We start from the raw sequence: 259,334 nt of genomic DNA on the forward strand, positions 1-259,334 counted from the left end.
GAGAGAGAGAGAGAGAGAGAGAGAGAGAGAGAGTAGAGAAATCTCTGCAGATGAAGAGGGATACATCCCCCTTCCCTTCTCTATTCATCCCTTCCTCGTCCTTCTGTTATCTCCCACTCTTTGAAACAGCACCTGCTCTGGCCTCGCAGCTCGTAGCTCCACGTCACCAGAGCAGCGCCGGCGCTATATACCCAGGGCAAACAAACTGAAGTGACGCTGTCTTCTTCAGCCTCAGAGAGCTTAATGTCTAGAACAACCTCCGCCCCACCGCATGGACTCTCCTATGGAAATATTTGCCGTTTATTAAGATGGCACCGAATAGCGAGGGCTCTCCTGTTGTTCTTGTGAGCCTTTGCTTCACATTTTCAACCTACCCTCGTTTAACGCCGTTCTTGACATTTTCAAAAACGCTCTATTACCACGAGGCACACGGGAGCCATTAGTCAAACCCCACCCCCATGGGAGTGGACATGCAATAAACCCCTCATGGCCTCTATCTCTGGTGCACCGGGCGGCGGGGGCATCGATCGTATGGATTCCACAACACGACAGTCGTTCATTTTGATTGCCTATCCTGTCATTGAATTCATTTTTGAGTGGTTGTTCTATTCTATGGTTGTAGTTACTTCTTTAAAATGTCTTTATTTATTTATTTTTATTTTTAACCTGTGCTGTCAGCATGCTGGGCATACAACACAGAGCTGCATCTAGGACAGAGTTAGTCTGCAAGTGGAGTTCAACTTCTCAACCTGCAATGCCACTCTTTATGAATTCTTAAATCATAAAGAACTGCTGCAATAACTCTGTCCTGTGGTCATCCTGTGGGATGACCAGAGCACAGTTTTTTGTTACGCAGAACTGCCACCAACCTCTTTGGAAAACGATCTTACCATGTTTTGGTCTATAAACAACTTATCACTACTCCAAGAGGGGGAGAATCACCACTGGTGAGACAAATAAGCATAGGACCAAACAACAACATGTACACGGAAAAGATAAACAAAGAAACAAACAACAACATGTACACGGAAAAACATAAACATCAGATGACAACATGTATCGAAAAAACACAGTTAATCAAGTCCAGGAAAACGAAAACAGCATTTGGTCACGTGGCCTCGTCCTGTCATAGTCATGGCAGTAAATGAGGAAGGAAAGGAGTGGGAGGTCACCAGGAGGGTGCTGGGGATGTATTCAAAGTAGGTGCTGATGGTGTGTTTGCGCCTGTGATGAGTCCACCTGTATGTGTGTGTGTGTGTGTGTGTGTGTGTGTGTGTGTGTGTGTGTGTGTGTGTGTGTGTGTGTGTGTGTGAGTAATGTGTGAAGTGTGAAGTGTCCATCGGTGAGTTTACGGGACTTGTCCCAATTGGTTCTGGAGTATAAGATACAGACCTTATATTATTATATCGTAGCGCCTCCAAGAAGTGGAAAAGGCCCCGAAGACCCCCTGCAGCCACAGAAGACTGCCCAGCCCCCAGAGAAGCCGGAAGCCCGCAGAGAAACGCCCACACCCTGCCCCAGAGAGCATAACCCAGTCCCAGGGAGCTCGAGGAGACCCTGCACCCCTGAGGCCCACACATACAACCCACACCCACCTATAGGCACAAGACGCAGCTGCAGGAGCAGAGCCTGAGCTGCGGAGGCCAGGCACAGACCGCAGGGCCTGAGCCAGGTGGGCCGACAGACCGACACCCCACCTGAACCTCCCGCCCCGCAGACATAACACCGGGGCCCCCATGACCACCCGCGCCCCGCGCAAGGGCGAGGCCCGCCCCACAACAACCAGCCAGACGCCCGATCCAGCCGCAAGTCCCGGGCGCCTGGATGTCAGCCCCACACCCCCATGGACACCTGCAGACTGCCAGATATGTGGGCCCTCCACCACCCCCAAGAGAAGCCGCACCACAGGACCAAAGGCCGACAGCCGCCCCCCGCACCCCAACCCCCACCCACGACAGCAAGCAGCCTCCCAGGGGCCCCGGAAGGCCCCTAACAGCGCTCGCATCCTCGCCGGGTCACAGCATGCCAGAAACCACCCGGGACCAGGCGCAAGCAGCCAGGACTCAAACCCAGCCAGCAGGGGGCCCACCCAGCCGCCCCCCGGCCAACCACACCCCCACACCAACCCACCAGCGCCCCACCACCCTAGAAGACCCCAGTGCTCAATGTGCGCTGTTGGCAATTGCAGATAAAACTGTGGGGTGTGGGGGTGCGAGCCCTCCAAGAAAGTCGAATCCGAATCACTCGCACCAATGCTGCTCCGCAGACCCTGGCTGGTAGAGTGTTGTTTGGAGTAAGAATTATGTGTGAATGTATGTGTTCTAAGCTAATATGAGTGGTATTAAAATTCAGGACGGACGAGAAGCACATGGGGGCAGAGCGTGGCCTCCACAGTCTTTGGTTTTCTGTAGTGCTGCTCGTTTAATTATCGGTTTCTTGTATTTCCAATATATTGATTTTTTATTGATTATTGAGTCTATTTAACAAATTTGCTGTTGGTTGGACTGGGGTATTTGACCCATTTTTTGGTATTTTTGGAAGTACATTCATTTTCACTGCTGCTATCCTACCAATTAGTGAGAGGGGTAGGAGATATGTCCAATTAACTCTGTCAAATGCTTTTTCCGCATCTAAAGAAGCAATGACAGTAATGAAGTTGTTCCTTTGAGATATGCTGATCAGACTGAATAAACGGCGCATATTGCTGGATTAGTGTCTGCCCTTGACAAAGCCTGCTTGGTCTGGGTGAATTATAAATGGAATAACTTTTTCAATTCTGCGAGTTAGTGTTTTACTACTAATCTTGAAATCACAATTAATTAGGCTTATGGGTCTATAACTAGAGGTGAGGGTTGTGTCCTTACTGGGTTTGAGCAAAACCGAAATGAGAGCAGTATTCATATGTGGAGGCATGGTGGAGTTTTACTTAATCTCCGTAATCATTCTGATGAATAGTAGGGATATATGTGGCCAGAAGTGTTTATAGAGTTCCACTGGGTAGCCATCTGATCCAGATGATTGGGCGTAGAGAAGAGCTTTCCTGAGTTCTTCGAGAAGAAGTGGTTGATCTAATGTGGTAGCCTGCTCTGTGGATAGTTTAGGGAGGTCGATGTCATCGAGGAAGGAGATAATGTTTGATATTTGATTCATTATCTGAGTGATATAGCTTGTTATAAAACTCTCTCAATATTTTATGGATGTCTTGGTGTTTGTTATCCTTCCCTGTGGATCTTTGATGGCTGTAATAAGTGTTTTTTCTGAATTGCGTCTCAATTGATTGGCAAGAAATTGACCTGGGTTGTCATTGAATTCAAATGATTCCCTCTTGTTCGTTGCATTAGGAATTGTGTTTTTGATGGATGATATTATCAAGTTGAGATGTAATTGTTCGGATCTCATATGAGATTTGTTCAGTGGGTGAGTGGGCTTGTTGGGAATGTAAGTCTTTTAAGCGTTGTTGTAGTTTATTTTGGCCTTTTTTCTCGTGAGTGGAGAATGAAATAATATTACCTCTCAGAACTGCCTTTGCCGTTTCCCAGAGTAAGGATGGTGATATTTCTTGCGAGTCATTCAGTTCAATGAAGGAAGTCCATTCTCTGGAAAATAAATGGTTAAATTCTTTATTTGTCAGAAGTAAGGTGTTAAACCAGCACCTCCCAGTAAGGGTTTGGGTTGGTTTGATATATGAGGTTGAAACTAATCGGCCAATGATCGGAGATTACAATAGGGTGGATTTCCCGATTAGTGATTTTGGACATTACCAAGTTACTTAAAAAATAAAATAAATCAAAATAAATCAATTCTAGCTTTTGATGAGTAGTGAGTAATATGTATATTCTCTATTATGTGGATTATTTGATCGCCAACAATCGCCAAGAGCAAGAACACTGTTGTTTTATAGTGTCAGATGAACACCAGGACTTGTTGTCTCAACTTGGATCAAGTACTATGTTGAAGTTCCCTCCCAGTATAATAATTAAGTCAGAGAATTCTGAAAATTTTGAAAATATATTGTGAAAGAAATTTGGGGCGTCCTCATTTGGGCCATTAATATTAGCTATGGTTAATTTGACATTTCCTAAAATTCTGTTAATAATTATGTATGTAATTATAATTATGAATGTAATTATTCTGTGTCTGATATTGTGGTTTTATTCTGATATGGGATACATTTATTGATCAATATAGAAACACCTTTTTTTTTTTTTGTTATATGATGCAGAAAAAATTGGATTAACCCATTTAGCTTTGAGTTTTAGGTTCTCGGATGCAGTGAGGTGAGTTTCTTGCAGTAGACTGAAGCTGGGTTTCATCCTGGTGAGGTGTCTTAGGATTTTGCAACGTTTAGCAGGTGAGCCTATTCCCCTCACGTTCCAACTAACAAACTTAATGGAAGTCATTGCGGTTAGTAAGGGGATTATGGCTGTGGATTTGTAGTTTTTCCATGCAGCAGCACAGTGCGTCCAAGGCAATAGCTATACTACCGTGCCCATGTTTTCTCAGAGATAGGTCTGAGTTTTCCTCCTTTACAATAATTTTTCACTCTCCTAGTATTGCAGGAAGTTTGAAGGGATACATATCTACGCAAACAAATGACAACTAGACAAAGATAAACATAGAACAGTGCAGATACATATAGTGAGAGAGTGGATAGAGGAAGTGATGAGAGAAGGGAGGCAGGGATTAGAAAGGTAAGTTGATGAGAGTGAGCGATATTTACAATCTTGACAGAGATAGGATGCTAATTTCTACATCTCACATATGAGAATTATCAGAATAATCAGGGAGGGAGGAGTCACAGAATTACAGATCGTCTATATATAGTTTATCGACAACCAGCGATACCCGTTTTCCCCTCTGCCGGTTCTCCTTCAGGATGGGGTACAGCACCTTCTGTCGGTCGTTGATCTCCCAGGGGAATTGGATGATACATACCCAGCGTGGTTCCTTTCAGTTTCTGTCCTTTGCTTTTAACCAGCTTCTTTTGCTTGAAGTTTTCAAATTTAGCAATGATGGAGCGGGGACGGTTCCCCACGCGGTTTTCCAGTCGGTGAACCCGGAGAAAGGTGATATGCTTCACGGTGTCAGTGGGGAGTTTCAAGGCAGTGTACAGGAAGTCTTTCACCATGTTTTCTGTTGTCTCGGTGTTGTTCTCTGGGATCCCGGAAAAGATTAGGTTGTCTTGCATACTTCTGGATTGTAAATCCAGGATAGTCTCTTCCATTATTTTATTTTCTTTCTTTACAACCTCCATCTCCGTTGGCCCTTCACTGAGGTTTTTAGATCCGTGTTGTCTTTTTGCATCTCGCCGACCGTGATGTGCAGAAAATCAAGGCTGGCTTAAATCTCAGAAGTCTCTCGGAGGAGCAGACGAAGCATGTCCAGCTTCGTGTTGATATCATCCATGACACCTACCTCTACAGCGGTGGGAATGAGATCATCATCTGTAGCTGAGTCTGCCTTCTTCCTTTTCGGTTCGATTGTTATGCTACTGGTCCTCTTCCATCACATACTTGTTATAATAATAATCGATATAATCCTCGAGGTCCTCCACTTTGGATTTGCGTAGTGTGCATAGTGTTTTTATTTCTTGCAATTCGCTTTGTTTTCTGTCTAAGTTGGAGGAGATTGTAGGTGTTTTATTTTGTGCAGCTGGGATCTCACATGTTGGATCTTTACCCACTTCCGTCTTCTCGTGAGAGCAAAGCAAGCTCCGCCTCCTGCTTCGTGCCTCTATGGTTGTTATTACAACTTGATATTACAACTGCATTCCCTTTTTTCCACTTTTTCTGAACATTTCAGAACATACTTTTTGACCAAACAAACAAACAAACAAACAAATAAACAAACAAACAGACAGACAAACCGATCTTGGCACCTGCGCATCTGTCTTGTATGTTAACGATGTAAGCGCACCCGTGGACATCCATCACAGTCACCAGAGGAATAAATCATGTCCACTCCACCGGCGCTGCTGCAAAATATATAAATATGTACGGCCGCAGAGAACTGCCTTCATTTCCAAACATTTTGGTCTTGTTGAGGTAGGCATATATATATATATATATATATATATATATATATATATATACACACACACAAACACACACAAACACACACACACACACACAACCCATTCCTGGTTCTGAAGACATCAATAACAGTAAGAGAGGTGTCAGACCTTGATTAGGCTTTGATATTAAGGGAAGAAAGATGTGTGTGTGTGTGTGTGTGTGTGTGTGTGTGTGTGTGTGTGTGTGTGTGTGTGTGTGTGTGTGTGTGCCTGTGCGTATGTGTACATTTAATTAGCCGACTGGGGGTATACTTGCTTCCATAGAAATTAACAGGTTTCTGTCACACTGACCCTTTCCCCCATGGTTAGAATTGAGCAGTGGCGGAAAGCGAATTTGATCTTGGATCGATAACCGTCTGTCCTCCGCCGACTCCTGCCCTAGTTGCGCCTGTCAATCTCCGAAAAGAAGGGGGATGACAGTGATGGTGATACACTGGAAAAGGAAGGAGTACGTACGAGTTGTCTCGAGCTGCAGCGGTACATCCACATATTACCATGTCATGCTTATTAGCTGAGCTTTTCCCACGTAGCGACTGGAACAATAGTTTGACTGTAACCCAGGGGACATGTAGACTCATCAGTTACTATTAACTTGTGTACATATCTGGCGGCCTGCTGGCGTCGGGGGTGCTAACATCCGGGTGCCCACACTGAGCACCCTCTGCTGTGTGGATGGGCGCTCAGCGCACACAGCCGGGAGCTGCGTCTGGTCGACTGTGGTGGGGCGGGCCTCGCCCTTGCACGGGGTGTGGGTGTGCATCGGGGTCCCGCTGGCTCGCCTGCAGAGTGTGCAGTTCGGGCGGGGTGTCGGTCTGTCGGCGCTGGCCTGACTTCGGGCCTACGGTCCGTGCCTACCGCCTGCGGCCCAGGTTTTCTGCTTGCGGCTGGGTCTCGTTGTGCTTGTCCTGGGACTGGGTTACGCTCCTCGGGGCCGGGTGTGGGGGTTGGTCCGCGGCTTCTCCGTCTTGGTCTGCTGTGGCTGCAAGGCAGGGTGCTCGGGGATTTCCTGCAGCCGTGGGGTCTCTCTGCAGCTGTGGAGTTCGGTGGGGCTTCAGGGCCCTTTCCGCTGCTTGGAGGCGCCATGACATAATACTGACCTTCTACACCAGAACCAATTGGGATAAGTCCTGTACACTGACCCGTGAACACCTTGTATGCTCAGCATGCTGACAGCACAAGTAAAAAAAAAAAAAAAAAAAAAAAAATATATATATATATATATATATATATAAACTTGTGTTGAAAAAACATATCTCGGGCCCGTGGTCAGCGGGTCGGCATGTCGCTGGGGTCACCCACCCGGCGGGCTGGGTGGCTGGGCCTGTGTGTTCTTCTGCGTCCCGTGGGGGGGGGGGGGGAGGGGTGGCCCGTCATGCCGCAGCTGGTTAGGCGTTCCGTCTGGTCTTGTCAACCTGAGTCCTGACCTGGCTGGCTGTGCTTGCCGCGGGGCTCACCATGTGGCCTCCTTCGTGGGGGGCAGTGTCCTGTCATCACACCGGGCTGCCCCGGTACCTGCCCTCTGACGCTCTCGGTGCGTGGGGTGCTCATTGCTGGGGGGTCGGGCTGTGGGTGGGGGTGCAGTCTTCCGCCCTCTGTTCTGTAGTCCGCATGCTTGGTGGCTGGGGGCTGACCAGGGGCCTGATGAGGGTGTGGAGCTGCTCCGACATGGCGGAGGCGCATGGTGGACGCTCTGCGCCCTTGGCTGATCGCTGTAGGTTGGCTGGCACCAGGTACGGGAGGTGGGCGCACTGGTCCGGGGGTAGGGAGTCTTCGTGGTTGCTCCCCGGCCTACTGCGCCCCTGGATTGATCCGGTTGCGACTCGCCTATCTCACCCAGTGCTAAAAGTCATACTCAGCACATACGCCACATAATAGGCCGAAGGCTTGCGGGAAGGGCGGGTTGCAGGCTATGTGGGTGGGGATGCGGCGGGGAGCTGCCAACTTGCCTGTCACGCTCCTGCCCAAACGTGCTTCTCGTCCGTCCCAAAATTTTAATCCCACTCACATTAGCTTAGAACACATACACTCGCACACCAATCCTATTCTGAACAACACTCCATCAGACCAGGGTCTGCGAGGCAGGAGGGGTGCGAGTGATTGGGGTTCGACTTGCCTGAAGGACTCGCACCCCCAACCCTGCAATGTTAACTGCAATTACCAACAGCACACATTGAGCACTGGGGTTTTTTCCGGGGTGGCCGGTCGCTGTCGGGTCGGTGTGGGGGCGTGGTTGGCAGGGGGTGGTTGGGAGGGCCCCTGGAGTCCTGACGGCTTGCACCTGGTGGCTTGGGATGTGCTGCGACCTGGCGTGGCCGGGGAGCGCCGCCGGGTGCCTTCCGGGGCCCCTGAGGGGACTGCTTGCCATTGTGGGTGTGGGTTGGGGTGTGGGGAGCGGCTGTTGGCCTTTTACTTCTGCAGCACGGCTGGGGGTGGTGGAGGGCCTGTATACCTGGCGGCTTGCTGGCATCACCGGGGGGGGGGGGGGGTGTAACATCAAGGTGCCACACGCTGCTACGTGTATGGGCACTTGCCACTCACGCTGGGTGGGGCATCTGGTCAGCTGCCGTGGGGCGGACCTCCCCCTTGTGCGGGGCATGGGTGGGCATGGGGGTCCTGCCGGCTCGCCTGTGGGGCGGGTAGCTCGGGTGGGGTGTGGTCTGTCGCTGTGGGGCCGGGATCCGGGCCCGCGGTCCGTGCCTTGCACCCGTGGCCCGGGTTCTGTGCCGCGGCTGTGTCTTGTGCCTGCACCCAGGGGTTGGTTGTATGTGTGCGCCCCTGGGGTGTGGGGTCTCATCGTGCTCCCTGGGACTGGGTCATGCTCCTCGGGGCTGGGTGTGGGGTCTTCTGTGTCCGCAGGGCAGGGTACTCGTGGCTTTCCTGTAGCCGTAGGGTGTCCACAGGGCTGCGGAGTTCCGGGGGGCTTCAGGGCCCCTTCTGCTGCTTGGAGGCGCCACGACATATTACCGACCTTCTACACCAATGCCAATGGGGATAAGTCATGTACACTCACCGGTGGACATCTTACACGCACACAGAGACACAGAGACATAGAGACAGAGACAGAGAAGGACACAGACACAGACACACACACACACACACCATCACACCTGCTTGGAGTGCACCCCAGCACCCTCCTGGTTGCATTCCTCTCCTTTCCTCCCTCATTTGCTGCCATAATTATGACAGGAAGGGGCCACGTGACCAGTTGTAGTTCCAGTTTTCCTGGACATAATTCACTGTTTTTCAATACATGTTGTCATCCAATGTTCATGTTTTTGTGTAAATGTTGTTTGTTTCTGTGTTTAATTGTCTCACCGTGGTGATTCTCCCCCTCTAGGAGTAGTGATCAGTTGTTTATAGACCCAAACATGATAAATAGTTCTCCAAAGAGGGGGGTTGGTGGTGAGTCTCCATAACCAAAAACTGTGCTCTTGTCATTCTACAGGGCATCCACAGGACAGAGTAATTGCAGCAGTTCTTTATGATTTAAGAATGAATAAAGAGTTGCATTGCAGGTTTAAAACTTTAACTCCACTTGCAGCCTAACTCTGTCCTAGCATGCTGACAGCACAGGTTAAAAACAAAACAAAACACATTTTTAGATGAATGCACAAGTAATAACTCCAGTTTATTGTTGCTGTGGCCATTCCGCCTGCCACACATCACCCGAGTGGCGTTTTCAGGACACAGATACACAGACAATGGAGTAGAAGACACACAAGTGTATTGTCACGAGTGGGCTAGGTGGAACAAGCCCCGGAGCAGATGAACTGCATGTCATGACAAGGGCTGCTCTCCTTTGTGTGTGTGAGGATGGGGATTTAACCTGTTGCTCCTTGATTACTAACGAGCAACAGGTAACCAGCCACACTGATCCTGGGCCCAATCAACTAGACCCAGGACAGGTGTGGCTGCTTAAACCACAATATCCCCACACCACAGTTGGTGAAATAGAAACAGATAGACACACAGAGACACACGGAGACACACAGAGACACACATACATACATACATACATACATATATAAATACATACTTACATATTGTCGCAGTTTTGCTACCCGTGTTCAGGCAAGGACCCGGAGAGACGCAGGTTACAGTTAAAGAGGTGCCGGCACGGCACCACCTCACCCCAAGCTTTATTCATTAACAGTCCAAACAAAACGGCACTCAAGTGTGGGAAAGTAAATGAAGGACGACTTGAAGATGCAACCAGATGTTTCTCCGATCGAGGTTCTCCGGTGCGTTTTGGCTCCAGCGCACTCCCACACGTTCCCTTCCCTGTTGTGGATCTCTCACTGCAAGACAAGACAGACACATAAGAAAGCCTCCCAGCTGCTGTGATTGGCCAGTTAGTTCAACTGGCCACAGCTGGCACCGAGGCAGAGAGCGTCATGCCACCACCCTGACTTCCTCTCGACCACACCCTGCGTCTGCCACACATACATACGTACATACATACATACATACATACATATATAGATACATATATACATACATATATACTTACAGACATACATACATGCATAAATATATGCATGCATACAGACATACTGTACATATAAAAATACAGACATACATACATACATACATACATACATACATACATACATACATACATACATACATACAGACAGACATACACACATGCAGACATACATATAGTTGTATGTAGAGAGATAGACAGGCAGACAGATACATGCATACATACAGACGGACGGATGGACGGACGGATGGACAGACAGGCAGACAGACGTACATACATACATACAGACATACTGTACATATAAAAATATGTACATACATGCATACAGACATATTGTACATATAAAAATACATACATACATACAGACATACATGCATACATGCATACAGACATACTGTACATATAAAAATACATACATACATGTATGTATATACATACATACAGACATACATGCATACAGACATACATGCATACAGACATACTGTACATATAAAAATACATACATACATAGAGACATACATACAGACATACATACATGGATGGATGGATGGATGGATGGATAGATAGATAGATAGATAGATAGATAGATAGATAGATAGATAGATAGATAGATAGATAGATAGATAGATAGATAGATAGATAGATAGATGGATCAGATTTGTATTTGTACTTGTATTTATTTTCAGATTTATATATTTAATCTGTCTAGATTTATTTTATTTATGAGACAAAAGCCCGACATCCGCACTAACTTAGTCGATGCGAGTGACGGCTGCAGTGAGTGTGAGGGATGACTGTAAACCTGGCCCTGAACCAGCGCTGCCAGCCAACACTAAATTAATCTGGGTGGTGCAGTGGGAAGCGCTTACAACAACTGGTTTTTAGGTCATAGCTTTCCTTTTGGGGAACTTTTTCTCGGTTCCGGAGACTGTTGTCGTTCGCGTTAAGCAGCATAATCTGGGAACTATTCGACTCGGAGAGATGTTCTGACATTATGCTCATTTAGCAGACGGAGGCAGAACAGGACGCCTCATCTCTCTGAACGAAGCGGCTTTTGCAGCGGCTACACCTCAATCCTCACTCCGCTGGGAAGATGTACGCATGAGAATTAGTGTTGTTTATTTATTATTTATTTTTTTTATTTTTTTTCGATGACTCTCCAACGAGGCAGAGGGGAATATCGATCGATCCAATAGCTCCTCCGAGAGGAAACGGTGTTGGCTCACGAGCGGGGCAGACTTTACCCATGATGAGATGTGACTGGTGTTCTCTGAGGCCCAAAGCCATCTCCCCTCACTTTGTTTGTGGAACACGTTGGAGCAGGAAGAAGGAGCATGCCCCGCCCTCTTCAAGGAGTCATTTTTCCAGGAAATCTCTCAAGACCCTGTCGACTGTCAGAGGTTTTTTGAATTTTTTCGTTGTTATATTTACGCTGTTTATTTGCTGTTAAGCGCTCTTATCAGGAGGAACTGGCTCTCTGTTTTGTTGTTAGGGCAGGGTAGGTTAGAGCAGTGTTTTGCAACCGCGGGTGTGCCATGAAAATGTTTCAAATACCACTTAAACGGGACCTATTATGCTGCTTTTCTACAGGTTCATTTAGGTCTCTGAGCTGCCCAAAAAATGTTTTTGACATTTTTTGCCGAAAAATATCACATTAAACATGCCTCTAAATCCCTCCTGTTCTCAACGGGCCTTTTCCGTGTGTGCAGCTTTAAATGGCAATGAGCAACCAGGCACTTAGTTCTGTGGGCCAATTTGTCGATTTGAGCACATATTCCGGATTCTGTGAGCCAATGGGGTTTGAGCTTTACTTCCAGATTCCCTTGTTAGCTAGGCTTGAAATATTTCACTCTACGTGTAATGAATCTATATAAAATATGGGTTTCACTTTCTGAAATGAGTGACAAAAAATATTGAACTCATTATATTCAAATTTAAATAATAAGATCTTGTGTTATATTCACCTGTAGTTTTCTACTTTTTTAATGAACCAACCTATTTCAGTGACAATAGCATGTTCCATTTATTTAGGAGCCATCGTCTTCATATAGCAGAGACACCTGGCTGTTTGGGAAAAGAAATCACAACAGATGAACCATTAAAAAGAGGAAGGACAAAAAACAATAAAGTGGTCTTTTTTTCCCCTCCCGCCTCTCATTATTTCAAGTGCACCAAAAAAAAATCCCAAAGTCGTTGTAAAATAACGAGAACCGCGGCCAAGCTAATTTTCATTTAGGCTCTGGAAGCTATCAAGTGAGGTCGGCCTGGCGGTGGAGAGCGCTCACCCGAATCAATTTTTATCGCGGATAATTAGGACGTCTCCGTGGCCTCCCCCGTTAAGCCGCATATGGACTTTCTGCCCATGTATACCGGTGAGCGGCAGCGTGGGCGTCGGGGGTCTGGGAAAGGTTTCGCCATCCCTCCACTCCTCCCTCCGTTCCTTCGCTCCACCTCGTCCCCCCGCCCAACTCTCGTTCCTGAGTAATTAAGGAGCAGGATGGTGATTAACCGGGCAGAGCCATTTGCAGCCCTCTGCGTCCTGTTCCCAGGCACTGAGGTGTGTTTTCTCCATGACTGAAGCATGCGTCTAAAGCAGCTGGGATGTCGGCCACAGCTGTGGCGCAAAATATGTGCTGCTGTTCACACGCGCATGCACACGCGCACACACATACACGTACACACAGTCGCACGCGCAGTCACGCATTGACAGAAGGATGTAAGCACACATTGTACATTCGAGACGTAAACACATAAACACGTAGGAGTTTGCGGTCAAGTGAGTGCCGCCGAGACGCGCGGATAAACACCCAAACGCACAAATGCCTCACACACAAACACGTTCACATGCGCCACATTGAAAGCTATTTATAGACATTTTTGTTTGTCATCGTCGACGCACGCACTCCGCAATTGAGAGGGGCTGTTTGCATCTCGTTGAAGGACGCTCGAGCTTGCATTACACTGAGAGAGAGAGACAAAGCAGAGGAGGAAAACAGCCAGGCAGACATCTTGCCTCTGGGCTTGTGATTCAGCACACTAGCGCACAGCGTCGGGAACGTTGCAACAAGGAAATCTGTGGCTGATCCCCCTGTTCCTCGGACCAGGTCGTGTCCGTGGCCATCGCAAACGCTAGTGTAGTGAATACTGACAGACTGCGGGAACGGGACTGAGACTGAGAACGGTGTTGCGCGATGAGATGCTTGACGCCGAGACGCCGCGCACGCAACACACACGCTGTGGTGTTGTACACAGCGTACAATACAGACTGGTCAGAGAGCTGGTCCTATGTCCGAACGGTCGTTAAACAGGTAGGTCCTTAAGTGAAGAGTACCTGTGCTTTTAAACAAACGCTTCAAAACAGAGGGCACTTTGACAACTACCTTGTATCTTGTTTTTCTAAAACTCAGACCTGTTGCATACATTCTGACCTTCGTCCAAACTTTGGACACTTTGCTAAAGTTCGGTCCTATTTCCTGCATTCGTGTCTTTTCATAAGTTCAAACCTTTTTTCGTAGGTCTGGGCCTGCTTCTTATGTTTGGATGTTTTCTGAAGTTCAGACCTTTTTCTTAAGTTCGACCCTATTCCCTAAGTTCCGACTTCTTCCTAATGTTCAGACCTTTTTCTAGGGTGCGGACTATGATATAAGTTCAGACATTTTTCCTAAATTCTGACCTTTTTCCAAAGCTTGGACCTTTTTAAGGTGCGGACATGAACTAAATAGCTAAACCCTAGACAGCCCAGTAGTTCTGCAGTAGTCTTCACAAAACATGTTATACTGACTAACAGCAGGAAATGTAAGCTGTAGGCATCTTGTTAAGGCAATAAAATCATCATAGAACAAATGACCTACAGTATCTACTGTATACACACTGTATATACTTAAGTTACTGAAAAAAATAACCAGGGCCCTCAGAAACATGGGCTAAAGATTACATACATGAAAAACACAAAAATGTAGATATGTTTAAAATGTAGTAATTCTCAGTGTGGAGAGATATTTCCTTTCAAAAAATGTTTACGATTTGCCTTTGTCTCGTTTGCTTTTGCCCCTTGCACGTCCAGGCTTAGCTTAATAAGAAATCAACAGTGCTCGGAGACAAAACCTGCAAATTGGACATGGAGTCCGATGCAGACTGTAATTGCACGGCCGTCCAGCTCAAACTCTGCAGAAAGGCCATTTGCCTCTGTCATTTTTCCTTTGGCGATCAATGCTGCAAACTAAATTTATAGCTGAAATTAAATGTATTCATTTTGGAAAGATATTGTTGAATGTATCCTTAATATGTACTTGTGACTCCCCAACCATATATGCATGAGGGAGTCATACCCAAGGACGAAGGTGCAGCTTGAATAATTAAAATCTTACTGCCTTCTATCTGAATTGAACAAATCTTTTTACAGAGTCACTCATAAAGACCCGAAACTCCAAAAAGAGACAAACTTTTCATCACTACCCTCGTATATATACAAATACGTAATTAGTATGGGATAAATATGCAATTAGCTAATTTACTTGTTCAATTTAGATTTTCTGTGTAATTAAGTTTAGGGTATGTTTCAGGAACAACACAATGTTGACTTTTCAGCAACATACAGTGCACATCCAATTACTCTCCAGATCTTCATGGTAATGCTCTTTTGAACTCTATTATTGATTTCAACATAGTCAAAGTGGCGAGTCAAGTATTTCCGACAAAGTACTGTCTGACTGTGGTGTGGGGATGGTGTGGTTTGAGGAGCCACACCTGTCCTGGGTCTGGGTAATTGGGGCCGTTGCCACTGTCAATGTGGCAGTTTCGCCTACCACATGCCACCCAGGTAGCATTTTCAGGGGCCTCCGACACAGAGACACAGACAACGGGGTTGTAGACACCAGTTTATTGTAGAGAGTGGACTAATTTTAATAAGCCCAGGAGCAGATAGACACGTGTCATGACACAGGCTCCTCTCCTGGGTATTTGTAGGGATGTGGGTTTTACCTGTTGCAGCCACTCTAATCCTGGGCCCCAATTACCTATACCCAGGACAGGTGTGGCTGCTCAAACAACACCATCCCCATACCACACTGACATTCAACTGCATTGTCATTTTCTTTTTCTAACACTTTCAGAATCAGAATCAGCTTCGTTCGCAAAGTATGTACACATAAATACAAGGAATCTGTTTTTTCTTTTTTTCTCTCAATGTACAAACATGGACTAGACCTACAGCTTAAACAAAGACAACCAGCTAAAACATAAACATCCCACAATTCCGCCATAAAGATCAATTTTGCGGTTTTACTTTTTTACACTGAACCAAACAAAGCCGGCATAATGCCACCCCGTGTGTGATTATACATAGTATGCTGCATTTCCAGACTCAGAGGCGTGATCATGGGCCGTGACGTGTAACACAACAGCGCTGGCCTCTCATGTGACATATAATATTTGTGTCAGGCAGCGGACATCAATGATCTGGAGTGATCGATAGCTGATCACCTGGTTTCCACTGGCAATAGAAGCCCTTCTTTTATTTTATTTTATTTATTTGTTACTCATATTTAATTATATTATTATACAGGTAACTTAATCAGTGCCACCACATCCAAGTCCTCCATTTGCTTCCTCACTGAAAACTACTTTTATATCAATCCACGGTTTTTATTTAAGCCTTTTAAGCGCCGTATTCCAGAGAAAAAAAGGCTGGCTCCGTCACTGCAGTGCAAAGCTCCGGACCGGCAGGCAGCTGCAGCAGACATGCACAGTAGAGTTGGCTCCTCGCCTACCTAACATCCAGCTTTAATTCCGTAACGAAAAGTTTAAATATTTTAACTTTGCACGGCAAATGCCGTGTACTGTTGCCGTTGCCGGTGTTCTCTGCTGGGCTGCCATCATTCTGTCATCCGCTAACATGACCTCCGGTTGTCATCCCCTGTCTACCGTGTTCCATGTGAATGCAGCAGTAGCAGTGGGTGGTTCCCAGACATAACAGGCTATCAAAATGTCACACCCCTGTCCTGGCATGCCGGCTGTCCCTTCCACACAGATGTCGTTTCGGCCCGGTCTCGGCTCCGCGCTGGATCAACAATGCCTCCCCCGTTCGTGCTTGTACCTCTATACAAAGTGATTCTCAAACCTTTTTCACACCAAAGACACTCAATTTTAGAGAATAGTAGAACACAGACCCAATTAGAGAAGATTTAGTCTCCAGGAGCTGCCCTACCACGTTTTTTATGGCAAATTACCTGCCTCGTCTGGAGGCTCGAAGTAAAAACTACTCCTCATCTGCTAAGTGAAATGGTAGATTGTAAAGTATGCCAGATTACACTAAATATTGGTTTTTGGATGATATAATAAAAGGGAATGCGTTGTCAGGGCAATAAAAATATAAAAAAGGGCAAAGTTGTGGCTGTGAACCTCCTCTCATAATATAATTTTCCAAAATTATGTCACCATGTGGTTTACCATTCAATTGAACCTTGTTTGTGAAAAGTGCAGGGTTCAGAACATAGTGAAATGGAGGTTCACTATGGAGAGATTGATTTTACACAGAGAATGGAGGTTCTCTGTGTATGTATCTGAATGCTGCTTGTCGTTCGCTCCAACATGATGGGACAAGCTCACGCCGCTCACTCTGGTGACACAGTTTTGAAGCCGAAACATGTTGACCTTGGCTGGCACCATGATGCTGGTGCTCGTGCTGGTGCTCGTGCTCGTGCGTTAGAGAGAAAAATGCCGGAGTTTGCATTCAAACACAACTGCCTTTCAAATACACCAGGAGTTGCGGCAGCAGAAGTAACACAGCTAAAAAGGAGATCGAAAATATCAATAAAATGTATGTACACAAACAGGGAGCAGCACTAGTATCTTCTGCTTCCGGCAGCTCCTGTTAGGGGCCGCCACAGCGGATTATCGGTTTCCATGTCTTCCTGTCCTCTGCATCTTCCTCGGTCGCGCCAACCATTCTGTCGCGTTCTCCCTCACCACATCCATAAACCTCTTTGGCCTTCCTCTTTTCCTCTTGGCTGGCAGCTCCGTCTTCAGCTTCATCATTCTTCTCCCGATATTCCCAGCATCTTTCCTCCGTAGATGTCCAAACCATCTCAATCTCGTCTTCCTCAGCTGTCCCTCTAATATATTCATTCCTAACCCTGTCCATCCTCGTCACACATCCAATCTTAGCGTCTTCAACTCTGCCACCTCAAGCTCTGCCTCCTGTCTTTTTAACAGCGCCACTGCCTCCAAACCGTACAACATACATTTCAACAACATACAGGTCCTGTAGACCTTCCCTTTCACTCTTGCTGGAACCCTTTTGTCACAAATCACTCCAGACACTCTACTGCATCCACTCCACCCTGCCTGCACCCTCTTCTTCACCTCTCTCCCGCACTCTCCGTTGCTTTGTACGGTTGACCCCAAGTATTTCAACTCATCCACCTTTGCCACCTCTACTCCTTGCATCCTGCTGTCCTACCTCTCATTTATGACTTCCATTCCTCTTCACTCCAGTGCACACCTCCACCTCTCCAGGCTTTTCTCAACCTGCTCCCTAATCTCACTGCAGATCACAATGTCATCTGCGAACATCATAGTCCATGGACACGCCTGCCTGATCTCCTCCATCAACCTGTCCATCACCATTGCAAACAAGAAAGGGCTCAGGGCTGAATCTTGATGTAATCCCACCTCCACCTCGAACCAATGTGTCACTCCTACCGCAACCCTCACCACCGTCACACTGCCCTCATACGTATCCTGCACCACTCTCACGTACTTCTCTGCTACTCCCGACATCCTCATGCAATACCACACCTCCTCACTCTCTCTATACTTCTCCATCAACATCCTCAAAGCAAACATTGCATCTGAAGTGGTCTTTCCTGGCATTAAACCATACTGCTGCTCACTAAACATCACCTATCCTCTTAACATAGCTTCAGCCAAGATTTCCCATAACTTCATGCCGTAGCTGATCAACTTTAAACCTCTGTATTTACTACAGCGCTGCACATCGACCTTATTCTTGAAAATCTGGACCAGTACACTTCTCCACTCCTTAGACATCCTCTTACCTTCCAAGATTGTGTTAAACGATGTAGTTAAAAACTCCACAGCCATCTCTCCTAAACATCTCGACGCCTCCACAACACAACATTCAAAGTTCTGACTCTCACCTCCACACTCCTAGCCTTCCTCCTCTCCCGCTGACTCTGGACATGCCTTCCCCCTCTTCTTCTCCTTCGCCCAACAGTAGCGTAGTTTCCATCAGCGCCCTGCTGGCCAACAGTACCACGGGCGGTCGTTGGTAACCCGGGCCTCAACCGATCAAGTTTGGAAATCAGATTTGTGATCTGCACTGATTTGGCATAAGTTTTTACGCCAAATGCCCTTCCTGATGCAACCCTCCCTATTTAACTTGGCTTGCAACCGACACTAAGCATGTACTGGCTCGTGCATCCCCAGTGGCTGGGTTTTGGAGCAGCACTAGTATAGAATATAATAGAATAGAATATTTCTTCATTGTCATTGTACTAGTAAGATAAGAACAAACAAAATTTGTCCACTGCATTTGATCCATCCTATACCTAGGAGCAGTGGGCAGCCGCAGTTGAGTGCCTGGGGATCAAGTCCAGCTCTTTTGCCATCGCTTTGGTCAGGGGCACCAGCAGGAAAATTAACACTAACATACATATATTTTGATTGTTATTATATAGTGCATTGCAATACTACATAATGATAGCACTAGTAGCAAGTGGTATGCTACGATATGCTGCACTGTGGTATAATAATGCAGGTATAATATAATATGTCAAGCTGTATAGTAATATAATAAATGTATGATATACACGTTATTTATTATGTTACCTGTTACTCCGATGCTAATGTGATGCTAATGATTCTAAGGCGACTTGTTCGACAACGTGTGTTTGAATTTGAGTTTAAATTTTGTCAATTTCTATAATTGTGTCTATAATTGCTAAAACTTCCAATGCTCATTGCATATGGTGAAAGTAATTCCAGCAATATTCCTTTGTGAGGTTGTATCAAGGGTCGGTTCTCACAGGTATAGCAATACACACACACACACACACACACACACACACACACACACACACACACACACACACACACACACACACACACACACACACACACACACACACACACACACACAAACACACACAGACACACACACACACTCTGCTGCAACAACAAAAGACAAAATCATCCAAAAGTAGTCTGGGATGCAGCAATTGGCAGAAGGAATTCCTACTCCATTGAAGACTGAATTTTGCATGTGCTGTGTGTGTGTATGTGTGCGCGCTTGGACGATACCACAAATTAGGTCATGTGCAGCGGCGCTGTGTTTACAGGAGACAATACGTGGAGTGAATGGAACCTTTATCCATGTTTTGTTGAGACAAAGGTGCACATTTCTGTGACTTCTTACTTTGAACGGGAAATTAGACAGAAAATTGCTTTCAAGTTTTACACTTTTTGACGTGTTTTGCTGATTGGGTAAATAAATGTGGCCCGTACCTGGCCTGCGGGTGGGTTGCAGGAGATTTTAGATCAGGTAGCTTTACATTTTTTTAGCTTATACATTTCTTGAGGAATACATTTCACATGTCTTGGAAATGGTTGGTTTACCTATTAAAGCTACAAAAACAGTGTTTGTGTAATGCAGAAATAGCTGTGAAACTACGTATTTGGTGACAAATTGATGTATAAATATGCTTAATGGTTTGTATTTTTTTTGTTATTATATATTTTTTATTATCCTACCTGTGTGCACACATAGCCAAGCGCCAAATAATAATAATAATAAAAAAACTCCATTCCAGTTATTCTAAAAGCTTATCTCATTAATTTTATTTTAACTCCCTCTCCAGCTCACTTTATGCAAATTTTCTGTCGGACTCTCTCGGGGCTGTGACCTTGCAGTTTAAGATAGCCGTAACTTATTTCACAGGAAATAAGAAAACTTTGGGTCTCTGAAACAGGGTTTTATTTGATTTTATATATTTTTGTATTAATTTACCTGCCTCGTCTGGAGGCTCGAAGTAAAAACTACTCCTCATCTGCTAAGTGAAATGGTAAATTGTAAATTATGCCAGATTACACTAAATATTGGTTTTTGGATGATATAATGGAAGGGAATGCGTTGTCAGGGCAGAATAAGAGTCATGGTAAAATAAAAGTCTAATATGTTTCCTTCATAATGATAATATTACTAATAAGTATTACTGAAAGATATCGCTTATAGGAAAATACTTTGTCCTTGACCCCACCAAAAAACCCACCTACAGTAAATATTAAACTTTGAGTCCTCAGAAAATGCTAGATTACACTTTTTTGTGGGATCTGTTCCAGGTAATTTAAGGTGAGCACCATCTCAACTCTCTGCTGTTCCATTAGCATGACATGAAACCCTCAAAAAATAGACTTAAAACTGCATTGTACATTGAGTCTTATTTATTTTAAGATAATAATTACGACAGTTCACCTGCCACACGCCATCCAAGTGGCTTTTCCTCAGGCTCCCCGACACAGAGACACAGGCAAGAATGTGAAGGACAAACTGGTTTATTGGCAAGGATGTAATACGCCAGGAGTAGATGGAATCGTACCATGACAAACGTCCCCCTCCCATGTGTGTGTTGGGATGGGTGATTTAACCCCTGCTTGATTGCTTGATGATGAGCAACAGGTGCACAGCCACCCCTGATCCTAGGCCCAATTAACTAGACCCAAACACAGGTGTGGCTGCTTAAATCACACCCTCCCCACAACAAAGCAGAGAAAAAGAGAAAAATAAATGTATAAAATGCCTGGACTCTGAAACAGGGTTCCCGTGCTTAACACAATTCATTAAACGATGGTTCTTATACCTTAACATAATAATAGACGGGACTCTGGGATAGGTTTCACAGACCTTAAACACAAAGGTCCAACAAAACAGAAACAGTTACTTTTTCCGGAGACCCGGTGACGTGTGTGTGGGGATGGGTGATATAACCTGTGCTCATTGATTGCTCTGATGAGCAACAGGTGCACAGTCACTCCTGATCCTGGGCCCAATTACTTAGACCCAAGAATGGTGTGGCTGCTTAAATCACACCACCCCCACTCCACATACCTCCAACATCAAACTAGGGCCAGGGAGAACCCCTGAACGAAAGCCTACCCCCCCCCCCAACCAAGCAGAAAAATATAAACAATACAATAAAATGCCCAGACTCCGATACCTTTAATAAACAAGTGTCCAACAAAACCAGTCCCCTTTCCAGGAGACCCAAAAAAGCACAGTCCATGGGCGACCCTCCCCCAGGGCAACGAAACAGTCTACTCCCTCCTCCCTTCCGGAGCATTGGGGCCTCCGGTGCTGTGCTGGCTGGTGGAGGTGTAGTGGGGCTTGGCTATTGTGGGGGCAGCTTGGAGGAGTAGCTAGCTGCACACGGTTACCATTGGTGACTGCTGTGGCTGCTTCTCCCCCTGTCCTCCTCTGGTCATCCGCTGGGTGGTGCTGCTGCTGCCAGTCAGGAGAGGGCTGGTGCTTTGGCCGTCTGTCGACCTGCTGGTGGCACCAGTACATCTTCGGCCCACCCGTCTGTGTCCCTTCTCTGTTTCGGGTATTGTTCAGGCACCAGTGTTACAGCTCCTTTGCCACACGCCGCCCGAGTGGCTTTTCCCGAGCTCCCCAACACAGAGACACAGGAAAGGATGTGAAGGACAAACCGGTTTATTGGCAAGGATGTTATACGCCAGGAGAGATGGAATCGTACCATGACAAACGTCCCCCTCCCATGTGTGTACACAGTCTGTGCATTGTGTCTCCCCATGTACAGTGTTTCTAGTCTGTTGGCATGGCCAGATATAGCTATTCTAGGTATTCTAATGCTTAGCATATATCACTACCACTTTGTCTTTTCTCTTTTTTATCTATAGGAAAGTATGTTTCCCCTTTTTATCTATAGGAAGGTTCTATAAAACATACAGTATATGACTGACAGGAGAATAATCCTATTTGCATTTCCACAGGAGTATCTGTATACACCACATAACAATGTTCACACAGCACAACACAGTTTTTCAGCTGCGCTGCCTAATTTAACCTCGCCTCTCAGTCCACTTTCCACAGCCCACTCCTGATTTGTCTTGTCGTGCTTCTGCAGCAGGTGTAGCTGAGTCACAATGAATTACACCAGAAACCCACCCGATATAGACTCTGAGCTGGAAATGTGGCGATGCACAAAAAAAACAAGAAAACCATGCCGACAAAATGCCAAGAGATGTTACTTGGTCCAATAGCATGTATATCATCAGGGGTTGAATTTGGATTCAGAGGTGCATGGACCCTAGCTTCAATTTGAGAAGATTCAGTATTTTTTTATTTGTATGTATGTATGTATGTATGTATGTATGTATGTATGTATGTATCTATCATTCTATCTATCTATCTATCTATCTATCTATCTATCTATCTATCTATCTATCTATCTATCTATCTATCTATCTATCTATCCATCTATCCATCTATCTATCTATCTATGTATCCACCTGTCTGTCTGTCTAATCTATCTATTGCCCTGTCAACCTATGGACGTATCCCTCCACTATTGTGCCGTAGTTACACTGATAGTCACGCAACAAAGAATTAAACAGCGCCTGGTGGAACTCAGGTTTCTCAAACAATGGCTAATTCGACCACAGAGAGTACAGTGAAATGGTTGGCCACTCTGACGACCATCCTCTAAGTCTTCAATTATTCAGTGAGTTCGATCCTTTCCACAAGGCCCATATAGAAAAATATGGCAACATAGGCACGAGAACCTTTTGAGTTCTTCCTTATACCTTCTTCCTTATTTACATCACATTACGTAATCTAGTAGAGGCAAAATGTATTTACCAAAGGAGGTTGGATGCCATTCACCCAATATTTTACCCTTGTATCTATATTTGTGTATATATATATATATGGCTCAACCCTAATTACACAAACTGTACATAGGGTTAAGCGAGAGAAAGTCCCTTCTTACACCCCCAAGTCAACTTTAGGTCAATACTTTACCATGGCTGTATTTGACTAGAACATATCGGTGCGTGCCTGTGAGGGTTTGAATAGCTCTCGGGGGATAATGTGTGTGTGTTTTAAGGCCTCAAGGCTGGTTCGCTATAAGCCCTTCAGCGGTGGCGCACAGAAAATATTGGCAATTCTGAAAAAGTCATTCGGCCATGTTTGAGCGGGGGTACAAATAGAGATATCAAAGAAAATCCTGGAATCGTCACAATGAAGCCTTGAAAAAGCAGGTAAATGGATGAGCCCACTGAATATTCTCAAAGTGTGGCCGCTATTACAGATAAGAATAATACGTTTCACTCAGAAAAAGCTTAGCCTCCTGCTATTTACCATTCAGCCCGAAATAGCTGATTTACATGCTTTCACTGGGGCCGTGTGCTGGATATTAATTTCATGTCCAGAATTTGAGTAAAATTTCACGAAAATAAATCAGATTTTTAAACAAATATTATGTTTACCATTATTAAATTATATGATTATATGATCGTATTTAAACGACATTATGATTTTTTGAAGAAAATAAAGCCGATGTAATTTATCCAATGTTGGATACACATAGTTTGAAAGGGAAATTTGTATTTGAATGCCGACTTTCCACTTATGTGACCTTGGCATTCACTTCAATCAGCAATGTTAATATATAAAACAATACTCCCGTACTCTTTTCCCTGGTGATCCTGACTTAAATAAAGCTACGGTTATTGAGATCATTCGGAGATAATTTACTTATGTGCAAGTACAAGTTAAGTCGTGTATAAGATGTTATGGGAGAAATGACTTGAGTAAGTAAGTATACAGCAAATGAAGTTGCTACTCAAGTAAACTACGCTTATTTTTCACTTCTTACATACAGTACAGTATGCATACTTGATTACACTGCTAGCCAAAACGCAGCGAGCAAAACAGAGTGACACTTTGCTTGGATTAGGCACCGAAAATGGAAATATATTTAGGTCATTCCCGCCACTTATTCTAATTGATAATTGTGTATTTACAGATTGGAGTCAAATTGTGTATTCATCATTTTTATTTACTATGTTTATCGAAACTGAAATTAATGTTTCAGTACATTGTTTTGGAAATGGACTCAAGCAAAAGTACACGTACCTAAGTTAAAAACATGGAACAAACTGGAAAAGGACGATTAAAAGAGTATTCTACTATTAAAGAGAAAACTAAAAACAACTCAACACTTCTTCTGCCATAAATCCCATGAGCTGCCCCTCAGTCGGTTCATCATTACGGAGGCATCGTCAGCGTACAACAGATGTCCTCAGATGCTATACTGTATTCCCACATACGCCCCAATGATCATTTCTACGACCGAATAACTTTGTTTCTGCCAGGTTGATCATCCAGGGAACCCTCCATCTCAGTACCCTCTCCAAACCTCCACCCTAAAGTCCTCCATTGGGACCTGGCATTCTCTTCAGTCTTGTGCTATCAGCGAGGTCGCAGACGCCGTTTAGGGGCATCCAAACTGCCTCGCCGGCTCATCTCTCTTTCTTCGCGCTCCTCCTTTCCCCGCCAAAAATATCTCAATCGTAGCCTAGTCTCTTTTCACTGCTCGGGCGGAGGAGTGTGCTGCTGCTGATGACGTATGTTGTCACTACGTTAACATTTTTTCCTCTTTGGGGGCTTTGTTTGTCAAATTAACACTTAGCTTCTCCCTGACGTCTCCACAGGTGTAAGGAGGGATATCATGGACTGCGGTGCGACCAATTTGTGCCCAAGACAGATGCTATCCTGTCGGATCCAAGTACGTTCCTTTTCCTATTCATTCTTTCCTCCTGACAATGCTGGGGTTTTGATCTGTGAAGTGAAAACATAACTACTGCATCTGCATGTGGTGCATTAGACTGACCTTCTGACTGAGATGGTCTCGATGTTACACTGAGCTTGGAAGGAGTTCTGAACCTTGAGGGAACCTTTGGACAAATGTTTAAACCAGTGATTCCTAACCTGGGGTGCTAGAGCCCCCATAGGGGGACACCGGAGATCACAAAGAGGATCCGAGACAAGGCTGATCGAGCAGACACAACAGATACAAATGATAAAGATAAGGCTTTGGACAATTTCCTAAAAGTCACATATTGGTTCAACAATCATAATGACTGTTATTTTGAATATGAACAATATATAAAATATAATATCATATGAACAAAATCCATCCCTATATGCCCTAATGTATTTCAGTCCTAAAAAGCTTGTTCTCACTTCTATAGAAAATAGAACCACTTCTGGTAAACAAATACCCCAAACCACTACTAAACCACTACTGGGAAATGTATCACTTCTTTTAAATAGGGGGTTCTCAGATTGAATTAGTGATGATTTAGAGTGTCAGGAAAAAGGGTTGGGAACCCCTGGTTTAAACCATGTGTTGACACTAAAATCGAAATATTTCTATGTGATTTAAGATGTAAATCAAATTCATTTCCCAAAGGTATGCTTAAAATACTAAAGACTAGAGTATATGCGAGTGTTTGAGATATACCATGATGTGGTACAGTTGGGATATCATTAAAGGACAGAGTAAAATAGTATTTTGTGATTATCATCAAGACCCTTGAGGTTGGTGTCACATTATAGAAATGTCTGCCAGGGAAGGTTTTCCTTTACTAGAAAGAGATTTATTTTTTCCTCATCATCTTTGTTTAAAGCGGGGCACATGCTTGGGTTTTCCCACAACTGTTCCTGGTGGAGGTTTTTTTGCGGGTTGTTGTTGTGTTCTTGTCTTTTTACAAAAAAATAAAACAAAAGTGTATGTGACAAGCGAGAGAAGCCGAGGCCGAAAAACCTTTATCCAGTGAGCCTGCGGCTTCATTACGCCGGCGTTTTCCTGCGGGGGTCCGCTAATGGAGCCTCCAGAGTCCAGGTAGCTCCGCATGTTTCATGCTCTTTCTCGCACAGCGGCTCTCCCAATGGGATTTACTCCATCTGCTACGGGCAGATCCCAGTTGTCCTCCTATGCGTGACCGATCAAATTGGAGAGATCGGCAAGTAGCGTAGTAGTTCCTGTTCTGTTCTTAAGGAACTCTGCGCATCTATGCATCTTCAAGGCCGACATGTCTCCAGACCTGTCAACTTAAATTCCACCAAATAAAACGGGCGCCCGTAAGCGCTACAGAAGTATTGATATCTTTCGATGCTTGGTGGTTTATATAAAATGATTTATTTGCCATGAACCTTGTCTTACCCGCTAAGGATAGGCACGCTTTAAATCGATTACACTCTTTGATTCAATCTACTATAAAGACTTAGAAGTAGTAGTTTATAATATTAGCTCATCTCTGGCAACCATTCATTCTAACCAGACCTCTGACATACCATGTTTTATCTTATTCTGAGGCTGTGTACATGGACTTTCTCTGAGTGTGATGTACAGACAACGAGGTCTATCGTACTTAAAGGCCGCCTTTGGAATTTTTTTGTTTTGTTTTGTTTTTTTAATTGCATTTTCCGCTGCCATACATTGCTTTCACCCTGGCTGCCTTTCACATTTGATAAATAAAGGGTGAAAGTTCAAAATATCAAATATTTTGTTGAAACTGTACTTAAGGATGTCCTTTATCCCTAACGGCATGCCCACTCACTGTGAAATCAAATATTTGATCACACTTATACATCCGTTTGTTACCGAGCGACTCCAGCCTTTTGATAACAAGTGAGGAAAATATCTACAAGAGAAATATCTGATATTACGATCTAAAAACTTTCATTTGATAGGTCGCTATTTTCACTTTCCTCCTCTGTTTTTTCTGATGCGAGCAAGCTACCTAGAATCAGTGCTAAGGGGTGGCGTTCAATCGCTAACCACAATCCCATTTTCAAGGGGACGGCGTTTATTTAACACCACTTTACGGAATGTATAAAAGAGTGTATAAGACCAGTTTACGAGGCTACAATTTTTTTCACATTTCCAACAGCTAGCTTGCGGCCCAGCATTGATGCTAATCGGTGATATTAAATCGCTAGCACGGGAGCGGGAAAAGCAGCGTGACATTTAAACGGATAATGATTATGCAGCTTAAATGAAGTAAGTATACTTTATTTATTGAACTATTTACCGAGTCAGGCGCAACAAGAACTATCGCCAACTGGAGACAGCTGCGTCCTCAAACTGTATGGAAGCCTGTGAAACCTGACAAGAATAAAAGGGAAATGAGAAAGAGACACTTAAACACATAAAATGAAATTTAAAGACAGCGGGTCCTGGTAGAATAGTAAATATTTACCCGCTGGCAGCTGGTAAAGATCAATGTGAAAGTAAGCGGAATAACAAGACTTGGCAAACATCCCTGGGTGTGACTATTTTGGTATAAACACTGGTCTGAAGCACGAGCTCAAGGCCAGGAGCTTCCATTCAATGTGACTAAAGTGGCTCCAGGTGGGGGCCAAGTTCAGGGATCCTCCAGCCCCGTGTTTCGGACGTAGGATAGACTCTTAGCCCGATCGCACCACCCAACGCGGTGCGCCGTGAAAATGTATTCAAATTCCACTTAAGTGATAAGTAATGGAAACGGAGCTCTTGTGTTGAAAGATCAAAATCGCAAGGCTGCTCAAGGCTGCTCGGTTCCTGGAGAGTCCCTCCGGAAAGAGTCAAAACTGTCGATCGATTTTCCGACGCTTTGTGCGTTTGATTCAGTCGCTGAAAAGCAAGATCAAGATTCAAGAGATTCAAGATTTTTATTTTTTTTTGTCACATACATATACATACTTCCATACATATATGCAGTGAAATGTAATGCAACGCACCCGGTGATAGCACACAATATGTCCTAGGAAAAAATAAAAAATAAAATAAAATAAAAAGTAGAAAATTCCTTTCTAATAGACCGACTAACTGACTCCTAAAACGTAATACAGTAAGTGGAATACTTATAGAATAAGATAAAAAATATATAGAATAAAATACAATAAAAATAAATTGAAATAAAATGGAATAGATAGAAGGATAATGCCTATGTATGTACAGATATGTGCATTTAAAGTGGCATGTGAATGTGAATAGTGTGAGGTAGTGTTTGGGATAATACAGCACAGTATACAACAGTACGGCGCAGCAATACGGCATCACGAACAACCCTGAACAGTGATACAGTATGCGGTCCAGTATGCTACATACAGTACAGTAGGTAGTGGAGCCTACTGTACTGTATGTAGTATAAGCAAGGATGAACAACGGTCATAAGAGTCAGTTCGGCTCCAAGAATCATTTTATTCTCACCAAATTGCAAAGTGTCAATGAGTCATGAATTTAATATGGCCAAATGCCTGGTCTTTTCTTTTAAGCTTTGGACTTTAATTTAGTCGTCAGGAATTATTTTCAGTCTTTGAGTTGAAGATTCACTCGCCCACTCTTTTGCCGGAGTGACTGGCGACTCCAGAGTCGTTTCAAAGATTTGTTCGATACGAACAAATCGCTTGCGATCTCGCGTCACTGACTGTTCGTGGGCCATCATAACAAGCACAGTTCTAAATTTTCCGTTTTTAGTGGTTAACTGGATAGTACTGTGTCAGGGGAGTATTTCTTCGCAAAAAGTGTGAAATGGGCAGATGAAAAATGCTTTGAAACACTGTTCTACTGTATGTGTAGAACTACATCTGGGTGTAAGCGGCTGCTGTCGGAGGACAAGCAACATGGCTTCTCTTCGCTGTTTGCATACGCTCGCTGAGATTTTTCAGCTTGTCCATGCACGTATAGCTGTCGGTCGGAACACACCACACCGACCCTGGAAACTGCAGAGAGAACACACTCCTCTAAATGCGTTTTCAGACTCAAGCAAGTTTACAAATTAGCGGCGGTGATGTATAATGTGCGTCCGCTCCTCCGAACACTGGCAGCTTTGTTTTAAGCCCAAAGAGAAAAAAAAACAACATATTATTCATATTTCTTTGACAAAATGAAACATGAACCATCAATTCATCATTATATGTAATGATACGTACGTATATATAAAGATTAATCTGCACGAACAAATATAGTGAAACTATAAGCCGTGAGATGATTACATGATGAGTAATGGTGAATAATGGGCACTATAATGGATTATGCCGACTATGAATAGTGAATAAGAAATACATCGGAGTGATGCTCATGTATGAGATTACATTTGATTAACTGTATACTGAAAATAAACATCTATTTAACACTACCTGAGGGAATGTTTAAGAAAAAAGGCAAGACTTTACACAAGTTTACACATTTATTTGCCTATATGCAAATAGTGCAAATAATGCAAATAATAATAGTAATAATTGAAATGATTTAATAATGCCTGTCCACCTGGCTGGATCTTTCAGTTGATACAAAGATGAACTGATGATGGAATCCATTATAATGTCACAGACAAACATCCACTCCCTGCCCTGGTAAATAACTCCATCTAACTCTTTCGATTTTTGTCAATATCTTGCTGAAAATATAAAGTACAATATTATTAGTTGTTAATTTTTTCAATATCACTCAATATCTATTTTCATCGGGTCACTATGTGACGTTGATGCATGAGACTATGTCGTTTTATATAGATAGATACGTAGATGATAGATACATGATAGATGGATGGATAGATTATAGATAGATAGATAGATAGATAGTCAGAGAAAAAAATATTGACAACAATTTGAACAACCTACAAATGACTGTGACCTGAAACACCTGTTGTATTGTGTTGCGCACGGCGTCGCCCTGACAACCAATAAACCCAGGTCCACTCACTTCCATCCCCCACCCACCTCCCTCCCTCCCTCCCACCCACCCAATGCGAACCTGTTGGAGCGCCCTGCTTGCTAAGTGGACCCTGGAAGGTCTGGGGGAAGGACTAAAGCCCGGTTTGATCTCTGTTGATACAACGTAATCTAAATTTTGCCCAGATTACCGGGGGTCTGAGGGATTATCCTGCTTTCGAAAGCTAAATCTTGTGATAACCCACACAGACACACACACACACACACACACACACACAGCAAAACTGCCATGCTGGAGAGGACACAACACAACTGCTATCCAAACTGAATTAATTTCATGGCGTGGTTGTGCTGCTTTTCTTGTAATAAAATACACATATTTATAAATGGATTTAACTATAAATATATATAAAATCAATACAAACAAATACAAGCAAATTAACAATATAAAAATGACCATCATAACATTTTATATATTAGTAAATATTATAGAAAATATTTATAATAGCAAAAAAAATAATAGCTAACTAAATTTCATGGCATGGTTGTGCTGATAAAGATATATATATTAAATAATATATACATTTCGATATAAATATATATGAAATAAAAATATAAATATAAATGATAAAAATGATAATTGATAAATGATAAATGATAAAAAACAATATTAAAAGATATATAATAATAAATAAATAATATCAAATACTTGAAAACATATTACAAATCCAAACTAAATTCAATTCATTCCAAACAGCCATTACCCCCTCGGGTCAGGACAAGGCTCTTTATCTGGCATTTCATGCCCTTGAGTCCTTTGAGCTTTTTTTTTAAACAATCCATCTCTTCGCACCAAGGCCACAAATCATCTGCCGCCCTCCTTCCTCTTGTCTCACTATCAACCGACCACAAAGCAGATGTTTTTTCCCAACCGCCTTCTCACGGCCCAGTGGTTGGGAACCGCTGCTCTACGGAGCTGACGCACGGGGCTTCAGCAGAGCGGAGATGGCTCCCCCTCCATTACGCATTCACGCCACTGCTGCACTTGCCTGTTATACTCGTTATTAGTCTTAAATAAATGGAAAACTTAAAATAATTGTCAGACAGTAGTTATTTTGATTTTTATTTTGATTTGAAGTGTTTAACGAAAATGCAGAATTGTAAGGAAATCCTTGGGGGGGGGTTGCACCGTACACCGGAAATGTCCCCTGCAAAACTTATTTTTATACCAGTTATACTCTATGTGGTATTTGCGAAACAAAATCACTGAAGTGAAAGTTCTGTCATAAAACCATACTGTTACGTATCGTTGCGCATTTTTAAGTGGGTATAAGGAAATCTTGGCGCTTTCTTAGTGGGTATATATGGGCATATACCTGCGCATCACGTAGACTACGCCACTGCCTGACCCCCCTGCAGCCCCAGAAAGTAAAAAAAAAAATCCTACCCCAGTCCAGGTTTTGGCTCCAGCCTATCAGCTCTATCCTTACCGATCCTTCTGATTCCACTCATTGAGTCAATGCCAATTAGCCAAATACACTTGGTTGGCTGCAAATCCTGGAGTGGATTATTTTACTCTCTGAACCCAGATTTTTGCCCCATTACCCCGACCCCCCGTTACCCTGTCTGATCCACCAAGGAGCGAGTGCTCAATTTAAGCTATTTATCTCCCTCCCCCCAGGTATTACACCTCGAGTAAGAAAGCCGCGGAGGACGGGATGCCGGGCTCACACACACACACACACACACACACGCACACACACACACACACGCACACACACACACACACACACACACACACACACACAAAGCTACCCAGTTCTTCACTCACACAAGTTAAAGGAGAGTGGAGGGGATTAAGGATTTGATTCACTCCTGCCATTGTCTCTGCCGCCCGCCAGATTTCCACCTCTTAATCGCCCCCCTGGTGTTATCTGCCGGCACTCTCTCTCTCTCTCTCTCTCTCTCTCTCTCTCTGTCTCTCGGCTCCCGCCAATGACTCCCCAGGGGAGCGCTCTTATTGTGATTGGTGGACGGACGTCTCCGGAGCGGACGTGTTTCCGGGTTTGAAATGACATCATTCAGCTGGGGCGATTGGGAGCGGATAAAGAGCCGGCTGTTGGCACGGGTGATCGCAGGCGGCTTGACTGGATGATACGGAGCCGATGTCACGTCAACACCAAGACTTTACATCCACGTCTTCCCAGGCCGAGGCCGTCGTGCCTTGGCGACAGACAAACACAAAAGGCAGGGCCGGATATACCGGGAAAGAGGGAAAGAAATTAAACTGGGGATTTCTCAAGCCAGCTTCCCAGTGCTATGCTTGTCGCCGTAGGATAATCAATCCAATCACAATGAAATCAGACCAAAAGTTAAAATACAGAGGTTATTCATTGAAGCGCAAAACAAGTCTATGTCTCATCGTGGCGAAAGGTTCAACTAGTTTTTTTTTTAAGATTTGGTTCTTCTCGAGCGACTTGGTAAAAAGAGTCGTTCAGTTGGATTCAGTTGATGTGACGCGCGGGGAGCACAGGGGGACCTCCGGTGAACGATGAACGGGAGTCAGACGAGTCGGTCGGTTCTGAGTTGTGAACGGAGTTCTCACAGGGATTAATAAATCTGCGAGTGACTCATCGAAAAGATTTGCTCGCTGGGAACAAAATTGCCTGCGAGTTTCGCATTGCTACCCTCTAACTCAGTGTTTTTCAACATCTGCGCCATGAGCACTCCCAAAGGTGTGCCAGGAGAAATGTTCCAATTCCGCTTAATAATTAAATAATGGAAATTAGCTCTTGTGTTGAAATTGAAAGTACAAATGCATCAGTTTCAGACGGAATAGCTCAATCCAGCCCTGTGCAAAAGTGAGTTAATATTTTTATTCGTCATGGTAGATTTGATTCCTTCCCATGAGAAATGATCATTTCCCCCATTGTCTTACGCGTACCTACAATACGTTGGTTATGATGTACTGTACACCCAGTACGCACTTTTTTGTATTCATACACAGTCATACATTCATACAGAAGTAAGCTTCTTTGAAGTGCAAACTTCAAAGAAGCCGTCATCCAATTTCTTTATTTATTTTTTTGTCCCCATTATAGATAAACCTGGAATGACAAGTCTGTTCCAAGCTCCCGACCCCTGTTCTTCTCCACGAAACATTCCCTGCAACCGGCAAAGCCAACGTGGAAAGCTTTATCTCCGTCGTCAAGGGGCTCTGCTAAAGTCAGGCTTAACAGGGAGTCCGTTCTTTCTGATATCCATAATATTTGAAAGGCACTATGTTTGTGGGGTTTCTGCAGTTTTAAGTAATCCATAACCAAATAGAGGCATTCTTTTTATACATAACGTATGTCCAAAGACGTGTGGTAATCTATGCGATTATTTTGTCAAGATTCAAGATTCAAGATCCAAGAGGTTTATTCGTCACATACATATACATACTTTCATACATATATGCAGTGAAATGTAATGCAACGCACCCGATGATTACACACAATATGTCCTAGGAAAATTTCTTTCTACTAGACCAACTAACTGAAAGGTAATATTCCTAAAAGGTAATACAGAAAGTCGAATACTTATAGAATAAAATAAAAATATAAAGAATAAAATAAAATAAAATAAAATAAAATGGAATAGATAAAGGGAATAGGCTTAGGTATATGTGATAGACAACTTATGTATATGGGATAGACAATTATGTATAAACAATGCCATACTGTATTTGATACTTCCACAGCCATTCAAGGTATTTGAAGAATCGGTTTGAAACAATAAGCGGACCTATCCTAGCAAAACTCTCGCTTGTAATGTCATTTGGACAGACTCTTCGATTTACTTTAAAATGTTCTTCATTAATTAAGCATCATTTGAGGTTGCTGTACCGCTCATCCCGCCAGCGAGGTGTACAGAAAACATAGCGAGCTAGAAATATAGGAGTGATAGGAGTGAATAGTGGAGGCAGCAAAGCAGGTAGAGCTGGAGGGATAGGCTGCTTGAATAGGCCGGCCCATTATGGACGTGGAAGCATGTGGCGCCGTCAAGTTGTCTGACAGAACTAGCCTCACAATCTATGCCTCATGTAAGGCAATAATGGCTTCATCTTTATCAGACTCAATTACGCCGTGTGTCTGCTGCCATTTGGGCATCAGCCCATGAAAAGTACATTAAACTTGACCCCGGCGCTCTGGGAAAATGTACAAAGAGCCGCGCTCTCCGGGTCAATTGAACCCTCTGTCCGTGGAATTGGATTTGAGCCTGCCCTTGTTTGTCTTTTGTTTTTGTTTTTTTTACAAAAAGGCACTCGCTCCCGAGGTCTCTAAGCGCTCTTCTTCTGGTATTTAAAAAATCGGAGTCATTTATCATTCTCCACCACTCTCCTTCCTGAGATAGACTCAGATAACCCCTGTCCCATTATGCTGTAATCATCCTCCCATTCTTCCAGTCATCACTCAGTTGTTCGCCGGGTCTTCCTGTTGGGCTTTCCAACGGCGGCGGAGTTAGAACGCGTCTTTACGGTGTTTGTGTTTTCCTTTCTGTTTCATTGGTTTTTCCATTTCTTTTTTTCTTTCCTCTCTTCTCTTTTTTGGAGTGCCCCCGCTGCATAATCTGTCAGGGAGTTGGCAAGCGGCGCGCTATTTAAAAAACTCAGACCACCTCTGTCAGAAAAGCAATTACGTGTGAGGGTTTCATTTTAATTTAAATGAGATTACATTACAGTGGCGTGGAGAAAGGGGCCGCTGTCAGGATGAAAAGAACACGAGTGCCTTCCCTTTATCTGTTCCTCCAGCGCCGGGATTGGGGGAATGACTTAACCGCATGGAGAAAGAGAGAGAGAGAGAGAGAGAGAGAGCGAGAGAGAGAGAGATAGAGAAGAGAGAGAACATGATCTGCATGTCTATGTGGGCACATTCACACACATGTGGTACATCTTGACAACCTCTGAATATTGAAACGCTCGTTGCCACAACTCGGGCTCCAACACACACAAAAAGGCCTTTCACAGACATACAGATGTGGCAAAGATATATCAAAATGCATGTTTGTACGAAATACACCGAAATAAACTCTGACTCCGTCAAAATCGCAGAACATTCAGATTTGTATAATGTACACGAGACTCTGGTGAGAGTTTGAACCCAACAGGAAGAAGGAACAGGAAGTAGAATGCCTACCGTATGTAAGCAAAATTGACAAAACAACAACAAAAAAATACTGATAATAGTATGTCTTGTACAGTAGAAACTTGCTCTCTGTCCAATTTAAAGACATGACAGTTGAGACCCAACCACTTCCGTTAGTAGCCTATTTAGTTACCTTTAAGAACAACTAACTTTTCAAGTACTTCTGGTGTTCTGCCTCCTTTGTGATTGGAATATTATTCCTGCAAAATGAGAACAGTCTCTCAACCGGAGCTGAAGAGGGGAGGGTTGTGTTCTATCGAGCAAAAAGGAACTTGATCAGTGTGTACAGCTCCAGAGAAAGCAGGTCCCCCCCCAAAAATGACTCTAACTCAGCTTGGTTGTGGCTTGTGATATTCGTTCTTTCCCAGGCTTCAGTTTCTTCAGCTGAGATTAAAAAAAAAAAAAAAGGGAATCTTCTTCCTCGTCATCTTGGAGGTAGGAGGAAGCCGTTTCACTCTGCCACTTGGCCAAAGCTCTTCAGTTGAGTGGAGTATGAGCTGGTAAATTTGTCTTTTTTTTTCTCCTGACAATCGTGGTGGTAGCCAGTGCATTTTGAAGAACGGGCAGAACAAATACGGCTTTGTTCACATCCCATCTTAAACTCCAGATAACTACAGACACGTTTCTCTAAGCCCCCCAAGGTGGCTTGTAAAAGGGGAGAAGTGTACCCTAGGTTTTCAGGCTTGTAGGCCGTGGAGTTTGGATTGCACAGCAAAAGGGGTGGGAATGAGTTCACCATAGAGACAGGAGATCTGACCCTGTAGCCGATGTATGGCTATTGCAATAGGTCTCAGGATATTGCATTACTCTCGCCGGTAGTCAAGCTCCACCTCTTTGAATGCATGGAGCTGAAGTTTTGCCATTGTAGTTTGTCTCTTAAATGGCCCAGCTGATTCAAACTGTCACAGCGAACTCCAATGTGAGGGGTTTGGGCAAGGTGTTTTCAACTGTTCCTCTGGACAGTCCATCCTCTTATGTCTCTTCATTCTCTTCATCTGCAACAACAGATATGTTTAACCCCTTAAAGGCCTTTACGGAATTGGACCCATTGTCAGTCACCATTGCAACAGTGTTTTGCATTTGATAGGCCAAATTCTGAGTGGATTCCCTCCAAAATCTCAGCGATGTGATTGTAGGTGTGTTGACTTGGCAAATGTGTGCATTCAAGAGCGACTTATTCATGTTGATTTGAGTCCGGTGTGATCCAGTGTGCTGTTACACCCATGAAGCTAAGCCTTACGACTGGACCAGATGTCTGCAGTGATTCAAACACATTGCACTGTCTTCAGTTTCTCTTTCAAATCATTTTTTTTGACAATGAAATCTGCTTCTATTTTCCTTCGAAGTGTCCGTCTGCAAATCACTGCCGTGACATGCCACTTTCCACTGCGCCTTTCAGGATCCAAAGCAACAGGCTAAGCTGGGTATCTGAGGCGGCACGGAGGGCGGTGTCAGATGGAGCCGTCAGAGGGACCTCACGGCCCACTCACTGCATCGCCCCCCGGAGCCTAAATTGCGTCATGACATAACTGTGCATTGTCTCTTTTGTTTTTATTCCTCCCTTCTCTTTCTTTCTCTCTCTATATCTCTTTCCACTCACCTACCTACCTGCCTACCTACCTACCTTCCCTCTTACCTGCCCACCTGCCTACCTACCTACCCACCTACCCGCCTTCCCTTCTGCCCTTCTGCCTATCTACTTACCCACTACCTACTGTACCTACCTACCTTCCTCTCGATCTACCTTTCTATCTATTTATCTCTTCCTCTTTCATGCTGCCTTGGCCTTTGGACGGAACAGCAGACGAACTTGGAATTGAGTTCATGGGTAAGATGGAGTACAATTGATTATGCCATTTCATGCCTCCTTCTCCCACTCCCACTGCCATTCCGCCACATACACACAAACACACACACACACATACACGTACGAATCATGCGAATCATGCGATCCGGCGCGCCAAGGCGGTTCACCTTGGAAAAAATTAATGTGGGCCAGTCGCCATGGAAACACCAAGGCGGTGAATTAGGTGTATTCTATCTGCATGGAGACAGGTATTGTCAGGCAGAAGTGATGTAAGGAAATAGAGCGTTCAAAAGGATGGGACTCGCCCGTTCTTCTCTTTCTTCACGTTTTTCTAGTGCACCATACACATCATATTGATTTGGTCAAGATTATTCAGCCTCATTTGAGCTATGATAGCCCCTAGGGGTTGGACGCTTAATTGAATAATCAATGAATAGGTTGAAGATTTGGTGAATTACATTTTGATCATTCAGTAATCGGCTGAGTGATGTGTGCTGTAGTTATTTTAAATTGATTATAAATGTAAAAGTTGTTTCAATTTACAGATTATTACATTGTAATATTTATGAGACATACTATATATGTGGATATATGTTATATTATATATGTCATGTATAAAAACATGATAAAGCATATAATAATATATATAATATTATACATAATTTGTTAGATATAAATACAATATGTAATATATATTATATGTATATAAATATTACACATTACAAACATATTACATGTGTACAAATTATAAATTGATATGGTTGTATTTTTGTGCTATTATTATTATTATTATTATTATTATTATTATTATTATTATTTATAAGCAATTTCAATATATCCATTCACTGAGTCTCTAGACTAGATGAGATTCATTGATTAGGTAAATAATCATTAGTCGCAGGCTGGGTCGCTTCCAAAATGTACATTTGCTCCATCCCTAAAATAAACTGTACACAACACCAGAATGCCAAAATGAAAAAAAATGATGTATGTTGTGTAACAGATGGAATGTTTGGAGGGACAACTAAGGCTGCTGAATTGTGATGAAGTTGAGCAAGGCAGCATTCCATCTTGTAATGTAGGGTTCGTTAGCATACATCACACCCTTGGGTCAGAGTCATCAGCCCTCCATCTCTCAGTTGTGACAGACTGTGCCTGTCCAGATGGAATGAGCAGCGTCATCCACGGCACACACACACACACACACACACACAGTACATGTGCATGTATTTGTACAATTTGGGACTCTCTGTCACTCCTTCACTCATTCTGTCTTTCTTGCGCACAAACAAGCACCACATGCTGTGGATTTTCCCATTAACATGGGCTCACAAACTGGCTTCACTTCACACACTTAGAAAAATAACACATGGGGTGGAACGAGACGGCACAGGCAGCCAAGCCTGCACACACATGCACACGCGCAAGCACACAGACACACACACACACACACACACACACACGAACACACACACAAACACACACACACACACACACACACACACACACACACACACAAACACATACTCTACCTCCTCAGCTCAGTGATTTTAATCTGGGAGCTAGATAAGTTGGATAGAAGACCCCTCTGCACGTAGGTGGATGCATTAGAGTATAAAACTGATAGATACTGTAGATGGACAGATGATAGACACACAAAAAGACAGACACATACATACAGATTCATAGCAACATACATACATATATAATTTGATACATCAATAGATGTATAGTTACATACAGTATATTGTTAAATACATACAGTAGATACATATATAGTATAGTTAGATACTAAATGGATGTATAGTAACATAGATAATTACATAGTTCGATATATAGATATGTATATAGCTAGGTACACACATAGATGTATAGTTACATAGATACATATATAGTTAGATATATAGATGGATGTATTGTAACATAGATACATACATACAGTAGTTAGATGCATAGACATATATATAGTCAGATACATAGATACATATACTGTATAGTTAGATACATATATAAATGTATAATTACATGGATACATAGAGTATATAGTTAGATACATAGATACACATAGTCAGATACAGATTAATATAGTTAGATATATAGATACATATAGTTAGATACATAGATACATAAAAAGTTAGATACATAGATACATATAGTTAGATACATATAGTTAGATACATATAGTTAGATACATATAGTTAGATACATAGATACATATAGTTAGATACATATAGTTAGATACATATAGTTAGATACATAGATACATATAGTTAGATATATAGATACATATAGTAACATACATACAAAGTTAGATAGATAGATACATATAGTTAGATACATAGATGCATACATAGTTATATACATAGATACATAGTTCGATAGATAGAAACATACAATAGATACACTGTTACGTAGACAGACTGATTTGCAGGTTTCCCTGACATGGCTGGCTTTATCTCCATCCGGTCGGTGGTCACTTCAGATCAGCCTCATCATTAATAGCGCGGCAGGAAGGAGGCTCACCGGTGTTCAAAAAGTGCAAATGTTGAGAGCCCATTCCTCCTGATGATGGAAGCTGGGACTTTGGAGTTCCCCGCAAAGAGTTTAGCGACACTTATTTCAGCCTGTGTGATGACACATGAAGGAAATATCTTTCTTGTTACCAGACAGTTTTGTCTCTGATTTAACGTCCCTGTAGCTCCCCGGGACCCCCCACTCCCCTGCTAAACTAGAGGCATTTTGGTGACATTAGCCGGAAGCCTGCAGTCATCTCTGCCAATCAGATCGAGCCCAACAGCGGCTTCCAGCTTCTAGTCAACCGCTCCGACAACCTGGCGATGCGAGCCAATCTCAGATCGGCTTACCCTGTCCAAGATGGATGCATGCCGACATGAAAGCAAACAAAGCACGCTCCGATGGCCAAAGTTCAAATCACTCTGAGTGTTACAGTGAAATGGTGCCTTGTGGTGGCTCCGACTAAATATAAAACATTTTAAAGGTTATGAGAAATGATTGGATTTCTAGCCTGTTATAGTATGACAGTATATTATGTCATGTATGATAGATACAATACATACATATATGCATGTATTCATATACACATATATATATACATATACACATTTAAATATATACATACAGTGGTACTTTGACTTACGAGTTTAATTTGTTCCGTGACAGAGCTCGTAATTCAATCTGCTCGTATAGCAAATCAATTTTCCCCATTGAAATGAATTGAAATGCCATTAATCCGTTCCAGCCCCCCCCCCCCCCCCCCAAAAAAACCCAATTTTTTTTTTTACGTGTTTTTAAATAATAAAAATGTATTTATAAATAACAAATATTTTATAAAAACATCATAAAACACTATCACAGTATCTCCTGCGAGCTGCTTCTCCGTCAACCACACCAACAGCAGATTCGATCTTTTCATGGACAGCGGTCCGCAGCTTAGACATTATTTTACCGCCCTTGGCTGGCGTAATACCCTTTATCGTCTCCTTCTGCTTCAGTATGGTACATTTCGTAGAAGTACTACACTCGTACTGCCTCGCCAATTCCATCACACGCACACCTCGCTCATGTTTTTCTATTATTTTGCGCTCTAAGTCAATGGACATCATCCTCTTCGTCTTCTCAGCGCTCAGCAAAAAAATTGGCAAAATAACTGCACAAGAAGCACAAATCGCGAGTACAAAACACAGCTGAGATGCTTCCACACTCAGGTAACCACGTGAAGTGAAGGAGTGAGACGCGGGAGGCTGGATGCTGGCCAGTGGCCACATTCGCTCGCCACGCCCACCAGCGGCGGTGCACCTGAAGCTCGCTCCTCCAAATCAATACAAGAAATCGATGGAACGACGCCTTCTATCTCGGAAAACTTGTATGTTAGTGCACTCGTAACTCAAGGTACCACTGTATACATATAAAGTTGATATAGATATCTCTATAAATATATATATATAAATAAATATATATATATATATCTATATATAGATGCATAGTGTGGCAGTTTCGCCTACCACATGCCAACCAAGTGGCGTGTTCAGGGCCCTCCGGTAAAGAGACACAGAAAGCGGGGGTTGTAAACACCAGTTTATTGTCGAGAGTGGGCCTAGTTGGAATTAGCCCAGGAGCAGATAGTATGTGTCATGACAAGGCTCCTCTCCTGGGTGTGTGTGGAGATGGGGGATTTACCTGTTGCTTGTTACATCAACCAACGAGCAACAGCTATGCAGCCACTCTGATCCCAATTACCTAGACCCAGGAAGGATTTGGCTGCTCAAATCACACCACCCCCACAGCACACATAGTTACAGAGATAATTTATACAATATAATATTAATTGAATTGGATTGAATTGGATTGAATTGAATTGAATTGAATTGAATTGAATTGAATTGAATTGAATTGAATTAAACAGGTTTTTTTTAATCATAGATAGATAGATAGATAAATAGATCGATAGATAGATAGATAGATAGATAGATAGATAGATAGATAGATAGATAGATAGATAGATAGATAGATAGATAGATAGATAGATAGATAGATAGATAGATAGATAGATAGATAGATAGATAGATAGATAGATAGACAGAATATAATTTAGTTGCTCCGTTGATCATTTTGTTGATTCTGGCTATTCATGCTTAATTATAGATTGATAAGTCGATAGATTTATCATAATAATACATCTAATATATACATGTACGTGTGTGTGTGTGTGTGTGTGTATATATATATATATATATATATATATATATATATATATATATATATATATATATATATACATACAGTATATATACAGTATATACAGTATATATATGTATATACTGTATATATCAATAGAATATAACTGATTTGAGCCAAGCTTCTCAGAGGACGCCTATGCCAGTGAGTGCAGTAGCAGTAGCAGCTCAGTCAGACGGGTCCCACTGAGGACAACCTCGGGCCCCGAGCCGCTGACACCGAGCTCCCGGAGCGCACAGCAGACACTAATTCCCTGTCGCCGTCAGGCCTCCAATGCGCACACACACACACACACACACACACACACACACACACACACACACACACACACACACACACACACACACACACACACACACACACACACACACACACACACACAGTAAATCTGGAGCCCTCAGACAAAGGCTCTGAGAGGAAGCAGAGCAATGTCAATTGGTGTTGGCTGCTGGATTTGTCTAAGGGAAATGATTATCACACTTCACTTAGCTCATGTCAACGAGCCCTGCCTCATCCTGCTAACACCTCCAAACACTGACATCTACTGACAGAATCTCTGCCCGCCGTGTGCCAATGGACGCTGTGTGTTTGTGTGTGTGTGTGTGTGTGTGTGTGTGTGTGTGTGTGTGTGTGTGTGTGTGTGTGTGTGTGTGCGTGCGTGTGCGTGCATGCGTGTGCTCAGTGTGTGTGTTTGTGTGTGTTGTGTGCCCTCCAAACAAGCTTGTCTCTGCAGAACTCTGCTAATTCATTGTCCAGTACTGTTCTCAGCCATGCACGACAACGCTGGGAAAAGTAACTAAGTTAAAGTACATATTACTGTGCTTTGGTTACGTTTTTTAAGTACATGCACTTTCTGCACTTCCGGCTGTTGTTATTATTTATTAAACCTACTACCACATTTCTTACAAACGTAAAAAAAAAAAAAAAAAAAGGAGAATGGCACCTCCCCCACCCCCCCAACACCTGTTCTTGCATTGTGACTGCTGTGTTGGGGTACGAAACCGCAGGAGAAGTGTGACGCTTTATGGCTCTACGTCACTTCCTTGATGTTTAGCTGTGGTAAATAGGGTTATTTTTGCCTTGTAACATTTTATGCAAAAAAAAAATTATAATAATAGTAAATAATAAACTTGCGAGTCAAATTGTCTGGTAATAATGCTCATACAAACTGTAGCCGCCCCATCTTCCCGACGGCACGGGCGAGAGGGGCCAGTGATGCGCCCGGCACCCCTCACTTTCATTGCGCCACGGGGTTTGTTTCACCCTCTGACTCGCACGTGCTGAGCCGATCTGCCGGGCCGAGCACATCCTGCACCTACACCGGCAGCAGGGGGTCGATCCCGGCGCCCTCTCTCCCCATGCATCTGTACTTTACCTAAGCTGGTCAACTGTAGTCAGGACATGCATGATAAGGAAAAAAAGGTGCAGTAGTACTTTATGCTGTGTTATAGACCTTTATTATAGACTATTATATGAGGTCACTGGATGTGACAAGAACTTTTACTTTAAAGTACTTTCAGTACATTAAAGAGCAGGTACTTAGTGACCTAGTGACTTGTTTTATCTGGTTTTATGTTTATACATTTTATACACTACTATGTCTTCAACTGTAATTTTTTATAAAAATCGTTATCAGGACATGCATCATAAAAAAGATACTGTAGGACTTTATTTACTATTTTATTTTCTTTATTTGTACTACTTTATTTACTAGTATTTATTATGATTTATGTTAGACGAGGGCAACGAATATGACAAGTACTTTTACTTTTAATACTTAAAGTACATTCAAGCGTACATACATACTTTACATACTTTTACTGAAGTAGAAATGTCAACAGAATGACACTTCCAGTGTTACTAGAGTCATTTTCTGTGGGGGTATGTTTCTATTTTGAGCACTTCTTCCACCACTGTGCATCAACCCATCACACCCGCCCCTTCATTATTTTCTTTTTTTTCTCACTTATTAATTTTTTTTTAAACCCTCTGACTTGCGGTGTGCTCTGTGCCGGTCCTCCACAGAGAGCGGGGAGACGTACCAGCGCCAGGTGCTGTCTATTCTAAGCATCGCCTCGGGGATCTGTCTCCTCGGAGTGGCCTGCATGGCGCTCTACCACCACAACAAGTGAGTGACGTTTACTTCTGTACTCCTGGTAAGAGACCCGGAGGTTCAAATGAAATACCAAGGAGAATGCGAACCATCCCACTAGGAGGCCAATTTCGACACAGAGATGCAAATTTGCCTGAAGTTTTGAAAAAAGTTCTTTCGTCCAAGACATGGACGTGCGTTCAAGTCAAGCAAAGCGTTCAAGTCAAGTCGGGTCACGGCGCTGTCGCCGGGAGCGATTCGAAAGAAGCCGAGCGTGCAAATACCGAAACACGCCAACAGGTGAGTCGGCTCCTCGGAAAGGTCAGCGTGGTGCGTGCGCACGTGTGTGTGTGTGAGTGTGTGTGTGTGTGTGTGTGTGTGTGTGTGTGTGTGTGTGTGTGTGTGTCTGTGTGTGTGTGTCTGTGTCTGTGTGTGTGCCTGTGTGTGTGTGTGTGGACAAGAGTTGTAGTTGTTGTAGATCTGGGTCATGTTCGATGTGAGATAAAGCTGTTTTGGGCAAAACAAAAGCCTGTTGTTTTTTTTAGGTTGGAAATTCAGACTTGGGGCATGTAAACAAAGAGAAATTAATGTGAAACAAAAAGGTGAATTTGAGTTGGAGTAGTTTGAATGTTATGCAAAAGTGGAAATTATATTGTACATTATTTTAACATAGTTTATTTTATGATGTTATAGATATATAAGTAGATAGATACAGGCTTATAAGGATAGATAGATAGATGATAGACAGACAGACAGACAGACAGATAGATAGATAGATAGATAGATAGATAGATAGATAGATAGATAGATAGATAGATAGATAGATAGATAGATAGATAGATAGATAGATAGATAGATAGATAGATAGATAGATAGATAGATAGACAGATAGATAGATAGATAGATAGATAGATAGATAGATAGATAGATAGATAGATAGATAGATAGATACTGTATATAAGTACAAAGATAGATAGATACATACATACATACATACATACATATACAGACATACATATAGATAGAAAGGTGAGAAAAATTAAAGTAATTAAAATATAAATAAAAATAGAAAAATGGTTATATACAAAGGAATGAAAATAAAACTGGTCAAAAATAACTAAATGAATAAGAAACAATGTAGATATAAATATATATAAATAATTGTAGAAACAATAAAGAAAAAAACACAAAAAACAATCCAGAAACAAGCTGTAAAGATAGCTAAAAGGGACGTGGAAATAGATTATGTTGTCAATTAATTAGTCATTAGAATTTTAAATTATCACTTTATATTTCTGTTCATTTTCCTTCGGTGTTTAGTGACGAGGAGCTGACCCGAGGTCTAACCAAAAAAAAACGGGGCCTGTCAACATCTGGCGCCGAAAAGAACCCTGAACACTGCCGCTAATTGTTGAATTCCAAAGTCGACAGAGATGGCGCCAGAGAATATAAGTCTGAGATTCCCGCTTTACCCAACTCAACAAACTCATTATTGTACATTCACTCTAATGGCACTCTAACGTCTTGTAAATGAAATAACGGTGACGTTTGACTATCAATTATTTTTGCTTGGGACCCCCCCCCCCCCCCCCGGAAGCTCTTGGAGGACCCCCAGGGGGTCCCCAGACCATACATTGGGAACCACCGGACAAATCTATGCATTCCACGTGAACAACGCTGTTCTTTTAAGGCCATATAAGACGTCGGAAGATCTTGACTTTTTAACGGAAGGATCTTGACTTTTTGTGTCATGGTCACCCTGCTTTTATTTCATCTGTCAAAACGCCTTGTTAACTGTGTTTTTAAAGGTGCTCCATAAATAAAGCTATTATTATTATTAGCATGGTGTTAAAGTTATGATGGTAATATATAAGATAGATGCTGTTGGAAATGACTTCACTTCTTTCCTCAGCCGTGCCGCCACCTTACCGGCTCTGCACATCCTGTCCCTCGCCCAGGACACACTGTGGCTGTAAACAGCGGAGAGAGTGCGGCAACCTATTATTTCAAAATGGAACATTTAAAGCCCAATTAACATTTAATCCAAAAGTCCTAACCCTCATTGCATTTTTAATCCAATAAAAAAAATCTAAATCAAAATTTAAGTAATGCGTTGATATTCTTTTACATTCAGCCGAACTGAGGGAGGCCTGCTTTACCCTTCTTTGCTTTTTTTCTTCCCGGTGTGATTGTTTTATGGATAAGGGAAAGAGATTGCACAACATAACGCAGATGTGTAACGGCCGTGTTGTTCAAATGAAAGCTCCGGCTATTAAGCGCTGGCGTGCAATAAAGTCGGCTTTTTGTCACGACCCGATGCATCCGCGCATAAAACGGGAGCTCAAAGCATGTGCACACCTCCACTTGGCCAGAGTGTGTGTTATTTAGAACGGCTTTAGAACTTGGAGTTCACACACTTAAACTTGATAAACACACACTCGGTTATTCTTCGGTTCCTGGATAAATTTCCCACCTATATCTGTCACAGAGAGACTATCAACATTTTGGTAGCTGGGAACTGGAGTCCTGCAGCCTTATCTAAACTGGGTAAACCGTTTTTGATAGGAAATAATAGTGAATGATAAATAATATATGCTGTACCCACAAAAAAAAGGTCCACTTTTGGTGGAAATAAAGACCCCAAAGACTCACAACTCTATAGGGACCAACAAAAATAATTCCCTTTGGGGGTTAGTATACTGACGGTATACTGTACATAAATACACTGGGGTCTGCAGCCACCTAGGAGTCTCCGTAGGAATTGCAGGGGGTGCGCCGTAAAATTGTTATTATATGTGGGTGGCGCTGTTATTGTTTTCCATTATTTTAATAGCATTTCACATTTTAAGCTTTGTCAACTGGCTTAGTGCAAAGTAATGGGGATGGTGTTGTGTTGATGGTGAAAATGCCATTAAGTAAAAGTTTTGATAAATATTACATTGTGTTTCTGGGCTCAGTAATAAAATCATAGTATGGCTAGAATTCCATGCTTTGATTTTTTAAAATAGGAAAATCCTTCTTTAGGGTCAAATTTGAGTCGATTTTAAAATTGCAATTAACCGACATCAGGTGATTAATCGCGATTAATTATTTAAATCGTTTGACAACCTTAATATATACTGAATATAAGTTTTCCAGAACATTATGGTGAGGGCATTTTGACGGTTCCTTCACTTGTTTAAAAAAAAAAAAAAAAAAAAAAAGAAAAACATTTTTTGAACTTTTGAAAGACAGCTGTTTTTGCCGCGGCTCGGAGCGCCCTTTGCCCGGCACCATCCAAACCTCGAGCAGCCGCTCCGCCAGAGAAGCCTCTCATGTCGCTCCAACCCCAACGTGCTCGACAAATGTCAGATCCAGCTCCTGTTCAATGGCGGACATGGCTTCTCCTGCGAAAGGGGCTTCTGAAATATTGATGTCACGCTGCATGCTTATTTCCGTCCTAAATATTTGCTTCTGCAACCTTTGGTTGTTGGTGTAATATGAAGGACCCCGGACGTTATTTTATCATATGGTTAGTTATTTGATCATTTTGTTCGTATTAAGTTTTGGTTTCACTTTGGAATCCTGTGGGGTTTCTATCTAATTCACACTGCCAGCTCGACACTTTAGTGCAAAAATTGCAAAAACAGGGAAAACGTGTCTCAAAGTGTTTTTTGGGGGGGTTTGTAGTCGCCATGGCACCCGCAGAATATTCCAGAATGTTCTTTGAATGCCTCGAGGCGGGATTAGAAAGACGCTGCGACGCAAATGAAAAGAGCCCAACTTCTGCTCATGCAAGATGGCTGAGCCGAGGGAGTTCCAAAGTTCCAAGAAACCACTTCGAAATGAGACTCTCTCCATCCCTCGCTCCCTCTCTTTTTCCCAGTTTAATTCAAATTACAAGTTGCTGTATTGACGTGACAAGAATCCTTATATTGCCAAGGCATGACTTCAGACATGTACAGTCAATAACAATTGTGATGTTACACATAACATGAGGTAGAGACACCATCACCGCTCTCTCTCTCTCTCTCTCTCTCTCTCTCTCTCTATCTTTCTCTCCACCCCTCTTTCTCCATCTGCCCCTCTCACCCTTTATCTCTCATCTCTCTCTCTCTCTCTCTCTCCCGTCATCCCTCGGCCTCAAAATACGTTCAGTAAAATGTCTTTTTCGACTGAAATTGTCTTTCTCACTCCACCCATCTCTCTCTCCATCCCACTATCAATACCTCTCTACCTTTCTCCATCCCTCTCACCCCCTTCTCTCTCAATTTACCTCTCTCTCTCTCTCTCTCTCTCTCTCTCCATCGCTTTATCTCTCTCGTGTCTCCCCCACTTTCTCTCTCTCTCTCTCTCTCTTTCTCTCCACCCCACTCTCTCCCGCCATCCCTCTCTCCCTCCCTCCCTCCCTCTAACCATTCCTGTCTCTCCATCTCCCTCTCTCTCCATCCTTCTCTTCCTCTCCCTCCATCCCTCTCTCCCCCGCTCTATCTCTCGTCTCTCTCTATCTCCCTCTCCCTCCATCTATCTCTCTCCACCCCTGTCTCTCTACCCCATTATTTTTCCCTCTACCCCCCCCCCCCTGCCATCCCTTTCTTTCTCATGGCTCTCCATCTCCCTCTCTCTCTCTCCCCCTCCACCCTCTCTCTCTCCCTCCCTGCCTCCCTCCATCTCTCTCTCCCTCCCTCCATCCCTCTCTCCCTCCCTCCCTGCAGGAGGCACAGGGAGAAGCTCAGGGCCCAGTTCTGGGAGAGTCACAGCCTGAGGGACTGCAGCATCAGCGCCTCTGGCTTCATGTCCAAGTCTGGAACACGGCCTCAGTACAGCCTGCAGCTGCAGAAGGTAACGCATTCAATTATTCACCGTTGCCTCGCTCCAGCCATAGAAAGTTTAGCTGTTGTTTCTTTCCCGTATTGTGTGCTATGCAGGCGGTATTTCTGCTTGTTCATTAGACTCCTGCTGATACATGTTATCTATTGTTAACTATTTCAAAGTGCTGCAGAGACAACACGATGGGAGGGCAGCACGGACAATCAACAATTAAACAGCATTTAAAAAGAGGGAAAACATTTCGATTTCAAGCCGATTCGATTTCTGCCTGCAGACGGTGGTTAAAAACAGCAAACCATTCGTAGATGGAGAGTTACTTTCTTTTGTATATACACAGATGTGTCATCATTTACATCATAGAAGCCATACTGCATTGTACATTGTCAAATTAATGATTTTAAAGCACTTGGACTCCACATAATGGAGTTCAATGCAGTTGTTAAAGATACAGAAAACTGTTCAACTGTTCCTACTTCGGCTCTTGTTTACATGGTGCATTGAATAGGAACGTTCTGAACGTTCTATTTGCACGAGATTCATCGTGGTTTTTAATTGGAACTGCTCAATGAGAGCTGCAGCACGATATTTCCTAGAATCCAATCTAATGGTTTAAACATGTCAGAACAGCATTCTGAATTTCTTGTGTGAAAAATAATTGCCCACCCCTTGGTTTACAGGCTAAATTAGAGCTGCTGTGAGTCTGTGGTGGCCTTCAAACAGTTGGAGAGATGCTTGTCTGCTGCCAGAAAGGAGGATGCCGACTGCGGGCGGGGGTGGGTTGGGGGGGGGGTGGGGGTTGTTGAATGATTATTTCATTGAGATGGGGGGTGGGGGTCCTTGAACACACTGGCGCGTGAGCGGTGGGGAGGGTTTTATAGTCATCCCTGAAGGAACCTGAGGCAGGGGAAAGAATACGTGTTGCCGAGCGGAGAGACAGCGGCACACCAGGGATCCGGCTGTCACTTCTTCCCGACTCGCGCTCTCATCGCCCCTCAGCTCGGGACAAATCCCATAAATCTGGCTGGCAGATCAAACAAACAAACAAGCAAACACACATAACGGCCCGACAGACTACGGCTGAATCGAGCTTTAGCGTACCTTGTCGTCGGTTCCACGCGGGCGCTTCTTCCGTGGGAGGCGGCGTTACACGAGCTGCCAGGGTTTTAAATCTGCAGTCGCCCCGGCGGCCTTTCCAGGACAGTTTTCCAGGTGAGGGACAGTTGATAGCGCTCACTCGTCCTTTACTGTCCACTGGGACCTGTTTCATATTTATCCCCATGGATGTCTTGATCCATCACTTGTACCAGAGTGTCCTTGCATTTGTCCAATCCATGATGCGGTTCTCTAGCTCACAAATGATTCAAAATGGCCGAAAAACCTCCTGGTATGGTCACATTAGCATGTCTACCGTGGCATGGATATACCTTACAGGTGGGTCGATCTGGGGTTTACGTCTCACTTTCTTCTTTGAATGCTCTCTTTGATGCCATGGTATACCTGCTAACGTCCATGATTTGCCCTCTTTTCTCCCTTGTTGTCCCTATAGTTAGCTTTAGGAGAGTTTCTGCTTGATGTCTTTCCTTGTTCTGCTTCATCAGGGTTTCCTATTATTCTGGCTTAGATTAATAGGGTCTGTCCCGCTGCTGGTTTGTGCTGCGCTGGACAATGTTCAGGGCTTGAGCAGATATTGATCAGTGTGTGTCGGTTTCCGGGATATTGCTAGCTCGATGCTCCTGTCACCCCTGCGGTATATTTTTAGATCAAGACATGAGACGCAGTCGGTCCATTTCTTCTTCATGTGTAAATTTTATATGACATTTGATATTGATATCGACGGAGTTGCAATGTGCGATGACGCCTTTACGGCTCCCGAGGCCGTGGAACAGGGAAAGGATGAGCAACCATCTTGGAACCTCCTTCCCACAGTGTATGACAAAATGATGTAACTGCGGGATACCTTTCTGCCCCCCAGCTGTTCCCTGGAAGCACTAGACAACTTCATAAAGCCTCCTGTAACAACAATGGGACCCCAAGCTCAGGGAGCCCAAACTGAAGGCTGCTATCAGTTTTAGCTTAAGCTGACTGCTGCTGTACGTCTGCTCTACTTAGTGCAAATAAATCGTCATTGTGCCTCTTCAATGTTAATCGGAATATCTAATGATGAACGTAAGCACATGCAGGCAGAAGTAGTAAACATACTGTTGTGTGGGGGTGGTGTGGTTTGAACAGCCACACCTTGGGTCTTGGGTGGAGGTAATTGGGCCTGGGATCAGGGTGGCTGTATGCCTGTTGCTTGTTAGACCTTTCAACGAGCAACAGGTAAAACCCCCATCCCACACACACAGGAGAGGAGCCCTTATAATGTTTTCTGTGTGCTCCGGGCTTGTTCCACCTTGCCCACTTGTGACAATAAAACTGGTGTGGTTAAACCCCATCGCCTGTGTCTCTGGGTCGGAGGGCCCAGAAAACACCACTCAGGTGGCGTGTGGCAGGTGCAACTGCCACACATACAACATACAACATATTTATATGCGGCCTCCAATGGGATTATAGCAAATTGATATTTGCTAAGTTAAGACATCTATGAAGTAGAAGCATCTGCTATTATATAATTGGTATTATATGTTGTGTGGAGAAAATCTTTTTTGAAGTTCTATATCAGCATTATCAGCATACGCTATATAAGCATGACTAAGATGTTTCACTTTTTAAATGATCATTATTCATAATTGAATGATTATTAAAATCTAAATATATTCTATTAGAGGGTAAGTTCATCATTTTTCAACCCAGGGCTTATTATAATGTAGGTCCCCATCAATTATAACACAACCTTTAGCACAACCTTACTGATGTGAGGAAATGATGGGAACCATGAAAATATATCTTTATTATAATAATTGTAAAATAATGCAAAATCGTAGATCATAGAATGAATCATCTAGGGCTGCCCCCTGAAAGTCGACAATTCAAAACATCTGTCGGAGACCCATCAGCCGACTGAGATTCCTCAAGTCAAGCGGTCGTTTTTTTTTCTTTAGATCTTTCCAGATCCAAAGTCTTTTTTTTGTTTTTTTAATCAGTCCGAGAGAACGACACCATCCACGATCGACTTACTAGTGGACTCGTTCTCTGATATTAAGTTAGAAGACAAAGGCACAGCTCTCCGGTTGAAAGTAGTAAATAGATCAGGAAGCGATGCTGTGTTGACGGGAACTCAGAAAACTTTTTGTTTCGGAAGTGATGCTGCATTCACGGGACCTCGGGAAATGAAGTCGAATATACGTATTGAACAGCTAAATCCAATTAGACCGACTAAATTCTGAGTCGGGTTCAGCCCTAGAAACATCTAAGTTTTGCTAATAGAGAGTACCTGGTAATGCTAATATAGAATTTCTTATCAAGACCTGGGTTGAAAAATAGCAAAAGAGAAAACCTATCCTTTAAACTCTATCTCCAGGCTATGATACATTTCTGTCAGTGTTTTTTATCCCTTTTGTTTGCATAATTATTAACATCCTGTGACATTCCTGCGGCGGTTTCATCTTATCTTAAATGTAGACACCTGTCGTAATACAGCAGAGGGGTAATGGAGGCCGCAATCCTCTTAAACCTGCAGCTTGGCCTATAGTTGTACTTCAAAATCACATATGAAACCTGGAAGCCTGCGTTGACTCGGAGCAGACCCCCCCCCACTCCCACTCTTCTCCTCTCGAGCAATAAATCCAATTTTCATTTTTTTGTTTGTTTACCCGACGCCAGCGGTGTCGCGCAAGACTTGAAGGGGAGGCACAGGTGAAATGAACGGCGGCACTCCTCGAGCTCAAATCGTCTGAAGGCGTCGACCGCCTTCGGCTAATTATTTTCTCCCTGGGCGGCCCGGGTGGTGTCGTTGGCCCTGTTTCCCCGGTTAGAAAATTTTCCCACATCAAATTGTTCTGGGGTTCTGAAAAATGGGTAGTGGGGTGCTTGAAAGGATCCTATTTTCCTGCAAACGGGGGAGTAACCGGGGGTGGGGCACCTCCTCCGGCAGTCGGGGATGAGAGAGAGAGAAGGATAGAAAGAGGCATATCAGCCGTCGAGGGGCCCCCAACCGGCGCTAAGTCAGATCCAATTTCTTTAATGACGGTACAATTGGTTGGACAGAGAAAAAGCAGGAACCACTGTAACTGGAATAACAGCATTATCTGCCGGCGAGGGGGCCGCAGAGCGCTATTTTGAGGTTCGCCGTTGTTTGAGAATGGTGTTAATTTTTTTTTTTTTTTTTGATAGAGAAAACAAGGGCAAAATGTAGGGGTGGTGGTGCTGGCGGGGTGGGGAATTCCTTTGCAAGTCCATTAATGTAATCTCATGTGGAAGTTTATTCACAGAGAGTCCTCTCCTCCTTGTGGTGAGTTTTAAATATTAAATATAATCAAAGAGGCTTCTTCTTGGTCTTCACTGTTGGGACTGGGTGCCTCCCAGAGAGAACCAGACTCCCCCCTTGTTTCCCCTTGTGTATATTCATGGAATTTTTTTTTTTATAACAGGTTTGGGAAAATTTCAACTCACTTTAATGTTTGGTGCTAAACATCTCGCAAAATCACAGTTTTGCATATTTGTCCCTCAAAGATATTTTCGAGTGTCGCCAGCGGTGTATGTCACTTCAAAGCTAAAACAGTTACATTTTTCCCAACCTTCTGTTAATTATTTTGAAACACATTTGTTTTTCCAATGTTACTGAACTAGCTTAAACAGGCAACTCATTTTCCCACCACTGACATGTAACAAATGTCAAGTTTCCCCAGGCCACTCCAAGGCCACGTTTTTGGTATTTTTTCCATAACATGTTTTAAACCGTGAATGATTTAAGACTAATCAAAAATTTAGAAAATATATATGAAATTTCACTGTGATGGCACACATACAGCGCACCCAATAATTGCTATTTTTAGGTGCTTATTTTCCGGATTCTGTCAGACAACTCTTAGATTTACTTCAAAATTATATTTATTCACCACGCATTTTTTTAGGGTGGTGTCTGCCTCTACTGCTCATCACTCCTGGTGAGGTGTACAGCAAACACAGGCTTATTTAGTGAGCTGGAGATATAGAAGTGATGAGTTCAAATCCCCTCATTGGATAGAAGAGTGGAGGCCAACAGGTGGATGTAGGGGAGTAGCTCGCAAGCAGGCAGCAAAGCAGGTAGAGTAGGAGGGATTGGCTAAAATAGTCCAGCCAATTGTGGCTGTGGGAGTGTGTGGCACCGTCAACTTGTATGACATAATTAGCTCCACAAGATAGTCAAGTCAGGTCATACTTTATTTATAAAGCGCATTTCACACCAGGGCAAAACAATGCGCTTTACAGGGAAATACAATCAAAGAAAATATCTAAAATGTCGGTGCAACCGTAAGAACAGTCAGCTGCAGGATAAACAAACACACACACACACAGAGAACTCAGTCATAGACTGTAGTGAACAGCAAGGTTTTTAAGCTGCTTTTAAAAGTGTTCAGTGTGGGGGCCTCTCTCAGGTCCTCCGGCAAGGTGTTCCATCTACTTGGGGCCTCGATACAGAAGGCAGCCTCCCCTGCTTTAGCGTTAGTGCGAGGGATGGTTAGAAGACCACTGCCTGTGGACCTGAGAGTTCTTGCTGGTTCGTGTGTGATGATTATTTATTTTATCTACTGAGGTGCAAGGCCATTTATAGCTTTGTAAACGAGTAGCAGAAGCTTAAGATCAATTCTAGTTTTTTACGGGGAACCAATGTAGAGATATAAGAACAGGTGTAATGTGTTCAAACCTTTTAGTCCCAGTGAGAACACGTGCAGCCACATTTTGGATGAGCTGTAGCCACTGCACAGCTGATTTCGGGAGGCCGGTGAATAGGCCATGACAGTAGTCTAATCTACTCGTTATGAATGTATGGATTAATTTCTGCTTTTGACAAGAAGCCTCTTCATTTTGAAATATTTTTTAGATGGTAGAAGGCCGATTTTGTGATGTGATTGATATGGCTCTAAAAATTTAGATCGCCATCTATGATTACATTCAGATTTCTGGCTTAATTTTTGCTCTCCAGAGACAGAGAGCTGCATTTTTTTTTGTCTGTGAGGCTTTGCACCAAATATGAGTATTTCTGTTTTATCTTTGTTCAGTTGTAAAAAGTTCTGTGACATCCATACATCAAAATCATTAATACACTGAGTGAGGGAGTCTATAGAGTAGGTCATCAGGAGATAGGGATATGTAGAGTTGTAAATCATCTGCATTGTTATGGTAATTAATTTTTTGTTACTTTATCATATGTTCAAGTCGGAGCATATAGAGATTAAACAATAATGGTCCAATAATCGAACCTTGGGGCACTCCACATATAATTTCCACTTTGTTGGAGACACAATCTTCAATGGACACAAAGAACTGCTTGCCCTGTAGGCAGGTTCTGAACAAGTTTAGAATTGGGCCAGATAGGCCGACCCATTTTTGTGATCTCGCGAGAAAAAAATGATGGTCAACAGTGTCAAAGGCAGCACTGAGATCCAGGAGCAGAACAGATTTTTTGAATCAGTGTTTATATGCAGATCATTCAAAACTTTAACAAGTGCTGTTTCTGTGCTATGGTGAGGTCGAAAACCAGATTGACAAATGTCTAAAAGGCTATTTAATGTTAGACACCTGTAAAGCTGAAGAAAACTCTTTTTTCAAGTATTTGCTGAGGAATGTCAGGTTTGAAATGGCCCTATAGTTGGCAATAATTGTTTCATCAAAATTGCTCTTCTTCAGGAGTGGTTTAATGACAGCTGTTTTGAATGCTGCAGGAAATATACCTGATTGAAGAGAGCTGTTTATAATTTCTAATACCTCATGTGCTAAGCAGTTATAAACTATTTTTAAAAATGTGGTAGGGAGAGGGTCCAGGCAGCAGGTGGAAGACCTGAGCTGACTAACAATATCATCCAGTTTTTTTATGTCTAAAGGGACAAAGTGAGACATGGCAGCAGTCATATTACTGGAAAACTGGAGGAAAGGGTTAATTTCTGGATGTTGAGGCACTAATATTCTGTCAGATAGTTATGATTTTGTTATTAAAAAATGAAGCAATTTCTTCACATTTTTCAGTGGAGAGCATCTCTGATGAGGTTGTAGATGGTGGTTGATAAGGCGATCAAAAGTGGAGAAGAGAAACTTTACTATTGTTGATATTTTCATTAATGATTTTCGTGAACGAAGACGGTCTGGCCTGTTTAATTTCTTTGTTGTACTGATTGAGTCCATCCTTGTAAATTTCATGGTGAACCTGAAGTTTTGTAGGGGGCTTTTTGTTTTTCTATGTTTTTAGTTTTAACAGGTGCAATGTTTACAGTGATATTTTGTATTTTTGAGTTGAAGTTGTTCACAGGATCCTCGGTTGATGATGCCATGAACAGCGGTAACTAATTTACAGTTCTCCTAAAGGTTTCAATGGTATTATTGCTAATGATACATTTTCTAATTGTTCGGGTACCCCTCTGTTGTACAGGAAAAGCAGACACATCAAAAAAATATGCAACAGTGATCTGAAATAGCAACAGTCATGACACAGGGTACAGTGATATTAAGTCCTTTTGATATGACTAAGTCCAGAGTGTGTCCTTTATTGTGGGTGGGTCCAGAAACAGGCAGAGTGAGGTCAAATGTCTTCAATAGGCTCATGAAGTCTTGAGCATCTGGGTCTGTTTGATTGTCAACATGAATATTATAATCACCTGAGGTTATTGTACAATCATAATCTATGGAGACCTTGGACAGTACCTCAGAGAATTCATCAAGAAAGACACATTTACATTTTGGTGGCCGATAGACAGTAATGATTAAAATCTGAGAACTGCAGTTTATGGATACAATGGATAGCAAGGTGTTCAAAAGACGGGAATTCCCCAAAGGGGATTTCCTTGCAGCTATATATATCAGAGAAGACAGTAGCTATTCCACCGCCTCTCTTATCAGCTCTAGTGGTTTGGATGAATTTGAAATTAGGAGAAGTTGTCTCAATGAGTGCGACTGTGCAATTTCTGTCCAGCCAGGCTTCAGTCAGTAGAGTGAAATCCAGGTTATGGTCATCTGACGTTTAAAAAAGCAATTTTTATTGTTCTAGGTGGCATGGCTTTGTGGGGGATAGTTGAAGTCCAAACCAGTAATAAATTGCTTTGATTCCTGAGTGTTACAGGAAAGTTACATGGTTTATAATTACAGGAATTTCTAAAGCAGATTGACAATCATTAATCTTAGTAGAGTGGGTCGGACCCACCAAACATCAGTAGTGAAGAGAGGATTTCAACGTAAGTTCCATGTTCATGGGGAGAAGACGTGATCCGTAAAAGTTTGGATGTACTTCATCACGCCTGAAAAACGTTGGACGGTTTAAGAAGGCACCAAAATTCTCCACAAACGGCACGCAGAGGGAGCAGCAGTATCCCTTGAGCCATGTGTGATGCTGAAGGACAGGCGTGAATTTTACGTCTTAAGCTGGGACACGGCAGCGGGCCGTAGACGATGAACCGATGGTCTGACTGTAGAAGACTGTCAGTAAGCTTTGTAAAGTCTCTTTAAATGTCTTTGATTGTTTGTTCCTGAGATCGTTGGTTCTGACGTGGATGGAAACAGTGGAGGCAGATGGGTTTCGATCCAGCAACTGTGGGATTTTGGAGTCTATATCCTGGACCAGGGTACCTGAATAGCAGAGGGTTTTAGCCCCAGGCAGGGTGACGTGTCGAACCATGGAGAAGCCGACAACGAGCACGGATGGAGGAGTCCCGAGGGACAGCAGCAGCAGCCGAGCCAGGAGAGCAGCATCCTCCCGGAGGCGGCACAGGCAGGTGGTCCAATTCAGTGGCTGCAGGGCGGCCCCGACAGGCAGAGACCCTGCTGCAGGAGCCGAGGCGGCCCTCCGTAGCGTTGAAAACAGAGAGTGGCAGGATCAAAGCAGGGACCGCGGTGGCGGAGGAGCCACCAACCGGCGCCGGAGTGGAGGCCCGGGAAGGCAATGGATGGTCACCTCTGGATCCATGCCCAGGCATGGAACCAGAGGAGGAGGAGGCTGGTGGCAGTGGAGATGAGGCTGGCGGCGTCTCGGTGCTCCCGATGCCACGGTTGACTGTGACCCCCCCAAACGGGGGAACTCCCACATATCCCTCACATTGACTGTGGGCTCCAGGGCTTAGAATCTGTTCTCCAGCCGGAGAGTCTCCGGGATAGAGCATGGAGGTGAGACGCACAAACAGTTCATCCTTTTTCCTTCACATCCTCACGCAGGCTGTAGATGGCTTTAAAGACCGACTTCTCTAGAGCGCTGAGTCTGTCGACCTGGCGCACACAGTTCTCACAGTCCGAGGAGGTAGGCATCGATGCCAGCATAGTAAGCAATATGCTAGGCTAGCAGGCTAACTAGCGCTAGCTGAGTGCGAACCAAGCCAAAGTCCACATTCCAAAATATGAAAAAGAGTGGGTACGGTGGCACAGTGCATTGCACTGCTGCCTCACAGCAAGAAGGTCCTGGGTTCATCTTTTCTAATCAACGCCTTTACCTGATTGGTCATAACATCATTAGCAAGGTTTGTTTCTAAAATATTTCTTGTGTGTGAATATTGTACGAAAGCCCCGATAGTCATCCTGTAAAATAACGTCGAATGATCAAATTCGAGGTATCGGTCCAAAAAATAATTTGTTATTTGGTCTTGAGCTACCCTACAACAGTTACCAAATTCCCTAATCCTAATCCTAATCCATAGAAGCATCTGTTGATATCTGTCTACTATTCCCTTCCCCCTTGTCCTGCAGGGCTGCAGCTCTGGTGAATCTTCTTTTTCGGGCGTCGGCGCAACAGGTCCGTCGGCATCAACTCCTCCCATCGTCAGCAGGGCCATGTCGAAAGAGAAGCGCTTCAGGTGAACAGAGACCCTGATTTATGATGATTTTCAAGACCTAGATGCAAAAAATTTCATAGATGTGGCTTCCACACGGAGAAATGGAAATGAAATATTTAGACTCCAAAAAAATTGATTTGCTTAGAAGAGGATTTGTGCAATTGTAATCTGTTGTAAATAGATATTATGCGACTGTTTCCAGCTGCATAAGCCTTTATCTGCGTGCACGCACGCATATCCTCCATCAGAATCGTGAGTTTTGGATTAGACTAATTGGTTAAGCCCCTTTCAGAGGACTGAAAAATTAGACTAAAATATGATTAATAAGGAAAGTAACTGACCTCATCTTTAGTTTCGAGGCAAATACAAAAGCGAGTTTTTAATTTGGTGTAAAGTGCGCCGATGCCTTTGAAGAAAAGGGAAGCTGAATATGTTAAAGGCTTTGACATCCATGACTTAACATCTTATTTTATTATCACAAAATGGTCACACCTCATGGTTCCACTCCTCCCAACAAAACATTGTTTTTACAGCCCGGTTTTGACATTGCCGGTCACTGTGACTTGAAATGGGCTATTTATTTGACAAAAAAATTATGAAATTAAATGATTTGGCAAAAAAAAACAAAAAACACGCCGGTTGGCCTGGCCTGTTTATTTTCAGTGCATAAGACACAGGTGTGGGGTGTTTATTGATATGTAACATTAATATAATCTCGTAGTTTAAACTGAAAACTATTTGAAAACGAAGAAAATTATATCAATCTATATTATATTAATATATATCCATATGTGCTATCATATATAGTATATATGCATATAATGTATATAGATAGCATCTTAACGTATTTTTATTCAGAATAAAAATTCATTTTTGACAAGCAGTGGTTGAGAAATCCTAAATAAATGTGGTTGCCAAATGTGGTTGCCCAGTTGCACTTTTAAGTTGCCCTGCAGACAAATATGTATAGATTATTATAGTAGGTAGTGACATGACAAAAAAGGTGTATAAATTAACAAGAACTAAAATATATTGCACAATATTCACAGTATACCAGAACATTGATTAAGAAACTTCCAGTTTTAGAGACCCACAGTCCCACAGTTATGTTGGTACAGTCCTACAGTAATGTTCAATAATATTGAATTAATATTGATTATTGAAAACTCCAGCAGGAATATTGTGTGCACAACATGTAAATAGAAAATCAAAATGCTCTGGAGTAGCCAATTATAAGTCATTATAATACATGTATTTATTGGTAGAATCTTATAAAATCTTATCAAATCTAACAAAATCAATTTATTTTAAAAAATGAAATAATTTTCAATAGAAGGTTAGAAAGGAAGAATGCTGAAAATACTGTTTTATTAAAGGTCCATAAGGTATTGTTTTTTTCTTTTTTTATATTGTTTTTTATGTATTTTTGCCATGTTTCCATGTTCCATTTTCATGTTTATTATAATGTATTATGTGTGAATGATACCCATGAGGTACACACAACAGCGAATATGTGTGTACCCATTTTATGAATATAGAATTGTATTGAAAGTGGGGCTGATAAAGTGGAATTATTGAAAATAATAGTGATAAGTACAAATACTATCACATATTTACTGTTTGTATTATAATTCATTTAGAATTTAGAATTTATTTACACGGCATCGATTCCAATTGAAGCAGAGATATTCCTCTCCCACCTCCCTTCCTTCCTCTCACGCGGGATGCTTTGTTACGATGCATTTTGGCAGGAGCAGCTCGCTGTCGCTCAGCCCGGCCCGGCAGCCCAGGGACCACCATCACTACCGGACGCCGCCCACCTCCAGGGGGAAGAACCACCTGCTGGACGGAGCCAGAGCCGGGGGACACGTCTACCGCCACCTGCAGGAGAACCAGCCCGCGGACGGAGAGGCCGGCTCTTTAAGAAGGTTCGTTTGTTTGTTTCGTGTTTGTTTTTGTTTTGTTTTGGGGGGTTTTTCGTCATTGTTTGCGTGGTTGTCGTGGTTGCTTGGATACACTGTGCAATATTGGAACGCGGTGCCTCGCTCAAGGGCACGCCGAGCACCCTGACACACCTCACACCTCATATTGCACCATCAGTTATTTTGGTTATATATTTAACAATGTATATCTATGTCTGAATTGGTTGATGTAAAAGAATATGAGATTCTGGATCAATTATATAAAAAGGATATATATACTGTATGTATATATACAGTATATATATATATATATATATTTGTAATGAATGTGTCAAAAAAATCTGATGCCTGACTAATGTAGTTCCTAGAGAATAGCACTATAGAAGTACAAACTTGAATTACCTTCCCATCTTGGTCTACACCATGCTCTACTCTACCTCTACCTCTATTCTACTGTACGTTACCTCCCTCGATGCTACCTCTATCTTACTCCACCACTACCCTACCGCTGTTCTACTTCTGCTCTACCGCCCTCTATTCTACCTCTACTCTATTTGCCTCTACTCTACCTACTGTACCTCTATTCTACCACCCTCAATTTTACCTCTACCTCTCTGCTACCTCTACTGTACCTACATCTACTTACCTCTACTCTGCCTCTACTCCACCTCTCCTGATACTCTACCACTCTTTACCTGTACGCTACTCCACCCCCACTCTACTCTGCCTCTGCTCCACCTCTCCTTATACTCTACCACCCTCTACCTACTGTACCTTTCACTCTACCTCTATTCTACCGCCCTCTGTGCTACCTCCCTCTACTCTACCTCTACTCCACCTCAATCTTCCTTTACCTTGCCTCTACTCCACCTCTCCTTCTACTCTACCTCTACTCTACTGTACCTTAACTCTCTCTCTACCCGACCACCCTCTGCTCTACCTCGCTCTACTCTACCTCTACTCAATCTTCCTCTACTCTGCCTCTACTCCACCTTTCCTTCCACTCTACCACCCTCTACCTGTACTCTACTTGACCTCCACTCTACCTTTACGCTACCTCTACTCCACCTCCCTCTTCCTCTACTCTGCCTCTACTCCATAGGGAATTAATGGGAGAAGGGGAAGAAACTGATAATAAACAAGTGAGCGCTGGGGTTTAATATGTAGCAGCAGCATGCACATTGTAAGGGGGCAATGAGGTCGTGACTCAGTTGCAAAGTCCAAGAGCTTGAACCAGCTTGTAAAATGTGGAGCATGGAAATATAAACTATTTTCTGCAGCCCTCAACCACCATAAAGTCACCTTGAGTAATACAATTGATCCCAATGACGCCGGAACAGTATCATTGGTATGGTCCATGTGCTTTAGTCTGTATGTACTTGAATCTCCTAACAGTACAGTTTAAAAGGCTTATAAAGTCAAGCTCATAGACACCTAACACATGCCTACAATGGAAATGTTTTTTTTATATACCAAATCACTTTGTAAAAGTCCTGAGAATATGTTTCATTGTTATTCATTGTAGGAGAATATAATTGTGAAACAATATTGTGAAACAAAAACATCTCCAAACAGGACAAGTCGATCACCTTTCCCCATATTTTCCCCCGATGTTTGTTGCTATTCAGTCAATCGACCTCCAGTTTGCTGCTTGTGAGGTAGAAGTAACAGAAATCCTAGTGTGATTATGATGACTATGTTGAATTACATTGAACTGCCATGCATCCTGTCATTTTGTAGATCGTGAAATGAGTCACTTGGGTTTTTTTGTCAATGGTAGGCAAAGCAAAAATCCAGAACCAATAACAACAAATAATTAAGAACATGTCTACAGTACCAGTATGCTATTGTGCTACCTATATTTATACCAATACATATATTTAATGAATTAAGAGAAATTTCTCCCTGAACCCCCCTCCCCCTTCTAAAATCTTATCTTTTCTTTTCTTATCTTATCTCAATGTGGAAGGAATGATCCGTATAACGAGAGAGAAAATGTACAAAAATGAGACTGATTCAGTCAGCAAACTGAGCTGTTCAAAAACGTCCATCAAGCGTCCGAGGGGACGGGGGGACTGGGGGGGAGGGTGGGGGTTAGCAACCTCCTCGCCTCCCATTGTTTTCAGAAGGGAAAGATCAACATCACCATCTTTCCCTTCTTCCCCCGACTTCCGCCCGACGGGGAAAACGCGGCGCGGCAGACAAACACGCCCGCGCGCGCGTCTGTGTGTGTGTTGATTGTTGCATAACTCCCAAGGAAATTCGAGCGTATAAAACCTTTATCTCACTGCATCACTGTCGCCGCATTTGTTGTTGATGCCACTTTTTCTTCTGACAGATTGTTGCATAATGCAAAGGGTTTCACTGGAACACACACACACACATACACACACACACACACACACACACACACACACAGAGCCACACACACACACACACGCACGCGCGCACACACACACAATGACGGAAACGGAATTCTGAAAGCATGTTTGAATTGACTGCATAGAATTGCATTGTGTTCCTTTGCGTTCAGCATGGTTTTTGGGAGTGGCCTCATTTAACCGCCTGTGTGGCCGTGGTTCTCCCATCCCGTCGTTAAAGCGGCCGCAGCCTCCGTGCCGCCGCCACCGCCGCAGCTTAAAAAAGTCCCCGGCAACCCTCCCCGTTAGCGCGGCAATCCCGTGGAGCGCTACGGCGACGTGGCGAGATGCCAAAACCCTCCGTGTGACCCATTTCCATAATTTGGTTTTTCTTTTTTCTTTTGCTTTTTTAAACAGAGCTCTGTGCAGCTCAGCACTTCTTTCGAACGGCCATGCTCCTCGCAATCTCACACACACATAAAATGCACAAAATAAATGCACAGAAATACAAATCCCAGCAGAAACAATGTGTTTTAACGTATTTTAAAGAAGACTTTAGCTTTTAAACCTATCAGCTTTTTTTTTTTTTCTTATTTATTATTTTTTCTTTTTTGATTATTTTTCATTTTTTATTTAAAGATTGATAAGGTAAATATAAAATATATTATTCCTCTGGGAAATATTTTGAACATTTTGCAACTCATCAGCGATTTATGTTCTTTTTTAATAATTACTTAATTTCTAATAAATAATTTCAAGAATGTAAAAAATGTACTATTTCTAAATATACAGTGGTAAAGCAATGCAGCTCCTCCACCCCTCCATCCATCCATCCATCTGTATCTCTCACTCTCTCTCTCTCTCCCTCCCTCACCCTCCTCCTCCTGCTCCTCCATGCCCCACCTCTCCCTTGTTGCCATGGAGACACCCTCTAGTCTCTGAAATGGAAAAAAAAGAAACGGAAGAGCTGGCTAGGAACGAGGTGAGCGGGGAAAGAGGGATCAAGCCGACAGAGTGAAAGCGAGAGTGGCAGAAAGAGAGAGAGAGAGTGATAGAGGGAGCGAGAGAGAGAGAGAGAGAGAGAGAGGCTGTGCAAAGGAGGGCAAGGGGGAAGAGTGAGAGAAATACAGAGTGAAAGAGAGAGAGAGAGCGATAGAGACGGCATGAAGGAGGATGAGAGGAGTGGGGAACGTGGGATCAAGCCCGACTGAATGGAAAACAGTGAAAGAGAGAGAGAGAGAGAGAGAGAGAGAGAGACGGTATGGGGGATGAGATTTGAGTTTCAAAAACACTTTTATTTCACACTCCGGCAAAAGAGTAATTTGCTCCTTTTGTTCGCGATTCTTACTGCAGCGACTCACAGGCTGAACTGAGATTCCAATCTGGAACGAAAAGAGCCGAGTGGGTCCCAAGCAGAGGCCATCACGCCCATGACACCCTGCTAATGGGATCATGATACTGGACGGAGAGTGTTCGAAATATTTTATTTGAAATTGTATTGATCCTGTTAGTACTCCTGCATGCAAGTACAAATGGATTTATTCGAATAGAAAACATTGGAACACAATGTTTCTGCTACCTCATAAATATATAATTACAAACAGAATAAAGGACGTTTTGTTCACGATTGTACACATATTCTATCCTGTCAACTCCATCATATGTAAATTGTGAGTACTTATTGAGGATAATAAGGATGCCCTGAAGTGTTTTTATGTCTTTTTCCCTTTCCCTTTTTTTTATTTATGTTATTGTACATCTTTCATGGACAATTTATGTTCTCTACCTGATTTGGTATATACAGTACACCGATCAGCCACAACATTAAAACCACCACCGATAACCACCACGAATTTTGTGTCAGTCCCCCTCGTGCCGCCAAAACAGCTCTGACCAGTCGAGACACGGACTCCACAAGACCTCTGAAGGTCTTCTTTGGGATCTGGCACCAAGACAGTAGCAGCAGATCCTTTAAGTCACCTTTAAGCCGTTAAGGTGGGACCCCCATGGATCAGGCTTTGTTGTTCCAGCACATCCCACAGATGCTGATGTCGAGTCGAACCCTAACCCCAGCGATCGACATGATGTAGAAGAAAACATGACCCAGCCCCATACGCAGCAAGCTGTGATGCACTGTGTGTTCTGACACCTTTCTATCATAGCAGCATTAACTTTATCACCAGTTTGTGCTTCAGTAGCTCTTCTGTGGGATGGGACCAGACGGGCTACACTTCACTCCCCATGTGCATCCATGAGCCTATGGGCGCCCATGACCTTGTCACCGGTTCACCAGTTGTCCTTCCTTGGACCACTTTTGGTAGGTACTAACCACTGCATACCGGGAACACCCCATAAGGCTGATCGGTGTATGCATGATACAATATAGACAGATAATGGGCAAATTCATTTACTCATTCAAAAAATAAAAATCTGTCTGTTTATCGGCCTGTCTAACCCTGACAAATAACTCTTGTGCAGTGGTGTGCACAGAGCATTTTAGGGGCAGGCATAAACTCACCATCTCAGAGAACTTACAACACAGCACGATGCTCAAGTTGTTCAAGTCCGCATTTTGCCATCCAAATCACCGCTATTGTTTTGTAAATACAATGTCTGGAGGAAACAACATCAGCTGATAAGGCTCTGTGCCTGAAAATCAAGAGTCGCTGTTGTCACACGGCCTGGTGTTAAAAGTTCAAGTTCTGATTTTTACAGACGGATATTTATTTTGTGAATGAGTGAAGAAATGTTCCCATTACCTGTCTATACAGTACCATATGGTATACACACCAGATCAGGTATAAAACAGAAATTTGTCCATGAAAGATGTGCAATAACATAACTTCGAATAAATTACAAACAACAAGACAAGAAGAAAGAAGACAAGCAGTAAAAACACTTCAGGGCATCCTAATTATCCTCAATAAGTAGTCACAATTAATATATGATGGAGTTGACAGGATAACATATGTGTACAATCTTGAACAAAAAGTCCCTCATTCCATTTTGAATTATATGTTAATGAGGTAGCAGAAACATTGTGTTCCAATGTTTTATATCATTTATATAGTATTTGTGGTATGGGGGTGGTGTGGTATACTGTAAGCAGCCACACCTGTCTCGGGTGTAGTTCATTGGGCCGGGGATCAGGGTGGCTGTACACCTGTTGCTTGTCAAAGCCATCGACAAGCAACAGGTGAATCCCCCATCCCCACACACACGGGGAGAGCCTCTGTCATGACGTGTGTTCACGTGCTCCCGGCGTGTTGCATCTTGCCACTTTCTGCAATAAACTGGCGGGTTTGCAATGTCTCTGCCTGTGTCTCTGCGTTGGATGGCCCTGAAAATGCCACTCGGGTTGCGTGCAGCAGGCTGAACTGCCACACTTTTTAAATGACTGTTTAATTTATGCATAATCTTGTACCATTGTCTTCCTCTAAGTGGGTGAACAGCGTTTGACTGATTTCGGTTAGAATTTCCATGTAGCTTTGCTCAACTGAAAAGAGCTCCCTCTACTGTGATTAGTTGATGTGTATGAGCCATGCTTGCATCAAGTGAAGTGGAGGAGGGCTTCACATTGGTCCTGCCCCGGGGCCTCCAAATTAGGAGGCTGCCCCTGGCCACATTTGTTAAATAAAAGTGTTTTTAAGAATCAAACCTTCAAGTCCTCCAACACCAAAGTTGGAGTTTGTCTCAAACTCATCTCTTTGCACCACTCAGTCAAATGAAGGCCGGTTGTGTCCTGCAATCATTGATCTCAGGAACAGGACTTGGACAGGGAAAAACCAGCACTTTCGGACTTTTGTCTAAAACAGAGTTGTTTATAAAAAAAAACAATTGAAAAAGAACCCACACAAATTGGCGAGGCCCCCTGGCGCACGAGGCGGGCAGACAGTTGTTTTACTATACCCTATGGAAAGACTGCCTGTGCATGTGGTACCTGCTGATTCAGGGGAGCGGGGAACGAGGGATCAAGCCGACGGAGTGAAAAGCGAGAAAGAGAGATGGGGAGAGAAAGGGAGACGGGACAAAGGAGGACGAGAGGAGCGGGGAACGAGGGAACAAGGAGAGAGAGAAGGAGGGGGGGGGGGTGGAGAGAGCTCTTGCTTTTTTTAAGCATGAGATGGCAGACAAGCACGCGGAGAACAAGAAAAGAGAAGAAAAAGAAAAAACGCCCCTCTATGCATCCGCTTTTTGTGACGACTAATCCCAGCCGAGCATCGTCAGGTTCATTATCCACTGTCGGGGGAAGGACAACAACAACCACATATTTACCCCGTCACGGATGAGGGGTGAATGGAGGATTGCAGGAAGTAAAATTTGCCACGCAAAGTTTATTTTTAGCTCCGTTAAGATCTGCCAGAATAATGACGATATTTAGACACAACCCTCGCCAAACCTGGGCTGAGGCTAATGCTCGCAGTTTGTGATCAAGATGAGATCAAATCCAACTTAATGGGGGGATTCGGGTGTCAGAGCAGGTCAACAAAGGGATAAGAAGTAAGATTTAAAAAAAAAAAAAAAAGTCATATCAAATACAAATAAAAGTAACATACACATCTATGTACAGAGTTAACATGGAGTAGCATTGTGCCAACATGCAGTTCGACGAAAGAAACACAGGCATACTTGGGGAGAAAAAGCTAGAAATAAAGGAGTGATAAGCTGGAATGCCCCTCCGTCGGATAGAAGAGTAGAGCCCAACAGGTGGATGCAGGGGAGGCGGAGGCAGCAAAGTAGACGGAGCAGGAGGGACTGGCCGCTTAAATAATCCGACCAAATAAGAGCGATGGAAGCATGTGGTGCCGTCAAGTTGTCTGACAGAACTAGCTACGCAAGCTACGATTCATCACAATTCTGTATACAATACATTGCAATAATTACAGTACGTAAGAGTAGTTAAGTTACGACTGTAGTAAAGTGAAGTATATATTATTTACTATTAATAATGATCACATGGTCAGCGGTAAACAATATGAAGATATCCACCTTGTTTGCGCCGAAACATGATTGCGCCTGTCCACACACTGATACACTGAGTCTACCGAGGCTTAGAATCTCTGCCATTGCCCATTATCAGACGAAGTGTGTGTGTGTGTGTGTGTGTGTGTGTGTGTGTGTGTGTGTGTGTGTGTGTGTGTGTGTGTGTGTGTGTGTGTGTGTGTGTGTGTGTGTGTGTGTGTGTGTGTGTGCTGTGTTTGCTAATCGGAAGTTTCGTTTTCAAAGGCCAAAACTTGACTCCCACACAAAAAACAACAAGCCCGACGGAGCGTTTCCACGGGCTCCACGCACGCAAGGGTCAGGGTCCAGGCGGCTTTGATGCTAAAGCCCTAAATCTCCCGATAAGGCGGTCGCAAGAGAAGAGATTTCTTTCTCCATTATTATTTATTTATGTATTTATTTATTTTTGGGTTAAACATTCACACAGTTGGATGGAAGCACAGACAGCTTGTCACTGGGGGAATTAGGAAGAACATGGTATAAATAATGTTAATAAATCTCACCGATGTCAAGTGCTTTTTTCCTACGGGTGGAGGGTGAAGGCGGAAATAAGGCTGAAATACACACACACACACACACACACACACACACACACACACACACACACACAGACGCACACACAATAATAATGTGCAATATATTCTTGTAGTGTAATAATTTTGTAATAACATAGTAACAGCCTCTACCTGCTCATTCCTTGTTATCCGTGCCCATATTATTGTATTTGTATTTAATATCTATTATATTTTATACCCATAGCCATACTAGCAACCATACTGCCATACTGACTTTTAACTTATATTATCTGGTGTATAGAATCTTTTTTTGTATATTCTGTATAGTTTTTGTATGTATGCTTTTTTTAGATTATTTGGTTATTTTCTTTAGATATTTGGCTGTTTTGTGTTTGACTGTTGAGCTTTTTTATCTGTTCAGCAACTTCACCGTGGCAAATCCCTAGTATGTGAAAATGTTCCCGACGAAATAAACAGATTCTAATTCTGATGCAACGTGAGCGATTCGTCACCTGTTCCCCCGTTTCCCGAGAGGGAAGATGCCTGAAGTGCAGGAAAAAAAAAGGTCACAATATTGTCACGACTCACTCCCTCTGTGTACTTACCCTTTTCCTTTCTTCTCTGTTCCGAAAGGTGCGAGTCTGCCAGCGGGCGGGTGGGCGCCCTCCTCAGCAGGACGTCGCTGACTCACTTCGCCGCCCGGAAGGGGTGGACTGAAGTGCCGTGCACCCGACTGGACCGGGGGACAGCCTTCCTCCTCCCCGCCGACTCGCTCCGCACGCGCTCCGTGCCCATTATCCCGTCCCTGCAGGCGGAGGGAGGGCGCATGGATGTGGACGTGGACGTGGCCATGGACGAGGAGGGACGCATCCAGTTTCACCCCGCGCCGGTCAGTAAGTCCCTGCCGCCTGTCGGCGGTCCTCCCCCGCCACACCCCGAGGTGATGGCCGCCACCCCCTTTGCCAAACCAGGGTCGGAAAAAGGTCCCGGCCGCGCCCCAGCGGCCCCCAAGGGCAGATCCAAACACAAGGCCCTCTCCACGAACACTCTCACGGCCGTGACCATGCTGGAGTCGGAGGGCAAGACGACGACGCGCCACATGCCTGGGCTCCTCCTGCACACGGAGAGTGGGAGGCCCCGGGGCACAGAGGCGAACGGGGCGCAATGGGAAGTCCACGGACTGTGCAGGGGCCGAGCGTCCCAAGAAACGGAGTCCTTGACCGGAGGACCCTGTGCCAAACCTTACGCCAGCTGATCGGATTATCTCAGCAGGGGGGCAGGGCTTCAGAGACACCAATTCAAATCGTCCAAATCGGGGAACGGTGGTGGTTGTTGGCGGACATGGGACCATTTCTATCCACCGACAATGGCGGACCAATGGTGGCCGCCGAACTATGAGCAGAACGAACTGCAGGTCAAAGACTCAAACTACAGAGACAGAAGAGACATCCACTAACACACGTTGTGAATAAATGTGAATCGAACAACAAGGAAAAAAAAAAACTGAAAAAGGGAGAGTGATTTGGGTGGGAGCTTATTTTAAAAAGTGTACGGAATACTGATAAAAACGCCACTATTTAAACAGAGCTTCTACTTAGGAACCAAAATAGTGTCATCTCTATGTTGTTTCTCTATTGTAAAGAAATGAAATTATTTATGTCATATAATATATGTCATGTAGGCATATATCCATATTTGACATACAGTTGTGAGAAAATAAAAGACTAAGATTATGGTGTTAAAAAAATAGCTTTTTTATTATTGGGTCATTATAAACTTCTGGTGTCAATACCTTACCATTTTCCTGCTGATAGCTCACATTTTGGGTTTTTAATTTGATTTGTTTTTATACATTTTTTTGTTTGCTTATTGGTTTGTTGGTTTGTTCGATCGTTCAGACAGTTACACATATTTTGGTTACAGGATGCCGTGTTATGCTGCTTTTTGTATTTGTTGAAGCAATGGCACTTCCATCTCTTAAAATCAAATAAAAAAAATAAGAATTACAGCAAAGTTAAGTAACTTTGGCAAAAAATATGTCTTACTGTAGCAAGAGTTCATTTTAAGGTCGATTTTCCTGGACACCGATGGCAGTTTCCAAAACCATAAATTCGAGACGATAAATATATATTTTAAAGTGAAACTTGACTGGTCTTCAGTAAAATAATCAGGGGTAGAACTGTGTAAAACTGGGGTTATATATACATTTTGACTTTCTTTCCTTTCTTTGGGCTTACAAACATTTCATCTTGGTCTAAGTCATCAAATAATCCAGCGGGATGAGTCGTGTCACACGTCAGATTGCTCATATTATTTACTTTTTCTCTGTGGGCCCGGTTTGACATCTTAAAATATACTGAGCTGAGGACAAATATTGTCAGAGTTACGGCTCACGTCTCCATGGCGACTGCACTAGTCTCCCCTTCTTTTTTCTTTTTTTTTTTTTTTTTTTCCCCATACGGGGTCTTTTGACGTGGTAAGAGCCTTGGATGCATTTAATCATTTATCTACTCTACTCGAACCCCTCCCCACCCCAAGCTCACACTCACACATATTCATGCACACACACACACACACACACACACAAACAAACAACCTCCCTACTTAGGTTCAGCTCGTTTGTATCGCATCAGCTATTAACAAGCTTCCGAGAAGAACGCATCCGTTTTGGGAGGGGGCCATACGTACATCTTTAGGTTTACTTACAGAATGTGTCATCTCCGTATGTATGTGTGTGTTGAGTGTGTGTGTGTGTGTTGAGTGTGTGTGTGTGCGTGCGTGCCTGCGGGAGGAAATTAATTTAAAGGGGTATATATTTCTGTATAAGTATAAAGGAGAAGTAGTTCCTCTCAAGCTCTACAAGCAGCTCACAATGAGCGACATGAATGCATCGGAACGACTCCAGGTTCAGCGACGGAGTTGCGCCAGGTAAGATATGTGGAATATTCGCAGTATATAACCGCCGACACTATGCACTGTATCATCTGCTGTTTAGAAGGTCCGACCTCGCAGCAGAGATTCCGATTGAGACTTATTTTGAAAATGATCTCTTTTTTTTTTTTCTTTTTCACCTGAACCTTATTTCTTCTGCCCTGACCACCACCACCCCACCACACTCTCCCAAAAAGTACCCGGAGACGGGGGCTCACTTTAGGTATCTTGAAAACGTTTGTAGGAGCGGTAGGAAGCGGTCGAACAGTTCAGAAGTGTGCAGATTAACGATCAGTCTCGGATGACGGTGACTTGTTAATGTGTTGACATAGCTCCTACGCTGTATGACTACACGAATAGCATGAATAAACTCACAGATCGTGCTTTGTCAGGGGTAACGACGAGGTGGATCAAAGGAGATCTTAGTCTGAGTCTGAGGCGTGATCTGTCCACCTACGTGTGTCTCTGACTGGCTGGTTTTATACGCCCCCGTTCCGCTATCACACTGTCATCACGAGGCTACGATACGTTAAAATATAGCAGGAATATACATTTTTCGGAGTACCTATGCTGACACCTGTCCACCGCCCAAAGAGCCTATAATTGGCACGTCATGTTTGGAACTGCAATAGAAGGTGGCCTGGTCTGATTAATCACATTTTCTTTTACGTCATGTCGATAGCGACATGTGCAAGGGCCGTGTGAGTCGTTTACCTGGGGAAGAGATGGCACCAGGATGCACTATGGGAAGAAGGCAAGGCGGCGGAGGCAGTGTGATGCTCTGAGCAATGTTCTGCTGGGAAACCTTGGGTCCTGGCATTCATGTGGATGTTACTTTGACACGTACCACCTTCCTAAAAATTGTTGCAGACAAAATACACCACTTCTTGGCATCCTGCTGAAATGGGCCACTGCTATCAGGGGTACGCCCTGATAGCAGTGGCCTATTTCAGCAGGATAATGCGCACTGCCACACTGCAAAAATTGTTCGGAAAATGATTTGAAGAAGATGACAACGAGTTCAAGGTGTTGACTTGGCCTCCAAATTCCCCAGATCTCAATACAATCGAGCATCTGTGGGATGTGCTGGAACAACAAGCCTGATCCATGGGGGCCCCAGCTCACAACTCCCAGGACTTAAAGGATCTGCTGCGAACGTCTTGGTGCCACATACCACAGGACACCTTCAGAGGTCTTGTGGAGTCCATGCCTCCACGGATCAGAGCTGTTTTGGCGACACGAGGGGGAGCTACACGATATTAGGCAGGCAGTTTAAATGCTGTGGCTGATCGGTGTACACATTTTCACATGAAGTTGAAATGAAGTTATTTTGGACCCAATATTTTTTATTCATCAGACAATTTGGAACAAAAAGGAGAGCCTCAAGCAAACGGTTGGCTCTGCTTGATGTGGATTATCAGCAAATTACATCGTCATCTAGTGGATTCAGTTCCATGTTGTTGGACGTTGATGGTTTTCTGTGGAGAAACATTTATAATAATAATAATAATAATAATAATAATAATAATAATAATAATAATAATAATAATAATAATAGCAATCATAATAATATATTATTTATATATAAAATATCCTTCATTTATTTAATTTTAACATCATTAAGTTTATTATAATTTATTATTATTTGCGATGGACCAATTTAAATATCTGACGGTTTAGTCTAGAGGAAAGGTGTCCTTAGGTGAAAGAAAAACAAGCCCCAAAAGTCTTAGTCCCAAATTGCTTTCTGAAAATAGGTCATTTTAATGAGACGAGCTTAGATGGCATCAGGGGTGGGCCCACTGATCGGACCAAACGACAATCCGTTACGGAGGTTGTGTTTGTCGTCGGTCAGCTTGAGTTTGTTTCCTTTATTAGATAAATGTTCTTATCATGGGGTCTCATTGGATATATCTGCATTGGATATATCTGGAACTACTACATCTAAGCAGATTTCTCCTCTCAACAGACACACATACATACACACACGCACACACACACACACACACACACACACACACACACACACACACACACACACACCCTTGGCAAGCAGCAGCACTGACTCTACTAGCTAATTGTAAGCATTAGCTAACGAGCGCTAGCCTGCTACTGTACCATTGCATTCACGGGCTGCTCATAGCCTTAGGTTATGAATATACACACGTGTCTGTTTATTCGTACATTTCTATTCCATACAAGCTCCCCGTTTATCAGCAGCTTTACTGAATGCTAATAGCGAGTAGGTGCCCTGACTGGGTGCCTCCCTCGATCTGTCCCTTGTCCCCGACGTGTATCTATACACATTACACACACAATCCCCTGCACAGTGGATTAGCAAACTATAAGCAATAGTTAGTTTGTCCTCTGCTGCTTAGAAAATAATAGTCCAAGGTAAGTTAGGCAAATTACAATACAGACAGCTTGATTAATAGATAAAGTACTTACATGTGTGGCAGAGCAGCGACGTCCGTCTGTATCACCGTTTCCTTTCTTCATTCAAATATATGTAAATACACACGGCTGCAGGCTATTTGTTCAACATTTATGGTGTAGCTCTCGTGTGGTACCAATGACCTAAATTAATTATTAGCCAATGAAATAGACCAACGTCGGCCAGTTCCATCCTTTAATGCGATCACATCCACATCAAAATGAGTTGTACGCGTAGAAGACACAGGTAGCGTCAGTACAACTTCATTAGACTCATGTGACCCAACCCCCGGTTGGTATCCTGATGATTTTACGTCAAGAAGTCAATGTAATTCCCTTGGGTTTTTGTTTCACTTTACTTCCAGCTTCCAATCAAAAACGAAAGCGGAAATGGCCTCGGCTTGGCTCTCCCGGAAGCCCTCCATCGTGTAAGCGCTACTCCAGTGGGTCTGGTTTCCAGCCCCCTCCTCCCTCCTCTCCAACAAAGGGCGGGGCGGTTCCTCTGTACCAGATACTTCACGCCCCGCCGCGCGGAGTCCATCGTTTTCCAGACTCCGTCTCCCTCTCTGGGGAGATGGACGGAGCCAAAGTGACAAACTGTTCAGAGAGGGACTAATACCGCACCTTTATTTTTTAACATGTGTTTAAATCAGGGAAGTTGTCAAAAAGCCGTACAGAGTGCCGCTGGGGATGGAGACATACAGCGTTTGTAATAGTAACGATAAATATAGCTGCAGGCAGCAACACACGGGGTCCGGTTTACAAATGAGTTTTCAGAGTGGGCTGACGTAATGACGCCGTGACAACCCTCTGTGACGAGTTACAGTTTTCTGAGTCCTGGCGGCACACAGAATTACAAATACAAGGATCCACTTGTTGCTTGTTATGACTTTATCCTAAAAGTTAGAAGGTGGCTGTCGACACCCCGTCGTCCGCAGAGTCCTGCCTCAAGGAGGAAATCACTCCGTCTGAAAGTTCCCGTCAACCTTTACATCAATTTTTTTTTTAACTTTTGGGACTAAAATAAAACGGACGGGATTCAGACCCGTTGCTCTGGAGCTGCGAGCGAACTGCATGTGTGAGCACACACACACACGCGGGCGCGCACAGTTTGCAACCACTACAAAGCGATAGTCTACACCACACGCCTTGCACGCAGCGAATGCACGCCCACAGCCACAATTTGCATGTGAATAATGAATTGGATGATGATGTCACAAAGTGCTTCGCTCTACAAACTCATCTGGCTCCACCGCCCGACCGAGAACGTTGGACGTATTGGCGATGCGCCGAAGTTCTGCAACTTCCAGTACATTTTCTTCTTAAGGTTCTTCACTAGTTCCTGCTCCAAACGCTGATCGATATGGATGACACTTGAACCACGAGATGTCTGAGACGAGACCTCAACCATGTCGGTGGGTTCAGCCTCATCGTAGTACCAGACACTTTAAGCCTGAAAAATGGCAAGGAGAATAATAATAACAAATATAGCTGCAGGCAGCAATACACTTTATTACTTTATTAGCAATACACTTTATACTTTATTAAAATTTGTTTCTGAATCGATTGTTCGTGTCACAAATTTTGTAAAATGCGGCAACCAACTGAACAATTGACAGTTCAATCAAACGTGGTTATTAATGCGCTGCGCTTTGGTCCAAGGACAATAAAACAAAGCACAGCGCAGCACCTCAGAGTCATACCCTGCGCATACATTGATCAGCCACAACATTAAAACCACCACTAATAACCACCAATATTGTGTAGGTCCGCAATGATAATTCAGATAAAAAATACAAATAAATTGGCAACATGGAATAAACCTTAAAATTAACTAAATGCTAACTAACTGCACTAGATTTATTATCAGTGTATTCGTTTTTTTTTATATTAAATGTATTACTCATAGAAATAATAAAGAGGAAAAAAAGAGGAAGGAAAAAAGTGAAAATCCAAACTCTAAAACATTGAGAAGCACTTGGAAAAGTCTCTCTCGCAGAATGTGAGCCGAAGCACCTGGACCCATCACATCATTTACATCATTTGGATCACACAATGCAGCCGCATGCATGTCTTATCGCACTCGCAATACATAATAAACAGAAAAAAATGGGTCAATACAGTGTTAGTTGTACACGTTACGCTTCCGCCATTGTACTGCAGGGCTTCAAGGGCGTTACAAGCAGCCTCCTGCGCCGTTCAATGGCTCCTATATAACTACGAGGAATATTGTTGATTTAACTTATTTTTATTTTTTTTACATTAGATAAATACAAAGACGAACGTAAACATAGGCCCACTTTCCCTGATATTTGATATATTGAAATGTCAAATAAACCAAGAATATAAAAATGATCATCTAACGATTCAAAAGTCCCACATCTTCGGCCAATAAAATAATTAAGAAAAATTCCAAATCATTATTTAAAAACCAGCACAACAACACCAATATGTTGTTCAATAAAACCCTCACTGTTAGATACAGTTAGTATTTCATCAGCGCTCACTTCCCTGAGTCAGGGATTCCAAACCTCGGGAGGCGTATGTTTCCTAAACGTCAAATATTGCCTAAAAAAAAAATCTGTATAAGTTAGTTCAAATATAAATTGTACAACGGAAGAGCTCGCCAGGCGTCCTGTGAAGAGTTTTCAAATTCCACTGAAAAAAAAAAAAAGGGAAATTAGCGTTTGTGCTGCTCGATCAAAATGGCAATTCAAGTAATTCATCAGTTCCAAGCGCAATAGCAGCTCCAGCAGAAGAGGTTTCCCTCCGAGAGCGATGACGAAAGGTTTGATTCTTTTTATAGATTTGGTTCTTTTAACGAGTCACTCAGTAAAACAAGGCGTTTGATTTCCTGACTCTTTGTTTTGATGCGGGGTGGGCGAGGGAGGACTTCCAGTGGACGATGAACCAGAGTCAATTATTTTCAATTTGTGAATTAAAGATTTAGCCCACTCTTTTGGCTGAGTTGCTCCCGACTCATCCCGAGAGTTGTTCGCCACGAACAAATCAGTCAAAACAGTGTCTTAGGCCATAATAATAAGCGCAGTTCTGTATGTTTCTGACATTGTTTTGGGGGGGGGTTAACAGGATAGTGGTGTGCCGTGGGATTATTTCATTGTAAAAAGTGTGCAGGGGCAGGAAAACAAGGATCAGGAAACACCGTTCTACTTAACCGTTCTACCACTTAAAATAGAAGCAATTCAAACAAAAACTGTCTTTAAAGGGGGGGGGGGGGGGGCTCAGATTCTGCAACAAGCCACTGATCTCTATACTATTAACAACACAATAAAAAATGCCGAGCCTGCTCCGACACCCTTGATCCCAGCGTACATCCACAGTAAAACGACCCCAACGTGCGTGGAGATTGGATGAATTCCTTCCATTATGGTCCATATCCAGGTTGACAGTGAGGTCAGAGGGCTCTGAAGCTCGCTGGCTAAGTGGCAAAATCATCTTCCTCAGTCAGCAAGTCGGCAAAACGGTTATTTTTAGCCGCCCCTGTTGGCGGCTGTTCGCCCACTGTATTTAAGTTGGCGAGACGGGGAACAAAGTGAGGCATGAGCGACGCTACAGCGGCCTAATGGGATGTAAGCGCTTCCTGTAATTGCGAGACGCAGGTAAGATGGAGAATTAAATTAAACTAAATGAGCTGAGAAAGGCCGGGTCAGTGCACTGCGAGGAAACCCAATGCCAAAAGAAGAGAAGATATATAAATAATTAAGAATAAAATACCCCAATCGAGGAGCATTGTCTGGCAAGGGGTGAGGTGGAGATATTTGGAAAGGTTTTCTTTCTTTGTCGTGTTCCTGATGCTGTGTTTAAATGGGAGGAGCCACCTTCCTGAGGCCCCGAGTTCTGCAATGGGGCCAATGGGGTTTCATTTCCAGGTTTCGTTGTATTTCGTCTATAAACTTTTACCGATTTCACATTATCAGGCCACCAAAATCTGTTTCTGAACAAATTTGACCAAATCAGCAATTCAGTTACTGAATCTTTGCTCATATTAGATGTGCAAGGCCTCATTTAAAAGTTCGTCCCGACTTTTGATGCCGTTCTGCAAGCCTGTGGGAACAGCACAGGCGGGTTTTTTTTTTGTTTCATGTAAATGAAATAAATGAATAAAATAAATACAAATAAATACAGGTACTCCTCACTTAATGACTGAGTTGCGTACCTCGGACCAGGTCGATAAGCGAATTGGTCGATAAGCGAGGGCCCTTGTTGTTTCACGGTAAGGGGGCGTGGCCATTGCGATAGTGTATATAGTGTAGATAGTATATATAGTGTATATAGTGTATACAGTGTATATAGTATATAAAGTGTATATAGTATATATAGTATATATAGTGTATATAGTGTATACAGTGTATATAGTATATAAAGTGTATATAGTATATATAGTATATATAGTGTATATAGTGTATACAGTGTATCGAGTATATATAGTGTAAATAGTGTATATAGTATATACAGTGTATATAGTATACATAGTATATAGTATATATAGTGTTTATAGTGTATGTAGTGTATATAGTATATATAGTGTATATAGTATATATAGTGTAAATAGTATATATAGTGTATAGTGTATATAGTATATAAAGGGTGACGCAAGATGAGATGCTTGACGCTGAGACTCTGTGGTATTGTTCGCAGCGTACAATACCAACTGGTCGGAGAGCTGGTCCTGAGTCTGAATGGTCGTTAAACAGGTAGGTCCTTAAGTAAGGAGTACCTCTAAATACATATATAATAAAAACTCACTATTTTTAATGGTCGTACTTGGAGGAACGCACAGCAGATTGCACAACGCAGCCTACAGTCTATGTAACGGAAACTTACTGTACTATACTATATGATACTATAATAGGTCCTCTTTAAACTTTATTAAACAACACACAAAATGTTGTGTTCTTACAATAGAGATGTGGAGTGGAGAGCATCAAAAGACTGCTCTTCACTTCAAAAAGCTATTAATTTCACTTAGAGAAATCCTAACAAAAATTTGTTAATGCCATTACAAAGTCTTTATACTTTGCTATGCTTCTTTTTATCCATTGCAGGATCCACCGGTTGAGAACCACTGTTATAAAGATGGGGTTTTTTTATGAGGGGGGTTGGTATCTTCACCATCAGCAAGTGGAGCCGAGGCACTGAGGCTTCAACAACATCAATAACGATAGCAGAGCAGTACATTGTTGCCCCGACTTCCCAAATAAGATGGTGTTGCTGATTGCGGGGATTTTCTTTGCTCCCTGGTGGATCATACTGGTGTGCCCGGGTTTCTGCCCTCGCAGACGAATCAGGGACAAAATCGAGGAAGATTGGAATGAGTGAAAGTGTTTCGCATCAACCCGAATAGAGTCACGTCAGTTGTGGTTGGATCCCCAGGCTCCGAAGGCTCTCTCCGCTGCCGCTGACCCCATGGTGCGTTTGAGGAAGCGCTGGTTGTCTCGCTGTGAGCGGAATACTAACAACCTAGAGGGACGGCAGGTGGCAGAGCACCAGGATGAAGCGATGGTTGGCGGAAGATGAAGTGATGGATGGAGAAAGATGAAGTGATTGATGGAGGAAAATGAAGTGATGGATGAAGGAAGATGGAGTGATGGATGGAGGAAGATGGAGTGATAGCTGGAGGCAGCGCTGGCGATCTGACGGTAATGCGGCGGGGTCAGTCCGAGGAGGGTAAGGCAGCGAGGCCACTGGCAGCGAGTGGGCGAGTTTTTTTTATGGATATGTGCAGGCCCAGCCGAGATGAACAGCTTCCCCACCCTATCGCGCCCAGAAAAAAAGAAAGTTCATCGGCCAAGTGATCGTCACGGTCGGAACGTGCTGGATCATCGATGGGTATATATGCGTAATGCAGAGGGGGGTGAGTGCAATTCGCGCCTGTCTCGCTCTCCATGCGCAACGGAGAGGGAACGATCGGGGCGCAATTTGTGCGCGCTTTCTCCGATGCCCTGCGCGTCCCTGTGCCTGATATCTAAACTCAAAAAAACCCTCCAGATTTTTCATTAGCCACATTCTTTATTCACCACTGCCTCTCTCTACTCTACCTACAACTACTACTTTACCCTTTTATACCTCCCTGTATTGTACCTCCCTGTGCTATGCCTTTACTCTAGTCTACTCTTCCCCTACTCCACCTCTACTGTACTCTACCTCTTCATTACCTCCGCAGGCTGTCTTCCCAAGTGAACAAGTTGAGCAATTGCCTGGAGCATATGTGGACTTTTTTGGTGTGGGTTTTTTAAACAAACGTATAAAACTGGCACGGATTCGAGTCCTGATTTTTTCGACCCAACTCCTGTTCCTTGAATCAAATGATTTGAGGACACGAGCGACCTTTATTAGACGCAAAGAGCTGCAAAGAGACAAGTCACTGGATGAGAACTTTAACGTTGGAGGTCTTGAGGGTTCCATCTTTGGTGAGTGGAGAACGAGGGAGCAAGACGACAGAATGAAAAATAGTGCGAGAGAGAGGGAGAGAGACGGTGTGACGGTGGATGAGAAACACTTTTATATAACGCATGTGGTCAGGGGCCCCAGGCAAGACCAATGTGAGGCCCTTCTCCACCTCACTTAATGCGAGCGCGGCTTGTAATTCTAACTAGGCACTGCCCTGGCCTCCTCACGACGTGTTTCAAATGTTCATCCATGCACGGCTTCCCCTCTGAAAACACCGGAGGTGGGGCAGGACCAGACCCCGCCGCAGTGGGATTTATTGTCATGATCCAGCTACCAAGGCTGATCCAGCAGATCCAGCTACCACACCACAGAGTCCTGCTGGGTTCCAAATTTTCTGAGATGGTGAATCTTCTCTTTTTTGATAGTTTATGTCAGGGTTAGACAGACAGACAGACAGACAGACAGACAGACAGACAGACAGACAGACAGACGGACGGACAGATTTTTCTGAAGAAATTATCCCATTACCTGTCTAAAGTATATATACCGAATCAGGTTTAATTGTCCATGAAAGACTGTACAATAACAGAAATAAAAAAGAATAAACAAACAAGAAAACACTTCAGGGGCATCCTAATTATCCTCGATAAGTAGTCACAATTTACACTTGATGGAGGTGACAGGATGGGATATATGTGCAATCTTGAACAAAACGTCCTTCATTCGATTTGGAATTATATATTTATGAGGAAACAGAAACATACTGTGCCATTGTTCTCTATTAGAATAAATCCATTTGTATTTACATGTAGGAGTACTAACAGGATCAGTACAATTTCTAATAAAATATTTTTAACACTTCCTGTGCAGTGTAGTGATCCAATTAGCAGGGTGTCATGGGTGTGCCTCATTTGGCTCTTTTCGTTCTCCGCTCAGAGACTTTGAGTCGTGAGTTTGAGTCGTGAACAAAACCAGCAAATGACCCTTTGGCTGGAGTGACTCCCGACTCCTGAGTCATTTATTATCCAGTAGTATTCAAAACTGAGTGAGGAGCGTTTTGAACGGTTCAGTTAGAATTCCCACGTAGCTTTGCTCGCTGCCGCTCGCTACCTCTAAATGGTTGACGTTTATGAGCCATGCTTGCATTGAGTGAGGTGGAGATGGACCTCACATTGGTCCTGCCTGGGGCCTCCAAATTACTCAGACTGCTCCTGACTACCTCTACTATATACATAGGAAACTGATGAGGGATTCATAATGACAAAAACCATGATGAAAATATATTGTGATTTGATTCTTCGATATAAGGACATATATTTTCATTCACACATTGTTTGACGTTTATCTCTTTGTTTTTCATATGCGTCAACATGTGACCTCCACTTGGAGCGCTATGTCCTCGAAGCACACTGGCCGACACTACGAAATAATGGTGTTAGTCAGCACAGTCTAAGTCAAATATATATAATGTATATCTTCCTTCTTCATAGACGCCATCTCAAAGGTCCCCTGTTCAAGGATAGAAACCCCAAAATCCCCTTGGCCTAAGGCCTCAGACAAGTGGGGGCAGGCTCGCCCGACAGCCGGCACCACAAGGAAGAACCTTGAGAGGGGACTTGAAAGTGGGCAGATAAACATGGCGACGGGAACATGAAAACCCACTGCTGCCGGCTTCTATCTGCAGCGACGCAGGGTAGTCCCAAACCTGCGGCCGAAGCGAAGAGATAAATATTCCCCAGCAATATACAACTTGTGCAGCAGTGCCGGGGAGACAAGAGGATAGATGATAGCGAGATATCTACCTCTGAGAAAAATGACAGCTACTCATCAAAGTGACGGCCACCATGTCAGGGAAAACACATTACGGATTACTAATGGGGTTTTTTTGGTAGTTCAAGCCAGATAGTAAGTCATGTGCAATCGCCGCAATGCTATCTGCCTTTTTTTGTTTGGTTTCCTTTCCGGCAGCCATCTTCGCACAGACCTCCCTTAACCTCCCGCCTCACCGCCAACAGCTTCACGTGCTCCGAGGTAATAGGCTTGTTATTTAGGCTTCTTACCATCTGCCCCGGTGCTCAATGTCTCATCTCCAGCTTAAAATATTTGCCATAAAATGGAGGAGGCCTATCTCCTCGACCAGCTGCGCTGCCCCGCGTGTGGAAGGACGTTCTAAGTATAAACATTTGTCATAGCTCATAAAGCCGGGCGGGCCTAACACCCAGGGCCCCCGTTTCGGGGCCCCGCTGTGACCCTGACACACTCTCAATAAAACGTGAAGGGCGTGGACACCATCCGGAACAGATTCTGACCTGTTGCTCACCTTCGTGCCCGTGCCATTCATTTCCAGCATCCGTACTTCGGGAAAAAAATACAATTTGCAGCTTAATTATTGAACTGCATTTGCACTACTAGCCACCTCCCCGGGAACGTGGATGAGGATCCATTCGTCTCATCATACAAACAGCCACCCACCTCATGGCAGATTGCAGATTACCGCCGTAATGGTATTCATTTTGTTTATATTGCCCGTCCGAAATGGGAGAGAGCTGGCAGTCTGTGGGGAAGCGCGCTCCGCGAGTCGGCCTGAGCCAGATTTGGACCAACTCATCTGAAAACGCGACCAATTTAAAGGCATTACCGGCGTTAAGTAGCAATCGTGTCGTTCTGAGAGGTAGTTGATGCAGCGAATGCATTGCCATGCGGTGGTGGGTATGGAATCCAAAGCTCAATTTTATGCATTTTTATTTTTTATTTGCAGATTTGACAGATGGGAAAATAACAGATTTTTATTGAGACACGACACCCTTTATTCAGTCCAAACGGGACTACTGAGTGCCATTTGGACGCTTGTGATGAAGAAGCCGCAGTAGATGTAAGAGGCGCACTTAAGGACAATGATCGGAGCCTATAATCTCTTTGAGCATTTTATTTAGATAGATTGATAATAGCTTGAAGATAAAATTGTCCCACACCAGTCATATAAAAATGAAAAGTGTGCCGTCCTTAATGGCAGGGAAGGGCTAAAAGTACAGCATGTAAACTAGCTCCAGCGGGATTTAATCTATTGTTGTTTTTTACTGACCGTAATCATGTAAATTTAGCATCATTTTTCAGATGAAAAGCATTACACAAACTCGTAAACGTGAGACGTCTCCATATTGAATGGGCACAAACAGTATACCCATGAGCAACAACATTAAAACCACTGACAGGTGAAGTGAATAACATTGCTCATCTTGTTCCAGTGGCTCCTGTCAAGGGGTAGGATATACTGTACGAGGCAGCAAGTGAACAGTCAGTTCTTGTAGTTGATGTGCTGGAAGCAGGAAAAATGGTCAAGCGTAAGGATCTGAGCGACTTTGACAAGGACCAAATTGTGACGGCGAGACGACTGGGTCAGAGCATCTCCAAAGCGACAGGTCTTCTGGGGTGTTCCTGGTGTGCAGTGGTTAGTACCTACCCAAAGTGGACAACCAGTGAACCGGTGACAAGGTCATGGTCGCCTAAGACTCATTCATGTGTCCGTGGGGAGTGAAGTGTAGCCCGTCTGGTCCCATCCCACAGAAGAGCTACTGCAGCATAAATTGGTGAAAAAGGTTCATGCCGCTATGATAGAAAGGTGTCAGAACACACAGTGCATCACAGCTTGCTGTGTATGGGGCTGTGAAGCCACAGACCGGTCAGAGTGTCCATGCTGACCCCTGTCCACCACTGAAAGCTCCTGCAATGGACACTTGAGCATCAGAACTGGACCATGGAGCGATGGAAGAAGGTGGCCTGGTCTGATGAATCCCGTTTTCTTCTACATCATGTGGATGGCTGGGGTTAGGGTCCGATCTGGCTGAGCATCAGTGGGATGTGCTGGAACAACAAGCCCGATCCATGGGGGCCCCACCTCACAACTTCCAGGACCTAAAGGATCTGCTGCTAACGTCTTGGTGCCAGATACCACAGGACACCTTCAGAGGTCTTGTGGAGTCCATGCCTCGATGGGTCAGAGCTGTTCTGGCAGCACGAGTGGGAGCTACACAATATTAGTGGTTATTAGTGGTGGTTTCAATGTTGTGGCTGATAGGTGTAGAGAAGGGCATTAAGAAGAGGAATGTAAACCTATTCCCACCTACCTATCCATCTATTGGTTGTGTTCTTTTCATAGGACCTTGGAGAACCTCACTCTTAAATAAGTGATATAGATTGTATCGTAATTACACTAGCGCTAGTGCAACATAAATTAAACGGCGGCTCGAGGAATGTTGGCCAGTTAGTGTTCGCTACCGGGATGCGAAGCTTATTCGATTTGTTCCTTGTTATTAGAGTGAGTTTCAGCTGATTTTGTTAATGTTGATTTATAGGGATGTTAAACTGTGTCGACTAAACGACCGACTGTGACGGGTTCCCCGTGTCAACAATAAAATGTAAAATCGAAAACGTTATTTATTAAATTTGGGGGATCTGACCCCCCTGAGTGAGACCCGGACTCCCCCAAAAGAGGTAAAAAGATTCAGTCGGGGGCGTCTAAACCTGCAATCGTACCTGTAAACCTTACCTGTCATTCTGAACATTACAATACTCCCCATATTCATGCCTGAAAGAACCTTGTATGTTTTCAGACACCCCTAAAGTGGACCATACCATTACATTCAGCATCGCGCTCCCTGGGGGACCCAGGCCAGCTGGAGCAGCTACACAGCGGAGGGCGCGATCCACAGCTCAGATCGGAGCAATCTTTTTTCCAAACTAAGCAAATAAAAACAGTGTGTTTTTATTTTTTTTTTATTTTTTTTTAACTTTGTTTTATAATTTAATGAACCCCCCCAGACACACACACACACACACACACACACACACACACACACACAAAACAACAACTAATCGGTAAATACCTCTAACACGTCATCTTGCAAAAAACTGTGTCGTTAATATCTCTATGATTTCACAACAGAGCCCAGACATGAGCAGATAAATAGGACATTAGGCAGATCAAACATATTTCGGCATCGTCAGTTCCTAAACCATGCCATGATAGGTGTAACGTCGGTTTCACTAAAAACCTTCATCACTGAAAAGACCTCCCTTATATTACCATACATCCCAAATACTGACTGCTACGCTACTCTGATCACCAGACGGCACTCTTACCGATCCTAGATCCGATACAAGAGCAGTAGCAGCTCCTGTGCCGATCGCGCCACGGGGGAGATCACCCGTCATCCAATCGCAGGCCCCCTCATGCGCATCAGCTGTACGTATAGCGCGAATGCACCAATTCTAGCAACAGTAAAAAACAAAAAATCAGTAATGTCTGGTGCTCTGTTGGTTTGGCACGTGCAAATATGGATAAACATGCAAAATAGAAAAGACTGTACAGCTAAAACAAACAATGGGACGCAAAAAAGATGTGAGTTAAGCCCATCAGTGGTGACTAGTTGAAAGCTTTCTGCATTTCTTACAGTCAGGAGTTCATAATTGACCATGAAGGTGAGAGCAACAGCAAAATATCTATGGAAAAAGACTTGGTGAGTCCTGCACCTCTTCCTATTTTGCATTTGAAATCATTTTTCTTTGTTTGTTTGTTTGTTTTTTTGGCTGTAAAAGTCTCAAATTGTGATTTCTTTGATCGTGTATTTTGGGGTTTATTCACAGAAGCTGACATAATGATGCAGTATTAGTAAAACTATAGACTAAATAGAATACACACATTTTTTTCAGTTCCAATTTAATAAGAATATGAATATACCGTGTAAATTCGACCCCCTGCCTCCGGTGTAGGTGCAGGATGTGCTCGGCCCGGCAGATCGGCTCACACGTGCGAGTCAAGAGGGTGAAACAAACCCCGTGGCGCAATGAAAGTGAGGGGTGCCGGGTGCATCACTGGCCCATCTCGCCCGTGCCGTCGGGAAGGTGGGGCGGCTACATTTTGTATGAGCATTATTACCAGACAATTTGACTCGCAAGTTTATTATTTACTATTATTATAATTTTTTTTTTTTTTTTTCATAAAAGTTTACCAGGCAAAAATAATATCACACTTTTCCTGCGGTTTCGTACCCCAACACAGAAGTCACAAAGTAAAAGAACAGGTGTTGGGGGGGTGGGGGAGGTGCCATTCTTCTTATTACAAGTCAGTGTACCATCAAAATGACTTTGAAGCTGTCATTTCAACGTTAAAAAGTTTTACGTTTGTAAGAAATGTAGTAGTAGGTGAAATATATAATAACAATAGCTGAAAGTGCAGAAAGTGCATGTACTTGAAAAACGTAACCAAAGCACAGTAATATGTACTTTAACTTAGTTACTTTTCCCAGCATTGTCGTGCATGGCTGAGAACAGTACTGGACAATGAATTAGCAGAGTTCTGCAGAGACAAGCTTGTTTGGAGGGCACACAACACACACAAACACACACAGTGAGCACACGCACGCACGCACACACGCACACACACACACACACACACACTTTGGACATTCATTGATAACTGACAGCTAATAACTGTGGTGGCTATGCCATCCCGAGCACTAGAGTAATTCAAAATCGAATTATTGGTAACAAGAAAAAAGCAACTCCATCTAAAACAATAATTGCCTCGCCTGCCATGTCATGTCATGCCTCGGTGCTGTGATGTCAGTTGGGGATCAAGTTATCCCTGTGTGGAGGCAGAATACGCAACGGAGTTATTAAATAACATTATTGTTCCGGAACTTGCCCTGGTCAAGTGGTGGTTTGACACCAGCGATGACATTTGCACAGTATAAAATATGCAACAGAAAATAAGGGTTGGGGTGGGCCGGGAGGGGAACCATTGATGAATTAAAATTTTAAATGCATCAGTTTAAATTTTGTCGGACTACCACGAAATTAAAGCGGAAGACTGTTTTTTTTTTTCTATTGAATGATCTATCAAATTGAAGGTTGGATGAAAACAGGGATATACAGTAGGGTCATACCCTCAGTATGAATTTAATTCATAGATACAATTGAACTTGATATAAAATCGTTTGTGCTGAAAGTTTGAATGTACCCACCAGCCAGTGCAGTAAACATTCCATCGTAACAGTGATCTCCACCCATCAGAGAGGTTGTTGTTACACTTAGGAATTGTGTGTAGTGTGGCCTCCATGACATTGAAAACAAGGTTGATATCATACAGACTTGTGGCAGGGGCAAAAATTTATAATTATATACATTGCTTAATATTGAGGCAATTATTAATAAACCTTTCAAACCCTAACCATAAAAACAAACAAAAAAACTACAATTCTGTGCCATTTTGTTATGCATTTCAATGGCCTCATGTGTAAGGTAGTAAAATTGTTATGAACCTAAAAAGAAAAAGAAGGGTTGGGTGAAAAAACGACATGCACGTGTTACTCGGGATGGATTTGGTCAGGGAATATACCCTTGTTGTCAGAATTTATATCGAATTAAATCGAATCAAATGAAATTTACATTTGCAAAGCCCTGAATTATGTTAGATATTCTAAGTGCCGCCCCCTATTGACAGTACCACTGCTCTAAAAGTACATGTCCAGAGCTGTCCAAAACAGTTGACCTTATTTGGGTAGCTCTTAAAATTACTGAGATATAGGGCTTCAAAGGTGACCTCTGGTCCGGGTTCAAAGGTCAATATCTCAGTTTAGGGTCCACTGGAATTTCTCAAACTTACCTATGTTAACCAAAACTGTTTTTGGTTTTGTTCTACAAAAAAGTTAAAAAAAATAAAAAATCCAAATTTGTCATTGCAGTGTGCTGCCAAGTGTGGATTCAAAGACCATTTACATTACATACAATGGAATGAAATCGGATTTATAAATTTTTTACTTTTGACAATCGTGCTCCGGGACACGGTTCAATAGATTAATTTTCATGACTATGAGCACGGAAAAGAGAAAAAAAAAAAGAGAGAGAAAGAGAAAATACGGTGCCACTTTAATTAAAAAAAGAGGCAAAACCGTTCAAAAAAAAACTTAATTTGTGACTTCCTAGCGTGTGAACAGGTAAATAAATTGAAATAAATCAGTCTCATTAGTACTTCATTATTTGGGTTTGGCTTATTGTTTGTTTAACAGGGACCATAAAATAAAGCATCACTGAAAATAAGTCTGTTTAATTTCCCCGCTTATCTTGGGCGCTCTGCACGCTGCCAAACGATTCCCTGGGCGCGCGGCGCAGCGTGGGCCCCTTCTTCTGGAACTAGGTGGAGAATTTGCCAGTTAATTAGAGACTGACCTTCTGTTATCATCCCTGCCTTTATTTTGACTAATGCTTTAATTGAGGTAGCGCCCAGTCTTTCATTAAGCCTACGGGTGTCGGGCACAGGAAAAAAACAAAAACATCCTAAAGGGCCCCGCCTCCTCCATCAATTCCATGGCCAATGCGTTACAAGATGGCCCACGTTGTAGAGTGTTAATTCTCATCACTTACTGTGTTATTCTCCGAAACGTACAGTGTCCTTCGTTTGAATCATATCCAGTTGGTATATGGATAAAGTGCAATAAAAACAAATGATTTTGCCCTCTCATTGCAGTTGTGACAATCATTTTTTTATCCGCGTGAGCTCGGCAAGCGAGCTTCAGCCACACTTCAGGATCTATACTTTGGAAAATGGAAAGCATAACCTATGCTCTCTGGAAGGCCTGGTTGTAATGACATCCGAGGACAAAAACAATCAATACAGTAGTATAATAATAACCATATGTATATCAGAGTACTTACTCTGTAAGTACGGAGTAAGAACAGGGGGCGGGCCAGATTAGGAAGTGTCCACTCCGATCCCGCTGTTACTCTGTAAGTACCCAGAGTCAACGAAGCATGTACTGTTCACCCGTTCTGATTGTATTACCCAGTAAAAACACCGTCATACATTGCATGACCCTATGCCCATGTGTGACAATAAGGGACCCAATAGATACACAGCTGTTTGGTTCATTTACCTTTCACGTCACAATGCACATGTTAACAACACACCTGAACTCCATTTTGAACAGAAAATTAGAAAGAAAAATTAAAAATTAGAAAAATTAGAAAACTTTATTGAACATGATTAAATTGAATGTTTTATTATGTATAAATTATTTGTATTATTAATTATGATTTATTAATGAATTATTAACTATATAAACACTGCAATTTTACAATATAAATATGCTATATAAATTGTACTATATAAAAATCAAATTAGAACAAAACACAAAACTATATTTAAATTGTAAATGTAAGAAACCAACTTAAGTTCCAAATCGCCACTTGAGCAGGAGTCCTTCTTTTAGTTACGGGCATTTATTTTGCACATGCGTGCCATCAAACGTGCCGTGAGAAGGACATAAAACAGTGCCGGACCAGTCCAGTCCAACACAGAGCATTCTCAGCAAAGTTTTGCCCTTCTGTAGCCCTATCCACCTGTAATCACAATTACTGAAGTGCATCACAGTAAGGAGAAGTCTAAAAACGCACATCCACATGGTTGTTACATAACAGCATCATTTGTAGTCGTGAACAACAGTTTAAAAGCGAGCATGCTGGCACCACAAATACAAGTATAACATTTCCACATGCAGTGCACATACTGTGTGCCTGGAGTGTGGGTGACGCTCGCCTGCCCAAGCTCACGTGCATGAAAAACGATTGTCACAGCTGCCTTGAGAGGGCAAGAGCATTTGTTTTCATTGTGCTTCATCCATATACACCGCGTTCCAAATTATTATGCAAATTATATTTTTCTCTGATTTTCCTTAATAGTCGATGCAAATGACAGTCAGTATAATTTTCAAGCCATCAACCGTTAGGGTATAATTTGAATGTTATTGAACAAACCTCCCAAACTCAAAATGCACTGTTCCAAATTATTATGCACAACAGAGTTTCAAAACATTTTATAGGTTGTAAAGAACTGAAAATGGTCATTTGTTGAATTTGCAGCATTAGGAGGTCATATTTACTTAAATCAAAAGCTATTTCAATCAAAAACATCTTAACAGGCCAAGTTACATGTTAACATAGGACCCCTTCTTTCATATTACCTTCACAATTCTTGCATCCATTGAACTTGTGAGTTTTTGGCGAGTTTCTGCTTGAATTTCTTTGCAGGATGTCAGAATAGCCTCCCAGAGCTGCTGTTTGGATGCAAACTGCCTCCCACCCTCATAGATCTTTTGCTTGAGGATGCTCCAAGGGTTCTCAATAGGGTTGAGGTCAGGGGAGGATGGGGCCACACCATGAGTTTCTCTCCTTTTATGCCCATAGCAGCCTCTGACACAGAGGTATTCTTTGCAGCATGAGATGGTGCATTGTCAGGCATGAAGATGATTTTGCTACGGAAGGCACGGTTCTTCTTTTTGTCAGAAACTCTTTATACTTTGCCGAGGTCATTTTCACACTTTCAGGGACCCTATAGGGGCCTAGCAGCTCTCTCCCCATGATTCCGGCCCAAAACATGACTCCGCCACCTCCTTGCTGACGTGGCAGCCTTGTTGGGACATGGTGGCCATCCACCAACCATCCACTAATCCATCCATCTGGACCATCCAGGGTTGCAGGGTGGCCCAATAGTAGGTTTATGCACAACTGCAAGCATCTGGAGGATCCTTCACCTTGAGGTTCACGGGACTCCAGAGGCACCAGCAGCTTCAAATACCTGTTTGCTGCTTTGTGATGGCATTTTAGCAGCTGCTCTCTTAATCCCATGAATTTGTCTGGCAGAAACCTTCCTCATTATGCCTTTATCTGCAGGAACCCGTCTGTGCTCTGAATCAGCCACAATTCTCTTCACAGTACGATGATCACGCTTACGTTTTCGTGAAATATCTAATGTTTTCATACCTTGTCCAAGGCATTGCACTACTTGATGCTTCTCGGCAGCAAAGAGATCCTTTTTCTTTCCCATGTTGCTTGAAACCTGTGGCCTGCTTAATAATGTGGAACGTCCTTCTTAAGTAGTTTTCCTTTAATTGGGCTCACCTGGCAAACTAATTATCACAGGTGTCTGAGACACAATACCATCCATGAGTTTAATTAAAAAACAAAAAATTAAATTTTTATGACACTTAAATCCAGTTGGCATGATAATTTGGAACGCGGTGTACATCTTGGGTTCATATGAGGAAGTTGCACCATAAGTTCCGGGAAGTTACACAGGAACTGGAGTTACACTCCAATACCTGGGCCGTCTTATAATGAGTTACAATTGAATGTTCCACTGGGCGCCACCGGGCTAATGGAGAAAACGGACGTGAGTTCCCTGGACAAGTAATACTCTGGCCGGAGGGAAATAACCTTTTTAAGGTTAAAACAGGAAATAAGAAATGCTATGTTTGTAGGTGCGACGAGGCCCCGGCAACCTCTCCTGGCATTTGGACCCGGTTTGGGGTCACTAGGACGGCAGATTACCCTCCGGTACAGAGATTGAAGACTAAATGAAACCCAGAAAGGTGGTGATATCGTTTTGATTGTAGCTGCGATCTCCTTCTGTCAAAAAACCCTTCAGAGTGAACTCGTATTCATATTCATATTCAGGCGATTTTGGCCCCAGGTTTGAGGTAGATCCTGAATGGCAGCCACTCATCTTTGGGCCTCAACGGACACCTTGTCACTCTGAAGCGGCGTTACACTGACTCCGATGGCGGAACCCATCGCTCTGACGAACAATATTTCTGGGGTTCTGGTGTAACCAGAGGATGTCCGGGCCAAGTCTTCCTCTTCCGTGCGCCCGTCATTGTGTCAGTCCATGCGGAGAGCACAAGAGGTCGAGCGCTTTGAGCGAAATGCAACCTCGGAACCCATCTGACGGCGATTTGGCTTTTTATTCGCCTTTTCAGCTTTTGTTTTCAATTTACTACTTACTACTTGTGAAACGATCCGGTCGTGGGCCTCGTCCCTCAACTCCAACTCCATTGTCGCGTCTCAAGTTGCTAATCGGACTGTGAACAACGACGGGCGCACGGAAGAGGAAATCTTGGCCCGGATGTGCTGGCTACACCAGAAACCAAGAAATGTTGGCTGTTGTCCCCGGAGAGCACCGAATATGACAGACGACAAGAACAAAGCGACAGCACGGGCGGTTCAGTTCGCTCCCACAGTACGAATGGGTGTGATTTTATTGTTTTTAGTTGTTTTTTTTATTATTATTAAAAAAGTAAGCTTAAAAAAGTTAATAAAAAAAATGACGTTATTAACGTTAACTCTGGATATCACAATATGTCATCAATAAGTTAATGGTGCGTTAAGAATTGTGCGCACTTTGCAAACTACTCGCTGCTGTACTGGAAAAACCGAGCTCTCCAGTTTCCTCCGGCGTGTATTTTGACGCCAAACTCAGAGGCAGTTGACGACCTGACTTGCGGATGAGATTACGGATTCGTGGGAACGGCGAAGCAAATCAAATAAATAAATGCTCACAATTAATTTGTTCATTTAAAAGAAATAAGCAAACATTTTGGTAAACCTGATGATAAATACTATTAATACGAAAAAATTATTGAGACAAAAGTTTATTGAATACAAACATAGCACAGGGCATATACATGAGGACCAGTGGTAACACTGCACAATATAAAGACAGAATATGATATTATTATATAGACAATAGCAATTAAAATACAAACAAAGAAGAAAATGAAAAATAGACAAAGAAATACATTAATTAATGACATTAAAATTAATTTAAGTAAAATTTTTCACAATTTTCATTCATTTCTTTATAGTTATCCAATAATTCATAGTTCTTTTTTGTTTTTAATAAGGAGATCTGTCTCAATTAGCAATATAGCCAATTAAGGAGGGGACTTTAAGAGATTTCTGATTCGATTATGAGATGGTTATTGGCGCTCAAGAGCGTTTTGGAATCCAGTCGTTAGTGACTAGGAAAGAATCGACCTACTCCCACTCCACCTGACTCTTCTCATTACACACCACCGCCAGTGCTGGGGTGGAGCGGGTTCAGAGGGGTTTTGAAAAATATCACAGCATCCATGGGCGTCACAGAATCTCACTGAGCAGTTCATTTTTTTTATGTGTGTGTGTGTGTGTGTGTGAGGTAGCGATTGTTGAAGGTGTTAAAATGCACTATTGTCATTCATTCACAAAAGTGAGCATGTGCACATTTTTATGTACGATTTGCAGTAGATTGTTGAGAAAAAATTACAGATACAGAAAACATGGACACAAAAAGCGGTTCCCCAACCAGCCAACAGCCAGCCAAGAAAGTACACGTAAAATGATCTTTTATTATACCCCAGTCAAACCATTTTGTTAATCAGCAGGGGTGTTGCAAACCATTAAATTAGCCATGAAGTCGGTTAATCACATTCAGTTGTTTAATTTGGCTTCGGTGCGGTAATATTACTAACACCACCCCTCTTCTAATCCCACTTGTTAGAGTCCAAACTGCCAATACCTGGAGTACTGGAGTACCAGGCGTTCATGTACACTGCTCCACTAGAGCACCGTCTCAACCGGGAAGTGGACCTCGCAGGAAAACAATGACACTAGATAACATAACAAACACAACTCCACTGCCACAAAATAAACACGCGGAAGTAAACACGGAGACGATTTTTGTTTGTTTTACTGTTTTACCAACTACAAAGCTTTAGCGCTGGTGCTGGGAAATACTGTTCACACATCCGCAAGCCAAAAACAATGTGTAAAAAAACAATACGAATATTTCAATTCTTGTCTGAGCTGATAATCATGCTTTTGGACACCATACACAATTCCTCCATCACTGTGATGTAGTCCAAAATACCAACGTAATATCGCCCCCGGATGGATGGATGTGTGCGCTCAGTCTTGGCGGTGGAGAGGAAAAAAAAAATATGATGTGTTTGTATGGGAACTGTGAACGTATTGCCTCTTATAGCTCACGGTTCATTGATGGTAGGGTCACACTGCCGGCGACGGGGCGCTGCAAAGCGACAGGCTGCAATGCATTTCAAACGGAGCTCGGCTTCGTCCGGCTGCAAGGGGAAATATGGAAAGGGAGGGATGTTGGAAATGTTTGGCGCACCCACCACAGCCAGTCAATTTTGAGCTGACCACGCACGCAAACGCCAGGGGCACAGGCGCCCCGTCACTAGCGGTTTTACCCAAGCATTATACCAAAAAACATCACTAAAAGTAGTTCATAGTTCATAGTTCAATATTTATATATACATATATATCTATATATATCAATATCAATGAATATTATATAATTATAGATCCCAGAATCGCGATTGTGGCGCCGGCCCTTGCGGCCGCCTGCACGAAGACCTCGTGTCGATTACGCACATTTTAGTACTTTTAGTATTTTTAGAGCTTAAAGAGCTTATTGTGCGTAATCACCGGGTGTCACGACATTTCACTGCATGTATGACCAGTCAGAAGAGACGGCTCGTGACTCGCCTCTCCCTGCTCTTTTTCCCGTCTCGGGCCTCGGTTCAGCCTGTGCGCCTGGCCGCGGTTACCGACTGGGACAACGTACGTCTCTTTTGGTGGAGCGACTCCCGGTTTCGGAGTCCTTTCAAGGATCTGTTTGCGACTAATTAATCCGTGAATTTGAGTCTTCTTTCAATTGCTTTAGAAACGAGCCAGTCCATATGCGGGTGTGCGATCGGTGGGATTGTCATCGTCTCGAGGAACGAGAAGTCGAGGGAATATTTGAGGTGTTGACGTTGGGAGGATTATTGATATTGTAGATTAAAAGCAGTAAGGGTCCAAGAATAGAGCCTTGTGGTACCTCCAGAGGACCATTGCTCATCAGTGACATAATGTCATCCGACCGTATAATAATCACTGTATTTTAAATATGCAGGACCGAAGGTGAGTTTGAGGCAATCTAAAAAACTTTTTTTTAAGTAGACAACTCTTGGTGGAACAATATCCAGTCGGGAAACGTCAGATCCTTTTCTCGGCGCTCCCGCGCCAATTATAGCTCCCGCTAGTAAGAGCCAGCTTGTTTAAAGCGGTATTACGAGGTGACTCATCAAAGCACCGCATCCCAAAGGTTAAGACTCCTGCTCGTGCTGTTCGGCTGTTGCGTCCCGCCAACAACGTCACTTTGCAGAGTGTTATTTCCTCTTGAATGGCTGCTCATGATCGAGAAAGCCTGCCGGCGTCCGGGCAGATGACGTCGAGCCATTACCAGATTTTGGATTGGATCAGTCCCGAGACAGTTTTCGACTGTAATTCACGTTGAAATCTTTGTGTTTTCATCGCCCAAATATTTGTATTTACCATTTTAGTTTTATCCACGACTACACTTTACAGTTTTGTGATTTAAGACCCTGAAATAATGTACTAGGAATGGACTTCTACGCCTTCTAATCCGAGTGGGTGATCCAGCAGGATCTCAATTTTTAATTCAAGAGGTTTATTCGTCTCGATGCAAAGGTAGAACATGTAGAACGTACTGCATATTTTGCAAACCATTCAATAGTCAGTTCCTTCTTTTAGTAGGAAGGGCTGATATCAAACAGAAAGACACTTCTTTAGTCTTTCTGTTTGTGTCTTTCCCACCTCATTAACAGTCTTGGAGGGAACTTAATCTGGTTCAAACAAAACTCAAGAGTAAAAACGGAGGGTTTAAAATTGGATCACCACATACAGTGGAATCCACTAGTGGGAAACCTGATAAAACCCAGCTGATAAAGGAGAAAATGAAAGAAAATCATTATTGCAATGAAAATGGGGAACGCCTGATCAGATCCAGCGCAGATTGATGCGCTTAATGAACACCGTATTAATGATGCATTGGATGGTGCGACTCTAGAGTTTTGTCTTGCCCACTATGTATTCAGCGGAGGAGTACCACACCGCCTTTCCTTCGTTTCGCTTCAAAACTGCACTTTCTGTCGACACTCACTGTTTTAAGCTTGAAGGTTTGCTTTTGAGACGGAAGACGTCCACGTCATTTGCGAACACGTTTGAGCGGGCCTTTCTCATTTTGTTTATGACACCTCAAGATGGATGTCATGTAACACTTGAGGAACACAGAGGCACTTGGCTGTCTTACAGTCGCTCCGCGTCCAATGCTAATTCACGAGGAATTAATGTTTACCAATTTTGTTTGAGTTTTCAGGCGTGTGGCTCGTAAACTTTTGCCACTTTTATTTGTAATTGTTTCAGGTAGGAATTCGGAATTCATGGCCAGTCAAGCTGTATACCAGGCAGGACACAAAAGTCAAATGAACACTAGTCTGGACTGTTAAAGTGGAAATCCATATGGTAATTTTGTTAAAAAAATGCAACATTTGATACAGTTTTTTTTAACCAGCACATTTTAGGAAACAGCCATTTAATGTATTTGCATTATGTATATGCTCCTCCTTATGCTGTTATAACATTGTTGGTGGCGCGGTCCACCATGAACCGAAGGTCCTAATGCAAAGCTTGGGAGTTAACTGTCGACATGAAACATTCACAAAAAAGAACCAACCAAGCACCCTTGAATGGAAATATGGCCCCACTGCCCCAGAATAACAAACACAAATCAAGATTCAAGATTCGAGATTCAAGATTCAAGATTTAATTGGGCACAGGAAGGCAAACTTTGGTAAAAAAGAAAGCGACCGCCTTGAAGCGAGGGTAAACAAATACTGATTGGATTTCTGGGACTTACGGTGTGATGCACCCGACACAGAGGATCTCATGGGTCTCCACTTAAAGCTTCTGCAGGTATGGTGGTCCTTGAGTTACCTGCTCCATCACAGCTCCAGCGTAGAAGACGCCCAGATTCCACCACCGTTCCTTAGTCCATCATATGGATCATTGGTATGTTGTTTTAACTGTTGTTAAATGGCATACTGTACACTACCATCCGGAAATGCAAAATATATGTACAGAAAAATAATCAAACTATCAAACCTGATCCACCCAAGATATAAAAATGACAATAAAAATTCAATCAACATAAATACCATAATGGCTTTCATACACTCTCAATCAAGTGGAATCGCCATTAAAATAACATCAATCTTAAATGCCCGAGCATAAATAATTCAAGGGGAAAGTTGAACAATTTTTCTCCCTTTAAGTATGAAAGACTCTCATTAAGTACAGAGTGGCGGCCAAGTATTTTTCCTGACAGCCCGCGCAGGGGGAACGTTGTGATGGTAAGCATAAGCACAGAGCAAAACAGTGTCCGGGGTCAGGACCACAATCTGTCTCGCAGGCTGGCTCGGGACTCCCACAAGATCACGGGAGGGTTGGCTCGCGGTTGCCCCAGCAATCATCTCCCTTCTCCGGGGAGGAGGATGCTTTGAGGGAGATCCTCGCGAAAAAAAATAGATAAAATAAAACACACCACGCGGCGGCTGTCATTCTCTGGCTGTCAGCGGCGATTCCGTCAAACAGAAGGGTAAAGAAAGACAGGGATGCACAGCGGCACAGCTTGGGTCTTTTATGATTTAACAGTTTCCCTTAAGTAGGGCACAACGGAGGCAAGTAATAAAAGAGGCATGTAATAAATGCATTTTGTTAATGTTAGCGCTGGCGTTTTAAGTATGAATAAGTGTTGATTAATAATGGAAGGCGGGTGCGTGCTCGGTGTGACTGTGACCGCACATGCACCTCGTAATTCATCTGCGACGGAGCGCATCAAAAATGCAGCATTTTTTTGCTCCTGGGCATTTAGTGGCCTGGTGGCAATGCGGTATGGGCGATAACGGAGCACAAGATCATTACCGATCAACTCACGGGGGCCTCAACAATTTAAAAAAGACAGAACTTTATTTAATGACTTTGTCATGGTGATGTGAAAGGCTAATTAACTGCAGAACAAGCCGTGTTCAAGTATTACCGGTTACAGGTACTCCTCTCTGAACGACCGAGTTGCGTTCCTCGGACCATGTCGATAAGCAAATTGGTCGATAAGCGAGGACCCGTGTTAATCCGCGTTAAGGGGCCGTGGCCATTGCGAATGCTAGTGTAGTGAATACTGACAGTGTGAGACTGAGAACGGGGATGAGATTACATGTATACAGTATATATAGTATATATAGTGTATATAGTATATATAGTATATAGAGTGTATAGTATATATAGTGTACACAGTATATAAAGGGTGATGCGTGATGAGATGCTTGATGCTCAGACGCTGCAGTATTGTACTCAGCGTACAATACAGACTGGTCAGAGAGCTGGTCGTTAGTCAGAAGGGTCCTTAAACAGGTAGGTTGTTTTTTTTGACATTTTTTTTACTCATCCCTACGTTTCCTCATGTTTAATTCCCAAGGACCTTATGCTTACGACCTACATTCCAATATTTCAGTTTACTTATGGGATCATTTTTGCTTAGAACAAGGCTGCGTTACAATACTGCTGATTGACATTTCAGTTTCAGTTGTGACTCAATGATACCAATACTTGTGGAGGTGAGACCTGATACTGGTGGAGGTGAGACCTGATACTGGTGGCGGTGAGACTTGATACTGGTGGAGGTGAGACAGCTTTGTCGGTTTGCTAGAAGGCCAAAATGCCGAGGCGGAAGAGTCCGTACTCACTCACACAATTACATTTTCTTCTATATTTTGTTTTTCACCATGGAAACCTGTATTAGAGCCCGGGCCGTTCATTTTTTACAACTGCCCTTCGGGATTTTTTCGTCCGAAAGAATTGAATATGAAGACCCCATTAAGGATGGAGCCTGAAAAGGGAAGCAGCGGAAAAACAGACCGTTCACCACAAAATTGACGTTTCTGAGTTCATCTCGGGAACAAATGTATTTGTGTCCCACCACAGCAAAACCTGCCGTCTGGCGCATTTCTTAAATCGCCAGGCGCAGCCAAATAAGGTGAAAAAAACTTTTTTGAAGGGAAATGAGATTTTTCCAGATTCCTGTTCCTTGGTGTTTTATTTATCTCTCAACGTATTTTCAAAACCGAGTTTGATTTATAAATAGTAGAAAAATGTTAATCCGTGGAGTAAAATATTCCCGTTAGATAACATGGGGCAACACAGTTCACTTACCGAGACGCGGAACAGCGTTGAACAACGCCGATCAATGGTTTCCTTTAAGGCGAGCGTCCCAGATCATTCCTCCTTATTCCATGTGATGTGAAGTCACAACGTGCAACCGCTTTGAAAGAATTCAACCTTTAAATCGTACCCCTTTTACACACACGGAGCCGCTGTTGTGAAACTGCGAAGAAGAAGAGGCCTTCGCGTCACGCACCTACGTCACTTACGTGAACAGGCAGCGCAGCGCGGGGGTGTGTCGGTCTCACTTGTCTGTGAAGACTTTCTTCTCCGTGTCGCTATGGACGACGCAAAGCGGGTGTTGGAAGCTCTGAATCATATTTCGGACCTCAATCTGACCAGTGCAATGGATCCAAGTCAGTGTGAGCAGTCCGTACTGGACATTTTCTGCGATGATAGTCAGTCATCCGACGGCGACGCCGAGAACGACAGCGATGCTGAACCTGATATTACTCCAGACTTGGAGAACATTTTAAACAGCGGATTTCAAACTTAATGTGACGATGAAACGGAATATTTTCAAGAACCACCGGGGGGGAGACCGACGATACGTCTGTTGTTGTTACAACGGAAGAAGTCGATGACGTGATGAAGTCCGTTGAGGTTGGTGACAGATTTTCAGATTTCAGATCTCCTGAGACTCATAATATTGATAGACTCTACATTTTGTTGTGTTGTCCGTACTTTAAAACTCCAAAATAATTCCACTTGTATAAAACATGTGTATTCTTACTGTTAAATGAAAGTTGTTTTTTTTTTTTTTTTAATGGGTTGTGTGTTGTTGAGCTGTTCATGATTGGCCCATTCAGCAGTATGTTAATTAGCCATGAGGCTTTGTTTGTCCGCCAACCCCATTTGCATTCTGGGAGCTGGCTGAATGAACCTGGTGTGGGTAAAACTTTGAAGGTGATTATCTCAGAAACACGGTTTGCCACACCTTTGTCATTAACAAGTCATAGCGTTGAAGATATTTGCTTGATTTGCACAAGTGACACCTTGTTTGGAAGCTCTGATTCTCCACTTTCAAATGATGCCGCCAAATGATCCTAAAGTACGCGGTGGGTCACATTTTGCATTTACTTGAATGTATTTGTAAAGCCCTTTTCCCTCCATTTCTGTGGATACTCCTCGCCCCGTTTTTGTTTTTTTTTACACTGAATGAGACCAACGCTGTTCTTTACACACTGCGTCACTCGGCAATTAAGTTCTTTCTTGCTCTGACTCAAATTGTTATTCGGGTCCACAAATAAAAACTATTAATGCATCTTTAAAATGTTTGATTGCCTAACCGGGAGGCTTGGGACTACCCTAAATTCACTTAAAGGGGTCGTAGGACGTTCTGAAATGGCAAACTAAATAATGATACAACGAGAAAAAAACATGACATTTTGTTGGAAGTGGAGGTAGAGTGGTGATTCCCCTCTCTGTTCTAAACCAAATCCACCCCAAATCTTCCCAAGACGCCTGCTGCCTGTCACTGATTACTCCAATGCATATATTTATTTTTGCGGCGGGGGGCTGATTTATTTGATATTATTTTCAAATGTCTCCTATTCTTTGGGCTGGCATTTGCATATGCCACAAAAGAGTCCGTACGCCCAGACAGACTTCATCCGCAAGCGGAGTTCCAAGCCTCCACCATTCTTATAATATATATATATATATATTATTCATCAGATTCTGTCTCTGACGACAAGTACATTTTCATATTCGAGAGATTTGTTGCGGTGAGGATTGGTGCATTTCTGCATTTCTCACAATTGCCATTAAAAAGCTTACGGTATGAATTTTTATTTTTTTATGTTATTTTAATTTTTTATCAAATTAAAAAAGAAATAACCAAAAATACAGAACAGAAATAGAAAAATATATAAAAAATATACAGAATATCCAAAGTGCGAATCTCTGCACAGGATAAATTATTGGGTATTAGGCACATAAGGTATATAATTAAAGATTGCGGAGGAATAAACACGCAGTGAGGCATCAGTTCTGCTCCAACTGCAACGCAGGGAGGAAGAGACATGTTTTTTAACTATGTACAGAGTGTTACTATAACTGTATTAAATACACTTATAGTAACACCGTACAACACTCTGTACAAATGACAGTTATACCGCATGGCCTCTTATACTTAAACAGATCTAGTCAGTGGATGTTTTGACTGTGTCCACAATACTAGTCATTATGCTAAATTGGTGTTAAGCATGTCTGAAACGGATCTAGACGGAAGACGTTTATTTTAAGATTTGCAGAAATGAAATAATCGGAATGGTTTACATTGCACCCACAGTTTGAATTACAGGGGGGAATGGGGGGGTCTGACCACCCTAATTAAGATTTTGACCCCCCCGAAAGAGGTAAAAACAACTTTTATAAATAAACACACATTTATTTATCCTTTTTACCTGTTATCCTAAACATTACAATATGTATTTATTTATGCCTGGAAGAACCTGGTAATACGTTTTTAGACACCCCTAAAGTGGACCATTCCATTACACTGGGCATCGCGCTCCGCGGGGGACCCAGGCAAGCTGGAGCAGCTACGCAGCGGAGATCAACAGTTCAGCTCAGAGCCATTTTTTCCCCAAACAAATGTAATAAAAACGGTGTTTTTATGGCAGCTTTTTTTTTGTGTGTTTTTTTTTTTTACTCCGTTTTCAAAATGAATGCAACAAAACAAAGAAATGCCCTGTGTGTAACCGTGCGTAATGGGGACACTTTCTCAGTCCCTCCCCCTCCCCGTACATATTCATCATGAAATAAAACACAAACAGCAGAGAAGGTACTGTGTACTTTATACAGCGGTTTGGGCCATTACCATTAAGAGCGTCGTAAATGTAGATTATTAATAGTAATCAATAATTAGTAGCACAGGGTTGTAGATTTTACTCCGCCTGTCCCGGTGATGCAGCAGAAATCTGGTGCTGCAAAATTTACTTTTTATGTTCTGGCTCCAGTAAATACACCAGAGACCCCGGGCAGGCTTTGAAGTGCTCACTTGGCTAGTTGCTTGAACTTTTAAATAAATCAATTGTGAATACGAGGAAACATGTTTGAAGATATTCCTTTGGAACCCTCGCCAAAAGATCTTCAGTGGATGTGAAAGCCCTTACAGCCCATTATTTAACTTGGATACATGTGTCACGGAGCCTCAGTCTTTCTCCAATCGCACTGCACTGGGATGCCAGTGCATGTTTAAAGTATTGAGAAATCCCATATTTGATGCTTTGTTTTCTGCCACTTTTTAAAAAACAGTCATTCTATGTGTTTGAGTTATGCATGTTCTCCTCCGTATGCTGTCCTGATATTGTTGGTGGCGGGCTCCGCCACATGGCAGGCCCTGTCGGACATTGCAGCTGTCAATATGTTGTTATCAGACATATATCGCAATGCTCAATATCAGACGCATTCAAGCCAGCAAAAGCAGTTTATAAATATATTTTTTAGTTTTCACGACACTGCAGATTATAATCTGCTTTTGCTGGCTTGATATTATGACGCTGTTATAAGATTGTGATTAGATAGAGAAGATATAACATTCTATTCTAGCGTATTAGGTTAGGTTAGGTTATTAAGTTAAATGCAGTTGTACAGTAGCTGTCACACATTGTACTGTAGCTATTAGGCATATATTATACATCTTTTCTTGTAAATGTTAAATGATTTTGGACTGGGGCGCCCTGGTGGCTCACTCGGTAGAACACATACCATTAAGGCTAAGTCCTTCCTGCAGCCGGCCCGGGTTTGGATCCAGCCTGAGGCCCTTTGCTGCATGTCCTTCCCCTTCTCGACACTGTCCGACTGTATCTAATAAATTAAAGAAAATAAAGAAAATGCCGCAAAAAAAAAAAAAAAAAAAAAATCTTTAAAAGAAAAAAATATTTTGGACTGATGATGATGTTCTATGAGGTATTGAAATATTTTCTGGGGATGATGAGCTTACTGTACGGGTCTGCTACTTCTTTGTACTTTCCGGTATTCAAATATTCAAAAAGGCACTGGAAGGGAAACCTGTCAAAACTTGCCACCTTGAGGGCGAATTTCTGCTCACATTCACACACCCCAAGCAGTTTGACCTTGCGGTGGATTAGTTTTGCTTTCAGGGCGTCTGACCGGGCGTGGATGCACTGCAGAAAGTAAATAAGCAGAAAGAAAACGGACAGATGAATGGCCGGACGGACGAACGGATGAGCAGACTACAGAATCCTCCTCAACCTGTGAGCCTCAACCTCCTGGCGGTCCATTAAGGTACTGCAAAGTTAAAGGCTGCTAAATCATCGACAAAACATACAATTTCTCAATTGATTTTTTTTTTTTTAATAAAACATGTTAAAACCCCATCTCGTGAATTTAATGGTATTTCTCTTTAAAAACTTGGTGGTACATCGGATGTGGGCCGCAAACATTTTTGAGATTTGTAAGTGGACGGTGAGTCAGAAACAGGTTGGGACCCGCTGCTATAGCATAAAGTGGGGATGAGGGATCGTTTGCAGCCGATCATTCGCGGAACAACTCCCAGGAGTGTGATCAGGACCGATCTTGTGTAACTCTGAAGGGGGTTATTTGGGGATAATGACTGGCTGGCCACATACACATCATCACCCTTACTACAAGGCACTACAACTAATTGTGTTGAAAGTGAATATTGATTTGAAATGATTTTGGGTCTGATAGGCCTATATGAATGACCTACTCACTGTTCACAAGGGTAAATTGGACATCTACAAATAAGTGAAATGAGTCTGGCTGATTTTGGGGATTTTGAAAGCTGTACGTCACACGGTGTACACCGACTGTATGTGGGGGTTTCGGGGCTCAGGCGTGTGCTCTTTGCTGTGGGAAATATTCACATGATTTGATTATTCATAAGGTTATTGGCGAGGGCCCCGGTTGGCGGGGGGAGACCTTTACATCTCCAAAATTAAAAAGAAAAAATACAGTTTTTACTGTTCGTATGCATGTGTGTTAATGTCCATGTGTGTGTGTGCGTGTGTCCTTTGGGATGGTTGTGTGTGTTTCTGTTTGTATGCATGTGTATGTGTGTGCGTGCGGTACTGTTCTCATGTGCCTTGTGTGTGTGTGTGTGTGTGTGTGCATGTATTACTGTCTAGTGGTGAGTGTCTGTATGTACGTGTGAGTGTTTCTGATCATATGCATCTGAGACAGCGAGAGAGAGAGTGAGTGTGTGTGTGCGTGTGAGTGTTACTGATCATATGCATCTGAGAAAGTGTGTGTGTGTGTGTGTGTATGTGTATGTGTCTGTGAGTCTATACAGTATGTGGTGGTGAGTGTCTGTATGTACGTGTGAGTATTTCTGATCATATGGATCTGAGAGAGAGAGAGAGAGAGTGTGTGTGTGTGTGTGTGTTACTGTCTATATGTGGTGGTGAGTGTCTGCATGTACGTGTGTGAGTGTTTCTGATCATATGCATCTGAGAGAGCGAGAGAGAGAGAGAGAGAGAGAGAGAGAGAGTGTGTGTGTGTGTGAGTTTTACTCATCAGATCATATGCATCTGAGAGAGAGAGAGAGAGATGGAGAGAGAGTGTGTGTGTGTGTGCGTGCTACCGCCTATTAGTGTGTATGCCCATGTGTGTTACTGTTCATGTTTGTATGTGTGTGTGCATATGTGTTTGTGTCTAAATGTGTACTGTTTTATTAGTGCGGTTATGTGTGTGTGTGTGTGTCCTAGTGCCTATTTGTGTGTGTGTGTGTGTGTGTGTGTGTGTGTGTGTGTGTGTGTACCTGGTGCCATCTCTTCCCCAGGTAAACAACGCACACGCGCTTGGTCATCCACATGAAGAAAATGTCATTCATCAGACCAGGCCACCTTCTTCCATCGCTCCATGGTCCAGTTCTGATGCTCCCGTGACTCTGTTGCTGGTTCATCGTTTGTCCTTCCTTGGTCCACATTTGGGAGGTGCCGCACACCGGGAACACCCCACAAGACCTGTCGTTTTGGAGATGCTCTGACCCCGTCGTCTAGGCATCACAATTTAGCCCTCGTCAAAGTCGCTCAGATCCTTACGCTTGACCATTTTTCCTGCTTCCAACACATCAAGTTCAAGAACTGACTGTTCACTTGCTGCCTTATATATCCCACCCCTTGACAGGAGCCCCTGGAACAAGATGTTATTCACTTCACCTGTCAGTGGTTTTAATGTTGTTGTTGATCGGTGTTTGTAAATTGTTATTTAATGTCGAGTGTAATGAGTCACATGACCAGAGATTAGTTAAGGGCTTAACCCCCTGGCATTATGGGTCAGAACCAACATGACTGCAGAGGAAAGACATACGGCCCCAAAATAATCCTATTCTGCACGTGGTCCAAGAGGTAATTGTCTTTCATATGTTAATATTTGTGTATAATGTTTGTTGATGTGCCTTTACATGGACGACGTGAGACATTTGTAGAAACGTTATTTGATTTCAGCACACTTCTGTTGTACTCACGAGTTTAGGCCTGTTTATCCCCCGACACTCACTTGAAAGACTTTAAAAAGGAATGAGGGATGTATATTTTGAACCTTTTGTTGTCCTTTAGGTTCTTGTAGTTTTCACGGTGTTAAACGAAAAAAGAGAGAGGGAAAAAATAAATCTTCAAAAGACATCAGTATAAAGTGCGGCCATTATTTCATTGGACCAGTAGTGTGTGTGTGTGTGTGTGTGTGTGTGCTACTGTTCTCATATGTCTATGTTGTTTGTGTATGTACAGGCTAGTGTGTATGTGTGTGTGTGTTTGTGTGAGTGTATGTATGTACGTGCTAGTGTGTGTGTGTGTATGTATGTACGTGCTAGTGTGTCTGTGTGTGTGTGTGTGTGTGTGTGTGAATGTACGTGGTTGTGTGTGTGTATGTACGTGCGTGCATGTGTGTGTGTGCGTGTGCGTGTGTGTGTGTCTATTTTCGCCCTGCCTAATCTTCAATTCAAATGAATCTCCCTCAGGTGCCTCCCTCGCACCATTCTGTCATTTCCTTTTCTCTATTATTTCCCCTCCCTGGTCATTATTCGCCAAAGAAGTTTATTTTTATTTTATTTTTTTTTTCCGGGGGACACAGCGGTCCGGCCGCAGTCTGGCGAGCGATGAAAGGACGAGGAGACGAGTTGATGGAGAGAATCTCGGACACTTCTGCCTCTAGTTGGACCTGTCTGCTGTTATTTAGGGTCTGGATTTAAATGTGGCCTCCGGACAAACCGGACGATAAGGGTGAGCGCTACAGTGTGACACCGGCCCCTGCTGGCGGAAGTGGGGAATGCACATAGATACATCAGAACGCTAGACAGACAGACAGACAGACAGACAGACAGGCAGGCAGACAGACAGACAGACAGACAGGCAGGCAGGCAGACAGACAGACAGACAGATCGATGCTTCATTCCTCCGGAGGAAAATTACAGTATTACTGTACAGCAGCTAAGATCAAAACAAATAGGAAATAGTTTTAAGATAATAAATTATATTAAATATAAATGTAAAAAGTTTGCAAATAATAAACTAACAACAATAATAAAACAAATCTATAAACAATTGGCAATATATAATAAACCTAATTAAAAAATCGATAAAAAAAAATATATATTTCTTCCTTTCTTGTGTATATATTGTTGGGGGATTGAAACAATTGATTTTATACACACACACACACACACACACACACACACACACACACACACACACACACACACACACACACACACACACACACACACACACACACACACACACACACACACACACACACACACACACAGTATATAACCAATTGTTTAATTGTTGTCGGCCTCATAAACAGTGTTTTAAATACAAACAAGCAGAGCATTGTGTCAGGCCCACCGACCTTCCCCCGTTTCGGCCACGTAAAATTTTGCCGATCCCAGCGACTGCGCATCTGGCTGAAGGGGCTGCTGCTGCAACAGAGGCATCCCGGCGTCCCCTACGTGGACAACTTCGCCGCCTTCGACAGCGGACTGGATCTTTTTAAGGATGAACGCCTCCATCCCAACGCATTCACCTCCTGGCGGCCAGTGAGTCCCACACACCCATTTCACTTTACAGGCACCTCCTCCATCCCCTACTCCTGCAGCCCACTCAGCTCTCCTTAACGGGACTGCTACGCCTTCCACCGTAACCACCATCATTTCCCTTCATAGGCCTAGGGTAGCATGCTCATTATCACACCCCCTTAAGGCTAATCATAACAATATAATTTGGATTTAAAAACCACTCCAATTTGGACATCTTGGTTTTATACACAATTCTAAGGACCCAGTGATAATTTTAATAATTCAAACACCAAGACCAAATGTTTTTAACCGAGAATTTCCTCAGTTGTTATCTCATTTAAATGTCAAATTATGACAAAATTCAGATTTTAGGTGATTTTAACATACAATGTCTGCTGCCCCAGCCACACTTTTATGACTGATTTTTATGGATGTCCTTGACTCTTTTGACCTCACTCAGGAGACAAAAGGATATCTGTGTGGTTTTATTCAGTGTGGTCTTGCCCCAATTTTTTTTTTTTTTTAATCACTCACAACAATCCTGTCCACCGCTGTCCAACAATCCTACCCTGTTTTTTAACACTATGTCAGCGAGCAAGTTTTCCGAGCTTTTCAATGCTGCTTCGCCTTTAACTACCCTTTATCCAGATTTTAACACAGAGGAGCTCGTCTCCCATTTTAATGACACCTGTCTGACCACCCTGGACAAGGAGAAAAAGTCGAATAAAACATCGCAGCCCCGGCTAAATGAATCCACCCAGGACCTAAAGAGAGGCTGTCAGAGAAAGGAATGGAAACGGAAGAAGAGTGGTTTAAACGCATTTCACAAGATGTGGGGGGGGACGCTCTGCACAATTATCAAAGGGCAGTCAAAGAAGCAGGGGCAGCTTTTGTTCTCCAACCTGATTGTTGTAAACCATTCCAACACCTGAATTTTATTTAAGGTAATAGACTTGCCGACATATATGCATTTTGTCACCCATTTCATCACCCCCGCCATCTTAATCAAGTGTCACCAGAGATGTGAGGAGGTTTTTTTTTTAACTTTTTTACTTTTAAACATGCTGTGGTCCATCCTCTTTTCAAGAAACCGAACCTCGGACCCCTCCGTTCTTGACAATTTGAGGCCCATTTCTAAATTTCCATTTCTTTCAGAGGTTTTAAGAGAAGGTGGTATCAACCCAGCTTCTGGCTTTTATGTGTCATAATAACATATTTGAGCAATTCCAGTCGGGTTTGAGAGCTTTAAGCACAGAAACTGCCCTCCTCAAAGTAACCAACAATATCCTTTTAGCAGCCAATTGGGGGGATAGTGCAATTTTAATTCTTTTAAATCTAAGCGCAGCCTTTTGACCCTGAAGACACACTGTTTTAATTGACTTGGCATCAAGGACACTGCACTTGCTTGGTTTTATTCCTACCTTTCAGAGATAACCTTCGCAGTCTCCATAGGTAACGACTCATCCTCTGTCCACAAATATTAGGTCAGTCGCCAGAAACTTGAGAGTGCTGTTTGACTCTGAGCTAAACTTTGAACAACAGATTTAAAAACTGTCCAGTCCTGCTTCCTTCAACTGAGAACCATTTCCAGAATCAAACCAACGCTATCACACAGCGACCTGGAAAAAATAATCCAGGCCCTCATTTTCACACGACTAGACGAATGTAACCCCCTCCTTTCTGGCATCAACCAAAAGTCACTCTCCCGCCTCCAACTAGTTCAGAACGCAGCAGCCATGCTTCTCACCGGTTCCAAAAGACGCCGTCACATCACCCCAATCCTGTCTCCTCTCCATTGGCTCCCTGTTCGCTTCAGAATCCATTTTGATATTTTAGTGATCACTTTTAAAGCACGTCTGGGTCTGACTCCCAGCTACATAACGGATGTGTTGACCCCATCCATATGAGCCAGTGCGCAGCCTTAGATTCTCAGGCAGGCGGGGCCCTCCCGGCTGTTCCAAAGTCTAGACTTAAAACGAAAGGTGACCGTGCCTTTTCTGTCGGGGCCCCTCGACTTCGGAACGACCTGCCTGAGGAGATTCGGCTGAGCAGAGTCAATGGCTTCTTTTAAATCGCTTCTCAAAACCCATTTTTATAGATCTGCTTTTGTATGATGCCACCCCCTTTCTTTATCCATTTCATTTTTTACTTATTTATTTATCTATATTTTTTCCTTTTAGTTCTATTTCCTATGACCATATTTTTACTTTTTTTCCCTCTTTTTATCCGCTTTTACAATTTAATGAATACATGTTTATTAGTGTTCCTTTGCCTTTTAATTTGAAGACTTTAACACTCTGCTTTTATTTCTCTGCCAAAGCACTTTGTAAAGCCTGTTTTCAAAGGTGCTATATAAATAAAGCTATTATTATTATTATTATTATTATATTATTATTATTATATTGAATTCCTACTTTGTTTATTCCTTTTATCACTGTTTTATCTTTTTCCGATGTCACTCTTTTTATCACTATTTTTTTCGTCTATACAGATTCATGTGAAAATAGCTTACTTATTACTTGTGAAATAGTGAAGCACAATCCTTTGTTGGAAAATAACTGAAGTGAAAGAATGAATATCCAATAGTTCTTCTAAAATCTGAGAGTAGCTGTAACTAGAAAGTACTTTACCAAGGAGTAATACATATATATTATTATTATTATTATTATTATTATAAGCGCTCCTTGGTATCGCGGGGGTTCTCCTGGTTCCATTTCATCAGCAGAAATATCGCTTATTGCAGCTTGAAGTTCAGTTTTTTCCCCACCAATCAGAGCGTGCTAGGCCCGTGAAACTCTCAAATCTCATCCTGGCATGATAGGCCCCCGAGGGCCCGTTCCCCCGGATTAAAAGATCCGAGATGGACCGAGCCACTGAGGTTATTAGTAAAATCACACAATTAATACATCAGCAGCACAAAAGGGATAATGGCTGAAAAGGAAACAGAGACGGATGATGATCTGGTTTGGGAAGGGGTGTGTGTGCGTGCGTGTCACCAAAGATTTTCAATTAGACACATTATTATATTATTCATAACTTGTAGACCTATACAAAAGATAGAAGGTGGATAGAGGTAGAGAGAAAGCGACAGACAGACAGACAGATAGACAGATAGATAGATAGATAGATAGATAGATAGATAGATAGATAGATAGATAGATAGATAGATAGATAGATAGATAGATAGATAGATAGATAGAATAGGGAGGTGGGGGGGGGAATCAGAAGAGATCAGCTGGAACCCTATTGTTATTGTTTGGATTTTTGTTATAATTTTTCTCCCCGGCTAAAAGCGTCTGGAACACGACAACCTGAACCCACATTCGGAGCAGGAATTAGTCAAAACCCAATGAAATTTGACTGGAATTAGCTCAACGTTTGTGCTGATGAGTTTGTTGAGTGAGACGCTTTGTGACATCATACGCCAATTTCTTAAATATGTGCAGCCTGCGGCTCCGAACGTCCATTCTCATGGTGCGAGGTGCGTGGTGCGGACCCTTCATCGCTTTGTCGTGGTCGTGCGCGTGTAGGTGTCTGTGTATCATCTTACCTGCTTGACGCTTACATGCTTCCACCGCTCCGTCGTCGTTGCCCGACACAGCACCAAAGGGTCACCTGTCCATCACTGAGAGTGCAGCTCTATTTCCACAAGCAACACGGTCAGTTATAACAATGAGAGGTTGCGGTTTACAGGCAAACATGGACGGTTGTTTTAGAGAAGGGAGGTTTTCGCCGTGTAGACCACACAGCGGTTGCTCCGCGAAACGAGCAACCAACAATCGGGGATCCAGCCCGCAGGACCGGATCCCCGATTGTTGTTGTCATTGCCTGGCAAAAAATTCTCTCAATTTTTTAAAGCTCAAACCATTCGAAACAGAAGAACGGCAGAAGCTCGAGCGCGGTTTGCGTCTCATTTGAACCGGTAATGTCACAGACATCTTGTGGTTTAAGCTTCATCCAAAATCAATCCGCATACGGAGCGGAAACTTGTGTAAAACCGACCAAATTTGACTCCAAGCATTCAGGCGGTCGTGCTTGACTGACGTGCCACTGCTGTCAAACAAAATGAAGGTGATGAGATTTTGATGAAAGAGGCCGTGGCGGATCCAAAAGGGCGCGGCCTGGCTTCCTTCCCCGCGACCGCACACCTGCCCCCAGTCGACCGTGCGGCGCTGATTGGTCTGATCCGCTGCGGGGAGCTCCCTCAATGTCTGTCTTGCAGCGGAGATTGGCGCGCGGGCTCGTCAGCCGTCCAGGAGAGAGAGAGAGCGGAACGCCATTCCTCCTGCGCCCAAACTCATTATTCTTTATTATTAATCCTTTTGGCCAGCGAGCCTTTCAGTTCAACACTTTGATAGAAAGCTTATAACAAATGAGGAAGGACACTCAACTCTCCCCCTGCAAAGCTGAGCGTCCATAGATTTATGCCAAAGGAGAGAAAGGTGCATGAGTGAGAGAAAGAAAGAATGTTTGGTAAATAAATAGTGAAATAGAAATAGTGAAAGGTAATAATTAAGCCCTAATGCTCGCCCAGTCTCCCCTTAGTAATTTCTCCCGATATATATCCAGATTTCTGTGTGTGCGTAAGTGAGAGAGTCAGTGGCTGTAGTATAGTAGTATTTAGTTATAATATTTAGCTATGTGAATATGTATTGTACTCCATGTTGTTTGTCACATGAACGTCAATGCTGTTTTGTGCTTCCTATGGCATGAGCTCACCAACAACCTCTCGTTGGAATGGCACATCTAGAATTAAGCCCGAGTGGAAACATACATGCATCATGTACATTTTAAGAAAAGACTTAACAATTTGTGCCCGGTCCACAGGATCCCATCACACGTGACACGACCATTCCAGCCACGTAGAGTAAGAATTCACTCCTCCCGCAGGAAGGAATCTACAATCCCTCCACGTTTGTGGACAACGTCTGGCTCTCCGCGTTCATTGTGCTCCCTCCTTCATCTGGGGTATGGCTGACCCGTTCTGTCCTGGAGGCGACCTTTCTCTACACTCTACGCCCTACCTACAACTGCTTGAGCCAGCCATATGGGAGGGCGAGGTGCTACGTATCTCGCCCCACGGAGAAGACCATCCTCCTCCTCATCATGTACACCGCCTCCATCCTCTGCCTGTTGCTCAACATATCTGAGGTGCCGTACCTGGCCCTTGGCGCTGACTCCTGCTCTCCCGCCGCGAACGAAAGCACCAGCAGCCTTCCAAGCAGAGCTCCAAGGACCCAGGGAGCGGCAGCAGTACATTTGGAGAGACGGGAGGCTGGAAACTGTGTTTGACAACTTTAAATAAAGGTACACGGTGAGGGTTTTCAAAGTTTCTTTTGTTTTATAGACGTTTTTGGCTATGGAAATGCACAGCCCAACAAACATTCATATTTGTCCAAAAGTAAGCCTTTTTTTACAGTGCCTCTGTTGAAGTAAATATGACAACATATAGTAATAATTTCACAAGCGAGCTCACAATAACGGTCCTTTGGGTGACCTGTGAAATGTCAAGAGTCAGAGCACAGCGGAGAGGACACATTCCTCATCAATATGCATATCTTGCCCAGACAATCAGCTACTTCGATGCCCATTCACACTTAAAAAACAACAACAATCAAATAATTAAAAAAAGGGCATGGGGCATCAAGGGGTTGCGAAAGTCCTTTCGGAATGCTGTGTGGTGGATCTGGCTGCATTACATATGAAACCACAAGGGGGCGCTTCAGGCCTTACGTTCAAGCAGCAACCGTATGGAAATGAAATGAAAAGTGCAGTTCAGCCAATGGCCGCTGGGTGGGGCTAAAACAGTGGCGTCCAACTCAATCACCGCGCTATCAGGGTACGTAAAGAAATAAATACACACACACACACACACACACACGCACACACACACACACACACACACACACGCGCGCGGAGAAATGTTTTTTTTGTAAAGAGTTGAATCGATTGAAATGTGTTTTATATAAGTCTACATTGTACCAGAGACCTACAATATTAACAATTAACGTTGCGATCCACAGTGAACGTTTCAGCTCACATTGCAATGATATCAAAAGTTATTTAGGGCAGACTACTATAAAAACATGTTTTATACATTTAACTGGATGACTGCAAGACGCTGTTCACCTTAGTCTAAACAAGTTCAAGTTCAAGTTCAAGAGATTATTTGTCACATACACACACATACGGTCGTACATATATGCAGTGAAATGTCATGACACCCGGTGATTACGCACAATAAGCTCTATAAGTTCCAAAAATACGAAAAATTCTCAAATGTGCGTAATCGACACGCAGATCAACATGCTGTAACGTCATTACAAAGATTGTTTCATCCCCCCCCCCCCCACACACACACAACAACTAATACAAGAAGGTGGTATCTCATACATTAAACGTATTATCAAACTGTTTGTCAAAATAGATTTGAATCGCTGCCGTTTTAAATACTTGTCGCTCTATGACAACATGGACGCGCCTGGCACGCTTCAGCACGCAGCCGGTGGAGCCGGTGGAAAAGCCGCTCCCTGCCGCGCCCGCACGCTGCGCCAACGCGCCTGGTCTATTACGGGCGTAAGCGGAAAAACGTGATATGTATCAAAACCCGACTTCCCCACATGTTTGCAAAACTGTCGACACGATCGGCAAGCATGTTAATATTGGCTCAAAAGTAGTCCTCCGTGCACTCTAAACATTTATACACCTCACCTTAAGTACGTCACGGCTTCGTGGCATCGTAGCAGACGCCAAATGTTGGTGTAATCCATGACTGCTGCCGTCACGCGGGTTTTCCATCGGCGCACTTTAGAAAAGTTGTAAATAAAGGACGTAACCGCGTGTTTTTCTTGAGTGCGCCATGATTGGAGGCAGAGGGGGCGGGCTATCCGAAAACGCACTCTCCACATTCTCACTCGCCATTGGTTCAACCCAGACTCCAGTTTACCCGTCACGGACAGCACAGACAGGTAACCAGGAGTCTAACACAGTGCAAGTTTAAACTTCCATCAACCACTGCAGGACTGGAAATATGTGGTTATTAGTGTAATACTTTTAAATAAATTATTATTTTTCACGATCCCCCCCAAATTTCAGCATTCGTTGCTTTCAAGGGGCGCTCAAGTCCCTTTCGTGGGGAAGGACTTGAGCTCCCCTTGTTTCCCCCATAAATCCCAACACTGGTTTTCACTCTGTTCTGCCCCTCCATAAAGCTGTGCTGTATTAAACATTATTAACAATAACAACAACAACAAGCGCTCCTACCCTGCGCCGGTTTGTGAAAGTATCCGATGACAAGACATACATTTGACTAACTGGTAGTACCACATACTACCAGGAAAATAAATAAATCTACAATAAAAACACTGTTTTTATCAGTTTTATTTGCCGAGACTTGCTGCGGATTGTGGGCCGCAGCCTACCGCCTACATTACCGCCAACATTAAAAAAAAAAAAATTCTGAAAAGTTAAATATACAGGAGATTCATGGGAAAATACTTTAACGGAAGGACAGAGGGATAGAAGGGTAAAATACGGGATAATTGTGTTTTTGTGTTAAAAGGGTTATCTAGTGCTAAACGGCAAAATAAACACACAGCACAATTATATTTAGAATACTTACGTTTCCGTCGTCCGTAATTTTGTCACAGACAGTTGGTATTGATTCCCCTTTCTTTTGATTTTAATTTTTTATTTTGTATTTTTATTTATTTATTTATTTATTTATTTATTTATTTATTTATTCATTTATTTATTTATTTATTTATTCATCTATTTAATTTTAACCTGTGCTGTCAACATGCTGGGCATACAACACAGAGTATTTGTATACCATTGCATTCAGGACGGAGTTAGTCTGCAAGTGGAGTTCAACTTCTCAACCTGCAATGCCACTCTTTACTCATTCCTAAATCATCAAGAACTGCTGCAATAACGCTGTCCTGTGGACGACCTGTAGGATGACAAGTTTTTGGTTATAGAGAACCACCACCAACCCCTGTCTTTGGAGAACTATTTATCATGTTTGGGTCTATAAACAACTAATCACTACTCCAAGAGGGAGAGAATCAAACATAGAAACAAACAACATTTACACAAAAACATGAACATTGGGCAACGAAAATGATGAAAATGTATTGAAAAACAGTGAATTAGGTCCAAGAAAACTGGAACTACACCTCGTCCTCTTCCTGTCATAATTATGGCAGCAAATGAGGGAGGTAAGGAGAGGAATGCAACCAGGAGGGTGTGTGTGTGTGTGTGTGTGTGTGTGTGTGTGTGTGTGTGTATTCTACTCTATGCTGGTTTGACCAGCTCCAACCACCATCACACCGGCAGTCTTTGTGATTTGGAGGCCCTAGGCAGAACCAATGTGAGGCCCTTCACAACCTCCACCTTTTGCCAAGCACGGCTAGTGAACAGAAATTGTTTACTAGCCTTGCTTGACTGTGTTTTGTAGAGGGAGCTCTTAGCAGTGAGCAGAGCTAAATGACAATTCTTCATTCAGTTAGAAGGAAGGCAATGGAACAAGAAAAAGATTATGAATATTAAATACTGTTTGAAATACTATATTAAGTGTCTCAGGGGTCTGGAGTCCCTCCAGTAAAAGAGATATATAAAAATAGACATATAATGACTGTCGTCTAGATGAGGGTCAAGCGTGAAGGTGACCTGGTGGCGCGATGTTTCAGATGCTATAATCCGTGAGTCTGTAGAAGAAGAAGGCTTCCGCAGCCTGAGAGGAGTGTTACGGCTCAAAACGTTTGGTTGATGACTTTAAGTGCCTTGGAATAGATTTTCATTAATTCACGTCCGCTGCCTCGCCGACATGTCCACCGAGACAGCGGCAATTAGATAAGTTCTGCGTCCGTGGAATCACGGATTGAAAGAACAACAAGAGCGTTTGGAGCTGTCAGTGTTCTCAACGCAAGCTGTGGTCTACAGTCTGATTTAGACTTTGTGATGTTGCACAATACCGGTGACGTAGGCGGCGCTGTGTGTCCGCGTGTGGAGCCTCCGATCACCCCCTGTCCATGCGCCGACAGAATGCTGCTCGGTGTCGCGCGCACACACCCACAGCGAAGCATGGAGCACGCTCCAGATAGCAGCTTCAAATCAATAGGAAAAGGAAAACACCAAGAGAGGTAAGACGGTCAACAGAAAAGGGGCGGAAACATCTGAAGGCCACGGCTATTATGTCATCAGAGGCGGTTTCAGACTTCCGACCTACAACAATGAACACACATATGCTCAGCGCTGCAGGTTATTATTTTCTTATCGTTTGAAATGCAGCTTGAAGACAGTAATTGAAAGCAAATTGAAAGGGAACAGATGTCTACAGCAGTGTTATAGTGTTCTACAGGAGTGCCGTGAGACATTTTCGAATTCCACTGAGAAAAAAGAAAACAATGGTCATTTGCTTTTGCGTTGCAAGATCAACATTTCAAGGCGGCACTTATTCAGGTAATTAATACATTCCAGCCAGAATACCAGCTCTGTGTCCATCAGAACAAATTTCACTCCGAAAGTGAGGACCATATATAATAATAATCAACTCTTTTTTGAGATTCGGCTCTTGACAAGTCACTCAGTAAAACGCTCTCAGTCGTTCCATTTTCCGGCCCTCTGTTCATTGGATTAACTTGGTTGAATGCACGTTGAGCAAGTCAGGAGTTCCAGTCAATGATGATCAAGTTCATTGTTTTCAGTTTGTGAATTGAAAAGTCACTACTTTGCCAACTTATTTCAAAGAGTTCATGAGTCATGCGTCACTATTAGCAGGCCATAATAATAAGCACAGCTCTACATGTTTCTGACGTTTTAGTGGTTAACAGGATCTAGTGGTGTGTGCGTGGACTTATTTCATTGTAAAAAGTGTGCCATGGCAGAAAAAAGGTTGGGAAACACTGGTGTACAGTGCATCACGTTCTGCCCGTTGACCTGCCATGTCTCATATTAAAAGCTCACAGGCTGTGGTGAAAGACAGTGCTGCTATTTTGTGCTCGAGTTAATATTTAATTGATTGTCCCCGGCCAGAGAATTAATCAGTACGATTCAGAGACATTCTGAGAAAACCGGCGCAACCTGCACAAGCCGCAGACAAAAAAACTGCCATCTCGTCTCTTTCAAAAATACCTCTTTATTCAGAAAAAACAAAAGCTTTCTCTCTAGCAGCAGATCCTGTCCCGTAAGTTGTGAGGTGGGGCCTCCATGGATCAGGCTGTTCCAGCACATCCCACAGATGCTCGATCACATTGAGATCTGGGGAATTTGGAGGCCGAGTCAACACCTTGAACTCTTTGTCATGTTCCTCAAACCATTCCTGAACAATTTTTGCAGTGTGACGCAATATCCTGCTGAATAAGAAACAGTCTTTATTTATCACGCAACACACCACACTACAACACATGCTTGCACACACACACACACGCTTTGATGGTGGCCGGTGAAATGGATTCTCTGCTTTTGACCCATCCTGGCTTGTCCTTCCTCCGGGGCACAGCCAGGAGCAGTGGGCAGTATACGTGGACGCGCCCGGGGACCAGGTGATAAATGTCCATTGCTGGTCAGACAATGATGGGTGCATGTTTTTGGTGGGGGTCCTTACTGTGAGGTGGAGGAAACCCCATGTGAGCACGGGGAGAACATGCAAACTCCACACAGAAAGGCTCCTATTTGGGAGATAACCCGCCGGAGCACGGTGCCAACAGCGCCCCAGGCAGGAATCGAACCCAGGAGCTTCTTGCTGTGAGGCAGCAGTGCAATGCACTGCGCCACCGTGCCACACCGTGAAGTAGGCGACGGCCATCAGGGAGTACCGGTGCCAAGAAGTGGTGTACTTTGTCTGCAACGATGTTTAGGTTGGTGGTACGTGTCAAAGTAACATCCACATGAATGCCAGGACCCAAGGTTTCCCAGCAGAACATTGCCCAGAGCATCACACTGCCTCCGCCGGCTTGGCTTCTTCCCATAGTGCATCCTGGTGCCATCTCTTCCCAAGGTAAACAGCGCACGCACCGGGCCATCCACAGGATGTAAAAGAAAAATGATTGATCAGACCAGGCCACCTTCTTCCATGGTCCAGTTCTGAAGCTCATGTGTCCATTGTAGGAGCTTTCGGCGGTGGACAGGGGTCAGCATGGACACCCTGATCGGTCTGTGGCTACACAGCCCCATACACAGCAAGCTGTGATTACATTACATTTAGCAGACGCTTTTATCCAAAGCGACTTACAATTGTTCAATCACTGACGGACGCAGCCATCAGGAGCAATTAGGGGTTAAGTGTCTTGCTCAAGGACACTACAGCATGCTAGCAGGAGGAGCCTGGGATCAAACTAGCAACCTTTAGATCACTAGACCACCAGCTCTACCGCCTGAGCTACCATCCCCATAACTGTGATGCACTGTGTGTTCTGACACCTTTCTATCATAGCAGCATTAACCTTTTTCACCAATTTCTGCTGCAGTAGCTCTTCTGTGGGATGGGACCAGACGGGCTACACTTCACTCCCCACGCGCATCAATGAGCCTTAGGCGCCCATGACCATGTCACTCAGATCCTTACGCTTGCCCATTTTTCAGAGCAACCCTCTGCCCAAAGAGCTTGGAATAAGATTTGCCTAATAAATTATAGTTAATGTTCATGTTGTATGTAGGAAATGTGTTGTTGATGGAGAGCTTTTGAGATATGGTTCTTTGAAGGGTGTTTCAATTACAACTGACTCTTGAATTGCCAAAGACTTACCTATATAGTAGAGGAGGGCACCGTTTCTCCATTGCAATAGAAAGGAGAGCGGTCACCATCACATACCACACGCTAGCAGCACCCATCGCGTGCCCTGAAGGACGTCCTGCTAAATGCTATAGCATGACCTTAACCGCTGCAGGTCAAAAGCACTGACAAAGGTCACAGGATTAGAAGATGTCAGGATGACTGCATTCACGCTGAATCCTAGAGGAAGTGACAACGCTGCACTCCTACCCTGCAGCTCACCTTCCTCTCTTCCTCTTTTCACCGCTGAGTGCCTCAGAGGGCCACCATAGCACTATTACCGCAGCGTAGTGATAGATCTGATTCCCTTCTCAGGGAAGAACTGACTTCACAACATAAATAGTTACTTTCACAACATAGATAGTTTCCTATGGCAGGGACTGCAGTCTATTACACATGGGACCGTGTACCATCACGGGTGATGTATGGTTATCACCCGAAGGGGTCCACATAATAATGTACCCCCACTGGAGTGTCTGTCCCAGACATGCCATGCAGCAGAAGTGTGAGGAAAATGCTCGTGGGATACTTTCTGTAGCACCCGCATACTCAAATCTGAGTGCCAAACATGACATGGGGCAGCACAGAGCTAGTAACAGCCAACATGTAAAATGGCACAAATGTGTGTGGAGAGCTCCATGAAGTTGGCCGACTTATATCCTCGGTCGATGCCCCCCTAAAGAGGGCCCATGAGGAGGACGACACTCCTCATGGGCTTCAAATGACTTCAATGGCTCCTGTATGCCAGGTCTATGGCCTCCACTAGCCAGTGAGGCAATCGCCCCTTGGATAGTGCCTACCCTTTGCATGGGCGCCAAAGCACACAAACAATTGGTTGTCATGCCTAAAGTCCTAAGTGCGGTCAACATAACACTAGAGAGCCTGAACTGAGCACGAAGTGTTAAGCCTCTTTTGCTCCACTGACTCAAAAGGAGGTGAGGAGAAAGCTGTGATCTCAGTGACCTGACTGAAACGGCCTTCAGAGTAAAGGATGCTTTAGGACGCATGACCAATTCATCTCCTCCACCCACGAACTGCATGCAAGATTGCTGGACTGACAATACCTGCAGCTCACCTATTACTTTTAAACTCCAATATTGGTCCTATAGGGCAGTCAGAAGGGGCATGTCCTCTTTGCTCACACCACTGGGCAAAGATACGCCACCTCAGCATGTACTGGGAGTGAGTTGAGGGCGGCCTGGGTCTCTGTATAGTGGCAACCACCACATCTGACAGGCCTAATGCTAGGAGCTTCTCCTTCTCAGGTACAGGTCCGGGGGTGGGTGCCATATTCTGTGCATATGTGTGAGTGGGTCCCGTTGGAGGGGAAGCTCCCACAAGGGACTCACATACATGTTGCACAGATTGGTGAACAATGGGTGGCTGGGCCAATAGGAAGCCACCAGCTGTAGACAGGTTGTCCTCTTGCACTCTGTTAAGAGTGCGTGAGTGTCACAGGAAAAGCGTAGAGCGGCGCCTCTCTCGTGACACAATCAGATTCACCTCCGCCCGACCAAACTGTCTCCAGATCTCCACCACCACCTGAGGATGAAGGCACTAGTCTGCTGCCTGGGGGTTCCCCCAGGAAAATAGGAGGTTCCGATCCACATTCAATAGTAAGCAGTTCGCCATGTGGTACAAGGGGAGTGACTGGACCCCACCCTGGCGATTGATGTATGCTATCACTGCCGTGTTGTCTGACCTCACCAGAACATGTCGGCCTCTGAGGGCTGGCAGGAAATGTTGAAGAGCTGGTAACACTGTGTGTAGCTCTAACACGTTTATGTGACCCTTCGCCTGGGTCGCCGTCTACCGCCCATTGACTGTCGTACCATTGTGGACAGCTCCCCACCCCGTGGTGGATGTGTCCATGGTGATGGTGGAGTGGTATGATACACTCAGCGCTGATCCTGCATGAAGGATCTTTTCAACACGGCGCTTTTCAACACTGATGTTGTCCTCTTACACCTCAACGACACCGTCATTTTTGCGGTGTCTGTCATTCACTGAGTCAAGGCCTCTGGATGTGTACCACCTCTGGAACGCTCTGGCTAGCAACATGCTAAGGGGGCCGTGTGACGACTGCTGATGCCATCATTGCCAGCAGTTTCTGGCTCAAAAGCGATGTCACTAACCGTCAGCATCCAAATTGTGACACGCATGACTGGATGGCCTGAACTCTGGCTGAATAGAGATGGGAAGCCCTTGGTCATAGTCCTGAGGACCAACGGGGGTGGCAAGCCATTACGCATTGCAGAAGCGCTGGCCTGTTGCGTACTACGTCGGGCGTATGCCTGCTCATTCTGTAGACCCACGGGTCTGTTATGTACAGACTTCAAGCCTGGGCACTCAATAGGTCGAGCGTGTGCCCACTCATGGCGAATTGTTGCCTTGGAAGCGATACGATAACGATAACTGATAATCCCCATTCGGCGTGAATGCAGGGTCTGGATTACATGATCCGTCAATCAGTCCCATGAGTAATAGATCACAGTCCCTGCGATAGGGAACAAAGGTTTTCCAGTCTTTCAAGTGAGTTATCAATCAAATGCACTGTTTATGGTTCATCACTGTGCACTGTGCAGTAATAACTGCACCTGCTTTCTTGATCAACTCTTGTACTCTACCCCAGCACTTTTCTTTTTACATTATATCCAGATCATCTTTTTCTGCCAAAATCAACACTCACACAGGCATTGTGAATATGTGCCTACAAGCAAATGCGCTGGATCAGATCACCCAACAGGATCGCTAACCCTAAGCATTGTTAAACATGACACATTGTATGATACACACCTAACACATCAGCACAGATAAGATTACTGCAGTTGTAGTTGTGGTTTTAGCCTGATGAATGAAACAAAGACGTCTACAAAGACGACCAAAGGTACTAGAGTGCAGTAGCCCGTTTATCAAATTGGAGCTTATCATGTTCAATAAAAGGAATGCTGTGTGCACTTGGCAAGCGCTGCTGATATCACAGTGGAACATTGTGAAAGCAGCAAATTCCTTAAACACTTGGCAGTGAACATACTACAGTAGTGGCCCACAATAGCAAATTACAAAATCATCATGTGTCCATCATGTGTCTTATTGTGGCAGACAAGGCAAATCAATTTAGCAAGAAAGGACATGGAACCCTATCTATAGCTAAACACAGATCAGCAGATCAATAATACCTGGTCCAGTCTCACATGTGATGGGGAACTGCTGCAGAGAAGATATCGCTCCTTCTCTGTAGAACTTGGTCTCATGAATCCACCAGTATGGCCTCTCTCCAAAGAGAACCCTGCCAGTGAGAACCCTGCCAGAATTCAGGTTACCCCTGCACAAACAGCCAAACTTCAATGATCTCTTACTTGATCCGCATCAACAAACTGTCCTGAGCTTGAAAAGACAATTTCCAACTGATGTTCATTAAGCTTCTGGTAACAGAATGGGACGCTCTGCCAATCCCCCAAATAAATACATTTGGCCAACATGTGGTAGGAGAACAGTGACACTCACCATTTGAGAACCAGGTTCAGCCTGTCTCCGACGACGGCCGCCCATATGAGCCTCAGCTCCACATTACTTCACAGGGGGAACCAGACGGGGAAGAACCAGAAGAATGTTGTGTGCAGGTCGGCGACTGTGGATGCCAAGCTGAAGTAGCCCTCGTATTGGCTGTACTTGGTCTGCAGATGGACCGCTAGCTCGACTCCCAAACTGGAGAAGATCCATTGTATCCCGACCCTGCCACCAGTGGATGGAATCTGCTGTGGGAGTCTATTCTGGTTGACAGGGACGGTCCAGCTAACGAGCGATTTTCAGTGAATGTTTGATCCCCAATGGACTTTACTCAAGGTAATCTAATTTGTTTGCCTTGGGAAACAGAGAGGGGTTCCTTAACATTTCACGGCCATGATGGTTCTTTTGCAAAACCAACTTCAATGTCTTTAGGACCGTCCACTGACCTCTCGAGGAGGAGTGTGTGATCGAGGATTAACTAATACGCCAGAGTAGTCAATTGAATATTCAATTACTGACTACTCCTTTTTTAGGGTTTTTTATTTTTTAGGGGTGCACGGTTTGTGCTAAAGAAATGTGTGTTTTCTTAGGGGGGTGTGAGGGAACTAAGTCAAGGACACAATCAATCTACCTAGATAGTGGAAAAAATAAGAATTTATTCACACAGTAATACAGTAGATACAAAAATCAAGAATCGAAGTTCAGGGGAACATTTACAAGATAAATAACGTAGGGCCCAAATAAAATGATGTCAACAGATGTGAAACAGGGCTGTGAAATATGGACTGAACACACCAACAGAACACACCAAACTTACCTACCCAAATTACACAGGACCATATACTTTATAAGGAACACAAATAGGGGGCCATAGCCAAACTAAAATGCACACAAGAGGTGAACAAACGGCAAACAAAATTATACAACAATTGATATTACTTAACAGTGGATGAAGTACTGCCTGTTCATATAAATGGAAATTAGTAAGAAAACCCTTCATCTATAAATGGGATTATTGTTAAATCAAATAAAAACAAATTCAAAACATCCCCCTCCCCCCATGAGGTCAAACTAAATCGATTCTTCCAAGAACTCAATATTGTAACAGAACATTAAAATGCATGCACTCATCCAGTAAATTGGCAAATGCTATACACTAATGCCTATGCAATGATAAAATCCTAACAAAACCTCAGTAGGCTATATGAAACAAAACCCACATGTTATCATTAAGTGTTTTAACTTCATGACAAATTGTGACAAACAGGGAAACTATCATTTTTGGGGGGGCGTAGGTGAGATATGATGTGATGAAAATTACCTTTTTTTGTCAGACAGTTGGGTGGAGTTACTATACGATACCTAATTCTACTTCAGTATAAACTAAGCTGCTGTGGAAGACTCAATGATCTAACGTTACAAGTTGTGTGACTTTCAAAATTATAATTATTTGTTTTGTTTAGATACACAGGGAACGGGACACACAGTGGACTGGAGATCACTCTCTCTCCATTACGCAATCCACTGTCCTGACCCAATGCACAGTGGGACAGATTATTACCTGGGTTTTAACTGTTTGTTTCATACAAGAAGAAAGTTTCCACTTGTTTGAAACATTTTCTTGTTAGTTTCTACTACACTAATGAGAATAAATACATCTGAAATAGAAAACTGGCACCAATCCACACGCATTCCAGTGTCATTACAATATCAAATTATATATTACTATGTCTGAATAACAGTATATTAGATATTATTATATGTAAATGCTATAAAGTAAGAAATACTTGGGATTCCCTGGTCTTTCGAGGTAATTTTTTTAGTTAATTGAAGGTAAGTAATTCCACTTTTATGGAATTGGCTTAATATGAAAATGAATTTCTTCAGTAAACAAATGTTAAGAACTGCATCAGATTGCATCGTATCGAATCGCACCGAATCGTTCCGTATTAAAATGTATTGTCCCTGAATGTTTCGAATCGTCTTATAAGGGAGAGATTCACACTCCTAGCTGACAGCTCCTCCTACTCACCACCACTCAGTTTTTATTATCGGCTATCTCCCAGGTTTCAACTTATATAACCCACAAATGGCCCACTTGTGGAATCTCACCGGTGGGATGTTTTCACCATATCATCAAACGTTCTTACATAATGGACAGATTATAATCCGATGACTCAGTCTTTAACCTGAAACATTTTATGAGCTACTACACATACATATACAAATATACACCGATCAGCCACAACATTAACAATTAAAACCACCACTAATAACCACTAATGTTGTGTAGGTCCCCCTCGTACCGTCAAAACAGCTCTGACCTGTCGAGGCATCCACAGACTCCACAAGACCTGTGAAGGTGTCCTGTCGTATCTGGCACCAAGATGTTAGTGTCAGACAGTCGTGTAGGTTGTTGTACTGTTGTACTGTTCGACTGACAAATGGGTGTCCTGTGCCAATCGCACTCAGCTACGTGGATGGGTGCTCAGGGCTTGTGGCCGAATGGGGCATGGGGCATATATACAGTCAATAAACTGTATATATACAGAATATATATATGTGCGTGTATTGGTATACGGGTACTCCTCACATTACGACTGAGTTCCGTTTCTACAACCAGGTCGTTAAGCGAATCGGTCGATAAGTAAGGACCCGTGTTATTTCACGGTAAGGGGGCGTGGCGATTGCGAACGCTAGTGTAGTGAATACTGACGGACTGCGGAACGAGACTGAGACTGAGAACGGTGATGCGCGATGAGATGCTTGACGCTAAGACTTCACAATAATATTCTGTGAATACTCATAATTAATAACAAGTTTAAAATACTAGTGTTTACTTGTATTTTTGGGGGGAGATAAAACAAAAGCTGTACATGTGTGGTTTTGGAATAAAGAAATGCAAGAAATGCAAATAAAGAGCAAGTAGAAAGTAATGACTGCTACTGTGGCAGTTTCGCCTACCATGTGCCACCCAAGCAGCGTGTTCTGGGATCTCCGGCACAGAGGCACAGAAGACGGGGGTTGTAAACACCAGTTTATTGTAGAGTGGGCTAGCTGGTATTAGCCCAGGAGCAGATAGACATTGTCCTGACATGGGCTACTATCCCGAGTGTGTGTGGGGATGGGGGTTTTACCTGCTGCTCATTAGACCAAATACGAGCAACAGGTATGCAGCGACTCTGATCCAAATAAACCTAGATCCAGGTCAGGTGTGGCTATCACACCACACCATCCCCACACCACAGCTACAAAGTCAATACAAACAGCTTACCTGTAAATGTGGCCTGCTAGAGAAAACAGCCACATGGCACTATAGAGGCAGGTATAGCCAATTACCTTTGTGCAATATTGGCGAACTTACCATGGGCACCTGTGTATGCCGACCACCACTGTAGTGGACATGCCTCTAGATCGGTCTAGAGTTTTGTCTTTTGACAGTGTCTCATCATCAGACTCTGACTCTGACCCCATCAGTCGGAGGGCCACCTTCTTCTTCGATGGCTCTGGTTCCATCTTCTTCTCTGGAGGTCAGTGATGCAGGTTCCTTGTCCGTGAGCATCTCACTCAGCCTTTGCTACATCTTAAACCTCTCTGCTCCGGGCAGGCACCTGAGTTCCTTGAATCTGGGATCTAGAGCTGTTGCTACCTTTAGCCATGACAGGTTTGTGTTCTCCTTTCATCTGTTGATGTCCTCTGTTAATGCAGCCTTGAAGTGCACACACTAGTGTATATAGGCAAGGGCGAACATCTGAGATCTCCATCGTACACAACAGGTGACAGAGTGCAGGGAGCACCACAGAGCAGGACACATATTTGTGATATACAATGAGTGTTTGTGACATACCTATAAACACACAAGACCAAGAGAATTCATGGCTACACTTTTCACAACACCTGAAATTATTAGAAAAATACAAAAACAAAGTGACTGTCATATTAATTCTATTTGTCAGAAAATTTTTGGAGAGGATATGGAAATCAACTTCAAAATCAAACGGCGCTTCCTTTAGGCGACATAGGCGATAAGTAGTAGGGCGTCAAAAAAATCATCAGTGAGTGATCATCGCAGGCTGGGTCGCTGCAGGCGTTTTGCCTTTATGTAACATGCGCATATCTGGTTGAGCCACCAGGACAGCATCAGTACCACTTTGTCGGTTTCTCTACATCAGTATCTCTCTGACGTTGCCTACAGCGCGCCGGCAATGGGGCGCCCGCGCTCAGACGGTACTAACCCGCCCTGCTACAGTAGAACTACATGGCACAGCATCTCACCTGCGTGGCTCAAGCAGTGTTTCCAGCTCGTCATATTCAGCTGAGGTCAGCATGGCTACGTTGTGCTTCCTGCTGTGCCAGCCCTGCCTTCAGTAGGTCTTTGCTGTGTTGGACCCGCCTTATGATTTCGAGAGTTGAGCAACTGTACTGTAACTGTACTGTATGACCACGTGGCCTAATGGATAAGGCGTCTGACTTCGGATCAGAAGATTGAGGGTTCGAGTCCCTTCGTGGTTAGTGTGTCCCCATTGGGGTCCTTCCTCCGTGGAGCTTGGATGTTCTCCCTGTGCTCTCGCGGGGTTTCTCCCCTGTAAGGGTGGGTCAGAAGCAGAGAACTTGGTTGTGCCTCTTCTTCTTGCTGAACGACTCAGCGGAGTAGAATTTACCAAAATGATTGTGATATTCATAATTACGTTTTAGTTAGTGTATATTCCCATGAAAATATGGATCGTGTTTTCGCTACCTCAGAATGAGCCAAGGACGGGCGAACCAAACACTGGCTCTAGACAGGGCCTTTCACGATCTTTGTGACACATGATGGCAGATAATACCATGTTGCACCGCCGTGGGGAGGGGTATTCCCTCGGTTGCGATCTACATGCAATCTACAACCTCACCGCTAGATGCCACTTCATTCTTTACGCTGCACCTTTAATAGTACATAGCTGAATTAAGATACAAATGCAAATACATATTTGAATAAATTATACATTATAAAAATACAATAATTATTGTACGTCTGGTGACAGTCTATATACTGTATGTATATATATATATATATATATATATATATATATATACACACACACATATATATATATATATATATATACACACATATATATATACACATACATACATACATTTATTCAGTGACAAGAAACTGGCCCAGTGTAAAGTGTCGGTCTGTGAGTGATTTGATTTGGGAGCCAGTGGTCAAACAGTGGGACAGAGGCATCAGAGGCATCCCCCCCCCGCCCCTATCTTCAGCCCATGTTTGCGTGATCTGACTCGGTAATGCCACAAACCTCCTCCTCCCAAACTCCTCTAACTCGCGGTGTTTTATTACACATGTGCAAGGTCCAAAGATCGGCATGAGCACGCGTTTGAGCGGTGGCTCCCACCAGTATAAAAACCACCGGGCGGACAAAAATCTTGCTATCTCACTGAAAAAACAAACACCCCACACTGACACTCGCTAAGCCGAGATGCTTAACGCCGCAATGGACGCCATGCAGGGCTTCGGGGTGAGTGCCACCCGCTACCTGCAGACCAACTATCCCGATGCCCAGGGCCTTTTCCTCTGGGTCTCCTGGGCGGCGGACCTCAGGAACACCTTCTTCATCTTCTTCCCCCTTTGGTTTCATCTGCGCACGTCGGTGGCCGTCAAGCTCATCTGGGTGGCCGTGATCGGAGACTGGCTCAACCTGGTGTTCAAGTGGTGAGTCCAAGTTCCATCCATTGCCAGAAACTCAACGCATGAACGTATAGGTAAAAGTTAGAGGAAAATGTACTTGTCTATCCAGCTTTGATTTGCTCAATAGGACTTTAAGAGTCTTCAAGCATCCTTAAAGACTCTTTTTTTAAGAGCACGTCAATGACACATTTAACACAAGTGTGTACTTACTTGTCCTCTTAAGGATTTTGTTTGGGGAGAGGCCTTACTGGTGGGTCCATGAAACAGCCTACTATGGGAATGCCGTTGCTCCGCACATTGAACAGTACCCCATGACCTGCGAGACTGGACCAGGTAAGAGCTGCCTATTAGCACACAAGTATATAAATTTCTACAACTAAATTACTAAGGTTTAGACCTTAGTGAAAACCAATGATACCCAAACAATTTGGGTATCAGTTCCTTTTCTCCACATTTGGCAGAGGCCTGACTGAGCGGCTGTGTTATGTGTGCTTTGTGTGTTTTGAAGGCAGCCCCTCTGGACACGCCATGGGAGCTGCCGGTGTGTATTACACCTTGGTGACCTCCATATTGACCATCATGACCAGCAAGAAGAACCACAGCTACAAGAAGCCAGGTGGCAACAACGTCTGGTAAGATGTACTGTTGAACTCGACATAATGGCAGAAAGCCCAGTTGTTAAAACAGACATTTTTCTGTAAGCGCTGCTTCTGTTGATCCCCCCACCCCCTTGGGTCATTACGTCTTGTGTACCATTTTTCACTCTTCATTTATTTTCAATGTAGGGAGCTTATGTGGTAACTGCAATGTTTGGTTGATAATTGACTACTGAAAACTTGGGTGGGTGAAGGCTCAACATGAGTTGTTTTGACACGAAGGCATGTACAATTACATTGATAGGACAGTGGGGCAAAAAGACAATTGTTGAGCGGCTGTAAAGGCTTGTTTGCTATTCCTGGGCCGTCAATGAACTCACTGAGTGCGTGTTACTGAATGAGTTCATTGACGGCCGTGACGTGAAATGACCTATCTGCAGCGGCTACAGACCTCAACGTCAAACTGAGCGAAAGCTGGGTTTTTTTGCCAGGTATCTGAAGGCCCTGCTGTGGACGTTGTTCTGGGGTGTCCAGGTGTGCGTCTGCCTGTCCAGGGTTTTCATCGCTGCTCACTTCCCCCACCAGGTCATTGCCGGTGTCATCACAGGTCAGCAAAGAAAGAGGTTAACGTGTGTGATTTGACAAATTATTTGATGGGGCCATTCATCATCGGCCTCACTGTAGCCACCCTTCCAGCCTTATCTGTATTCTAATCATGTCTATTCTAGTCTAGTCTTGTCTAGCGTGACCTGAATTTGAACGCAAACTGCTCAATCCTAGGTATGATTGTGGCCGAGGCCTTTGACAGGATTGAGTGGATCTACAGTGCCAGCATGAAGAAGTACTTCTACACCACACTCTTCTTGACCTCCTTCGCCGTGGGCTTCTACGTGCTGCTGAAAGCTCTGGGCGTGGACCTGCTGTGGACCCTGGAGAAGGCCCAGAGGTGGTGCGTGAGGGCCGAGTGGGTCCACCTGGACAGCACCCCCTTCGCCAGCCTCCTGCGGAACATGGGCACCCTGTTCGGCCTGGGCCTGGGCCTGCACTCGCCCCTCTACACCCAGTCCAAGAGGAGCGGTGGCGCCCTGGTGAAGGCGGCCTGCGTGGTCAGCTCGCTGCTGCTGCTTCACCTCTTTGATTCCTTCAAGCCGCCCACCCACACGGCCGCCCTCTTCTACCTGCTGTCCTTCTGCAAGAGCGCCACCGTGCCGCTGGTCACCGCCAGCATCATCCCCTACTGCATTAAAAGCGCGCTGAGCCGAGAGAGCAGGAAGGGTCTGTGAGCTGAGCGGCCACGGACCACCACAGAGACTAATGACGTGGGGGTGAACAACAGTCCCCCGTTGGTGTGCTTGAACAATGTGTGAAGCTGTAGGAAAGTACTCAGAGGCACTTACAGTATTAGCAAGATGTCCATGGGCTGAAATGCGCTGATAGAATCATAACTTGATAGCGGTTCCAATTCCTGAAATCTTGCGGAACCATCCTCGGGCAGCGATCCCCACGGCACACAATTTACAACAAATTAATCCCACGCCACACACCACTATCCGTGAACCACCAGAAAAATCACAAACACACCTGGCCAACTGAAACGGAAACTGGAAAACTTGACCTGGTTTTGATTGACACAGAGCTTCTGTCATGACTGGAATTGACAAATTAGTGCAGGCTTGCAATTTTTATCTTGCAACATAAGAGCTAATTTTCTATAGTTATCATTTTCAAGTGGAATTTGAAACATTTTCACGGCACGCCTGATCCTGTTGACAAACACTGTCCTCATGGATGGTCAGGTTAGGTGAATGTGTCTAGCTTTTCTGTAAAAAAAAAACATTCTTGGGACTGTAATATTTTGGTTCACTGTTATTAATGTATTTTTTATGTATTTGTTTCTCTTGAACGTTTTTTTTTAAATGTTTAATTTTTTAAATAAACATGTACATTGCATTTCCGTTGCAGTTGATGTGTTTTGGTAAAGCAGCAATGTTTCCTATACAGTACTTACAGACACCCCCCCCACACACACACACACACAAAGATAAACAAACCACATGGGAATAAGCTGATTAATGCAAACTGTTGGTCAGATCTAATGATTAACCCAAAATGATAGCCATGGCCTTTGGCCTTGTGTCCACACGTCACATGGCGATTTGCGTACTTACTGTGCGTAAGAGCAGCCGAGCGGCTGATATTTGTCTGGATTTGTTTCACGAATCCACGCGCACAAATACCTGGAAAAAGAAAAAGCCTTGGGGAAGTGAAATGTTTGAATATACTTTTGTGTATCTAATGAGAAATTGCGTCATTGTGGAAAGGTGTATTCTTCAGAAAAGATCAGAATATTTATACATAATCCTAATTAACAAGCTTTGGTAACCTGCATAGTGCTGTTTAGAGCCAGGATGTTTCTAAAAAGTCAAAATTCTAGGTTTGTGTATGTACATATTTATATGTATGTATGTATGCATGTATGTTTGTTTTATGTATGTATTGTATGTATGTTCAAAGTTCAAAGTTCAAAGTGTTTTATTTGTCAAGTGTACAGTACAACACAAGGTAATTCGGTACAATGAAATTCTTGGGGCATGACAGGCAACAACTGCGTAGTGAGAATAAAAAGATAAAATAACAAGGCAAATATAAGGAGGAAATAATAATTATTATTATTTTTTTTTAATAAATTAAGAGTTGAATTTAAAAAAGTAAGAGTCGATGTTACAAATATGGGCAAGAGGTCGCAGTATAAATTCAGCAAGAGTTTGCAGTGTAATATTGTGTATAATAAGTAATAAGTAAAATACAAGTGTATGTATGCATGTATGTATGTATGTATGTATATCCATACGTTTTTGTAGGTACATGCATATGATGCATCTGTGTCTATATGTAATATGTATGTACATTTCTTGAATGTGTATGACCTACTGCAAATTATGTTCTGAAAAACCCAATAAACAAAACTGTGGAAAAAAAAAAATAAATGAAGAGAAAACAGATAAGGAGCCAAGATCCCCTTTTCCTGTTTCTAAAATGTGACCTGCTGCACCTTTCAGTGGACCGAGTTAGCACAATACAGGACCCTTAAACTGCTGAACTAAAATGTAAATGCGATATATAAAATATCTCAATTCCACACAGGGAATAATAACTTATAACATACATATATCATAATTTTTGATCAATTACCTAGAATGCATCAGCAGAAACCTACAGGCGTCTCACATGCAGCATCCATGCAGCGGTCCAACTCTGTGTAGCGTGACATCATAATGCAGTCAAAGATTAGACTTAAAAAGCAAAAAATAAGCAAACAAACAAAAAGCCACCTTTTCAGTGGCTCATTTTGTTGCAAATTCCAATGTTTGGGTGTAAAGTCTGGAGCAGATAGCAACACATCACACATTACACCATAACATATTGGCATCAATACCCAAAATGTCAATGCCCTAACGCCCTGAGACAAACTGCCCCTGTGACTGGGACACACTTTTTGCCTGGATTTGTTTAAATTCAGCTCCAGATTTTCCTTTTTTTAATATCAGAATGTAGGCTGAATTGTTTTCATTTCAACAGTTTTTCTTTTCAACTTTCTTAACACTGCGCACGATGCGAACAGACGTTCAGAACCACAACCTGCACCTATATAGTACATTGGATGATGATGTCACAAAGCATCCAATTCGCCTTAAGTTTTCGAAAGGTGCCATGTCGGTGAAGTACGGAACACGAGATTATGGAGTTTTATTAATTTAATCACTTTTTCACAAATTTCTGCTCCATAACTTGAACCACGACATGCCTGTGTCATCCTGGTTCTAACAACACCTCAACCACGTCTGTAGATTTGGCGATCATCCTGTTCTGGACACTTTTAGCCCAAAAATTCAGAGAATAATAAAAATCCTAACAATAACAATGGGATGGACCCCTAATAATAATGATCATTGGTTGATTGATTTTTTTTTTCCTAACATTTAACAAATAAGTTCAAAAACAAAAAATAACAAAATTATTATTATTATTATTATTATTGTTATTATAATAATAATTATTATTAGTAGTAGTAGTAGTAGTAGTAGTACTATTACTACTAACAACGGGGGAAAAAAACTTTCTATGCAAATGGTAATGAATAAATTATTCATGATTACACATTTATACCAAGTAGATAATATAGTATGCTGTGTTAATAAATTGTGGTGAGTAAATGGTGGTAATTGGCTCTTACTGTCTCAGTATTATCTTGTCTTCCTTCCGACTTTCGTGTGGACAGCATTTTTCAAAAACACTATGAAACTATATCCAGTGATCATACTATATATTGTATAGATTGCAAATGAACGGGCACGGTTTCTTTTTGGATTTGCGGCAATTTTCCGCTGTTCTACTGCAGGCCGCACGGTGGCGGCAGCGCGTCTCCGAGCTGGTTTGTCCGCGCCACGAAGCAACGACGAGGAGGGGTATTGGCGCTGCGTTCCATCGAGCATGAAGCTCGGGAAAACCCGACCTCCGACGCCGAGTCAAAGGAACGGATTCGATTTAAACGGCCGTTTTAAATGTTGGGTTAACAGGCGTTTTGTAGTTTGTGGACTCCACACGTTTCACCGCGGTTCAACACAAATTCACTGCGGGCCTCCTTGTCCTCGGGAGGAGAGACGAATGGAACACGGTGAGCTGGAAAGTGGAGGACCAGTGCAACCCGACCCAAACATTTTCATTCCGTTTCGCGCATGTGTCGTAAGAAACGTCCCGTCCCTCCTCCGAGTCATTCAGCCCGTTTCCCCTAAAATGTCCAGGTTTGGGTTTGTTACGGTTGTTGATGTGTTGCGGTGGCGGATGAATTTCTACATTACAACCCGGATCGGATTGGTGAGCGCGTAGGCCAGGCCTGCGAGTACGTTTCTGCCTCGATAAACTCCAAATAAACGAAACGACTGTATTCAACTGCCCCATACGGTCGGCTGCTCATAGTTGGGTCACCCTTGAAAAAAAAAAAACCAATCAACGTTCATAATATTTACGCATCAATATTCTTCATTTCGAGATAGATTGAAAAATTAACACCCGCAGCCTGTTATTAAATGGGTCGTATTCCCTGCAGCGCTTGTAACGACGCTGAAGTTCAGCTTCCGATTCATACCCGATCCCGAGGGGTCAGTGTGGAAATATACAGTAAAATCCACCGTGTTCCCGTAACCACCAAGAGGATACTTTCACAAATCAGGAGTGGCGTTGCACATGGTTCTTATTATAATCTAGTTCAGGTGTCACAAGTATATGTACAAATCTAGAGTTTTAGGCGAAAGTCAAAATTCCGATTCACAGACGTGAACCGGCTCACGTCGTGCCCACATGGCGGACATGGTGGTTTATCCATTGCTATTTAAAAATAAACTGATAATTAACCGTGGCCTGGGTGTAAACTTTAAAGGCAAGTGTTATACATGCTCGCTGTTCCCTTGTTGTCCACATACCGATTCGTGTTTAATACAAATGCAGGACGGAGACAGAATGACCAACAGGCGGCGGTGGAAGTAAACACAATTTATTCTCTTCTTAAATAATGACTTGGATCATCCAGTGTAGGCTATGTCGGTTCTTCATGTCGCTTGTGGGTGGATTTATGAGAAAACGACCTGACGGTAAAACTCACACAAGACACGAAAAACCCGATATTATTCATCTCTGGGGCGACGAAGACGAATATGCGTTATGCCATTTTTGAGCCAATCAGATTAAAAAAATACAATAAAACAGGTGTGTGGGGTGGGGTTTGTCTCGTAAAAGGTCACGTCATCAAATTAAACTAAAGAAAATCATTTGGGGGAAAAAAAACCCCAAAAAGGCCATGTTTTCAACCACAGCAGACAGTATAAGTCTAAACAGCAGGTTACATTCGGGATGCGTTAGCGTTCAGGTTGTTTTCCGTTGTTTTGTCTCCCTCCAGTGGTCGAGGCGTGATACTGCGTCTGAAAGTACAGGCCACCCAAGTGGGGTGTGTGTGTGTGTGTGTGTGTGTGTGTGTGTGTGTGTGAGAGAGAGATATCTGGGTATAAAAAAATGAGTACAAAATAAACAGTCAGAAATGACAAAAGTTTCGAGTTATGAGTGCTCACACGGACAAGTGTTAACTGTAATAATGTTTCTGCATTGGAAGAGAAGGAAATAAAGGTTGTTGAAATAAATTTCCATTTTTTTTTTTTTTTTTTTTTAAAGATTAGCAGTTGGATTTAAAGAAAAAGGAAAAAAAAAAAAAAAGTCCTCGGTTAAAATCAAGCGTGTTTTTTTGTTTTGTTTTTGTTCAACCAGTGCATTTAAAACGATGTGTGAAAGCTACGGATTCTCTTTTTTTTTTGCTTGTTTAAATGTTTCGATTTTTAAACAATGTCACTTATGTACAACAAAATCCCGTATTTTTTTTTAATATGGTATTTTATATTTTGTTTTTTTTTTTCTTAAAAAAAAAAAAAAAAAATCCACTGTGGGTCCAGGAGGAAAAAAAAATCTAATGAAATGAAATAATACATAAGGCGACAGTGTCTTGAGAGTGATTTTTCAAAAGTCTTTCCTTTTCCCCTTCGTTTTCCCTGGTGTTCGGTGGCAGGTTCCCTCGGGGCAGCGTCGCCATCACCTTCTCTCCTCCTCTCCCCCCCCCCCCCCCGCCCCCTCGGGTCCTGTCCCGCGTGCGTTTTTCGGCAAGTTTGGTGAGTGTGGTGACATGCTCATGCGAAATCAAATGATCGGTTTTTCCTTGTTTGTCGTTTTGTTATTTTCGTTTGCTCGATCGTTCATTCATTCGTTTTATTTGTCTCTCAGAAATACGGAAACCATGCGTATTAAGTGAAAGCTGCAGAAACCCCTCCTCCCCCTTCAAGGAATTCCAGTCCAACTCTCTCTTCCGGGGGGGGGGGGGGGGGGGGGGCGTGCGATGTCAAGAGGCGTCCGTGGACCTGGAACGAGGATGGATTTTAATGACTAAGATCAAATGAAAATAAATACAATTAAAATCCCATATAGACACATCTGAGAAGACTTGTATAACAGTAGCATTCAAATAAAAGTGACATTTGAACAAAAACATGAAAGAAAATGGGATGAACGCCAGATTTACACAGAATCCGACATACGACCTGAACAAACCGGAAGTCCATTCATTTCGTATGGAGAGTTGAATTCCGGAAAAGCTATGACCTTGTAAACTTGAAAACTTCTCGCTGACGTCGCAGACTTCCCGGACATATTTGGTGACGCAAAACCCAGATGCAGTTCATTCGATGACCACTAGGGTGAGGATCCGACTCAGATGCGATTACGGATTTGGCGTGAAGCACACTTGAGAGGTTCCGAGGGGAGTTTTTGCATATTTACAAATTGTGTATGAAATAAATTGAGGTCAATAGCACAGATTGAAATCCTTCTTTATCCCCTCGTGCCTCCAATTACAACAAATTAATTACCAAATTTTAATTTCTCCATGTTTACATTTTTCTATTTTGACTGTAATAAATCCCATGAAGATGGAGAACAGAAAATATATACATATTTGAGGTAGAGTATTACAATTCTGGGTAAACCTGCCAATGAACTGATTTTTTATGCGCTCCATTAATAATTACATAACTTTTCTCTTGTTCACTGAAATATTACCAAGAAAATGAACTCATTATTATAAATAATGATGGATAATAATGAATATGAACATCATTATTAATCATTATTAACTGATGAACGATCATATTGCTTGATTATTATTTTTTTCCATTTTTTTTATTGCTCCAGCTGTTGAGAGTTCGTATCACTGTATGTTATTGGACTATTATGTACAGTTAGAGAGTGACTTGCCATTTCCATTACTGAGAGTTTTTAAATTAATCAATAACCAATCCATCATTCAACTTTAGAAAAGCAGCATGAGCGTTCGTTCTTTCCAGATCCACATTTGCTCGATATTTTACGCGGCAAGAGCAACGACGCGCAAGGGTTTCCCGAGCAGACGTCCAGTCACGTACCGAGTGCAGTTCGCCGCGTGGCCGCTACGATTGACCCTTCTGCTTCTTTCCCTGTTTGCCCCGGACTCCTTCTCCACCCTGAGAGAGAGAGAGAGAGAGAGAGAGAGAGAGAACAAAAAGACAGTTTCAGATATTTTTTCGGGCTGAATTCAACAATCTAAATGCAGCAGCCGCTCGGTCCAGCTGTATCGGGAGTCATGCTGCAAGAGTAAAATTGGGAAAACACTCAAAGCAACTGTGACCAACCAAAGCCATGCTGGAGAACAGAGGTTAAAAAGAGAGGAACAATTTGTTAGTTCAAACTTCCAAGTTCTTGATTATTTCTGAGTTCCTATCATCGAGGGTTCAGCCCTGTTTATCTAAGACGGAGCTCACACTGCAAAACACACTGCAAAACGCTTCAAAACGCCACTCAAGTGATTCATTCCACACCAGCATAACGGCTCTAAAACAGTCGATTAAAAAAATACATCACCTTTAACGGGATGGACTTCACACAAAGAGGCTCCGATTTCAATGTCAATGTTTACGTTTTTCTTTACATGGTCTATTCATTTTGAAATAGAACTATTGCATACCATCCATATTTTGGAGGAAAGATAATGCATATACGTCTCTAAGTCTCTATGTTGGTGTGGATCTAAACAGCAGACCAGGACCGGTTTCCCAACACGAAACATCTCAGTTATAATAATAACAATTATTATTATTATTCATATATACAACAACAATAACAATTATGATAGATTATTATTAGTATTATTTTTAAATAAACACAATTTTAAGTTAAGATTATTTTTATCTTTGCGCTGTGATGTTTCTTTCCGGGAAACAAAATCCTAATTCAGTCAAGACAGCTGAGTGGGTTCTCTGCCCAAGGCTCCCGCCAACCTCGGTGTTCTTTCCCCTGTGGGCCCTCTGGCCCCCGGAGCCTGTGGGCCCCTCTTTCGTCTGCTCCTCCCTGGGCCTATCGCTCTTCGGGCTCTGCCGGGAGCGCTTTCCCCGCTTCCTGCCCTTCGCCCCCGCCTGGGAGGCTCCGCTGGCTCCACCCGTCGCTACACCACCATCAACCCCAGCACCACCAGCAGCATCGCCACCACCATCCCCTACTCCCTCCCTCCTCTCCTCGGAGGCGACGACGCGACGCACCACTTTCCTGATCACCTGTGGATTTGGTTATAGAGTCGTGTCAGCTGGGAGACGAGATGCGATGCGGCGGGGATGAGGAAGAGGAAGGTGAAATGAAAGGTGACAATCATGATTAACCATCGGGGGTTTAATACTTTTCTGGTGATCAGGTTCCCGTCCTCGTCCGTAAACTGCTCCTCTGTCACGGACTCCCCGGGAACATTCCGGGCCAGCTCCCCCTGGGGTCAAGAGTGACGGAGGTGGAGGGGCAGAGGAACAGGGAAGCGAGGGAGAGTTTGAGGAGGTGGCGGGCGAACGGCGCGAGGAGCCAAAGGAGACGTGAAGGAGATGACATGATGAAACGTCCTCAAACATAATCGCCGCAGACGGCCTGCTTGCTTTGATGAATTTCACTTCTTTTCAAATCGATGTATACACTATATACAGTGACGACCAATGTACTGCATGTGTTCAATATGTTCTACAGTCTAGAATCGCTTGCCATGTATAGTAAATTCACATCTGATATGATTTGATTCTGATTGATTCACATCTGATTAGGGCTGACAGACCCGTTCTACAAGCAGGCCGGGGGATCAGGTCATTAATGTTGTTGTTGTTAAGACTCCTACAGGCCGCACTCCAAAACGCCAGCTTGCAAAAAGCACACGGCCGGGCACTCCCAAAGCCTGCTTCACACGGAATCCGACAAACGACAAGAACAAACTGGAAGTCCATTTCTTCCTGCAGTTGGATTCGGCACGCGCAAAAGATGTGACGTGCGGCAGTGCGGGATCTCGCGTGCGTTAAGTGCTCCGGGATGCGTTCAAATTTTCCAACTCTTGCATTGGAAGAAGTTGTATTGGAAGAAACGAGCGGCCCCATTTTCCCTGACATATATTTTGTGACACGAACCCCAGATGCAGTTTATCTGACGGCCACTAGGGGGGAGGAACTGCCTGTCGGATGGGATTACAGATTCGGTGTGAAGCAAGCTTAAGGAAAGCGTCTTTTTTTTATGATTAGAATATAATATCTAGGTCAATCAATTGTTCAGCCTCACAGCTTTGGGCTAGACATTCAAAAGCAGACAGAGACAGATGGCGATCACAACAACAATAACAACAATAACAACAAAAACAAGCTGCGAATGCAAGGAGTTTCACAGTTTCGACGTCGTACTCGAACAGTGTTTGTCAATGAATTATCCCTCATTCGGAAGTTTGCGCAAGAATTCTCAAACTAGAGAGTAACCGTTTACACACAAAAGCCTCTGTTGGACTTGATTTGCACAGGAAGAAATGTGAATAAACCTCGTAAATAAATTCCATTGATATTTACATCCGCAGCTTAGAGCTGATAGGCTGAGCCAGAAAAACCCAAACGCGTTAACTTGTAAAACCAACAATGAATCAAGAGGCATGTATGGTTCATTTAAACTATGAATGGAAGATACTACAGCAGCCGGGTTTCCCCCAGTGTATTGCAAGCCCAGCTGCCCGCCGGGTTTGAGCTGACTTCCGCCGGGCCTAGGCATTGGGGTTTTGTTTTTTTTCCTAATGTATTTTTAAGGTTGTTGTTGTTGGTGCCCCGAAACTACCACACACACCTTCACGAAACATTAGCGTTGGGAGCACGTTGATTGAAGTCCTCTGTATTCTGCATGAGGAGCCGCCGCTTTCCTCTCTTGCGCAACCCGCCTTCTAACTTTTGGTCGAGAGCCACACAGCAGCGGCGCTCGTCAGTGTCACATTATGGTCGCTGAGCCAATCAGATAAAAGAGGCGGGTCATAAAACTTTTCATTGCCGATTATGTCCAGTCAGCTAGTCGTTAACATGTGAAAAGTATATGAAAAGTAATGAAGGACAAATGGGGTTAGTTCATAAAAAAATCTCTGAAATAGTAACGACCTTACATTTAAAAATTTTTTTTAACAAATATTCGAATAATTGAAAAAATAGCCCCGGATCTATTCATCTATTTATTACAGATGTAATTTATTTTACTCAATTGCCTTACTGAACGAAACAAAAAAAAGCGCCGTGCATAACGGGGACACTTTCAGCATCCCCTCCCCCAACACTCGGCCAATACTTGCCACCGGGCCGAACAACTTTTCTGGGGGAAACCCCTGAGCAGCCACACATAGCACAGCATCATCAGCAAACTAGAGAAGTATTCTGCTGACCAGATAGCCGGTCTGGCTCACAACAAGCTTCACGCCAGGGCAAAGGCTGAATTCACACACTGGCGCATCAAAGCAGGCACGGACGCAGACATGTTCATATCCTCTTCCGCACAAACACACACACCATCTCTTTCACACACACCATCTCTTTCACACACACCATCTCTTTCCTTCTCTGTCACAAGCACAGCATTTTTGCTCTTGGAACCCGGAAGGTTTGAGTCTCCGAACGCACCCGCACAGAGTCAGAATCAGACAAGCCACATTTCTCCATTCCATACACACGTTACGCAAAACACGCAGCTTGGCTCGAGCTAGTGCACACTCTTCGAGGGGGGCAGTCGGGGCACGGGGGCCCGGTACCTTGAGAATAACCCTCCTGTGGTACACCTTGGTGGTGACAGTGGTCTCCTCATCGGAGCTGGACTGCATAGCTCTGTCACCTCCCTGATGAAGCCCCCCGCACCCAGCCCCAATCCACAATTAATCCCTCTTTTTATTTTTTCATTCTTTGCTGTTGATGTTAAAATTTGTCCAAATATAAATACAACCTACCAACTTGGTAACACTTTGGAATAACATTGGTTTGCAAGTCCTAAATATGATATAAGTATAGAGATATATAACTGCAATGAATTAGTTATCATATCAATCATCATTATTGTCATGTAATTCATTGGAATGGTAAATAAGCCATCAACGTGAGTGTTTTCCCTCTGTGCCCTGTAGGGGGTGCCGGCTCTCACCTGGTCTGTGTGCTGCGGCTGCCCTCTATCCTGGGGCCCTCGGCTCGGCCCCACTGTGCTGCTGCCGTCCTCGGAGCCCTTCCCTGTCGAGTCGCCGTGGCCTCCGTTCCGTCTGTCCGTCCGGACCTTGGCCGCGGAGCCGGGGCTGCAGGAAGGTCATGAAAACAAGAGAGGTGGTGTTATGTCGCCAAGTCTCGAGGTGTTATTTCTGCTCCTCAAGTGGCTCGTGAGGCTTGTGAAAAGGTTGGGTGTCACTGAAACAGAGAGAGAGAGAAAGAGAGAAAGAGGCAGACGGGTATGGAGTATTAAATAAATGTCACACCTGCCGTCCCTTGGCTGCTGTGCCTCTGTGTCGTGGCCCTGTGCGGCGGCGGCGGCCGGAGACGTGTCGCTGCACCAGCCTGAAACTGAACAGACATCTTTCTCTGCCGGGCGCACTTGGCTAAGGATGTCCTTCACCCTCTCCTCTGTCATCTCCTCGTCCTCCGAGCCTCCCTCCAGCTTTATGTCCTCCAGCAGACTCTGTAGTCTCTCCTGCGTCATCTCCTCCTCCTCCTCCTCCTCCTCATCTTCCTCCTCTTTCCTCTCCGTCCCGGCGTCGGCGCCTGGAGCCGGGCGGGGCGCGGCTCCGCGATCCCTGTCCTCCCTCTCCAGGCGGGTGCCCCGCGACTCCTCCGTCTCACGCCGGGAAGACTCGGCCGACTTCCCTGGCGCCTCACTTCCTGTGAAGGCCGGCCTCTCGTTGTCCGGTCCTGCGTGGGAGACAGCCGCCTCCGGTCCTCTCGGCGGGCCCCCGCCTTCCTCCAGGCCTCCACTCCACTCCTCCGGCACGGCGCTGGGGGGCGCTGCAGTCGCCGGGGCCACCGCGGGGGGGTCGCTGCCGCTAGGCGCACTGGTGGTGTGGGTGAGGGAGAGATCGCTCGGCCTGGTGGGGGAGTCCCTGCCGGGGGGGTCTACGCTAAAGGCGTCGTATTGGCCAAAGAAGTCGTCGGAGCGCAGCGGGGTGGGGGGCTGGTAGTTCAGGGTCGAGGGGGTCTGGAGCTCCAGATCTATGCTCTGGTTACCTAGAGGGACGGATGGATGGAAGGAAGGAGGGATGAGGGGGAAGGGTGACAGGGGGGTGGAGGGGCAGAGGGACAGAGTGGCAGGGTGGACGATGAGCGACGACACTTGTCGAGACACGTTAACAAACACTGGTCGGAGCAGCCGTTCAAAACGTCACACTGGTTCCGTTGGACGTCCGAGCGCGGAAACGCGCCAACTTGAAACGCGCGAGATTGCGTTTGGAGGGAAGCGGCAACCAGTGGGACTTCTGAACGGCTGCTGCAGGACACCATCACATGGAAATGAAAAGGGAGAAATGGGAAGTAGTCAAGGCGGAAACACAATGCAGGACAGCGAGCTCGGCGCATACTCAACGCACGCGCTTACTCAGACTTGAATTGATGCATTCTGCAGAAATTCCAAAAACAAAATGGCCACGTGATGTGGTTGCAATTAGGCAGCCAGACTTGTCAAGGCAGGTGATGAAGTTAATAGTACTACGGTGTACTTCCGGAAAGCCAAAAGGCCTGTCGACTAGAGTCTGAAGTGTTTGTAGAGCTAAAGAGATAAGACTTTTTTAAGTTATGGACCTATTGTTGGATATAGATTTAACACACAAGACAACACACAAGTGCTCATGATAAGACAAATAAAAAAAATTGGCTTAGTCTCAAGTGGGTGAACACATCCCGGCGACACCAGCGAGGCCTGAGTCAATTCCACGGAGCGGGAAAGACGCGGCTAGAGATAGACCTCGGGAACAGTGCGGTCACGCCGGAAGTAGTGAGGGACGCCAGGGGGAAGAGGGGAGGGGGGAGGAGAAGGGCAGAGAGAGGGGGAGGAACGGTCACAAAGAGGGGAGGGAGAAAGGGCAGGGGGAGAGGGGAGAGGAAGAGGAGGAGGAGAGGACGGGAAACGGAAAAGAACCGGGGAGGACGGAGGCGGGGGCGTGGCAGAGGAGCAAGCTGCGGGGGGCGGAGAGAGGTGGGAGCGGCAGGGCGGCCAAGTCGGGGAGGTGGGCAGCGGAGGGGAGCGGGGCAGAACGGGGACGCCGGGGAGGACGGGGCCCGGGTCGACCGGGGGAGTCCGGGGGCGGCGGGGCGGGGCGAGGGCGGGGAACGGGAACGCGGCGGGCCCGGGAGGAAGAACCGGAGAGTAGAAGTAACAGTGTGGGGGGAAGAGGAGGGGGTCACGGGGAGGCCCGGGGACCGCAGAGCGGGAGGTCCGGGGGGGAGATGGGAAGGTCAAAGGCCTGGGGAGCTTGGCGGCGGCTACGGGGGGGGGGGGGGCGCCCACAGTTCACAAGGGACGCGGCAAAAAAACAAGACAGCGAACGATCGTTAAGACAGGAGACAGCCGGACTCAAAACACAGAACAGCTCATGGATGAATGGTGGACAGGTGTAGGTGCGGCCAGCGAAATGCAACGGTTATGGGCGGAGCATGAATGTCATGGCAGTGGTTTGGTTTATTAATCAGGCGGCAGGATGAAGCCAAGGCAGGACGGTGGCTCTTTATTTGACTTGAGGCAGGAGGTTCGCCCGGTGCTCTTTGTCGGCAAAGATCCAGCTAATAAACAAGCCGGGATGTGCTAAGCTTAGCCGTATGAGCCAGACTTAATATAGAAGGAGGCAGATGGGGCGTTCCAAGCTCCGGCAGAAGAAACACAATATAATGAGTCAGCAACCCAGATGCAGAGAGAAAGAGGAGAGGGATGATGGGAGTCTGTAGCAGGAGAGCAGCGACCCTTCTAGCGGACAAGGATTAGTAGCTCAGCAGCGAGAAGATGAGAGGAGGAGGAGGAGGAGGAGGCGGCGGCAGGGAGTCTGCTGGTTTCAGAGCGCAGGGGGCTACGCTGCAGCGTCGGGGCGGGGAGGCTCGGAGGAACCCGGCGGATGACAGGTTTTGGGCTCAGCTCGCGACGACAACATGGGAGGCGGAACTACGTGGTCGCACACTTTTACAGAAGGTTTGTTCTTTTCACAACATTTGAGGGGCCTGTTCCGGACAAACACGCCAGTGCAGGTCTTAAGCACTAACCACCGCCAGGAACTACACTCAAACCTCCGTTGTGTTGAGAACAAACCTTTGCTTAAAAGTGTAAGAGTATGAACGTTGTTAGTTAACTGCAGTAAAGAAGGCAGCCATTGACACAAAGCTACAGCCATGCTAACCTGAGGTCATACGTCAAGAGGAACTTCCGAAATGATCGTCGCGTCAAGATGCATTTTGGAAACTCACCCGGACAGCTACAATGAGGCCCAGTGCAGAATTTGATTCGGGCCAAAAATGAGCCGAGGCGTACAAAAAAATAAAAGAGAAATTCTAATTTTGCGCAATTGGCGAGCACACGGGGGTGGCGTGGGCGAGATTTGACGCTTGGATCTTGTCGGCTGTGGCCAGTTTCAGTTTCATCCGACGCCTGAAATGGGCCTCATCGGTGTCCTTTGTAAGAATGTTAGTAGCTAACACAGAGTATTTATTTTATGAGCCAGAGAGAAAGAGACAGAGAGAGCGGGAAAGAGACAAATAGACAGAAACATAGAGGGGAAGAGGAAAAGGAAGGCAATTTGCCATTCTCCTAAAAGCAAAACATGCCGTCATTTGGATATTGGGTTCCATAATTATGTTTTCATGTATTTCAATATGAACGTAAAAAAAATAATTTATTGTTAAAAAGTGCAAATTGGATCCTTGTTGACTTGTTGTACACATAAACATAACTATTACTGAACCAAATGATGAACCCTTTCCCTAACCCATCTGAGACACGTCTCATCGATTGGACGGTAAAAAGTCAACCAGCTCGTCAGATGGGGCAGAGTCTTGATTCATCGGAGGCCTCCTCCGCCCCGCTGCAGCCGCATGCTTATGTTTTGTTTTGTTTTCCCCACACAGATAAACACAGTCACACAGATTCCCTTCCAAGGGTCTCATGCTCCCAGAAAGGTACGGGTTCTCCCGCTGCGTTGCGCATGAGGTTCCGATCAACAAATGTCGGGCACGGGGACTGATGTATTTTTAAGTGTAAATGTCATTCGGAATAATTCCTCTTTCCTCACGGCGTGACAATTTCAATTGCCCCCCGCGCTCGGTAACAGCGAGGTCCTCGAAGGTAATTCAATGTGCTGTCACTTCTCCTCGTTGCTCCATTACCTACGATAACGGGTAATGAACTGAACTGGTCGATTCTCTTGCTGCTTCAGCCAGTCTAGTCGCGGTCATTAACATCTACAGTTTTGCCGAGCCTCATCGGTTCTGCCCTTGCGAACACACATAAAGTACGTCTACCTGGCTGAGAGAGAAGGCAAAGAATGGTAAAGGGATAGACTGAGAGATAGACTGAGAGAGTTAAGCTAGGGTGGGGCTACACTTTACCATCGGACTGATCCAGGAATACTGCGTTATCATCGGCAAAACACCGTGTGCCTGAAATGTTACCATAGTCAAATATGGGCCCTTCCAGCAAAGTCACAATATCCAACCGATTGATCTTAGTCAGCACTGCAGTTAAGGCGTCCGCTACAGGGAGAGAGAGAGAGAGAGAGAGAGAGAGAGAGAGATTATATACGAAATTACATCATGTATTTTTGTGAGCTGTACAGCATTAAATATTAGAAGTATTTTTTATATTTTTTTATTAAATGATATTCGTACAAGGCAGCAAGTGCTGCTCATCATTGATATGACAATAACTGAGTAGGGTGCGGCCACTGCAGCTTCTTAGCCGCAGCCAACACACACACACACACACACACACACACACACACACACACACACACACACACACACACACACACACACACACACACACACACACACACACACACACACACACACACACACACACACACACACACACGTGCACACTGCTTACTTGTGGCATTTTTACAATCCCTGTGCACCCATCTCTTTAGCAGCATGAAGCTCTGTGCCGTGAGGGAGTTTGGGTTCTCCACTCGGATGTGGTTGATCTCGTCCACAGAGAAATCCAGCTCCCTGGCCAGCTCTGCGATTTGAAAAAAAATAAATAAAAATTGTTCTCAGATCTGGCACTGACTGCAGAGAGGCGAAGGGGCTCCATTCCCCTCGGTAATAAACACGGTCGTTAGATACAGTAATATCACATCCTATTATGGTGTATATAAGACCCCTGCTATTACTCAGTAACACAACAGTTTATATGCATTATTCTACTGTGGAATCATAAAAAAAAGTTATCTGACAGATGCCTGGTTTTGAAAATGCTCTTCGTCAAAGTGCTGCGCTTATGGGGCGGGACATGGAAGGCTGTAAACATGAACCACGGCAGAATAATTGCGCATGTAACGCACTTGTCCGCTGCAGCTCCGTAACGGGAGACTACGCATCAATAATGGATCGGATTCCACTCTGCTCGCTGCTAAGGTTCACACACTTGGCTGCACCGGACTGACAGGCATACATAAGCGCACACGCGCACACGCACACACAGACACACGCACGCACACACACACACACACACACACACACACACACACAGCAAGCAGGCAAATATTCAGATCTGTCTCGCTCATACTGACGAGTGTGGGCGAGGATTGGTTGCGTATTCAGTGCAGAAACACGCCCTCAAACAGACACTCGCACACACACACACACACACACACACACAGACGACACATGAAACACTGGCGTCTCTGCATTGCAGGCACGGCGGGCTGGAACACTGCAGAGGACACGCCCTTATGACGGATTAAGCAACAGCACAACTTCGCATCTCTCTCTCTCTGTCTGTCTCTCTGTGAAAACTTTGCAAAACAGTTTGGTCCTATTGGTACCATATTACCATTACTTATATACTTATACTCATACTTGTGTAATTTTAAACTTAGGATGCTTTGTTTTCATGACATAATGAAATGGTAAAGGCATGGCAATTATATAATATATATATATATACACACACGCACTTTATGCACGATATGCCAATGCACAGTAAAGTACCATTATCTTCCAAATGTGATGCAGTGATTTATCCTAATGTACATCAATATTCCTGCCACTGCAGTGCTGTTCCGTGGAGACAGCATTACATTAGGTGCTCACAAGATGGCAGCAAACATTACAGAACTACAGATTTTGGTTATAAAACGTACCCTAATACGATAGGCTTTTTGAAGGACAACGGCGAACCTTTTGACTATAAAGTGAAATTTGTCTTATGTGACTGTGCACACGCTACTATGCACTCATGCATGTGGAGCATTGATTCTCAAAGTTGGGTTCCTCAAAAGGTTTTTGGAAAAATAAACCTTTCATCAAAAGAATTACTTTTTGTGTCCTTTGAAGGGGTACATGTTTTAATTCTTATAAAAAAAAAAATTTATGCAATAAACATATAATTATCTCCTTTTAGACATTGATGTATTGTTTTAACATCCTGTATTTTGAAATGGTGCAATACAAATATTAATTACAGACATTACTTACATAGATGTCCCATAATTAGTATTTTTCCACATGTAGAAATGAGAAAAATAGGCCTAATATCAAATAAATTTTTTGGGATATACACGAGGGAGTCCTCACTTTATTTTCTCTCACACAAAAAGTTTTAGAAGCCGGGATGTAGTGTATGTCTGTGTCCGTGTGTGCGTGCGTGCGACTCACCAGTCCAGCTGAGTCCCAGGTGATCGGCAACTATGGCCATGCGGAGGTCTGTTCTCTCACAGGGACTCTGAGGGCCTGCGTTTCAGAGGAACAGCAAGGAAAGCAGTGAGGTGTAGGGGACAAGGAATCATCACCCACCACCCACCACCATAAAACTAGGGTTTGCTCTCACTTGCGTCACTCTGTGTTGCCATTTGAAGCGTGATGCAAAACCGCTGCCGTAAAATGACTGCAAAGGCACGGAATGACATCAGATGAAAGCAAACGAAAGAACCGGGAGTGTGAACTTAATGTTGGTCTGTTTTGGACTCGACATTGCTCTGAATATTGCTTAGTATAATGATATTTTTGGATATGAATGCCGATAAAATCGGCATTAATTAAAAAAACAAAACATTTCTGTCCATTTTTGGGTGTAATACAATAAGTGAGCCAACAAGTCAACAGTCTAACTTAAGCTTAGTGTCCCAGGTCTTTGCTCTAAAACATTCCGCTTCTGGCCAGACTTTCCCCGCTGATTCAGGTTTGAGTAAAAGTGTAATTTTGAAGGGTTGTAATGAACATAAGTGAATGTCCCGTTTCCCGTTTCTGAAGACTGAACCCAACCGATGCATCAACCCGGAATCTGGAGGATATGCAAGGCCAGAAAAGCACTAACCAAAACACTAGCAGACTAACACTATGACAAAAGAATACAGTTGATGTTGGATAGTAGTAGCAGTAGTAGTGGTAGTAGTAATAGAAATGCACGGTTTGAGGTACGGAGTTTCATGAATAATCACTCACTCTGACAAGCTATATCATCAGGCAACAACCTCCCATCTGGTAAAAACTATTCATACGTCAACTTAAATCACAAGTAATCCACCTTCACAGGGCATTTCAACCAGATCAGAAGAAATGCCATGTGCAACTTGCTTACAAGTGATTATAAGCTTTAGCCAATGAACTGTTTTTACAGTGTTCAGACGGAGAACACAAAAACCACCAGATAATAATATAATACAAAATCAGGCAAGCGGATCGGAACACAAGCAAACAGTTCGGACACATTTTGACACATTTTGTCTACGTATGAGTCATGTCTTCGACGACCTGTGCTGCTTCGTGTAGTGTGCTGGTGAGATTTATTCAATTTTTTTTTATCAGATAATGCAAGGCCAAGTGGGATTTTCACTGTGAGGTGATAAATGGGCATGCATGGGAGACCCCCGCAGCAGTCGTTTAAGTCATTTGAACGAGTTGAATGCGAAGACTGGCTGGTAGATTGTTGGAGGAAAGGTAGAACCCTACCACGAGCCTTTCCTGCTCACTTTGAAAACATGATCCAAACACGAGAATCAACTTCTGTAGCGGTGATAGCGTTCCAATGCACTGGCAATGGATACTGATAATGACCCTATGTTGGTATATTTTAAAAACAGACTAACATATTAAACAATTATTCACTAAATGACGGGTAATCACTGTTGCTCTTGCAGTGACTTGGCAGTGGTGTGGTTTAATTTACTTGACTGAAGTTTCCTTATTTAATTTCACTTTGCTTTTATCATAACTGTTCTCCACATACCACTGTGCCGTGTAGTCATCTGCCCTCATGGGACAAACAAAGTTGAACTTGGAACTTTACGGGTCAATCCTTTCCTATCAGTCCTTATTTACTGTTCTATCGACTTGAGAGGTGTAATCTGTCAGAAATGACAAGCCGGCCCAAACCCACTTTTGGCTTCAGCAGCAATATCAGGAGAATAAATAAAACTCCTCGATCCAGGGACAGGTCTTGGTAAGTGACGATTCTGCCATAAACTGTCAAACCTAAATCTCAATGCTCACACCCTAAAGTTTGTTTAGACGGCACAGGACAAAGAGGACGAAATGACAGAAAAAAGAAGTGACAGCTACACATCACGTCACAGACCATCCACAACAGCTACATGCAACTCAAATAGGAAGATACTGATTAACAAGTTTTTAGAAAGGGTTTACAAACTAGTCTCGTTCTCCGTGACAGGAGTCGCCTTTGGCTGATCAACCTGATTCCCTTCCTCCTTCTCCTCCTGCTCCTTCCCTCCAAGTGTGCGCCTACTCTTCCTCCTGCTCCTCCCCATCCTCCTCTCACTGCCGGCCTGCCCAACCTCAGCTTCCCCACCGCTAGTGGGCCGTGATGGTGTGGTGGTGGTGGTGGTGGTGGTGGTAGTGTTGGAGGTAGTGGTGGAGGTGGGGGAAGAGTGGGAACTTCTAGACGCTCTAGAAGTTCTACAAGGTTCTGACAAAGAAGTGTTCCTGGATGTGCTGAGGCTGCAGCTGCTGTTTTCTTCATCATCATTGGCCAGTGTGTTTCCTTCCAACTTTCTCTGCCCCTTTTTGGGGAGGTTTTGGCGAGTGGGGTTCGCTACGCCGCAATGGACAGATTTGATTTGCCCAGTTCGTGAGACTAAGCTGCTACTATTTCTTACTCCACTCGGATTCATGACACGTCTATCTGTAGTTTTTACTAACCTATTAAATGATTCAATCTTGGATCTGTTTTTTACAATTTGTTTGTTACACCTGACCGTTTTAATGTCTTTATTACTGACTGCAGATTGGCCCCTGATCTGTTTATGATCAATTAAAGGTAAGGAGAATTTCCTTGGCCTCATTACTGGGATTCTAGATTGACAACTTAAGTGCTTTAAAGGATCTAGTCCTTCCCTGACCACATTTATAGTGTGTTTGGAGCCCTTTTCTTTTGCCCTTTGTTCCCCAAATTCTTGATATTTACTGCATAGTTTTAAGCTACGCTCCCGCACAGGTAATCGCGACTTGCATATGTGACGTTTGACCTCTTTGGTTCCTGTACTTGTTATTGCTGCCTTGGGAACAATCCCAACGTCCCGTATTTTCTCTTCAAGTTGACTGAACGATGCCTCTACTCTGCTGACCTGCTGCGGAGTGGGCTCCGAAAACGACCGCAAGTTAAACACAATCGAGTCTGCATGACCGTTAAGGGAGTAAAGATTGTTGCAATTGTTATTGCTGTTCTCTGCTTGAGGATTGCTGCCATGCCATGATTGTGCGGAAGGTATAAGATCTGTGCTTTGGTAATAAGTGCTCTGAAGGTTTGCTGTCCAATCTGAATACTCCCTTGGTTCTGATGTGCCTGACTGAATTTGGGGACTTGAATCATAATTTGTGATGTATGATGACCTGTTATTATAATGGTCCTCTGTCATTTCAGATGTTCTGGAATTGCAAATATCAAAATAATATGATGCTACGGAATAAGAATCATCTACAGTGGTTCCTGAGGAAATAAAATTAGAGGGATCGAAAGTGCTTGTTGTCTGGTACTGTGAACTGCTACTGGAATCATTTAAATTTGGCTTTTTATCTGATGGAGATTTCAAACCAATTTTAAAAGTGGAGAATTTAGAATCACTGCTCAAGGTTGATTTGGAGCATGTGCTGTTACTAACAACCCCGTTTGATCTATCCAGTCGGACTGTAGTAGTCTGCATGGAGACTTGAGGGGCTGTTAAGGGCTTTGTGGGAGGCGGTGTGCTGACTTTACAGCTTTCTGTCTGTTGTGTGGAGACATCTATTTCTGAGGATCTGACCCTGTACCTGCCAGCTGAATAATAATGCTCACCAATCTGAAAAAACTGCAGCCTCTCCTCCACCATGTCCCTCTTGCTCATGTCAATCGCACCACTGCGCGTCATCTCAAACATCTTCCCTTCATGGAAGGGGAATGGATTTGGCTCGCTTGTCGGCGTGCTATCATCTGTGGGAGTTCGGGCGGGGGTTGTATCTGGCGTTGTGGCCTGAGACTGGTCATCGACCGCAAGTCCAAATGGCTTTGGCTCATCATTGCTGTCCCTTGGCCCCGCCATGTCAACAACCTCTTCCTCCCCACCTTTACAGGGCCAGGGATCAAAGTCCAGCCCTTTAGTGGCCACAGTCTTAAAAGGAGAGTTAAACTCTTCTTCTAGTTTATAACTAAAATACGTATTTGAGAATCCCTCTTTGTCTGACGGTTTTTGCTCTTGCGTCGTAATCCCATCTTTCACAACATCCTCAGTTTGGTCCCCGTTTGCGGGGGAATCGTTTTTCGAAAAGGCCTTCAAACACTCCTCTGGGGATTTCTCCTCCTCAATAACTTCCAGTTTGGTCTGGGTGAAAGAGCGGTCGGAGGACTTAAACGTCTCTGACGCCCAGACGTCTCTTCTGCTGTCTGGAAGACCAAACAGCCTTGAGTCTGCCTGCTCACACAGGCCGTCGTCCTCATCCTGAAGCTCGTATCCATCTAGCGAGTCTATTTCTGTCGCGTCTGTGTCATGAGAGAATTCAGCAGTCGTGGCTATAGAACAGTCTGTTATGGACTGGTCATTTCCATTTTGTTCGTAATCGTAATCATCTCCCCCTTTGCCGTTTGAACCTTTAGAACCATTTGAGCCATTCGTTCCATTCATTCCATTTGTTCCATGAGGGTCTTTGCTGTTCCCATTTTTGTCCTGTTTTTTGGGTTTAGATCCATTTTCCCTCTTCCCCATCTCCTCTTCAGGAACATTGAAATTGAATTTCTTACAGGGGATCGGCTGGAAGACAGACCCCTCATCCTCATCATCTTCGCCATTCGATTGGCTATCGCCCCCCCCTGGTGGAACAGGGGTGGGGGGTTGGATGCATATTATTGGCTCTGTCTGCATACGCATGTCATGGTCTTCCTGTAAGTTCACCTCCATCATCTCAGTCTCAGTATCAGAAGAGGCAGAGGAACCTTTCCTTTCAACATCTGATTGTTCAGATGTTGAGTCCAGGGGAGGAGGAGGGGGAAACTCAATATATGCAACTCCTTTGTCTTTAGGGGGCGTTTGCTGCTCGTGCTCTGTTGTTTCATTCTGATTTCTCTCATCTGTTGTTTCCTGTTGGTTAAAATCCATTTTTGATTCCTGTTGGTTGTCATCAACTTTTGTTTCTTGCCGATTTGCATTATCAAGGTCTGCCTGGGTGGCATCAACTGTTGTTTTACTACTTGGTCTTTTCGGCAGAGCCTCTCGGAAAGTGAAGCTGGATTTGCCATCCTCTTCGGAATCCTCAGAAACCTCCATTATGGGGCTGGGATTCCCTGGTGTAAACCCCATGAAGCCATCAGGGGTCCTTGATGTTAGGTCATAGCTAACCTCCTCAGAGCTGGGGGTCTCTGGTGTCAGAGGACTTTTCCCGGAGCTGTCAATGAAAGAAACTTGTTCTAGTGTGTCATCATCCGGACTTATTGGGCTAAGCGCTGAGCTGGATTTCTGTATGATTGTGTGAAGTCCCCCCCTAGCTTCCCTTTCTGCTTGCCTGCCCACCTGGACACCAACATAAACAGGTAGTGTTTTAATGTCTTTAAAACTCTCTTTGGTTGTTGCAGCAAGTGGAGGGTCAATAATTGTCTCTAGTGTATCTCTAGGAAGGTTATTAGAGTTGGAATCTTTGGGTGCATTATCTAAAATTTCGAATGTTTTGTTTGTAAGACTTTCCTCTATTTTTGTTGGGGTTGTCACAGGGCAAGTCTGTATTTTGTTCTTTGCTAATGTAGGTATCTGTGAGGGTTTGGTTGGGGTCTGTTTCTTTGGGGAGTCAGTATCAAGGGGGGAGGATGCTGTCCTAACAGGAATTTGAGATTCTGTCTTTTTCCGAAGGTTTTTGTTTGCTGGTTCGCCGCTGTCTTTTAGTTGTGTTACAGCCGTCACCTTTTGAGAGGCGGGCTCTCCTTTTGTGGCTTGTTGGTAATTTTCAATTAGACTGTGACTGTCTTTTGTAGTGTCATAAATGGCAGCTGATGCTAAAACCTTTTGAACTTTATTGCTTTCTTTGATTTCCTGGGTAACAGTGAACAGCGTTTCACCCAGTTGTTTTTGAAAGGAGGACTCAACCTGCTGAGCTCTTGTATTGTTTTCAACCCCAATCTTTTGGCCTCCTTCATCTGTTGTTTCCGATTCTTTTGTAATTTTACCTACAGTAGAAAACTGATAAATGGGAAGTTTACTCTCACGCAGTGTTTTTACTGAAGGTTTAGGCTGCACTGGTGGAGGAATTTTTGTCGGACTAGACTGGCTTTGCTTCTGAGCCTCAGATTCAAACTTCATTCTTACAGAGCTGACATTGGATGTTGTTTTCACAAATTTAGGAGTGCATGGGGCAGACTCACTCGCCTTAGTGGGCTTCAATGAATCCTCGCTGAAGCGAGAAAGCCCACTTCGCTCAGGACTGCTCGGTAAACTAGAGCTCTTCCTGTCGCTTGTAGTGTCACTGCCAAACATTTTGCTAACAGAAGGTTCCCTGAGCTTGCTTTTACCCCATCCCTCTCCCGATGCTTTTGGTTTCTGCTGTGTTTTCTCAGGGCTGCTGCATGTGGAACTAGGTCCAGATCTAGTTTCTCTCGGCTCTCTCCTTACAGGCTTTTTCTCAGGGGACTGCAACTCATCGTTAAGCTTTTCTGTTTTGTCACGGAAGAACTGTGACACCTCACTAAGTTTCTCTTCGGCTTCCTTGACAGTCTGGTCTACTCTGTCCTCATAAATAAGTTTGTCTCTGCTCCTGTCATGTTTATCCTCTGTGAATCGCATCCACACTGCATGTTTAGGGCTACCCTGTTCTGTAGAGTAATGCAGCACAGTCACCTTATCAAACTGCGATTGTTCATCCCTGTGCGAGGAGAATTTCCCTGATTTAGGAGACCCATCTTTTGATGACCTAAATGCAAACTCCTTTTTGGGGCTTCCATGCTCGTGACTTACACCCTCTGTGCTGCGGCCACTGCCATCATCAGAAGTAATCTGTGTTTGGTCTGCTAACATTGCTGAATCCTCTGTGTCAGAATGAGATAACGAAGAGGTTTCTAGTTTCTCTGATAGGAGCATTTTCTCTGCAAACTTGTATGACTCCCCTCGGATTTCTGATAGCTCATCGTCACAGTACTCTATGGAATGTTGGCTTAAAAGTTTTAGGGCTTTGTATGAGTCATCAGCAATCAGTTGAGCAGAACTTGGGCGGCTGTCTTCTTCCTGTGACAAAGGGGTGTTCACACGAGATGTTTCTAGAAAAGAGGGCAGTGATTCTTCAGCATTAAGCTCCTCTTCTTCCCGTTGAGCCTCATCATAATCAGTAAGTTCCTTTATTCCACGATCCCCTTTATAGACATAAAGCTCAGGGTGCTTCTTGGTCTCTCTGATAATGACCTCGGTGGGTTCTGCTGTGCTGTGCCCCTTTTCAATATGGACTTCTATTATTCTCTCCACCTTAGGTTTGGATTTAACGTCTTTGTCAAGGAACCTTGGAGTAAGTTCATCTCCTTTGACAGAATCCTGGTTCGCTTTGTGTTCAAAAAGCCCTGCCAGCTCTTTCGACGGATCCCTACCTGACTGGAAAGCTTTCATAATGTCTCTGACAGACATGGTTTCCTCCATCATTTCTGCTCCGTCAGTTAGCTGCGGCTTGTGATAGACCATTCTAGTAGTGGTAGTTATATGAGTTTCCTCTTTAAGACACATGCTTTTGCTCACTATGGAATCTTCTTCTGACATTTTAAACTGCAGGGCTTTGACTTTATCTTTGGTGGAGCTAGGTGAGGCTGCATCTGGTTCAATACCAGAAAAACCAGATGCAGCCTCGTCCATCAGTACTGGCTCACAAGGCTCATCATAGCTCCTTATATGGACCACTTCCGTCCTTGTCTCAGTTACGCATGGAGGGATGGGAGAATCTGCAAATAAAGGGTTAGGTCCTGTACTCTCTGCACTTTGAGGTGCAGAAGGTGTCTTTTCACTCCTTGTCTCAAACCCACTGTCTGACAGGGGGCTCTTATCTTGCTCGTGAGACAAGTCCTCAGGTGACTCCAAAATGACATCTGCACCCTGATACAACTCTGCAAGTTTACTGAGGTCTTTCTCTGATGGAGAGGTGCGCATGCCTGAGCCTGGTGGAGGCATTTTGAGCTTGTGCTCTTGTAAAGACATAGCTGGTTTGAGAACACGCTTTTGTTTCTCTTCTACTTCTCTTTTTGCCTCCTCCTCATACCTATATTTGACCTCTGCCATTTTAGACAAAGAACTAGCGCCAATGTCATTTGCTAGATAATCAACTACTTTAGCCAAGTCAAAGTCTGTGCCTCGAATGGACTGAGGCCTAAAGGGCAGGGCTGTTTCATCAAATGGATGATTATATTCTGACAGGGAACCTCTCTGTGCTGCCTCAATCTCATCTTTAGAAAATTCCTCCCATTCATCTTCTGAGACTCTGTCTTGGGCAGCTTTACCTTCACTTGAAATATCCTTCTGTAATAGTTCACCAACTTTCACCAAATCCTCTTTTACTCTCTCCACTAAAGTAAACGGCTCTTCATCCTCCAACCGGGTTTCTTTAGCAGTACCAGTATGTGAAGTTTGGACAGTTTTAGCAGCTGTGCGTGTGTCTGTCTGGAGAATAGCTGTCATTCTTATCAGATCTTCTTTCATATCTGCAACATCTCTTAGGATCTCCTGGTTTGATGCTGCAGTTGGGTGGATGATTGGTGGCGTAATGTACGGAGGAGATTTCAACTGAGATTTTATTTTCGATGAGGTTACACAGGTAGACAAAGAAGCTGAGGAAGTACAAGAATGTGAAGGATCTGGCAGTGCCATTTTGAGAGAGCCCGGCCCTGGCTTTGCAGGGGCGTCTGGCAAGACATTGGTGAGAGAATACATCGGTACCGTCATGGCATTAGAGGACACTGCTGCGGTGGCTGCTGAAGATATGAGAGAGCCGTAACCGGAGCAAGTTGTGGCAGACCTATGTGAAGAGGACAATGATTTCAGAGTGCCATAGCCTGATACAGAGCACGACTTTATGGCTTCGTTTATGGCTGCGCTGACGCTGGAGGTTGCTGCTTTAGTGGTAGCCTGGATCCTGTCCTGAAGGCTACTACTCCTATCTGAGAGTACGCGAGAGGATGGAGAGGAGGGTGTGGAGGAGGGTGACAGGTATTTCACAGGTGAAACTGATCCATTCATCAGGGAAAATTCTGAAGATGCGATGGTGTTCTGTCCGGTTGAGGACAAAGACGAGAGAGATGACTTTCCTCCTCGCGATGCTAGCGTTGAGTCTACAGAGTTTTTCATTGATGACAAGCTGGAGATGGCATTAATGGAAGAGAGTGAAGGTGCTCCTGCCTCTGTTGTGGAACCAAGTACGGTTTTAAATGGCAAAGTAGAATTATACATGTTGACAGTTGTCTTTGGTGATGCTGGAGTAGAAATCGTAGCTGACAAACTATCTACCACAGACCCAGCAGCTAGTGAGTGTAGCGGGGAAGTCCTTGAAGTGTATGCTGAAGCGAGGCTCTTGATAGATGCCGGGTCTGTGGCATGCTTATTTGGGCTGCATGATGACACCAGACTGGCTGACCCCTGGACAGGGTACTGGCCGTGCTGAATAACGGTCTTGATGGGTGAAGCCATGGTCCTGTAAGACCTGATTGGGGAGGAGGCTACTTCATTAGCTGATTTTGCTGAGGAAGACAAAGCAAGAACTTGTGGTGGGGCTCCCAGGAGGGTTTTGATGGGTGCTGGCGAAGCAGGGCAGGGGGAGGAGAGGGGCCAGGTGGATTTCAGTGGAGAAGCAACTGGCGAGCCTGGCGGCGAACTGGTATGGGAGACGGAACCCCCCAATCCGACGGGCCTTGTTTGACCAGGGACGGTAATAGGAGTAGCCGGCCATGGTGGGTAAGGTCTGGTTGGAAAGACAGGTTTGTGAGGGTAACCAGCAGGCACTGTTCTTGGTGCTGCATTTCGCTCAACTGTTGTTTCTTCAAATGAAATAGTGAAAAGAATGAAGAGAGAAAAATGGCAAGAAATGCCAACAGAATGCAGAATATTAAAGGCAACAAAAATTATGTTGGGGAAGAAGGGGGGAAGAAGTGAAAAGGAGAAAAGACCACAGAGGGAAGAATTGGTCAGTGACTTAGTCCTGGCATCAAGGAAGGAACAGTTGATTTATAAAGTTCTGAAATGGGAAATGTTAGTGTAGAATGAAAACTTACAAAAGAAATTGTTTTCCAACGCCAATCATGATAAATTACTCGCAACGGAAATGGACAAAAGCCCAACAAAGCACATAAAGCTGAAATAAAAGGACAATGAAGGGGTCGACAAATGACAACAGAAATAATGACAAGGCAAAACGCAACAGTACAACATAAAAGACTTCTCTCCTTTGACTTTAGATTTGCCAATATTAGAGTAAGCATATGTACTCTGGCTCTAATATAAGTCCTCTAATATCTAAGTGCCTTTTATCTGTTCATTCTGTAAATTACATTAAGACAGCTTTCCTAAAGATGATTTGGATGTTCTGATAAAAGAGCCATTGGCAGAAGCTTCCACTTTTCCTGTAGTACTGTATAATAGCAAAAAAATATTATGGCAACTGGGTCCAAGACTATGTATTTTGGTCCATAATATTGTGAAGCATTGAATTCTCTTGGTGACAAGCAGTGGGAGAGTGAAAAGAAAATCAAAAGAACCTGAACAATAAGAGCCATACATGTGACCTCCAACATGCATTTTCAACCAACCAAAGAAAATCTGCATCATCACAAAGCCAAGAAAAAAAAGGTTTCCAACTCTAGGGACAACAAAATATCAAAGGAAAGAAATAACACAAATATTTTACTTTGATTTCTTCTCAAATGCATTTTGACATTATGTTGATCAATCAAAGCAACAATTTTATGTGTATGACTCAAAAGTGGAAAACAACCAAAAACACCCGGCAGGACCACCATACAAACTCACAAAGTGGGCAGGCACAGCACAAAAACCAAGAATACTCAAAAACCCATGCAAAACCATATACCACGGTGAACAAGCATGTGGACAGTGCATGTTATTCGGGGTGAGAGATATGCATACATCACACATTGAATAGCTTAGGTCTATCTCTAAATAAATCACTCATGGTACAGATTAATTAAAAAATAGCTTATCTATGAATCAAATGTATCCACGCATATTTATTCAAAATTATGTTTATCCAAGACTGCCAAAAAGGTTTGTTAGTGAAGATGTCACACTCACTCAGTGCAGGCTCGGCCAGATAGCTGTAGCGCTTACGTAAGGCTAGGGATGCAAAGGTATGGCGTCTCTCTGGCTTTTCAGTCTGCAACAATAACAACAACACAAACACCTATCAGTGCTAGATCACCCTGCGTTAACGGTGTGTCCAAATCAGCAACAATCAAAACCTTACCAGTTCAATCCAGTTCAATCATACATTATTTGGACAAACTGTATAATTCTGGGAAAGCAATAAAAGTCTATGCTCATAATTCCTCCTTAAGATATTGAGTTTCATAAGATTATTCAAGCCTACCAATCGTCTTCTGTTTTTTCCTCATATGGTAATGATTACTGGTACCACTGCTTATGAGTTTGTTTATACCAAGCTAATCAGTGAGACATTATCATTAATAGAGGCTAAAAGTTGCGATTGATTCTTAAAGGCAGTAAATATTTGACATTAAACTGTACCAAAGTGAGAATAATTTATACTCTATACTAGGGGGGGTCACAATTCTCTAAATCAACAATTTAGCTTTCGATTTTAAGGTCATGATTTTCAATTTAAAGATATGTATTCTTTTTCAGCACTGACAGCTATGCCATTGTCAGACTACCGAGTCTTGATCTATAAAGAAAAACACTTGTTTCTCAATAAGTAACTTTTATTTAAATAATAACAATTATAAATAATGACAAAAATATGAGAATATTTAAACAACACACCTAAATAGTTACGAGCTTGATCAAAACTAGACTAAAGAATAATTTACTTATTACACTAATTTTAAGTTACTCACCAAAATAAGCGCAGAAAAACCGATGCTATTTTTGCCAGAGGGGAACGCTGGTAATAAAAGGCAAACAAATACCCCTGTCTTGTCTTCTACATGTACTAAAACACGATCGGCTCTGACGTCAACTCTGACCTTATGCGCCAGCTGCGTCCGCCATATTGGAGCGGTCGAGATCCGCTGCTGGGCGGTTGCAGTGTGCGTTGAGGGATGAGGCGCAGCGGACCCCTCCATGGAGATGCCCGCAAAGTCCGTGAAAGTCCGTTCGGGAGCCAGGGGAGCTGCAATCGACTCCACGGAGGGGCCCACACCCCCCAGCGCACACTGCATTTGTTTACCGGCGGATCTTGACCGCCTCAATATGGCGACCACGTCGGACAATACCCACAAAAATACGGGGAGAGTCACGAACCTGCTTGTGATTTTGAAGATTGAAATCGAATGCTCATTTTGATTGATTTGCGATTTCAAATCGTAATTGTGACACCCCTACTCTATACTATACTTTAGGAGTTTAACAAGGGTAAAGTGCATCGGACAAGGCTTACAAATGTGGAAAAAAATATTCTTATCTGCGAATATATCATGCAAAGCTGAACAGCTAAGGGTTGCTTTGAACGAGGACAGCTCACATTACTCTGGTAGCAGCGGAAAAGAATAAGGCTAATGAGAGAAGAGCAAGGCCCCTAAACCAGTTCTAGAATCTAGCGCAGAGGGCAGCGTATGAGGGGGGAGCATGTGGATTACCTCATCCTCGGGATCTGACTCCGTTTCCTGGTTCCCAAGATGCATTGCAGAAACAGGGGGAGTAACATTATGAAAAGCAGGGGGAAAAGGAAACATCAGGGTGTGAAAAAGGAGTGATAGACAGAAGCGACAACTGAGCGAAAGAAAAGCCACATCCAAGGCCAAGGGCAAAAGGGGAAAAATGAACACCAACTAAAAAACACCCAAAAGCAAATGAACAATGACAAGCCACATTAAGCCAGCCAGAAAATCAAAAGGCCATTTGCGTAGAAGCTCTAAGCCAAAAGCATGACATCCAAATCGAAATATAGCAGACACAGCAAAAAACCCCTGCATAGATAACCAGTACATATCGAGAGAAGCTTGAAACAGATAAAAGACACGGTGGCAAGAGTTTAGCCAAAGGTGTCCCTCCCTCTGCTATCCCTGGAGGGTAAGGCTACGGCACCGGCCACTATGAACGTGAGCATGGTTTGTGGTGGTGACGACAGAGAATGGAGCCGGATAGGAGCCGCCTTACCTTCTTCAGCGCGGGGAGGGTGATGTTCAGGTTGCACACGGCGGTTTGGGGGAGGCCCTTGGATTTACACTCCTTGAGGAAGGTGAGGCGACCGCAGGGCTCCTGGCTGTTGTCTCTGACCTACAGTGGAGACAATCGTACCTAGGTCGTTGGCCCCGGAGTCTGGTTCGTTTTTAGATTTATTATTCTGGAAGATAAATTGACTGGTCTAGAATTGTGTATATGAGATCACACAGCCAGCTATGAGACAGTGTACGGTGTGTCTTTCGACTACCTTACTCAAGACTTACAAAGACTGAATCAGATGGCTAAGTCGCGGGTTTTCTTTCCACTTTGACATATGAACTTCTGACGCACTCAACTCTTAACGCTTAAAACTGCATTCTGCAATTTACAGTTTGGACTTTCCCCTGACCCCGCAAGAGCTCATTAACAGGCTATAGTGGGTAAAGAGTTTTCTAGTTCAAAGGGGACAAGGTCACAAAAGGATTAATAATCCATTAACATTGACAAGGGAGAGCGTACATTGACAAGGGAGAGCCTAGATGTTAGTTGGCCAGTCAATTAGTTGAAGTGAAATAGTGGAGGGGCAGGGAAGTAGGTTATGCCCTGTGGAGAGATTTACTGTGATGGGGGCAGGGGCATTGTTGTGTAATTTGTGGAATGAAAAGTGGTGAGAGAGGGGTGGATGCAGACATGCGGACCTTTTATATGCATATTTATAGAAACAGTTGTAGAAACTCTTCTTTGAGGATAGACTGGCTTTGCTGCATACATTTGTATTAAAATTCCATTTTAAAGCCATACCCGTACACATTCTGTTTAAGGTACTGCAGCTTATCTTCATGGAAAATCATGTGTTGTGTGAAATACATTTCATATTATGAACACTCAAGGCGGCCAATGATTACAGGAGGAAAAGGGATGTTACGTGAAAGGAGACTCCGGCGTTACCTTGACGCAGAACGGCAGGCGGTTCTCCTTGAAAGCGTAGAAGTTAAGAACCAGCTGTTGGCTCCCTTTACTCAGTGGGGCCAGGTTGCCGTAGCAGTCCACATAGATCGGCCTCCCCTCGAGAACCTGAGGCAAGAGTGCCCAAAAGGTGAGTGCGGCAGTAGTTCACAACCTCATAATCAAATGAGAGCACTTCAGGAGTTTTGGCTGCTTGTACCTCTATGTCTTTGCTCCTGGCGACCTCCTCGAAGTTCTCCTGCTGCTCCAGGGTCTTGTCCACCTTGTCATCCGTCATGCAGAAGCACCTGAGCTGCGACTCCACCGGGTCGTTCATCTTGGCGAACACCACAAACTTGGCCATGTAGGGCACGCAGATCAGCTCCCTGTACAGCTGTGTGGCCAAACCAACCGTTTCTGGGATTTGGTGGCAGTCCGCCAGCCAGAACCTAGGAGACGTACAGCGAGAAACCTTAAGACACCATTGATGTGTAGGTATCCAAGTCTGTACTCAGTTCACACAGCGGCATGAAAATAGTTGAAATAGAAGTCGTGTCGGTCTTCAAGCTAGTTTCAGGTTTGCAAGCAGGGTGTGTCTGACCTGGCGGAGACGTTGGTGGTAAAGGAGACGCAGTCGTTGATGAAGGTCAGAGGCGTGGTGCCGGTGATGTCTTCCCACTGTGCTGGAGACGTTCCGCCTGTCAAGAGAGTCAGTCACACAGTGAACAACACCGACCATGTTACTTTTTATGAGACGCAGCTGCACAGAAGTGGCAGATTTGATTTGATTTACTCTTTGTTTATATTCCATGCAGTAGATGTTCAAGTTTGGTTTTCTACTTCTGATATAGTTGATGGGAATATGACCCTCTTCTGAGGACAACTTACATTTATAATTTGGCATTCTTGCCTCTTTGAGTGTTTTGATCACCAAAAGTAAAAAAAACATAGGGATTACAAAGCAAACAAAACACATTGTTGTTAGTGTTATCCATGTTTTTAAGACCTAAGGGTTTTTACCTTCCCTCCTTCACAGATCATTATAATCACTATTATGTAACAACACGGGCGCACGCCCGCACACACACACACACACACACACACACACACACACACACACACACACACACACACACACACACACACACACACACACACACACACACACACACACACACACACACACACACCTGTGATGCTGCAGAGAAGGCGGAGGCAAGGCGTGCAATCCCCCTTGTAGCCGTTGCTAAGCCCCTCCCCAGAGAGAGGGGGAATGGGAATAGTCATGGTGATAGGCTTGTGGAACTTCCTTCTTCTGGGCTCCACAGTAACGATGGGGCTGAAGGTTGCCCGGTTGCCCAGGAACTTCTTGACCGTGTCGTCAGGCACCGGCTGGGCCTGGGGAAGCGAAGCAGGCCAGTGCTTAGAACGTGCACAGAGCTGGTACGTTCTGATGTTTTCAGAAGCATTTTCACATTCACCCAAACTGAATGGTCTATGAGAGCAATAAATTGGGTTGGGCATATTTAAGTATGGACTAAGACCATTGTATGTTTGTTTGTGTATGATTTACACTTTTTAGAAAATTCCACTGAAGATTTTACAAAATTCCACCCTATTACAAATTCCACCACTGTAGCACTTTTTAGCCTTGTTAGTCCTTGCTTACTTGCTGACTTACTGTATACACTAGAAAAAAACCAGCCTGGTCCACGTGACACAGCATGAGAGCCAAAAATATATCCATGTTTTAAGTGAACCATGAATTATTGGACGTATATTATACATAATATATTTTGCTTTCATAATAGCATCCACATGCTATTCGTTAAGCAAGTCCACGATTGCATTTTGATGGACTAGATGAGTGAAGACAACAGATATTGGGATATTGGCTAATCACAAGAATTCAATGTATCAATATGCGTCAAAATAAGCATTAGGCCGTCGTAGAGAGGACATGGCAGAAAAACATGACTGGCACAGAGTTCTCTCACCACCCACCTGTAGTCCAACCTTGATTTTCTTAGTGAGCGCCCCCTCAGGGAAGGAGGCCTGGACCAATGGGACGCTCCAGCTGCACAGAGTCCCGCCCTCCGGCCCCATCTGGTTGGTTTCCTGCCGGATCCGGGACACCACGGCAAAGTACTGCGGGAAGTCCCTGGTGATGATGCGGCAGATTCTCTTCCTTTCCATCTCCTCAGTGGTGTCAAGCTCTATGAGGAGAACAGTTTATAACACTAAATAAATTCCAAGCTTCTCATAACATAGAACCCACTTCCCAATTGTACTAACTACTACTAGTAAAAAGTTAACTTTAGGGCTTTTTGGTCCACCCATCCTCTGTGTTGTTGCCTTGAGGGCACCCAGTTACATTAATTTGGTCTGTCAGTTTTTTTTTTTTTATTAATTATTGAATACAGGTGTTTTTAATGTTTGCTGCGTTTTGCGCCTTTGCGACACAATCTGAATCAGTTCATTCCACTAAGAACACACACACACACACACACACACACACACATATATATATATCCATACATACAGTATATAAGAAAAAGAAAATAAGAATAATAAAAACAAAATGTAAAATAAGAATAAAAATTGCCAAATATGCACAAATAAGTGAAACAATATAAAACAGAAATAGTCAAATATATTTAAAAAATTTACAAAATATGAATAATGTGATTCTACGCACGGGATAAATTATTGGTATAGGTATATAGGGTATAAATGATAAATTATTTCTATGTACTATCTACGTTATTACAGATTCAACACTGTTATAACAGTGTTATTGCAGTTATTGCACAAATTGCCCTAATTAACGTGTTTTAAAACAGTCAACAGCTGAAGGACAAGTTTACCTTCATCCATGCCGTTGAGCAGGTGGTTGAGTTCCTCCGTCTTGCAGTCGTACTGGTGCTCTTTCCAGCTCTCCCCGTTCTCGCTTCGCAGCAGGATCAGCTCCCTCTCTCGACCCCGCAAGGAGCCAAAGTGGGGAATCTCCACGATCACAGGCCTGGAAGGTGAGCAAATGGTGCGGATTATGGGTTATGTACGGACCGGGAGACGGGGCAAACTTGGTTGTCAGATCTGCTGAACCTGTTTAAAAGGTTGACTGAAACGGTGAGCCATGAGTGAAGGCTAGAGTGTTTCTTTTCTGGTGACGTTGCAATGAGGAACCACTAGCGGCATTTTTTTTCAATTTCATATATGAAGAGGATTCCCCTTTTGACTGACAGAAATGTAATTACCCCATGACCTGCAAATATAGTGTTAGTTTGGCTACTGCATTTAGTTTGGCTACTAACAAATGGCAAATGCTGCCCCTCTTCTCTGTGAACGTCCCACAAATTTGCCAAACAATGTCAGCCAACAGTCCCAGAATATCTCAGAAACATCCAGCTACAGGTAACAAAATAATAAGAAGAGGAAGAAGAAGAAGAAACATGATGATGACGGTGCTGTTTAATGATGAGTGGGATATCTTGAATGCATGGAAAACTTAATTTAACAGAATGGGGCGGAGAGGAAGAAAGTTGCACAGCCCTTAGTTAAAGAAGGCATGGGAGACACACAGGAGCCTGATGTTTTTACGGACAGCCATATCCACTGCAGTGTTCATTTGTGCAGAAACAAACTCTTATCAGAGCACCCGAGGAACAACATTCACTGATAATCATATGTGAAAACCCTCTATTATTAACTGATAGCTTCTTGTAATCTTTGCTGAGAGCAATCGCTGCGTCGTTAAAGATCCACATTCACGCTAAGCAAAAGAGGTGTAGCTTGGAGAGTTAGTTCTGTCAGACAACTTGACGGCGCCACATGCTTCCATGCCCTTATGGGCCAGCCCTATTTAAGCAGCCAATCCTTCCTGCTCTACTTGCTTTGCTGCCTGCCTGCTTGCTGCAGTGCTGGGCTCCTTCCACCTCCCCTGCATCCTCCTGCCAGGCTCTACTCTTCTATCTAGTGGAGGGATTCCAGCTCATCACTGCTATAGGTCTAGCTCACGAACGTAAATGTTCGCTATGTTTGCTGTACACCTCGCCGGGAGTTATGAGCAGTAGAGCCCAGACGCCAAACTTAAACGATGCAAAATAAAGAGATCATTTTTAAGTAAATGTGAGAGTTTGTCTCTCAGAATTGTGTTTCTCTCTATTAAATCTGCAAAATGAAGGTGAAGTTTGCCCTGAAATTAATAACAAAGTAATTCATGTCTCAATCTCAGCAACAAATCCCAGTATAGTTTCAATATGTTACATTTGACCAAAAACATAGCTTCGTCGTGCGGTTTCCCCTACTGGCCCTTGGATCTGCACAACAGATAAGTGCTTCTTAATTGAAACTTAAATGGTGTAAATGCTTTGGGCTTTGCCCACTGCTTCATGCCTTAAACGGTCACACAAAGTTGAAGAGGCTCGGCTGCAGTCTGGCTGAACTCTTAATACCAATTACTGCGGCTGCAGCGACAGCCAGCATAGCGCGGGCAATGAGACGGATCTTAAAAGTGGATCAAAAAAGAACAGTGTTCATGGGAAGCGGGATGACACTCGGCTCGGTGAGAAAGAGGCTCATGCCCGACAAGCGCAGTCCAGTCCGAACAGCCAATCTCCTTCTCCTTTCAGTGAAAGCCCACTCAAAGCTTTGAAAAAAGGATAAACAAATGGAATTTAGTCATAATGTAGTTTTAGGAAGAAACTGCTGAAGTCTGGAGAGTTGAAGGGGAAAAAAACTATCTGATCAAGATTTCAGCTTCGTTGTAAAGAGTCTAGGTTGTTTTTCTTCCCAAAACTTGCAAAACGGATGTTGCTACAATCGTGGGTAAAATAACCTAAACAGAACAAAAATCAAGGAGGATGGATAACACAGAATTTATATCTGCATGAATCAGCCTTATGGCGGGAGGGGGTAGGAAGGTGCAGAGGGGCGGGATGCCATATGCAGTGTTCCTACCCAACAAATCTAGTTCCTCTGGGTCCCAGCTGGAGCACTGGACTAACCAGGCTCTCGCCTTCGCTAAGGGCTGGCAGCTTTCTGGGGAGGTGGAGCTTACTGTGTCCACAGGACAGCAATGAAACATACACACACACACACACACACGCGCACACACACGCGCACACACGCACACACACGCACACACAATATCAGTGAGGGAACATGCTGACACTGTTCTATTTTTGGTGGCTCGATTGTTTTGTCGGCTCGTTTGTGAACATAGTGCCCTGGATAGTAAAGAATGGACATAAAGGTGGGACAGCCTCATGCAGAGGACATGGTTAAAATGTTCTTCTATCAATATATTGGAAGTGGTTACAGAAATGCTGCTATACACATGGAAAAAGTTGCTGTCACCCCTTCCTGAGAAAATACGTATATATAACAATCAATCAATCAATCAATCAATCAAACTTTATGAAAAGACTCATGGTCCATATAAAAAAAAAAAGACACAATAAATAACATACACAATAAAAGGATCAATGGTTAAAAAATAAGAACATAGATCAATGTCTCCACAGCTAGGACTGGTAGTGGGTAGTGCTTAGCCTTCTGTTTGTGAAAGCCAAGATGACCTCATTTCGGTCATTAAGCCAGAAAATAAATGTAAGCATAAGATTTCTTAAAATAGCTTGGAAGGCATTGACTCCTGCAGCCACGAACATCTCAGGTGCACTACACCACCCCGGTCTCTTAAGTAATCTCATGGCATCATTATAAGTTACTTAAAGTTTCTGTAGGCCTGCTTATTTATAGTGAGTATAGTGAGAGTGGTGTACAATATGCTCTTGAGCAGGGACATCTTCAGTCCATCTGTACACAAACTAAACATGCACGAGAGAATGCTTGCTTGTGCATACATCATGCGACACTGCCTATAAATATCACCATCTCTCATCTGTTATTGAAATAAAATTTCCAAGATATTTTACCCTATTACAGACGCCAAGATTATTATCAGACAATTTGAAATCAGGGAATTTTTAGACCTTTGTCCCCTTGCAATATATCTGATATCATGTTTCACATCATGCACGGAACACACAGTGAGGAGCTGCTGGAGACCAGCACCACTTGGACTGAAGCATACACAACATGGTTTACAAGAGTATTACCAGCCATGCACACAGTTTTACAGACTTTCTATTGGTCGGACAGATCATCCATACAGGTGTAAATAGTTTAAAAAGAAGTGGGGACAAAATTTCCCCGTATCTAATACCATTGTTAACTCCAAATGATGGCACGATACAATATACACCACAAACAAGTTCTATGGGGGGTCTGGAGGGTCATGATTACACAAGGGAATCAATTCAACACACTATCAACATCACAGACTTTGTGGATGTGACGGTTTGTCTGCTGTAGCCGCGCTTTAGAGCTCGTCTCCTAAACCCATTCCTCTTGTTTTCTACTGAAAACTGTCATCAATAAGAAGGGTCCTGATATTCAGAATTGCTTTGCTAAAAAAAATAGAATACGTTGCTGGGGACTGTCAGGTTCAGAATTGACATAATATCCATGTTTGGACAACCACCAACTTTCTAATGGAGGACCACCACACCCAATGACCAATCCTTCCATGGTAAGTTGGTGCTACCAGCCGTGTTGTTGGACAAACAATGGCTGTTTTCCTACAGAGTCTGTTGTGGAGATGTTTTAAAGTGATTTTTACTAAAGTTATGAGGAAATATGGTTGAATGTTGTTGCTGGGACACCAGCAATAAGAAACATTATATACCCAGAGAGCATACAAAGGATTTTCCAAAACCCAGAACAAATCTTGCAAAGTACAATCATTGGGTTAAACCCCATGGCAGGCATCATACCCAACTGATCAACTATCATTAGTCACTAGCTACTAAATAAAAATTGATAACATTGTAATGAATTCAACTGGACAAGCTTTAAGCTCGTCTTCATTTGTTACACAGACGGCACAGACGATCGCGCGGGGTTGGACAATAAAAACCGCGACCTCTGAATGCCGCAGACCCTGCACGGCTGACGTGGGCAGTGGCGCTCCAACAGTGGATTATATAGAAGGCGTGCCATGCCCGTACGCTGCGCCAACGCGTCAAGTAGTCTTCTACCGTGATATATACGTATTGAACTGTAGGGGGCGTACCAAACAGTTTGAGAACATACCGTGTAGCATTGCATACCTAGTGGACCCCATGTGAGCACGGGGAGAACATGCAAACTGACAGAACGGCCCCTAATCGGGAGATCACCCTCCAGAACGTGGTGCCAACAGTGTCCCAGGCGGGAATCGCACCCAAGACTTAGTTGCTGTGAGGCAGCAGTGCAATGCACCATGCCACCGTGCCACATAGTCCCTACTAACTAGGGACGACAGATGAAATTTCCCTGTTTTGCGCAACTCTGGTATAGGGTAGTATTCATTGTCCCTCTCAAATAAACTGACTTACCAAATTAAATAAATGGCTATTATAATAAAAACAGGCCTAGACAGCTATCTAAACAACATAACACTGCCCTGCATTGGTACTGTAAGTGAAACTAATGTAGTCAATAGTAATAACTCAATGAGACAACCCCCATTTCAGTGGACTGCGGTAACCTTTTCCCTGAAATCCAACATTTTCACCATGTAATTGCTTAATTTCACATATTAGAGGTTTTCGATTTTAGGGGGCAATTGCTTGATATCATAGCAGTGCTTGCCCGGAAGTCAAATGACACTCCAATTTCGTCTTTGCAAAACACATTTTGAGACACATGCCTGCCTGTCCACATCAACGCACGCTCGCAGAAAAACTCATGAAAAATGACAATGGCAAGATGCAGAGGGGGAGGACACTTTTAGCCACCGGAGGAGAAATCCCAAGTAAACAAACAAATATACCATTCGAAAAGTGAATGGTATCCAAACTTAAAAAATAAAAAAAGGGCCTTACCCCAGGAACTGGGCCCCCGCCGGGCCGACCTCGACCAGTCTGCTGGCCAGGCCCTCCCCTTCCACCATGGGAGGAGGAGAGGCCAGCTTGTGCCTTTTGACCAGGCGGCAGGTGATCCTGGTGGGCGCCGTGCACTTCCTGGGCGGGATAATGATGCGCATGCCGTTGTGCCGGCTGCCTCGCATGGAGCCCCCCCTTGCGTCCACCATGAAGCTGACCAGGAACCTGGGAGAGCAGAACAAGGCGGAGAGATAAACAGACATAACAGAGAGGGAAAGTATAGAGGAGGCTCCAAAGAGAAGACCGCAGAGAGGGTCGGGGGAAAAGACAGAATGAGGGGGAGAAGTCCTGATACAAACAGAGGGAAGGTACTGTATTCTATCTTGTCAGGAAATGGTTATTGATACATATTGGTTGAAAGGACCACTGCACACGTGGGAAGATTGGTGGGGGGGGGGGGTTTGAAATATTGTGAAGTCACTTTCCATGCTGTGATCCTCAAAATAACACACACAGACACACACACAGTCACACACACACACACACACAGCACAGAAGCCGCACAAGCCAAAACAGTGAGCGACAAGAGGCACAAAAAAAGATGGTGCAGGAAGAAGAAAGTGATTTGGCGTCTCTGATGTTGGCTCCCAGTCTGTCCCACGGTAAGTCCGCTTTACAGTTCTTAAAAACTTTATGGGATGAGCTCACAGGCGCAGAAACTTTGAAGCACGTCTTCACCACAAGCCGTGCCAAGCCGTTTTTTTTTCTCCTCCTCAGATCTATTTAGAGATATTGTTGTGACTGGAACAGAAATAAATGCGCCACGGAATGGTACAAAACGCAAAGAAGCTGGACGTGGCACCGAGAAGCCTCCAAATGCGCTCGCGACACTTGATTTCTGGTTAAAAGATCATTCTGACAATCTTGAGAGGAGAGATTTCACAACTCAGAAAACAAACACCATGCCGTTCGCTGAACCGGGTGACGCGAGAGTCTTATGTCAGTCCCTTAGCGATAGGTCAGGTTTGGTTAGGAAGTATTCAACGCAGCACAGGAAGTCAGAATACAAGCCTGTTCTCCCTTTAAATGTCTACAAATAATATGGATCTTTTATGACCAACCATTAAGTCCACGACAAATGTTCGAGTCAAGCCTGTAAGGGGTAGTACACTTAAACCCTGCTTCACATCGAAGTCGGATCCTCCCCTAGTGGCCACCGGATGAACTACGTCTACGTTTCGCATCACAAAATATAGAATTCACTGCTTTCCCAAAAAAGGGCGGTATGAAATTCCCTTCAGTGTTTTCAAAGTGCGAAACAGAGTTGAAAACCTCGAGCGCATCCCCAGAGCCTCAGGTGACGTGGAATGAATGGACTTCCCAGTTTGTTCTTGTCGTTTCCCGCGTTCGGTGTGATGCACGCTTTACAGGCGAGGGGAAATAACACCATGACACAGCGAGCGGAACAGTGAGTAGAGTGGTTGTGATGTCACAGGAAACAGGAGGAAAAGAAAAATTACAATTACAAAAAAAAACATGAAGCAATAGTGACCGCAAACAAAAGGGGGTGGGCAAACCAATCACAGTCATCACCTGCTGTCGTACTGCGGGAGTGGAGAGGAAAAACTGCGGGATGGGCGACAAAGGAGTGCAGGAGGCGCAGATCAACAAACGAGGCCTTTGTCATTACGGGAACCTCACACGGGGACCATTACCCAGAATTCCACATTCATCAACAATCATATTCAAGGTTGGCATTTTCCTCTGCGCAGGTCCAGTCTCCCATGTGATTACAGCTCAGGTCGTTGGATGCGTTTACGCACTGGAAAAATGTTATGAGACTCGTTTCGTAATCAGCCAAATTCTAAGCAATTACAAAAATGAGACGTGGGATCATTATTGTTTGAGGCAATGACGTTTAGGGTCTGGGAATGACGGAGGTGAACACAAGCTAACAAAAGTCACAAAGCAACACACAATGAGGTATAAGCTCAACCCTCAATCCTTTCCCCCCCATTCCATCTCTCGGTCCCTTTTCTCCATCTGTTCTCTTTTTTTTTTTATTCCGCCTTCCCATCTTCTCCTTTTTACCGACATCTGCGGCTCCGAACCTTTTGCCTCTGAAAAAAAAATCTTCCCTGCCACTATGAAACCTGTCGCCCTTCCTCCGAACCTGAATCCCTCCACCCCTCCTTCCTTACCCAGAGTGTATCGGCGAGGACACCAGGTTAACATTGTCCAGCGCATCCGCGGTCCAGCTGTAGCGACGCAGAGAGTCGTTGTCCAAGTCCTTCGCCACCGCTAGGTGCTATGAGAGAGAGAGAGAGAGAGAGAGAGAGAGAGAGAGAGAGAGAGAGAGAGGACTGTTTGGGGTCATCACACAGCATGCATGCATGTGTGTGTGTGTGTGCGCGTGCGTGCGTGTTTGAGTCATTCGGCGTGCCAAGAGAGACAAAATAATAAATGATTGTGATTTCAGTGAACTGACATCAAATAAACATTAGCATTTAGATAGCCTTGCACAGAGGCATGCTGTGGCAAAATAAACGTGACGTGAGAACGCAGCCAGTTTTAGGTGAGGTCGAGGAGAAAAATAAAAAAATAACTTAAGATCAAATCAGTGTTCTGCGGGACAAAAAAAAAAGATCTCTGACGTGACATTTTACAAAATCAAAATGTCTAGCGATCTTTTCATATTCTCTCAATCCGGAGCCACTTGCATTCGTAGGATTCATGCCATTCAGTGTTATGCATAACAATGGCATAAGAGTAGTAAGCATTATTATGCTTACTATTCTCATGTGACATCATAGCATGGCAAGTTGCGAAAGCTACTGTAATTAGATATCATGACATTTGTAGAATACCAGTTAAAAAAATAAACAAACCAATAGATACATAAATAAATTGCAAAATTGCATTTTGCATTGGCAGTTTGGAAGACAAGGGACTGCAGATTCCAGGTTGCTCTATAAGTAACAATGTCATTTCCCAGCGCCTTTTTTTTTCAGAAGATGGAATCTTGTTATGAACCAGGGATTTCTGATGTAATACATATGCATATATGCACTGTGTTGAGCAGTGCATGGTGCCACAAGCTCACAAAATGAACACAAAATAATCAATATTAGCCATAATCTTGCCGTAAAATAACAAAAGGATGAAGAATACGTGAACACATGCACTGAGGGAAATAGTGCATGAAATAGTAGAATTCTAGACAGCTACCTTATTGTGGGGCTCTATTGTAAAAGACCTTTCCTTACAGAGCCCCTGGAACCACAGGGGAGAAAAGACAAGTAGAGTTAAGCAATTCATTGGCGCATCTTCCGTCCTGTATTGTTAAGGTGGACTGTAACATAGTTGAGGCCAAGTTCTAAAGCTAGTTCTGACTCAGCCCTAAGTGTCATGCGACGGATACAAGGCCTTGACCTCGAGGGCTTAAGGTCAGGTCTCGACCTCGACAACTCAAATGGGGTATTTTCCAAATGTCCAAAAATTGTACGTTTCACCCATCATTGACATAATTTCATTACACTGCAGAGTAAGATCTTGGTGGCAATGCTTACAGGCCATCACGGGAATCCCAGTGAGATAGAGGCTCTGGTCGCTAATCTAATTTCCCCTCTGTGAAACGGAAACAGGATTGGTGGTTTTAAGTTTAGCCGCCCATGCCAAGACGTAAGACTCTGGTGGATTGCCAAAGCTTTTGGCACGCCCCCAAAACAGCTTGGCAGGGTCGGAGACAGTGCGGCACTGATCGTAAAGTTAAAGAACCGGGAATTACTCAGAGAGTGAGAGTGACACAGACAGAGAGGGAGAGAGAGATTGACCTACAGAGAGAGGGAGAGAGAGATAGAAATATACCTAATACGCCACCCCACTGTCACCAACATTCCCATTAAACCCATTAAATGTTAACTACATGTTAATAACATATAAAGGAAATTGCATGGCAGGCTTTAATTACCATGCACATACTTCTCCACACATAGGACCACGGCGGGTGCACCTACCATCTCCTTGCCGGGCGCCAGGATCTCCTCTATCATCATGCTGTCCCGCGTGAACGAGCTCCGGTTCAATGTGTTGGACCTATCGGAACTGAAGGAACGCAGGCTTTGGTGTGGTTGGATGGGGTGGGGGTCACAGGCGTCACAAGGTAGGATGGGGTGGGGGGGGGGTGGGGTTGGGTAGGAGGGGGAGGAGCCATGAGGTGAACAGAAAAAAAAACAAAAAAACACAAACACAACAAATAAACATTAAATTCATGCAGCTTCCAGTGACCTGGCGAGAGCTTTTTGAGTCCGGAAAAGGTTGGGCCTTGTTAATCGGAATAGTGAATTTTCAAAATGTTTTACTACATTAAGGACGGTAACACTAGGTCTTCTCCTCAGTAATCCATGAAATGTCACAAACCTTAAACATACATTGCACAAGATGCGGGGTAGCAATTGTAGAACTCCGATCTTATAATAATACATAGTAACTGTATAAGTTATTCCCAAAAATTCCTGTTGGGAGGTTACGCACTGGAAATGTGAAGCCAACGCCTTTAGTTCCCAACTGTACTTGTGGATACTGTACCCTAGGTCAAAATGGCAGGGTGCAGCCCCCCTGCCCCCAATATTCATCTTTTAGCTGCTCAGGCATTGAAAGAGTTCATTTATGAGGCAAATAAAGAACATTGTTGAGCAATGATATGTGATGGACATGTGCCTGTGATGACTACACCACAATCACAATGAAACCATTGATGGAAATCAACTAAAACCAACTCAAATTAACTGGTGGTCCCTATCAAGGCTAAATTCTCAGTAGTACGATAAACTACCAAACCACACTAGGCTAAAATAATACACTACGAGCCCAAGTTTCATCTTGTAGAAATTATACTATAAGTGATATGTCTCAAAAAGTGTGCTTATATATTTCGGTTGTTGCTTGGAATGTCAAAATATATCAGTCCAGAAAACTATCAAATCCCAAACCATTTATACACACAGAATCTCTATACACACATACAAAGTCAACAATTACATAATGTACCTTATAATGGGCCATAGCCAATAGACTTATCAAAATACTTTCTGTACTTCGAAATACTTATCGAAATACTTAAAAGAGATACTGTTAAACTTAAATGACATTTATAAATCTCTTTTTTAATATTTAATGATAAACTTGATCAGTTATTGTTAGAATTTTTATTTTTTTCTCTACTATTGCCCCTTTGATCCAAGTAGATTATTTGGCGTTATTTGTCGTCAACTCTACAATGACGGGGACAACCGTGCGTAAACGCAGGTCTCTGGAAGCTTTATGAATAAACAGTCCGTACAGAACAAAAAAGATGCAAAGATGACTCTCCACAGGCCAAATCACGGAAGCAAAACACGGCAGGTAAACGCTCCACAAGCACGGAGCCTCCAGGACCATCTTCAAAAACTGAAAGAACCAACTCAAAAAAGGACAGTCTGACATCAAGGCACACACGGGAAACCACAGCGCACGAACACAAAGTCTCAAACAAGCGTAAAAGAAACAACACATAAAACAAAAAACACATAAAGCTCGCCCACGACTCGTTCCCAACTCAAACATCAGCGGGTTTTTTTAGTAGTCTGACGAACCATGACCAAAAATCAATGAGCGGTTGTAGACAAAATGAGTGATGCGTTACGCCCAATCACATGTCAAGTCAATGGCTGTGACGGTGAATCCGGGGGTCCGCAAGAGGAGGAGCAGGAGGAGGAGCAGGAGGGGGTGGGGGCGGGGGAATTCCCTTCATGCCTGCAGCCTTACCTGACTTTGGGACTAACGGTACAGTGAGAATGGACACGAGACACGAGAGAGAGGGAGAAAAAGCGGACATGAGAATACAGGAGGACGGATAGAGAGAGGTAGAGAGAGAGCGGTGACGGGCCAATGCCTTTGGGTAGAACCGCGTCGGTTTCCCCAAACTGACGCTCTACAGTATTGGCCAGGATTGAGTCCGGCGCGGAACCTGACATCAAATTGACAGAAACTTTGGAGTAAAAACGCACTTGTCTCACAAACGAAGACACACATAGATATATAGAGGAATGCTCCCTAAACCGCCCACTCAGACATTTTATCGAATACATCGCTCCCGGTGGTGATGGAATCGAACACGGTTCTCATTTCCTGTGGCTCTGCGTCCATACGTGTCACTGCGCAGACATTCAATAATACCCTCTCTCTCTCTCTCTCTCTCTCTCTCTCTCTCTCTCTCTCTCTCTCCCCCCTCCATTAGCGCTTTAGTAGACGTGCGTGCGCGTCAATGTTTTTGCCCATCCGCCAGAAGACGAAAATCAAACATTCCGCTCGCGGTCCCCAAAAAGGATCCATCTGAAACGGGACAAAGATCTGTGGTCTACAGTGTTTCTGTGGGGGCATAGGGGGGTCTAGAACCACAGGCTATTCTGAAAGACGCCCGATAACAGCTAGATGGCGACAAGCAGGAGGGGACTTTTGCCCAAATTACTGTCCCTCTCATCCTAAACGGAATTTAACACATTAATAACAACACAGGCTACTTGAACCTGGCCCTGGACATCAATAAACCAAGGAGAAAACCTGGAGCTTTGCTTGGATTTAGAGAGTGATTGACTAAAAATTGAACTTTTGTGATGTTAGCTGTGCTACTGCAGACCAATATCGTCCCGTATACACCCGTTTCATCACTGCATCACATTGTCAACAGACGCTCACTTGTCCTTCTGTTTTACATCCTGGGAAGGTGATTCTACGTAGCAGATTCTAAGGGAACCTGAGAGTGTTTCTAAAGTTGTTCGATGAGATAAAAGTGTTATATGTGTGTGTGTGTGTGTGTGTGTGTGTGTGTGGTACCTCTGCGAGCGTGCCCCGATGCTGAAGCCCATGTAGCCCTCCTGGGGGAGCGAGTCGTCCCCCAGCTCCCGTAGGTCCTGGGGGGCCAAGTACTTGTCTGTGTCCCCCGTCATGGCGTCATCACCTGGCGGGATTGGCAGAGCAACATGGTTAGGACAACACTTCATCAAGACGCTCAGGGACAGGGCGTTACCCCAAGAACAAACCCTAATACTAACCTGGCGGGATTGGCAGAGCAACACGGTCAAGACAACGCTACATCAAGATGCTTAGGGACAGGAAGTTACCTTAAGAGCAAATCCTAACCCAAGCCCTAACAGCAAACCCTAAACCTGACCTTAACAGCAAACCCCAACCCTAACCTGGCAGGATTGGCAGAGCAACATGATCAAGACGACGCTCCATCAAGACGCTCAGGGACAGGACGTAACCCTAAGAGCTAACCCTAACCCTTAGAGCAAACCCTAAACCTAACCCTAAGAGCAAACCCTAACCCTAACCTGGCTGGATTGGCAGAGCAACATGATCAAGACGACACTCCATCAAGATGCTCAGGGACAGGAAGTTACCCTAAGAGCAAACGCTAACCCTAAGGGCAAACCCTAAACCTAACCCTAAGGGCAAACCCTAAACCTAACCCTAAGATCAAACCCTAAACCTAACCCGAAGAGCAAAGCCTAACCGTAAGAGGGTCCTCTCCTTTCTCTTTCAGTTTCTTCCTTCTCACTTTTCTCTTGTCACCTGCTTGGAAATCTCTCACCTGTGCGGTCGCAGCTCTGGGGATGTAGTTTAAACGTAAAACCCGCTTCCCTCGGCTCCATGTGTTCCCGCCCGACCGGGTCTCTTAAGGGGTCAAAAAACAGGTCCCTTCTTCTCCTCTTCCAAATGCTTGATAAACCCCGTCGGTTTCACTCTCCCCTCCCTCCCTCTCTCACTCTGCCAGAGACCCGGCATTATACACAGATCAATGGACCATGGACCCCTTTTCTAGTTCTACTTTGCTCACACGCACACACACACACACACACACACACACACCCTACAGAGAGCATTCACTCAGTCTCATAGTTGACAGAATAAGCGCTGTATCACAATAGCAACAGTAACACTTTGTAAATGGGACAGAAATATTCCTGCTGTCAGATCAAACTCAATCAGACAAATATCAAGAGATTTCAAGCTCAAGCAGTAACACTTAAATGTGACTTTGGACTTTCTCCAACTGTTGCAGAATTGTTTCGAAAGCTTAGGAACTATCGTTCTTTTCAGCCCCAAGACTGTGACCGTCAGCGGGGCCTTTAAGGAAAGAGGCTGCTTATTTTAATAATTGTGTGTCATTGATAGTGAACGGTAATAGGTCAAAAGTTCTGCAAACTCACTCAGGGCTTAAAGGATCGGGTAAATGTTCCTTTCCTTAAACAAAAAAACAAACAAAACAGCAGCACTATCGCATCTTCATCTGCCAGAAAACAAGCCAAACTAGTGGAAGCGTCAGCTGCACGCCATTCCCCTCAAAGGTAGATCCTGCTCAACGCAGGGTCGAGAGAAGAGAGCGGTGGGGGGGGGGGGGGGGGGTTAAAGGGCAGAGGGAAGCAAGTGCACACGGGCGAGGGAGAGAAAGAAAGACGCATTCCAGCAACCACAAAGCTCCAAAACCCTCCATCTCCACCACCACCCGTCCCCTCATCATCCCCTGCTGCTAGCCCCCCCCCCTACAAAGACTTTTCCAGACCCATTTGGCGACATTCCAAGGCGCTAGTTTCCATTCAGGCCCAAAGCTCCTCTCGGGACACCCCCTCCCCCACCCTCCTCCCCACACCCCCACCCGCTGGCTCCAAACCCGGGACCGGGTCCGAACCCACTCCCGACCCCGACCCACCTTCTCGTTTGAAACACTTCATCCAGTCTGCTCCGATGGCCTGATCCCGCCGCTCCGACTCGGTCACTAAACTTTCCTCGGCTTATGTCTCTCTCTCTCTCTCTCTCTCTCTCGCTCGCTCTCTCTCGCCCTCCCTCCCTCCCGCTCTCGCTCCCCCCCTGCGTATGATTCCAGTGTCTAACTCTCCCCCCACCCCTTTCCTTCTCTCCTCCACTTTCCACTCGTGTTTTTCCCAAGCGCGCTCAATCTCTCTCCCCCTCTCTCTCACCCACATATAGACTGTCCCCCTTACCCTCGCTTGCATTCACAGTCTGCCTCTCTCCCTCGCTCTCTCTCGCTCTCTCTCTCTCTCTCTACATACATACACTGTCGCTCTTTCTTACACAGCCCAGTGCTCACACAAACAGATCAGCTTTCTCCAGCCTATCCTTCCCTATCTAAGATTATCCGTGTGTGTGTGTGTGTGTGTGTGTGTGTGTGTGTGTGTGTGTGTGCGCGTGCATGCGTGCATGCGTGCGTGCGCGCTGCTGTTGAAAGGGACACCTAGAGCTAAATGTGGGACAGGAATAGTAAGGTGGGCGTGAGGCCTGAGAGTGTGTTCGATACCATCGGATATAACTCGCAGTCTCGGAAATGGACGGACCAACAGCTACACTCGGGCGAGCAGCCAGGGATCACAATCGCAATGAAGAAATGATGAAAATAGTCGTCCGCCCCTCAGTGCAATTGAAAATCGCTGGAAATCCCCTCTGCTGTGATCAAGACAGAGCATCCAGAACGACCCATAACTCAAGAGACTCATAGTATCTCGCCAATTACCGGCAGCATCAACGAGCTAACACCAACCTGTTGTTGTTGACGGTGGCGATGATGATTTCGAGATGAGAGTTTAAGATGAGATTTTCGGATCAGAGTTTAAGATCAGAGTTTAAAATCTGATTTTCAGATCAGAGTTTAAGATCAGAGTTTAAGATGAGATTTTTTTTTCAAATCAGATTTTCAGATCAGATTTTAAAATCAACGGGGGGGGGGGGGGGGGGGTTGTCTTGTTTACAGTAATTCCAAAGCTCTGTTAGCTGAGCAAGAGCTATAGTTAGACTAGCAGGTGCAGAAGACATGGAGGGCAAAGGGGTGAAAGGGTGAAATGTCAGACGCGCATGAGGCAAAATGGCTGGGATTAAGTGACCTCTAACGGGGGAAAATAAGTGATGAAAGAAAAATAAAATGACATTATAGGTCAAGAATGCCAGCGATTTGCGAAATCGCTGGGCAGGGGGTTTAGACGGACAAAAGCTGCTTTCACACATGCACTGCAACCCTGAAATTATCCGGACATTGTCCAGAGTTCATATGTGAAAGCAGTCCAAGAAAGTTTGTAGAGTGTTGAGAATTTGAGCTATGAAAGTGTTGAGGGTATTAAGTCACTGCAAGTTGGTGTGTCTGTGTCTTGCAGCATTATACTTGATCCACATAAAAACGCAAGCAGCTATTGCCAACGACGACTGTTTAGTTCCATTAAGTTAAGTTGCGCTCTACTTCATACTGGTTATTGGAGTTAGTCGAATCGCTCCGCTCTTTTTTTACGACTTACAGGAATAGCTGATGACGACATTTCCGAATTCCATATCTGTTTAAAAAACACAAACACGGCCACTGTTATGAACCCGCTCTTTGATTTGTTTGTCCTCTTGAAATTTCAAATTGCGCTTTTTTCAGGCTTTTGATGGTGGCTTTGAATTGAATATTCCTCCAACTCTCTTCTCTTTTTTTCCTCTCACTCCTTTTCCAACCCGAACTCTCTTCTGCCATTAGTGTTGCGTTTGTCCAAAGAACAAACTTCTCCCGTGTAATCAGCGAGATTCTGACTTGGACAATTGGGGGACATCGGGGGAGAGTTCAGCAAACACTGGAGGCTGTGAGTTGAGTACACCGCTTGAAAAGCTGCCCTCGCTGATGTCTCCCTGATCTCTTTCTCCCTTCCACCCGTCTCTCCGTCCCCTCTCCCTCTCTCGTTAACGGTCGGGGTACACTTTGAAAAGATCAAGTTCAGCCAAAATGATGAATGCTTTTAAGCCACCCTGGGGACCATGAGAAAAGATGCGCACAAAGTAAACACGCACAAGTGCAGACACACGCACACACACAGGCGCAAACACACACACACACACACACACACACACACACACACCCAGCAGCTGACGCCGTGTTTGCTTTTGCCTGACATGTATGAAACAACAAAAGCAGCGTCAGCGAACAGCCACAAAAGAGAAAGGACCTAATGTGTGTGTGTGTGTGTGTGAGTGAGTGTGCATGCGTGCATGTGTGTGAGTGAGTGTGCACTACTCCACAGAGTGAAATCTGTTCCGCACTCTACCGAGGCACGTACAGGCCGCTGCCACGGCAACGGCGAGAGCCCTGAGAACAATGAGACATATTTCACACATTTCAGAGCGTGAAAATACTGCGGCCGTTTACAACAAACGCAGCATGACCACGTCTGAGAAAGTGGAAAATTAGCAACTCCAGGGAATGAAATGCGCTGCGTTCCGCGTAGGTTGTTGAATCAATCGTGTCACTCGTGAGCAGCCGGAGCCACATTGACTGGTACATACTTCTTCTAAGTTCGTATAAGGTGTGCATATCATTTAAAGCAGCGTTTCCCAACAATGAAATAATCCCACTGGACACTACTGTCCTGTTAACTCCTAAAAGCATTCCAAACATGTGTACGTGTCTGTGCTTCTTACTGTGGCCGACTAACAGAATACTGATGTAAGACTCACAAATGGCTCGGGGGTCAGCAGTCACTGGGGCAAAAAAATGGGCGGGCGGCGTACAAATGAATAATAATAAAATAAATAATGAGACCTGAATTAAAGTCCAGGGAAAACACCTTCCACTTTGCATTCCGCAAAGATAAACCAATTTGCCAGCATTAAATGACTCTTGGGAGAATTCAATTCAGAGCTGCTGTTTCGGCTGGAACTGATGAATTAGAGCAGCCTTGCAATTTTGATCTGGCAACACACTAGCTAGTTTCTATAACTTATCTTAAGGTGGAATTTGAAAAATTTCCACGAAAAAACTTGAGTTAAAGCACCGACTTTACATTCTGATGCGATTCATAAAGGGACAGACTTCATTTTCACCAACTACAGTACAGTACTTCTTTTTTACTGAGGTGCACTAGAGCATTTCCACCTCTTATCAGCATGCAAATCGAGAAGGCAGAAATAAAAAGGTAAAGGCAGGAAGGGGAGTTGTCTGGAGGATTTGAAAAGTAATTATGATTAAACAAACAGAAAAAACACAGATGATAAAAAAATAAAACAAAAAATACCTTCTTCCACATCAGAAAAATAGTCCTCACCGAGAACTTCAGGGACATTTGCGTTACGGACTGTGTGAATGGGATGGAACAAAAAAAGGTTAGAAAACAACAGAACACAATGAAATAAAGATGTTACAAAACAAACCATGTAATAAAAAAAAAAAACAGTCGGAGGGCTTCCCTCCAAAATGTAAACTAGTATATAACTATTTCCAATTTAGAAACAAAATGTACTTTTAATTTGAGCTCGTTGTGATGAAGACACAGCTGCCGTTTTGGCTGGAACTGATGAATTCGATGAATAAGTACAGCCTCGCTAATTTTGATCTTGCAGCACAAGAGCTAGTTTCCATTTTTCCACTCATTAAAATGGGTGATGGATTTGGAATGAAAGCCTCCCATCAGATTTGTGAACATAACTGAAATGATAAGGTAAGATGAAAAACCAATGAAAAGGTAATTTGGTGTGTTCTACTTTTGCTGGTAAACTGTCCAACGGCACTGGGACGATTCCACTTTTTTTTTTGAATCATTGCGGTGTTTTTCCAGGCCCCGGTTTCACGCTGTGATTTTGTGTTAATGGTAAAACTGAGGCTAGAGTTTGCGCATCTGACGGATTGACGTCGATAAATTTGACTTTCAAAAAAATCTATTTATACGGGCCATTAATAAAATCGTTACCTTCGTCGTCAGACATGTCCAGCACTTCGTTCATGGTCTCCGGAACGTTCATCTTGTGCTTCTCTGTCACCGTCTGTCAAAAAGGAGATAGTTGGAAGTGGAACTTGTGACGTGACATTTGTGATCATTTTGGAGCTCATCACCTTATTTTTAACACCATTTCTGATAGACAACGCATAGATTTACTTTAAAATGATCTTTATTTATTTGCATCATTCGAGTTTGGCGTCCGGGCTCTACTGCTCATCACTCCCGGCAAGGCGTACAACGAACGTAGGCATACTTTGTGAGCTGGAAATAAAGTAGTAGTAGTGAGCTTGAATTCCCTCATTGGGTAGAAGTGTAGAGCCAGTGGATGCAGGGAAGGTGGAGGGAGAAAAGCAGGTACAGTACAGTAGAGCCTGAGGGATTGGTTGCGTAAATAGGCCGTCCAAATAAGACCGTAGAAACACGTGGCGCTGTCAAGTTGTCTGACGGAACTAACTCTGCAAGCTACACGACGTTTTCCGGACAACAATTTTCCGCATAGTGAAAATATCTACCTGAAAAGAATCATATCTTACAGAAAAAGTGTGCGTAGACACGCACACACACACACACACACACACACACACACACACACACACACACACACACACACACACACACACACACACACACACACACACACACACACACACACACACACACACACACACACACCTACGTACCAGAGAGGTGAGCGTCTCCTCGGTGACCACCTTGAGCGTGTCCACCACCGAGATGTAGCCAAGCCTCCTCGCGATGGACAGGGCACTGTTGCCGTTCTGTCCGGGGGAAAGAAACGGCACGACACGACGGCATGACTGATCGATCCGATGCCAGATTAAAGTAGAGGTTATGTTGTGGAGCTGTGTATTGTGGTGACAGCACAGGTGTAGGGAGGAGGTGGGAAGAGGCCAAATGTCACCGGCCCAGATTAAAAATGGCAAAAAATGTTGATCACAGGCTCGTGTCCATCTAGCTACATCGACAACACCAAGGTCGTTCTCCTTTTTGTTAAGGCGGGTCAATGACCTTTTTGTGTGTGTGTGTGTGTTGCTGCACTTACGGCGGTGAGTTCGTTGGGCGACGCTCCGTGCTGTAGGAGCAGGTTGATGATGTGTGTGTGTCCCTGCTGGGCGGCCTGGTGGAGAGGGGTGTAGCCGTTCTGCAGAGGGGGAGAGAAAGGAGAGGAAGGGTGAGGAAAAGAGAAAGAGAGCTAGAGATCTATAAGACCGACAGACAGACAGACAGACAGCCGGACAGATAGACAGATAGAGTATGCATAGATACTAGGGGTGTCACGATTCTCCAAATCCACGATTCGATTTGACTTTTGATTTTAAGGTCACGATTCAATTCAATTCGATTTGAACACTGACAGCTATGCCATTGTTCGTCTATCGAGTCTTGATTTGTAAAGAAAAACACTTGTTTCTCAATAAGTACCTTTTATTTGAAAATGAAAAGTGAAAAATAACAAAAATATGAGAATATTTTAAAAACACACCTAGACAGTTAAGAGTTTTCGCGAAATGAGACTTTAGAGTACCAAACAATAAGTTACTTATTACATTACTTTTAAGTTACTCACTAAAATAAGTGAAGAAAAATGGATGCTATTTTTGCCAGAGAGGAACGCTGGTAGTAAGGAACGCTGGTAGTAAAAGGGAAATGACCGATCAGAGTGATTTTTTCTCCATACAAAGCAAGTAAAAACTCTAGAGCTCGCGGCCCTGCACGGTCCGCAAGCCGGTGGTTGGGAACCTCGGCACTAGAGCACATTCCGTCGGAGGTGGTTTATTTCCCACCTTCATCGCCACATGTGTGGAATAACTGGACATTCTGGTCAAAGGCGCACTGCACTCTCCCTTGTACACACAGTGAAACGCCGGAGGAGAGGGAAACGCGCGATGGGCTCGCACATCTCCACCGCAGACTTGGCACAACGTTACCGGGAATTTCTCTCTAATGTGAATTCACTGTGCAACAAGCTGGATGAATTTATTTTTATTTTTTTGTACTATTCGGATTCTATTCGAATTTCGTTCCTGCAGCCCTAGTGCCAGGTGGGCGGGTGCAGTGTGCATGGAGGGATGCGGCGCAGCGGATCGCTTCTCACCCAACCCCAAACCAAACTTCATGAAAGTGGGTTGGGAGCCTGGTGCAGGCCACAGTCGACACCTCCCAACGCACACTGCATTTGTTTACGAGCGGATCTTGACTGTCCCAATATGGCGACCATGTCGGACAACATTATCCACAAAAACACGGGAATTGTTGACACCTCTAATAGATACCCACACGTACTGACACACACACACACACACACACACACACACACACACACACACACACACACACACACACACACACACACACACACACACACACACACACACACACACAGACAGCCAGTACCTTGGTCTTGATGTTGACTTTAGCCTGGTTTTTCAGCAGGAAGTTGACCATTTTTACGTTTCCATAGTGACATGCAACATGGAGTGGCGTGTATCCCATCTATTGGAGGGAAAAGCAATCGCATATAAATTCAAGTCACGAGAGTCCATCGCTGCTCTACAACATTGTGCTTGCAGAGGGTGTGTTGTTTACTTTGGTCTCAGGGTCCACAGTGGCCCCCTGGTTCACCAGGATCTCGGCCACATTGACTTTATCCTCCTGGGCCGCCAGGTGGAGGGGAGTCAGACCCGACTACGGACAGAGACGGAGACACATCCAGTTATCAAAAATAGAGGAAAAGAACAAAGAGGAAGCCCTGAATGTATGACCCCCATGTCCGCCCTGTACCTTGTTGCCCATGTTGATGGTGGCGTCCCTGGCGAGCAGCAGCGTGACAACGTCCATGTTGCCCTCCTGCGCCGCCAGGTGCAAGGGGGTGATTCCCTGCCGCGTCACCGCATTGGTGGTGGCGCCGTACTCCAGCAGCGTGGTGGCGATCTCCATCTGGTTCTTCTTGGCCGCTATGTGGAGGGGGGTGTAGCCATTCTGAGGGTGGTAGAATACGATGATGATTATTATTATTACAATTAAATATTATCAACATTCCAATTCCAATTATTATTATTTATTAATAAAAAATATTTAACTGAAATTGATATACAATTCAATAAATAACGGCAACAATACAATTAAATAAATAAATAAATATACAAATTGCTTTACAGACAACAGCAGTTTAGGCATATAAAAAAAAAAATACGAGAAATCCCAACAAGAGACAAAAAACATGAAAGTGTTCCCCAACAGAGTGAGGAGCCTGGATTAATGCAATCACTGAAATCCAAACACTGCCTGGTTCCAGTGCAACATTAAACCAATACATTGTTTTAGATTCTTCACAAAAGACGAGTGTACCAATAGCTTACAGGGTTTTCCGAGAGAGGAATTCCACAGCTTGGGGCCGTAGTTCTTAGTTCCTAAAAACCCCCCACTCTTCTGACGGATATTTCAGAATGACAAATACCGTATATACGTAGTCGCTGGGTGATCTAAACTGAATATTATATATATATATATATATTTATATAGTATATATATAGTGTAATATATATGTATATATATATGTATATATGTATATATATATGTATATATATATGTATATATGTATATATATATATATAGATTTTTTTTTTTTTACTTCTGCTAATGGTGGTTCTATAATGGTTGGAATGGAATTTGGAAACAAATACATAAAATAAACAAAAAGATATAATCTTGCTGTGGGACTATTTTAACCTCCCAAAAGTTTCAGCTTTTAATACAAAATTCTTCCGTGGCACCTCTCTGTGTGAAACGCTGCTTTGGGAGTGAGAGGGGCTCGCTGCCAGATATGGCATCATGGAAGAGGCATTGACCGTGGCCAATCACAGCGCATCACTAAATCCCTGCACACTCTCTGTAATAGTCTGTGTGTGGGTGTGTGTGTGTGTATGTGTGTGTGTGTGTGTGTGTTCGATAGCTTGTCATAGAGAACAAAGCCTGTAACTAGGTCAGCCTGCTATCACTCAAGAGGAGAAAAAGCAAAAAGACAAAAGAGCCCCTCGCCTCCATCTAACCTCCCACGGTAGTACCTCTGCCATTACTTCAGCGGAGGTACTTTAGGTTAGGGCGTGGTCTGATTTCAACCCCTCCGCGGGAATACCTTACCTTTGCCGCGGCGTGCGGCGAGGATCCCTGGTTTAGTAAGAGCAGCGCCACCTTCTGGTTGTCGTAGTGCGCTGCCACATGCAGTGGCGTTAGTCCACTCTGTGAGAGCACGCGCACGCACGCACGCACGCACGCACGCACGCACGCACGCACACACACGCACACACACACACACACACACACACACACACACACACACACACACAGGCACATGGAGGGGTCTCGTTAGTTGGTGACACATTCGCTTCAGTGCTCAAACGGCTGTGGAAGCTCTAGCCGCGAGTATAGCTTCAAAACAATCTAATCGGGAACGTGGTGGACACTGTGCATGTGTGTGTGGTAGTAGCGGGGTGAAACGTCTGCATGTATATAAAATACACAACTCCACATTTTACAACAGGGGTTGATTGAGCCCACTGTCTGCCTTCGTAAATGACTGCGATACACCAGCTGCAGGTAATAGGTTGCCAAGGACGCAAAGACAGGAGCAGCAGTAAATTGTACCTTCTACGGGGGAAGATGGTCACAGTGTCGCTTCCTCGGCTGTGACCCCGTAGCTATTTTCGAACACGAGTCAAGGCGAAGAAGCCGGGTAACAACAATTTGGACAATACAAAATCGCCTGGATTATTTTTCTTTGTGATGTCTTACTCGCGTTGCGCCGTAAAACAAAACAGGAGAGCTTTCACTCGTCTTATATCTGTGTCACAATTCGGGGGGGCGGCAAGGTGGGACTGGATCCTGGACTGGACTCACTGTGCCAGAGGATCCTGGTATATATAAGGACATATACTGTACGTGCCCAGGTGCCAAGGTTGCGCCTTACCGTTATTTTTCTGGAGGGTGAGTCAATGCGCCAAGAGAGTTGGGCGTCATAACATTAAAAGTTCATAAAATTTAATGACTTTTACCTGAGTGACTCATCAAGAAGTGAATCTCAAAAATGAACTTTACATTTCATCACTGTGCGCCAGCGCATGGTAGTTATTAAATAGTAACTAAATATGAAACAGTAATTAAAATGAGACGTTCTAGTTATATGAAACCATTTCAAATCAATATTCCGTCTCAAATATCCTTTTTCTTAATAAGTAGCCGTATAATAAGTGCTATTATGTTACATACATTTTTTAACACTTTACATCTGCACATACGTCCCAGGATCCTCTGGCACATTGGGAGTCCATTCTAGTCCAGGACCCAGTACGTGCATCCACTCCAACCTTACCCCCCCTCCGAATTCTAACAAAGATCTTCTGAAGGCAGAACTGCATGGTGGGAGTGGATGCACGGACTGAATCCTGGAATAGAGTGGAAATTAAAAAAAAAAAAGGAAAATGATCCACAAGCGTAATGAACCATTTGTAAATGCATTTGTAAATTTATAAAATGCTGTTGCACAGGTTTGTGGATTTCGTTTGTGGATTTCGTATTTTTTTGTGAATTGTGACAATTCCTCCATACATCTGCTTAATGTTCTAAATAATACGTGAGAATGTGTGTGTGTGTGTGTGTGTGTGTGTGTGTGTGTGTGTGTGTGTGTGTGTGTGTGTGTGTGTACCTTACCTTCCCTGCAGCATCTGCCGATGCGTTCTTCTGCAGTAACAGGTTGGCTACCTCTATCTTTCCGTACTTGGCGGCTACATGCAGGGGAGTGAAGCCCTTCTGGAAAAACACAAGATGAGAAGACAACGCACTGTAAAAAATAAGACAATAAACTATGAAAAAAATACACTGAAAAAAATACGATACACTGTTAAAAAAATATTCTGTCAAAAAAAACATTACAACATAAAAAAAATACCCACAGGCTGTTTTCCGCCTTGTGTTAAAACTATTAAAGCTTCTATTTCTGCAGCAGTCTGCACGTCAAAGATATTTCGTACTACTAAAGAGAGAGACAGACAGAGAGTTGAGTAATACCAAATTTTCTTATTGTGAGGTCACAAACAAGGTCACTCCCGCAGTGGTTTAAAACACACACTCACACAGGCTTCCAAGATACAGCCCGGTGTGGTTTGTTTCATATGTGTGTGTGTGTGTGTGTCTATGTGTGTGCGCTGGTGTGTTTGTGATCAGCTTGCAACACCAGATATTTAATGTGCGCTATTCCATTAAGCAATCGACTGGATAACGGGATGGATAATGGATAATGTTGTGATGATAATGTTGTGATGTTATCCAGTGGTACAGAGAATAATAATAATAATAATAATAATAATAATATTTTTATTATTATTATTATTATTATTATTATTATAAATATAGCTGCAGGCAGCAAAACACTGGGTCCATTATCAACACCAATCACAAATTCCCATGAAACGTAGCATCAGTTCGTGCTGGTGCTCCTCTTTACATCGGCGTTACGTCGACAACAACTTGAAATTTCCAAGTTTCCAATGAACGCAGCATCGACTCACAATGACGTGGTGACGCAAGTTTTCTGATTCCTGATGACAAGCACAATTACTAATACAAGCCGATGCACTTGTTGCATGTTTTGACTTCATCCTAAAAGTTAGAAGGCGGCTGTCTCCTAACTGTTGTCCATAGAGTCCTGCCTCACGGTGTCTCTGTGGAAGGAAATCACTCCGTGTGGAAGTTCCCAACACGGTTCCATTCAAACGGATTCAACACCGCATGTCCATCGGAATCATTCTGCCAAAATGACTTCAAACTCCAAAAGAAAATCCCCTTTAAGGCGTTGTGTATTGGGACTAGACAGTCCACTGGGACTAGACGGTCCATTGGTTTGAATAGAGTCTGTTTCAAAGGGACAAACTTTTCTACTTCCTGCTGCCAACTTGAAAAGCAGCCAACTCTCCAGCCAGCTTCCTGTCATTTTCCTGCCCTTTGCTGCCACTTATCCCAATCCAACACACATAATCGAAGGAGGGACGTTTGTACGCCACTTGATTCTACTGTGTTCTAGTCAACTCTATTCTATTCTACTCAACTTGTTTATACGCAAATCTACTCTATTCTACTCAAATCTACTCCACTCAACTCTATTCTAGCGTACTCTATTCCAGCCAAATCTAATACTGTATTCTACTCGGTTTCATTCTACCCCAGTGTACTTTATTTTAATCTTCTCTATTCTATTCCTGCCAACTCTATTTTACTCTATTCTACTCGACTCCACATAATACTACGACTTTATTCTATCCTAGTCGACTCTGTTCTACTCCACTCTATTCCACTCTACTCTATTCTCCTACATTCTATCCTACTCTATTACCACCACCATTATCACTATTTCCTCCTACACCACAGAGCTGGTTCGAGGCAGAGTACCCGGCAGAACATCAGCGTGTCAGTTAAGAACCTTGGTCGTGATGCCCAGGCTGGCCCCTTGGTCCAGCAGCGCCGCGGCCACGTCCCTGTGTCCCTCCCTGGCCGCCAGGTGGAGAGGGGTGTATCCGGAGCTGGTGGTGGCGTCCGGACACGCGCCGTTGGCCAGCAGCTGATGGACGATGTCCGGCTTCCCCAGGCGACTGGAGATGTGCAGCGGTGTCTGGTCGTCCTGCGCGCAAGACTCGATTAGTTTGAGGAGGAAATCAAATTGAAAACAAAGAAATAACCAATTCCCCCCAATTATTGGCTAATACTCACAGAACTTCCTATTGTATATATAATAAAGGTATTCATATATTAAAAGGGAGAAAGGAAGCCACATTCAAAATAATCAAAATAAAATGTCTTAGTTCATGTTTATGAGCATTTATACGCTGGAAGTTGGAACATCTCTAAGAACACTGTGTACATAGTTAATACCCGTTGGATAATGTACATACATGACATAGATTTTTATTTATTACTGTAATATACAGTATATATATATATATATATAATTTGTTTATATATATATTAGGTATGTCAAACAATTAAAATAATTAATTGCGATTAATCTCATAATATTGGTTTGATTAATCACAATTTTTACATTACTCAAAATTGAGACAAAATTGAATTTTCTACATCATGTTATAAAGTAGTGCACTGAGTTATAGCCATACTGTGATTTGATCACTGAGAAGAGAAACACAAAATAATCTTTATCATAATACATTTTAATGGCATTTTCACACATTATTAATATAGATTATATATTTCATATTCTATTATTTATATTAAATGTATTTTTGCACAGCCAGGAACTGTACTTTTATAACTTCACCAAACTGCACTTGTACAATTACACGCGACAAATAAAGAATCTTGAATCATAAAGGCGACCTATTATGCTTATTATGTCCTATTACCTATTATGTCAGATATATAATGTTACAATGTGGGATGTTCATATTAGGCGTGGCCAAAGTGTCAAATAACGAGGTAAACTAATGACGAGGTAATCGCTGTGAACAAAACGCTCAGGCCTCTGACCGCTCTGAACGCTTCGTTTCCCAAGGTTTTTTCTACTCTCTGCACGAGCTGACGTCAGCTCCTCGCGGATTTCTTAATACGGTCATCTGCTCCATCCCGTCCGCTGTGCGTCTCTCCAAAACAAAACCAATAAAGATTGTGTGTTTTTATTGTAGATGTATTTATTTTATTTGTTTTATTTCATTTTATATTACAGCGTTTACACAAAGCAAAAGATCCCCGCGTGCGAGGGTCCCGGTGTCTCCAATAAGCCTGCAGCACGGCAACCAAAGTCGGAACAAACTTTTAAATTAGGCCTCGTAAATCTAATATGAGTGAAGATTCAGCACCTGGTTTGCTAATTTCTCGCCTGTGGTGGCCTGACAAGGTGAAATCACTGAAAATGACGGAGAAATACAACGAAATCCGGAAGCCATGCTCAAACCCCATTGGCTCACAGAACTCGTGGGCTCAGGAGGGTGGCTCCACCCACTAAACCAGAGCGTCAGGAAAACAATGGATTTAGACGTGTGTTTGTATGGCTCTAATGCATAATCTCAGTGGTATTTTCAGCAAAGAACTTCAAAAACATGCTTTGGGTACCTCAGAGACCTATATTAACGTGTGTAAAAAAGAGCGCAACGAGTCCGCTTTAAGCGACATGTTACAGGACTGACTTGACTTTTTGTTGTGAGAACCTTTGTCCTGGAATTCTAAGCAACCCTCATCCGTCTTGGCTCATTGCGAGGATTATGACGTCGCAGTCGGCTTATTGAGGTGCTCAAAAACAAGCTTTTCTCCGAGAAGGAATGTTTGTCTGATGAGGTAATGCGCGGGTTCGGCCTTGTGGCTAAATCGCTTTTCGAATAAACTCTCAAAGAAAGAGCGAAACCACATTTCTAAAACTAGCGGGTTTTTTGGTGGGGGCAGGGGGGGGGGGGGGGGGATTAGTCTCAAGGGCTTATCAAGCAAATGTTGCTTTGAGTGCGTGAGCAAAGATGACCAAGCCTGGCATCCAAAACACCAAAGACACAGCGCTGGTTCCTAAATCAGACAAGACGCCGGGAGACGCCCACACCCGGACGCATGAAAACACACCCAAACACCCCATTACGATCCTGTGGAAACAACATGATGATTACAGCCGAACCTAGACACACGGTGTCTATACCCAAAACACACACACACACACACACACACACACACACATTTTACATCTATCTGGATCCAATTGACTTTAAATGTGGGAGTCAGACTCCATGTTGTTCCGTGTTTGCTAGACACACATGGGCTCACATACAGTACGAGCGTGCGCAACAAAAGCTAAGTGTGTGCGTGAGTGCGTGCGTGCGTGCGTGTGTGTGTGTGTGTGTGTGCGTGTGCGCTGTGTACCTTGGCCATGGCCTCCACTCGAGCTCCGTTCTGGACCAGATATCTGACCACGTCGGACTGGCCCGCTCTGGCGGCCATGTGCAGTGCTGTCTCGCCTCGCTGGGAAACACACACACACACACACACACACACACACACACACACACACACACACACACACACAGAAATTAATCAAAGGTGTGCCAAAAAGCCTTATAAAACATTTGTCTCATGTTTTTCTCTTGTAATGTCTCCAGAGTTTTTTTCCTTACTCTATCCGTCACACTCTCTAGCTGTCTCTCTCTCTCTCTCTCTCTCTCTGTCACTGTCTCTCTCTTTCTTTCTAAACCCAAAACAAGACACTCTACTTTTCTCTCAGCTTCATCCAAGTGGTCAAAGACCAGAGAGCGAGAGAGAAGGAGAGAGACCAACTAGAGAAAAGAGAGACCCCCTCCCTTGCAACCATCTCACCATTATGACGTCGCACAACACTCCCGTTGCCACGGCAACCCGGCCACAGACACCGAGCGGGCGTCGCGGCAGGATCAGCAGAGCGCGCCGTCGTCTTTCCATCCTCTCTCTGTCTCCCTCCAAATTCTCCCTTTCCCTCCCTTCCCCCTTACTCTTCACCTATCTATCAGCTCCCGCTTCGCGCCCGTCTGTTCTCTGCTCTTTCCACGTCGTAACCGGGATTATAAATAGAAACACATGAAGGAATGAAGCCGGGGGAAAGAAAGGGGGAAAATAAAAAGGGGGGGTGGGTGGTTATATCCTTAACTCACCACGTTGGTTGTGTTCGCCGAAGCACCGTGGTTGGTCAGTTGGCTCACAATGTTCTCGTGGCCCATGAATGCCGCCACATGGATGGGAGTCAAACCAGACTGGAGGAGGAGAGGCAAGTTCTGTAAGTTCATTCCCGTCGGAGGTCCTAGTAGACTCATGCATGTACCTGAACCTACACATAGACTTGGTTTTGTGTCATCAAAAGTTGAAATTTCTCCATTGCACACTACGGAACAATGACGTAAACACATTAGTCGGCTAAACTCAACCGGTTATGCGTTTCAATAGATAGAGGGTGTGGCGTGGCGAAGTGAAGCAACACGTAGCGTCATTACGGGCCCTTGAGATCTGTGGCTGAGTGTCGCCCGAGGGAGCTACTGTGACAGCAAGCAGCGATGCGTGGCGGTCAAGCGGAAGTGGGACCCCCGCACAGCGGTCTATCAGAGAAGTATGTTGTCTAAACCCGCCTTCTAGTAACCAAGAACATCAAATACACCAAATGCTGCCAAAGGCACAGATAAGTTGTATAAGACGGTGTTCATTCATTTTCTACTACACATCTCCCATGAGGCCACACTGATGTGGCGGCTTTCGCCAGTGCGTTTGCACCCGTGGTGGCCATACTGTTGGGACTGTCGGAACCCTTTTGATAACGTTGAATACTGGGAGTGCAAGGAATCTAACGACGCGGGTTTGGTTGGGTTGGCCGAGGAGAGGTCAAAAGTTTGTTTATTAGAAAACTCTAAATGACGGAAACACTGATTAGGCGGAAGTCATCCGGCAAAGTTGAAGTCCGTGAGGAGATTTTGCCAATTGGCCAAATTGCGAGAAAAACTGTGGCGAACCAGAAAATGTGACAGAACAATAATAATAATAATAATAATGATGACAATGATAATGATGATAATAATAACAAAGGGAACAAAAACAATAGGGTGCTAACAAAAACATAAGGCAATTAGGATTCAGCTCGCGTCAACATGGAGACAAGGAAGGGCTTTGTCTCCGAAAGTACCCTCAGCTTTTACAGCTGTTGCCCCCAGCCACACAGAACTGTGGGAGGTTTAGGGAGAGCAGAAAGAGTGCAAAACAGAACACACACACACACACACACACACACGCACACGCACACGCACACGCACACACTCACACAAACAACGCGCAAGCGGGGTGCATGTGCCTACCTCGGTGACAGCCTGTATGGACGCCCCGTGCTTCAGAAGCAGCTCCATTACTTTCACCCGGTTCTTCTTGCAGGCGATGTGCAGCGGTGTGAAACCATTCTAGAAAAACACACAGACAGACACACACACACACACACACACACACACACACAGACACAGAAACACAAAAGCGCAAACTTCAGTCGTACCTCGCTGACAGAGGATAAATGTGGATCTCGAGAAAATGCAATCTGTTCCCTCTTTCTCCCTCTCTCTCTTTGTCTTTTTCCCTTCCACCCCTCGCCCGCTGCCTGGTAACTAGATTAACATGTGTGTGAGGGGAAGAGTCAGCTATCGGCTGGAAGGAGAAGAAGAAAGATGGTTCTGAAATAAATAAATGCTTTACTTTACAACTCTGTCTCTCCTCTTGCTTTCTATTTTTTTGCTTTAAAACTCTCTCTCTCTCTCTCTCTCTCTCTCTCTCTCTCTCTCTCTCTCTCTCTCTCTCTCTCTCTCTCTCTCTCTCTCTCTCTCTCTCTCTCTCTCTCTCTCTCTCTCTCTCTCTCTCTCTCCTTTGAGGTTTCTGGCTCAGTCCTATGACTTCATGTTCCTCACCGTACCCTCCCGTTTTTTCTCTTTCCTCTCTCTCTCTCTCTCTCTCTCTCTCTCTCTCTCTCTCTCTCTCTCTCTCTCTCTCTCTCTCTGTCTTTCTCTCTCTCTCCCTCCCTCCCTCTCTCCAGTCCCTGGGCTCTAACCACACCCAGACTGCTCCCATTACAGAACAGGCTGCTGTGGCTGTCCTGTGCCAAGCAGGCGGCCGGGTGTAAAAAAAAACAAAAAACAAAAATAAAAAACCTTTCCTCCAGCTCCTCTCCTATTTCCTTCATCTTGTTTTTTCTGTTTCTCCTCGGAGGTAGAGGGTGAGCAGGAAAAGCGTAAGATTATCAGAGGAAGGAAGAGGGGGAGAAAGGTTGGACTGGTGTGTGGAAGGAAGTTATGTAGGCTGGAAGGTGGGAATGATTGAAAGGAGAAAACTAGGATGGAAGAAAGGACGAAGGAAGGAAGGTTGAGTGAAGGAAGGATGGTAGGAATTAATTATTAAAAGGAGGGGTAAATGATGGATGGAGGGACATAAGCAAGAAGGATGGGTGGGAGGAAGCATTGAAAGGAGGAAGAGAGGAAGAATGCAAGAAAGGTTGAGGTGAACGAAGGATTGAAGGAACTCACGGTTAAAAGGAAGGAAGGAAGGAGTGAATGAAGGACAGAAGGATAAAAGCAGGAGGAAGGATAACGGAAGGAAGGAAGGAAGGTTGAGTGGAAGGAAGGACTTAAGGAAGCAAGGAATCTATGATTAAAAGGAAGGAAACTCGGGAAGAAGAAGGCGAGCAAGAAGGACGGATGGAAGGAAGGGTTAGATGCCCGGCCAGCTTCCATAACGTCAACATTTGCCTTTCTGTCGTCCTCCTCCACCACCACCCACTTCTCCACCTCTCCCCTCCTGCTCACACCCGTCCTCTCCGCCCTCGGCCCTTTGCTCACCAGTGCCTTGGCGTTGGGGTTGGCCTTCTTGTCCACGATGACCTTGGCCACCTTGTAGTGTCCGCAGTGGGCGGCCACGTGCAGGGCCGTCAGGTAGTCGTTGGTGACGTCGTCCACGGGCACCTCGTGGTGCAGCAGCAGCTGGACGCAGTTGAGGTGGTCGCCCTGCGTGGCCATGTGGAGGGGCGACAGACCGTTCTGCAGAGACAGGAACGGAGAGAGGGAGAGATTATCGCAAAATGAGAGAGAGAGAGAGAGAGAGAGAGGGAGGGAAGAGCTAACCGTTGGTCGAGGTGCAAAGTACCGGTCAGGGGGTGAGTCTGGGGGAGAGAGCGGTAGACGGGATAAGTGGAGTACTCAAAAAATACACCAAAGTGCATGTAGTGACTTAATAAATTAATTCAATGTTATTATCTCCTAATAAACGATACAATTGCCATTACTGAAAATTCAAGGTGTTTATTCCACATTTCAAAATATACTACTTCAATAAAATGAAGGAATAAGGCCAATTTTACTATCTTGACCACTCATATGGTCCTTGTAGCAATATTCAGTTACTATTGTGGTATCATGGAAACAGTTCCAACCTGATGAAGGGACACAAAGACGTGAATAAACGAAAATGCCAAACCTATTGACAATGTGGCGAGAAGGCAAAAGTTCCAAAATGTTATCGGTGATTACTTGAGTAGAGAGAACAGAGCACGTGGAAGAGGACACGGGAGTCTCAGGTGGAGGTCTCACCTTGGTCTTGGACAGGATGGGAGCTCCCCGATCGAGCAGCATCTCCACCACCTGCTCGTGGCCGCTCCTGGCTCCACAGTGCAGGGGCGTCAGACCGTCCTAGCACACACCACACACACTTAGCGCCACCCCGGCCTCCAATCAAGTGGAATAGTCCACTTCACGGCTTAAAAGGTTGCTGCTTTCCCAGCACAAAAACAATAGGGACTCACTCACTTTGCAATCATTGCGACCATGATTGCAAACATATTGATCCAACAAAGAGCAACTCCACATAATGAAACGTTTGTAAGTAGACTTCCGCATCCTATCGAGCTTCCGGGAGGCGTTCACATTTTGCAAGCCTTGCCAGGAGTTTTGGACCGACGTTTCGACCGGAATCCACCGTTGCTCGGTGGCGTTGTTGGAACTTACTTTAAACTGCAAGTTACATATCTCTTGAAGAAGTATAAGGACAATGTGTATTATATACTGTATGTTAAAGAAGAATTTGATATTAACCCCGACCATTTTGCTAAAGATAACTTGGATTTTTTTTGTTTCGGAAGATGTAAATGATGTGTTGAGAAACCTTCTTAAAAATGATCTTCTGGTCCCACTGACAACAACAGTCACAGAGTTAAGGTACTTAATCACTAACTTCCTCTATCGTCTATGCCTTTCACCGCCAAGGCTACCAAGGATGTGAATTTAAGGCCTGTGCTATTTTGTGTCACTGTGAAATGTACAGGTATGTCCAGATTGTAGAATAAAAAATGTCAAAACTAAATGGACTGGAATGTAGGCTTTTAATCGGTCGCTTGACATCCGTAGTATGTAAGGAGAAGGAGTATGTACATCCCAAAAGGAAATTAAACTGCTGAAATTATACATAATAACCTCTATATTAGCTTTTAATGAAAGCTTTAACGATACCTTGGTCCGCGCGTCGATCTTCGCCCCCCTTTCAAGCAGCAGGCGCAGCATGTTGCTGTTTCCTCGCTTGGATGCTACGTGCAAGGGCGTGATGTCATTCTGGATTTTTTTTAAACAAAACAAAGACAAACATATACATGACACACACCAAAAAAAAAAAAGAAAAAAAACGCAATCAAAGATTATTACCCTCGATTTGCTTTTTTTGTCAATTACATTGGAGACAATAAATGTAGTGCATTTCAAGAATTTGAATGACCCGTCATCTCCCTCTAGAGGCAACTACGCAGAGAAGACCAAACATCTGCAGCGGCATTGATCTCATAGTTGAACTGTGACTGGTGCAGTGCCTGCTCAAACCACGCCTGTTCAGAACGGGGCCGATGGCTTGGCCTACGGTATTTCCGCTTGCAGGTTTCTCCAGAACCCCTCATCCAAGCAACTTCACACCCTGACTTAAACTGCCGCACGTCCGGGTTGCACTCGTGGAAGGCAGGGCGGCTCCCGCTGAAAAAACGCCGGGGATATACACTCTTTCTCACGGAAAAAAACACACCCAAGTCCCGCTTTTAGATAAACCGACTACGAACGTAAGTGACTCAGTTGCAGAGCCCTGAAGCTCCGCCCTGCTGCTGCACAGAGCTCGATTGTTTATTCAAAGTTTATTAATATTGCACGTGTCTCGTGTCCAAATTGCACCAAATTTGACACTGGACGTCCTTGGGCCCCCAGCAATACACCTGGCAAGTGTGAAGTAGATCCAATGAACGGTTGTCGAGATAATCGACATATAGACAGAGTTTCCTTAATTTTGTTGTGTATGTACGTATATAATAATGTATTTGCATAAATATTTGCATATATTTTAATCAGTTTATCAAGGCATAAAAATGAACACCGTGATGAAAGAAAAGACATTGGTCTAATTCTAGTCAGGTCGTAGTATACAGTGTATTAATTGAGGTATAAATACAGTATGTGATGTGAGGAATGTGAGATTATTTCACGATTTTTTATGATAGAAAATCATATTAGTACTGATAGGAAGATTCATTAACAGCGTGATCACGGTAAATCAAAATACTCAGTTGCCATAAATGAGGCTCAAACGTATTATTGTTGGACTGCGAGAGGTTGTAGTGACCTCTAATGGTTTGAGTTAACCTAGACTCATGGTACACAAAGGACACACACACACACACACACACGCACGCATGCATGCATGCACAAACACACAAATCAGAAACACACACACATGCACACACAGATTCCTTCTTAATCCACAGGGTCATATACCGTATCGCTCAGACCGTGAGTGTGTGTCCGTTTCCTGGGCAGAGGAGTGACAGTGGCAGCTGAGCAGTTTTGCCAGTTATGTGTCTGTCTGTCTGTCTGTCTGTCTGTCTGTCTGTCTGTCTGTCTGTCTGTCTGTGTGTGTGTGTGTGTGTGTGTGTGTGTGTGTGTGTGTGTGTGTGTGTGTGTGTGTGTGTGTGTGTGTGTGTGTGTGTGTGTGTGTGTGTGTGTGTGTGTGCGCCAGCGACCTGGCAATGAACACATGTCTGGCAAGGTACCCACCCTCGCCTTGAAGTCCACAGCTGCCCCTCTGTTGAGCAGGAGCGTTGCTACGTTGATGTTGCCGTAGTGGGCGGCGATGTGGAGGGGGGTGAAGCCGCTCTGAAGACAGATGGGGTGAGGGAGCGAGAGAGAGAGAGAGAGAGAGAGAGAGAGAGAGAGAGATGTATTCAAGGAGGGGTGGAAAGCAAAAACAAGGACCATTTAGAAAGCAGGATCGTGACTTGCGGAGCTCCATATCCACATACTGCCGAGCTCCATATACCTAAGTCACAAGCAAAGCATGATGGGATATCTGTCTGAGGTGATGCAGCACTCAGCCTAAAGCAAGCCGACAGAGCACAGCGGGACCAGGGCTACACGGGAAGTTGGGAGTTTCAAAAACTGTGAGGAAACGGGAGAACGCAGAGGTGTTGTGTTTTTGCACCGGAAGGCATTTGGAAAGCACACGCAACATGACGTCATATCCGGGGCGCAGACACAATGCAGGATGCACGCAAAAGCAAATGAGCGACGTCACTCCTGTTTAAATGAAAACCATGCAACATGAATTTCTGCGATTTTTTTTTTCACATTAATGTACAGTTCTGAGCGGTGCGGGTTGAGGGCTCAGTCGAGAAACTCAAAGCCTACACAGACCTCCGACACCGTTGTTCTCATTCCCACTTGGGAAGTTCCCCGTTTACTACTTTTCACTACCGCAGGTTTCCATCAGACAGCACGTTTTGGTCCCCAAAGAAGACGTGCATGTCAGTGTGCGGCTGTCTGTGAGCTATAGAGAACAGGTGTCCAGTGAAGTTATGTTTGGAAAAAAACCTAAAAAACAAGCCGATTGCTACTGTAACCCGATGAGGGTGAAGATTTTGGTTTTGGACCTTGTTTTTAAGTTTGTCCCCAAACTCACAACAGCTGAATTGAGAGGCTGCTCCCCTGCTCCCCTGCTCCCCAATCAGACAGACACTGTAACAGTGGTACCCTAAGGGAAATCTGTACATTTTTGGGGCCGTTTTTATCATCAGCGCTGCAATGAGAGCCGCATGAAAAAGCTCTTCGGCAATTCTATAAAAAAAAAAATTTCAATTTCATAGTCAGTAGTACTGCAGCTGGCTCCTCAGCCTGAGAGATATTGCCTTTCGGACAAGAAGTGTGATCTTTATGTACGAAGGCATTTTATTTTTTCTACCACTTGTTTAATATGCCAATTTGGCATATTATATATTTTATATATACAGCATATTAGGTAGAATTACCAGTGTTACCGAGGAGTGTAAGGGCCTACGCCAGAAGCAACATTGATTCAAGAGAAGCTTCAATGAACCTCAAAGTTGAGGTCAATCTGTGGTAATTTCTGGGACGAAATTATGGCTTTATACATCATTGACACTGTGTGGCCAACGTTCGGAGATGAACCCCTGTTTGAGCTCCCAAAATCCATACCTTCAAAATGATCTAACATCATCCGTTTTGCACAAGACGCCTTCAGTGGATTATCAATGTGATATTCGGAGGAAGTTTGACGGTTCTTTTTGGACTACTCCTATGACATAGCAATATCAAGAGACATCGGTGGCACGAGTTGGTGTACGCAGCACTAGAGCAAATTAAGGAGCAGCAAGTATTGACTCAAGAGCCTGAGCTGCGGAGAATCACTATGAGGAGTGAGAATTTTCAATCCATTGAATTTACTTTCTCACTCAATGGGGACTCATGCTGTTCTGCGTGATAAAAGCTGACGACGGCCTTTCTAAAGGCTTATGTCAGCAGAAACACAAGCACTTGCTTTTCCAGGCTGCAATCACATTTTAAATTAGATTTTGGTGGGTTTTGTACTACATAAAAAAACGGAATTGAAAGGATCGGGAATGCCAATCAATCTTAAATAGGTATATTTCGTTGACTCTTAAGTGAAAAACAAGAATAACTGAGCATTTGAGAGGATTTCAGCTTTTACTTGACCCAAGAAGTCTACAGAACGTTTGTGAGTAGACCTGTCGTAAAAAAACAACAAAAAAAAAAAACACGGATATATTTGAAACTCAAATATTAACATTTGAATTGTTTCAAAAGTCAGGTGCTTTTTTTGCCCAAAATATCTGAAATGCATTCAGGTATTTCAGTCATGCCAGAAACAAGCAGGTGAGGCATCAACAGAAACAATTGTTTTTTTCAATTACAGAAAAGTGTCCTACACAAAAACATGGCTCGTTTTGAGCATCTGAGCATTTATGCTCAGATAGCAGCTTTTCCACTTGCAATGGCAGCCATGAGTGAGCAGTGGCGAGAAGAGGAGAGGAGAGGAGAGGGGGGGAGGGAGGGAGGGAGGGAGGGAGAGGAGTGGTCGAGGAGAGAAAGAACTCCAACGCGGGACGGAATAAGGGAACGACAAGAGCTGAGCGGGGGTAGGAGAAGAAGGGGGGAGAAAGAAAAATAGAAAAGAATAGAGGAGAATAGAAAAGAGCGGAGCTATACCTCTGTCGTTCTATTCACCATCATCTGGAAGGGGGAGAAAGGAAGAGAGGGTGGGTGGACGGGCGGGAAGTAAAGCGTAAGAAGGTAGAGGGCGGAGGAGGAGGAGAGGAGAGAATGAGGTGGTTAGTGCAACAACAACAACAACAACAACAACAACAACAACAAAAACCACAACAACAACATGAGCAATATGGTGGCACCAAGCTGTAGGATGGGGATGTGGGGAAGATGGCTACACAGACTGTGAAAAACACAACTGGATGGTGCAAGTCTTCTTCGGCAGGTTGCGTGTCATAAACCAAAGAGGGGCTATGAAAGTGCATTATCCTTCAAACAAAATTAAATGTGAAAGGCTTTTTTACAGATGACAAGGTTGCTGCTAGAAGAAATATCAACAATAAGCATGTGGCACCATCAAGTTCAAGACAACAAACATGACAAATACAGCAGCAGGAAAAAAAAAGAAAAAAAAAAAAAGAAAAAAAAGCACACTGCTGGATCCAGGCGCTGTAGTCCTGTAGTTCCATTTTTCCTGCAGGAAGTGAAGTCATCCTGCGTACCTTGGACTCCACGTCGGCGTTGTGGTCGTTCTGGAGGAGCAGCGCTGCAGCCTTGGTGTCGTCTTTCCGCGCGGCGATGTGCAGCGCCGGCAGCCGCACCTTGCCCTTGGTGTCGTTCTCCAGCAGCAGCGAGACCACCTGGTCGTGGCCCTGCTGCAAGGCCACCGCCAGCGGAGTGAAGCCGTCCTATAGGCAGATAAAACGGGAAAAGGGAATGACATTTACTGGTGGTACTGGGACTGGTTGGATGTGGTGATTCTATCGATTGACAATCTATGATTGTTGCTTGGAAGGATACAATGAATTAATCGTAACAAGTTAGGTCCGAAATGATCATTTATTTCTTTTTGCATTAAGCTAAACTCACTTATCTCACAATATGTCGACTAAGTATGGATATATAGGCCTTTCTCAATCTGCGTTCTTGTCTGTACTTGTGTTCTTGTGGACTTGTGAAACGTCATCAGTCGCAGCCAGAGTACTGTTCCAATTCAAAGTCCGTGTCAAGCCAAGTCCAGTTCAAATGCCTGGATGTGGACTTGCTCCGCCCATTTTATCGAGGATGCATCGGTGGTGACTTGTGTGGACTTGGGACAGCCAAGTATCCCAGAATGCATTTCGCACCAAGTGGTGGTAATGGCAATGATCCCCGGGAGTCTGTACTCCCGTGTCGAACTTGCCAAGTCTGAACTATCAAGTCCGTAAGTCCGCCCTTCGCGTACTTGGTATTGAGAAACGACCATGATGTGTAGCTTGTGGAGCTAGTTCTGTCAGACAACTTGACGGCGCCACATGCTTCCACGCCCTTATTTACGCCGGCCTATTTAAGCAGCCAATCCCTCCTGCTCTGCTTTGCTGCCTGCTTGCTCCCTACAGCCCGCTGCATCCACCTCTCGGGCTCTACTCTTCTATTTTTAAACATTATATACAACCGATATTTTTTTCAAGTAACACAATTTTAGAAATGTTCTGCACACCTCCTCCAGTGCCCCCAAAAGTGCCCCTAGGGGTAACCCCATTTGAGAAACACTGGACGAATTAATCCCATATATTTGATCTCTGCTGATATTCGTCTTGTTTGGAATCGTGTGTGTGTGTGTGTGTGTGTGCGTGCGCGTGTCTGTGCAAGAGCACGTAATTGTTCTTCAGAGGAGGCAGCCTGTGCGTGTGTAGATAAAAGTAGTCCATGTTTATAACATCTCCACATCAAAGCGCCCTCTCCGCAGCCCCAGGCCCCGCAGCCCCAAGCCCTGCAGCACATCAGCGTCAACATCAACATCAACATCACCGCGTATTGCACAACCGCGCTCGTAGACAAGCGTGCATAAAAATAAACGGGAGTGCCGACAAATTGAGAGCACACAGACACGCGCGCGCACGCACGCACGCGCGCTCACGGCACGCCGTCAATTCCTCCGAGGGTCGCTTTTTTAAAATCAGCATTTTTATAGAGTTCTGAAAGTATTGAAGTTTCCCAAAGTCCTGCCCTCCCGTTTCATCGCTCTCTTCCGAGATTCGGGGGAGACGACTTCCAGTCAGCCTAAATCTCCCAAAATATCCTGAGAGGGACGAGGAATAGCAGCAGGCCGTGAAAAGAAAATTAGAAATGATGTGTGCGTAGTTAAAAGCCCACCATGATACAGAGTTATTCAGCTTCCCAAAATCCTATAAGTCAACAAAATAAAATAATAACATACAAGACGCTTATGGATAAATCTACATGACCACCTGTATTAATCACTGACAAAAAGCCCCCCAATTGATCCAAAAGATGTTAAAGTTTCTGACCCATCCTGAAAGTGCTGGGAATTTTTTCAAGGATTGAGAAATATGTCTAACATGTAAATTTGCCTGACTTCCTCACCAAAATATACACATATATCTGTGTTACATATTTGCATAACCCCGTCCGCTTGACACGCATGCTTGAGAGACACCTTGTTCAGGGCTCTGGGCGGGAAAAAGAAATGGAACACCAACCCAAAGTGGACCGTTCAACAGGAGGGGAGAAAGTCTCGTAACAACTGAAAAATAAATACTAGCTCGTCTAGAGTACTAACATGACTTTGAATTGAAAAGATCATGGGGCCTTTAAGGAAAGTGCCTCCCATGGAAGTGCAATTGCGCGGCGCTTTTGCTCAGCCCAGAGCCAGGAAAGAAAACAGGCGAAAATAGACACAAACTTCTTCTAAAATTCCCCGGGATCCCCTTGCTCACCTCACGGCCTATAGATCATTTTTTCCTACAAAGGCTTTTCTGAAAAGGGGTCTGTAAATATGTATCATCAAACATCAGGGGCCAAGTTTACTGAGCCTTATAAACTGTAAGCCACCATTCCCCTTTTACACCACTAACAGTTGGTTTTGTGACTCCTGATGTGTTCATTTTATAAGCGGCAGTTGCCAAACTTTCTCTTCTCTCATTTGGGAGACGCTTGGCGTCCCTGCAAAAATGTTTTGGTGCCGTGCTTCTTCCTTGATGAATATTTCTCTTTCAGCCTCACGACTTCTCTTTTCACGACTCCTTTCATGGAGCGCACCAATTCCATCATTCAACTGCACCTTTCAAGCTCCACTTCACATGCAACGTGGAAGGCGGTCCCGTTCCTAATGAGCCTCCGATTCCCTAAGGCGCTTTCATGTCCATAAGTGTCCATAAACCTGGCGGAGGTTGAGGAGCGCTGAGGAGTTAAGACCAGTTGCGGAATGATGGATAAGTGAGTGAAATATAAATGCATAGATGTATGGAATAAAAACAGATGCGGGGTCAGAATTGTTATTTCCCAACCACCTGTGCCGGGGGTCTGATTGTTTTGTTACTATTTTCTGTCCACGCAGACACACCGCGGGGCTCTTGTCTTCCTCATCAGAGCAGCATGACCTTCTAACGGTGGCAAATGCAGATTCACCAACCTCGAGCAATGTCACTTAAACAGTCATACATCAGTAAACATCATTACACCGCGTTTATTTTCTGGCAGCGCGGAATTACAGAGAATCCGATGCTTTGACTCAGCTGAAATCATAAGCTGGCTCTGTTTGGGATTGTCCCTTCAGCGGTCAACGCAGCCCGCGCAGCTTCGCCATCGGTCGTCCAAATTTCACGTTGAAGCTCCCCGAGGCCGAACGTCATGTCGGCGACGGGGTGGGATTCTGTCAAGTCGGCGACATTTTTTGTTTGTTTTGTTTGCTCCAACTTTGTCATTAGTTTTGCACCGTGTTTGTGTGCGAATGTACTGACCTCGGTCGCGATGCTCTGGCTGGAGCCGTTTTCCAGTAGGAACTGCACCACGTCCATGTGATTCTCCTGGGCAGCCATGTACAGCGGAGTGAAGCCATTCTGCAAACAAAGAACGACCAACGACACTGCATTACTTTGGTGCACTGAGTCAAAATGGCCGGTCTCATCTGCCACCCACTTTATGATCTGGCTGGTGGCAGGTGAATTTGGCCATAGCGGGCGGAAAAAAATTCCCTTGGTAGTGCTAATGCTCATCAAACATACTAGGAAACAGAGACGTACAGTATTCATGACCTATTTGGACTGTTTGATGAGACCTAATGCTACTACTACTCCAGTGAGTGTGTGTTTACGCACACGTCCGTACTGTAGGCATGTATGTGCACGGCTATACCCGCCAAGCGCACACCACCACCTCTCCGCGTACCTCACACCTGATAACAGTACAGATATAGGCTCTGTGTCTGAGTGTGTGTGCGTGTGTGCGCGCGCGTCTGGGTCTCCATAGCAACAACGGGTCCCGAAAAACCAGCTCAGCCCTGACGCAGCAAAGCACAAGCCCACCCTCCAGATGCCACTGAACACTGGCACCGTTTCCCCAGCCCATTTTATCACGCTGGACGGACGCTTAAAATACAATGTCACACACATCTTTATACATATATGTACGTCCTGTACAATGTTTATGTATAACAGAAACAAAAAAGAAACAGAAATGTGTGTTTTTTTCCAATGGAAATGCTGGCAATGCCCTTGAATAGCACCCAATGTAATTTGCACTTTTAATGAATATTGTGAATAACTGATCGTGAAAACACACACACACACACACACACACACACACACACACACACACACACACACACACACACACACACACACACACACGCCGAGTCCATAATTAAGTCATGAAGTCTTGAGCACCGTGCTGGAAGACAGAAGCTAACTTTCCAAATTTGATAAATCATCCTCGCGGGATGAATTATTTACAATCGTAAACGCGCTCTCCGCTCAACCGCAGAGACGTTGTGTGTCTTGAAATCTAACGACTCTTTGACTGAACGAACGAACGGTGGAGCACACACACACACTGTATCGCCGCCCTGTTTGGTCATCGCAGCACCTCACTAGGCTGTACGTCCGAAAAGCCGCACATTGATTTACGGTGCGGCGTGAGTCCAAACTATATTAATATCCATGTTTTTCTGTTCTCTACAAGAGGGGTGTGGCTGCATAAATGACGGCCACAAACCTCTTTTGAAGCCAAGCGGAACCCTTCCGACACCCGATCCGTGGAGACCGCCTTCGCCACGGCGCAAAAATTATGTTGTGCCAACAAACGGCGCGGCACCGATGATAGCGATTCGGTTTGTTTACTATTTCATATCTCGCCCGTCAATCGGTGTGGGTGGAATGATACGAGGCGGGGGAGGAGGAAAGGAGGTGAAGAAGAGAGAGGAGAGAGAGGATGACCAATGCACAAGCACGAGAAACGTGGCAGGAGAGAGAGGATGACATCACCCCAGTTGCTGTGGAGACCAGAGATTTACAGGTCAGCCGAGAGTGTATTTGTGTGTGTGTGTGTGTGTGTGTGTGTGTGTGTGTGTGTGTGTGTGTGTGTGTGTGTGTGTGTGTGTGTGTGTGTGTGTGTGTGTGTGTGTGTGTGTGTGTGTGTGTGTGCGTGCGTATGTGCCATGTCAGCAGTTCTGCCCTGCTGCACAGCCTGGCATACACTCAATAGTCAGCAGACAAGTATTGTCACACACACACACACACACACACACACACACACACACACACACACACACACACACACACAAGTATGTTTTACCTGGCAAATTTTTGCAGGGATCATATGTAGGCATGTGAACTCATGGCTGGCTGTGTGTGTGTGTGTGTGTGTGTGTGTGTGTGTGTGTGTGTGTGTGTGTGTTTGCGCTAGCTCCTCACCTGAGACTGTGCGTTGACGTTGGCTGCGTTGGTGACCAGACCCTTCACTACGTCTGTCTGTCCTGCCAGGGAGGCGATGTGGAGCGCTGTGTTCCCTTTCTGTCCCGTGAGAAGAAAATGGTTCATTACGCGGCGCAAATATCTCACAGCTCCATAACGTTTTTCGGTTTATCGGATAAAAGACGTTTCAAACGTATTTACGCCATTGCTGTTGCTTTACTTTGTTTGGACTGTTTTTCAGTCCATCTGTCTGTGTCTCCACCACCAAGAGAAACCATAATATATTATTTAATCTATTTGTTTATTTACCATTTAGTCACAATGCAAATATTAAATGTTAGACATTATATATGCAATGTATATATTATTACATAATAATAATTAATAATTGATGGCCTATATACCTATACTAATAATTTATCCTGATCATAGATCATTTTGTATATTCTGTGTATTTTTTATATATTTGGCATTTTATACTGTATGTGTACTGTGTTTTGGGCTTTTTGTGTATACAGCATTTGGCTATTACATTTGTTTTTATAAATTTTATTTCTTTTTGATTCCGATACCCCTGTCTAGGCTTAACTATTTTAGAATGACAATCTTAAAAACATTAACATACTAAGATATTAGCAGGGAGAGATGGCGATATAGAAAGTAGGAGGCAGAGGACATGGCGCCAGTGTTGTCGGGACCGGTCCTTACACCTGTCTCATGTGTGTCAAACAGAACAAACAGCAGCTGCCGCGGTGTCGCCATTCCTACCGCCGCATATCCACTTCCTCTCATTGCCCTCTCTCTCTCTCTCTCTCTCTCTTTCTTCCTCTCCCTCATTCATATCTCACTACCACCCCCCTTTCTCCCTCCCTCGTGTGAATACCTTCCCTCCTTCTCACTCCCTGGCTGGACGCTGCTCTGCCTTTATCACCTCCCGCAGCTACAATATGATCTGCGGTGCCCAGCCACACAGCCGAAATCAGGATCGGAGTTCCACCCCCCCTTATTGCCTTTAGCATTTTCATTTTCATCCTCCGCAATATGGGTCAATCTCCCAATCAGTGTTGAGAGAGTGAGTGCAGGGAGAATGCTATAATGTATTTGTTCAGTAGCGGCGATTCACTTAACATTCTATCAATACATACTGTCTTGAATTGATTGGAATGTGTTTGGTCGTTTGCGTGATCTGCCGGTTGCCATGGCGTTAACGGCGTGCTGCCCCACCCAGCCGAGAAGCCTGTCCATGTGAAGCACCGACGCCTACTACCTGGCAGTGAATTTCCTCTCGGTGCATCAGTAGAAGTCCGACTGGACATAGCCATACATTTTCTTTAGTGCCGTCTTTGCAATGTCACTTTGGGGAGGTGCCGAAGCCGACATGTGTGTGTGTGTGTGTGTGTGTGTGTGTGTGTGTGTGTGTGTATGAGCGTGTGTATGCGTTCACAATGCTATCAAACATTTTTATTGAAGGACGAGAGGCAGACTGCTCCCCATCTGCCACCGACCGGAGCTGCTCGTGGGGCGGGACGTACCTTGGTCGCTGCGTTCACGTTGGCCCCGTGCTTGATGAGCTCGGCCACCACCTCCACGTGGCCCTCTTTGGAGGCCAGGTGGAGCGCGTTGAGACCGTTCTGGGAAGATGACAAGAGGGAGACACTTTGATTTGAAGTCCCTTTGAATCCATTTTCCTCCCGCCTCATTTTCTACGGAGCTTTGGTTTTAAAATCCCATCTTCAGCCACGACAAACTTGGGATGGCTCAGCAAACACACGCCATCAACACACCATGATGCTTTCCCTACTGTATTTGACCAACGGCCAAAGGTTAGGTTCATGCAGGAAAAGCTGTGTTTGGTGTTTTTTCTTGTCATATTAGGATGCATTATGACATACATCCAAAAAGTCCCCTTTTTTGCAAAGTGCCTATGTATAGTTGAAGTTTAGTAGAATCATTATTCAGTACAACTCAAGGCAATACATTCTGCCTCATCTTGTGCCTCATCTAATTATCAAAGGAGAACTTGCCATTTTTCCATCATGTTTCCATGTCTGGCTGCAGGGATGGCATGTCTATAATGTACTCTATACAACAACAATCAACCAGTTCCATTTAGTCTGTATCGCCTGCAGACAACCTTACTGCCTTCTGCCAAAGCTGAGCTGGAGAATCAAGGAGGATTAATGACGCAGATGAAACAACAATTTTCGACTGCTGTTAAAGCATGCGTGGATGTCAGGCACACTGTAGTACAATATATTATATGTATCACATCCAGACCGATTTTCTAGGAACGACGCTGTGGACGACTTTCTCCATTTGGACCCAACACCTCTTTCTGAGACATTTCCTTACAGATATTCTCAGATTACTTGTGACTACGAAGCAGTACGTATCTGTGTGATGGCATCTCCGCTTTGAAAGCCTGGCTGAAAAATCGAAAAACTTCGCCGGAGCCAAACCATCAGGCGGGCGAATGAATTGTAAGGTTACCTGGTTGCAGATGTTGATGTCCACCCCATTCTTTAGGTATTCGAGAGCTTTCTCCAGGTTCCCCGCTCTTGCGGCCCGCAGATAGCTCGCATTTATATCTGTCTGGTTAGGAGAAAGGAAGGGAGGGTAGAAAGATTGACCAAAGATTAACCCACAAATGACAATGACATTTACAAATAAAAAAGGAACGGGCGATCGAAGCTAAACTGTATAGAGTCCGACAAATTCCCTCCTAAACACCGTCAACTGAGTTGTGTCCTCCAGAAATTCTGCGACCTCTGCAGCTCTCACCTCATTTGGTGCTCTGCATTTGGCTTTTTTTTTTTTTTATTATTACGATTTATCGTTGCATATTAGGACTCTGATGTGAGCGCTAGACACTCCACTGGATATACGGTTACGCAAGGAGAACTAAGATTCACACAGACAAACCGAACGAGTCAGCATCTATTCATGATGCAAAGGACTCCAATTACAGTCATCACCTCCTCTTCCGGCAGATACTGCTCCTCCCAAGACTTATCTCCAGGGTCTTGCATTATCTACTTCAACCATCACAATTTCAACACTGCACCTTTGCAATCTTATCTTTCTGCCGTGCAGTACAGTAGTACTTCAGTAGTACTTTAGACATAATAAATAAGCATAAATGATGCATATGTATGGCAGCCCAGGTCTGAATCGGGTCTTGACAACAACTGAAAAATAATCAATACCGCAATCATCACCGTTCATATATTAATTTCGAGTAGATTGGGTACCATGGCATGATTTGACGATTTTAATTTTATAGAGACAGTACTTGCACTCCAACTACCCTGGTCAGCCAAGCGATAATAACCAAGCCACAGATAAATAATGTAGCACTATGCAACAGTGCCAAGGCAAAAATCAATAGCCATGATCTTACTGACCCGCTCTGATTGGGTATAATGTGTCTTTTTCACATATTGCACAAATAACCCCACAAAGAAAGCCTACCATGGAGAATGCATTACGATAATAAGCAAAAGCAAACTGAGGTGCGGGGGTGGGACGGCGACGATCGTTCCCTTTTTATTGAACTCATTTAGTTTGTTTTATTAGAAACCTGAAAGACATTCTCACAAAACGTTTAACCTCATAATGGCCCAGAGGGAGAGAGAGGGTTGCCAATGATAAACAGCCATACTGTCATTGATTGTCCATACTGAGGATTGAAGAAAGTCTAAGCTCAGTTGCAGTAAAAGCTTAACTCTATTTTGAGACAAAATAAAACTACATAGAAATGTTTTTGTAAAGAGTGCCATAAACTCTACTCGCACCACGTCGTTCATGAACAAAATAATTTTCTTTGAACAGCTCTGGTGATGAGCCGTCCTTTTTTTCCAAGTTTTACAGTTTTATGTTGTGTTGTTTGTTTAAGTTGGCGTCTCCAGCTGTTGGGAGAATGTTTCCACCCTTATTTAAGAGATAGCCTATACTCCTCCCTTGGTGGGAGGTGCCCTGGCTGAAAAGGAGCCCACCCACTGTCACGTCAGGTTCACAAAGCGACGGCACGTTCCAGAGGGAAACATTCCACACAGTCAGACACTGGTCTGACTGTGAGGTTTTATTTCAATAAGTTATTTTACTATTATTATTTATGTGTGGAGAATACCATTTATACCTGTTCATATACCAAATAACTAACTACAGTAATGTAGTTTTTTATTGTGAAACATTTTTAAAATATTTTATATATACAGTATATATATATATATATATTCATTTATTAACATAAATTCATGTTTGAATTATCCACTACCCTGGACACCTCCCCTCCAATCAGATGAACTTGTGCAAATTATAACAACCCACCAATGAACCTGTATATGACAAATAATCTCTTGAACTTGAGCCGCCGTCTTCTTTCCCCCACAGTCAGACACACAGAGCGTTACACAAGTTATTTGTGGCAGACCACTATAAAAACTTTTTTTTACACCTTATAACTTTTTAAATAAAAAAAAAATATATATTAAATATTATGATACTGAAACCGTACTGTTATTGTGGCTCCAAAACCGTGATACATACCAAACCGTTGAGCACCGCGAGTCATTTTCACTATTCACACATACAGCTTCATTCAGGAAGCTTTATTTGTCTTCATTTTTTTTTTTTTTACATTCACAAAAAATAAAAAAAATAAAAAAAATAAAAAAGGGTGCAATCCCTGATGTGCAATGTGTGCAATACACTTAGTACTATCTGGTTCCTATTTATGGTGATTTATCTTATCTTGAACCTTTCCGTCTTGCGCCATTCACACATGCCATGATAATGCCGGAACAGATGGGAAAGAGGTTTTCACATTTTGTTGTACAGTACGACACCAAATACGTCAGTAAATACCCCTCGTGAATTTTGAAGCTTTTACGTCCGTCTAAAAAAAGGAATTACTAACAACTGGCTAAATGACATGACAGAGGTTGCCGGGGACATTTAATGCCATCACACTGAACACGGATCCCCCTTTACAGCCTCTCGTTGTGTTTACACTCGCACTGTTGCAAACTATTCTAACTCAAACTTTCTAACTTCCGTATATACACATATACTGTATATTCTGTATATTAGTTGTGGTGACATTGGTGTAGTTCCTTTATAGCCTAACGTTGGCTTTTCACTTCTGGCAATTGCATTTACACTTCAAAAATCATAAAAATGGTGCTCATTTGTGAAGATAATCTTGCTGAATAAAACGTGCAAGTATCATAAACGTATTTGCCACAGAGCTCATTTTCTGCAATCATCCAAATCCAGCGGAAAAATCCCACAGTTTTTTTGTCGAGGGAACCAGGGTGATCTTCCGGGTTGGCCATTCAAAAATATGTCATCCCTGCAGCACTCTATTGAGAGTGTGTCTTCCCTCCTATTGGCTGTTGCTCGGCGCTGCTCATTTGCATAAAGTTGAAACCAGCTCAACTTTCCGTGTCGCCGTGAAGCCATGAGCTTGTCGCCGGTCGTCGCTCCCCCCCTGCAGCCGGACAAAGCCGAGCTCCATTTGAAATGCATTGCAGCCTATCGCTTTGCAGCACATGTGCGCCGGCGGCGTGATTGTACCTTAACTCTAAAAGACAAGAATACAATTTAAGAATAAAAAGACCCGTCTCCGTAGAGACTGGACGTGTTTCAGTTTCTCGTCTTTGCAGCCGGGCTCCACGGCTCTGATCGGACTCGCCATTTTTCAGAATGTATTTTTTTTCTCCCCAAAAGACAACTATATTTTTTTATATTTGTACGAAATAAACATTCTTAATAACCCATTATTTGTGCTTTGCCGATAGCATTCCGCATACGGCTCCACCCCTACATAACGTGCTCGGCAAAGATACTGTTTCCATTCACACACACTTCTATTCAAAACCGTACCGGCATTTTCCGGGAAATGATACTAAGCCTTGAGGTGGGAAATTGCCGGAACAGTTTTCCCAGAATATCGATCCCTGCTCCCATTCACACATGACCCCAAGCAGGAAATTTTCCGGAAAATTGAAGGGATGGACAAAAAGTTCTTAAGTGCCATTGACTCAAATTATATTTCATATTGACTTTGTGAGTATTAACATTAAACAATCTATCAAAAGTTTTAGCAAATGATTTACCAACTTTATAATTGTCTGTAATGTCTCATTGGCTCCAAATCCCTTAATGATTTATCCCAGTAATGAATAATCTGATGAATTCTGACAGATAAAATGAACTAGATTTGTTGTTGAGATGTCTCTTTTGACATATATTTGAATTATAGGCAATTAATATTTTTTCATTTAATAGTACTACACCGATAACTCCCTGCATGCCAGTTTGTCTATGTCTTTATCGTAAGAAACACAAATCTTAACTTATTATCTACTCTGTACATTGGAGACTTTGGTAACCACCTTTCTTTCCATACAATAGGCTTACCCTAGCTCTAGCCACACCTAAACAATAGGTAAACCTACTGTAACCATCTCTAATACTTACCCACCTCTAACCTAATACCAACCATTTATGTGATGTAGGCAGGACAAAACATAGGAGATTCAGGGAGTGTGATTAACATTGAGTTAATTATAAAACTGATATCAACTGTCAACGTTGATGCGAAGTATAAAGTATTACAATTCAGTATTAAAGTTGACATTAATACGAGCTGAATATCAAAATTGGACCACCGTAAGCAATAATTTAATCTATGTGTCCTTACAAAATGGCCTCGTTAAGGCCAATAAGACCAAAACTGTGAATATGATGATATGATATGGTGATTCTTTTTAATGTGTTTTGTCGTCTTTCTGTGTTGCCGATTGATTCTCTTTGCACGCTCATTGTGCGGTTATGGTTGTTATTATAGGCAGGATTAACAGCTTAGACAGAGCTGAGCTCATTTCCCTCAAACTGAATAGATATGCTATCTGAGCGCAGCATCACACACACACACACACACACACACACACACACACACACACACACACACACACACACACACACACACACACACACACACACACACACACACACACACACACACACACACACACACACACACACACACACACACAAATGGAGAAAAAAGTTCAGAGTAAAGTGTGTGTCAGCATAATTCCCTATGGGAAAAAACAGAGGCTACCTGGAAGTCAAATCATACACAAGCCCACACATTGACATCTTACTATACACAGTAAGATATGACAGGAAATCCCCTTGTGAGAGAGAGGGAATCTAAGAAATACAATTGCATGTAAAAGCATAGAAGCCTCCTAAACTCATCAGTTTACCCTAAATAAAGGTGGTTTCTAGAATTTACGGAACAGACTTGGCCGAAATGGAATATAATATTCATAAGTATGTTTCAATTTGTGTATAATCCCATGAAAATAAGAATCGTTGTGTCGGTGTTACCTTAAGAAAGAGCCACCACTCACTAAAAACCCACGGTAAGTATTTCTAAGCGCCATTTGACCCAATCGTGCTGGTGCTTGGGTATCGCCGTATAGTATCCACAGCGCGACTCAGATTTGACAAAAAATGAAAGTGACACAGAGCCATTTGGGTTGAGCCCCAAACCATTACAGCAGTGGTACTGAGTGGTACTGAGTACCAGTTATGACCGCTCTCTGGACCACTGCCTTGTTCATGCTGAACCTCTTCAAATGTTACTCTAAGGCAGCATGAAATAACAAATGAATCAAATGGAAATGGAAATATATTCAACTTTTCTTTCCTGGTACGCAAATTCAGTCCCATTAGTCAATGTATCTGTTGAGAAGTAGTTTCTCTCAATGGCTTGTACTGTATTCTGACCAGCATTTAATGTGTCAGTGTTTCTCTTTTTTGTAAGTCTGTCCCAATGACGAACAACATATAGTATGAAGTTGGACTACGAAGTGTATGGGGTAACAGTATGTGAGTCATCTGTTACTCCATTATTTGTTTGTACCGTGTATAAGACCGTGCCGCACAACTCGAGGTGTGAGCCAGGCATTCAGTTGTCACTATGGTTTGTATCCCGCGCCATTTCTTCTATGTCCAGCATGCACTGAGGGGGTTACGCCGTCAGGACTACACCATCGAGAGTGGGTTTATATTTATGTAAAATAGTTAAAACACCTGGGTCAGAAGTATATATCATGTTCTGTTTGGAAATTCTCAACTAGACGTAGGGTTAGGATACAGTACGGTACAGTTAACGATGTTAATCATTTCACCTCACACATTAACCTTGAATTGCTCGATTTAAATCTGTTACGGCTAGAGGTGTCACGGGTGACTTAGTAGGCAAATTGTGACTATAACGGTGTAAGTCTGTTCATTTAAATACAGAATTACATGTTTAATGATATGTTGTTTTCTTTTGTCATTCTTCCCCACCTGGAACATCAGCTTTATCTTATCAAATGCATCATCTTTTGTACCCAGTGATATCTCACCTGTCCTGCCCAGCCATTTATCTGAAACCCCACACAAAGGCAAAAACGAATGAAAAATAACAATAAAAAAAGAAGCGACACATTACTCTTGTGATCGTACAATGTACAACATTGATCGTACCCTAATGATAAAGTGATATCTGCTAAGCACAAATGATTATTCAACTAGATGGGACCATAAAACGGAATCTCTTTGCACCGGACAAAGCCTTACTGGCAAATATAAATTAAGTGATGAATTTTCCTACATCAAGAGCTTTCTCTTGATGTGTCTTTGCTCCCTATTACTAATCTTTTGCCCTCTGTCTCACTTCCCCCCGTCCCTCACAAACAAACACGCGCTCCTCCACCATGCGCCACCATCCAAGGTCAGGTGCCTTCATTCCAACACCAGTGTGAAATCCAACTGTATCGGCACCGGAAGAAGAATCAATGCAAAGAAAAAACATGATAAACAATGACAAAATTGATCTAAAACCAAGCACTTACAGGGTATAAACACGAATACCCCCCCCCCCCACACACACACACACACACACACACACGCACAGACACACACACACACACATAGTAGATAAGCTGCAGTATTGTGATGCAGTTGGCTTGGGTTGCCCCTGTTATCCATTACCCCCCATTAGCAACAGCAGCTCTCACACGCCGGCCGTGTCCCCTCTCAGAAGCCCCGGTGCAGCGCTGACACACTGCAGCATCATTAAATCCCAGTGACGAACACCTCAAAATGCCCCAACCTGCGCAGCATCCACGCCAAGGTGCTCCGGAGAGTTGAGGCCGGCTCCCGGTCAGTGAGCTTAAGGAAGGTTGTCTGCCACTTACTTCGGCGAGATAGTCTGCTGCCTCTTCCACGGCCATGTTTGTCAGCTTGCAGCCGAACGTGAAACCTGATCATTCAATTTCTGAAGCTAGAGCTGTAGCCTGGCACCCGGGAGAGAGAGGGGAGGGAGAGCGGGAGGGAGGGAGGGAGGGAGGGAGGGGTGACTTAGGGGAGGGAGAGACAGAGAGACTTACGGGCGGGCGGGGAGGGGGTATGTGGGAGAGAGAGAGAGACAGAGAGAGAGAGAGAGCGAGAGAGAGAGAGAGACAGGGAGAGAGAAAGGGAGTATACAAGGCAAGGGGCATTATGTCACAGCTAAAAATACCTGGCTTGGAGAGCGAGAGAGAGAGCGAGAGAGAGAGAGAGAGAGAGAGATCAGACCACAGAGGGGGGGTAACGTGAAGACTTCCGATACTAATCTCAAACCAAACCTCTCTGGAACAACAACAGAGGCGGAGAGAACGAGGGCAAGGTCTAAAATACCTATGCCAAGGAGTGACCAAGTCTTCTCATTTCCAATAGCGGCATCTCTTAATGACAACGAAAGGAGATGACTGTGGATGTGAGGAGGACCTCCGCGCCACTCGCCTTCCCCTCCTCCCGCACGGAGGAGCGACTGTCGAGAACACATGGGGGTGCACATCACAGATAACCTCACTTGGAACATCAGCGCAGCCAGCCCAGTGAGGAAGCGCACACCGATGGGTCTACTTTTTGAGGAGGCTGGAGAGCGCTGGCCTCGCCACTCCGGTCCTCACTTCTTTCGACGGGTGTGTGTTGGAGAGCATCCTCACTTCCTGCATCACCGTGTGGTACGGCAACTGCTCTGCTGCAGACAGACAGTCATGCGGGCGGTAAGGACTGCACAGAAAAGCATTGATGCAGGAAAAGGGCCTCCTGCATCATGAGGGACTCTACCCACCCTGCAAATAGACTGTTTGCCAATACCCTCCCATCCCCTACGCAGCACCAGGGCCAGAACCACCAGGCTAAGGGACAGCTTCTTCCCCGATACAGTGAGACTGATCAATTCTGCAACTCACTGAATAGTTGCTGCTATTATTATAATTTTCATTCTGTTGTTCATATGTTATCAAATGTTATATTATTATACATATTATTATACATATTATTATTATTATTATATTTTTTATGATTATTTTTTTATTATGCTGTTCATATAAGGGCATTGCTGCACTGCTGGGCCCATTTGACCACCTTGTTTATCATCTCACTGAACAATTGCTGCTATTATTATTATTATTATTATTATTTTGCTGATCTTATCAGGGCATTTTATCACTTTGTGCACCTTTTTTTTTTATCTCTTAGACCTCACATTCTTATTCTTACCCTCATTCTCGTCTCACTCTATAGTCATATTTACATATTATTTAGTAATATCATTTTAACATTTTTATTGGATGTTTTTTTTGTGTTTTCTTTTCTTGTTTTTATTGCATATTATTATTGCTATTCCGTGCACCGGGACCTGAGTACAATATTTCCTTCTCTTTCTTGTATTAAATGTTCTGGAATGATAATAAAAAATATCCTTAACTTTGTACCTAATACACGTATTCCAGCTATAGCATTTTGACAACAATTGCCATCTAAGTTAACTGCTTACATAAGGTCGACCAAAAAAAAGCTCCAACATAAATCTGTTTACAGCCGATTGGCGCGGAGCATAGCGAGTGGATGACGCCCTGCCTTACCTTACTAGAGTGAGCCATCTCCTACTTCCCCAGGGTTGGAAAGCATGCTACGCTCAGGGCTCAGCCAGATGAATAAATAGACTCAAAGTTTGGTCGCCAAGGGGTGCTTTTCAAAGTTCTTCACGGCAGTTTAACAAGAACTCCCTGTGGGCACGCATAGATGGTTGAAAGCAGGTCCAACCAACACTCCATCCACGCCCCATAGACAGAGCCAGACACACAAAGACACACACACACACACACACACACACACCGTGTGGAATCTGTCCCTGTGCACATCCTATTGTCCTCTAGATTATCAAGTCGTTTCTCTCTGAGCCAGCTAGCCCAGCGCATTGGGCCAGGGTTATTCACACACACACATAGATACTGCAATGCAAAAACAAACACACACAAACACACACACACGCACGCACAAACGCACGCACAAACGCACGCACACACACATGCACACAACAGCTCCAGGGCCCAGACTTAAGCAGTTGGATTAGTGAGATTTGAAATCTTCCTCAGGTATTAGAGTCAGAGAGAGCTGGTGAACCTACCGAAGAAGGTTAACTAGCCAGTCAGTAACGTAGACAGTCATTCGTTATGTCTACGTCAGCTCGTCTACAAACCCACAAATTATCCAGTCCCTCGGCTAATAAGTTGGTTAGGCTAAGGCGTTCCAAAGCCCAAGGTTTTGGTCACTCATTTGGCCAATCAGGTGATTAAGAATGCAGTGTCATAGTCTCGTCATAGATTATTACCACTGAAGGTACCTACCATGACACAGACACTAAAACTGACACACACACACACACACACACACACACACACACACACACACACACACACACACACACACACACACACACACACACACACACACACACACACACACACACACACAGCAACAGAAACTTAGGGTAAAGCCAGTCTAAAACAGTCCGATCAATTCAGGATGAAAGAATTTCTAAATTGCTCAATCCTATTTAAGATGGCCATAGCCAATCTGGGCTAATCTAATAAACCCAAATAGAGAAGTAGACAAAACCTTCGGAAATCAATGCTCTGCCACAGGACAGGACGCCGTGAAGACAGCAGCTGAGAATCATCTTTCATAAAGTTAATTGCCTTTTACATTTATTTCATTCAAACCATATTTGACCCCATGGCTTTCTGAGTGTAATAACATTGCTTGGGTCATAAAAGGTCTGCAATAAGTTTTCTGGGAAGAAAAAGTCATCCTTTTCATCCTTCATATCAACCTTTTTGCTTATTGGATGTTTAGAATTCTTCCCTTTGAGAAAAATGGAAGCAATCGGATGACATTTGGTCGAAACTACACTAAATATAAAACTTGTAGGTAGGGCTGGGTATTGTTTCAAAAATTACGATACTAGTACCAACACTAGTACCCTTAATGTGATACCGATGGCAATAGAGTATTTCATGAAATACCTTTTTATTTCTACTATACCCATCATGTGAATTAAAGCATTCAGTTGTGTAAAAGGCCACCACTCCTCCCCTCCCAAATTATTTCTACACAAATACATTTTGAAAGTGCTCAAATTATTGAAATATTTATTTAAAAAACTGTACAAAACTATATAATTGAGTATTTTGGCAGTGTCATTTTAAACAAATAGCCAGTACCAGAGGAATGATAACAGCAAGGTAAACCCCTTTCACTGTTCATATGGACACCTGACTGTTGTTTTAAGACGGACCTGAAAACATTGTGAACCTATCCTTTAACAGACTGTTGTAGCTGCTGTGGTAGTGGGCCATTCACACGTCGTATTAAAACGAAGAAAGCTTGCAGGGATTGCCTGCAAGCAAAAACATACAAATAGTCATTTCAGGATTGAATTTTCGATACTATGTGGTATTGGGTTATTTCAGTCGATACCTTAAAAGGTATTGAGTACCAATACCAAGCCCTAACTGTCGGGAACAAAAAGTTACTCATGGATACTCATGCACTCAAGGCAAACAAAATATTGTGGTCTGCACTGATAAAAAAAACATGTGAAAAAAAAGTGTAAGATGTTTTGTGCTTAATCTACTATCTACCGTTTGGTATTTGAAAACCTTCTTAACTGTTGCTTCATCGATGTTCACGTTGTCCCGTTTTAGGCAATGGTATGGTTCGTGTGCTACAAATTCGTTTTTAAGCGAAAGAAGACAAAGAACTTCAAATTGAGTGTCCAGCTAAACCTGCCAAATATATCAGGTTAAGATTATAGCGAAAATATTCAGATTTTGATTAAATATTATCTTCCTATACAGTAGAATATCTACTTTATGTTGCTGAATACTATATATACTATACTATATATATATAATACTATATAATTCTACTTTTTCACAATGGTTTTAATAAGATTCATTATTGGACAGTGTTACAGAAACATTCATAATTTCTAGGACCATGTTTAGCGTCAAATTAAAGTGGACCTATTATGCTCCTTTTTTACACATTTTTTTTTACAAGTTAATATATGCCTCTGAGGTCCTCAAAACATGTTGTTGAAGTTCTTTGCTGAAAATACTACTGAGATTATGCATTAGAGCCATACAAACACACGTCTAAATCCATTGTGTTCCTGACGCTCTGGTTCAGTGGGTGGAGCCACCCTCCTGAGCCCACGAGATCTGTGAGCCAATGGGGTTTCAGCATGGCTTCCGGATTTTGTTCTATCTACTCCGTAACATTCACTGATTTCACCAAAATCTGTTTCTGAACAAATTTGAAGCGCAAAATAAGCAATCCAGTTGCTGAATCTTCACTCCTATGAGATCTACGAGGCCTAATTTTAAAGTTTGTTCCGGCTTTGGTTGCCGCGCTCCAGGATTGTGGGAGACACGGACACCGCAACGCGCCGGGACTCTCGCACGCAGGGATTTTTTGTTTCGTGCAAACGTAAGAAAATAAAATAAAATTAAATCCATCTACAATAAAAACACACAATCTTTATTGGCGTTGTTTTGGAGAAACGCACAGCGGACGACCATATTAAGAAATCCACGAGGAGCTGACGTCAGCTCGTGCAGAGAGTAGAAAAAACCTTTGGAAACGAAGCGTCCAGAGCGGTCAGAGGCCTGAGCGTTTTGTTCACAGCGATTACCTCGTCATTAGTTTACCTCGTTATTAAGCCACGCCTGATATGAACATCCCACATTGTAACATATATCTGCCAGAAAATAATGAAAAGCATAATAGGTCCCCTTTAAACAAGAGATAGTGTGGAGATAGCAGGTCCCATGTTCAGGTCCAGTATCCTAGACAGGATCGGTCATCTTGTTATTTGGGTTGCTCCCACATGCTGGATGAGACATGCCTACTCAGCCTGACCGCGATTTTGTTTGTTTGGGATTGTTGCAAACAGTCTACAGGTGGATACTCGAAACCAGTGATTAAGTCGCAAATCATACACAACAAAAAATCAACCTCAGAGGCCTTGCTTGTCATTGTTTACAGCTTGGAATAAAAAAAAAAAAAAAAAGGGCGGACCAGCCTTGTTCACCTAGATTGGAGCATAAAAAATAAGTATAAAACTTGGCTGCCGCCACCCGGAGAGGCGGGGCCAGGGATCGTTTGGGGCCTTCAACAACGGGACACTAGACAAATTTGAATGACCCATTTAGATGCGGAGGTTTGGTGTTTGCACTGTTATCAACAAGCATCGATGCACTGTTTAGTTTAGAAACTCACGTTCAAATTTCAAATGTACCAGCCACTCAGAAGGGCCGCCCCCAACCGGCTACATCCATTCATTCCATTAAGATAAGCACGGACCTGTCACTAACCTGTCACGGACCAGCCGGTCATTCTAGGCAGCTGCATCTCTTTATAAAAAACAAAAACTGCTGCCTATGTGGAAATGTTGACATGATGTGTCTTAACTCTCTCTCTATAACTCAACGTAAAATCAAAATATTGATCCAAAGTTTCTGGGAAGGTTTTCCCTCGGACAGGTTTATTCAACTGGCGGCCCGCAAGCCAAATGTGGCCCACGAATTCATGCAGACGGGCCCTTTGAATAAATTTGAGGGTTAGCAATTAATTGTAGTTACATTCATTTCTGAAATACCTGTAGTGCTTAAAGTACCCACAGCCAACTACCGTGTGGCTTTTGTGAAAAGTAACATGCAAATAAGAAGATAAAACCCGACGGAATATTATGCAGAAATGAATCCGTTCATTTTTGGGGGAAATGTGCTTTTTGTCTATCTCATCCAGATTCAGACAGAGGAGGTCAATACCAATTCCATCCCTGTACGTCGGCTACACGCTACTGTGACTGTGTCGGCTCAATGCATTGCTGCAGAGGGGATCGGCTAGCTGTAACTTGAATCAATAAAGACAATTTGAAGAATGCAAAGGTGGATTTGCGCGTCCTTTTCCTTTGTTTGACAAGTTGAAATGTTGAAAATCTTGTTGAAAATCTGGCCCCCAACAGAATGTAGATGAATAGCCCCGCTTTAGTGCTTGACTGTTCATAACATTAGCAACAGGCCCGATTGATGTGTATTTGTTTTTTGTCTTATTTACATTCTTCTGAGGTGGTGTATTTATTTTAATTTTTGTCTTATTTACATTCTTCTGAGGTGGTGTATTTATTTTAATTTTTGTCTTATTTACATTCTCCCGAGGGGAAAGACATACTAAACCAGACATAAGGTCAGTGTAAAAACATCAAACAACTTTTTGTTATTTTGCCTAAAGGGCTTACCTGTATGTCCCAAATTTATAATAAAGAAGAAAGAGAAAATTCCTGATCGTTTAGGCATGGTTATTCCATTCTCGTTCATATTTACACAGTGGGGGGGGGTATGTTTCATTCAAATATGTTTCATTTCAAAGCTTACTGTGAGTTAACACACAAGCATAGGCACCGATTTTAATGTTTCATAATCCCTCCAGACGGAAAAGCAAGGAAGAAAGTGAAGGGTGGGTTACCATGGCAACTGAAACTCTTACATTTCTGGTCTCGCGAACCATGTGTTTTGTTACTGGTGGGAACTTCCAGTATTAATGTATTTGTGAGAATATTCGGTTATAGATAGAAGATAGATATTATGCAGTAGATAGCTCGGTAGTCGAATTTCAGTATCTCATTTGATGGATGTCAGTAGCATTACAAAGTCATGCATGTCCAATAAGTAGAATATCAATAAGTATAATAACACACAACTGGCAATCACTGACAGTTATGATAACAACCCTATGAACTTGGTCCAATATCAGCCCCTAGTGGACATCTAGTGGCACTGCAACACAGCTACAGACAAGGTGACAGTCAAACATTTAAAGTTAACAGTAAAAGACCCCCCTCTGTGAGTGTACACGAGAGAGGCAAAAAGAAAGAAAACATAAAGGAAGGAGAGCAGAAGATTTACCCTCAGCAGAGAAATGAGAAAAATAGTCAGCCACTGTGTTTTGCTGCCTCTGATTGGCTGTTGGATACTGGAATGTGATTGGCCACTTGGGCACTGCAGTCTCTGCACTTCCAGAGCATTTCAAACACCAGGGCTTGTCTTGTGTCTCCTTCTGTGTCTCCACTATATTCCATATATTCCATGTGAAGCACTTTAATTATTACTGTACTGTATCAAATGGAGGCGATTGGGGGGGGGTTGGGGGTTGTTGGGAAATAGACTAAGACGAATGCAAAATGAAGGACGGCCATTGAGCCTCAAGGACGCCACTCGACTACTTCTCATTGTTGTGGTGCACTCCATGCCCGACGAGCTCCGGCTGCGATTGGCTGCCAGACATGTTCTGCTATCTTCCCCATTGGATGGGAGTTGTGAGGCTCCCGGTGATGGAAAATGCACTGCCTCGATGTGGGCTTATCTGTGTGTGTGTGTGTGTGTGTGTGTGTGTGTGTGTGTGTGTGTGTGTGTGTGTGTGTGTGTGTGTGTGTGTGTGTGTGTGTGTGTGTGTGTGTGTGTGTGTGTGTGTGTGTGTGTGTGTGTGTGTGTGTGTGTGTGTGTGTGTGCGCGCGTGCGTGTGAACGCACTTACTGTTCAATTAGTACAAAGAGATACAACGATTTTGAAGGGAAGACAGAAAATTCAAGAAAGAACGAAGCAAGCCTGGGATGCTGCTCACTAGATGTCTTCTGACAGAGACAGAGCAATAGTCATGAATAACTTAACACTAGTTTTAGGCCCAAAGGAGATAAAGCATGTATGCAAAGTCAGCGGGGAAGTGCAGTGAGTAAGGTGTGTGTGTGTGTGTGTGGGTGTGTGTCAAGACACAAACACCCCAAGCCTTCCTATTGTAACCTATAAGACACTCTAGCCCAGGTGTTGTGCTTTGGCGTTTTTGCCTTTTCGACAAGTGGAAATAATAGCTTTTCTTATGTTTCCCAATGTCCTATCGTTAACCTAAAGACGACGCAACAGATGACTCCTCCAAAACTCTCCTCTCCGGGAAACCCCAGTGAACAGAACTCTTTCACCGAGGTCTGAGCCGAAAACAACAGAAAAAGGACCGGCATCGGATTGCTATTCGGGCGACCGAGTGTGAGAGAGGGAAAAAGGAGCGGGGAACGATGCAATATGCATTAGGGGCAGAACTACAGCCTAACGGCGATTAAGGCTCGCTCGGTCGATCGATCGATCGATGCAGCACTTTGGCTCCATGCGGGGAACCGGCGTAGACATTTCTCCTCTCAGCCCGAGTGAACACTTCCACTGTGGATCATTTGTAATAAGGCAAGGCTATAAGGCAAATCTGAACTTTAATTCAGCAACAATACATTGTCCAAAAAACTGTCAAACACCGTTTTAGGAAGGAGATAGACGGACGGACGGACGGACGGACGGACAGACAGACAGACAGAGGGACAGACAGAGGGACAGACAGATAGATAGGGAGTAGTATCAATTGGGCCATTCTTTGAGCCTGACGCCCCAGACTACATGATCACTGAGTCATTGCCTACTCAGCACAATGACGGGACACGGACACGGACACGCACGCACGCACAGACACACACACACAATCACAGTGCACGCTCCATTTTGCCACCCTGTTTGGTTCCAGAAGCCCAGGCTGTGGGGGACATATCACAACTCTTATCCCTCTCTGACTCACCACCACGATGCCCGCCTGCGTGGGAGTGTGTGTAGCGTTTGTGTGTGTGTGTGTGTGTGTGTGTGTGTGTGTGTGTGTGTGTGTGTGTGTGTGTGTGTGATCACGACGGGTTTCCTCCCCGCTGCGTTCACCTTCAAAATGTCCGCTACACCTCGAGAATACAAAAAGTCAGTGAAATGGTCTCTGTCCCACACCCACACACACCCACACACACACACACACACACAAACTTCTGTCCTGTCTGCATGATGTCCTTACATCACCAGCTGACTGTTATATCGTTTATACAGTATATGTACTGTTAAAAGTACTGAGATATAGTTTGCATATTCAATGTTAGAAGTACTGAGATATAGTTTAGATATACACTGTTGTAAGTACTGAGAAATAGCTCATATATGCAATGTTAGAAGTACTGAGATAAGGTTTATATATACACTGTTCTAAGTACTGAGCTATAGCTCATATATGCACTGTATGCACTGTTATAAGTACTAAAATATAGATTATATATGCACTGTTTTAAGTACTGAGATATAGTTTATATATACACTGTTCTTTTATTTTAATCTTATTTCATTTATATTATTCTATTCACTAACTGCATTACATATAAAGAATCATTTAGTTTCAGTTAGTTGCTAGGTAGGAATTAGGTTAGCTATTATGTTGTGTTTAGTAACATGTGCATAATCACCAGTTGCGTTGCAAAAACACTTCACTGCATATATGTATGAACGTATGTATATGTATGTCACGAATAAACCTCTTGAATCTTGAATCTTGTTATAAGTCCTGAGATATAGCTCATATATGCACTGTTCTAAGTACTGAGATATAATTTAAATATACACTGTTATAAGTACTGAGATATTGTTTATATATACATTGTTATAAGTACTGAGATGTAGTTTATATCTACACTGTCATATGTACTGAGATATAGTTTATATATACACTGTCATAAGTCCTGAGATAATCTTTATATTTGTTTATATATAATTGTTTATTATTATTATTATTATTATTATTATTATTGTTATTATTATTATTATTATTATTAATAATAATTAATTTAATAATAATTTAATCATTTACCATATACTATGGAATTATAGGCGTCAAATTTTGAATTTATCCGCATATATTGTGGTATATGCCATTAACCACAATTATGATGGAGCTAATACATTTTCCATACAGTACCGGCCATTTAATCTATTTCCTTCTGTGGCCCGTCATCAAAAAAATGACCGTCGCCATGAAAAACATAAAACGTCACATTACCCCCCCCCCCGAACGCACACCGAGTGCATCCGTTCCACGTGCACGCGCCTGAGTAGATGGAGTGCCCCAGTTCCGAGCCTCTTGTCTGTGACTGCAGAGGAGAAGAAGAACAGAGCTGCGGGGGAGCAGGGGAAGGAGGGAATAAAAGGCTTAACTAACGGCATCATCTCCTATCTGTCGCCCCCCTTCCTCCGCTGCTCCAGCTGACAGTCCAACAGTCAGCTCTCGCTCTCTCTCTCTCTCGCTCTCTCTCACACTTTTTGATCCCGCTCTCCCCGTATCCTCCTTAATTTGGTTTTACCCCCCTTCCACCCCCAACTCTTTTCTTCCTCCTCCTCCCTCCTCCTCCGCCTCGCACTCCCAATTCCTCCCTCGGTAATAAGCGTGGAGTGTGTTCCTCCGTTCCTCCAATCAGGACCCGCGATAGCCCCTGCACCATCCCTGTACCCTGTCAACCGTCTACGGGAGGGAGGTAGAAAAGAAGAATAAACCCCAAAATAGAGAGCTCTGTCGTTCTCCTCCACGTCTCCTCCTCCAACTCATCGGCCTCAGCCAACCTCGCTGCATCTCCTCCGCCGACCCCCCTCCCTCAGCTTCGGCCACCCCTTGTCCTTCCTCGCCGCTCTCCTCTCCGTTCTTCTCCTCCTGCTCCTCCTCTCCTCGACCTCCATCCCTACCCTCGCTCCTCTCTCCGCGGCTCCCCTGTCCCGTAATGGAGTCGCTCCATAATTCATCAACCTTTTTTATCCTTCCGCTCAGGTTCCCGCTGCTCCTACGCCCTTCCCGGCGCCGAGCTCCATCGGGAGCTTCCACCGCAGCTGCATATGGACGATAACTTAGACACAACGCTGGAAAGCGCTCGGGAGGCGATGGCGCGACGTGGCTGGGTTGCAGGGACTTCGGTAACTGCTACGGCATATTGTATACATATAGTTTTGCAACAACATATGGAAAAATATCTGGCAGAAGAGAGAAGCGGCAGCGTTATGCAATAGATGAGCCGCTGAACGCTGTAGGCAATGGGTGTCTTGAGTAACATGGTTCCTCGTAAGGGCTGCAGAACTCGACAGAAGACCCAGTTATAAAATCTTTACACTTAATACCGACCGAACGGTGACGTAAAGGCGACCGCGGCTTTTTTTCCAGCGAACCGAAAGATTTGCTCCGTGCATCGCGTTTGTGGTTGCGTTTTATTGCGTTTCTCAACCCACACGAGTGGGGGTTCAGAAAGAAAGAAAGAAGAAGAGAGAAAAGGAGGAGAATGAATGCATGTGCTGAGGGGGTGGAGCAGAGGCAGCGGAGCTAAACGAAGGGAGCGGGGCGGAGGAGGAGGGGGGGGGGGCAGGAGGTGTCGTTTGATAGAGATGGAGGGATGGAGCGGGGGGGGGGGGTGGAAGGGAGGAGAAAAAAGGAGGGCGTTGCGGGGCAGGACTGGGGGGGCGAGCGGGCTCCACGGCAAGTGTTGTGCTTGAGTGTCAGGGGGATTAGCGTGGTGTGTGTGTGTGTGTGTGTGTGTGTGTGTGTGTGTGTGTGTGTGTGTGTGTGTGTGTGTAACCCCCTCCCCCGGACCCCCCCCCTGCCGCCGCATTCTTTGCCGAGCGTGGCAGAACAATACAGCCCCCCCCCCCGCTCACTTAACTAGAGATGGAGGAGACAGAAAGAGGGAGAGAGCGATGGAGAGAGGCGGTGTGATGGGAGGAGGAGAGGGAGAGAGGAGAGGAGAAGAGAAGAGACGAGAGGAGATGAGAAGAGACGAGCTGTGCAGATGAGAGAGGTTGAAATTGAGTTCTGCCCAAAAATAAACCTGCACAACAGTGTTCCCATTCCTCCTCCTGCATTCGGAGGCTGCAGCGTCCTGCTCAGACCGCTCGCGTCAGGAGCGGAAGTCCGTTTATTCTGTTTATTGTCACATTCCAACTCGACACGTTATAGGACGCTGCCTTCAATGGCACGTCGGAGTTATAGACAGACAGACAGACAGAGACAGACAGACAGACAGACAGACAGACAGACAGACAGACAGACAGACAGACAGACAGACAGACAGACAGACAGACAGACAGACAGACAGACAGACAGATAGATAGATAGATAGATAGATAGATAGATAGATAGATAGATAGATAGATAGATAGATAGATAGATAGATAGACAGATCGACAGACAGATAGATAGATAGATAGATAGATAGATAGATAGATAGATAGATAGATAGATAGATAGATAGATAGATAGATAGATAGATAGATAGATAGATAGATAGATAGATAGATAGATAGATAGACAGACAGACAGACAGATGGATCAAAAAATAAAGGTGAAAAAATTCCCCCATTTAACTTCAAATCCACATGGACGTTCGTGCGTCTCTGTATGTCAATGCACATGTGCTCCCCTTCCCCGATGACGAGTGAAGCACAGCGTAGAGGTCATCTCTTCCCCTCCAAACACCGACACGCCCAATCCGGCATCTGCAGTCGCGGGCGGTAGCGATTACTCATTCAAACTTAGCGGCCAAGACCCTCACGCGCACCGGCGGCGTTTTTTGAGGGGAGGGAAAATCTACTGCCGCCAAAGACGACTGCCAAAAAACCGGCGAACATACTTCGCTAGCTGCGGGAGTGTTGTTCTGTTACTGCCAGTCTGCACGCCCACGCGCGGCGACTTACAAGCGCTCACGTCCATGCGAGGTTCCGGTGTTAAATTTCGGGAGACGAGGGCGGCATCGGGGCGCTGTTGCCTCCTCCAGGGCGTCTCCTTACCTGGGATAGTCCGTCCTCGCTCCCCCCCCCCCCGTGAGCCTGGCCCAGGAAAAGTTGAATCAGAAGACGTCTCACACCACCTGCTTTAAGTGCTGTCTTGGCTACAGAATTCAACACTTTGGTCTGGGCAGTGCCAAAATGCCAATTTTCCCTCCTGAGGAAGGTTGGGGCTACCATGATCGTAAAATTCTAGTTGTAGAGTAATTGTCGTACAAACGAGTGCATATAAATAATGTTCATATTATACCACTAATAGTTGTGTAGTAACACACATCGGCGTCCACGTAATTTGCCAACTGATGAAAATGTTGTGTTTATTGCGACATTTCTACTTTTGGCTCATAATTGTCACAAAATTCGGATAGAAACATACAGTGTGATTGGAGAATCTACCGACGTCACAAAATGATCGCAATCAGCTCAAATAACAACATAAGTCCCCAGCGGGTGGCTTATACACTGAATCCTTATGTGCGTAACTTTTAATAAAGGCATTTCAACATTATAGGTATCGTCGAGACTGCGATCCTCTTTTTCCAAAGAGCAGCGCAGGGTTTTTTCCTTCTGCCTTTCACCCTCCAAGAACTACCTTTCTTCCTGCCTTGCCTCTTCTGCCAGTTTTGTCGGTCTCCTGGTCCGGTCTGACACCCCCAAACCAGTCCGAGGGCCAGCCACCGCAGTAACCCAGTCAGTGTGGGACCAGCCGGACTACGACAGGGCTATAACGGGAAAAACTAAAAAAAGACTTACTAACACAGCTTAGCTACTGCGGGGGAGCCCTGATATCATAGATCATACGTAGACGTCTGGTTTAGCTTTGTTCAGTCCACACGCACCTCACGGTCCAGTGGCAGCCGGTGTTTACATCGGTCCGCCTGTTTCTTTTCAACCATCCTAATGCGTTTTGGGGCTTCCTGTAACCTATTAGACGCATCGGCCTCAAAAGCACTTACGCCTTGGAAATAAGTGGAAAGCCTTTAAGCCGCGCCGTCGCATTTGGAATACCTGAAGCGGTGGCCTCCGCCGACGTGTTTCGGTGACGGGAGGAAATGGCACGACGCGGCAACGAGAGGCCGAGGAAAACAAACACGTGTGCGCGACGGATGCGTAGACATTGAACGAGAGACGCAAATAAGAGAGGCGCTGATCGGCGCTGATACCGATGTTGATCGGAGCACATCGAAAGGCCGTCCATTTGGAGTCTGATGCGGCGCCGGGAGTGTTCTACCCTGTCAGTCTAAAAGGGAGGTCCTGCCGAGGGAGTGAGGGTGAGGCGGACGGGCGGAGAGGAAGCAAAAAGGAAAGGGAGAGCGGGAGAGAGAGAGCGAGAGGAAGAGGAAGAGGGGGGGGGTGGGGGCGAGGGTGGGAGGGATGGACATTTCGCGAAGTGATACTCGGACTTGGCCCGGGGCGGACATTGTTATGGATTTGCTGTGAGCGGTGCCAGGATCGCTGATATCCCCCGTCCTCGATGTCAAACTACAAACACCTGCTAAAACCGCCGATGTCACCCCGCACTCGCTCCCGTCGCCTAGGGAACCGGAAGGCTCGAACCCCCCCCCCCCCCCCCCAACTTTATGCCATCTCCCAAACATTCCACATGGTGCCCTGGCCTTCACACTAATGATGTCACCAGGTGGTTAGTCCCGGTGTGGTGAAAGACACACACACACACACACACACACACACACACACACACACACACACACACACACACACACACACACACACACACACACACACACACACACACACACACACACACACACACACACAGGCTAAAAGTCTAACTGCATATGTCAAGACAAATGTTTGCGTTTGGCCAAATGAAGTGGTCCTTTTGGTGAAAAGAATTGATTTGGTGTCAATGGGGCTCGCAGGTCAGTACTGATCCCGTCACGAGTGATTTATGCGTGTGCGGGAGATCTTAACATTGCCCTTGCACAATGACAAACACACACTGACACACTCACTCACACACACACACACACACACACACACACACACACACACACACACCACACACACAGAGGCACGAAGACGTACGGCTGCACAGACTTGTCACCAGTTAACCCAATAAGTTAGTTAAATAATTAAATCAAGCCAAAAATGCATGATGTCTACTTCTCTGTACATGATGTTCCAGATTTCCACCCGGGTGTTTTTTCCCCCTGGAGTAACAGTTTTGCACCGACGGCTGTTTGATAGATTAGAGCCTTGCTCAAGGGTATTTTTTTTTAAGTGGATGTTCCAGGTAGAGGGAGACGGAGGATCTTGGCACAGTCACAAATAGATATATAACAATTTGTTCATGGATTTACTGGCACGCACGCACGCACGCACGCACGCACGCACGCACGCACACACACACACACACACACACACACACACACACACACACACACACACACACACACACACACACACACACACACACACACACACACACACTATGTATGAAGCCAGCTGCCAACCTTCAACCGAAGATGGGCAAAGCTAATCACATAAATGGAATCCGCCTTAATTGAAACAAAACAAAGGCAACTTGGTCGTGAGAGGGATGGAAAGAGGGCGGAGCGAGAGAGAGAGAGAGAGAGAGAGAGAGAGAGAGAGAGAGAGAGAGAGAGAGAGAGAGAGAGAGAGAGAGAGAGAGAGAGAGAGAGAGAGAGAGAGAGAGAGAGAGAGAGAGAGTTTTGAGGTTTTTTTCGACGTTTTAGATGCCGGAAGAAGGGAAAAACTGGTCACAGTGAAGAAAATGACTGAAGTTAAAAATGGACAGTCCTTCATTAAATACAGACACACACACGATACACACACACACCCACCCACCCACCCACCCACACACACACACACACACACACACACACACACACATACACACACACACACACACACACACACACACACAGTAAAACTTCAAGTGATGAAAAGGCTATTCTGCTTGTTCTTTCATTTCTTGGTTTTCGTAGTCTTCCCTCCCTCCACCTCCATCATCCCTCATCCAACTTCCACTGTCTTTCTACACTTTCTACACCCTTCTTCCATCAATCATCCAAACCCCCATCCACATACCTCCGAAATATTCCAAATGGGACCCCCCTCCCCCACACACACACACACACCACCAGCTGATGTAAATATATTTAAATTGTGTGTGTGATTATGTGTGTGTGTGTGTGTGTGTGTGTGTGTGTGTGTGTGTGTGTGTGTGTGTGTGTGTGTGTGTGTGTGTGTGTGAAGGGGCTGAATCAGGACAAAAGAAAATCTCCCAGACTCAGCTATCAGACACGTCCCAGCCTCTCTCTCTCTCTCTATCTCTCTCTCATTATGTTTGTTCCACTTCCTTTCCTTCCTCTCTTTCTTCTATTATTTCTTCTGAAACACACACACACACACACCTGTCTTGTTACCGCACTAAACACCTAATTCTCGCTCTCTCTCTCTCTCACTCTCTACTTCCAAGGCTTTCCATCCCAGTTCCTTCCCTCTCCTCTTCCCACCCTCTACCTTTTTCTTCAGCTCCCGCGAGCGCTTCCTCGCCTTCTTCTTCTTCTCCTTCTCGTCCTCCACCGCATTCAGGTTCTCGTCCGCCTTCTTCTTCAGCTGCGAGGCGGCGTGCGCCATGCTGCCGCCGTCCAATTAATCCACACAGGTGGCCAACAGCGGGGAGACGCGCGCGGGTGGGACGGGCGAAGGATGGATGGGGCTTTTGAAATTCCCCTCTTAGCCGGGATTCCCTGTTTTCTCTCCTCTAGCCGTCTCTCTCCTTCTGTCTTTCTTTTCCAAAATGCGGGGGTGTGGGGGGGGGGGGACCCTCACACAGGTGTGTGGAAGAGAGGATTTTGCTCCCCTCTTCCTCCTCCGCCGTCTTCCTCCTCTCCCGTGGAAGACCTACGTCCGTCTTGTTGCCACCCAAACACTTGCAGATGGTGGGACGGCGCAGAGGGAGGGAAAGATGACTGAAAAAAAATCCTCTCTCGTTAGTGGCAAAAGCCAAGTGCAAAATAACTGTAAAATATGGCAAATATAAAAATAATTCTTTAGTTTGACCGGAAAGAGAGGAAAAAAAAACCCCTTTTGATTGTTCCAGGAACATATATATCATGTGTACATAAGACAGCTCCGCTCCATGAAGTTGGCTTATGGCGCTCCAGGGTCGCCGATGCTTCAGAGGGGGCTCAAGCAGCAGCCTCTAGCCCAGCAGAGCGCTCCATCCTCTGGGTAAACAGTCTGGTCCTGCCGCCTGCTCGACTGATTCCTCCAGCCCGCCGCCCGCACCTGAGCACCAAGCCATCCTACCGCCTGTCACACACACTCACACACACACACACACACACACGCGTGCGCGCGTCTGCGCACACATGCGGTTACATACATCCAGGAGGGAAATGGCAGCAGCAAGAAGGTGGGGAGAGGGAGAGGGAGAGGGAGAGGGAGAGAGTGAGAGTGAGAGTGAGAGAGGAGGGAGGGAGGGAGGAAGAATGGGGGCTATGGAGGAGAGGTGGAGAGAATGGGAAGGAGGGGACTCAAGTAGAACAAATGAGTGAGAGACACTGGGTGAGAGAGGGGAAGGTAAAGAGAGAGAGAGAGAGAGAGAGAGAGAGAGTGACACAGACACACAAAGAGACCAAAGAGAGAGGCTGAGAGCTGCAACCAGGGGATTCATGGATACCTCTGCCCGCCACCAGCTGGCACACACACACACACACACACACACACACACACACACACACACACACACACACACACACACACACACACACACACACACACACACACACACACACACACACACACACACTCTATTCTCCTCCATATTTCTAGTGTTTGAGGTGAGAAGCCTCATTCCTCTTTCACGCAACATCTCTCTCCCTCGCTGTATCTTCATCCTCATCACCGTTTCTAAAAGCACCCATCCCCTTTCAGTCTCTCCCCGTAAATCCCACCGTCACCCCCACCCCCCTTTTCCAACGCCCGAATAGTCCTTTTTCCAAACCCCCATATTCCGTCAATAACTAGACACCAAGCGTGACTTCACAGTCGGGATTCACGAGGAGCCATTTCTGCGTCATCGTTCGCCGTCGCCCACATCTGCGTTGGAGAGGCTTAGCCACACTGTCGCCATGTTGTTGCCACAATAGACAACGCTAGATTTGTGCCCTTTGTGCCAGTGGCATCTATGGCATCCAAAAGATGCCATCCGATAAGAAAATTCAATTCCAACTGAAATGGTTAATCTGATATTCCGCTTCAATTCCAGTGGTTATTGCGATATTCCAATTCAATTCCCCAAAAAATAGTGACTCCGATCCTTATTTAGAATTTAAAATCGGAAAACGAAAAGATGAAACAATTTTGAATTACGATAATTTGGAACAGAATCGAATATTATTAATTCATATGGTCCCTCGAAAAAGAAAATTGGGTGGTTTTTCTATCTCTGAGTTCTACACAACTGGTCAAACACAAGGAATCCAATATCCAGAAATCCAAAATTCAATAATCAGGTGATTCAAGAAGCAAACCAGAAGGAGTCTTTATTTTTGGGGGGGTATTTGGCTCTAGATAGCCGGTACGCAACAGGTCTAGTGCATGACGCAACAATGGCATCTTGAGCATGAGCGTTTGCAAATATCAGGGCTCATCGAGGAGGGACATGTGTCTGAGCTGTCAGTCGCCCGCACCACGCATGCGGCTCCAACCAATCGTAAAATACTGATCATCAAACCAAGTTAGTTGCTTAGTAACCTTAAACTCTGAAGTATTATATTTAAGTGACGGTTGTCAATTTATTTTCGGGGGTATATGCAATAACATTTTATTGTCACATATCAACTTGTTTGGAACTGTTTTTAGAAAACACCAGACAGAAACAGTAACAAATTAGGATGAGGTGTTTTAAAAATAAATATTTCCAACTTTTTTGCAGGATAACAAAAAAAACACTTTTTTTTTTACGGGCCACAAACGCAGGATTGTAAAAAAATGTAATTGCAATAACAATAAAAAAAAAAAACAAGGGTTTTCCTATAAACGCTTTTTCGAGTGAGTAAGCGCTTTGATATCCATCTTTGAAAATGAACGACAATAAAACGGGTCCTGAAATCCGTTTTCCATTTCAGAATAAGAAATCAAATGGATGGAAGGTACACGGACTGTTGTTGCAATATTCCAATTCAATTTCAATTCCAAAGGTCATTCCGATACTCCAATTCAACTCCAATTACAAAGGTTATTCTGATATTCCAGTTAAATTACAATAGTGCCGCATTCCAATCCAATTCTCAAATGGTTATTCCAGTATTCAAATTCAATTCCAATCACAAATATTATTCTGATATTCCAATTCAATTTCAATTACAAAGGTTCTTCCAATATTCCAATTCATTTCCAATTCAAATGGTTATTCTGACATTCCAATTCAATTCAAATTCTAATGGTTATTGCAATATTCCAATTAAATTCAAATAGTTATTCAGATATTCCAATTCCAATTCCAAATGCCATTCTGATTTTCCAATTCAATTCAAATTCCAAAATGTTTTCCCGATATCCAAAGTCAATTGCAATTCCAAAGGTTATTCTGATATTCCAATTCAATTACAATTCAAATGGTTATTGCGATATTTCTATGTATTTCTATGTACGTCTCACTGAGCGGAAGGTTTTGCATACACCCTAATGGAGAAGTAACACAGCTATTCGTAAGAACCCGAGATGTTCAACGTTAACGTTTCAATATTAAGGCCTTGAGTAGAGTATAATGAAGTGTGGATAAATGAATACACGAATGTGTTTGCTGTACAGTACTGCATATATGATATTCAGGCTCTTTTAATACATGTTAAGTTTAGAAATGAAGGGAAAAAACGACCAATGACCAAAGCACGTCTGCACTGCCTGAGAATTAGTCGAACTAACTTTTTCCACTCTTTACCGCTTGTTTCCTCATTAGAAGGGAAAAGTCTGTATGAGACCAAATTCAGTAAAGGCGACCAGACGGAAAAGAAAACAAGTAATACCAAAACAATAACAAGCATGTGACTATGCAGAAGCTGTAACTGATGCAAGAATATAAAGCCTGAGAGAATAATAACCAAAAATATATTTGTTGATATTAAACTTTTACATTTTGAGAAATAAATACAATTTAGGAGAGGAGGAAGGTGTTTGCGCTTTTTTTTTTTTTGTTTCGTCATCGTTTTACAGGATTCTGAATGGGTTTTAAGTGTGCCATAGCACCACTTCCAACCTAAAGGCATTCGTTACTCAAAATTCAGCTGTGCATTTATTAATAAATAATTCAGAAATAAATAAAAAATTCATAACTGGCAACATTTGCAGAGGGAAAATGTATGCATGTATTTTTTGTTTTTGTTTACATTTTACTATGTGTTGTTACAGATTTGTTAACACTTTCCGTATAAAAGATTAAAAAAAAAAAATGTTTGGTCACAGATGGCATCTTTAACTCAAAAATATAGATATGAAAATGTATGTTTTTTGAGTGCAAAGGTATTTCCACGATTCGAGGTTCTCGCCGGTGATATGAAGTCACAGCATCGCAACACTCACATCATTTATTAATATGTTTTTCCTCTTTTGCTGGCGTGTACCCTGCGCATATGTCTGATAGGGTGTGTGTGTGTGTGTGTGTGTGTGTGCGTCTGAGCTCAAGTCAGCAGACTGCAGTCTCTGAATATTAACGAACGGAGAGGAAAGGGGGAGTAGGGGGTGTCCTCAGCCCACGGTAAGGTCATGTGACAGCAACCGGGGGGCTGTGATTGGCTCCCCCGGATGCGAGGGCGCAATAATTGGTTATTCGGGGGTAAAAAAAAACAAAAAAAAAAAAGCAAGTCTTCCCGGACATGGCAATAGCAAAGCGGTGAGAAGAGGCAGAGAAAGGAGGAGATTTATCTCCCTGCCCATCTACTCCTGGCTGGGGATGGAGGGCGTTTTAGTGGCTGTCGCTGCGGGGGGAGGACAGCGTCACTTATCCCTTGTGTTTCTGGACGGCTCAAGGAGTTGCCTCCAGCTGCCCGCGGGTGCTCTTCCCTCGCACAGCTCGATGACACTGCCACGGACCTTCTGTGGCAGTGTTTTTCCACCGCTGCGCAATTCATTTTTGGCAAACTCCACCTGACCGCAAATCAGCTCTCGCGTTGCGAGATCAAAATCGCAGTACCGCACTAATTCATGGAATTCACCAGTACCGGCCAGAAAACCAACTCTGGGTCCATCAGAATAGGTTTCACCCTGAAAGCGAGACCTTATTCGGATTGATGAAAGGTTTGAATCTTTTTATTTTTATTTTTTTTTTGGAGATTCGGTTCCGGACGAGTCACTCCGTAAAATGAGTCGTTCGATTTCCCCGACTCTTCGTTCGTTTGATTGGGTTGGTTTTATGCAGGACTTCCAGGTGAACGATGAATGCGAGTGCATTGCTTTGTGAATCGGAGACGCGCCCCCCCCCTCGCGCGCCCGACTCACGAGTCATTTAAATGATTTGTTCGCCGCGAACAAATCGTTTGCGAGTCGTGTATCACTATGGTGGGCCATAATAGGCACAGCTCCACGTGTTTCTGACCTGGGGTTCACCGAATACGGCGCGGTGTGGGATTGTTCTATCGGACCCTACCTTGCCAGAGACCATAATACAACACTGCATATGAATATGTTTACATCGGCCGACGTTGAGACCGTAACCTCATGCGTCACCTTATCTCATTTATTGGCTTGGATCATTGTATTAACTTGACGCCAGAACTGTGCAGGACCTATAGTTAACTTAAAGACACAACGACAGAATAAAATCCCTATTTACCTTCAGTTAGTATCACCTGAGAGGCTAATGAAGACAAAACAGGAGAGAGAGAGAGAGAGAGAGGACAGATAGGATTTAATAAACTAATCCCTCATTATTTCCATCTGTTACAGGAGCTTAGGAATTAGATGTACCAGCGCTTTAAGACCCCCTCCTTGTCCCAAGTCTGGTATTAACTCAGGGTGAATTCCAGTGGAAGACCTTAAAAAGAAAGGGAGGTGGAGGAGGTGAAGGGAGGATGAGAGAGAGGGCTGAGGGGAGGAGGAAGGGAGGCTCTGATTGGTGAGAAGCTGGGGGACATTTGGTTTGGGCTCTCTCTCTCTCTCTCTCTCTCTCTCTCTCTCTCTCTCTCACACACACAGTATGTCTGCTTGAAACGAGACCAAAAACAGACTGAGAGACAAAAAATGTGGGTAGAAGCTGTAAAAGGTGGATCGATTTATATATATTTTATATATATTTGGATATGTAATGTTTTTTTTCTTTAATAATATTTCACAAAATAAAATGACCTTTTGTTATCGTTATATATAGTTTACATACATTATTTAATTATACATTAATTTAAGAATCAACATTAATCAAATTAATCAAGTAGTTTTATAGAGTATTTCAATATAATATTAAAAAAATACATATTTTTTTTATTATTATTATGTATTATTATATTTCTTAATATAAAGTGGAGGTATATTGTTTAATATATTGCAATTATATAATTAATTTTATATCTGATTTATACTCATTTTAAATATACTACTGACATAAATTGAAAAATAAGGCTACCAGGTCAACATATTAGATCTCCATGTATAGCAATGTGTTTCTGCAGCATCATTCTTCCCTTCTTTCCTTTCCTTGTCCATTTATTTCATCAAACTCCTTCTTTCTAATAATTCTCGTTTCCCTTCCGTCCCTTTATGACAGCCTCGCTAACCTGCAGTCATCAAATCTTTTTACGCTCCAGTGTCCCACAGCAGTCTGCGGCCCCTTCCCCTCCAGCCGCAGTGCATCGCCCGCAATACACACAGCCACAGGACGCCGCAGCTAATTAAAAAACCAGCAAGTGGGTCAGTGGGCCTCGTGACAGAGCAGCGTTATATGCGAGGATGAACCTCACATCAGATATCTTAAAATGCGGAGATCGGATTCATAATCATCTATTTATTTCAATCTAGCCTCATAACGGTCAGCAAATCAACAGTCAGCAACAACTCAGATCTATGTCTCCCCTTGAGTTATATTGCTCTAATCTGTGTGTATGCAGATTACACACACACACACACACACACAAAGATGTGTTTATCTGTTTATAGAGCAGGTTTATAGTCTCCTGGAAGGACTGAAGTACTGCAAAACTATTCCAAGGAAATGGCAGCTCAAGTGCTTATGACTATCCAAAATATACACCGATACACCGCTCGGTGTGGAACACGACACTTTGAGGGTATCGACCGCATTGCTTTGGCCGATTCGGTCAGGTCTAATTACGACACCTAATTCAGTGAGCCAAATATAAAACGAAAGGTTTATACAATACAAGAGTACGAGTTATGTCATCTGATTTTTTTTTGTCATCTTTTCATATTTAAACAGATGTTTTTTCTGGTGTAAAAACAATGAAGGTATTGTCAGACTAGTTATTGGAGTAAAGGTACTATCAGGGTACGGGTATCGCAAAGTTTTACACCGAAATCATACTGACTATGCACAAATTCAAACACAGACACGACATGCAAACCTATTTTGAGAAAAAAAAAAAAAACACAGTTTCACCTATGGCTTGGAATGACTAAATTCTATAAAAAACAAAACAAAAAAAACAAAACCTTGGTTTCATCTTCATGCACGTACACACACGCACACGCACACGCACACGCACAGAGTCATAAAGCCAACAAGCTAATAATGGTTCTGTTGTTCTTTCCTCTCTCCCCCTAATGGATCAGGTAGGGAGCGATAAAAGCATCAATATGGGATGTCTGTTGGAGGTGAAAGAAACAGACAAAAACGTCAAAGATAAAGACCGGCTCTGGGAGACAGGGCGATCGAGACAAAGAGAAAGACAAACAGAACAAGTTGGGGGGGTGTGTGTGTGTGTGTGTGTGTGTGTGTGTGTGTGTGTGTGTGTGTGTGTGTGTGTGTGTGTGTGCGCATGTGATGACGGGCAAAATAAAATAATTGAGGGAGATATTTCCCCACGGTTCCAAATCGCTTACAGCCGTTCAAGACCTACTGTATGTTGTGGTAGCTGGCTCCCTCTAGTGGTGGCTTTAAACAGATGCAGATCATGTCAGGCTCGATAGACAGACAGACAGACAGACAGATAGACAGACAGATAGATACTAATAATAAACAACAAATAATACAATATTATATAAAAGTTAAAAGTGGCAATATCCGGGGGAAAAAGTAAAATATACAATCAACCCCACAGTCGACTGTACACAATCAAATCAAATAATTTATACAGAAACCTGAATATTTTTAAGCAGTATATACCTGAGGAGTTAAAGTAGTAAAACAGAACAATGGCAATCGACGTAAAAAAAAAAATAATAATAATAAAAATGAACAGTTAACACACACCTCCGTATACATTCATTCATAGAAACGATGGTGGAGAACGAGGGACAACAACAACAACAACAACAGACCAAACACATGCGTCCACAAAGTGGCTTCCACAGATAGATCGTTGTTGTTGTAGCGACTAGGTCTGGCCATGAGGGGGCAGTGACACACCATGCGCAACGCCTTGTCAGTTGCGCGGCTTCCTGATGACGGGAGGGGGCGAGCTTCCTTTTGCCCGTAGTAGCGATGAGGGCATGAAACTGACCTTTCTCACTTTCTGCTCCAACATGCCTCCTAATTTCCCTCTTGCCCTCGCCGCTTCTCTCTCTCGGTCGCTCTCTCCCGCTCCACACACTGCAGTTTTTGGGGTGTGTGTGTGTGTGTTTGATTTGCCATAAATGTTTGTGCAATCAAATCAGCATATTTTAACATAAAAAATGTAGACGTTTCCATTTTTCCAATGAAATTCAAACACATTTATCTTCTTAAATCAACAGCCCATTTCGAGAAGGCTTCTCTCTGACCATAGAATAAACACACACACACACACACACACACACACACACACTGATTGATTTGATTTGATTTTATATACTTCATTAATCCCTAAGTGTGCGATAAAATTGAGGTACACATTTCATTTGTACCTCCATTGCACCTTAATTATCATTTTAATATGAATCTTCTATGTCGCCATTACATGATATACAATCTTCACAGACTTACAGTGTCTGTGAATCATTTTTTCTCTCTCTCTCTCTCTCTCTCTTCCCCCCCCCTCGCTGCATCAGGGGTGATTGGCACATTGATGAACCAAGAGAGAAAGATGATTCCAAGGCACTCCGGCGTCACTACTTTCAAAGCCTACAGCACATATAAATATACTAATGCCATAAGGTACGTACGCCCTTATCTGTCCAAGCCCAGCATAGTTTCATTGTCAAATCTTGACAGCAAACATTGCGTTAAAACCAAGCCCACACAGTCTGAAACAAACCAGAATAAAGTATGACAAATGACATTACAGCGGCATGGCAATAAAATATATAATTTAGAGAGTATGATGATGAGCATTCATATTTTTTTTATGGGTAAATAAAACTTTGTTGGCTATGTGTGTCTATACGGTATATGGCTCAAATTGAATTCAAACACATCACGTAACACTGAAGCCAGCCTCATACCAAATGCGTATCCGCATCCGACAGTCCCAGCAGTTCCCAGCTTTTTTCCAACACGTGGCCCACTTAAAAATCTCAAAAGTGCTCGCGGCCCGCATCCGACCAGAAGAAATACAGGAGCCCAACAGTGCGTTCTCAGAGGCCGTATATTTTAACAATCATTTGCGTTCTCGTACGTACAGTGCCGTAGTGGTAAAACAACTCTGTTGGACAGATCAGGATTTGCGTCCTTGGTGCCCATACACGACGTGTCGATGACTTTCCTCTTGTCCTGATACTCCTTGAGTTTATCATGTACTGTTGGTGTTTTGCCTCGAGGTGACGGCGCAGTTGACCTGGCTTCAGAGCCTCGTTTGATAAAATCTCGGAACGCACCACGCACAGCGGTAACGGTTCGTCTTCCGTGCCTGTCCAAAATAATGCCACTGATAAATATTCAGCGCTATACTTTCTCCGAACCTTTCTTTTTTTGTTTGACAGGTGGGACTGTCCCGCCAGGACTTCGCTTGTGGTTGATGTACCAATGGCTTCTTTCCTTTTCAGTGTGCCTGTTGCTAGCCAACCATACATTTGGATTATCACCGCAAGTTCAAAAATGTACAGGTGCACGTCGATCGTGGTCCGGCTTGGACGCAGTACGCCGTAACACAGGTTCTTATCTATGTGTGAAGTAATTAATCTTTTTTTTTTTTTTAATTTCTATAAAATCTATGTGTTTTGCCCATGATTTGGCGGCCCACTTGCAATACCCCATAGATTGGGAATCACTGCTCTAGAGAGTCTCGTCCGACTCTCCAAAACAATAAACGCTCATCCTTAATGTTTTCTCCCTTCTATCAAACCGACTCTCTCCTTCTGAGTAAAGACAAGATCTTTTGGCAGGGCTGCAGTGGATCGAAGCGTTTCCAGCGTATTCCAATTTGTACACTTGATGATCTTGAGATAAATGTCAAAAAATGTACTCAGTTGGAATTCTGCGTCTTTAACAGAAAACAAGCGTCCTAAAAGTATGCATGTTGTCTCTAACTCACTTTCTGCTGTGAGGCACGTTGTAGGGGGAAAGCCTAACATTGTAAAGCCTCCGCAAGCTTACTGTATACAGTATGTAATGAAATCAAATTAGATCAACGTGGAGGATGTGGGAGACAGACGGGTATCGGCCCGGAATTGGAATGTAAATAGGAATCGGAATATAAACAGGAATACAATGTAAATAGAAAAAAATAAAATGGTAAAATGCAATAAATTACCTGAAAGAATTGGAGATATACAGTAAAGCTAAGGATTCATTTCAGGATAGAAGATAGGGAATGCCCTATAAACAATAAAAAATAAACCAAAATATAAACCAAAGATGAACAATTTAAGTTTGAATTGGCTATTACAATGAATTACCGAGAGACAATGTGTGTTAACAAAAAAAAACAGAAAACGAGTCCAGAAATGAACAAAAAACAAGAATAAATGGAAATATACACAAACCTAGAGTTACCTAGACGACAGCAAACATAGATCATTTTTTGGACAAGGTGTCACTGCGAATCGCCTGTCCATCAGAAACATCATAGGGATCAATCAATCAGCAAGACTGTTATCAATGTGGGCGCTGAGGACCACCGATGGGTTTGTGATATCGCCATGGAGACCGATGGGAGAGACTTCAACGCTCCAAATCATTATGCAACAATTACCCACCCAGGCACAGTTGTTGTTTTTGGCTCAATTTGTTTTATCGTTCATGGATTGTTTCCACGGCACGATACCACCATCCTGACAACCTCTAAAAGGGCCAGAAACATATAGAACGGCGTTTATTATTATAGCCGACTAATAGTTACGCAAGATTCACAAACGGTTCGTTTGTAGCGAACAAACCGTTTAAATGGCTCCTGAAAATAATAACTGAGGATTAAATCTAAGTCCAAGGCAAAAAAAAGGCCAAGGCAGCACAATCCATATTGAATGTCACTGATTCACTCATTGATGAAGGGTGATTGACTTTTTGACTCTTCTCACTGATAATTTGGTGAGAATTCCATTCACAAAAGACACAGAGGACAAACCAACCGAACCAATGCACCAACCCGAGCAGGTGAGGCACATTTTCCGGCCTATACTGACTTACTCAGTTTTTTAATTGCAAAGTGAGATGCACAGCGATATTATGGATGTAATCAATCGTCCTATCCATGACAATGTATTCATCCTAAACTAAGATCATTTGTAATGATTCGACAAAAGGGACTGATCCGGGAAGCGGGTGCTGTTGATTTGATTTGATTCATTTTGTGGTGCCCGTCAATATGCCTGTGTGCCGGGCACATCGGCGACACGACCTAAAAGTGCAGGGGCGGCAAGAAATAGACCGTCTGGCGTCTAGAGGACGCTCTAGAACGCTAAACGCATTAAGCTCTGAAAAGGGAGTCGGAGCCCGGCAGCGACCGAAACGTGCACTTCAGATTTCAATGGCGTTCCGTCGTCTTGAGCAAAGCCGAAATCATTTTGATAACACAGAGAATACACTCTCCATTACAATATCGCCGGTTTAGTCCGTCAGTTAAGGTCTGCCTGCCTGTCTGTTGATGTCTGCGTAAGGTCAACGTTGGTCTCCCGCTGGATCTCTGCCAGCGGTCTCCTAGGCAACTGGACACACGAGCCACAAATAGAACGGCGAGCACGGTATCCCTACGCCGCACACCATGGCCGAATCGCGCATTCAGGCTCCGTATCCCTCCACCGCCACACATGCAACGCGGCCCAATAACTCAAAAACAAACGGACGGTGGGGATACTTTGGAGGGTGGGATTTAAATACCTCTCTCCCTCTGCACCGCGGACGGAGTCGAAATATCTCCAGCTCGAGTAAATTCTGCATCAATCACAGCAATGTTGGAATGTTGAGAGTATCGTGCTTTGAAATATGTTATCATTCTTATTATTCAGGGGTTCGCCATTTTTTTTTTTTTTTATGAAAAATAATTTCAAAGGTTAATTACACATAATATACTTGATATTTCAATTTATTTTCTAATTGGAAGAAACTGATATGGCTTGACAATAAATGTTTTATTTTACGATGTAAACATAGGTTATTATGTAAAGTTTAAGTTCTGACTTATTTTAAATTTAATTTATAATTTAATTTATATATTTGAATGTATTTTATATATTTTCTATATATTTTAGATGTTAAGTCTTTCTTTGCTCTAGACTAGAATTGCTCCCCTCTCTTTTCAACAATTACAAAAAAAGGAATGTATTTATACTGGATGTATTGCTTAATCATTGGTCTCGAATGGGCTCGGGCCAGGAAGGTACAGACAAATTACGACCACAGAAGAAGTTCAATAATGAAGGTGAGAGCAAAATATGGCAAGGTGAGAATATGTTTAGTACGTTTTTTTGGCGCCGGCCTGGGGAGCCGTGCAGAAGAATGACAGCAGCCTAATGAGAGTGTCTGTAAACACGCCCTCGGTGTAAAGCAAGCTCCAGATGACTTTGGTCGAACTAGCAGATTAAATCTTCATCACATCTTCATTAGAACACAGGATTTTGAAAGTGTGTGTGTGCGTGTGTGTGTGTGTGTGTGTGTGTGTGTGTGTGTGTGTGTGTGTGTGTGTGTGTGTGTGTGAGAGAGAGAAGGCGCTTTGATATCCTGTAATCCATATGGAATGATTAGACTCCCAAACATTATAGAGGTTAATTACACATAACCTTCCAGCTAAGATATTGATGTACACACTCCTTTTATCTCTCGCACACACAGCATACATTCTGCACACACGCACGCACACACATGCACACACAGGCGCACGCACACACACACACACACACACACGCTTCTGGGACTCATGTCTAAAACTGAAAGCATAAAAGTCGGTCTCACTGTGACCCCCCTGGTGGCTGGTGACGGAACTGCGTGGTTTTCTGTCCAGATGCGAGGGGAATGACAAGATTTTTTTTTTTGTGTGTGGGTGGAAAATGTTTAATATTCCACAAGGGAAAGCCCTTTTCAAGCATTTCAAGGCAGAGAACCTGCATACATTTATGTATTTTACCTTTTCTGCCCATTAGCCGCACACACAGCGGAAAGCAAGAAAAATCTCTCTGCGCACTGATTCTACGACAGGCGTACTTTGTCGCAATTGTATTGGCACGAGACTCTGCCTCTACAATCCTCTCAAGCCAACATAAACCCTGTTTGAAACGGGGTTAGGTTGTCCCTGTTTCAAACAACAACAACAACAACAACAACAACAACAGGGATTGAGAGTCAGAACCACGTGTGATCCGACATGCTGACCTAACTATGCTGGGCATGCTCAGTAGACGAACGCGAACGACCCCATAGCACCTTGGCAGGCTGTCATGGCAACACAACAAGTGGCAGGCAAGCCGCCATTTGGCAGAGAGAGAGAGAGACGGAGAGAGAGAGAGAGAGAGAGAGAGAGAGAGAGAGAGAGAGAGAGGGGAAGGGGAGAAGAGGACATAAAAGACAAGATGATGGATGAGAGGGAAATGATAATGAGAAAGGAAAAGAAAAGAGAGGAAAAGGAGGAAGGGGGATGAGGGGAAAAAAAATGACAGAGAGACTGGGTGAAAGAAAGAGAGCGAGCGAGAGAGCAGGAAAGAGGGATTAAAGAAAGCGCGAGAATGGCGAGAGGAGTGATGCAGATGTTGACTTTGCAAAGGGTCTCCGGGCGTCTCTCCATCTCTTATCCCTCTTTGAATTTAATCTCTTCCTCCCCCAAACCAAAGGACTCATCAAATCTTTATTTTCTCCCCCCCGCCGATTGCAGGGACGTTACAATTTCGTAAAACGTGCTGAATTGACCACGAAACGGCAAAAAAAAACAAAAACGGGTTTGTGCGGGTCGCAGCATCGACATTACCGTTTGGCCACGCAGGAAACTCAGAAATGTAACGTTTGCGTCTTTGTGCTCTCCGTGCTGTGAACTGACATTTTTTTCAAGCACTTGCTTATTTTAATGCTGATTGGAAAACCCTCACATGTAAAAGAAAGTCAATAAACGAAATATACACTCTGTACGCGTATACAAGCACCCGCACACCGATCCACACCCACTAGGGACAACTGGAAGTAGCACACACGGCACGTGACGCTCTTCTTAAGACGCAGAAACAGACAATAACGAGACGAGACGATATGGATTAGACACACACACACACACACACACACACACACACACACACACACACACACACACACACACACACACACACACACACACACACACACACACACACACACACACACACACACACACACACACAGATGACGTGCACTCAGTGTGTGTGCGGGGCAGTCTGGGCTTCTTCAGCAGGCGACCTGCCAGCCCTCTTAGCCTGGTCTTCCAGAAATCTCCCTCCCATTTGTTTTTTTTTTTTGCTTCCTTCGTCAGTGGGACAGACAGACAGACAGACAGACAGACAGACAGACAGACAGACAGACAGACAGACAGACAGACAGACAGACAGACAGACAGACAGACAGACAGAAGGACAGACAGTCAGACGGACAGAAGGACAGGCGGCCAGATAGACAGACAGTCAGACAGTCAGACAGACAGACGAACAGACGGTCAGACGGACAAAAGGACAGGCAGACAGGCAGGCGGAAGGACAGGCAGACAGACAGAAGGACAGAAAGTCAGACAGACGGAGGGACAGTCAGTCAGACAGACAGAGAGAGAGAGGGTCAGTGTCGGTCTCTGTTGTCTGCCCGTCGTACTGGAACTAACACGCAGCCGCTCGACCAAGGGAAGCGGAGGAGAGAGAGAGACAGAGAGAGAGAGACAGAGAGAGAGAGAGAGAGAGAGACAGAGAGAGAGAGAGACAGAGAGAGACAGAGAGAGAGAGAAACCAGCAGATACTGAAAGTAAACATTAGTTTGTTTTGGTTTTATTTAGGATTTCAGTCAGTCCCTGTTTAGGACGATTCAGCAACTGTAGCCCGAAGCAGAAAATGTTTCTTCGAGAAAACAGCAAATTCCACGGTTTGCTTTGGGTCAAATGAGAAACTTTTTCTATGAAGACATCAAACCGTTGACGCTCTACACCCTGAAAGAGGGAATGTCAAGATTTGTTTTTATTATTTTACAGACACATTTCTCGCAAATTTTTTTTTCCTGTTTTGATTGTATCGCCCCTCATTTTGCTTAATTCAATAATTATATACAGTGTATATATATATATATATATATATATATATATATATATATATATATATATATATATATATATATATTTATTGCTCTCTTTGCTTTGTTTTTCTTCAGATTGCTCAACACATGGAAAGGAAGAAGGCAAGACAAGACAAGTGTGAAAGAGAAAGCGAGAGGGAGGATGAGTGATTGTGAAAAAAAATGAGGAAGGAGGAGGCTCTCTCTAACACAATTACATCACCCCTCAGACACTGCTGTTGCCATGGCGACGCAGCCACAATAACCCCGCAATCGCATATGTGTTAATATGACTGCAGAGTTCACACCATCTAATGTGTCCTGTCCGCCTCGTCTTTAATTTGACTTTTTATGTCGGTGAGGGACCTAAAAAAAAACTTTCGACCATGAGTCATATCCAGACCCAATTAAGAACCATGGGCGAATAAATGTCGGAATATCGTAGTTTAAGAGGGTTGAACGTTGTGAACTTTGTTACACGGTACTTGTTATATGTGACAATTTCCAGGTTCACGTATTTTAAAATACACATTACAATCCGAATATAAATAATAAATTATCATTACAACTACGTATTTAGTTATTAAGTGTTGCCAATAATACCTCTCCAATTTGTTACCAAAATGCATTACTTATCTGTTTTGATAATATTTGTATGTGGTATTACTGTAAATAGGTATTCATCTAGGTATTGGGTATTTTTGTATCTTTGGGGTTCACTGCTAGGTTTATTTAATTCATTTTGTATATGACAAATTCTTGAATATTTTTTCATTTTTTATTTATTTCATCACTGTATTTTTTGTATATGATAGTTTCTATTTGAGGTATTTAACATTTTAAATGTTTTTATTTTTTGTAAACAGTTTACTGTTTATTGTATATTTTGACATTTTGACATTTTTTATTTGTCTATATTTCTTTTTCATATTTTTTTCGACTGCCTTATTATTATTTTTCAATTATGCCAATTAATTCTAAAACAATGTAAATTATTTCATCACATCCCCGGATCAAGCCCACACCCGGTTCAGTGCCTTCCAGCGTTCTAAGGGATCGTCACTACATAGCTACAGAAGTGTTAAATGGACTTGTAGAGCGATCGATTATGTTCCATTCTTTGATCGCCGGGAGTGGATTTCGAGGACAAGGAGGAGAGCAGAAATAGGACTCTGCTGCTCGCACATCCGACACTAATCTATAGTGGATGGACAGTATTCTGCCTTGCGAGGCTCCTTCTGAGGCGGTCTCTGCTTTATGCCTGGCCCACACTTCAAGACAGATGTTGAAAGTGCGAGGGACCCAACTCACATCGACATATCAGGATCAATTTAGCACTTTTGTTCCTATTGCGTAGGACGGCACAAACAGCAGCTACACACAGATTCCATTCACCAACGACCAGAGCCGTCGTGAAGCCACACGAGTCCCGACTCTCAAAACCGGAAATCTTGCGCGATCAAATGCGACTTTAGAGTAAACAAACATGGGGGGCGACGCGATACAACTAGCAATGCTTTTTTTTGCACAATTTTTACACAGAAAATACAAAAGGAAAAATTAAAAAACAGTGGATGAAGCTGAACTTCAGCTTGGTTCCCAAATGGTTCTCGGTCTTTCCCGCATGACAGTCCAGAGCCGGCGTCGTCCGCCATCCTCGGGGTTCCCCCCGCACTACAGGATATCCGAACCTAAATATTGAAAAAATATTTCTAGGTGGTCGGCGATCGGCGCCGCCAGGACGGACTTCTGAGCGGATCGGCGAAGCAGAGAAGACACGCAACACACCTCACACCACAGGATAACCTGGCGAGATAATCTTAAGAACCATGAAAAAATCGGGACTTTTTACATGGTTGGAAATGGATTGTCGGAGGGAGGGAATCGGGGCCAAATTCGGCTTTATTATCTTGTAGTGTGTTCCCCGCTTTAGCCACTGTGCCATTACGCTCTAGTCATTCACACAAACTAGTTTGCGTGTGCGTGTGCGTGTGTGTGTGTGTGTGTGTGTGTGTGTGTGTGTGTGTGTGTGTGTGCGTAGGTGTGCGTGAGCTACCTAGTGTCTCTGTCGTAAAGCGGTTTTCATGACGGTAGTAGCACCCTGCACTGTATTCAACCAATAGAAACGTTCAATTTCCTTCGAACCCTTCTACAGTATAACATGTTATTTTATTACATAATTATGTACACTTTGTATGAGCGGTAAATGGACGAATGCAGTTTTTGAATAGACTGAGACACAGGGAAATAGCCTCCACGCGTCTTGGGCTTGATCTTTACGAGGCTGAACTGTCGGACAGCTGTGCATTTTAGGTCGCTCCGCTGAACGCGGACGATTATAACGCCGCAACATCTTTCTGTCGAGCACGGTGAGGTGGTCAGCACAATGACGATCTCATCACCAAACGGCGACAAAACTGCACATTATTTGAGTTCATGAGAAATAGATGTTCCTTGAGTTTTCGTGTTTTTGTTTTGCCCCTGGGCTTACACACCCAGGGGCCAAAGTGCTGATTGGAGTGCAGATCCTTGCAGCGGAAAGACTCCGCCGCAGTCCTGGGTTCCAGTCAACTGCTGAGCCAGCCCAACGCAAAGACGCACAGTTGGAACTGGAAGTAGAGCGCCGAGGCCAATATCTAGCTCCGTCCTCTCCGTTTCCCTGCGCTCGTCGACGACCCTTTTTGTTCACCGGCCTTTCCTCTTTCATTTACAATGATAGAGAGAGAAACCCACAGCAGGACGCACGCACACACACACACACACACACGCACACAGAGTGAGTGAGAGAGCGAGAGATCTGTGCATTAAACAGGCTGTACTGGTGGAGAAAGCAGCAGGGTGTCTACCGGTTCCCGTGAAGTTTGCGAGCGAGAGCCAGGAACAGCGTTTCACACCACGGCTGCCTCAGCAAAAACACAATATGTTGGCGCTGGACGGCGACTCTGACAAAGAACACGCCCGATATCAATATCATCAGCTTTATGGGACCGTGTGTTTATGTGGCGGGATTATTCCTCGAGACGTCCGGAAGGGACGGGTCCGCCGCGCTCTCACGTGGACCTGAAGGAGTTCTTCCCTTACACGTATCACTTGTTGTCATTCACATGATCATATTTGTCTAGTTTTCTTTAATACAGATTTTCCGATTGGTCGGGGATTCAAATAGCATCTTAATTATCTCCGGTACTGCAGAAAAAACGTAAAGAATTCAATTTGACTTTCGATTTTAAGGTCACGATTAGTTTTTCGATTGAAATGTATTTTACATCTACGCCATCGTTAGACTATCGAGTATTTATTTGTAAAAAAAAAAAAACATTTCTCAATAAGTATCTTTTATTTGGAGAATAACAGTTAGAAATAAAATGATATATATAATATGAGAATATTTAAACAACACCCCTAAACAGTTAAGAGCTTTATCAAAACTAGACTTTAGAATTATAAACAACAAGTTTCTTATTACATTACTTTTAAGTTACTCACCAAAATAAGCACAAAAAAACGGATGCTATTTTTGCCAGAGGGGAAAGCTGGTAGTAAAAGGCAAACTAATACCTGTGTCTGGTCTTCTACATGTACTAAAACGATATTATCGGTCGAGATCCGCTGCTGGGCGGGTGCGGTGTGCGTTGAGGGATGAGGCGAAGCCGACCCCTACACAGAGCCGCCCGCAGATGCCCACCTCCCGACCAAATTTCATGAGAGTCGGTTCGGAGCCGGGCGAGCTGCAGTCGGGTCCGTGGAGGGGCCCGCACCCCCCCAGCGCACACAGCATTTGTTTACCGGCACATCTTGACCGTCCCGAAATGGCGACCATGTCGGACGGTACCCACAAAAAATACGGAGAGAATCGCGAACCTGCTTGTGATTTAGTTGGTTGTGACTTCTCATTGAGGGGTATGAATAAGGCTCTCTCTTTAATCAAAGTGATTAGAAACGCCGCCATATAAGCCTCCGTTGGCTCCATGGGCTGCCATTGGCCCCCACGCCGCACGCTGAACAACGACTGGATGAAGGAACGCTATGGCGCACAGATACTTGAGCGTTGCCGAAGCGGCACTGATACGTCCCACAAGTCAATGACCGATTCACTTCCAGCACCACCAACAAACAGACACCGTGGGATACATGGCAGGGTGCGACCAAAGCGTCGTGTTTCTAGTTAATCCTATGCCAGCAGATTTTTTGGATGTTGGGCACATCATCATACTGATGTTATGAAGCATTTCTAATTCGGGGGCACTTGGGTTACACTTTGCAGCTAACACCTGCTTTCAGGGAAGGGGCTGGTATTGACAGTACGGCCTGGTCAAATTCTATCAATGACTGTGAGTGGACACCCAGAGCAGCCACCGAAGGGACATTAATCTCCACCGGAATAGCAGAACGTAAAGGAAGCTCGTATAGAGTGCGAGGCTTCCAGAATGTGTGACCTGCATATCCACTGGGGGTACTGATCCCACCGACCGGAATGAATGTCCCTTGTTGGAAGAAAGACGTGGATCCGCTGTATTAGGTTTTACTGGGGCACCGTCGCTCTTTTCCCTACAATTGCCGTAACAGTAGCTCGCACGGGGCCTTATATCCAACACAAGACGAAAATCCCTGAAACCCAAAACCACCAATTGACTGACAGGCGTGCAAAAATACATAAAAAAGGCAGGACTTCCCCAAGAAGCCCTTCGAGAACCTTTCCCCGTTTGACCTCCAAACCTGCCATCTCTTCAATCTCTTCAAGTCCAAGGAACTTATTTTCAGGATCCACTGTATTTTTCTTGTCAAAATTAGCTCTCCAGCAATGATGGAGTTGCCTCTGCTATTGAACGCATTGACACTGAGCAGGATGTGGGATGAAAAGTGACTGAACGTGGGCTGTTTTGTTACATAAGCAACAGTGCACTCCTCGCAGTATAACAAAATACTGCATACATACATACATACATGTACGGCCCCTGTTATGAGCTGACAGCGTCTGATATTTTGACCTATTTCGATTGCTTTTATTCCACTTAGTTCAGTTCTCATCTTTGACACATCGCCACATCTACCTCATTAATCTCTTTGCTGATGGCCAAGAGGTATTTCAATAAGGAGCTAAATGGGATCTCAAGTACGTAGAACCCACTCGGCTTCCAGGAGGATAGCACATGACAACGGTATTCATCCACAAATACCAAAAGACCTTTCTTCCACAGAAGCCCTTGAACATTATAGACAAATTCAATATGGCTAAGAGGACAGCGTTCCTGTTCCCTCTGTCCCTGATGCTGTATGTAACACGGTTTTGAGAAAACACTGTCAAACACTTGGGTTACTTCACTGGCTTTTCGCACTAAAGACTTGACCTCCTGAACTCCAGAATGAAAAGCTTTCTTTCTTTCGTGGCGTCTTACTGCTTACCGCATTCCCCACTTACTGTAAATTCTTAGGCGGATCTTTAATGGTATTACCCTGTCCCCGTGTCCTTTTTGAAATTTGTTGAAATTCATCAGGGGACTTATCTGGAGCCATGTAAGTGCTCAGTGATTTCATGGCCTTTTTCATGGCAATAATGCTGAAGAGACGTCAACATTAGGTCATATTGAAGAGAAACTATACATGGGTGTTTGTTGGTGTGTGTGTGTGTGTGTGTGCGCGGCAGGTTAATTGAGTTTAAGAGGAGGTTTAGGGAAGAAGGCAGTGGCATCGGACCAAGTTCACAATATGTCTGCTATGTGTGTCAGCAAAATCTGCTTCCTCGATATGTACCGCCACCCCCAACCCACCCAACCAGAACACCCCCCACACACACACACACACACACACACACACACACACACACACACACACACACACACACACACACACACACACACACACACACACACACACACACACACACACACACACACACACACACACATTCTATCCTCAATTACACTTTCTATCCTCAATTACAACACTCACACTGTCCAGATTGGCTTTCAGTTACATGGTTAAAATGCAAACCCATCAACCTCAAAGCAATGGTTCCACCATAATCTCAGGGCTTCCCCACCCAATTACTGACTAATTATCACTTCTCTCAACGATTGATTGATTCTAGTGTCTGAAGGTGTTCTGTACTGAACTAATCACTAACACCCACTCCACAAATCCCCCAATCAAAGGAGAAATACAATAATGATTCAAAAAAGGCGCAAGCACAAAGAACGCCCACTTTATTGTAGCATACACCAATCAGCCACAACATTAAAACCACTAACTGGCGTGCAGTCAATAACACTGCTCATCTTGTTCCAATTGCATCTGGGGTGGGATATGTTAGGCAGCGAATGAACAGTCAGTTCTTGAAGTTGATGTGTTGGAAGGAGGAAAAAAGGGCAAGCATAAGGATCTGAGCCACTTTAGCAAGGGCCAAACTGTGACGGCTAGACGACTGGGTCAGAGCATCTCCAAAACGGCAGGTCTTGTGGAGTGTTCCTAGTATGCAATGGTTAGTACCCGAATCACAATTTCTTCTACATCATGTGGATTAGGGTCCGGGTTAGGTTAGGGTCCGATCTGATCGAGCATCTGCGGGATGTGCTGGAACAACAAGCCTGAACCATGCGGGCCCACCTCGCAATTAAGAGGACTTAGAGGTCTTGGTGCCAGATACCACAGGACACCTTCACAGGTCTTGTGGAGTCCATGCCTCGACGGGTCGAACTGTTTTGGCGGCACGAGGGGGAGCTACACAATATTTTAGTGGTTATTAGTGGTGGTTTCAATGTTGTTTCTGATCGTTGTAGAATTAAAGGGACTAGCTGGACTTTCATTTGTTAATACCACAAAAAAAGTAGTGCAATGGGCTGGCTGGATGAAGCCATTGAAAATTGTGGGGCTGACTTGGGGATACCACTGGTTATGGCACCACTGCTTTTTTTTCTCGAACCATTTTAACTAAAGTCTGTTTGTGACAGGGACAGGGAAGGTAGCAGGGAAAGCCTTTAAGCTCTAAATCATCCGCAAATCTTGAACTTTTAGCATTGATATCATTCACAGAATTTCCTAACATCCCAATATCGGATGGTTAAAGCTGAAATTCTGACAGCAAAGGAACATCGCAACGTGTCCTTCAATTTTAAAATAAGGCCAAAAACAAAAAACCTTTCCCTGCAGCATCCCTCTGTGACTCAACCTCACTTGACATTCAATCATTGCGAGTCCAAAGAATCTCTGAACAATCACTTAGAAAAAATAGGTTACTTTTTGTCAATACAATTGTAGGATTTGTCAATACAATGTGTTTTCACACTATTTGACTTCAAAGATCCTAGTTATACCAGCCTCCCTGCTTAGGAAACATTTGCTGGCGTTAATTCCCAATCTCATGCATCACAATCTGTAGTTATGCATAATAAACAGCGGTGGCGCTGTTGTTACCATGGTTCTATCACCACGGACACCCGGGTGTCCCTGGCAACAGGTAGCGAGCAGACGTACTGTAGCGCACACCTCTCTTCTGCCATTCCTCTCTTAGCGCTTTGTTCACTTCCACTCTGCCATTCCTCCTTCTCCTCCTCATTCCTCCAGGCGCCTATACTTCCTTCCTTGTGTTCTGCCCTTCTCTTCTTCTTTGTCCCCCCTCCCCTCCTCTGCTGACAAAAGATTCCCCCTAATTGTGCTCCTTGCTCTTTTCCTTCACTTTTTCGGGGTTTCCGGTGTCCTCGGCCGTGCCTTCCGTCCCCTGATTCTCACTCGTTTAGCGAATCGGAGTGACAGCGGCGTCATATCTCATCAACAGAGACGGTGCCTCAACACCCCGATGAGAACACGGCGCCCCAGAGACCCTCCCGCCCCCCCCTCCCCCCCTTTTACTCCTTTCTCATCTTCTCAGTGTCTCACTCTCTGGTCTCCTCTCCACCTCCTCCTCCTCTCCTCCTCACCATGTCTCTGCCCTCTTTTCCAACTGTTTCGTGCAGTTCACCTACACCTTCATTCCGTTCCCTTTCCCATTTTTCCTCTTCCTGTCTCCTCTGCGGGACTGGCGGCCATTCATCTCGTAACCTCCCCGTGGATTTAATTTTTTATTTTTTTCACCCCCAAACTCCTCCACTACTCCGGCTCCCCTCCCCGCCTGGCTCCATTCTTCTCCTCCCGTCACATTTTTCAAAAAATAATGAGACTGCTTAATCTGGGTGGTTACTGAGGAGCCTAACACCTAGAGATGGCAGCTCTGCCTCGATGCGTACTAAAGCCCTTCACTTCCCAAACACAGTGAACAGTATCAACTCTCTGGAGTCTCGGGTATTTTTTTTTTTTTTTTTAACCAGAATTTGTCGGACATGAATCCGGTGTCGTTCGACAAGTCTAGAATCTGCAATTTTGCCAGGTTTTTGCTTGTTTCAATTTGCTACGAGCGAGAAGTTTCCCATCTCAGCTACTTTAAAGGGTTAATATTGAATCATCAGCAAAAAAAAATACATTGTGTGCCTTTGTCTGTTCCCTGGGTTGCCCACTGGGAGAGATAAGACCTGTTACACAGTCAGACGGTAGAAAAGACTCACTGGTACTTGTGATTTTATATACATATAACACACAATGTAATTTCAGTGTGTTTGTGTGTGTGTGTGTGTGTGTCTGTCGAAGGAGACAATTAAGAAGAGCTGACTGCACATTAACTTGTACCCTATAGAACACCTCTGCTTAGCCAGCATCCTTTTCCACAGCAGTATGCAAAGTGCATAGCAACACACATACATAAACAAGAAAACGACCTGCAAGGCAATATATAACTTTTGTTCATTAAATCACGAGTCCCACAGGGGGTGGCCAAAACACCAGAAACACTGCAGGAAAAATGGCATTTTAGGTGAATAAATCATTCTAAATTATAAATGCAGCTGCAGCGGTGAGTCATATTAGCTGGATTACCAATTAGCAGTATGTGTTGCCTATAAGAGGTGTCCGTCCGTTTGCACTCTGATATGTGGATTTTCAAATGTAAACATGAGTCAACTAACAGAGTTCCAAAGAGCCAAATAGCCGGCCCCCCCAAAATGCAGGTGCCACTCAAATGGAACAGTTTCAAAAACAAACAAAAACCATTACAACTCATGCCAAACATGGACAAACTGCATAGGAAAGAGACTATTCCCTATTCAAAATTCACAGAGATACACGGATGCTTAGGAGGACAATGGATAAGTACCACAAAAATACAGGCACAAAAATGAGCAGAGAAATGAATCAGCACTTCTGTGACTCAGCCTCAATAAAACTACGTATGGTGAGCTTCACAAAGCTGAAATTGATGGCAGTGCAACACCTGGAGCCCTAAGCAATGGGGTGCGTTGCAAAGACATTTCACTGCATATATGTATGAAAGTTTGTTTTTGGATGTGACAAATGAACCTCTTGAATCTTGAATCAGCTGTTAAACATGGTGGAAGATCTGTAATGTATGGACAGCCATGTCCTGGAAGCCATTGGGTCCAATAATTGCTCTGCGTGGTCGTATAACGGCCAAGGACTATGAGGCCATTTCACAAGACCTGGCTCACCCGGTGGCTCCGGGATGATGATGCCTCCAAGCACAGCGCTGCACAAATTCAAGATCACCGGTATGATACTGTATGCCGCCAGCGTCCTACCGTAGCCCCCATAACCAGGGTATCCGAACATCTCTAAACCGTCCTGTGTGCTCTGGAGCAAGGCGCGCGACGCAGATTTCCAGACCCTTTGTCCCTGGAGGCTTCACTTCTCGCAGACACAGACGCTGGTGCACAAATACAAGCGCACACGCAAATCTCACCCCTCTCAATCAGCGACTGTGGGATTGCATACAGTATCCCGAACCTCTTTGCTGGAAGGAGATAAACACATTTCAATTGATTGGTCGGACGAGGTAATGAGAGGACATTATCTCTGCCAACTTCTGAGTAAACACGGCAAACCGATTGCCTGCCTTGATGGAGTACGACACTGAGATAAGACGTTATTAAGGGGATTCATAAAGTCTTATCTTATATTCCTGCAATAGATAGACAGCATTTTCATTAGACACATGCATAATACGCACAACATACATCAATCCGGAATATTTTTCTGGATTGATGAAGCAATGAGGATAAACTGTGGTAAAATAAAAGACTCAAAATGACATTTCTGTCCGTGTCGGACCCGGTCAAGAGGCTCACTCTCCTCCTCTTTCTATTCTTCTTTCCTCTTCCACCCCCTGGCCCCCGCCCATTCTGCCCCTTCACTCTCCCCACTCTCCTCCCATCCCCATGTCATGTTTTTTTTTTTTCATCTCCCCGTCTGTACCCCCCCCCCCCACCCTCTTTTTAGATGCACTTCATCATGTTTTTCCTCTGTTAACCCCTCTCTCCATTAGCTCCCCCTCGTCTGACCGGACTTTTTCTCCTCTCGCTGAGCGGTGTAAAACATATAGAAAATAAGCGTTAACAGGTGGTTAGAGACCTTCCCTCTCCTCCTCCTCCCGTCTACATGATGACACAGCTCTCTGAAGGTAATTTAATGATCAACTCCATCGGTCGTTTAGGAAATGAAACCACCGGCTACGAAGGATTTGTAAAAGGCTTCTAATTTTGGACTGCACGTCAAAAGTATTCCACCTCAGATGACAAACAAAGCCGACCAAGGAAAAGAAAAATCCAGAGTATTCTGCCACGTTATAGGTGATTATTTATAGGTTACACGTACTAATAACTTAGGTCATTATGTTATAACCAACAAGGCGAGATGTACAAACGCTCACATAGGCTCAATTTAAACGAAAGCAAAATGTTTTGAACAGAAGATCAGAAGTAACATCATGACTCGACATCAATCGACACGCAAATCAAATGCACACAACAACAACAAAAAAAAAAAAGATAACTCTTCGAAAAAAAAAAATCATATTTTCATCCAGTGTCCACTCTAGTAGCCACACTAATGTCGTTTACAAAGCTGTCTTTTATTTTTTACCTTCTTCCCATTCTTCTTTCGGTGAGCCGGCTTCCGCGTAGCCCTCTCCTTAACCTCCTCACTCATGGCAGTGGCCGTTCCAGAATGTGTGTGTATGTCGGTGTGTGT

At 44.0% G+C, this 259,334-nt stretch overlaps 5 protein-coding genes across 5 annotated transcripts in view; 2 read left to right on the forward strand and 3 right to left on the reverse strand.

Moving 5' to 3' along the window:
- The window catches only part of nrg3b (neuregulin 3b), a gene marked incomplete at its 3' end in the record, with an annotated part of 267,725 nt that extends 197,818 nt beyond the window's left edge, over nt 1-69,907 (forward strand). Inside the window, exons 3-9 of the mRNA XM_080021222.1 lie at nt 25,311-25,384; nt 37,306-37,332; nt 44,092-44,194; nt 48,853-48,979; nt 58,769-58,875; nt 60,606-60,782; nt 69,286-69,907. Coding sequence (XP_079877348.1) covers nt 25,311-25,384; nt 37,306-37,332; nt 44,092-44,194; nt 48,853-48,979; nt 58,769-58,875; nt 60,606-60,782; nt 69,286-69,907 — 1,237 coding nt within the window. The remainder of the gene's footprint in view (nt 1-25,310; nt 25,385-37,305; nt 37,333-44,091; nt 44,195-48,852; nt 48,980-58,768; nt 58,876-60,605; nt 60,783-69,285) is intronic.
- A 49,218-nt stretch (nt 69,908-119,125) lies between these two features.
- Nucleotides 119,126-122,879, reverse strand: LOC307245458 (glucose-6-phosphatase catalytic subunit 1-like; the record flags this gene model as incomplete). The annotated part of the gene is given in 5 exon segments (XM_080021037.1): nt 119,126-119,235; nt 122,336-122,445; nt 122,664-122,731; nt 122,735-122,867; nt 122,869-122,879. Coding segments are annotated over 5 exon segments (432 nt in total).
- Nucleotides 122,880-128,005: 5,126 nt separating this feature from the next.
- Nucleotides 128,006-130,237, forward strand: g6pc1a.2 (glucose-6-phosphatase catalytic subunit 1a, tandem duplicate 2; the record flags this gene model as incomplete). The annotated part of the gene is made up of 5 exons (XM_080021124.1): nt 128,006-128,382; nt 128,582-128,691; nt 128,867-128,990; nt 129,446-129,561; nt 129,735-130,237. The coding sequence occupies exons 1-5, from the start codon at nt 128,150-128,152 to the stop codon at nt 130,235-130,237; spliced, it is 1,086 nt and encodes a 361-aa protein (XP_079877250.1). The 5' UTR covers nt 128,006-128,149.
- Nucleotides 130,238-134,489: 4,252 nt separating this feature from the next.
- LOC307245759 (uncharacterized protein) lies at nt 134,490-233,110 on the reverse strand (the record flags this gene model as incomplete). The annotated part of the gene is made up of 46 exons (XM_080021425.1): nt 134,490-135,910; nt 136,970-137,047; nt 137,861-138,133; nt 138,253-138,336; nt 140,650-140,733; nt 141,033-141,177; nt 141,355-142,096; nt 145,454-145,597; nt 145,953-146,084; nt 147,725-147,799; nt 158,809-158,890; nt 160,852-160,971; nt 161,806-161,931; nt 162,023-162,251; nt 162,404-162,500; nt 162,993-163,200; nt 163,807-164,018; nt 164,670-164,824; nt 169,731-169,955; nt 171,932-172,038; nt 173,747-173,849; nt 176,604-176,727; nt 181,823-181,882; nt 182,495-182,567; nt 183,205-183,300; nt 183,585-183,683; nt 184,937-185,035; nt 185,129-185,227; nt 185,324-185,521; nt 186,683-186,781; nt 188,249-188,347; nt 190,014-190,211; nt 192,446-192,544; nt 193,207-193,305; nt 194,392-194,490; nt 195,910-196,107; nt 196,657-196,755; nt 197,572-197,670; nt 199,147-199,245; nt 201,613-201,636; nt 202,173-202,358; nt 205,413-205,511; nt 207,363-207,461; nt 208,895-208,993; nt 209,853-209,954; nt 232,994-233,110. 45 exons carry the CDS (start codon nt 233,108-233,110, stop codon nt 136,994-136,996), a joined length of 6,159 nt encoding a protein of 2,052 aa, XP_079877551.1. The 3' UTR covers nt 134,490-135,910; nt 136,970-136,993.
- Nucleotides 149,707-155,790, reverse strand: LOC307246064 (ankyrin-3-like; the record flags this gene model as incomplete). Its single annotated transcript, XM_080021859.1, has 4 exons — nt 149,707-150,116; nt 151,278-153,444; nt 154,150-154,349; nt 155,538-155,790. 4 exons carry the CDS (start codon nt 155,788-155,790, stop codon nt 149,707-149,709), a joined length of 3,030 nt encoding a protein of 1,009 aa, XP_079877985.1.
- Nucleotides 233,111-259,334: the final 26,224 nt, after the last annotated feature.

This window comes from Zeus faber, assembly GCF_960531495.2.
Source record: "Zeus faber genome assembly, chromosome: 20".
Taxonomy (NCBI): Eukaryota; Metazoa; Chordata; class Actinopteri; order Zeiformes; family Zeidae; genus Zeus; species Zeus faber.